Genomic DNA, 288,358 nt, shown 5'->3' with positions numbered 1-288,358 from the left:
GTGACAGATAGTGTTTCAGACAGGAAATAAAATTTGCCTTTAAATTAGTTTCCCACATGATTCTTCCCTGATTTGAATGGTTAGAAAATTACTGATTGGACTGAGCTTGTTCCTGAAGGGAGGTGGCAGTAGAAATTGGTGTTATTGTTTTCGAATGGAATTAAAATGTTTCCAGTGATAGCTAGTAAATGATAATAAATCGGAGCCTTTCCTGAGGGCAATGACCTTGAAGCTGCGTGCAGTTTTCTTCTCATTTGCAAGCTTACTGTTAAGATGAATTAACCATTGACCTCCATTAAAAATAGTAAATATCACGCAAAAGTGAAAGCTATATCATTTTCTGCCATTTTCTGCCAACAAAGAAGATGATGTCATCTACAAATCTGTTAACCTACTTTCCAGTCACGTTTCACTATTTTTTTACAACAGTCCTGGAAAGCTTGTTTACCTGTCTATGTGTATAATATCATTGGGTAATTACCACTATCCAGTTAATATATCTTCAGATTGCTCAGTGCATATGTTTAACAATGAGGAAGGGGAAGATGTAAAAGCTGCCTTATATTCGTTGTGTGGAAAAAAAACCCATTGTTGTATGTTCTGTAAATTAAACTGAGACATTTTATTTGTCACTGCCTAACACCTCACCCCCAACTCTCTGAATAGTCTCGAAAATGAAACTGTTTTAAATCACAGTCACCATTATAAAATCGTTGAATACTCTGCCGCAATAGATGTATCATAACTTCTCAGTATAGTTGTACTAAGACTGAGAAGGGCGTTTACTACTACTGCTGCCTGTACTACCACCACGACTGCTATTGCAGACCAAGGAGTGAAAAGAAGCAAATGAGTTAAATGATGCTGAGGAAGACACTAATAATGATTGATAAATGAAGCGGAATATGAAAAAAGTCATGATGATGATGATGACTGTGACACCTACAGTAATGATGCTATTAATTAGGATGATGTGAGTGATAGCGATGAAAATAAAAATGATAATGGTGTTGACGGAAAGGACGACTACAATGGTGAAGAACAAGATTATCAGTGCAAATTGTGTACTGACAGTGCTTTGATTTTGATTAGAGCATTAAGACCACATTGCAGTGAATCTTAGGGGTATTCGAGTCAGCAAAAAGGAATTAAGGAAGGGACAAGAATGTGAAACAAAATAACAATCTGTTGAACAATTTTCTTCGCTATTTTTCTTGTCTGCACATCAACAACACCAAGTGTTGGAGTTGTTTTGGGGATTTGTATTTCTTTCACATTACCCGAAAAGTGCATACCGAAATCTGCATTATTCAGCAAGCCTTTTATATCGTTGGCGTTTCATACAAACAAATGCGTTGAGCACTGTCTGTTGAGAGATTGATGAATTAATACCAGAGAAGAAATGAACGTTTTTAAGCATGAGTTTGGAATTTTAGACGTCGAAAAATTTAAAGCCTTGTGCGCGTAAATTTTGTTAAACGTTTATTCTAAATGCATACATCAGCGACAATTTATTACTGTGGTGGTGAAATTTTTATATCAAGAGCTATTGTATGTACCCAGTGATGAAAGTCGAGTGATTTCAAGATAAGGTTTATGATGGAGGATAGAAATCCATGGTTGTTACTAATAAATTAAAACTGGAAGATTATCACACGAACAGAGTTCGTGTTCGCTGACCTCATTTAAAGATATGCATGGCCCTAACTCGCTTTTGATTTTAAAATAAGGAAGTAAATATGACCCCGCGAATCTATTTATACTGTGTACAGTCACGATTCCTATTCAGTTAAACCTGTTTTCAGAGTTTATTTTCTCCACTCTGTGACGTGCTGTTTGCATGTAGTCAGTCACGTTACTCAGATTTCATCATAATGTTACGCGTCTTAGAGTTTAACCACCAGTGAAGGATAATTGGTGAAATAAGGCTTACAGTTTTAGTCTGATTTGTTCTTGTTTTATACCGCATTGAAAAACAAGTAGGTTAATTTGTGCTATGGCATTTGCCTTGGGAAAGTTAAAATGACAGATCAAAGTTTTCATGTTATAAGGATTTGTTTGCCATGGAATCCCATAAATGCCGACAAGACAAACATATCGAAATAATTCAGAGAATATTTATGTTTTGAGAGTTAACGTTCTGTTTGGCATACACTATATTCCGGCACGATCGTATATACCTTCCCTGTTCATTTACATTACCTCCTCACTGAACCTATCCGTCATTAAAGTACTCAATACGGGTACTAATTGTTTATTGTGCATGAAGAGAAAATGAAGTCGGGAAAAAAGGGAACACTGCAAACACTTCCGTATCATGAAAATTAATTTGTAACTATAATGTGAGAAAGGTTTGTATATGTTTAAGAATAAAGATGTTTTCATTACCTAGTTTGCTCCTTTGTAATTGCGTTGAAATGAAAATTTATTTTCTTATACAGCAAAACACGTTTTGAAATATCGCAAACTGTTCTGAAGATAGTTTATAGCTGTAAAGACTTCAGTTCATTTAATCTTTCTATATTCATCCGTGTACTGAACATTATTATATTTATCGATCGATTACTTTACGTAATTATTTGCTTAATTAATTGTTTTTTTATTGATTCACTTGTGAGTAAGTGTGGGTCTTTAGTTATATATTTATTTATACACATACTTAAGTAATATTTTCACAATACAGCAACTAAATAGTGTACGAAAGAAAACGCGAACATCAGTGAATGTACACAACGCATGTTGGTTTTTCTTTGGCAATAAAAATGGTATAAACAATTATGCGAAATCAGCTCAATAATTCAAAAGTTAAACGTCAAGTGAGGAAACACAAATGAAGACATTAATTACTGACAAGTTATTTCACCGGGCCCGCCGGAAACCCCACAAACTGATCAGATACAATTATACAGAAAAGGCCGAAAATATAAGAGCAAAGAAATTAGGCACCCAATTCACTAAATATGTTTTCATGTTAATGCGTTGTTAACTATAAATATCTGTGCAGAAGAACTGTAGTTTATAATAAATGAGTACGGGTATATATTTTTCTTTTTCAGTGGGTATCATAATTTAAGGCCAAACTAGGTGATACGAATATAGTCGTTCCATTTATCTGTTTTATAAAAGGTGTCTAGGACTCATGGTATTCATGTTCTATAATAAACCTATAGAAACCTGTCTGTTACTTCGTTAGAAATGGAATTCTTATGAGAAAATGGAGACTTCCCGCGGTACCTACTGATGACGAGTGGTCAGTCACTATCAAACAGACAGGAAATATTTAGTCTGGCCCATGAAACTCCTTTGGCTGGTTATTTAGGGCTTAATAAGACTGATCACAAGATCTTGACTTACTTCTATTGATCCGATATCAAAAGTGGTATTTTTAAATACTGTAGATCTTATCATGCATGTCAAATGGTAGAAATCCCAATCAGAATATACCTAAGGCTCATCTGCAACCTATTCCTGCATTTGACGAACCATGTAGCAGAATGATAGTACAATGTGTTGGTACCTTAGCTAAGACCTAGTCAGGTAACCAGTACTTGTTGACCATAATGTATGTCAACAAGGTTTCCACAGGCAATTCCTTTGAGGAATATTAAATCTAAAACAAAAGTAAAAGTTTTGATAAATTCTATTATTCAACTTGGCCTTCCCAAATTTGTCTTCTTATGTTACATGTTTAGGTTCGAATAAACAGTAATAAAAGAAAGAGTGAAAACAACAAGCCTTCAAAAATGTAAAGAAATTTTATATTTCCCTGGTAAATCTCTGTAAATATGAGAAAATAACAACTAACGGTTTTAAGAATCAAATCCCAAATTAATCCAAGAATAATTTACGAATTAAATTTTAGACATCTAAGTAATGAAATGTTCTAATGAATTCAAGTTCAAGTCCTGACGAAAAATCCAAAATGGAAGGCGACAACGTATACTGTAGTCAGTATAGTGCTTTTGTTTACAGTCTTTTGTGAACCACAGATAATAATATTCCGGTGTTTGACTTCCGAATAAAATTTGAGTAAATGTCTTTGTCCAAGAATGTTGTATGAGCACTCAAATATTTCCAGCAAAAAGAATTATCCCTTAGAATCCAAATAATTGGAATAAAAATTGGAAACAACTCCAAACTGCCACAACAGACACATTCCAGTGTAATGAAGAAAGCCTAACTCCCGAATTTCTCTATAAATAAATTTTATACAGTAACTTGTAAAGCAAAACGAGTTCCCGGATGAGGGTCAACGTTTGAAAGCACGTAGTTCCAGTATGACCTTGACAAAGAATAAGAATAAGAAAAAGATAAAAATAAAAAGGTGTTTACTTCTCTCACTGATTTCTAAATAATGGAAGGGAACTAGGCCAGCGGTTGGTCAGATTTAAGACAGCTTTAGGTGTTTACACTTGAAGAGTCAAGGTCAAACTATTTTACGAAAAATATATCGAGTTCCTACTAAACTAAACTACATTATTTTGACATGTAACGAAATTAAAAATAAAATTTTTTAAAAACTTACAAACAACTTACTTGAATCAAATATAATTTAAATCAAAAATACGTTACAGTTCAATCGGATTAAGGATTGCATTATGGGTCTGGAACGTTCCAGCTAATTATTCTTGAATTTGCAACCTTCAATTCGCGTGAAAATGGAAAATACTGTTCGAGAAACTGCAATGGAGAGAACGTTTTAGTCTGGTAATTGCCCATTCTTCAAAATTTTCTTCAGATTAGGTATTACGGCCATTACAATGTTAAGAAGAAAATTAACGAGTTGCATTATAATGATAGCAATAACTTATATCAGTACCAGTATACTGAGAGAGATGGCGAGATTAAATATGCAATTGATTTAGTTGTACCCGTCCCGCTCAGCGAAGATTTAAGTGAAGTAGTATCATCGGATTCAATTGATATTTGAGTGACAAATCTTCGGAATTCTGAAATTATGAATGATCTAAACCAGAAACGTTCACATTTGCATGAATAGGAAAACAAAGGACTTAAACAGTTATTATTTGAATATGAGCACTTATTTCCAGTAGTTCCTACAAGAACAGTCACAATTGTCCATGACGCTGAAATCGTAAATTCCAATCCTTTGAAACAACACCAGTACATGATGAACACTCTCAAACAGGAATACTTGAAAAATGAAATTCAGTATTATTTGGAGAATGATTTCATAGAGCCCAGTTAAAGTGATTAGGTTCGCCATGTGTACTTGTTTCGAAACCAAAAAAAACTGTCCGTATGTGCACTGCTTGTAGGACGGTGAACAGTGTGACAAAAACAGATTCATTTCCATTACCAAATAATTCATGACTGTTGATACAGTCGGAAATGCCAAGTATGTCACCAAATTTGACCTTCTGAAAGGATTTTGGCAAATTCCACTAATGAAAGAGCACAGGAAATTTCGTCATTCGTGACTCCAGATGGATTTTACCAACATAAAGTATTGCCGTTGGGGATGAAGGGTTCGCCAAGTACTTTTCAACGTCTAATGAATATGATGGACTTTGGTTTAGATAATTGTGATGCTTACATCGATGCTGTCATCATCTACAAAAACAGATGGAAAGAACATTTTGCAACAATTCGGAAATTCTTTGACAGACTCACTGATGCAAATTTGAGAATTAATTTATCCAAAAGTGAGTTCTGCCGTGATAGTGTAATTGATATAGGACATACCGTGGGACATGAAGAAGTTAAACCTATAGATGCTAAGTACAATGCTATTTCTGAATTCCCTGTGCCAGTTAATAAAAAGATACTGATGCGATTTTTAGGTATGGCTAGATACAATCGAAAATTTTATTCCAATTTTTCTATAATTGCTGAACCCCTGATAAATTTATTGAGCAAGAAAAACAAGTTTCTTTGGACTGCAAAATGTCTGGAGGCTTTTGATAAGTGAAAAGCCATATTCCAAAGCGCGCCATTTCTTACAGCTCCAAATTTCAGCCATTCATTTAATTTGTCTGTTGATGCACGTGATGTTGGGGTTAAGGCCGTACTGATTTAAGAATACATAACAAGTGTTGATCGCCCAGTGTGTTATTTTTCTAGGAAATTAAATAAGCACCAGAAAAATTGTTCAACAATTGAGAAGAAATGTTTGGTTTTGATACTGGCATTACAATATTTCGAAGTTTACATTAGTTAAGCTTGTTCTTCGAATTTGTGGTTAGTGATCACAGCCTGCTTACTTTCTTTGGCGAGATGAAAAATAAAAATCAAAGACTACTAAGGTGTAGTTTATTGTTACAGGAATGTAAAATTGACATCAGACACATCAAGGAAAAGATAATTTAACAGCAGATGCACTTTCTCGTGTATATAAATGAATACTTAAATGAGTTCTTCTTATGTTTTTATTCAACCGCATGTATAATTAATCTATGGTTAAAAGAAAGCTTTGTCATATAAATCTGTCTTGTTCTTTATGGAGGTATGTGTTATGTATATTTGATTTAACTTACATTATATTGAATTTAATATTTAATAGTCTGAAAATGCCTCACCGAGAAACTAAACATTCTGTTTTTTTTTCTCCATGTAAATTCATTTGAATCAAGCAATTAAATACATATGCGGATAAGTTGATATTTTTCAAAACATTTTTTAAGTTATGTTAGTAGAGATGTTAGCGGTAGTAGCAGCTTTCATTTTTATTTTCGTTGGGTTCAAGGGAATTTTTAATACAATATTGACTACATTATGTCGAGGAAATGAGAGCTTAGTTTCTTCATTAAAAACCACTTTGAGATAGCAGAAGTAGTAGTGACTCTTTTTGTGGTAGTTGAAGATGCAATAATAGTAGTAGTTCTAGTAGTAGTAGCTATGGTACTACTGGAAGCTGCCATACAGAATAATCGGAATAAAAAAAAGAATAGGTGAAAAACAATGGGGAAGATTTTTCAAGAAGTAGAGGCAGTAGATTTTGTTGATGGGTGAAGGACATGATGACATTAGTTGTTGTTGATGGGTGCTGAACGTGATGATATTAGTAGTGGTTGATAGGTGATGGACATGATGACAAAAATACTTGTTGATGAGTGCTGGAATTGATGACAGCAGTAGTTGTTGATGAGTGCGGAACGCGATGGCAGTAGTAGTTGTTGATGTGTGCAAGACGAGAAGACAATAGTAGTTGTGGATGGGTGTTGCACGTAATGACATTTGTAATAGTTGATATGTGCTGGAAGTGATGACGGTCATATTTGATGATGGTTGCTGGACGTGATGACAGCAGTAGTTGTTGATGAGTGCTGGAATTGATGACAGCAGTAGTTGTTGATGAGTGTGGAACGCGATGGCAGTGTTAGTTATTGATGGGTGCAAGACGTGAAGACAGTAGTAGCTGCGGATGGGTGGTGCATGTAATGCCATTTGTAATTGTTGATATGTGCTGGAAGTGACGCCATTAATATCTGATGATGGGTGCTGGACGTGATGACAGTAGTAGTTGCAAATATGTGTTGGACTTGATGACAGCAGTAGCTGATGATAGGTGCTAGACATAATGACAATAGCAGTTGATGATGGGACCGAAACGTGATGGCAGTAGTAGATGTTGATCGGTGTTAAACACGATAATTCATTAGTTGATTATTGGTGAAGGCTGTAGTAGCTGTTGACGGGAGCAGGAATGTGATCATAACATAAGTTGCTGATGACTGCTGAAAATGACGACAATATTAAGTAATGTTGGATAATGGATATGATGGGTGCCTGACCTATGGACAGTAGTAATTGTAATAGGTTCTGGAAGTGTTGACAATGGTAGTTCATGATGAGTGCTAGACGTGAAGCCATTTATAGGGTGTAACGCAATTTTGCAGCACAAGATAGGCTATAGATGGCGGGCAGTATTAATGGTGGAGGAGTAACCAGGGAAAACTCCGGAAAGAACCACCGACCCACGAGAAGCTACTTGCAAGCTTTCTCATATACCCGCAATGGCCGAACCCAAGACTCGAACCCATGCAGACAGAGGTGAGATGGCAGTGATCCGTGACGGTAAGAACTTTAGACCACTCTGCCACTCGGGGCCCCCGCGATGGCTATAGTAATCGCTGATGGGTGTTGGATGTAATAACAATAGTAATTGATGATGGGTGCTGACGTGAGGTCAGTTGTCAGTAATTGTTAATGCATTATACATGTTATGACAGTAGTAGTTGATGATGGGTGCTGGACGTGATAACAGTACAAGCTGTTGATACGTTCTGGGTGTGATAAGACTTGTAGTGGTTGATGGATGCGAGGAGTGTTGACAGTTGTAGTTGTAGGTGGGTGCGAGAACTAACGACAATAGTAGTTTATGATGGATACTGGATGCCATGACATTAGTTGATGATGGGTGCTGGACCTAATGATAATAGTATTTATTGATGGGTGTGAGACCTCGTGACTGTAATATTTGACTTAGGGTGCTGTACATCATGTTATTAATAGTTGCTGATGTTTGGGAGACGTGATGACAGTAGTAGCTGATGATGAGTGACAGACTTGATGATAGTATTGATTGTTGATAGGTGGGACACTTGATAACAGTAATAGCAGATAATGAGTCTTAGACGTGAGGACTGCAGTAATTGTTGATGGGTGCGATAGGTGATGACATTACTGGTTGCTGATAGGTATCTAACGTGATGACAGTAGCAGTTGGTGATGGGTGTTGACGCGGTGACAGTAGTAACCGCTGATATAGCAGATGATGGGTTTTGCAGGCGAGGTCAGTAGATGGATGTTGAATGCTTGGGCAATAGTAGCAGTTAGTGGGTGCTCGACTTGAGGACAATAGTGGCAGTTAATGGGTGTGGGATGCGATGACAGAAGTAGCAGTAGATATGTGTTGGACGCTATGACAGTAGTAGCATTTGATGTGTAATTGATGTGACGACAGTAGTAGCAGTTGATGATTGCTCGATGTGAGGACTGTAGCAGAAATTGCTGGGTGAGGAAAGTAGTGGCAGTTTATGGGTGCTGGACGTGTGGGCCGTAGCAGCAGTTGATGGGTGCTGGACGTGAAAACAATAGTAGGCGTTGTTGGGTACTGGACTTGACGGCAGTAGAACCAGTTGACAAGTACTGAACGTGATGCCAGTAGTAGCAGTTGATAGGTGCTGAACGTGAGGACGATATCAGCATTTAATGGGTGCTGGACCTTATGACAGTATTAGCAGTTGATGGGTGATGGGTGTGATGAGAGTAGTAGCAATTGATGGGTGCTTGATTTGAGGACAGTAGCAGAAGATAATAGGTGTCCGATGTGAGGACAACAATAGCAGTTGATGGGTGCTGGAAGGGAGGACAGTTGTGGCAGTGGATGGGTGCTGGAAGTGAAAAAGTAGTAGCAGTTGATGGGTGCTGGAAATGCGGACAGTAGTAGCAGTTGATGGGTGCTGGACGTGAAGACAAAAGTAGGCGTTGATGGGTGCTGATGATATCATCTTTGTTGGCAGAAAATAGTATTGCTACTTTGTCTGAGGAAAACAGGTGGAGTTACAGGATGCTGAGGATGACACTGATAATGATGAATGATGAAGAGTAATTTGAGAAAAGCCACGATGATGATGACAACGCAAAAAATGATAATGATGACTTTGATTCCTATACTAATGAAAGTGATAATCAGAATGATGCGATGGCGATAATGATAAAAATGATAATGATGTTGACGGAAAGGACGACGTCGATGATGATGTACAAGATTATCAGTGCAAATTGTGTACTGAAAGGGCTTAGATTTTGATTGGAGCGTTAAGTCTACACTGCAGTGAAGCTTAGGGATACTCTATTCAGCAAAAAGACAATAAAGGGAGGGACAACAATGTGAAACAAAACAACAATGTAGAGAGGGGGAAAAGAATGTACTAAATACGAGGTATGGGGTGGTTGTTCTGATTGCGATGGTCACATAACCATTTAGCCTTCTCTTCATTACATGTGTCGTGATAACCACACCCTAAGGAAAATTTGGTTTAGATAGCATATTAGTAAGGAAGAACTAAAAAATAAAGAGGCACTATTATTATTGTGCGGTAATAATAATAGTGTCTCTTTATTTTTTAGTTCTTCCTTACTAATAGTAGGCGTTGATGGGTGATGGACGTGACGGCAGTAGAACCAGCTGATGGGTGCTGGACGTGAGGACAGTAGTAGCAGATAAGGAAGAACTAAAAAGTAAAGAGGCACCATTATTATTGTACGGTATTCTTAGGTCGCGTTCTCCGAATAATATTCCGTGTGTGGGTCAAACTTAATAAAAGAACTGAAGTATATCTGCAAAAGATCTTATAGCGCAATAAGTGCTTTTTAGTTTGACCTAAATATATTTCTGACATCTAACAATTCAAAATATGCCAAATTACGCAAACCTTCATATAGATTTTTAATCATCAGTGTTTGTAAAATCTGTAAAAAAAATTAATAAACAAATTGATACCGATAGGTCAAAATTTCCAGATAAGGTTCCAAAGCAGTAAGTATAAACTTTGTCTTCATCATGCACTGAACTCTTGTTTATTAAAAGTAGTTCTCTTTGAATAAACTGAGTTTATGTGGCGGATAATAATCGTACTCTGATGACATAATAGCTGTCTTCCACAAATAAAACAATACAATTAGTGAATGTAGTACCTATTTCAAATTTATTTTAACTTCCACGTACATAGTGGCGTTATCTGTGCAACAGGGAAAATAATGTAAACAATGCAGATATTCTTTTCCCGATCTGTGACAGACGTCGATACCGTCATTTGGATTTACTGACATAGTTCTTCACTTTTATTACGTCTGCACATCAACAGCAACCAGTCATGGAGCTGATCGTTTGGCTTTGTATTTCTTTCACATTACTCAGTAAGTAGACCCTGAAATCTGCTACAAGCCTTTGATATCGTTGGCTTTTTATACAAGAAAAAATGCGTTGAGCATTGTGTATGACCTGTAGGTGATACAGGGATGTTACAAGATAGTCCGGTTCTTTTACGTTTGGCGCTGAGAAGTTTTTTTTTCCGACCATGTGATGCGTTGAGTTTTGTGCTCAAATATAGTTAGGAAAAGACATAACATTTTCCAAAGTCAGTGTTTATGTTTCATACATCTTTGCCAGTTTGTCTAAGTTACGTAAGTGTGGTCACGCGTTTTCTTATGCTGCGAATTCCATCGCACTCGAGTTTTAGACATATTAAAGGTTTTGTTTGTCTCTTGAATAACGACCGAAATATCGTACACATTTAATGCAGCAATGTGTGTGCATAGATTCATCTGCAGTTATTCCAATATTACTTACTGTGAGCATGATATACAGACAGGTAGAGATAGATAGATAGATAGATACATACATACATACATACATACAGACAGGTAGAGATAGATAGATAGATAGATAGATAGATAGATAGATAGATACATACATACATACAAACATACAAACATACATACATACATACATACATATATGCATTCGCACAACGTTCTAACTGTACTGGGTACAATTAATGTTTCAAAGTTCAATTAAATGGTTATATTTATGATAATCTTTTAAAATCATTTTAGCAAATCTGTTAAATGGAACATAATATCTTTGTACTGAACATCTAAGGAAATTTATTTACAATATTACTTGGTAATGCCTATGTTGTTTTGTGTTTTGTTTAAACTTAGAGATGACCGTATTTGTTTTTCGTCTACATCTAAAGACTTGGGTGTTTGAAGACAGTGCTGGAATAAAGGCCGCTAGTATAAAGTATATTATGTGGACGAATTAATAAGAGACGTAGTAAGTTTGTTAATTGCCAGTACGTTTGTTAATTACCGGTACGTTTGTTAATTACGGGTACGTTTATTAACACATTACCGAAAAAACTTTGAATGCCACTAACTTATGCACAACATTGGATACTACTTATTTATTGCATATATTTTTCAATATAATATGTATATCTGTGTTTGCGCGTGTATGTTTGTGTGTTGGATTATAAGCTGTTGAATTGCAAGTGTGTGCATGTTCGTCTTTAAGAGTATGTTTTTATGCAAAACCTGAGTGTTAGTTGAGGGTTGGTAATGTCATTGTAGCATACATGCTATAGCCCACATGATTTGGTTTGCAAGGCCTTGGGAAAGGATTCTAAGGATAAATGTTAACTGCATGGGGAGGGGGTGAATTTTAAAGAGGGATGCTATCCTGGAATTGTGTGTGTTAGTCATCACATTAAAATTGCCACATGTGCCCTCTCTAGTTCTATCTGTCCTTGTGGAAGTTTTATGGGTATGTGCTAATTAATCTGTCATGAAATATTCCCGTATTAAAAGTTAGAAAATTGGTCAGACATCACAGTCAATCATTGCAATTCCAGATTAAATATCTTCTCATTGGAAGAGACACTTGCTATTCACCAGGGACGAAATTGAAAAGGCTGATATCTCAGGGTCAAAGAAACCGTTCAGCTTGATGCTGGCTATGCCGTTCTAGCATACATGCCATTGAGATATTTATTTTCTCTCTTTTGCTCTGGTTCAATAACCATTTTTAAATAGTCCTAAAGATGTCTTCGGACTCTATTGTCTCTTAAGATGAATATACTCCTGCAGTTCCCCGAAGACCTCGTTGTACAATGGGATTTGCATTTACAAATATGCACATAAGCATAGAAGAATTAAAATGCAAAATAAATTTCCACAACACGATATCCCAAAGATTATAATGACGATGGCAAAGCTGATGTTAGAAGTTTCATCACACAAAAAGGTTTCAGTGGCCGGTCATAAAAATACAAAATGTCATTTGCGATTGCTATTCTTTTATTTAAAAAAGTCAGTTGGAACTTAAAACGTCCAAGGAGACGTTTTCGATTCGTTATTTTAGCGCGCGCTCCTTCAGATGATGTAAACCGATGAGCGTATCTCAAGACAGCCATGTTCTAACATCTATTGAGAAATAAGACGTTTGGCGAATGGTTCATTATATTACCTCTCATTTAAGAGGAATAAAGAAATCCAAGGCTTTAGGCAAGAACTTAAGCGAAATAAGTCAGATTCTGAACGATATTGTAATTTATACGCAAACGAGAACGTACACCAGATACTCTGGAAGAAATGAATTGATGAATAAGCTGTAGTGGGGCAAGAGACGCGATTTTTTCTCAACTCAGAAAAATTTATCTCTCCTATGCGACTGGATATCCAAGCAGAATTGAACGTTTTTAGTCGATACACACACGATACGAAAAGCGAGGCATGTGAATTAACATATTAAAGCATCAATGCCGCTCGAAATCCAATATTAATACAAGGATACTGTCGCATTGTTATACTTTATTCAACGACGCTGCGCACAAAGAGTTGCAGAAGTGAATTCTTTGTCTACATCAATATATATATATATATATATATATATATATATATATATATATATATATATATATATATATATATATATATATATATATATATATATATATATATATATATATATATATATATATATAAGTTAAATCGTAAGCTGGGTCAGCGTTACGTAGGGTTACGTCTGCCACCAAATGTGTTGTTGATGAAATGTCATTGATAAGTCCTTCTATGACGGGTTTAAGGAAATTATTAAAGATATGTGAAAAATACGCATTTGAGAAAGATATCATCTATAATTTTAAAAATTCAGCCAACTTCTTTCAAATTACCATCACCTGCCCCTGTACACCTTAACGGCAATGCTCTTACGTATGTCAACAGTGATACGTATTTTGGTCATATTTTGAAATCCAATCGGTCAGATATTGAAGATATGATGAGACATTACTGATTTTTATGTACTCAAGCAAACATGTTTCTACCAAAATTTAAGAATTGTTCATTGAATATCAAAATTAGATTATTCAAATCTTCTTGCTGCACTATGTATTCTGTTCTTCTGTGGACGAACTTTAATGAATGTATGAAAAGAAAACTAGTTATTGGTTATAATAATAGATCGTTTTCTATTAGGTCTTCCTCCTAGATGGAACAGTACCTCCAACATGTTTGTAAATTATAATGTACTCAGTTTTGATGAAGTAATGAGAAAGTGTGTATTCTCAATGATGACAGGAATAGCTAGTAGTAAGAACTGTATATCAAAATCTCTTTGGAACTATGACATTCCTTTAAATTCATTTAAATTCTCAAATATTTAGCAGATGGAATAAATTACTCTTTGAATGTGTCACTTAATTTAATTCTTAACAATGCAGGGCACAATTAATTGTGTTGATGTATCTGTATACTTGTTTGTATGATATATATGTTCTTTTATGTTTACAATATTTATACTTTATATCCATATTTTAATTTAGATGTATTAACTTGGTAGTCTGAAATAAAGAATTCTTATCTTATTTTCAAACAAATCACCTGACTGAATTGACTCATTGCCTCTTGTCAATCACGTAAATCAAATATCCAATCAGCGAGTGTATTTAGACACGCCTCCAGACAGGTTGATTGTCGCGATAATGAATTGGTTATAGGAATATTTACAAACAAAGGCTTGTAGTCTCTGGCACAATCACTTAACGTGAACACAATTGATGGCAATGGCCACTTGTTTGTTTGCACAAAGATATTTAAGAAAAGCTTGTCCCGTCGATAATTTGGAGTAAAAAAAACAATTGATAAAGTATGTATAATGAATATGTGTAGAATATGGGTGGAAAACCTCCTAATATTAGGATGCGTATAATGTGTTTTTTTTATATAGGAAATACTGGACCCAAGATTGCATCTTAAAAGTTCAACCTTTACATTTTAATGCTGGTTTAAGCTACTTTTAACATTCAGTCATTGAGCTGTGGGATGAATATATATATATATATATATATATATATATATATATATATATATATATATATATATATATATATATATATATATATATACACACTCTTTAAAGTTTGAGCTCTTGTGTACTTTTTTTATTTATTTGTTTACCTAGACCACCTCTGTTTCATTCCTGGATCCACCACTGTATCACGGAACTGAAAGATTTTACATTACTAGCACATATATTGATTAAACACATCCCACCACCGATGTTAATCGAACATATTCTAGTTTCTAAATAGATGTAAATTACAAATCTGATTTGGTGTAAGCGTTGCTGGGATAGGGTCAGGATGATCCGTCGTCGGTCTATTCCCACCTACGAAATGTTTACTGTAGATATCTGTCCACCTTATGATTTTGTCAGTAGTAAAAGTTCCCCTTCCACAGGCACGCACCTTAACGCCCCCACTTCTAGAGATTGTTTTCCCGGTTTTGGAAATGGAATTCAAAATACACAGGTCACACGATCTGAATATCTACTATCGCTGGTTTATTTGTCCTACATTCTGTTGCTGAGTCTGCGAGCTATAAACAGGCGTGCTATTTTTAGCAATTAACAGTGTCGGTCGATCTCTGCTATACAGGATTCGCTCCAGCACATCTTAACAAATTGAATAACTGTAACACTTACTCACCTAAACGGAACACATTGCCTGCTTTGGCACCAATATTTCTTGCGGAAAAAAATGAGTTGCATAAAAAGGTTTGTACAGACTTTATTAATCGTTAGTAATTGAATTTGTGTTAGTTGAGTTTACATTTGTGTAAGTTATAGACAGTAATATGAAAAGCACCTATTGGTATCTGACATGTGGGATAGAGAAAGCTTGAACCGGTTCTTTATTTATATACAAGCGTTAATTTGTGTTTGTGTAATATGGATTCAAGACATCCCGATCTAAATTCTCGAATGAAAACCTTAATTAATACTAATTTCGATGCGACAGTCACGATTCTGGCTCCCTCGTTTTGGATATATATTTTTGCTTTGCTATTCTCAAGTAATGCGCACTTGTCCCAACCAGATTGCGGTATCCAGAATATGTCGTGCTAAAGACGTATATCTAATTTTTAAATATTTTGTTTCAAATTGAGATTTTACTCTGGGCAGTACAACGATTTTGGGCCATGCTTTTCTGTATCCTATTTATTTGTGTTACGAACAGCAGATCAACAGAAGAACGTCAAGGCCTTTGTTGAGTTAATTACATCCACTCAGTAGTTACACACACACACACACATACACACACATACACACACACACACACACACACACACACACACATATATATATATATATATATATATATATATATATATATATATATATATATATATAGTGGTGGGTGGAAAGGGTGTTAATTAAAAATTGTCAGGGATTTGGTTTAAAATGGAATATCTCTATACAGGCCAATTACTTGTCCGCTGGAAGCTTTTTGTCTCTGTCAGAGCTGATAACTGTTTCATGATAATAACACCATCTATGATACGACGTTTTGTTACGAAATATATCCCAACCCATACGACAATAACGCCTCCATTTTTCATCTAATTGCCATGATGAATGTTCTTTTATTTTAAGGAAAAATAGAAACAGAAGTTCTCAATCTCACGGCCTGCTACCGCCATGACACGTGTACCTGGTACAATTTGACCTGTTTGGCGACACAGAAGATTCGAGTTATTGCAGCTGAGCACAGATATAAGAATAACACACAATGCAGAAAGCTTCCGTGTAACAAAAGAAAGAGCTGCTGTCTCTTTAATCAAGGTGACTGTGCCGAAAACTACTCTGACCTTCAGTCTCTGACTTTGTTCCAGACGTGTTCAAGCAAAGAAAGATGTGGACCAGTCAAAGCACCACAGCTAACGAACTTCGCCTGTAGTAAAAATGTGTCATCACCGAAACGCCGATATATTTATGTCAAGTATGAATGCATTATAGGTAAGAGTCATTATATTTTTGACTAAATTTTTGTTAATATGTGCTGGTCTGTATATGTCGATGTATTTGTCTGTCTGTCTGTTTTTTGACCAATGTGTTTCTAATCTTTTGTGTGACTTGTGACAATTTACATGCAGTGTGGTATTTTTTCCTCTATTTACGACTTCGAAAAGTTGTACATCTAACCACACGCTTAATTGATAATCAAACTAGTTTATCCGAATTTGGTTGGACATTTATAATTCCATCATGTGAAACAAATTTTTACGATATTAAATATGAATAAAAGAAGAAAATATAAGAAATTTTACAAAAATACAATTTTGTATCGGTGTTGTTATTAATCATCTTATTAATCGTTTTATTTTGATCGAGACAACATAATGACAAGATTTTTGTAGATTTTGAAGAATACAATTTTTGTTGTTAGCAATGATATTGATCTTGATGGTTCAATAGATTTAACAATCCAAATTCGTCTAAACAATCCAAATTCGTCTTCTAAACAATCCAAATTCGTCTTCTAAACAATCCAAATTCGTCTAAACAATCCAAATTCGTCTTCTAAACAATCCAAATTCGTCTTCTAAACAATCCAAATTCGTCTAAACAATCCAAATTCGTCTTCTAAACAATCCAAATTCGTCTTCTAAACAATCCAAATTCGTCTAAACAATCCAAATTCGTCTTCTAAACAATCCAAATTCGTCTTCTAAACAATCCAAATTCGTCTAAACAATCCAAATTCGTCTAAACAGTTAACTATTTATTTTCATAACATGATGTTAAATTTGTTTCAGTATCTAACATTGGAAACAATTCTAAGTCCTGCAATTTCTGTTATATTGCCTGACTTACTTTACTTAAATGGTTTCACGTTTATTCTCAAAAAGTCTATTGTCCAATAGTGAAGTTAGTAATGGATAGTTGCAGCAGAAGGCCAAATATTTATCGCTTGAAAGCTTGCATATATATATATATATATATATATATATATATATATATATATATATATATATATATATATATATAACATGTATGTAGTATGTACGATGCATCAATGATATACCACGAAAAATATACATTTTAATGAACAATTTATGCAACGAATGGCATACCAGTGACACAGCGTATATACTATACACATACTGTATTTATATCACATACAAACACACACATTTTCCCTCTGAACCGAGTTAAGATATGCTCCATTCAACTGTGTAATGACCGAGTGAATGAATTCCTTACATCCGTGTCGAGTGTGTCCGCTACAAAATATAGTTCTATACTTTTTATTGTTACTCATAGTCACCTTTGCAAATTGATAAGTTGATTGTTTTTTTGTTTTTTTTATTCACATTGGTTAAATCAATATACGACACACTTATGACTTAAACATGACAGAAAGTTTTTATGAAGAAAGTTGAGCACTACAAACACGATTAGCTTCTTGTACACTGAACGATCAGGCATTCACGATGGAAATTAGTGTGAATAGAATCTGAGCGAAATGACCAACCAACAAGAGGTAATTAGAATATTTTAAAGTATTTACGGCTGATCTAAGTCATTATTCTGCTTTAATTAACATTACTACCGACCATACATTCTCTCTCTCAATCTCTCTCTCTCTCTCTCTCTCTCTGTCTCTCTGTCTAGAGACAGAGACACAAAGTGAGAAGGCGACCTTTTGGATATTTTCATATTTGATTAACAATACTCGATTTTTAGAACATAATAGGTTTAAGAAACAACAACAAAAAACAACGACAAAGCATTGATTACTCTTCAGTAATGCCTCTCAACCTATAAATTTAAGGTAAAGAGTCGACAAGTTATTGTAACTTTGTATCGTTGATATGATGAACACTATACATAGATCCCAAGGAAAATGTACACTTACCATTAGGACGAATCCTATTCTTGTAGATTACTTGGTGTAAGTTCAGATTTAAGGTTTTCATCCAGCCGAAATTGTTTTTCTCTCTCACTTCAGATTTCTGCGTATTTTATCCCGTATGCATGAGAAGGGAGAGAGGAAAGGAAAAAAGAAATGATTGCGATGAAATTGATCAATAAGTTAGATTTATTTGGAAAACGGGGATTATTTATACTTTTAATCGTTATTTTCATACGTCATTATTGCTCAATGAGTAAAAATTAATCATTGATCTATAGGCCTGCAGTTGAAAGAATGTTTATATATTCGTATTATTCGCCACGCGCGGATCACAATTTGATATACCAATAGCATTAATATATCAAATTGCTTTATACCAACACTTTAAAAGCCATGTTCGTTTTAATGTATGTGGTATATATATGTATATGTTTTGACAGATTTATCACATAAATATAAACCTTCTGTCACATATTTACCTTTGAAATGCAGTTTTCATTTAAATTCCGTATATATGTATGTATGTATGTATGTATGTATGGATGGATGGATGGATGGATGGATGAATGAATGGATGGATGGATGGATGGATGAATGGATGGATGGATGGAACTATGCATGCATGCGCGCGTGTGTGTGTGTATGTATGTATGTATGTATGTACGTATGTACATATGTATGTATGCATGTTTGCATGTTTGTAATGGTGCCTCAAAATGGAACATAAAATATATATGAATGGAGATTGCTTATGTTAATTTCTTGACTACTTGCTTCCGAAATTGATAACTGTATTTTTGTAAAGGTAAAACTACATTTTCTTTAAATCTCCATGTAACTTTGATTAAGACCTATTTATATACCTGTGTAGTTTAGTTTAAATATATCTTACCTGGCTGAATAAAGGAAATTTTAAAGAAAACATAACGTGCAATCTGCATGCTGGTTTCATGAATAATTCAAGTTTTTTTTTAAAGTAATAATTGTCATTTCAGAGAGTGAATTTATTGATATCTGCGATAAACCAACAAGAGCTAACTTATCCGAAGTGAATATCATCCTATTTAATAAAACTCAGTCGACATCGTATGGAGTATCAAGATGTACGTGCCATGTTAAATCAGAAGGGACAGTAAACTACCAACTAGTTGACATCAGATTCTTCAAAGCCAACGCAAAAAATGGAACCCACAAATGCACCAATGGCACCTTAACAATCAATGGGCTGTCTATTAAATGTAGCGGTGACAATAAAAACTTTATGTACTATAGATCTGACAACTTCTCTGGAGTACTTCAAAACAATAAAATCGAACTTTTATATTCTGAAACGGATAAACCTACAATGGTCTGGATATATTTGAAAGGTAAGATTTATTCTTGGGAACTATGCATTTGGAGCGAAACTTCCTTAAAGATTTTAAATTAAAAAGAAAATATTTCAGTATGGACGTTCCATAAAAAATAAACGTTAATTATTCTTTGGGTAATTATTTATTGTTAAATATTTGTATTTTACTATTTCATATCAGACGAGAAACAAAGCTCCTAAATAACTGTGTTCTTAAAGAGTAATAACAACATTGTAGCACATCAGAAGAACCCGGATGATCATTTCACCCTAACACGATTTTGATGAAACATTTTGATAACGGAACAATTTAATAGAGTGTAGATAATTTTATGATATCATGATTATAGTACTTTATAGATCGCCATTTTCACTTTGTGATTCTGTTTTTTTCCTACATCCAATTCCGAAAATTCGCTTTGGTGAAGCTGAATGTTTTCAGGTTTCTTTCAGCGAACCAGTAAATTATTTTTTTCTTTCTTTACCTATTACAGTAAATACGGGCAATTATCTGTAGCTTGATTCTATCAATAACAGGCTGTTTCAGGCAAAACAATAGTTATTAAATAATATTATTATGATATCGAAGTCACCACACATGTTAGTAAAAAAGTATATTCGATTTGTATATCGATTTTGAAAAATACCAATTAGAAATGTTACTATTCTGTAAAGGATTATATTTTTTTTATTAGAATCATATAGTGTCAGCATTAATCAAGAGAATTATTTAGTCTATAGAGAATAGAAAAATAAATGTTGATATTGATAATTCTGTAACATTATAGGTTAATATCTGCTTATGAAACTTTTTATAGAGGGATGCTCCAATGCTCTATTCACTATGAAAAACAGAAACCTCTAACTTGTTATTTCAACCTTTTACAATTAAACCAAGGATTGATTACTTAAAAGAAGAACAAAAGTTACAAAACATTTAGTTATAAACGGCATTCTAAGGATCAGATATTTATTTCAGCTTCAACGGACAATTTCACCATTAGCTGTGTTAATGACTCCTTTATGGTTTCGTCGACCACAACAACACCTTCACGTGAAATGAAGACAACTTCCTTAAAAGTCGACATGACCAACAGTAAGCTCGATGTCAATTTATTGCTGTTGTAATATTCTCAATATGATATGATATATTTATTTTTATGTTAATTCTTCACTTAATTTAAATTAAGTAAGCGACGAGACTTTGGTGACTTAGTAAGGCTTGGGAATGATCGTATTCTGAAGAAAGTTTAATGAAATCAATGAATAACGTGTTACGTCTTTGTTTGAATTGCTGATTTATAAGTTAAAAATGAATAACAAATTAATTGAATTGCTGATATATATAAGTTACAAATTAATAACAAATTAATTAATCAGGCAAACCTAATTTCTTCCTCATTCTCGTTCTCCTACCATTTGCAGGATATTTTTTATGTGTACATTTATTAGTTTAGTATATATGTGAACACTTTCCATCGCTTCACTAGTCCTACAACAACTTTCTCTCTTTGTAAAAAGAACAAATTAGAAAAGGATAATAAACCAAAAAGTGCATATAGTTGCATATAGTTTATCTGGACAGTCATTTTACAGAATTACATTTCATTAAATCCATACAATACTTTCGACTATTAGCAGCTGTGAACTACATTGTTCATGCTGAGTTGGGAGATATGGTTTATCCGAAATCTCAGTTCATTGGGGCAAAACGCAACCTATAGGTAGTCATATACTTCAGTCTTTCTTGCATTTTCATTAGTTCCGTTTTGTTCTTAATTGATTTGCTCACTATCTTAGTGATACAACTAAAATTTGTATACAGATTTAAGACGTTTTATTTGTTATGTTTGTCTAAAATTTTGACGACATTGAATCAGATGTTTCTTTATTTTACAGAAACGATAGTCATCTCATAAAGAATGTCGTTCGCAAATTTGTCCTTTTTGTATTTTTTGCATCTCTTTATTTGCCATCTAACTGCATAATCATGTACATATGATGAACGATGAAATATTCTTTATAGATTCAAAAAGTGAGACGTTTTATCATACTACAAACATTCAGTGAGGGGAAAATATATCTAATTTAGCTTTAGAAAAGCAAATAAAGGAAATATAATAAATGTTAATAAACAGGATTGAATAATATCTTATAATGTATGCTAGTTTTGTATATTATAACTGTGGGGCATGGGTCACATTTTAAAACGAATGCAGAGAGCAAATAAACGCCATTTTGTAATGACCAATGTTGCCGAAACATGAATATAAAGCCCTCGTTAAAGCACTATACCTTTCTAGTAATGTTCGACTTCTGTTTTCGTCAAATAAATTTATCGCTGTATGTTTGGCACCATTTGCCTACTTAGATATCAGAAAATTACGACGTGGCGTTTTGAGTTACTCCTTAATGATTGTAATTCTTCAGTAAATGTTTGGAGTGAATGCGTATGAATAAATTAATGATAAATGACAAGCGATGACACATGGCTGTCAATGCAAAACCAACATGGACAGTGGTCACACTGAGGATCACTGATAAGCCATAGGTTAATGACAATTCTCGATCGTATTATTTTTCATACCTTTACAGAGTGTGTAGTAGTCACATGTCTGCACAATAGTTGTTTTGTTCGCTTATGATGCGAAATACCTTCATTTGTTTAGAAATACAAAATGCTTTTGCATGTGCAATATAAAGTTTTGCACACATTGATCATTGTTTTGTCAACATGTTACTAGGTCAAACAACGACAATGAGTCCAAATGTGACGTCGGTGAAAAAGAGCACTTTCCTGACACAGACTGCATCCGTATCAGAAGCCACGGTGACGTCCTCTGAAATGAGCAACAGATCCGACTCGAGCCCACCTTACACGCAGAGTATAAATGAGGCTACGAATGATCAAGGTATGCAGATCGTTTTAAAGCCAACGACCTTAACATGTATGAATTTCCTATTAGGGTTTAGGTGCTAACTATTATTATTTAATCAATTTATAATTTATTTAATAATTCACAGTTCCATCTAACACGTATTAGGCATTCCTTTCTGGATGCAGTTTATATTCAAAACTGTATTGAAAACCATAATGTATATATTTGTACTAGAACAAGTAAAATCAATAATTTGATGGCTTTATTGCATTAAAAATTATACATGCTTAATTAAACTGAGTTAAACTGAGTTAAACTTATTAAGGCCAGGTCAGAATATATTATTCCTATTTTGTAAGAAAAGGAAAAATATAACTTCAGACATGTAAATAGAAAGAACTAACAGCTCTGGTCATTTAATTATTGAAGAGCATGCAGACAAACAAAACACGCTCTCCATACATTTGGTCATATAACCACTATAGACTTCTTTCTGTTTTGCGAGATATTCAGTTAGTTTACTGCGTCATGTTACCATAGTGTAACAAAGGAAGCAGGCAACTGGGAAAATTCTCCTCCATCATGTCCATCCTTACGATTGAAAGACTTTAATCACATAAAGGAGGTCCATGTTAGAACTCCATGGTCTTAAACTAAGTAACACAAACAGCTAAAACAACCAGTTTTATAAGATTCAACAAATAATTTAGTTCCCTAGAATGCTGAGTGAAAATTTAAAATGAATTTAAAGTATTGTGAATTAAATCCCTAAATAGTCCTAAACGTTCAATCACAAATCCAAGTTAAGAATTCCAGTAGTATTCCGAATGAGTTCCAATCAAATAGGCACTTTTTAATTCCAATCAATAATTTTAATAAATAAGTCATCTCTAATAGCAATTGAAACACAACTTAAATTGATCCCATGAAGACCGCTGTTAAGAAAGACAATGAACTCTGAAATAAACAAATGTATATACTCCCCACCTTATTTATATCGCATTTTCTAAATCTATTCTATCATCTTAACGGAATTTTCCATCAAATTCGTAAACAAGATCATGTATGTTTACTTAAACTTTAGAAAGCTACCCGGGAAAGGGCAGGTAGACCATGTTTATTTTTTTTACTGGAGAATACCAATATCCTGAATGCAGATCCAGGTAAACATGTTTACCTCTAAAGATTAATAATAATCTTAATATATAATGTCAAATCATAGACAAGAATTATCTATGCAATATGTTGTTTCAAAACAAAACATAAACATAAACATTAGTCAGATAGTCCTGACTCCTACCCTCAATTATGGACAAAGGTTCTTCACGCTATACAAATTATATATATATATATATATATATATATATATATATATATATATATATATATATATATATATATATATATATATATATATATATATATATAATCATGGATAAAAACCATCACACAATACAGATTGAAGATATATAATATTTATGTTTCAGAGCCCAGGCTATGTACATACAAGAGTTCTTGTTTCCATAGTGCACCATTATTTTAATGTAAATGATAGATTCTTAAATTAATTCCGAGACAACGGAAATCAAAATTCCAATGCATTGTATATCACGCAGTAGAAAAATACAATTATCTTAAACCAACAAACATCACCGAATTTGTATCAGCCATTAGAAGAAAGAAATGTAAATCATGACATATGTTGAATGGCCAATACACCAGCAGCCTCCGTTATAACATGTCATCCATGGTATATAGTCTTTGACCATAATACGCTGATGCTGACGCGTCTTCATATCGTTTAGTAACTTTCTTGCGAGATTAAAGAATTTAATTTTGGAAGATTATGATATATCACCATTTACATAAATCGATCAATCTTTGTTACATGCACATCGATCCATTCATCCATCCGTCCATCCATCCATCCGTCCGTCCGTCCGTCCGTCTGTCCGTCCGTCCCTCCGTCCGTTCGTTCGTTCGTTCGTTCGTTCGTTCATTCATTCACCAATACGATGACTTCAATATTATCAGACACATCAATAAAGAGTATTTTATTAGACTCTAATTTAAATGAATTCCAATTTAAATGAAGCCTGGTGGTTAAAGCGTCCGACTCGGATGCGGGAAGTCGTGGGTTCGATCCTTGGCTGAGTGATACCAAAGACTTACAAAAATGGTACTAACAGCAGCCTCGCTTGGCGCTCAGCATTAAGAAGTTAATGTTAGGACTGGTCGGCCTGGTGTCAGTATAATGTGACTGAGTGGGAAATCATGCTACATGTCTGCGACATGATGTCCCAGTGCTAGACAACACTATAAACTGCAACACTGCAGACACCGTAGCGATATGACTGAAAAAATGTTAAAGTTACGTTAAAAATCTAAGTCACACGAAAACACACACATCATATTAAAGTTCTGCAATGTTCGCAAATCAACGGGTTAGTAAATATTTAGCTATTAGTATATACGTATATTTCATCCAGAGTGACACCAAAATTAAAAGAAAGACATTTTATACTAAAAAATATAATTTTGTGCAACTTTGCATTATTAGCGAAAAGACTGGAATTTATTATTCATGTCATTTACCGTAATTGGGACAAAGAGTTATTCCATCACAGTATTATAAAAACTAAGAAGATGACTAACATATATAAGGTAGATAAATATCAAATATACGTGCATTTATTTCAGCGATGCCAATTAAGAGAGACAGGGGGAGCAGTACCTAATTATTAATAATTCTACGGATACTATATAAATAACTAAATATAATAACTATACTTGACATCAGAACAGATAGATATATGTTAATCTATTAACATATTGAAACATATCCTCGATGAATTCTACGGATAATACATAAATAACTAAAAATAATAACTCTACTTGACATAACATTAGAACAGATTATTATATGTTAATACACTAACATATTGAAACATAGCCTAGATTAATCCACTTCAAAATTGTTCTATGCAATACTCATAATCTAAATTTTTAAATTTTTCATTCGATCCAGTTTTAATAAATAAACATGCATCAAACAACTTACTTTTCATAGATTTACTTTTGCCACCAACCTAACTCTTATCTTGGAACCATACAAGTTATATTTAAAACAATCAGTAGATCACGTGTGATTTTAACATTCTAAAGTAAAACTAAAAAAGTTTAATGCAAATAATGCTTAAAAAAGACTTTAATCCGTACAAATTCTGTTTAACAAAATCTACACTGAAGTGTGTCAGTGGGAAGTATTTTGGCCATTGACCATTTAGGCCATTAACTGTTTTGGCCATTGGAAATTACATAGTCTTCTAATCTATGATTCTTTAAAGCATCTACAAACGGGTATATCATAATCAGACGTAGTCCACTGCAGCAATGATTTTACACGATTTTATTTATTTTTATTTCTCGCATTTCCTTTTTATTTCTATAATTAAACTCTAAAAAAACTTTGAAAAAGAGGGAAAGATCCCCAGATGATATTTATTTAGAGGATTGTGTAAAGATAATTTATTTGCGACCATTTCAGTACATTCCAGTACTTATAAACGTCGTTTTCCAAAATATGTTCAAATTCTTTTATATGCACTAAAGAAAAATGTAAAACTCAACGAATATAGGTCAAGCTAAGGGAAGAAACATTTTTCAAAACCTGTTTACTATAGCAACGCCGGAATGTGATTATTTTCTAATTCAATACATCGTACAAAAAAGTTTCCAAACAAAAACCTGTCTGATCATTATTGTATCAGTCTATATAACTACAGACTTCAGCCTATGAGCAATACTCGCAGATGCAGTTTTGTATGATAGTTTCAATACAGCAGGAGAGGTCTTATCAAGCATCGAAAGGTGCGACGGGGGGGGGGGGGCGGCTAAACGTTTTGAGTTTCTTTAAGACAGATTATATTTAAATCAATTTATTCAAAAATAAACAGACTTGTTGGGAAAGAGACCTGATTTTGTCTATTAAAATTTCAATGAATATCTTCAGTGATATCGAAATTAGATTTTGGGGCCCGCTGTCCTCATTTAGCCCCGGGCCCGCATAGCCCTAAACTTGAGCTGAGCACGGATTGGAACAATACTGAATTTACACGGCGATTGTGTTTTAGAAAGTTTCAGATACAGAAATTTTGAAAGACATGTACCCGCATAATCTTCTTTTATAATATTGTTATCAACGGTATTTGTTTCATAAATGTATTCAGCACTATTCCTTTAAGTGGAGTGTTGTTATATTTACTATATAATTTTCTAAGCAAAACGTTTTTTTCGTTTAGATCCACAAAGCCATACTAGATCGCTCTATGTAGTGTTAGGTGCTGTTGGAGCAGTAATTGTAATTATAGCTGTAGCCATTCCAATTGTCATACTGTGTAAGAGGTATGTAAAATGTTGTGCTGATATGCCTACACAAACAGTCTTAAAGCCGTGATATATGCACAAATACTTCTAATGTATGTATGTATGTATGTATGTATGTATGTATGTATGTATGTATGTATGTATGTATGCATGCATGCATGCATGCATGCATGCATGCATGCATGTATGTATGTATGTATGTATGTATGTATGTATGTATGTATGTATGTATGTATGTATGTATGTATTATGTATGCATGTATGTATGTATGTATGTATGTATGCATGCATGCATGCATGCATGCATGTATGCATGTATGTATGTATGTATGTATGTATGTATGTATGCATGCATGCATGCATGCATGTATGTATGTATGTATGTATGTATGTATGTATGTATGTATGTATGTATGTATGTATGCATGTATGTATGTATGTATGTATGTATGTATATATGGATGTATGCATCTATGTATGTATGCATGTATGTACGTATTATGTATGTATGTATGTATGTATGCATGTATGCATGTATGCATGTATGTATGTATGTATGCATGTATGTATGTATGTATGTATGTATGTATGTATGTATGTATGTATGTGTGCATGCATGGATGTATGCATGTATGTATGTATGTATGTATGTATGTATGTATGTATGTATGTATGTATGTATGCATCTATGTATGTATGCATGCATGTATGTATGTATGTATATGTAAATATGTACGTATGTATGTAGGTATGTATGAATGCATATAATTATGAGGTTGAGTGGTAAAATCCACATTATGCAGAGAAAATGTTAGTTTTTTTGAAAACAGAAATACATCTTTTTATATAATATCTGGAATCAAGCATGTGTCGTATTCTTTCTTTCAATAGACGTTGAAATGCAGATGAAACTAATATGTCCATTTAATATGTAAATGTTGAACTATATTTAAAATCTTTATGAAAACGAAAAGTTGAAAAATCAGCCCTGTCCTGTAACATTAATAAAATAATGCAACTGATATGGTTATATAAGTAATAAACATTTGGTGAAATTCATAAAGTATTGGGTTTAGCTAGGACGACACATGTAATTCCTTTGAAGTATAAAGATGCCTCAAACATTTCATTTATTCAAACAGAAGATGCAGGAAACCTGTAGAGAACGACATTTCGAAACAGGATCTACCAAACGCGCAGAAAAGTTCTAGCTTTCAAAGTTTCAGACAAACAGACACAAGCATTGCAACGATTGAAAAGTTCCCTAATGATAGAATAAATAATGAGTCTCCATTAACGTATTCCAACCCTCTTAAGAAAATGAAGGATGATAATATTTCTACAGATGAAAATAAAGATGCCGGAAACGTGTCTTCTGACGAATATGACAGAATCGAGTTCGAGATGAAGCGTGTGAAGAAGAGTCCAAACTACGATACGTTACCGACACTGGAAACAAAGGTTGACGATCATACATATTCACATATATCATATCAGGCCAAATGTGTTCCTTCCGTGAGTGCAAACAAATATTCTCATTGTAAATTAGGCAAAAACGTGGTACCGACCGACAGTCGTTCGAATACGGCAGGGGTCATATATAAATCTTTTGGTGAGAGCGAACACTCATGCGCAAAGTATAAGAATGAGAAGTCCACAAGCAGAAATGAAGAAGATTCATACAAACAACCACATTGACTCAAATAAATCTTCTAATCCAACAGGAAATGAAACGTCAGAGAAGTATAATCATACATAAAACTGAGCACGATTTCCATCAAACCAGATGCGGAAATCAAAAAACCAAAAAAAAAAAAAATTACTCCAAGGTTGATGTAGGTACTAAATTATCTTCTAGATATCCACAAGAGCAATGAATAAAGGCTGTATTTGGAAGTGATAATTATATCGACTTTAAGCAAGGCAACATCTATAAGACGCTGAGATCGAAAGCCTAAAAGTACACTGTAGCTCTGCATAACAATAAGTAGGAATACTCGAATAAAAATAACAACAAAGCAAAGGAAAATTTGAAGTAGACTAAAGCATAATTACCACACAAGATAATGCGAATTCTTCTCACCCTGATTTGGAAAACAAACCAACAGACTTTCAAGCAATCTATGTGCATGGATGCTGCAGGAAATAAATACATTTTGAGCAAATTTTATATAACAAGACAAATATAAATAAATCGTTTTGCTCCCCATAATTCTTCACATATGATAATTATCGTAATAATGTTTAGTTATTTTATCTTTGACATACATTTTTTGATTCATTTGTTTCACTTTTTATTATTATAATGTAAATTGATAACCCCGATGAGTCTTAAAACATATCCATTGCATGCATTTATCCAGTTGTTTGCCAATAAACAAAGACATATTGTATTTAACATTCGACTTCTTTGATTGAATCAGCTGGCAAGGCTACTGCCCTTGATTAGAATAAATGTTGACACATAAAATGCTTGTCCAAATCTTACAGATTAACTATGCTCTTGGCCAATCATAATTTTTAAATGAGAAAAACCGCTTTGATGTTTTGTCCCTTTTTTCTATAATTTTGCCAGTAATTTAGAAATACACTTTCTGCTATTTTGACAATATAGTTACATTATGCAGGCATCAATACTATTTCTTTTTCAAATTTAATTTCGTTTCATTCATTTACAAAACTGCATGCCATTTGAATTTTACAATACTGCATAACAATATTTACCAATAAGTCTGATCACTATCAGGTCTCGTCGATCTAGTTTACAAACTGTTACCGCCAGTATCTTGTCATTTCAGAATAACGTTCTTATGAAGATTTTGTTTTCCATGATGTGAGAGGGTCCTAGTGTTATATAAGGAAAGTTAAGAAATATATAAATGCAAAGTATTTTAAGACTCAAATATTTTATGGTCGGGTGATGTTATATTTTGTCAGATTCATACATTTCCTTCCGATAAAAGTTATGTTTTTAATTTAAATAATTAAATCATATATATAATTGAAAGAAGCTTTGTTGTAAAATTGATTTATCATACAAAAACTGAATGGGATAATCTTGGAAGATTTATTTCAAAATTAATTAATTAATTAATTATATTATATTATATTATATTATATTATATTATATTATATTATATTATATTATATTATAGATTCAGTCTGTAGCTTTACTGTGAAAATTTGGCAGAAACTTTCAAAATAAAACTAGACAATACACGAGCTAGAGATAAATACTACCTTGTGTACGAATGTTTAAAATAGAACTTGTGATCTCTTTGAAATACCGTCCCAATGCATCTCGACAGAATACCATTTTATTTTTATAACAGTTGTGTAGTTAACGAAATGTTCTGTAATTATAATTGACATTAGTAAAATTATAACATTATTAACTAACATCATTAACGAACAACCCAGAACAACAGCAATAACAAAGATGACTATGATGATGATGATAATAATAATAAAATAATGACGATGATTAGTAGGAGGAGAATCTTAATAAATTATTGAGTATACAATGATCTATTACTATAATAAAAGGTCTAAATATTAGATATATAAAGTTCATATTTACAAGAAGTGTCAAATAATCTGATAAAATTATTAAACTACTTTTATGTATGACTGATTGATTTTATATTTCACGTTAGTACTGTAAGTATGAAAGGTTTTGTCCCATAAAGACACCATTAAGACGATGTTTTGAAGTCTTGTAGTCTTGATATTGAAAAAAGGAATAGATACGATCATTACATGACATTGCGAAAACTTGTCCATATTGTTTACTTAACCAATTTTGTCCCCAGACAAGTTTAGTCTGGTTAAATAATTTTCTTGGCAAGAAAAACATAATTGAAAAATACATAGAGGTACCGCTGGAGAAGTCATTGAATTCGATCCATTTTCCTGAAAATAGGGGTGACCATTCTGGGTTCTATTAAAGGTGTGCAAAGATTTAACTGTAGATATATGACGTTAGATCTTTATTAATCAATTAGAGAATATCAATAAAACTGATAGAAAATTACAATGTTTGCATAAACTAAATTCGATGACAGCAGTAATGGGCTTCATATCAGATGGAATACAATGAATATGTGCTATCTATAAAACAAAGCAATTAAAGGCATATTTCCTAAAGTAAAACTCAGACAATTAAACAAGAAATCCAGAATATAACCAAAATTTATTAAGAATATTGGCAACACGTCATTTAAACACTATATAAACTGATTTAGTCCATAACCATTCGATTCATTTCCACTGAACAAAGAACTTTTGACATTGTTGGACAGAGCAAATGATTTTGCAAAAATCGTGAGTGTGAGCGCCCGTCTGATTATTTATTGATACTGAAGGTCAACCGGGATTTTCTCATTACCTTGATAACAATTAAGTTAACAATAAGTGCAGTTAAATTCATTAAAACATATTGTCTCCTCCCTCCATGCCTCCCTCACCCATGGAGTCTAATAATAGGGCATACACAATGTTTTATGAGCTACTGAACCATATATCAAGTATAGTATTTGAAAGAATGACGGTCGCTGATTTACTGAAATTAATTACCCTAATTTTTTTTGTAATGTTTCGGAAGAGGTCTGTGTATAAATAAATGGTACGCATTAGTATCCTTGAACATAAAGCCATTTCAATTTTATCGCTAGGCTGCTGTTGTTAGATCTTGTATATACGTGAGTGTTAAATGTATAGAAATTTGCTTTCATTTCAACCGTCAATGAACAATGCCTTCTTGTCAATGCAATTTTACTTTTCCTTGATTTACAATTGCTGATCTTATGTATAAAATATAATCGTATTGGCAAAGTTTAAAAGAGGTTTTAACAATAAAGATTGTCTTTTTAATTACAATTTTAGTGTTAGACTTGTCATCATACTGACACATGACACTGCCTATCACCTAATGACTACTTATACGACTTGACATAATTAGAATCAAATAAATTCTATAATTGTCTTGAAAATTTAAAACGAAATATCAAGAAATAGCAAAGTGACTGTTTCAACATTGTCCAGTATCTTGGAAATACAAGGAAACCTCAAGAAACTAAAAGAGTTGCCAATGGTTGATAGTTTTGCATCGTGCAATAACGCCGTTAGGTCAGACCATCGTTGCCATAGACTGCTGATACATTTGAAAACAAACCTATCTTTTTATGCTGAAACAGCAAGTGTTGTTATTCATATTTCCGGAAAACTAGTGTGCGTTCTCACCATATGCCTCTAATTACGGAGAAGACCCTTGGCAATCAGAGACGAAAAAATGTACATTATATATTGCGTATAGACACTGAAGCTGCTTAACATACGGACGTTGCAACTAAGCCTTGACGTCCTATCGTATTCAAACTTGTATTTTATGATCTGCAATTACATGAACACTCTTTACATGTCATCATGTTGCAAAGTTGAAGCAAGAACAGCAACAAAAATATATTTTGACACATTTATATTCTTGAGAAAAATAATTAAACGATAAATGCATGTGATACAGATCATTTTTATTGAACAATAACACCAGTGTACATATTACTGGTAGAAATGAAAGTGAAATGTAGAGATAAAGCAATTAAAATTTATCGAATTTCTTCTGGACCAAAATTTTACCATGCATAAATTTACCCCATTGATAAATCTTTCATCACAAGGAATTACAACATAATTAACCAGAATCAGTCCATATGGAAGAGGTTTTATGCCACATGCAAGCAACATCTTTCATAATGTGCTGACATACAGATTTCATCCGATAAATCAGACTCTCAAATCTATGCTGATTCTGATGGAGGATTCGTTGGTTTGGTGTCACCTGTTCATTGAACTGTGCTATTTCGCTGGAGACAAGTATTTGCGGAACACACCTGTTTACAGTTTCATAAATGAGATGTTTATTAATGACCTAACTGAACGATGAATGAATCCGACACCATACTCGTGCGCATAAGCCCATCGGTGGATTTAACAGAACGATGAGCACCGAGTTAAACAAATGAAATAAGGAAATGGTATCATTTCTATCTGGAACAAATCACAACATGTAACTTCAACTAGTAAAAAACAAGAATAAATTTCTGGAACGAATAAAAAATTTGTATCTATCAATAGCGGTGATCAATGTTTAGAATTTAAACAAATATGAGCGATGTACGATTGATCACCATGTGTATCATTGTACAGGATTTGTACATATCTATGAACAAGGTATGATTCTGTCGCCAATCGTAATAAACGTATATCATTTGTAAAACAAATATAAATGTTTATCCACAAGTAGTGGTCTAAGGCGCTTGCCCTAACAAATCACGCGTACATTTTATGTGTCCGCGCGAGTTGGAGTCTCGCCTCGCTTGACCTGAACATGTGAGAAAGCTTGCTAGTAGCTTCCTGTGGGTTAGAGGTTCCTCGTGGGGTCTTTCTGTGTACTTGGTCGACTAAATATATTTTTTGCCATATATAACCTTTCAGAAGCTGAACATTTGTCATTAAACCCCACAAAACTAAACTGAAAGGCATAATGTTACAGGATTAATCAGGTACCGCATATCGTGAAAACAATGTCGTTTTGATTATCAGAGTGCTTTCCATTGCATATCTTTTGCATCTTTAGGTGAGTAAAATAAAGACTACAATGACATAAAATTATTGTACCATATTCTCCTGCAGGGCAGATTATGTTGGCGATTATTTGTATACGCTGTGCAGTCACGATTAGCAATTCAGTAAAATTAACACCAAAAAGGACCTATTCGCCAAGCTATGCTGCATAATCACTCTTGAATTGAATTGACACATCTAAAATAAATACTGGCCTATCGATTAGCACGAACAGCATAATAAACCCTATTTGTATCTACAGACGTTGCTAGTGCAATTATTAGCATCTCATTTGGCTTTAATAATATTGTTTTCTTCTCTTGTATTTGAGGAAGTCTTTTCCCCACAGCTCCTTCTTGATCCAACCAAAGTATAACTATGTCGCTTTAAGAGGAAGCAAAGCAGCGAAAGGTTTTAACTGACCACAACATGCTATGCAATTGGGTCACACTGTTACAATAAAATTCCACGGGAATCCCATCAATCAATCTCAAAATAGATTAATAGCATATGCTTAAACTCATTCATACAACGTTCAAAATCGAAACATATCCTAGTCTAGCACCGCTAGTTGCAAATAGAAGTTAAGGGATTATATTACATTGTAAGTCTTATATAATGATTGCTATTCTGAAAATCGAACAATTTGTATATTAGACTAGCAAGACAAAAATACAAAGGTCATACCATTTGGTATTTTTATCAGTCACGTGAAGAACATTTTAAATTAGAACTATTTAAAATTAAAGTTAAAATATATGACATATTTAGTAATCCATGTGTATAATACCAATATTTTCCTTTAGTTTTCTTTACTTCGCCATACCTTGTTGTGTGCATCAAGCTATAAATAGCCCTCGTTAGGGTTCATTGTGACTGGAGTCCATAACGGCCTTCAACTTGTAAACATATACAAGTAGTAACAGGAGGTCGAAGAGCACGTAACTGATTCATTTAAATTCGTCCTCAATGCCACCGCTACGTGCAAACAGACGTAGAAGCCAAATCATCTGAATAACACTGAAGCCGTACTTTTTATCTAATGCAAGATTTGTCCTCTCAGTTCAGTTTTTTTATATAAAAAGGGGCTTGTCTATTTTCATTCCCTCTCGAATAAATTTGTGCGTCATGTGTGAATGTTGATGTGCTTAGATTAGTCACCATCGGAATTTGTTGAATGTATTACATCACTACTTTTGGAGCTTTCCTGAAAAAGAATAGTATTACGGAGACTTTGTTGACTGAATTAAGGGGTGACAACTCTTAGTTCTAAAGTGAATATTTGAACATCGTTTAAACCTAACATCTTAAACACAGTTATGTCAAAGAGGTTTCTTTTAGCAAATCATTTCCATTCTTCCAAACTTTTGTTAGATTGGATAGGCAGTGAAATTCACGATACACGGTAGCATTGGGGCTTTAAGAGGGTGTTTTCACTTTCTGAATACGGATGTCTCTTGCGGAGAGATTTCCAAAATGGATACAACTGACTTGGTCAGGCTATATAAAACCCGTCGTCATGCCTCCTGTCATTTGGATTTCTTCTGATTGTTGTTTTCTTACCATAAGTATTATTACACCGCTGAGGGATGTGTATGCCTTAATGCTGTAAAAACATTCAACGAAATGTGTTATACATTTTGCTGCATTTAAAATTAGTATTGAATTTTTAATACTAATTATTAAAGTATAAGGATAATATACGTTGACGTAATTATGTATTCTTTTCGCTATACGCCAAATCCCATTCCCAACGCTAGTCATTTCCGAAACCATAGATAACACATCGAAGAAATTCAACTGTATTTAGCCCTTATAAGTTGTGCTCGATGCTCGATTCCAGACCATGGGGAAAGCACATGGTAATTCTAAAACAACAACCTTTTATTTTCCTGTTTGAATAAGTATTATTTCCACTTTGTCCTTGAAAATGCTTGTTTACCAAAAATCATAGTTAAGCCGAGTCATACTAAATATCAATACAAATACATATTTAACTGACCCGGCTTATACAATGGGCAAGAGGCGGGTAGGGTTCTGTAGTTCCTACCAAGTAACAGGCAGACACTTAAACGTCAGAAGCATAACATATTTAGGTGACTCATGCTTTCCTACTACCGGTCACAAAACAGTTAATAAATTCATCATCGACATTCCTATCCCGCTCTCTTGATGTCAATAACTGTACTGTGCCCGGAAAATTGCCAGAGCCTGTTTTGTCACCATGTACTACACTAATTGGGGTATTTGAGAAAGCTTGCAATTAATTTTGCGTGGGTTGGTGGTTATTCCTGGATTCTTCCTCCACCAAATGTACTGGCTGGCATGTATTGCCTCTCACGTGCCGAAAAATGGTGTTAATCAGAACAAAACAAAAACATCATGTATTGTACGAAAGGCTGTTATTCAATAAGATGGGAAATCATTTACACTGTTCCGTTCGTACTTATATTGTAAATACTCCAAGTTTGTTTCGGATCAGATTTGCCTTTGTTACTATTACTGGTAACATACTTCAATTACTGCATTCCATTCTTCGTTGATTTTGTGTAATTTAAGAGACAATAACTTAAACAAAATTGATATAAATTCATTTGAATCCATATGTGATCTTTTAAAGTTTCCATTATTATAACTTATGCAGATATAATACTTTTAGAGAGTTGGAAATCAAATATTATCTTGTCAAACATGTATAATTTTGCTGCAGTATGTCACACCGTCAATTGTACACGTGAATCTAATTTAAATGAAATAGCGAAATGAACTAAGTGGAGGTTAGATATAGAGTCCATTGACCCATTCCTGATACAGTGGGTTATTAATCTCTGAAAAAAATGTCATCGTCAAATTTGCTAGAAACACCTTGAGCAATTAAAGGTTTCCAAAAATAACTTCATTGCATAACTGACAAAAGTGAATGAGCGTAAAAAGTACTTGACAGTGACATTCTTGTTTTGATCACATGTACAGGTTCTCGCTGTATAATACACTGCTGTCACAAGCAACTCGTATAGCTGGCAAACGTGTCTGACAATTGGCTCTTACTTGTGACTAATAGTATATCTGTGCTAAGGCTATTTTTGACAACGATAATAAAAGCAAATGTATTAAAAATAAACACCATATCAAAACCAGAAAAAGAAGCATTAGCATTTTGTTAGTTTCCCATAAAATAGACATAAAATTTCTATAATTACGTCCTTATGATATGCTTTCCCCTTTAAGACAGGTCAACATTGAGAATTATAAACATAGGACATTTCAAGTAAATCAACGTTTAATTTCAGTTTTCATGATGCAAAAACGGTCCTCAGACTTCTAAACGAATTATCCATTAAAACAAAAAGGTATGAGAGGTAATTACCTGGATAAAAACAACAGTTTTGATTATGTATTACTAATTAGACGATTGCTCTCTATCTCTCTTTATTAAATCGTAGCTATTCAGCATTAAGCTTTGGATGTATTTTTTAATTTTGTATTATCGTTTTATGTCTGAAGACAGCCAGTATAATTTAATAAAATGCAATAAGGAATAACACGCTGAATATTTTTAAATGATAATTATAAATGATTATTGTTCCAAATGAGGAAATTAGTTCAAAGGAATTATGAACTCCCTCTCAATACAAGTGATATTGGGCATCTTTGTGCCTTCCATAATCAGCCAGAATCTTCGGTAATGGTCTTAGTACTAGTCCGCAAATACTTGAGTTATAGGAGCTGGTTAAAGTTTTGTTGATGTGTAACTGTATATATCTTACTGTACGCTATAGCTGACTAAACATTTATAACTACTTTTGAGTGACATGATATGCGAGTCAGCTAACGAATTGTTATCTTCAAATTCGTAAGTGGACAAAGTTTAAAAATCTGTAATGGGGTATTAACATTTATCAAGAAATTTTAGGTTTTCGAAAGTTTATTATATATATGTATATAAATTCTTTTCGATTAAAATAAAACAATAAAAACAACTCGAAAACCCAAATAGTTTAAGTAAAAATTTGAAGCTGTAGCTCAGTATTAAATTATTGATATCTTGTGAATTCTGTAACATTAAAACTTTCAAATTCGAAAAAAAAAGTGAAATTGCTTTGATTTCCTAAATTTGCCCTACGAATGTTTTGATAATGAAGCAGATACCCAAATTAGCACCGTACCTTATTTGAAGAAATTTTTGACTTTGAACTTGAACCTGTTTCGTCCTTGAACTACTTTTGAGACTTCGGAACGATGCCTTAAAATGAAAGTCGGGCTATAAGATTCCACATCTACTCTCAAAACGTTTCAATATAGTACAAATTACAACAAATACATATCATGAGCAGCGTATGGATAATTAACGTCCAATGTTCATAATTCTAAATGCAGTACAGAATCTATTCATATTTAGAAAATTGCTGCGATATGAAAAGAAATGTTGGATAATTACCTGAATTTAATGTTTTTAGAACCTAATGATGAAAGATAATCATAATCTGGATATGATTTGCTGGTTGGCCTAGAGTTCTGCCTGGCACACTGAATAACAGTGTTGAATGACACATGACCACACTTCAGTGAAACTGTACTGTAGACATGGAAGGCTGATTTGTCAATTAGTCCGCGCAGAGTGAGATCATAAATGGGTGTTTTCACAATTTTTTTAATACAGGCAGGTAGATAACCAAGTATTATAGATCATGTGTAACACAATGTACAGCAGCCCTTACGTCGATCTCAAAATCCGGTTTTAATGTACGGTGTTGAGTGCTGTACCAATCCAAAGTTGCTGCACAAGATAAACGTGAGCAACACAATGATTTCATAATTATGTTTTTTTTTTTTTGCATTTTGTGTCTTTTAACTCCATTTTCCAGCACCTAATAGGCTATACATGGCCGCCAGTATATTTAGTGGAGGAAGAAGCCAGAAACATCTGGGGAGGAACCACCAACCCATGGTAATCTACTGGCAAGTTTTCTCACATGCCCACGCCGATGGAGCAGAGACTCGAACTCACGCAGACAGTTGTGAGATCTGTGTGAACTGTGGTGGTACAAAAATGTAGTTATAATGCACGATCTTAACTATCAGGGATGCTTTCATTCCAATTGTTTAGGACAAGGAAAATGTAACTATACAAACTGTGTTTAACGTTTGAAGTAGTTGTATTTGAATACTATTTCATTGAGAAGAAAACATAATTTGCATGACACTAATTCTATCAATGTAGAGTCCATATTAAAGAGATTAAAATTTTAACTTTAAACAATTTAAGAACTTTATGAAACCGAAATTGTCAATAATATTCAAAACATATTTGTGACATAGATAAGAACTGTACTGCATTCAAATTTTCTTTCCAACAAATAAAATTTAATGGTCCTTATTTATGTATATTAAAAGCTATCTTCTAACGCTACAATTTTCGCATCAGACGTTGAAACAAACCTGAGGAGGAGGGAGCATTTAAAAATGATAATCTTTACGAGCCTTTTAGAGATTTAAACATGAGCAATGCAGACATTTAAACATCAAATTATGACGAGAGCAATGATAAATACCTAGCAACTCATTCCAGCCTTGTTAAGAAAAAGAAATATGATACCACTGTTGCTACAGACAAAAAGCCAAAAGCGGCACTACTGTTGAATATGACAGAAAAGAATTTTAGAAGAAATATGATGCAAAGATGCCAAACTATGACAGTGCATCGGTTATAGAAATAAATAAACTTGATGGTACGTATTCCTGTGTTTCCAGTCCATCAAAAGCAGCCCCTATCAACTGCAAATGAGTATTCCCTTTGTCAATTTATAAGACACGAGTCCTCGAGGAATGATTACGCGAACAAGACAATAATCGTGGATGAACGTCTTAACACTTATAGCTACTCCCATGTTGACTTGGACGCAGAGAAGACGAAGAGAAGACTGTCACACATCAACGAAGAAGATGCATACAATCCTTTTGTCTTTGACAAAACTACAAACCTATTGAGAAATGGAAAGTCGTTAATGGGAAATGTCATATCTGATTCTGATAAGGGTTCTTCGAGGTTACAAAACGATCTCTAATCACTTTATGTAGCGAGAGATGGATGCCTTATAAATGACGTACTGGCCCGGCCCTATGATGTGTGTGGCCCAAGGTAGCGTAAGGGGCCCAAGGCAGCAAGCAATGAGCGCGGGGCCCCGCGCAAAAATAAATTGCATTGCGGAGTAGCGTGGGGCCCAAGGCGGTTGCCTAGTTCGCCTGGCCATAGGGCCGACCCTGATGACGGAGATTCTGGGTTATTTTCACAAGATCGAATACGATAGGGCATAACGGCATTTTTGCCAGATAAATACAAATGGAGATATCAGATAAGTTTTTAAACTTCATTGCAGAATCAACAAGCTTGGCCAATAAATAACCCTCGAGCCAAACAGGTTTTGTTGCCAATGTATTAATGTTTTAACTTAGTTGTAGAATGTGGATGCAGGACACTGAACATTTTTATCCATTAATTGCTTCTACAACACAAAACTTTGTTTGTCTCTTATTTCTGTGATGTATGCCTACTCGTCGATATTTTGTCATGTTGTATTCGTTCCAGTCATTATGAAAGTACTAATTTGTCTTGCAAGAGGACATGGACACTTTGACATATTTTAGGTCACTGTATGATTGTTAATCTGTGAATTTGGGGACCCAGGTGGTCGCGTGATCTACAGAAACCGCCTTATCGGTCACTGCCATCTCACCTCTGTCAGCTTTGATTTTGGTCTCTGGCTTGGCTGATGTGAGCATATGAGGAAGCTTGCCAGTAGCTTCCCGTGTCTTGGTAACCTTACCGGGGTTATCTCGGGCTCTTCCTCCACCACTTATAATGGCTGCTATGTATAGCCTAGCATAGCTGGTTCTGAGGTCGAATTCTCATCGTAACCATTCTGATTTCAACCTCTCATCATTTTTTCTGCGGTGGTTCTTTAGCTCAGGTTGATCGATATAACTCGGAAAACGTTAAAGCGAGGTCCTCATCATAACCAGCACATAAAATTTCAGTCCCTCAGTCGAAATCATGTACTAAGGAAGGAAAGCATTTTTGATATATTTGTCTTTAAGATCAGCACATAATACGTACTGCTGGACACATAACTGTTTACCACAGAAAGATTAAACAAAAATCAAAATAATTCGTTTCCTATAGCTGAGTGATCTTATTCTTAATTTCTTTTTTATCTTGATGATCTTGATCGGTACTAATCCTTCAGTTAATAAAATATACGGGAAGCCTGTCTTGAAGATACCAACAATATTTATCAGGAAATAGCAAACATTGTTTCAATGGATACAGTATTGAAGATATTTCGTACTGATTTAGGTAACCATGATACCTCCACAGAAATAACAGTAGTATATGGGGCCACCCTAGCGACAATGGGAATTAGCATTACAAAACCCCTTGGGCCACTCTAGCGACAAGGGAAATTTAACATGGAGAAAAACCCTGGGTCACTCTAGCGACAAGGGGAAATGAACATGGAAATTGAACATGGGAATGTCACCTGGGGATCCGTGGGAATTAAACATTGGTAACGTCATAGGTTTATAGGGTCAAAACCTTTTATAGGGTGAAATGTATTTGTAGGGACAAAGGGTTGATAGGGACAAACATAGACATACAGAAACAAACAAATACACATTGAAACACACAGAAAAGAGGACAGAAATATTCTAAAGAAAGACTCACAGATAGAATAGAGACTCGATAAAGAAAAGTCTGTTGTATGGGTTCAAAACATTTATTCAAGTACATATATACATGGGCTCTCTGGCCTGTGCTTTGGTCTAAGCACTATCCATTAAATACGTAAACATTTGAACATAAAAGAAACATATTGACGAGTTGTTTAGTTATTGACTCTAGTAAACTAATGTTTAAAATTAACGTTCACTCCTTTCTAAAATCACTTCATATGCAACGAATTTACATTAAATGTTCGTTTATAAGAAAAAGTTAAAACAAAACAAGTAACAAACAATCAAATAAGAGAAAGTTCGTGTTTGTCTCTCTATCCGTTACACACGTTGTTTAAAATCTGGTCAGCTACCACTTGTGTCCCAGCATAGATGTTTCCGATCTCGTATTCCCTGTCAGTCGTAAATCTGCTGTTACGTCCATCGTGCTAGGTACACTTATCGGTAAGCAGATCAAGAGCAGTGATCGTCTTCTTCCCATGGAGGTACAACATATGCCATATGAATAGTCACTTTTCCATCGGTGATGTCAAATTTTTCTCTCACCGACCGCACGTCTTCAATAGCCCTCAAAAGTTTGGAAGAAGTTATTTCTGCAGGTGTGCTAAATCCGAGACATACAGGCGAGTTCAAACTGTCGTGATACATAGATAGGCTCAAACGACCTTCATCTTTGACTTGGCAATGACATTTGAGTTCCTCTAACAGTGAGTCAAGTAGATCCGTAATGAAACCTGATACTTCCTCGGCTGGAACGTCAGACGCGAAGTCTTTAAATTTCACCGTGTAGGTGTAAGTTGTCGTTCTAAATTTTCTCGAGGTCGCTGTCTGGGTCATTTGGATGCTAAAATACTCCTTTAGGTCTATTGAATCCTTTCCCTTCTTGAACGCACTTTGCTGTGACGGTATGGTGGTGAAAGAGGTCAATGATGTTTGTTCCTTCTCGTTTTTCTTCTGCGTAGAGTTATTCATCTTTCTCGTCGCTTGTCCTCGCAATGAAGTGTCGTTCTTGGAAGTCGTCCCTTTTTATACTGGGTGATATCAGCATGTCCATAAGGTAAAGTTTTGTGGTCTGGAAGTTTCACTGGTTGCACGTAGTTTGTGATGGCATTAGTACATAACAACTAAGATGTGGTATTGCATTGGTGATGTGATCGTGAGGCATAGAATCACACCAGAGTTTCTCGTTGGACTTGAGTCTTACGCTCTATACTTGCTGTTTGAAAGGATTCATTTTTGTCGATTGGTCTTGGTAGTGACAATGAACTATTGGTCTTGGACGTTGTCCCTTTTTATATGCCGACAAATATCGATGTGACCGTACGGCAACGTAAAGTGATTGGGAAGTCTCACTCGCTTCTGGTACACGATTTGATAGATTTTTTCCAGGGGTCGACTGACGATGTGGTGAGTGGGTAAACGTACAATCTTGTTCGGTTGGTGAGTGGTCACTTTAAAGTTTCCATCCTCTCCCGATTGCAAGGCTTCTTTCAATACCCCAAAGTTGACCACTCGACTGGTACGATAATTCAGAGTCAGTCCTTTCACTTTGCACTCCGTGTGCACTTCTCCTTGTTTGTCCCGGTATTCGTAGCCGTAATTTTTAGGACCGCCACTCGCGAAACTTAGAATCTTGTCGTCGGGGTGTTCGTCTGTCCAGGCTCCTACACGGTTTTCTTCGATGTTAGGGTGTTGCTGACCCGGTCGATCGATGTAGATGCAACTGTCCGTGTCAAAGTACAGGACGCGTTCCCCTAACAGTTCTAAAGCTTCGTACAATTTTAAGCGAGCATGAGCTGTCACGTAAGCCGCAATGATGACATTTCCAAAAGGGTCGTCTTGTACAAAGTCCAGATCTTCTTCGTAATTGACCAAGATCAAATTCTCTCGAACGACGTCCACGTGTTTCATGTATTTGGTTTTGTCGTGAATCATCTGGAAGTAGCGGGAAGGTTCTGTCAAATATTCCGTCTTGGGTAAACACGGTCGTTGTGCCATTTTACCCCACAAGCAATTTAACATCACTTTGGCAAACGATCGCCTGCCTTCGTTTTTCTCGATGTGGTCTAAAGAGATGCCTTCTTGTTCATAGTATTTCTCTTTGAATTGTATTTGGTCTTCGGGAGTGTGACACCAGGAAGGATAGCCGCTGGCTTCTTGTTTCAGTTTCAGAAAGGCATCCACGTAGTCAGCGAAAATGCCTTTCTGACTGGGATCACCCTTGTGGTATTGTTGTGTCTTGGGAAAGTGGCAAATTTCGTACACTTCTAACAGTTGGTATCCCATGTCCAGAGCTTTGAACAATTCTACGCTGACCCAGGTTCCCGTCAAGGCACGTTCTTCCTGGGTGTGCTGACAAGGTTGGTCTTGGTTGCACGTTTCGGCACAAGTACGGCACAATGGAAACATCAGTTTGCCTTGACAATGGTGAGGTAAGACGGGATGGTATAGGTTCGTGGGAGGCAAAACTTTACACTTGATCAAGCCTTCGTATTGTCGAATGTTTTTCATGTCGATGTGTTCCGTTAACAATTGCGGGTGCCCTACAGGAAAGCGACAATATTTGCACACGTAGGGATACAGCGAACACACGTCCAAGTATTTGATTTCTTCTCCTTTCTCTTCGTCGGCTTGGTACAGCAAACAGGTGGCATTGGTCCTTCCTCCGTACAAACTATCCCTCGGGTTCAGCGGGTCCATGAACTGGTAACTTTCCACGAGGCGTTTAAACTCGGGATCGGTTTTCATACGGTGATCGTACTCGTGTTCCCACATTTCCACCACTTGGTATCCTTCCTGTTCCAACTTTAGGTGCCGCTGACAAGTGTCCTGGTACAAGTCTTCCATGGTTCGTTGTAAAAACTGATTTTTAGTGCTACGATCAGGGTAACAGACGGGACATCCGTGAAATAAGCAACCGTTGAACTCGTACACGATCTTGGGGTTTTCTAAGTCCCAGCCATCGACCGAATACGTTCCGATGGTCTTTTCACCCCCTCCGTTGCGGGCATGCTGAATCCATTTGTTTTCCTTGTCGCACAAGTAATGTAACCAACGTAGGGCTTTGACCGAGTATTGACGTTTGACAAAGTTGGTCGTTTGAGGGCTGATGACAGCCACGGTGTTTTCAGGCATGAATCGTTGTCGATACACTAAGGAACACGCTTTGGCAATGGTGCAAGCTTCTTTCAAAGGATCGACCCCTCCGTGTTGCATGAACAGTTCTCGAAATTTTCCACAGCAACGCCGTAAAATGTCCACGTCGGAACGACAATACTTTAGCATTTCTTCCTGAAAGTCGAAAGGGTCCGAGGCGTGAGCCTGGTACCAAGCGTAGAAAGCTTCTCGTTGTTCGGTACGCATGTTGTCGGGGTCGTAATAGTGAGCCTCAGGTAAATGGGGTAGAACGGCGTGTTGATTGGCTTCCGTATTGAAAAAGTGTGGAAAGTACCCTTTAGCCATTTCTGTCATTCCAAACGTTTTAGGCATTCGACTCAAAGGCATGGCCAAATAGCTCATCGAATCTTTAAACTGTACTTGTCCCACTTGCATGAAAATGATTTTGGCTCCGTTCAAAGTCACTTTAGGACGTTCGGTGCCATGTTCCGTATAGTATCTGAGAAGAAACTGTCCATCGTATCCGGAGAAATTGTGAGCCATCACCGTGGCATGACGATGACAATCTCCGTAACGTTCGATGTCCTCTTGGCTCCACGTCTTGTCGATGGGGTTTAAGACCCATCGAGCGAAATCGGCTAGCGTGTTCGGTCCCCGAAAGATTTTTTCACGTCCTCCAGGAATCTTGCTGCAGTGAGGGCAATGACTGAAGATAGGTTCTTGAATGCACTTCTCGCACGCTCGATGAGCCACGCAGAAATTAGGAATGTGAATGCCGGTCTCTTGCATGCATTCGAAATCGAAAAAGATGAAATTGCTTTTCTTCTTGTGACCATCCTCTTTCTCTGGTTGGGGTTGGTATTTTTGCACGTAGCATTGGTGTTTCAAGTCCACGATGTGATGACAAATGTGACATTTTTTTTTTCCTGAACATACGTGTGCCTTGGTACTATTGGTACGTATGCCTTGTCCACACGTAGGGCACAATCTCAGGAGCTGACAAGCACATTTCTGCTGTGAACCTTGCGTCTTCAGATGTTGATGGTAACAGGCAGGGCTGACAAACGTGCGCAGACAAGCAGGACAATGCAATGGTTTTTGCCCTTCGCTCAGACAGGGTGGAGAGGCCAAACATCCTCGGCATTTCGATCCACAATGTTTGTGTTGCTCTCGATTATTATAACCACGGTCACATTTCTCACAGTAATATCTGTATCCCAGGAATCCGGGGATGGCGGTAATGGTATCGAAATGTTCATCGTGATAATAGACATGAATGTATTTTCCGTCCTTAAAGTCTTGGCCTCGAAACAACAGAGGTCCGCGCACTTCTTGAGGGTGCACTTTCAAGGTGTATCGTGGAGCTAGGGCATCTTGCAATTTTTGCATCTCAGGAATGCCACAGGGTGTGTCTTTGGACAGTCCGGCTTGTTGTAACAGGAGTTCTGCTTCATTTCGTTGTTTGGCTCGATCGGATCGTTGAATAGTTTTCCAGGTTCTTTTCCATTCTACCGTGTCGTTCTTGTTGGCATAGGTTCGTCCCACCACGATGGCACGGGCTAAACACATCTGGTCTTGAGGGTTGTTAATTCGGACGAGACTTGTTTTGGTGTTGCGAAGGTCGTCCACCAATAAGACCTTTTTGCGTCCAGTCCCTTGAGGAGGAGAGACGTGGGCCATTTTCAGTGTGGCTTTACCATCGGTGATGTCAAACTGATCATTAGATTGTTGTACGTGTTGAATCTTGTCCATGACTTTGGAAGGGGTTAGTTCTGCGGGTCTGCTAAACTCGATCCAAACAGGGGATTTCAAGCTGTCGTGATCTATGGATAGTGTCAAGAAATCGTCTTCTTTGGGTTGACATTGTCGCTTTAGTGTGGTGAGCAAAGAATCCCACATCTCGGTGATAAACCCTTCTGCTTTCTCCAATGGTACGTCGGACTTGAAATCTTTAAACTTCACCGTGTAGGTGTAAGTTGTGGTTCTAAATTTTCTAGAGGGTCGCTTTTCCGTCTCTCGAATGTGATAGTACTTTTCAGGGTTAACTGGTGGACTTTGGTTTGGAGTGGGCTCTCTATGTCTGGTCGCAGACGTGGAAGGTGTTGGTTCAGGTTTGCTCATGTCTTCGTTTTGAGCGAACACTTCTTTTCGTGTGTGAGGCGATACGTCACTTCGCTGCCTCTTACGTTCTTCTTCTCTCTCACTGAAATCGTGCGATCGTTTCATCTCGATTGCTGATTCAGAAATGATTTAACCAAGTTCATTCTCTCCATATATACCCTCTTTACCTCTTGTTGTCACAATGACTTGGTATATTTCACAAGGGCAAGTGAAAGCCAAGCATATTGGAGCCCAACGACAGCGGTGCGTCTTAAACACCTCATGCATCTTGATGACCCTTCGATTCAAACCCTACCACGAAAGAAAAAAGTTGCAAGAAAAAAACCCAGACAGTTGGTGTCTTCAAGAGAGCTAGAGACGCCGGCACTGTGTCGCTGGGACACGTACGTACTCCAGAAAACTACGCCACTCGACAACGTTGTCTCCTTCTCTCAGTCACTTCTACTTTGTCGCTGAATACATTCTACCAACCCTGTTTTAACACACGTTTCTTCATCTGATATTTTTAAAAAATATACTAAACGCATTTTTAAAAGAACTACCCTTTTTCGACAGCAGTGACGGCGTCTCCTCCTGCTGTTACCACTGTTGCTGCACAAAGATGATCTTTCCTTAAGATCAAAATATGAGACAGAGCAAGTAAGTTGTGAAGTTGAGCGGAGGTGTCTAAACAACAACTGTCAAGCCCCTATGTTCCATTTCTGTTTGTGATAATAACTTGTGATACTTCACATTTTCTAAAGTGGAAATCTTTACAAACCGTACAAAAGTTATATGACTTTGGCTTTTGACAGTTGTACAGACTCTTCACTTTATAAGTGTCACGAGAAAATAGTGTATCCAAGTTTTACCATTTTCCAAAACACCCACACACTTGCAACGTGACCAGAATCTGTACTTCTTTATTTGTGGATATCCAACAGACCCGTCCCAGCATATATAGCTGGTTAAGAACTGTAGGAATATCACCTCATTTTTTTTCAGAAATATCAAAGCTTTTATGTGTATCTTCCCTGTTCCACCCTTTATTAGTGCTTAGGTATATTCCCTAAAAAACACAAACAATTTGGAACAAAATTAAATTTTGAATTAAGGTTTCTCTCTGTTTATACATTTTTTTTTCAAGTTGTTGGTACATGGCATATGACATCCAAATAGTTTCTCAAACTGAGAGGCATTTCTACACGTCATTGCCTTTGTTAAATTCGGTTTTGTTGGTTAGTCATCGTTAATCTTTAATTCTATTTTTATGATGTATTTCTTTTTTGCTAGAAGATTTAATTTATTTATGTTGTTTAGTCTGTTGCTGCAAAAAAGAAAATTCATGTATCTATAGCAAAGTGTTTAAGTTTGTTCAGCTTTTTATTTCAAGCTCTACAAAAGGTACCAAGTTTGTCTTGCAAAGGGATTGAAACTTTAAGTTACGCGGACGTGAAGGAAAACATACCTTTGTTACTACAATTTGCTGTCTTTGTGTTCGTTCTAATCATGCTTGCCTTATATCTTTTTGTTTTAGGATCATATTTCTTCTGATGTAAATACATACATCAATGGATAGACAGCTTGGGTTATCATCCTTGAGGTTCACTGTACTTTTAGTTTCTTTACTTCATACAAACCCCAAAATCACTAGCTTGAAGGGAAAAAAATAACAAAAAAACTGACACCTGGTACTGTAACACATCTGTCTCTGTTGATGTGAGTGTGCTTGACAAAATGTTTGAGTAAGATTAAAAATGTTTGTCAGTTTCAAAACTCGAACCAGTACTGTGGCCGTTTAATATTTTCATGTGGCAAGAAGAAATGGTACAATACGCAACAAAGGGATTGTACATTTACGCTCCAATCTGTCTGCACTGCAATGGTAACAACGCTCTTGCGTTGACATTATTTTGCCACACTACCTAAGAAAAAACAATTCATCACTCATCATAAACGATTTCATTGGCTGTACATATTTTCTTACCGCTTTCGCTTCGAATTGACTTCAGTACCTTTTCGCACAGTGACAAGATCGGACGTGTTTTTTGCTTTTTTTTATTCTGCGGCTGGTCGCTACACTACTTGCTCTGAATTTACAACCAAACATTGTGTTACGCATTGTAAGTGACTTCATTGGGCCAACCGATATTTTACACTTCTATCTCTATTCATGTGTGTGTGCTTGTCAAAGTGTTTGAGTAAGATTAAAAATGTTTGTCAGTTTCAAAACGCGAACCAGTACTGTGGCCGTTTAGTATTTGATCTGGCAAGAAGAAATGGTACAATACGCAACAAAGGGTTTGTACGTTTACACTCTCCAATCTGTCTGCACTGCAATGGTAACAACGCTCTTGCGTTGACATTATTTTGCCACACTACCTAAGAAAAAAACAATGCACCACTCATCATAAACGATTTCATTGGCTATACTTATTTTCTTACCGCTTTCGCTTCGAATTGACTTCAGTACCGTTTCGCACAGTGACAAGATCGGACGTGTTTTTTTTTTTTTTTTTTTTTTTTTATTCTGCGTCTGGTCGCTACTCTACTTGCCCTGAATTTACAACCAAACAATGTGTTGCACATTTTAAGTGACTTCATTGGTCAGTCGATATTTTCCACCGTCTTAGCTTCAAATTGGTTTCACTTGTTATTCGCACCGCGAGATGATCAGACGCGTTTTTCTGTACCTGACCATTAGTCACTTCACAAACAATAAAACCAACACACAAATGATCACGCCATGGGCGACTCATGGAAATTATGTTAGTCATGTTACGAAATATATCACGACTTGTTTGGATGTACTTTTATGTGGTCACTCTTTAATCACATGCGTCTTCAGTTCACTCTTGTAATATTTTTTAAAGGGTGTATTTTTTCTATGGATGTGATTGTTATGTGCTATATGTTCTTTTATGTTTTCAGTGATTTTACTTTATATCTGTATTTTAATTTAGATGTATAGACTATGTAGTCTGAAATAAAGAATTCTTATCTTATCTTATGTAAGTGGAATGAGTGTTTCTTTGAAACTTTCGTAAGGAAAATATACCGTAAAAAAACAAACGTACGTGTCGTGATATTTTTAAAGTAGGAATACATGCTTTCTCTCTCTCTCTCTCTCTCTCTGTGGTTTTGATTTATACCCTAATGAAATATGTTCCCGTTTGAAGATACCTCTCCAAAATTGTGATCAGTGGTCATCATAATTACGCGAACTGTTCCGTTTGTCATCTTATTTTTTTCAAAAGTTTACACTCTAAAAAAATTGTAGAACGATTTTTTTTCTTCCATCAGTAAATCTTTGGATAAAATAAAAGCTTGAGTTTGCACAATTCTGGTATCTTAACTTTATCCTATTTTGGAACTGAAACATGTCACGGAATTTTTTTTCTTCTAACATTAGATTTACAGTTTTCAGAAAAAAAGACAATCACACGGCTTTTTCAAGAATGAAGCAAGCGACATTGCACTGTATAACCCTGCCTATGGTTAACTCTGAATTCTAAAGTCAAAACATGGGTTCAGGAAAAAATGTAACAATGTTCGTCCTATCCTTCTAAGACGAACATTGTTACATTTTTTCCTGAATCCATGTTTTGACTTTAGAATTCAGAGTTAACCATAGGCAGGGTTATACAGTGCAATGTCGCTTGCTTCATTCTTGAAAAAGCCGTGTGATTGTCTTTTTTTCTGAAAACTGTAAATCTAATGTTAGAAGAAAAAAAATTCCGTGACATGTTTCAGTTCCAAAATAGGATAAAGTTAAGATACCAGAATTGTGCAAACTCAAGCTTTTATTTTATCCAAAGATTTACTGATGGAAGAAAAAAAATCGTTCTACAATTTTTTTAGAGTGTAAACTTTTGAAAAAAATAAGATGACAAACGGAACAGTTCGCGTAATTATGGTGACCACTGATCACAATTTTGGAGAGGTATCTTCAAACGGGAACATATTTCATTAGGGTATAAATCAAAACCACAGAGAGAGAGAGAGAGAGAGAAAGCATGTATTCCTACTTTAAAAATATCACGACACGTACGTTTGTTTTTTTACGGTATATTTTCCTTACGAAAGTTTCAAAGAAACACTCATTCCACTTACATAAGATAAGATAAGAATTCTTTATTTCAGACTACATAGTCTATACATCTAAATTAAAATACAGATATAAAGTAAAATCACTGAAAACATAAAAGAACATATAGCACATAACAATCACATCCATAGAAAAAATACACCCTTTAAAAAATATCACAAGAGTGAACTGAAGACGCATGTGATTAAAGAGTGACCACATAAAAGTACATCCAAACAAGTCGTGATATATTTCGTAACATGACTAACATAATTTCCATGAGTCGCCCATGGCGTGATCATTTGTGTGTTGGTTTTATAGTTTGTGAAGTGACTAATGGTCAGGTACAGAAAAACGCGTCTGATCATCTCGCGGTGCGAATAACAAGTGAAACCAATTTGAAGCTAAGGCGGTGGAAAATATCGACTGACCAATGAAGTCACTTAAAATGTGCAACACATTGTTTGGTTGTAAATTCAGGGCAAGTAGAGTAGCGACCAGACGCAGAATAAAAAAAAAAAAAAAAAAAAAAAACACGTCCGATCTTGTCACTGTGCGAAACGGTACTGAAGTCAATTCGAAGCGAAAGCGGTAAGAAAATAAGTATAGCCAATGAAATCGTTTATGATGAGTGGTGCATTGTTTTTTTCTTAGGTAGTGTGGCAAAATAATGTTAACGCAAGAGCGTTGTTACCATTGCAGTGCAGACAGATTGGAGAGTGTAAACGTACAAACCCTTTGTTGCGTATTGTACCATTTCTTCTTGCCAGATCAAATACTAAACGGCCACAGTACTGGTTCGCGTTTTGAAACTGACAAACATTTTTAATCTTACTCAAACACTTTGACAAGCACACACACATGAATAGAGATAGAAGTGTAAAATATCGGTTGGCCCAATGAAGTCACTTACAATGCGTAACACAATGTTTGGTTGTAAATTCAGAGCAAGTAGTGTAGCGACCAGCCGCAGAATAAAAAAAAAGCAAAAAACACGTCCGATCTTGTCACTGTGCGAAAAGGTACTGAAGTCAATTCGAAGCGAAAGCGGTAAGAAAATATGTACAGCCAATGAAATCGTTTATGATGAGTGATGAATTGTTTTTTCTTAGGTAGTGTGGCAAAATAATGTCAACGCAAGAGCGTTGTTACCATTGCAGTGCAGACAGATTGGAGCGTAAATGTACAATCCCTTTGTTGCGTATTGTACCATTTCTTCTTGCCACATGAAAATATTAAACGGCCACAGTACTGGTTCGAGTTTTGAAACTGACAAACATTTTTAATCTTACTCAAACATTTTGTCAAGCACACTCACATCAACAGAGACAGATGTGTTACAGTACCAGGTGTCAGTTTTTTTGTTATTTTTTTCCCTTCAAGCTAGTGATTTTGGGGTTTGTATGAAGTAAAGAAACTAAAAGTACAGTGAACCTCAAGGATGATAACCCAAGCTGTCTATCCATTGATGTATGTATTTACATCAGAAGAAATATGATCCTAAAACAAAAAGATATAAGGCAAGCATGATTAGAACGAACACAAAGACAGCAAATTGTAGTAACAAAGGTATGTTTTCCTTCACGTCCGCGTAACTTAAAGTTTCAATCCCTTTGCAAGACAAACTTGGTACCTTTTGTAGAGCTTGAAATAAAAAGCTGAACAAACTTAAACACTTTGCTATAGATACATGAATTTTCTTTTTTGCAGCAACAGACTAAACAACATAAATAAATTAAATCTTCTAGCAAAAAAGAAATACATCATAAAAATAGAATTAAAGATTAACGATGACTAACCAACAAAACCGAATTTAACAAAGGCAATGACGTGTAGAAATGCCTCTCAGTTTGAGAAACTATTTGGATGTCATATGCCATGTACCAACAACTTGAAAAAAAAATGTATAAACAGAGAGAAACCTTAATTCAAAATTTAATTTTGTTCCAAATTGTTTGTGTTTTTTAGGGAATATACCTAAGCACTAATAAAGGGTGGAACAGGGAAGATACACATAAAAGCTTTGATATTTCTGAAAAAAAATGAGGTGATATTCCTACAGTTCTTAACCAGCTATATATGCTGGGACGGGTCTGTTGGATATCCACAAATAAAGAAGTACAGATTCTGGTCACGTTGCAAGTGTGTGGGTGTTTTGGAAAATGGTAAAACTTGGATACACTATTTTCTCGTGACACTTATAAAGTGAAGAGTCTGTACAACTGTCAAAAGCCAAAGTCATATAACTTTTGTACGGTTTGTAAAGATTTCCACTTTAGAAAATGTGAAGTATCACAAGTTATTATCACAAACAGAAATGGAACATAGGGGCTTGACAGTTGTTGTTTAGACACCTCCGCTCAACTTCACAACTTACTTGCTCTGTCTCATATTTTGATCTTAAGGAAAGATCATCTTTGTGCAGCAACAGTGGTAACAGCAGGAGGAGACGCCGTCACTGCTGTCGAAAAAGGGTAGTTCTTTTAAAAATGCGTTTAGTATATTTTTTAAAAATATCAGATGAAGAAACGTGTGTTAAAACAGGGTTGGTAGAATGTATTCAGCGACAAAGTAGAAGTGACTGAGAGAAGGAGACAACGTTGTCGAGTGGCGTAGTTTTCTGGAGTACGTACGTGTCCCAGCGACACAGTGCCGGCGTCTCTAGCTCTCTTGAAGACACCAACTGTCTGGGTTTTTTTCTTGCAACTTTTTTCTTTCGTGGTAGGGTTTGAATCGAAGGGTCATCAAGATGCATGAGGTGTTTAAGACGCACCGCTGTCGTTGGGCTCCTATATGCTTGGCTTTCACTTGCCCTTGTGAAATATACCAAGTCATTGTGACAACAAGAGGTAAAGAGGGTATATATGGAGAGAATGAACTTGGTTAAATCATTTCTGAATCAGCAATCGAGATGAAACGATCGCACGATTTCAGTGAGAGAGAAGAAGAACGTAAGAGGCAGCGAAGTGACGTATCGCCTCACACACGAAAAGAAGTGTTCGCTCAAAACGAAGACATGAGCAAACCTGAACCAACACCTTCCACGTCTGCGACCAGACATAGAGAGTCCACTCCAAACCAAAGTCCACCAGTTAACCCTGAAAAGTACTATCACATTCGAGAGACGGAAAAGCGACCCTCTAGAAAATTTAGAACCACAACTTACACCTACACGGTGAAGTTTAAAGATTTCAAGTCCGACGTACCATTGGAGAAAGCAGAAGGGTTTATCACCGAGATGTGGGATTCTTTGCTCACCACACTAAAGCGACAATGTCAACCCAAAGAAGACGATTTCTTGACACTATCCATAGATCACGACAGCTTGAAATCCCCTGTTTGGATCGAGTTTAGCAGACCCGCAGAACTAACCCCTTCCAAAGTCATGGACAAGATTCAACACGTACAACAATCTAATGATCAGTTTGACATCACCGATGGTAAAGCCACACTGAAAATGGCTCACGTCTCTCCTCCTCAAGGGACTGGACGCAAAAAGGTCTTATTGGTGGACGACCTTCGCAACACCAAAACAAGTCTCGTCCGAATTAACAACCCTCAAGACCAGATGTGTTTAGCCCGTGCCATCGTGGTGGGACGAACCTATGCCAACAAGAACGACACGGTAGAATGGAAAAGAACCTGGAAAACTATTCAACGATCCGATCGAGCCAAACAACGAAATGAAGCAGAACTCCTGTTACAACAAGCCGGACTGTCCAAAGACACACCCTGTGGCATTCCTGAGATGCAAAAATTGCAAGATGCCCTAGCTCCACGATACACCTTGAAAGTGCACCCTCAAGAAGTGCGCGGACCTCTGTTGTTTCGAGGCCAAGACTTTAAGGACGGAAAATACATTCATGTCTATTATCACGATGAACATTTCGATACCATTACCGCCATCCCCGGATTCCTGGGATACAGATATTACTGTGAGAAATGTGACCGTGGTTATAATAATCGAGAGCAACACAAACATTGTGGATCGAAATGCCGAGGATGTTTGGCCTCTCCACCCTGTCTGAGCGAAGGGCAAAAACCATTGCATTGTCCTGCTTGTCTGCGCACGTTTGTCAGCCCTGCCTGTTACCATCAACATCTGAAGACGCAAGGTTCACAGCAGAAATGTGCTTGTCAACTCCTGAGATTGTGCCCTACGTGTGGACAAGGCATACGTACCAATAGTACCAAGGCACACGTATGTTCAGGAAAAAAAAAATGTCACATTTGTCATCACATCGTGGACTTGAAACACCAATGCTACGTGCAAAAATACCAACCCCAACCAGAGAAAGAGGATGGTCACAAGAAGAAAAGCAATTTCATCTTTTTCGATTTCGAATGCATGCAAGAGACCGGCATTCACATTCCTAATTTCTGCGTGGCTCATCGAGCGTGCGAGAAGTGCATTCAAGAACCTATCTTCAGTCATTGCCCTCACTGCAGCAAGATTCCTGGAGGACGTGAAAAAATCTTTCGGGGACCGAACACGCTAGCCGATTTCGCTCGATGGGTCTTAAACCCCATCGACAAGACGTGGAGCCAAGAGGACATCAAACGTTACGGAGATTGTCATCGTCATGCCACGGTGATGGCTCACAATTTCTCCGGATACGATGGACAGTTTCTTCTCAGATACTATACGGAACATGGCACCGAACGTCCTAAAGTGACTTTGAACGGAGCCAAAATCATTTTCATGCAAGTGGGACAAGTACAGTTTAAAGATTCGATGAGCTATTTGGCCATGCCTTTGAGTCGAATGCCTAAAACGTTTGGAATGACAGAAATGGCTAAAGGGTACTTTCCACACTTTTTCAATACGGAAGCCAATCAACACGCCGTTCTACCCCATTTACCTGAGGCTCACTATTACGACCCCGACAACATGCGTACCGAACAACGAGAAGCTTTCTACGCTTGGTACCAGGCTCACGCCTCGGACCCTTTCGACTTTCAGGAAGAAATGCTAAAGTATTGTCGTTCCGACGTGGACATTTTACGGCGTTGCTGTGGAAAATTTCGAGAACTGTTCATGCAACACGGAGGGGTCGATCCTTTGAAAGAAGCTTGCACCATTGCCAAAGCGTGTTCCTTAGTGTATCGACAACGATTCATGCCTGAAAACACCGTGGCTGTCATCAGCCCTCAAACGACCAACTTTGTCAAACGTCAATACTCGGTCAAAGCCCTACGTTGGTTACATTACTTGTGCGACAAGGAAAACAAATGGAGTCAGCATGCCCGCAATGGAGGGGGTGAAAAGACCATCGGAACGTATTCGGTCGATGGCTGGGACTTAGAAAACCCCAAGATCGTGTACGAGTTCAACGGTTGCTTATTTCACGGATGTCCCGTCTGTTACCCTGATCGTAGCACTAAAAATCAGTTTTTACAACGAACCATGGAAGACTTGTACCAGGACACTTGTCAGCGGCACCTAAAGTTGGAACAGGAAGGATACCAAGTGGTGGAAATGTGGGAACACGAGTACGATCACCGTATGAAAACCGATCCCGAGTTTAAACGCCTCGTGGAAAGTTACCAGTTCATGGACCCGCTGAACCCGAGGGATAGTTTGTACGGAGGAAGGACCAATGCCACCTGTTTGCTGTACCAAGCCGACGAAGAGAAAGGAGAAGAAATCAAATACTTGGACGTGTGTTCGCTGTATCCCTACGTGTGCAAATATTGTCGCTTTCCTGTAGGGCACCCGCAATTGTTAACGGAACACATCGACATGAAAAACATTCGACAATACGAAGGCTTGATCAAGTGTAAAGTTTTGCCTCCCACGAACCTATACCATCCTGTCTTACCTCACCATTGTCAAGGCAAACTGATGTTTCCATTGTGCCGTACTTGTGCCGAAACGTGCAACCAAGACCAACCTTGTCAGCACACCCAGGAAGAACGTGCCTTGACGGGAACCTGGGTCAGCGTAGAATTGTTCAAAGCTCTGGACATGGGATACCAACTGTTAGAAGTGTACGAAATTTGCCACTTTCCCAAGACACAACAATACCACAAGGGTGATCCCAGTCAGAAAGGCATTTTCGCTGACTACGTGGATGCCTTTCTGAAACTGAAACAAGAAGCCAGCGGCTATCCTTCCTGGTGTCACACTCCCGAAGACCAAATACAATTCAAAGAGAAATACTATGAACAAGAAGGCATCTCTTTAGACCACATCGAGAAAAACGAAGGCAGGCGATCGTTTGCCAAAGTGATGTTAAATTGCTTGTGGGGTAAAATGGCACAACGACCGTGTTTACCCAAGACGGAATATTTGACAGAACCTTCCCGCTACTTCCAGATGATTCACGACAAAACCAAATACATGAAACACGTGGACGTCGTTCGAGAGAATTTGATCTTGGTCAATTACGAAGAAGATCTGGACTTTGTACAAGACGACCCTTTTGGAAATGTCATCATTGCGGCTTACGTGACAGCTCATGCTCGCTTAAAATTGTACGAAGCTTTAGAACTGTTAGGGGAACGCGTCCTGTACTTTGACACGGACAGTTGCATCTACATCGATCGACCGGGTCAGCAACACCCTAACATCGAAGAAAACCGTGTAGGAGCCTGGACAGACGAACACCCCGACGACAAGATTCTAAGTTTCGCGAGTGGCGGTCCTAAAAATTACGGCTACGAATACCGGGACAAACAAGGAGAAGTGCACACGGAGTGCAAAGTGAAAGGACTGACTCTGAATTATCGTACCAGTCGAGTGGTCAACTTTGGGGTATTGAAAGAAGCCTTGCAATCGGGAGAGGATGGAAACTTTAAAGTGACCACTCACCAACCGAACAAGATTGTACGTTTACCCACTCACCACATCGTCAGTCGACCCCTGGAAAAAATCTATCAAATCGTGTACCAGAAGCGAGTGAGACTTCCCAATCACTTTACGTTGCCGTACGGTCACATCGATATTTGTCGGCATATAAAAAGGGACAACGTCCAAGACCAATAGTTCATTGTCACTACCAAGACCAATCGACAAAAATGAATTCTTTCAAACAGCAAGTATAGAGCGTAAGACTCAAGTCCAACGAGAAACTCTGGTGTGATTCTATGCCTCACGATCACATCACCAATGCAATACCACATCTTAGTTGTTATGTACTAATGCCATCACAAACTACGTGCAACCAGTGAAACTTCCAGACCACAAAACTTTACCTTATGGACATGCTGATATCACCCAGTATAAAAAGGGACGACTTCCAAGAACGACACTTCATTGCGAGGACAAGCGACGAGAAAGATGAATAACTCTACGCAGAAGAAAAACGAGAAGGAACAAACATCATTGACCTCTTTCACCACCATACCGTCACAGCAAAGTGCGTTCAAGAAGGGAAAGGATTCAATAGACCTAAAGGAGTATTTTAGCATCCAAATGACCCAGACAGCGACCTCGAGAAAATTTAGAACGACAACTTACACCTACACGGTGAAATTTAAAGACTTCGCGTCTGACGTTCCAGCCGAGGAAGTATCAGGTTTCATTACGGATCTACTTGACTCACTGTTAGAGGAACTCAAATGTCATTGCCAAGTCAAAGATGAAGGTCGTTTGAGCCTATCTATGTATCACGACAGTTTGAACTCGCCTGTATGTCTCGGATTTAGCACACCTGCAGAAATAACTTCTTCCAAACTTTTGAGGGCTATTGAAGACGTGCGGTCGGTGAGAGAAAAATTTGACATCACCGATGGAAAAGTGACTATTCATATGGCATATGTTGTACCTCCATGGGAAGAAGACGATCACTGCTCTTGATCTGCTTACCGATAAGTGTACCTAGCACGATGGACGTAACAGCAGATTTACGACTGACAGGGAATACGAGATCGGAAACATCTATGCTGGGACACAAGTGGTAGCTGACCAGATTTTAAACAACGTGTGTAACGGATAGAGAGACAAACACGAACTTTCTCTTATTTGATTGTTTGTTACTTGTTTTGTTTTAACTTTTTCTTATAAACGAACATTTAATGTAAATTCGTTGCATATGAAGTGATTTTAGAAAGGAGTGAACGTTAATTTTAAACATTAGTTTACTAGAGTCAATAACTAAACAACTCGTCAATATGTTTCTTTTATGTTCAAATGTTTACGTATTTAATGGATAGTGCTTAGACCAAAGCACAGGCCAGAGAGCCCATGTATATATGTACTTGAATAAATGTTTTGAACCCATACAACAGACTTTTCTTTATCGAGTCTCTATTCTATCTGTGAGTCTTTCTTTAGAATATTTCTGTCCTCTTTTCTGTGTGTTTCAATGTGTATTTGTTTGTTTCTGTATGTCTATGTTTGTCCCTATCAACCCTTTGTCCCTACAAATACATTTCACCCTATAAAAGGTTTTGACCCTATAAACCTATGACGTTACCAATGTTTAATTCCCACGGATCCCCAGGTGACATTCCCATGTTCAATTTCCATGTTCATTTCCCCTTGTCGCTAGAGTGACCCAGGGTTTTTCTCCATGTTAAATTTCCCTTGTCGCTAGAGTGGCCCAAGGGGTTTTGTAATGCTAATTCCCATTGTCGCTAGGGTGGCCCCATATACTACTAATAACTGTATATTCTCAATTATCTTTCTATTTTTATTAAAATTCATAATCGCTATCCCATGGTTCTTAATGGGACGCATTTTGAACTTAAAAGAACATATTTAAAGAAACAAATATACAGAACAGACATATATTAAAACTTTGCGTTGTGAAACCATGGGAACTAAAACAATTCTCCAATAAAAATCAAGTCTATTCATTTCCTTTACCTTTGTTAGCAAAGATACTTACAAATCAATCTACTTTAAAATAGGACTATATTTCACATTTGTAAAGTTTTTATTTCTCCCAGATCTTCATTTTGGAGATCTTGCTATGTATTTCACCTTAACTACCCGAATAAAGTTAGATGTTACTCAATTTAATGTTATGCCTAAATACAATTCATAGATATATCACGTTCCCTATCCATATTATCAAACTTTGGTCGATTAGTTTCGTAGAAGATTAATCAAGGCAACAGTTATCATTAGCGAAAGCTATTTTGTCAGTGAAATCCAATGACCATGTGTGTCCATAAAATAGACCAGATTTCTTACTTAATATAAATAATGACTTCCTGACTATACATTTGTCCATGTTTACCTTTATTGCATGCCACTTCAACACTCCATTACATTTTCCTTGAAGAATATGCGAAATATGTAGCACGTAGACAAATGTATGATGTTATGTAAAATCAGTAAAAGCAAAACCATGAACTGAACACATAAATAGGCCTAATGCATGACTCGATTTTCTATTGGGATGCATAAATATTATAATAAGCCTTGGTTGTGTACTATTTGTATTTTCGTCTTTGTCTTTAGATTTGTAAGATTTTATGAATTTGTTTTTGATTGTGGGCAGTTATGTTAGGAAGATATTTCTCAAACAAAGCAATAAGCCAGTTTGTAGGAGTATACATCATAATGTACAGGATATCCACGAGACGTGATGGTAGCAAGGATTGGTTTGATAGCATAAGACATTCACGGGATATCCTAATATATACGTGTTAAGTAATGTGAGATATAATTCTTCGTATTAGGTATTTGATGGCTTCACGTGCATTGCGTAAGTTACCCATCTTCGGCTTGTAATGCTTACTGATGGGTCATACAACGGGAATTACGAAAACCCATGCAAATGCAAAATTAGAATTTTTATATGTGGCCACTAGGTGATTGAAGAGGAGTATGTTGAAGTATTTACGCGTTTAAAAGTCCCATCAGTTGACGACGACGGTTATTTAGATATAATTGTAAATAGTGAAAGCATGGACCTCCAGTCAGATTCAAGAAGGAATTGATTGATTGTCTCGCTAATGAGACCTCTTAGCGTGTGAGAATAACATGGATACAACAGAGCGTGGTGTCTGTGAACAGCTTTATAATGAGTTAGTTTTCGCAGGCAGGACAGGTACTCTTGGTATGCCTGGATAACAACCGTAGACATAAAGATGCAGTAATATTGAATCAAAATTCTTGTGGAATACCGTAAATCATGCTGAAGGCATATCATTTTAAACAGCCCCCCTCCCAAAAAACCCCCAAACATTAACACACCTTCTTATATGGATATATTCTCCGGAAAAATGTGACCTGTGTCCAGCCATTTACTAGTCAGAAAGAAAAAGGAATATGTAAAAGCCAATTCGTCGATTAGGATTTACAATGAGCTTGCTGTAAACGTATTCTTGTAGCAATGCTTCCACAGAGACCATTCGGTATCATCTAAGGACAGCGTTCAAAAAAATAAAAGTGGCATACAGATAGTGCGAGAAACCCACTGATCATAGTCAGTAAACCAATATCCAGTACTGATTGAAACTTTAACATAGCAAACATTCTTCATTTAACCTTTAATGAAACACCATCTTCTCTATGCTTTAAAGTATGCATTAGGTATTATTGATACTTTCATTAAGCACAGCTTTAACCCTTTAATTGGTCCCATCATTAAACCATATAGCTCCATACAGATCAAATCGCATCTGTAGCGAGGACATATAAATCCTTCTTGACCTTCATAAAGCTCCATTAAATTGGTTTGTCAAAATGACAAGAAAGTTCTAAAAACCTCTTTTCGCTTGAAACGAACGGTCACGGTTATCCTATCATTCGATCATCCAGTTTCTCCAGACATTCCTCTTTAATAGTCATATTACATTTAATTTACCAAGATTCAGTGAATAACTCATAATTATAGGTTACTGCATTTGTATAGGAAAATATGAGCGAGTTTTTTTCTTCTTCTGAAAAGTACTGCAGGGCTTTGCGGAGCGTAGTATTTCTTTGTCAGAAAAAAAACCAGTTTATATTTTCCAATGCCAATGCAGTAACCTTACTATCATATGCTCATTTTGTTTAGCCACATAAATTTAATAATAAAAGACATCACAATAAACAATATAACTGAATATATGCTTTATTCCAAAATAAATTCACAACCGTAGATTCATCAATACACAAAAACAGTATTCATGCTCGCATAGATCCGCCCAGCAAACTTTTAATTTAGTCGCGCACTCAACATCAGTTTCGAGCAGAATTGTCGTTTTGGTTTAATTAATATAAGTAGTTAAGTGGGATACCCTAGCCTCAATGGGAATTAGCATTACAGAGACCCCTGGGACACTCTAGCCTCAATGGAAATTTAACATGGAGAAAAATCGTGGGACACTCTAGCCTCAAGGGGAATTTAACATGGGAAAAACGTCTTGGGTCACTCTAGCCTCGAGGGGAATTGAACATGGGATTTTTTTTTTTTTTAAAACTTTTTTTAAAAAAGGGGTAGGCAATTGAAAGGCTATCTCTTTTCGAGAAATATGGCTGGCCCTGAAAAGGGCCTTTGGGTTTATGTTAATATTAATATTAACATAGATGGCATCTGTCACATCTTCTTCTTCTTCTTCTTAAACTCCTTCTAACTGCCGGTCCATACACAAGTACCCTCTTGAGACATCCTTGTCTTTCTATGTAAACTCTCCTCATCCATTGACTAGTATCTGTCCTATCAACAACAGTCCACTTGGACCTGACATACATGAGCATGTCCGTCCTAAACATCATGGAAGACACAAGGGTGGATGACTCAGCTGTGGTCCACATCTTGAAGCGACGAGAATAGGTGAATCAATGCAGTGAACTGCGCTTATTTATAGGTACAGGAAGGATTGAAACGGATTGAATTCATTCACCAATCCGAACACGCGTTACAAAATTCAGTCAGCTCGCATCCAATCCGAAGAGAGCAGTCTGTGACGTCACGTGGTCTATATAGATTCGTTAGCGCTTGTGTGCAGTCAATCTATGCGACAGTGATTCAACATGACGGAAACTCAGAAAACGATCCATTGGGGTGCACCAGCAGGGGAGACTGCCCAAGGGAACCCGGACTTACTTTCAGAAGAGGTACATTGGGATTTTGTGGATTTTCTTACCTCGCAAGAATTTGTTCCGGAACCTTCGTTACCTTCTTCATTACCGCAAGTGGAGAATTTTAGACAGAGACAGAAAGAAGAATTGGAGAAATTTATGCAACGACAAAAGGAAGCGGAACAAGCTTTTCTCCTACAGCAACAGCAACAGCAACAAGAAGAGGTAAGAAAAAAAAAACAACAACAAGAAGAAGTAGCAGCAAAGAAACAAGAGGGTGAAAATCAAACGGCTACGGTACTGTTGGACATTTTAGCGGAGTTAAGAAGTCTGAAACAAATGTATCAGACTTCTTTATCACGACCGAAGAGAATACGACCTTCCCGAGCTAAACACGCCAACCCTGTGACTAAGCCTATCGTACCACCCTTAGTGATTTCAACCCAATCATCAGAAGTAGGCCTTGGCCGTGGCAAAGGCTTAAGGCAGTTAAAGTTGATTGGTTAAACTCACCCCTACACCAAAATAAAAAGGCCCTTTTCAGGGCCACCCACATTTCTCGAAAAGAGATAGCCTTTCAATTTGCCAATAACTCAAAAATCAACAACAAAAAAAAAACAAACCATTTTACCCTTATAGTACGTGTCTTTTTTGTATGAGTGCGTGAGTGTAGCTTCTTATTTTAAAATCAAAACTCAAAGACACTTACCTTATATCATCCATGTATTCTTTTATCCATTTTTTACAATCCAATTCACAATTCACCACAGAACACTTTAATTAAAAGTTCATTGACTTCTTCTTTCTCCTTGTTTAGTCTCTCTGTTTTTTGAATTTCTTCACCGTTTTTTCCTCATTTTCTTCCCTTCTTCTTTTCTTCTCCTGTTTCTTTGCTTCTTTTAAATAGAATTGTCTTCTTTCTTCATCTTCTTCCTCTGAAGAATCCCTCTCTTCTTCCGAAGAATCCGTCTCTTCTTCTGAAGAATCCTTCTTTTCTTCTGACTCCTCTTGTTTCTTTTTTGGGCAATCTGGAGACCAATGTCCTTTTTCTTTACAATAATAACAGGTATCTTGACTTTTGTCTTTTTTAGCCCCTGTTTTTTTTTTCTTTTTTGACGGTCTGGACACTCTGAAGACCAATGCCCTTTCTTCTGACAAATATAGCAAGTATCTTGACTATTATCTCGAAAGGAAGGAGAGTAGTCCGTCGGCTGGTCTGAAGAGAATTTTCTAATGACCCCTCGCAAAGCTCTGACGAAACGTTCCATCTGGGTAGTCTCTTCCATTGTTGTGCTCGGCTTGAGAGTGAAATGAATAGTGAAAGGACAAGACACACACCCTTTTATATACGCTGGTCTGCCATGACTATAAATTAGTCTATGGTGTTTACGCTTGAGTCATTTGACGTTTTGCACTCAAGATGAAACGATCCCATTCATTCGAGAAGAAAGAAGAAGAAAGTAAGATGCAGAAACGTGATCTATCGCCTCGTACCAGAGCTGAAATCTTGGCACAAATTCATGCCAGTGATTTTGAAGAGGACATGAGTGAACCAGAATTTGAAACCTCTAAACCAAGTTCGTCACCCTTAGTCAACCCTGAAAAATACTATTCCATTCGAGAGACGGAAAAGCGCTACTCTAGAAAATTTAGAACCACGGCTTACACCTACACGGTGAAGTTTAAAGATTTCAAGGCCGACGTACTATTGGAGAAAGCAGAAGGGTTCATCACTGGGGTGTGGGATTCTTTGCTTACCGCACTCAAGCGACAATGTCAACCCAAAGAAGACGATCGCTTGACACTATCCATAGATCACGACGGTTTGAAATCCCCTGTTTGGATCGAGTTTAGCAGACCCGCAGAACTAACCCCTTCCAAAGTCATGGACAAGATTCAACACGTACAACAATCTAATGACCAGTTTGACATCACCGATGGTAAAGCCACACTGAAAATGGCTCACGTCTCTCTTCCTCAAGGGACTGGACGCAAAAAGATGTTATTGGTGGACGACCTTCGCAACACCAAAACAAGTCTCGTCCGAATTAACAACCCTCATGACCAGATGTGTTTAGCCCGAGCCATCGTGGTGGGACGAACCTATGCCAACAAGAACGACACGACAGAATGGAAAAGAGCCTGGAAAACTATTCGACAATCGGACCGAGCCAAACAACGAAACGAAGCAGAACTCCTGTTGCAACAAGCTGGTCTGTCCAAAGACACACCCTGTGGCATTCCTGAAATGCAGAAATTGCAAGATGCCCTAGCTCCACGCTATACCTTGAAAGTGCACCCTCAAGAAATGCGTGGGTCTCTGTTGTTTCGAGGCCAAGATTTTAAGGACGGAAAATACATTCACCTTTATCATCACGATGACCATTTCGATACGATTACCAGTATCACTGCATTCCTGCGATACGGTTATTATTGTGAGAAATGTGATTATGGTTATAACAATCGAGAGCAACACAAGCATTGTGGATGGAAATGCCCAGGATGTTTGGCCTCTCAACCCTGTCTGAGCGAAGAACCAGTGCCTTGTTCAACTTGTTTGCGTACGTTTGTCAGCCCTACCTTTTACCAACAACATTTGAAGACGCAAGGTTCACAGAAGAAATGTGCTTGTCAACTCCTGAGATTGTACCCTACCTGTGGACAAGGCATACTTACCAATAATGCCAAGGCACACGTATGTCGAGGAAAGAAAAAATGTCACATTTGTCACCGCATCGTGGACTTGGAACACCAATGCTACGTGCAAAAATACCAACCCCCACCAGAGAAAGAGGACGGTCACAAGAAGAAAGGCAATTTCATCTTTTTCGATTTCGAATGCATGCAAGAGACCGGCATTCACATTCCTAATTTTTGCGTGGCTCATCGAGCGTGCGAGAAGTGCATTCAAGAACCTATCTTCAGTCATTGCCCTCACTGCAGCAAGATTCCCGGAGGGCGTGAAAAAATCTTTCGGGGACCAAACACGTTAGCCGATTTTGCCCAATGGGTCTTAGACCCCATCGACAAGACGTGGATCCAAGAGGACATCGAACGTTACGGAGATTGTCATCGTCATGCCACGGTGATGGCTCACAATTTCTCCGGATACGATGGACAGTTTCTTTTGAGGTACTATACGGAACATGGCACCGAACGTCCTAAAGTGATTTTGAACGGAGCCAAAATCATTTTCATGCAAGTGAGACAAGTGCAGTTTAAAGATTCGATGAGTTACTTGGCCATGCCTTTGAGTCGAATGCCTAAAACGTTTGGAATGACAGAAATGGCTAAAGGGTACTTTCCTCACTTTTTCAATACAGAAGCCAATCAACACGCCGTTCTACCCCATTTGCCTGAGGCTCACTATTACGACCCCGACAACATGCGTACCGAACAACGAGAAGCTTTCTACGCTTGGTACCAGGCTCATGCCTCTGACTCCTTCGACTTTCAGGAAGAAATGTTAAAGTATTGTCGTTCCGACGTGGACATTTTACGACGTTGCTGTGGAAAATTTCGAGAACTGTTCATGGAACACGGAGGGGTGGCTCCTTTGAAAGAAGCTTGCACCATTGCCAAAGCGTGTTCCTTAGTGTACCGCCAACGATTTATGCCTGAAAACACCGTGGCTGTCATCAGTCCTCAAACGACCAACTATGTCAAGCGTCAATACTCGTTCAAAGCCCTACGTTGGTTACATTACTTGTGCGACAAGGAAGACAAGTGGATTCAGCATGCCCGCAACGGAGGAGGCGAAAAGACCATCGGAACGTATTCGGTCGATGGCTGGGACTTAAAAAACCCCAAGATCGTGTACGAGTTTAACGGTTGCTTATTTCACGGATGTCCCGTCTGCTACCCTGACCGTGACACTAAAAATCAGTTTTTACAACGGACCATGGAAGACTTGTACCAGGACACTTGTCAGCGGCGCCTAAAGTTAGAACAGCAAGGATACCAAGTGGTGGAAATGTGGGAACACGAATACGATCACCGTATGAAAACCGATCCCGAGTTTAAACGCCTCGTGGAAAGTTACCAGTTCATGGACCCGCTGAACCCGAGGGATAGTTTGTACGGAGGAAGGACCAATGCCACCTGTTTGCTGTACCAAGCCGACGAAGAGAAAGGAGAAGAAATCAAATACGTGTGTTCGCTGTATCCCTACGTGTGCAAATATTGTCGCTTTCCTGTAGGGCACCCGCAATTGCTGACGGAACACATCGACCTGAAAAACATTCGACAATACGAAGGCTTGATCAAGTGCAAAGTTTTGCCTCCCACGAACCTATACCATCCCGTCTTACCTCACCATTGTCAAGGCAAACTGATGTTTCCTTTGTGCCGTACTTGTGCCGAAACGTGCAACCAAGATCAGCCTTGTCAGCACAGCCAGGAAGAACGGGCCTTGACGGGAACCTGGGTCAGCGTAGAATTGTTCAAAGCTCTGGACATGGGATACCAACTGTTAGAAGTGTACGAAATTTGCCACTTTCCCAAGACACAACAGTACCACAAGGGTGACCCTACTCAGAAAGGCATTTTCGCTGACTACGTGGATGCCTTTTTGAAACTGAAGCAAGAAGCCAGCGGCTATCCTTCCTGGTGTCACATTCCCGAAGACCAAATACAATTCAAAGAGAAATACTATGCACAAGAAGGCATCTCTTTAGACCACATCGAGAAAAACGAAGGCAGGCGATCGTTTGCCAAAGTGATGTTAAATTGCTTGTGGGGTAAAATGGCACAACGACCGTGTTTACCCAAGACGGAATATTTGACAGAACCTTCCCGCTACTTCCAGATGATTCACGACAAAACCAAATACATGAAACACGTGGACGTCGTTCGAGAGGATTTGATCTTGGTCAATTACGAAGAAGATCTGGACTTTGTACAAGACGACCCTTTTGGAAATGTCATCATTGCGGCTTACGTGACAGCTCATGCTCGCTTAAAATTGTACGAAGCTTTAGAACTGTTAGGGGAACGCGTCCTGTACTTTGACACGGACAGCTGCATTTACATCCATCACCCGATTCAACATCACCCTGACATCGAAGGAGACCGTTTAGGAGCCTGGACAGACGAGCATCCCGACGACAAGATTCTAAGTTTCGTCAGTGGCGGCCCCAAAAATTACGGCTACGAATACCGGGACAAACAAGGAGAAGTGCACACGACGTGCAAAGTGAAAGGACTGACTCTGAATCATCGTACCAGTCGAGTGGTCAACTTTGGGGTATTGAAAGAAGCCTTGCAATCGGGAGAGGATGGAAACTTTGAAGTAACCACCTATCAACCGAACAAGATTGTACGTTTACCCACTCACCACATCGTCAGTCGACCCTTGGAAAAAGTCTATCAAATTGTATACCAGAAGCGAGTGCGACTTCCCAATCACTTTACGTTGCCGTACGGTCACGTCGGTATTGGTCTGTATATAAAAAGGAACCCTAGGCAAGATCGATAGTTCATTGTTCATTGAAGTAACTTACCATGTCGTTGACGAAGAAGAAACCAGATTGGTTTGGCTTGGACCCAAGAGGTGGCCCAGTATGCACGAGAGTTATTCAAGGAAAAAAGTTACTTTTCAACCCGTGTTAGTGACGGTGCCAGAAGAACCCGTCACCCAGGACGGGACTGTCGTGGACAGGCCTGAAAGACCCTTTCGGGAGGACACTTGTGTGACCTTACCCTCTACCATAGAACTGGTTAGAACTTTACCCAAAACATGTTGTACAGACACTTGTTTTTATTCCACGTTCATGGTTATCATGTGCCTTTTATTCTTGTACTTAAGCCTTTGGCTTTTATGTATTTTTGTCTTTCGTATTCATGTTTGAAAAAAAACATTCAATAAACGTGTTCTGAAAAAGTATATAAACTCTTGTCTTGTTTGTTTTTCGTGTCACAAGTGACATTTCTCACACCATGGCTACTTCTGCTGTCTCTGCTCCCTCTTCCTCTACTGTCAAAGTCATCGACGAACACTTAGATCGTGCCAGTTGGGAGGCTTTGTATCTTCGCCATCCCTTTAACATGCTCATTGCTGGACCTAGCGGTTCAGGCAAAACCGAATTCGTCAAACGTTTGATCGAACATAAACATCATTTGATCGATCGGCCACCTCAACGGATCGTGTGGTGTTACAAAGAGTAGCAATCGGCGTACAGCCTCTTGCGAGAAAGTCAAGGCGATTCCATCGTGTTTGTGGAAGGCATTCCTAAAGAAGACGACGGCATCGTCTCTGACTCCCGTCAAACCCATTTGGTCATTTTCGACGACATGTTAGGAGGAGACGAAGAAGAAATTAAACTGTGGTTCACGCGCAAAGGGCATCACCGTAATGCCAGTGTCGTTTACATCACCCAAAATTTGTTTCAACAAAGTAAAGCCCATCGCACCATCAGTCTCAATGCGCATTACGTCGTCTTGTTTAAAAGCCCTCGAGATAAATCGCAAGTGCAAGTCTTAGCCAAACAGTTAGGAACGCCTTGGCTGACTCAGGCGTACGATGATGCCACTCAAAGGCCACACGCCTATTTACTCGTCGATTTGAAACCTACAACCCCCGAGGATTTGCGATTTCGTACCCACTTGTTTCACCACTGGTGCCAAGACGGAGGGCCTGTCCTGTACACGTCTCCGTCCTCGACTTCATTTCACTCCCCATAAAAAAATCTATAAAAACCTCAGACCCTTTTTCGTCTGTCTCACACAGTGTGAACATGACGTCCCTTCAGTCGCATCTTCCCGTCAAACTGATTCGTGCCTTGTATGGCATCAGTCGAGAAAAAAATCCACAAACACGAGCTCGTGTCTTAGAAGCTAGTCTCAAAGAAGTCTTACGATGGTTCACGGTGACGGCACGTCAATTACTCCAAGGAATCATTCAGATTCCTCATCAAACCAAACGCTTTTTCAAACGAAACAAAGTCGCTTTGGTCCAACTGGCCGATCCCCGCATCGACACTCAAACCAAAAAACAAATCATTTTGAAATCTGGAGGGAGCGGTACTCTGGGAGGGGTCATCATTCGCTCTCTCTTAAGATGGGATCCTAATGCCCGAAAAGTTATACCCAAGACAAAAGTACAACGAAGTCCCAAGAAGAAAAAGAAAAAGACCAGGTCCCCAAGGAGAACTTCTCCAGTGGCAGGACCCTCCTCTGACCAGACACCACTACCCCGGAAAAAGAAAAAAAGCCCCCAGAAAAAGAAACAGAGAAAAAGTCCTCAGAAAAAGAAAAGTCCACAGAAGAAAACTAGTCGCAAGAGAGGCACTTCGGCCAGGACGCAACTTTACACTCGCAAACCACGACCTGCCACAGCGGTGACTGCGTCCCTGGCAGCCTCACGTTTATTCACTTCTCCGTTAATGACACCCAGAACTGAAGAGTACTTGGAGACGTTGATCACACCAAGAACTTCTCCGTTGATGACCCCCAAAAGAACTTCCCCAGTGGCAGGACCCTCCAATTTAGTGACAGTGGCTGCTGCTCACAAAGTACCTTCTCCCAAAATCAAAGTCCATGAAAGATCGGGCATGTTACAAAGTTTACTGGATTTGTCCAAGCAAGAACTGGCTCGATTTAGTCCGTTGCGTACCCCTGCACGACGTGTCATGCCTGTCCTCAAACTGATACGACGTAAAGACAATCAGTGGCGACGCGTTCCAGTATAAAAAAGGCCTGTGACCAAGTAGGGTATCAGTGTTTTTTTGGTGCTCCTGAAGACTCAAAGATGTCACCCTCCAGAAAACCCAAAGGAAAGAAAAGGAAAGGACTGCCACCACGTTTAGCCAAACATGGGGACATGTTATCTGTCCTGTCCAAAGCTTCTCCACCCCTACGAAAAAAACTCATTCAAACGGCCTCCAAAGAGGTCATCGATACCGTGTGCGAATGTTGTTTGAACGTTTTGAAAGGCACGATCCCTTTGTCCAAACACCAGAAACAATGCTTAGGCAAACATCGTCACGTTCTTCGCCAAATGGTTCAAAAGAAAATTCCCATTCGTCAAAAAAAGAAGATGTTGGTCCAACGTGGAGGCATTTTGCCTCTCTTGTTAGGCCCCATACTGAAAGGAGTCTTGGGAACCATGTTGGGAGGACTGGTGGGAGCAAGATAAAAAGACCCTCGGAAGTCCCAAGATCTCAGAATCGACCGCTGACAACCCCATGGAAGGACGAAAACTAGCTTTAGTGCCTTACAAACGATGGATGGAATACCATCGTTGGCAAGAACAACGCACCCCACATTTACCTCCCAATCCCAATTTGAGCGAGATGTCCCAGTTACAACACGAATTGCAGTCCTTGATGGATCGCCAAGATTTGTCCGAAACAGAAAAATCGCAAAAGTACGGTCAACTTTTGCAACGACTGCAACTCTTTCACCGGAAAGCTTTAGACGAAACAGCTCTACCCACTCTGAAAGATTTTAAGAGCTTGATGAAAAGTTCAGCACCATCACCAGTATCAGTACCAGTACCACCACTACCAGTGACCAAGACAGAAAAAGAAGAAGAAGAAGGGTTTCAAACTCCACCCGAAAAAGTACGCAAGTTAACAACACCACCTACCTCCAGAACTGGATGGATTAAAAAGATGATGGCCACCCCTTCTTCATCACAAGAGAAAAAGAAAGTGAAGACAGAAGTGAAGACAGAAGTGAAACAAGAACCGATATTCCCCACTCAGACATCCTCCTCCTCTTCAACACCTATTGCCGGTCGCACACAAAGAGAATTGCAATCCAAGAAAGTATCCCAAGAGAAAAAGAGCAGCATCCTCCAAGAGTGGGTGCCTTATTAACACACAAACAGAAAAAAAATGGAAAAAGTCTTAGCCAGCATTTACTACGATCCCTCGCATCCTGCAGGTTATGCAGGAGTTCAAAAATTGTATCGTGCTGCCAAAACTCGACTGAAAAGTCTCCGTTTACCTCAAGTGCAACGATGGTTACAAGAACAAGCTACCTACACTTTAAACAAACCCATTCGACGCAAGTTTGCCAGAAGTCGCACCCGAGTGGAAGGCATCGATCATCAATGGCAAGCCGATTTAGCCGATGTCTCTCATTTGGCCAGCTACAATCGTGGCTACAAATATTTGTTTTGTGTCATCGACGTCTTTTCCAAATTTGCCTGGGTCGTGCCCTTGACTTCCAAATCCAGCAGCGAGTTAGTGCGAGCCCTGCAACGGGTGTTGAAACAAAGCGGTCGTCACCCTCTTCGATGGCAAACGGACAAAGGCACCGAATTTCTGAACCAAGCTTTCCAAAAAGAATTAAAGAAACGTGACATTCATTTTTTTACCACCGAGAATCCCGAAACCAAAGCCAGCATCGTGGAACGTTTTCAACGCACTTTGAAAGAACGCATGTGGAAATATTTTACGCATCACCACACTCTGAAGTACATCGACATCTTACCGCACCTGGTGCAAGCGTACAACCAATCTTACCATCGAAGCATCGGACGTGCCCCGCAAGACGTGACTCCCGAGAACGAGGTGTTGGTGTTTGAGCGCCTGTTTGGTACGTCCCCGACGAGGGCTGTCCCCAAGAAAAGTGGAGAGTTGACCGTAGGAGATTGGGTGCGCATTGGCAAAACCAAACGCACTTTCGACAAAGGTTACTTACCTAACTGGACGACCGAATTGTTTCGCGTCACTGGACGAGTGCATGGCCGTCATCCTGCCCTCTATAAATTGGAAGACATGAACGGAGAAGTGCTCAAAGGAACGTTTTATTTGCCCGAGTTATAACGTGTGACCAAAAAAGAAGACGACGTGTACGACATCGAAAGCATTCTCGAACGCAGAACCCGTAAAGTGGGCAAACGACGTGTCAAAGAAGTCAAAGTACGTTGGAAAGGATATCCACCCAGTTTTGATTCTTGGATCGACGCTTCGCAAGTCATCGACTATAAAAAGAAGTGAGCATCATGCCTTTTCACACAGACGCAGCTACGTCGACCACTCCTCCTTCACCTAGTTCTTCTGTGCAAGATTTACAAAAACAACCCTTGTGGGTGTGGTGTGGAGAACGTGTGCCTAAAACGCAAATCGTCTTTTTCTGCCAAATCTTCGTGGTGTATTGTGTCATCGGGGCAGCCATCGCCAATCTGAGTTTGCAACAAGGAGACAAACAATTGTGGACCATTTTATGGAGCTGTTGCATCGGTTACCTGCTTCCCAATCCCTCCCTGAAATTCTCTTCCAACGGGAACCTTGTGTCCAGTGCCAGTGCCAGTCACCACTCCAACCACAACCACAACCCCATTTTGGGCGGAGACACGCCTCTGACGTCCAGTAACCCCTCGGACAGCCACAGAACTCTGGAATTATGAGTCACCAAAACCAATTTTACTTAACCTTACCCAGTGACAGTTCCATGGAGGTGTTTCCCCACAACACGTTGTGCTGTTACACGGCCAAATTACCTCAGGCCATCCCCTTAGATCACGAAGCCCATTGGGAAGTGGCTTTAGTAGAAATCATTCACCCGACCCAAGTCCTCAATGTCCTTCCCAATCAAAATTTTTTGGATGTGGAAGTTTATGACGAGCAAATGCAACAGTGGATGGATAGCAATGTCAAATATGACAAGAAAACCCGTACACAAAAGTACACCACCTATCACTTGTTCATTCCCCCAGGCTATTATTTTAGTGGTCAACATTTGGTCAGCACCATAACCTCCAGGTTTAATGTCGTGTTTCTGAAAGCTTTGGGGCATGTCAACAAAAGTGTCACCATGGAGTACCACAAAGCAGCTCGTCGCTTCTTGATGAAATTTGAACGAAGTAAAATCATGTCCATTTTATTTTGTCCTGAATTGTTTGACATGTTGGGCGGAGACATGGACATGAGAAAGGCCATGATCAAGAAAAACAAATTACCCATCGTTTACGACAACGAGTCTTTTAGCAAGTTATTTCGTGCCCCGGTAGAACTGAACCAAGGACTGAATTTGATGTTTGTGTACTCCGATGTGGTGGAGTACAACGTGGTGGGACACACCTCCGTACCGTTACTGCGTGTCATTCCTTTCAAAGTAGATTCTGCCACGAACATTGACGAGGAAGGTGGAAACACTTACCACGTCCACCGCGAATTTGTCCATCCTCACTATTTGCCGGTCAGCAAGTCGTATTTGGACACGGTCAACATTGCTATAAAAGGAGATTTGGGACAAAATATTCCATTCACCAAAGGAAAAGTCACGGTGAAACTCCATTTTCGAAAACGGTTCTCTCACGACTCGTAAGTAAGTCATGTATCCAGTGTACCGAGGGTTGCTCGACAGCGAGGACACGGTTTAGGAGACATGTTAAAATCGGCCTTTCGTTCGGTGGCCCCAGTGTTGAAACCGATGGTGGCACGCGGATTGCACGCCTTGAAAGATGCGGCACTGACGCAAGGCAAAGAATTTCTCCAAAATGTCATCATCGACAAACAAAACCCTAAAGAAGCCTTCATGAGGGCAGGCAAAAATGTCTTGCTGCAAACGGGCAAAGACATTTTAGGCCGACGAGACACACCTATAAATGCCCTGCACGCTACCGAGTCAGGCATTCAGCAAGGACAAGGCAGAAAGAGACGACGAAGAAAACACCCTTTCACCAGACTTCAAGCTAGAAAGGCCAAGAAAAGAAGAACCGTTCGAGACTTAGACGTTTTCTGTTATTAAGAAAGAACAAAAAAATGATGCACCGAGAGTCTTGCGCTTGTTCCAAGTCGGAACTGGATCTGTTTCCCATGCCCCCTACCATGATGACCATGCAAGAATCCCAGTGGGTGGAATTTCACCCTGTCTCCTCACTGACCGATTCCGCTCCCATCGAGTTTGAAATCAAAGGACAGCCCGAAGATTACATCGATCTGAATAGCAGTTACTTGTACCTGAAAGTCAAAATTCTAGATAAGACTGGAGGTCCTATAGACGATGAAGCAGTAGCTCCCGTCAACAATTTCATGCATTCCTTGTTTAGTGGAGTGGACTTGTACTTGAATAACAAACTGGTCAGTAGCAGCATGGATACTTACCCTTATCGTGCCTACCTGGAAAATCTCTTGAGGTACGGAATAGATGCCAAGAACACTCATCTCAATGCCTGTGTGGTATGGGAAGCTGACGAACCTACCAAGTTTGAAATATTGGAAACTGATGAAAAGAAAGACAACAATGATGGATTTGTAGAACGAAGAAAGAGAATCACGGGAGTCGACACAAGTTTAGAACTGATGGATCGTTTGCATTTGGACATGTGGTTGCAAGAAAAGCATTTACTGAACGGGGTGGATGTTCGCCTGAGACTGAATCGTAGCAGTACCGCTTTCCATTTATTGGCTGATAGTGACGGTTACAAAACCAAATTCCAAGAAACCAGACTCTACGTACGCCGTGTGGAAGTGTTACCTAAAGTGGGAAACGACATCAGTCAGACGTTGAGCAGAACGACCGCCAAGTATCCCATACGACGCGTGGAAGTGAAAACCTTCACCATTCCCAAGGGACAGCGATCCATGATCGAAGATCATCTGTTCCAAGGACAGTTACCCAAACGTTTGATCGTTGGTATCGTCGAGAATACAGCCTTCAACGGAGCTGCCGAAAAAAATCCTTTCTACTTTCAACACTTTGGCGTGTCCAAAATCGAAGTCAGTCGCGATGGCAAGACCTTGTGTACCCGACCTTTCGAACCTGACTTTACCAAGAAGAATTACTTGAGATCGTACTTGTCCCTGTACGAAGCCACCGGACAGTTAGGAACCAATACCAGTCACGGTATTACGTACGAGGATTATGCAGGAGGCTACGCTTTGTGGGCTTTTGATTTCACTCCAGACCAAGGCAGCGACGAGGGACATTTCCACCCTATAAAATCCGGCCAGATTCGTGTGGAAATTCAGTTTAAAGACCGAGACCCTGATGAAACGGTGAACGTCATCCTGTATGCAGAATTCGATAATACGATAGAAATCAACAGTTTGAGAGAAGTCATTCTAGATTACTAGAAACCATGGAAGACTGTTGTCCCTCTTTACCTAGTGGAGAAACTTTGGACATGAAATGTGAGGAGACTGTGGAAGAAGAAGTGATCATGATGAAGTCGAGATGGTCAGAACAGGAAGCCCATTTAGTCTCCTGTTTTGCCAAACACTTGGTCGAAAAAATGACGGAATTGAGCAAAAAAAATTGCTATGGATGTCAAAACGATCATCCCAGTCAAATTCAACACGATAAATGCCTGATGTTGAGTCAAGAAGAAAAATTGGACGAGTATCTGGACGAAGCTTGGAGTCTCATCTCGGACGAAGACGTATTGCACCAGTGGTATAAAGACTTGCGTGAACATTCTTGTCCACCATTAACCACTCAAGAGATCCATCGTATCGAAACTCTCCTGAATCAGAGTGAGGAAACAGAACGAATAACCGTTTATTCGTCAGACATTTTCAAGCAAAAAGTCAGGATCGAATTGACGACTTATTATTACCTGTGAAGAAGAAAAAAAAAACATGGATACCTGGGAACTTTATTACCTTTTGAACCACAGTTCGTATACGGCTTCTTGGAATCCTGTCGTCTGTGCTAAAGATGAACTTCCTCATCGCAAACCTAAAGACCATCAAGCTTACGTGATCAACACGGACGACAGTCATCTCCCAGGAACCCACTGGGTAGCCGTCTACTTTCCTCAAGAAGGATGTGTGGAATATTTCGATTCGTACGGATTGCCCCCTTTGGAAGACGATATCATCGACTTTATGAGAAGAAATGCTCAGACTACCCGATTCAATAACGTGAGATTACAAGGCACAGATTCCTTGGTGTGTGGACAGTACTGTGTGTATTTTCTGCATCATCGCAGCCTGGGCTATTCCTTAGAACATTTAGTGACTCATTTTGATCCTCGTTCTTCTGCTAGAAACGATGTGAAAGTAGATCGATGGTTTTGTGACCATTATGCTTATCTTTTGTCTCAAGCTAGGAAACGTAGTGTCCATCAATGGCCTAATGATTTCCAACAGTGGAAATCACAATTTCATTCACAACGTTGTCAGCCCTGTTTAAAGTAGATTGTCAATTGAGAAAAAAATGTTTGTGATTTGAAAAAATTGTTTGATGTTATATTGTTGGATTATTGTTAAAAATGTTAGAGTTGTTGTTTAGTGTTAAGTGATTTTTGAATAAAAAATGTTGTGTTTTGAAAAAAAATGCCTTTATCTTTTGTTTAGCTATAAGAATGTTGGATTGATGCTCTTTGATTTCTTACTATCCCTCTCATGACACTCATTGAACGTTGCGACTCGAAAACCGTGTGGGGGATGTTTTCCTTCACGTCCGCGCTTTGACTTTAAGAACCGGGGTTGTTTCCAGTCTAACCATCCATTGTCGACTCATCCTCCTAAGAAGATGTGCTCCAAACTAGCTAAGCTCAACGAAGCCTACGTGAATTTGCATAGGGTCAGACACAGTCTGATACCGAAGCCAGAAGAAATAGAGAATGTGAGAATGTTAACAGTCACTGAAGACCTGATAGAAGAGTTCTTCAGAGAAGAAATGAACAGGGAAAAAGAAGAATGGACAGAGAAGTACAGACTTCAGAGACAGCAGCAACAGCAGCAACAACAACAACAGCAGCAGCAGCAGCAACCTGAAGCTGACAGAGGCTTTGTCGATTGTCGTATCGACACCAAAGAGTTCTTCTTCTCTTTCCGAAGAAGCAGACCTATCGCCAGAAAGTCTATCCTCAGAGGACATCGCATTCTTAGAAACTAAAAAGGAATGCCATAGCAAACAAAAAAACAGCCCTTTTCAGGGCTACCCAATACTCTAGAAAAGAAATAACCATCCATTTGCCAGTGTGTAGGTAGAGTAGTGTGAAAATAAACACTAACTCTTTCTTAAAAAATGTGAGGGTATGTGTTTGTGAGTTTGTGTGTTTGTGTTTGTAAGTGCTCACGTACGTTGGTGTGGATAGTAGATTAAAATCATGTTTTTTTGGTGTTTGAGGTGTATATTTGGGGTTAGATTGCTTTGCGTATGTAAATTGTTGTTGAAGTGATTTATAAAAATTTTTAAAATAGTGATGGGTAGCATAAAAAGTGAATGAGTGTTTCTTTTAGGTCCGCGCGTTGTTGTTTTTTTGGTCATGATCTAGGTAAGATCAATTTTATGTTTTTAGGGGATGTTTTCCATCACGTCCGCGCTTTCACTATAAATTGAAACTCGTTCGGCAGTCTAGCTACCCTTGTTGATTGATCAACACCAAAAATGAACACGAGACTGGATAAACTGTTGGAACTTCATGTGCATCTGGAATATGCCAGGCGCATATTAAATGAACTGGCCGCGGAAGCCATTGTGGAAGAGGGAAGGATAAAAGAGGAGGAAAGAAGAAACAAAGAAGAGGAGGAGAGAAGATATAAAGAAGAAGAGGAAAGAAGATACAAAGAGGAGGAGAGAAGATACAAAGAAGAGGAGGAGGAAAAGGAGAGAAGAAGAAAAAATTTCAGAATCCCAGAGAGCGAAAATTGGGATTCTGAAGCCACATATCCTGCCTCTGCTCTCTCCCCCCAAAAGGTAAAAAGTAACTGGGGGACAAGATGTGTATGCGGCGCCAGGCCTGGAAGGTGCCACTATTAACCAGGTGTCCATGAAGTTCCAAAAAAAACCCAGCCCTTTTCAGGGCTACCCAATACTCTAGAAAAGAAATAACTATTAATTTGCCAATGTGTGTAAGTAGAGTAGTGCGAATATAAACACTAACTCTTTATTAATAGTGTGAGTGTATGTGTTTGTGTGTTTGTGTTTGTAAGGGCTTGCGTAAGTTTGTGTGAATAGTAGATTATGGGTTTTTTATTGTTTCTTTGCGTATGTGGAGAGTATAGTTTGGGGTTTTATTATATGAAATGAGAAAAGTGGGGATGTTTTCCTTCATGTCCGCGCGTTGTTCGGTCATGATCTAGGTAAGATCAATTTTATGTTTTAGGGGGATGTTTTCCATCACGTCCGCGCTTTCACTATAAGAACCCACAGTGTTCGTCGTTCGCACGATTCTACGGAAGGAAAATGGCAGCTGTATCTGACCTGTTCAACAACTTGAGACACTGTTAATATTGGATAGTAGATGGAGTATATGTTGTAGAAAGAGTAGAAAAGGAATGGAAATATCCAGTTACAAGGGATTTTGTGACCAGACAAGTGAGGAGTCTGAAACTAGCTATGGATCTCCTTGACGGTATGTTAGAAGAAGAAGTGAAGAAAATAAGAGGATTCATTAACCCTCCCTATGTAAGAGTAGGTAGCTTGAAGGAAGCTCTGGATAATACAACATTAGTTAGATGCTTCCTACAAGATGTCTTAGTTTGGAGTGAGTGGTCTTTTGTGAAATGGGGTGTTGACCAACTTATAAAAGCCGAGGTACTTATGAAACGAGTGCTGACCCAAGAAGTAGAGAACATAAAGGAAAGGTGGACTAAAGAAAGAAAGGAAGAACAGAATAAGAAGAAGAAATTAGAATTCGACCAACTGAATAACAACTGGATGAAAATACAGGCCAAGTTCCGAGCCATGGGTCACCCGGACTGGATACCAGAAACAGAAAAGAAAAAGAAGAAACGAATGATGGACAAAATAAGGGGATGGTGGAAAAAGTTAAGAAGTTAAAAGAAGAAGAAAAAACCCAAAGGCCCTTTTCAGGGCCCCCATATTTCTCGAAAAGAGATAGCCTTTCAATTGCCTACCCCTTTTTTTAAATTTAAATTTAAATTTAAATTTAAAAAACTTTTTAAAAAAAAAAAATCCCATGTTCAATTCCCCTTGAGGCTAGAGTGACCCAAGACTTTTTCCCATGTTAAATTCCCCTTGAAGCTAGAGTGTCCCACGATTTTTCTCCATGTTAAATTTCCATTGAGGCTAGAGTGTCCCCGGGGTCTCTGTAATGCTAATTCCCATTGAGGCTAGGGTATCCCACTTAACTACTAATATATAAATTTATAATCATTTTGAGAATGAATACGCATGGATTTTGTTTCTAATTGATCCAACCCGATTATGCTTTTCTGATTATGAGGGGACTAGACTATTGGATCAATTCAGTTCAGAAATAGGAATGGATTTCAGCTGGAAATGTAGTCGACTCAAAATTTCAGTACAGTTTCGATGTGTATCAAGTTTTGCAGGACATGTCTGTCGGATATGAAGAACTAATTAAGAAAGTAGAGGAAATTGAAGATGAATATAGTTAAATATAATTTTCACCATTTTTATTACAAAGCTACAGAAAAACTGATTATGCCCTGTCACTTGCATATCGCCATTGGAGGGACACTCCATTTACATAACGGAAATAGTACCTTTTGGTTGTCTTGAATTATTAGCTACGAGGCTCTTAGTTTCCTACCAAAACCTTCAGTTGTATGGTTTCGCAAATCTAGTATTTTGACAAACTTGCAGAATGGTGCTTCTCTGATAGATAGATGCGATAGCCACTGGTCTCAAAATGCTGTATTAGTTTAAACCCTATATAGCACTCGTCATAGTCTTAACCATTCTATTTGCTAAACTAATTGAATACTCTCCTAAATAACGGTTTCAATGATAATAACGGTGTTTTCAATAACTGCGTCTCTCACGTTTGTTGTTGCCATTGCGAATACACATCCATTCGTTTGCTTCTTTGATAGGTTCATTTATGTTATGACTCAGTGAACTCGTCCACATCTTAACTTTATCATCTATACCTTCAAATAGACAAAACCGCTGCTTTAATTCATTCTCAAAAATTTAATCAACCAAAACCTAAAGCGTGTACTACAAGAGTGCACATGGTTTGCGTACAAAGAAGTTTCTAATAAACTGTACTATCTTTAGGCACACGTGTCGTCATCGTGAGTACAATAGGAAGGTGTTCAGTATCGCAGAATACTGCACAATTCTTATAACGTAAACTTAATGGAGACAAAAATGAGCATATAATAATTGGGTGTATACAGGGCTGGAGGAAAACGGGTGTCTATGAAATTCTTTTATGGGTGGGGGATATTGGGATCCATAAGAATTTAAATGTTGAAGAATAACGATGTGCTATCATAATGTATTAAAGAGATTTTTAAAAGACGATCGATTACGCAAAGAGATAAAATAAAATACTATGTTTTCCCAGAGAGAGAGAGAGAGAGAGAGAGAGAGAGAGAGAGAAATAAACAGAGAGGGAGACAGAAACTTAGTCCATATAATTCAACATTTATTTAGTCAGAATTTTATCACATATTAAATGACTGTGTTCTCCGAAAAAAGACATTTAAAGCATTATTAGTATCACAGTGAGAACACGAAACCATCGGGCAAATTTAAATTAGTTTCATCTTTCTGACACAAGTGAAATAAAATGACTCACTTATCGTTTCGAATTACTGCTCTATGATGATCATCATTTTCCTACTGTGTACACATCCCTTCTAATACGTGCATGACGGCAAGAGCCCATCTTTCTTATTGCAGAGACAGTCTAGTCCCGCCACTTATAAGTGCATGACGTCACCTGCTACCCTACATTAATACTGCATTAATAGAACCACTCAATCTGCTGTATTCAGAATGGGAGGGGGGATATACCCCACTTCATATATAATCCTACTGAAACACTCAAATACTACACAGTTGTATCACTCCTCCCTTAGACTAATGGACAAAACGTCAAAATTGTGGTCCTTAAATTCACTAACGAGAGGGAATGGAGAAGATGCCATAGAGAATGTTCATTTAGGAAAAATCTTGACTGGGGGAGAACAAGGACGTATATTTATATTCTTGCATAATTTTATAATTTAGCTTTATCATATGTCTTTGCTCAGGTTGAATATATAATCTCTCCTAAAATAACCGCATAATTTATCAATGAGCCTAGAGAAAGGTGCGTTAAACATGAACGTATAATAATACAATGTGCCTTTTGAGGAATCGAAATTTCTATTTATAAGTCAGGAAGAACTATTGCAAATGACACTGTTCGAGCTGCACGATAAATATAACAGCTACTTTCAAAAATTTAAATTTTCGATATTTGGATCAATGTTGCAAATCATCAAAACTTTTAACGAAGCGACGCATTTCACGAGTGCATTAACTTTGAGAACTGTTTTTTTTCTTCTTCTGAATCACAAGCCAGTTATCATGTTGAATGAACATAGGCTTTGCTTCAGTGAATATAAGATGGCTACAAAGTACGACTATACCTGTTCTAATCAACATGGAAGATGTAATCTGTTAGTGTGTTTGAGTACTTTCAGTTAGAGTATATCGTGTACTTCAGAAGGAAACTTATCTACTGTACGGTGAGACACAGGCATACACTTATTTGAGCATTTATATTTGGAACGTACAACACGATCATAATTTCAAGCAAGTAGCCGTGGTACACTACACTTATGTAGATGTGTAGGTAGGGTGGCGCTTTTTATGGTAATCCTCATTCCTTCAAGGTCTCCATGAAGTTCCCTCTCCATGTTGCCGCCTAATAAATGGACCATCTTAATGAGCATTGACTGCGAGCTATGCCTTGCAGTTTTTAATTCAGTATATTTGTGTATAATACAACAATACTGATATAATACTATAATATTTCCAAACTAACCCCAAAGGCTGGCAATCATTATTAGTAAAAACATTAAAAATTAAACCATATATTATTATGCTGATGTTGCTACTACTTACCATCATTATCATCATCATCATCATCATCATCATCATCATCATTATTTCAGCGTAAAGATAACAAGAGATAATGAATATTTTCTGTCACATATTCGGGATCATCATGAAACTTTCTCTGCTAGATGTTGGAGGTCCAAGGTTCCAACTCCGGAAGAGTCATATCAAAGACTTTTAAAAATGGTACTAACAGCTACCTTTCTAGGCGCTCAACATTAATCGGTTGGTGTTATAACTGGTTGGCCTGGTGTCAGGATAATGTGACCGGGTGTCTGCGGCATGATGCCCCAGTGCTAGACAACAATATAAACTGCCACGCTTCAAAAATCATAGCGATATGACTGACAAATTGTTAAGCTACGTTTAAAATCCAAACACACACACGTACATACACTACCAGTTGCTATTTCCTTGCTGAAGAAACGATGAAATCAACTGTCCGAGAGAAAGAGAAAGAGAAAGAGAGAGAGCTTCTTCTTTAAAACAATGTATGGAGGTGTAATCAAATATACTATGATTAGTGACCATTTCGAAATTGCCAATAACTTCAATAGTAATCAACAATTCCCGTGTTTTGTCTGAGTATTCCGATGATGCAGAAGCAGTTAACCCTGGTGTCAACGTTGACTATCACAAGTCCATCAATGCCTAGGCTATCATTCACGGTGTCGTTTCCAGTTTTGCTGAGCGCGTATTCCTTTAGGCTTTCGTAACATGGTCTGATAATCCTAGGTGGATTCGTTTCCCTAGTAGACTTCCAATATATTTTTGTTTTGCACGGATAAGTAAGCTTAGCTTTTCAACCTTTACTACTTTTCCCGCCTCGAGAATATTTACGCGGGATCCTTCTTGGGAGCTTACCGTGATAGGATCGTAATGAGGATCATTTGCAGGTGTCATTTTTTGGTTTCAAGATATTCCACGGTGAACGGTTCCCAATCATAACATGAAAACAATGGCCAAATCAAGATGAGAAGTAGACCCTATCAGCCGTGCGACGGCGCTGTTCTTGTATCAGATCTCACGATGATTTCTCCGGTGGTTACTGTGCCAGTCAGAGTTAACCGTTCACTGTTGCACTCGAGGCTAAGTGCGCTATTCAGCTGACCGTGCCTTACCACCTGGAATTCGACCAAGCCGGTTGCCATTCTTAAAGGGTATTCTCTCTCTCATATAGATAGACAGATAGATAAATATCATCGTACAACCACTCTATGACAATTTAGTGTTAGCAGAGGATTTTGCGGTTGACTATCATGGCGAGGAATTATCGTGTGGGGTACCCTTTTCCAGGTTGGTAATGTCGTTTCCGATCATATTTATATCGCAAGTCATCATTCCGCCCGATAGTAGCGATACGTTTTACTCATATGACAGCGTCGCCGCACATGTTTGATAACATACTATCCTGCATGGACACGTTAGCGAAATCTTGTGTTTAGTTCACCCAACATTGTAGCTCCCGGTTTTATCAACCTAGTTGCTTACATCGTCGCTGGATTCGGTGAAGTTTTCACCTCCGACAAAAGTGCCAAACGCTGAGTAACTCATTTATGCTGTCAAAATAAATAAAATCTTTTCCGCGGTTTTGATTGATCAGCTACTAATATAACACGAACATAATCAATTTTGAGTCGGAAAACGTGGTTGCACCGCGATAAGGGTTTTATTGTCATTTTATGATCACAGGTCCCACAGGAAGCAGTAAGACTACTTTTCTCATGAAAATGCTATTGAATAATGGTCCCAAACAAGACACGGTTGCGGTGTAAACGCTTAACGACGGCCAGAATGAATATCTCACGTTGGTGGATTTTAAGGAGACACTCAGTTCCCAGGATGACAAATCCCAGGATGTGGTTACGATAAGTGAACCTGACGAGATCATTCTGGAGGAGCAACTCAAGGACGATCATGTTTGATTGGTGGTAGTTACCGATATAAAAACTGATTGTCAGAATATGACTAAAATCAGGGAGTACTTCTCGCTTCCGAGAAATAAGCTCTGCAACCCATTATACTTGGCCGAATCCTATTAGGACGTTCCTATGTACATCAAGGTCGACACCGGCGAGAGATCACTGCAGGTTCTTTAATGATACGGAATTTCAAAGGACTTATCACCAAGCGACGCCTACAAGGCATGATTTTCTGGTGTTTCACAGGGATGCATTAGAAATACCTGTGATGTACCGACGTGGACTTCATAGTTTTAATATATCCGACACGTGAGTGTCTCTGACGTTTAGGTGTTAAATGCTCTCCGAGCACAAAGTGCTTTACTCCACGCAGATAATATATAATAAAATTGCCACTGCTGCTGATGACTTCACCTCAACAACAAGAGGATCTGATGGGACACATCGAGTAGTATAAAAAGCTGAACAAACACAACATTGATTAGCAAGTCAGGAATCAATCGTTTCAGCTTGATGTCGTGGAGACATTTTTTAAGCCTGTGGCAGCAGTAATTACAAATTCAGCGATATTGCCACGGCGCACTATTTAAAGCTGGACGACGCATGGCGACAATAGCGGCCGAAGAATAACCCCAAAGTGGATAATCGACACTACATTACCTCGATTTGGCCATCTCTTTTGATGCTGTTGGTGATATTTGAGAGGATCAAGTAGCATTGATAAAGGAGATAATAAAGCGTTATAATCACACCGAGCGGGATATCATCGATGCTGTGGATGTTGGTATTATGGTTTAGGTATAGCGAGAGGATGCGGAGACGGTGACAACGGGAGAGGATAAAATGTTTACTAATGAACTGAAGAGATATTTCATGACAACTCGAAAAGAAAGTTGAAGATCTTATTACTAAATATAAAAACTAGCTAAGACCTTGTTTTTTTCAAAATTAAAAGATAGATTAAAGACCAACATTAACGCGGTTAAAAAGGAATAAAGAAAATCCAAAGGTGCTAAAATACGTTCCGTATTTAGAAGAAAGTAAACAAGAATCACTAACACGTTGCGTAGCAGCAATCAAAAGAGAAAACCACCAGAACAGCCTTCATGAATGAGAGCAGCATCCACGCCAGCAGTGTTGTTAGATCTTTCGAAAACAGGTAAAGGTATAAAATATTAGAACTCCACATCCGATTTAGTAGATCGATTACATTACTTGAAGCTAGCAGCTAGCAGGAAACATCTGTGTTCAACTCGACAAAGAAATTGTTGAGATTTTAGATTCTGAGGTATTAACAAAAGCATTATCGCGAAAATATTATCAAGTATTGAACCAAGATTCGGTCAGGTAACTTGTTTGTTATCCACGTTGTTAAAATAAGCAGTTCTCGTCAAACAGCGCCACAGTTAGATTCTTTTGCTGTCATGAATACGAGCGGGAAGTTTTCTGTAAAATACGGAAACCCGATTCAACTGGACTCTGTTTTCCAAACTCATCTCAACGTTGCCAGGACTAGCCAGAAACGTGGCGTCTATAGCATTTCAAGCTTCTAAGTGAGAGCTGATTCATCCGCTGAAAAAGCTATCGGGGATAAAATTGCTAAAAAATGTTAATCCCCTAAAACCTGTGCAAACTGGCTGCCGTGAAATAAATTGCCCCATCACCTTCGGCCAGTAGGCCATGGGAAAGAACGCTAAGTGGCTCGTAATACCATACAATGTCATGTTGGTAATAATACATAATACGTGAAGTTTGTAATACCATAATCTGAGAAGAGCATACATACCAATAACAGTTGGTCTGTCAGTCGAGCGTTATTGAGATTCGCATGCTACCCCCGTGAGCTCGATTTTTGGATTTTGTCGTGATGTCACCGCGGTATTTCGTGGCGTAAAAGACACGCTGTTATTAAAATGCACCGATCATGCCTTGTATATGCATCACGTGGCACGTACTGCTGTTTGCCACTTAGTCATCAGAATGTTTTTATTGTGAACGCCAAAGATCACATCGTCCAACACTTGCTTGGTGAAACTTAACAATCTGCTCGGTCGTTTGTAAAGAAACACGTATTTTGAGCAAACTCTGCAACATCAGCAATACTGATCGACGTTATCAGGAACACGGATAATTACAATCTAATCGAGTGAGGAACTTCAGAGATACATTTTTATCTCGTTTCAGAATTATGAGCGTCGTAGCAACCACGAATGGAATAGTCAGATATTTGAAAACAAGGATGTCGAAGTCATCGTTGTTCCTGTCAACAGCAAGCAGTCCTGGAACGAAAATTTTAGTGCAATTAAAACAAAGTAAACCAAAATTGCAGGCGCTACCGATGAGTAACTGTAGGCAGCGATGCGCGCAGACCTCGTGGTGTTAACATTAAGAACCATCATCAGTTTTACCTGGGGTGCTAGCATTTCCGGATGTGATAACGCTGATACCAGCAATTAGGAAAGGATTGAGCCAGCGGTTAAAAATAGGTTAACCAATCGTGCGAACGCAATTTAGACTTCATGTGAGATTTTGTCTAATCAACATAATATAGCACGATGTCATATCAACAGATTAGGCTTACACTGAGCAAAAATCAAGGCGCCAACGTGGCTGCGGCGGCTATGCGACAATGCCCAGTCACCACAGAGTTAACTGAATCGCAATTAGATTTGAAGAATAATGTTATAGTCACCTTAAAATTAACAGCGACTCAGAAGAAAAAATAAGTTTTTCTTTGCTACTGCTGTTAGGTGGCACGATGATACCAGGACTCATATGAAAGTTAATTGGCCTTGCCGTTGAAAAATAAAGACCTGACGGTGTCCGCAGGCCTGACCGAGAATAATTTTTTCCTGGGACGGTGCGCCGCAGAGTAATTTTGATATCGATAAGGCATTGTCGAATATATCTGTGTTTCGATGGGATTGATGGTGTGCCTTTCGCACAACCAGATGAAAAAGGCTAAAAATTGTGTCATCAGCATTGAATTTTGTTTTGGATGGATCAGGAAACTACATGGTCTGAGTTTATCACGATAAAAATCTCCTGATACGGATTATTTTGATTCGCTTAAGATTACCTCCAGATGTTGCCGTGAGAGATTATACACGCGGTCAGCTACTTGCAGTCTGCTTGCGCGCTACGGAAACGTGCATAACTGCTCCCAAATATAATACATCCACAGTAACGCATGTTGGTGTCAGTGGTGTTTCCCCGCTTCACATGCTGTTGGTGTTTAAACAGCATCCAACGTTGGAATTTGACATTTTAGTACAATGCACGTTAGTGCCTCAATAAACCACGTGTTTTATGTGAACCGTAATATAGCAAAATTGAGCGAAATATACTGCGTGAGTTGTAAAACATGGACCAAAAACGCTGACGGGCAACTGACCAAATCAGAAAATGGTCGTGTTGTCATCACGGTGAATTGTATGGAGTGTGGTAAAAAGAAGTCAAAAGTTATGCCTAATGTCAAAGGCCGATGGGTGCCCACTAATCCAGGGGGCAACGAGAGAATCATAGTAGTCGAGAAATTTTTCAGGATAATCTCGAATTGGTGTTGCGCAAAGGGGTTTATCCATATAAATAAGTAGGAGAAATCGCGTGGATGAATCTAGATCATTTTAACCTAAAGTTGCTGAAGCTGAATTCTGATAATAATACAAGCTACATATTCTAGGTTGTCTTGGACAAATTTTAATGCGAATAATAACGATTTTCTGTAAGCGTCGGAGAATGGTACAATACGTGATGAAAATACCGAGACCGGCTAGCGGATACAGGCTCAATCGGGCGTCGGGACGAGAGTACCAAAGTTGGTGCCTAATTTCACGGATAAGGACAGTTACACGATCCATTAAAATATCTAAAATACTATACTGATTTGGGTATGCAAGTGGCTGCCATTCATTGCGTGCTTAGGTTCAAACTACAAATCTTACATCGTTTTTAACACAGATAGATGAACAGAAGTTAAGTCGGATTTTGAAAAGAATTTCTTTAAGCTGGTGAATAAAACCGTGTTTGGTGAGACCATGGAAAATATTTGGATGCGTGTCAACATCGACTTGGTCAATCATATTACCTGACGTGATGAATTAGTAACCTCGCCATGTTTTGTGAGCATGAAAATATTTGATGATAATTTAGTGGCGATCCATAGTATGCAGACGATGATCAAACTCGATAAGCCTATCAACAACAGTTTACCGTGCTGAAAATATCTAAGCTGATGACGTACAAATTTCACTATGAATACATAAAGGCATACGGTGATCGAGCAAAATTATTATTCACTGACACGGATAATCTCTGTTATGAGGAAAGACGAAAAACGTGTACTCAGATATATATGTCTTTGATTATGCGCAGAAAAGTATTATAATCCGGTTAATAAGAAGGTTATTTGAAAGTTTAAGGATGAGGCATCGTCGGTACCTATTGCGGAATGTATTTAATCAAAACATGCAGGTGAGAGCATAAAATGCGAGCCAAGGGTATACAAGAAGGTCAGGAACACAGTAATGCATGATGATTACTTAACTACGTTACAGGACGGTTTATGCAGAATAGTGATAAACACTAATCCATCGATGAATCACACACTGTACTCGTGGAAGTTCAACAAAATAGGGTTCAGTTGTTACGAGGAGGAACGTTAAGTGCTAAACGGCGACATTATCACACAAGTGCATGGGAATGTAGATTTTGTCGGAGAGAAGCCAACCACAACTGATATACTCATCGAGTTGGGATTATATTAGCGATGCTGCTATTGAAATATTTTCATACTGTTTAACTATACTTGGTCGTGGTACTGTTAGGGTTGAATAAACGAATGTCCAACTGGTTTTTTTTATTCGATTTTTCTGGCATTGCCGATTTTAATGATTTTCTATTCACTCACCTCGATGAGATGACTCACGAACGTTTTAGAATTATATGCTTCTCGTTAGCTGGTGGTTATGTAATTCGATATGACAAGACGATATGACTTTACGTAATCCATCATTTTTATAATGGGGCCCTGAGTGGCCGAGTGGTCTAAATCGCTCTCCGTAACGGATCACTGCCGTCTCACCTCTGTCTCCGTGGGTTCGAATCTCGGATTCGGCTAGTGTGGATATGTGACAAAGCTTGCCAGTAGCTTCTCGTGGGTCGGTGGTTCTTTCCGGTATTTTCCCGGGTTCTTCCTCCACCATTAATACTGGCCGCCAAGTATAGCCTATCGTGTGATGAAAAATGTCGTTAAACTTTACAAGAACAACAACATTTGTATAATATAACAATACACAAATGTACGCATAACATACTATAGGTGTTTACCAGTCTGATGGTATGTTGCCATAATTCCCCGGGAGTGCTACCATACAATTATTTGGTAATGGGTATACAAAATAATCTCACCTGGTCTTTGCGTAAGAATTGCTACGTCACATGCAGTTTGATGATGTCACCAGGAAACCACAACGTTTTGCCATGTTCTCCTTTACCTATACTACTTCTCTCCACATTTATGTTGTTTTAGTATAAACTTTTATGAATGTATCAGGACACCATTAAGGTGTATCTGTGTTGAAAAAAAGATAGCGGCCCCTCCCCCAAACTACTGATAGTATTTCATTAATGCCAGTATATTTCTTTGGACATATACTCATATTTACTTAACCACTGGAATATAATTTATGGATGAAATGAGACTCATAATGTCCATGATAGTCCAAAGTCATTGCATGAAATTCATAAGGTAAAATTCTTATTAATTCCCTTCATTGCGCCTCAATAAGATTATATCGCCATGGTCAGGACGCATTTACATAGGACACATATTTAACACATAGGTAGTAAAACGATACACGGATCCCATTGAACTTCCTCGTATAAAACCTTTTCTCCACACTTCAATGGAGATTGTATAACGTAGTGTGTATTGTGAGCAACTGCAAATTTTTATATCCATTGTAATACAGTATTGCTCTTGACTGTGGAGCTTGGATACCTTTTACATTATGATATCTTCTACACATTAATGTAGTCCATGAAACGACCATAAACATGTTCATTTGGATTTGGATTTTCTTTGCATTACTAGGTAAGTAAATGTATACAACTATTAGCATTTTCAAAATGTACATGAGACAAAACCATGTAAATAGGCTCGAGGAGCTGTACAGGGGTTTAGTGGCATCATGGTCAAGTAGTTATTTTTATCCATGAAATTGGACTATGTATCGTAATTGGACTAAGTATACATGAATAATAAAGGCTAAAATGTTTGCTCTTATATTACTTGCTACAATCTGCTTGCAAGTAAAAAGATACATCAGTATTTAATTCAATGTACTCATATTGTTTGCAATAATTATCTACTTATTACTGTCTTATAATTGCTTCATGTGTTCAAATTGATTGCCTCTCTCTTGTTCTGTTTGTCTGTCTGTCTCTGTTATGCTAGTAAATTTGCTTATATGTCCCATAATTCGCACTCCACATTTTGAGTGGAACATTTGTCCGTTGTTTCAACTACTCCCGTCCTTCCGCATAACATTTGTCGTAAAGGACACCAGTTGCCGCAGATGTAACAACAATATTTTCTGCATTCCTTATAAACCTCCTCACACGACATAAGTAGCCGACTAACGTAGGAATTTTAAAAAGTGGATTCAAAAATAAATATGCTGATAATGTCTGAACCATTTAAAATTTAAGACCAGGATAATAAAGTTTATTGCCCAGGATTATTCTTTCATTCCATTCTTATAAATTTGATTAAGCATAATCCGAACTGGATGTGCAGTTTACCTTGAGCCTAGAAACAGTATTTGATAAGCTTTAACTTTATATATGTTTTTAACGATAAAAATAGTTTTCCTACACGTACATATTTGAAGCTTGCATTTGATATTATTAAAAAAAGAGTATAATGAAACCATTAGGACAAAATAATATTTTATGAAAATAATCATGGGCTTAGCAGAGAAAGTAGCCATATATTCAGATCTTTGATTCCAGTGCACCGTGTTCTTTTATTTAAAAATGTTAAATATATCAAACTATACGTCGGTGTTTGATTGATAATATCATAGAATTTTTCTTAATGAATCTAATATTTATTTTCATCATTCATGGAGAAAATATATTATACCCCCAAATCCTCAATATTATATGTTTAATAGACAGTATGTCATTTATTTAAGTTGGTGCGAGAAAAAAGACAAACTCTTTAAACGTTTGAAAATAAAAATATGCTAATTGAGGAGACTGTTTTTATCTATATAACTGCATCAAATAAAACGTCCTCACACTATTAATTGTTACTTTAAAATACTTGTCATAAAAATAGCAATTAATGCTATAACGGCTTTTTATATATGTATTAAGAAAATATTATTAAGTTGACAAAAGGAGTTAAAGTTTTACAGATCTCGTTTTTTCGAACTTTTAAACAAAATCTAAAGAATCTCGGTACTTCGTCATGGCAATTCATGGTTAAACGCAGGTTAAAACTGTCCCACAGTGGCACTTACTACTACCCCTCATGTACTCCAAGTCAGTGACAGAGGATGTTATCCAAATGTCTTACACATGATGCAGTTCATTGCTATGACTGCATATAAGTACACATTCTAAGCGTTACTTCTTATCACTCGTATCAAACTTGTTAACGATAATCATTTATAAGGAGCTGGAAGGAGACCACAATGGACGTAGGGAGCGTAAAAATATGCATATATATCAAATGAAGCAATATAATATATCGTGACCAATAATAATAATTATCAGTAACATCAACATGTTGAAAAATCAATAATATTTGGTAGGTAAAAAGCAAGATAAAAAATTACGCATTCATCATTCAGAACCAATTCTGGTACTTTATTGACATCGAAATCGTTGCCGTAGACATGTAGCTTTACGTCTTACGTCCTGAATAAACGTTATCGTGAAATTGATATTTAAACGGAAATTGCACAAAACATGAGTAAACTGAATAGTGTATATTTCCAATTTTATCATTCGTTGACGCTGGGGTCTGTTTTTCTGATTTATTTCATGCATGTATAATTTACTTTTTTCGGATGACAGAATGTCTTGTAAATGAACCCAGTTTGATTCGGTAATCCGTTTAATAACTGTGCAGAGAAGAAACAGTGATCGTTTAAGAAAAGCGTTCAGAACGCTCTTCATTTCTTCTAACATGAATACATATTTTCAGAAGTGTTCCAAAGTGTTGCGGAAATGAAATACACACGCAATAATGAAAATACGAAAAGGTGAATTTAGTAGATCAAAACGTATAGCTGAAACTTGATATTACTAAAGTATGTTATACAATCAAAAGTCTATACCCGTCTGAAATTGCTAGCCTTAGCATATACTTTGCAGTCGAAGTGATAATATTAGACATTTAAACGGTCGTGATGCTAAAGCAAACATAAAAAACCACGACGGCCATAACCCGAGCCATTGTCACCATCTTTTAAATGACGATGTAAATAAGAGTACCAATAACTTACACATGAGATCGGATTAAGCATGGATATTACTTATATTTTTTGTTAAAAATAAAACACCGTATTCAAATACACCCGGAACAATATTACCCCCCCCAATAATTGTTCTGATAGTAATCCAAAAGCTAAGTCTTAAATACATTGATGTTACATGATAGTTTCTTTGACTCGTGTTATAACAATTTGGAACACGATGTTAGTAATTTATTTCGAGATGCTTGTTAAAGACATCAACATATCCTACAAAAGCGACAATTGTTTCAAATTGAATAATAAAACATGATCATGACTACTTTTGCCTAAGAATACAAATGAGTGAACAAAAGATAATGAGGGGACAATCTGAAAAAAGTCGACGTGAAGCGTGTGATGCACAAAACATTGGTTCGGACACTATTCATTGTGCTGAATGTGGAATGAAGTTTATAATACCAATAGCCTTCACGATGCTAACAAATAGTTGAAATCCGTGCGCTATTTCACATGATTTCAGATTCAGCAGAACACTTTGAAATTCTTCTAACAACAGAGATCACAAACTGGAAAATATTTTCCTTACCATACGGCATGATTACTTCAGAATCAATTACACAATCGGGTAATATCAAATAGAGAAATGGAATTTCCTGTTTTTGTTATTACATCACAAAATGTAGAGAGTTATCGATACAGCAACAACGTAAATAAATCTGAGACTAATTTTACAGGCAGTCGGTCTGATGGGTTAGAAGTGGAAAAAACAATAATATTATTTAAAGTGATAAAGAAAATAAACAGAAAGTAAAATATTATACGATAGTTATGCACTCTGGATAAATACATATGATGTTATATGTGTATATGTAATAATATCACATGTTTTGAGCGAAATGTATAATTTGTATGTATAATACAGTATTTGAGACATTCATTTAATATTCCTATACAGCTATGAAGGTGTAAGGAAGACAATACAAGTAGAGACAGAGGTATATTACGAGTCTGTGCTATTAAAATAAGTAACAGAAAGGCAACAAACTTAGTAAAACTCAACAAATAAGTTATTTCACTAAACATAAATTCAAAAGGTAAAATAGGTAACTTTAGATACCTCTAATTAAATCCCAAATAATCATAGAAATACAAACAAATGTCATAATAATAAAAGTTCGGAAGAAACTTTAGCGGTGTGCATATAATAACTCGTAAAGTGTTGAGATGCCAACACAAATTTATTGAATCACAATAATACAATTCAAGAATTAAATTCGTATTTAGAATTTCACTGTAAATTTAAGTCTCTATTTCCAAGAATGTTATGAGAGTACTTTAGTGTTTCCAGAGAATAAATAATTTGAATAATTCCAAATCAAATACTTTGCACAACGGTAACAAATTATATAATCTTCCCCTTGACTTCAGGTCACAAATAACATTTTCTATATAAAAATCTCTTCTTGATGGAAAATAACCTTCTATAAACTTCTCAGTGTTTACTAAAAAAACTGTTATTTATAATTAGAAAGTCTGTTACTAAAATTATAAAGAATAACCTGGACTATGACAGGTAAGCCAGGTAAATTTATGGGGCATTCCAAAAACCTAGACTCAGACCCAAATACGTATGCTTGCTCCTATTAATAATGATCTTAATACTAAACCCATATACAAAGAGAATAGTTTAGCTATGTCTTAGTTGGTTACAGAAGAAATAAAATAAAAAAAATAGGCCAGTCAAGTCGTAAATAAACTTAATTTTACATAAGGTTATATCAAACATACAAGGTTATATGTTACAAAAGAATTTAATGAAATAAAACATTAAAAAATAACTAACAAACAATCAAATTAAATATAAATAAAACCTTCACCCATAAAAAAAGAAAGATTTACGCAATACAATTTTCTTTTTACTATTGGACAAATATGTATGTAATAAAAGATTATACAAAAGCGAAATATTATGAGCAACACAATGTATACATGAAACAATACAATATTGATATACACGTGATACACGTGAAAGTGCATCATTTATTATATTATCTTTTCCTTTAACGTGCCTAATATTAATGTCAGTATTGCATTCATGCAACATCAAACTATACATTAATAATCTCTCAGTTCTTTTTTCATCTTGCCAGTGAAAGTAAGGGGGTTGTGATCACTAAACACAATAAGCGGAGAAGGAGCTGAATTAATATACACTTCAAAGTGTTGCAATGCCTATATCAAAGCCAAACCTTCCTGTTACGTTGCAGAATAATTCGTTGGTATTTTATTTAATATTTCAGGCAAATAGCACACTGGATGATCTATTTGTCTTCTTGATGCAATAGTGCAATAGTGCAACATCCCAGAGATAACTTGCATCAACAGAGCTTTTCAGACCAATGAAACTTGGTTTTCTAACTCAATACATTTGTCAAGGGATCAGCTATTATAGAAAAATTGGAACAAAATGTCTGATAGAATCCAGCCATGCCCCACGATTATGTCCTAGAAATATTACACTAATACGACAAAACTCACTTTTGGACAAAATGATTGTCAAATTTGCATTTCTGAGCCTGTCAAAGAATTTCCACATTATCTCTAAAAAATGTGCAAGGTTTCGTTGTAAATGTTGACATCATCAATTCAAGGATCGCATTTATCAAGACCAGATGTAATGATGTTCATGAACCGATGAAAATTACAAGGCGAACCTTCCACCCCAAACGACAGCACTTTATATAAACTAAGTCCATGTGGAGTAACGAATACCGAAATTTACTTGGCCACTTCCCCCATTGGAATTTGCTAAAATCGTTTCAGACGGTCCAATTTGGTGACATGCTTTGCATTTCAATTTTTTCAATGCAGTCATCTATTCTTGGTAACACAGATAAATCTGTTTTAGTCTCGCTGTTCACATTTCTATAGTTTGTGCATTGCGGAAAGCATTGTCTGGTTTTGATAATCCATATTCACGGTAACTACGTCACGTCTACAGGAAATCATTCTCCAGCAGTACTGAATTTTTTCCAAACATTTCGGTTTGTCTGTTTGAGAGGGTTCATCTTGTACAGATGTTGTTTCGCAGATGTAGAATCTAGACTGTCAACGTCATTTTTATTTGATTTGTTCGTGTAGGAACGTCTCGAAATAAGTGCTCATATTCAAGTAAAAGCTATTTAAGTTCATTCTGTCCTTGTTGCTACAGATGAGAAAGTTTCTTGTCAAGATTGCTCTTGATTTCTGAGTTCCGAGGATTGGTTATTCTAAAAGCACTAGTTAGATTGCATGCCATCTTTTAAACCCTCACTGTGTGGGGCAGGTGCAATTAATTGTATTGCATAATTAACCTAGCTATCTCTATCAACATGCTGCTTTAACATATTTATATGACAAAGTCAGTTTTTGGTTTTGTCTCCCATGATTATTGATGATATAATTTAAATCACTTTCTTTACTAATGTGTATTTACTATTATAGTACTTTGCCTGAAGAAGATTTTGTGTTATGGCAAGAGGGCCAAAATCTATTATCAGGCTGAAAACGCCTTTCTTTTGTATTTCTGTCACACCTCAATTTCATTTGTGACTGAGTAGAATGTAGATTAGCTTTTGACAACTTGTGCTTAAAATTAGAACATAATTAAAAAGATTAATTTCTATATCTTTATTTGAAAGAAATTTCTCTTTTAACAACTTCAATAGTCCATGAACGTTATGTGCAAAAACTAGTTCAAAGTAACTAAATCCTAATATTCGTTTTCATGAGCACCAAATAAACGGAGCTCAAGCATCTTAATCTTATATAATCCTTACTTGGCTTTAACAAATTTCGAGGTAATGGAACTTGAAAATATAAAAGAAATATTTGTCAGATATCACAGGGAAACTGTCGTGAAATGGACTCACTGATGCTTAACTCTACAATCTTATATATATTTTAAAGATCGATTTTTAATCAGTGGAGTGCAGAGCACTCTAATTTTGTGTTAAATAGTTGAATAATATAGAACACTTTGTTACTGGAGCTAATTTGGTGAACATATATCAACTTGAAAATCCATAATAAACGTGTTTCGATGGCCCGCTTCGAAGTAGAACGAGAAAAGAATAATTTGATCTTGGTTAGTAACATTGAACAAGATCACATGTTAAAATAAGGTAAGATTAGATCTAATACGACAGAGAAGCTCTAAACGGGTAAATAAACTGATGTTGGACAAACACTGATATTGTTGCTATACTAAACAAAAATGAATATCGAAAGAAGATTCTATCAAAAGATGTTCTTGTGTATGCGGATTTACGAATACCATCAGAGACATATCTAACTGATCGGTATTTTGAAGCTGGTGAGATTGAATGAAATAATGTTTCTTTTCCTCTTGTATGGTTAGTTGCTTTAACAATTATTTTTAGGATTTTCAAAATTTACACAACCTCATTTTCCGGGTCTCATATTTTCCTGCTGTGACACAAGGTCAAGATTATGTTTAAAACGATTATCTATTGTATGATGTTGATATGATCGTAACTTGGGATGAGTCCATGAAATACGTCATAAACTAAACGATGATAATAATATAAAATTGGATTAGTTTGTGTATCTTTAACGATGACCATCAAATAACCTATATTACCAACATCACCAATATTTTTCCTTGTTTTTACGTTTCGGACAACACCTCCTTTGCTAGCCACATACAAATCATATACAGGATGTGATTTACAGTTTTAGTGTTAGTGACCTGATCATTGACACGATACACTTGAAATCCAGCTGGAATGTCAACTTTGAGCAATATGCAGATAAGTTCATGTAAAATCATTTCAGTGTACTTTGCCTCATCTTTTGAACATTACTTTAATCTTATGACATTCTGATGTCATAATCTCGAGCAAATCTTTAGTTTTAAGAATAATAATAACTCCAAGTTCATTACCGGCAAAACAAGTTATATTTTTGATGACACCAACATATTTCCTGGCATATAGCAAGATCGTTTACGATAATAGGTCGTTTATATAAATTTGCCATCTTATACTATACATTTTTCGAACCTTTAGTTAGCCGTTTCCTACCATACTATTAGAGAAATATAAAACATTATATTATATGATGATGAAGCTTGCAGATACAGCAAAATCAGCAAAAAGAAATTGTAACAGCATTTGCTGGATTTGACAACAGCTTTATATTTGTTAATCAATTTTTACTAACAAATTTCTCATCAACAAATCTGTTTCATCTACTTCAACCAACAGTAAAATCTGAACTTGCCAAGCGTAACAGGTTGAAGATTGTTGTGAAATTATATGTTTTTTTTGTTAAATATGAGTATATCATCAGATCGGCAATCTGATCAAACGCAATCATCTCAGCAACATTGCAAAGAACTTGCTGATTCTTGCATTACATCGCTATCCCGTCGAGTTTTGATTGGAACAAATTTAATGTCATTGTCAGATGATATATTTCAAGAGATACAGAAAACAAAATAAAAAATGCACAACATCCGGATCGGGTTGGGGATTCGAAAGATAACAGTAATTTTATCAGCACTGTTCCCGGTAGATAAGGAAACCGACTTATCAAATTGCATTTGCCATTCTAAAAATCTAAACTTTTCATAAATTGTATTTCCCGTTTCTGACAATCAAATTCCAAAATTTGAGAAACAAAACATTTTACATTTACCATTTGATAGTATTGTATTTGGAGTAGATAATGACACACAACATATTTATACAAGATACATCAGCGATCGAGCCACATCGATCTCGCCAGTTCCAAACACTCAACAGTAAATGGATTATTCTATAAAAACCACTATGTGTGGATTCGGTTTGTTGGGTGGCAGTAGAACAAACACAAATAAAATGCATTTTTCTGCTTCAGATGCTTGCATGGCTGTAAGTCTCAGCTGGTATTAAATCGTCATCTCAAATATTGTTCTAACGTACAACGAATATATATGCCAGGTTAAGATGAAAATATATTGCAGTTTACGAACTACACTAACAAAATGAAAATGCCGTTTATAATCTACTATGATTTTGAGTCGAGTATACTTCCTGTGCAAGGAGTAGGAAAAAAAACCTGATAAATCATCGACAAAAAAAAAGAACATGAACATGTTCCTTGTGGAGTAGCGTATAAAGTTGTATGCGCTGTTGTTAAACTTTACCACTCGATGTCAACATCGGAATGAAGCCCTGCTTTTTGATTGCTTAAGAATATCATTAACGAAGTTGATGCCATCATTATATTCTCAACAGGACAACGAAAATGAAATTTCTAACCGTAAAACAAGAAATAGAATTAGCTTCAGCAAAACATGTCACATCTGCCAGCAAGAGGTTGCTTCTCAGCTTGACCAGGATAAATTAGAACATCATTGTCATATTACAGGTTGTTGTTGTTGTAGGATTTACCGCCATTTTTCAGCACAAGATAGGCTACACATGACGGCCAGTATAACTGGTGGAGGAAGAACCCTGGAAAACACCGGGAAGAACCACCGACCCACGAGAAACTACTGGCAATCTTTCTGACGTACCCACGTTAGCCAAGCCTGAGATTCGAACCCACTCAGACAGAGGTGAGATGACAATGATCCAGAACGGTGAGCAATTTTGGCCACTCGGCCACTTGGGGCCCCCATATTAAAGGTAAATATCGTGGTCCAGCCCAGGACAAATGGAATCTTAAATATACAGCACCAGATTTTGTTCTTGTTGCTGCTCATGATTTCCGTGGATACGATTCACCTATAGTCGTGGAAGCATTCGGTAAAAAGATATAATAAACCGTGTGAAAATCAATAACAGCCATAAAATAAATGCATCCTCAAAAACATTTAAAAATACAAGTCTGTGACACTCGGCAATTTGAGATTCATCGACAGCTAACAGTTTATGGAGGCATCATTAGATGAGTTTGTGAAAGAATGTCGGAAGTTTGATAGTTTGACAAAACATTTCGTCGGAACTGCAAGTTTACTTACAAGAAAAGGAATTTTTCCTTACGAGTATCTTCACAACGTGGATATATTTTATGAAACAAGTTTAACTGACCAGGCAAGTTTTTATTTTCGATTAAATCTTAAGAGTATCAGCGATTGTGATTGTGCTTGCGCTAATCAAATTTGGAATGAATGTAATTGTAAATTCTTCGGTGATTATCATGACCTGTATCTGATCACTGATTTGTTGTTTCTCGTGGATATTTGAAAATTATAGAGATGTTACCGCTGATAACTACGACTTGACCCGGCTTTATATTACTCAGCACCGGGACTATCATGGGACGCATTACTCAAGCACAGTAAAATAAAATTGGAACTGTTAACAGACAATGACATGTTTTGTTTCATAGAAAGTAGATTTAGAGGAGGAGTAAGCGTCATCAAAAAAAAATATGCGATCGCCAACAACAAGTGGATGAGCAATCATGATAAGACATTGCAGTAGTTTTTCATAGTTTATTTGGATCCTAATAATCTTTAGGGATATGCAGTGTCTGAGCCAATGCCGTATGGTGGATTTACATGGATAAGTCCGGATCAGTTTTTCAAAGAAACAGATAAAACTGTGCCTGATAATATTGGATATTTTGTTGAAGTTGATAAGCTACATGACACACATAACGATTATCCGTTTTGTCCTGAATCAATGCTGATCGGAGATATGTTATGCATTATAAAAATCTTAAACAAGCACTTGATTATAGTCTTATATTAAGAAAAGTTCATCGCATGTTATATTTTTTCAATCGCATTGGATGAAAGATTGTATCGACTCTAATGCTAGTCAAACATTAATTGCAACAACATAATTTAAGACGAATTTCTTTAAGCTCATGCACAATAGGGCCTTCAGAAAGACCAATGAACGTGATGACATCGAGATAGTTATTAACGCCGAGCGTTGTGATAAGCTTGTAGTATCAGACAATTTCGTTAGCATAACAATTTTTAATTAAATTCTTGTCGCGATACATAAGAGAAAGATAAGCTTGAAGTTGAATAAAAGGTTTATGTTGGTATGGCAGTTTTTGAAATATCAAAATGGTTGATGTACGACTTGTATTATAATTTTGTTAAGGTTGAGTGGTCTCATGTAGGGTTGCTGTTCACTGACACTGATTCGCTCATGTACATATTATAATCTGATGATATTTATAAAGAATTTTATGAACACCGGTATCTGGTTGATCTTTCTGATTATCCAACAAATAGCGGATATCACTGCGATGACAATAAAAAGGTAAAAGGAAAGTTTAAAGATGAAGTTGCAATGACATTTATAACGGAATTTATTGAAAAACGTAGCACAATGTATTTCTTAAAATTATCTGATAATAAGGCCATGAAACGAGCCAAGGGAATAAAAAAGAAATGAGGTCGGTAAGATAATATAATTTGATAATTATAGGTCAGCGTTAGACGGTTTTAGTGGTCATGTTGAGATGAAGGCAATAAAATCAAATTGTCATAAAATTGAGACGGATGTTATGATAAACGATATTGTTCTGATGGCATTAATACATACGCGTTGGGATATAAAAAAATGTGATGTTGATTTTAGCAAAGTAGATTATGTAGATTAGCTGCTACAGTAAATTTCTAGCAATTTTGTTTTTTAAATTATCAGATATAAAAGTGTCTAGCAATTATATCGTAAAATGTTGTGTGAAATGTATAAGTAGTCTTGTAAAAGGGGTGTTTCTGGATCAAGCCCCTATTTTGTCTGACTACGGTGATGATTGAATAACATGTCCTCAACGGGTAAACGATTAGAAAATAAAGGTTGTTGCCTCAACAAAGTTGTTTCCTTAGTTATTTAGACTAACTTGACGGGGCTATGGATAAGAAAAGAATAATGTTGTCGTCCAATACAAAACCCACTTATGTGAGACTAATAATACAATCTTATGTGCACTTAAAACAGTAAGGGAGGAAGTGAAATGATATATTGAAATAAACTCTGAAGCGCATTTTGTCACATTAATTAAATCAAATCCCATAGGAGCCCCATCAAATTAACTAAGCATAGTATTATAACATACTGTAGGCTTAAAGTTAATCACCAACGTATTATACCCATACTGTAGGCTTAAATCAATCACCAACATATTATACCCATACTGTAGGCTTAAAGTTAATCACCAACATATTATACCCATACTGTAGGCTTAAAGTTAATCCCCAATGTATCATACCCAAACTGTAGGCTTAAATTTAATCACCAATATGTTATACCCATACTGTATGCTTAAAGTTAATCACCAACATATTATACCCATACTGTAGGCTTAAATTTAATCAGCAATATATTATACCCATACTGTAGGCTTAAAGGTAATCACCAACATATTAAACCCATACTGTAGGCTTAAATTTAATCACCAATATATTATACCCATAATGTAGGCTTAAAGTTAATCACCGACATATTATACCCATACTGTAGGCTTAAATTTAATCGCCAACATATTATACCCATACTGTAGGCCTAAAGTTAATCACCAACATGTTATACCCATAATGTAGGCTTAAAGTTAATCACCAACATATTATACCCATACTGTGGACTTAAAGTTAAACACCCATGGGTCATCGTAATCTACGTTGCTCATATAGAATTCCTAACTGTAAGTATGAGTATCAAGATTAATTAAGACTAATAATTTAAAATGATATCTATATCTGATACTTTGTATTAAACAAACTAAAGATGAATAAAGAAAACAAGAAGATTAAAAATAGGGAAAATATGAATGAAAATTATGATATTCGACATTAGTCAGGCAAACTATGATTTGAAATATCCCAGTGGCCAATGAATATCTTTTATAGATTCAACTAATAGAGGCATGCATAGCTCACATGTGACAAATATTAGTGTGTGTACTTGACTAAATAAATAAATGTACATAATTTATAATGACATTTTTGGGTGCCAACCTGACTACAGGAAATTAGACCAGGTTCAAATATTTTAAATGATTTTGTTTATCTGACAATAAATTGTGGTATTTGTCAATATTACATTCTTGTGTATCTCTTCTCTATTCTGCGTTAGACAAGTTCGTTAATATCGTGTATTGAAATTACTTGTAAAGAATTACTCTTATGTCTTCTCTAACAGGACAGAAATTCGAAATTGACAAAGTATTGAAGATAAAATTAACTGCAAGCAATTATTTCTTGTAAAGCTGGCAATGTTTATGTTACACTTTAACCATCTACAGTGAACTTTCAAATCCATGGACTCCAAGGATTCTAATAAATTGCTTAGAGCGATGAATGGTTGGAATGAAATATGTTGCCTTATCTACGACGCCAGCACAGAGTTTTGATGATGAAGACTCTTGACAATGACAAATTTAGAATCCTTTTATTGAGATCAAATGATTATATATATTGAGATCAAATGATTATATATATATATATATATATATATATATATATATATATATATATATATATATATATATATATATATATATATATATATATATATATATATATATATTGTTACGACTATATGGTCTTAAGCTAAGTAATACAAAGGAGCGAAAGCCTACATGTTTTGTAGAATTCAACACAAAGGTTTTATTTGCCTAGCATAAAGAAAGAAAGTTGAAAAAGAACTTACACTATTGTGAATTAAATCCGAAATAATTCTAAAGGTTCTATTACAAGTCCAAATTATGAGAGTTCCAATTAAACTCTACTAGTGTTCCAAATAAATTCCAATATTGAGTATTAATGTGCTTATTGTCGCTAACGTGCTAATGTGCCAAAGGCCTGGAGTGTGGCGATGTGCTAACATTCTTTTGTTGTACCATAATAATATAATCAAAATGACCTTCTCTGAATTAACTATAATTCCATATTAATGTTTAGTCCAAGAATAATAGCGAGAACATTGCAGCAGTGAATATTTATTTTCAATAAATAAATAAATAAACCTAAATTAATAGCTGAAAATAAAAATAGACTAATTCTGCTTCAGATTTTAAGGCAAAAATAAATAACCCCATTATAATCGAGATTATATACCCCTCGACTTGAACTAGGTCGCAATTACCTTTTTCTGAAATACTATGTCGACTAATCGGAAATTTCAATTGTGAAATATTATAAGGTCAGAATCAAGACTGTATCTTTAAGTCAAATTAAAGTAAACAGGTTTACTATTAATAATGATCTGGATATTTAATCCACAATGATAAGGAAATATTAACTATGTATTATTGTGTTTACAAAATAAATGTTACTGGTAAGGTACACAGATAACTTGAATTTGGACATAATCAAGTAAACCATACAGATGTACATATAAAGTTATTAAGATAAGCCAAGAACAATATAAGTTAACTATAAATACCAATAAATGTGTATTTGTGTTCGTTTGTGTCTCTTTATATTACGATACAATATCATGTACTCTGCTTGTTTGTGTACTTTCTGAGACTTACCTTTTACTCCATTATAGTTAGAACTGTTTGTATTTCATTTTTTGTTTTACATCCTCCATTTATCCAAAGTGTCATAACTTAAATTATATGGCATCTATTACTTTGCTCAGTCTGGAGTTTTGTCCTCAAAAGTTGATCCAAATGTATATTTGGAAGTTGTAGTTATATTACTTAACTATGGAGATATGTCATGGCAAATTCAGCGATCTGACTAAAACGTACTTGTAGCATCACTTTTCAGCAATTATACACATTTTACAGCGATGTTAAACAGAAAATCTCATACTTAACTTTTGGCCTTTTACTCGTGATTTCCACTTACATGTATTTAGTAGATATTGTATTTACGTCTTTTTATTGCTCGTTGCACTTCAGCTTGATAGATAGATAGACAGATAGACAGATACATACATACATACATACGTACATATATAAGTACATACATAAATACATACAAATTCATACATACACACATTCATGCATACACACATTCATACATACAAACATACGCACATTCATACATACATACATACATACATACATACATACATACATACATGCATGCATACATACATACATACATACATGCATACATACATACATACATACATACATACATACATACATGCATACATAATTTGATAGTAGTTTTGAGATAGATATATCGATGAATGAAATGTTATTATATTTTGCAGGTAATGCAAGCACTGAGAATAAAACAGAATATGTTTGCTCTTGTCGTAATCTGCAGCTTGACTGTACACCTTCCTTCATTATAGTGATTAACAGCTCGTACGGCATTACGAAGGGGAAATGCGGACAAGGTGCCAGTCCATGTATCGACTGTTGTACGCAGGAACCAGATGGCTGTTTGGCGCCCTATCGAAACGTATCAGTTTTAAATGAAAGATGCCACTTACAGACGCGTTGTAATATATCTTATGAGGAAGTCAATATTGAATTAGAAGTATGTGGGCAGAAAAGTTAGATTACTTAAGAGTGGATTATGAATGTGTTGCAGGTAAGTTTGTCTCTGTCTGCTTTTTTGTATTAATATACATTTTGCTGCATTGAACAAACAATGGCAAAAGAATGTGATTGCGTCAGTAATATGTTTCATGCGTATTATAATGATTCAAATCAATATTAAAGCGTACAATATATTTTGCAACTGTTGATATATCACACTATTATTTGAATATGCAGATCTAGTAACTAGTAAATTGCATATAGTCAAATTTATGTATTTCCATTCTCTTCAATGGACTATTCTTAAATCGACAGTCAATCACGTTGATTCTGGTCTTTGTGGACATTGGTGGAGAACTGAAACGGACTGAAAGATATTGCGACTTATAAAAAAATGATTTTCCACTCATTCGTCATTAGTGATGTATGAAAATAACGATAAAATAATTTTGCCTAGTGGTTAGAGTGTCCGCCCCGGATGCAGGAGGTCGTGGGTTCGAACCCCGACCGAGTCATACCAAAGACTTCGAAAAATGGTGCTAACAGCTGCCTCGCTAGACGCTCAGCATTAAGAGGTTAGTGTTAGGACTGGTCGGCCTGGTGTCAGGATAATGTGACTGGGTGGGACATCGTGCTACATGTCTGCGGCATGGCCCCAGTGCTAGACATCACTTTATACTGCCACACTGTAGACATCGTAGCAATATGACTAGAAAATTGTTAAAGCTACGTTAAAAATCTAAATCACACACACACACACACACACACACAGACACACACACACACATTAATAATGCCCGTTTTCTAAATGAATATAATATGGTATACAATTTCATCGCAATCCTTTCTGCTTCCCGTTTCCCCTCCTCTTTCATGCATTGGGGACAAAATATGCAGAAATATTGAGGTAGTCCATGAGAAGACGAGCTCAAAGGATTTTCGCTTGTTTCTCATGACCAATGAATGATGGTAAAAGTTATGTCAAACCTACTAAAGGAAGAGAGAGAGAGAGAGAGAGAGAAAGAGAGAGATGGATGGGGGAGGAGAGAATAGTAATGATAACTAAAGCAGATTAATGACTTAGATCAACCATATATATATATATATATATATATATATATATATATATATATATATATATATATATGTGTGTGTGTGTGTGTGTGTGTGTGTGTGTTTTTGATTTGATTTAATTGTTTGCTTGCTAGTTTAAAATTTTTCATATTTTTTTTAATTCCATTGCTAGTTTTTGCAATGTACTAATATTTACTGGATTTGATATTTTCCAGAAATTCAGTACAGCTTTTCGAAAACCTAATATTAGTACTTTGTATCAAATGCTGACCTAGTTCCTGACCTTGATTAAAAATCAGCAAGAGTTGAAGTAAACATATTTTTTAAATTTTTTAATTCATTCTTAGTGTTGGATTTATAGAGTGAAACCGATGCTGTACTGGGTGTACGTGACTTTAAATATATAGTGATTATTTCGTAACTCTCGTCTTACTGAAGGGTTGACCCTTATCCTTGCGTCTGATTTGCGCAGCAGGCAGAATTAATAGTGATGTTTTGAAAAATAATTTCAGCTCGTCTTTTAAACACTTAGACGTCAAGGTTTTTTTTTGTTGTGACCAGCTGGAATTAAATTTTAATTTTTCTTCAAATTATTTGGATTCTAAGAGGCTAATTCTTTTCCCTGGGAATATTTAAGTTCTCAGACAGAATTCTTGGACACGGACATTTATTGAAATTTTATTCGGAATTCAAAACTGGAATATTATTTTATGTGGGTCAACAAAGAACTGTTGACACTTCAGTACTATACTGACTACAGTATACGTCATCGCCTTCCATTTTCGAAGTTCTTTTCCTTATTTTCACCTTGTTTTTCTAGTGAAATTTTTTTGGTTAAATTTTACAATGCTTGCTGTCTTCACTTGTTTCTTGTTACTGTTTATGAGAGCCTAAACACGTAACAATATTCTCTCTCTCTCTCTCTCTCTCTCTCTCTCTCTCTCTCTCTCTCTCTCTCTCTCTCTCTCTCTATATATATATATATATATATATATATATATATGGCTACTTACTGCCGCTTGTTCATATTACGGTATATTGTTGACGACCAATATCAGAAAAGATGGCGTGATGTTCCGCACTATACGTCAAGGCAGCGCTTGATGGACAGTGGTGCGTCATATGGAAAATAGTGTCAACCTGGATTTATTGTATAAAAAGAAGACGAAGCAAATGTTTCCTAATAACAAATAAGGAAAGAAAACGACAGTATGTTAAAGATAACGTTAGTAGCGATAGAGTAAAGGAGTGAGGTGGTGCGCTAGGTGAAATGTAAACCCAGGAGGCGGGATAGGTGATGGGTCATTGGATTTAGATGACATCCTTGAGGAGAATGGAATTCGTTAATATTTACCTACATTTCATCAATCTGAAAATAGTTATTTCATGTATTGTATTCATGATGTCAGTCGGTTCTTTGACCTATTTATCCATCGTATTCAGTTTACGAAAAAGTCTTGCCCTTAATGTACGCCTTCGTATTTGTACGCGATTTAAGATCATGCTTATAGTTTCCAACTGTTCGTATAACGAATCGCGCAGTGTTTGCAATTCTGCCTGCCTCAACATCCACTTCGCGTTTAATACTCCTGTGGCTCCATGATAAGTCCATCTTTTGATTGTTTGTTTGTTTGCTTCACTAAAAGATTTAAGTAAAGTAATATTTGCAGATAATTACAATTATACCCTGTCTTCATTAACCGAATAGTAGCGAGAATCCACTGTGGTTATTAAATATTGTGCGCTACGCCGAGAATGATATTTATTCCCCTTCACAGACACCTCGATTCATTAAAAAATAAAAATTGAAACAAAGCAACATTAAATAAAACGCATATAAATTTATGCAATGAAACGTTAGTTTCTAAAAGATGAAACATTTTTGTAAAGTTGTGAAACCGCAAACAATAAATTGAAATGGAACTTTTGTTGACGGAAATGGCGAGAAAAGAATGATCATCAGTAATATAAAATTTCCATGAAATCATTATCTAAACCCATATACATTTTAGGTACAAGTACAACAGATAAGAAAACTGAAACAACATCAAAGACATCCAGCAGAATTCTGACATCAACTGCGTCTCTGTCCACACTTGGAGTTACTTCCTCAGGCAACCAGTCAAGTACAGCATTAATATCAACTTCATTGAATTTTAAGGATTACGATAAGAACGCTCCAAATAAGTATTTTATTTTTATTTCGTAGGCTTAATAGATCCATTTTGTATTATGTGCTGCCTACCAGTCTTAAGAGGTAAGTTCATGTCAGATTTCTGGTATATATATATATATATATATATATATATATATATATATATATATATATATATAATATGTATGCAGCGAATAACAGTCCTTTCAAATGCACTGAATCCAGCAAGGGATCTCCTGATCTCGCGTGTCAGGGATATATCAAGATAAATGCAATACGGTGACAACGAACAGTGCAAAACCAGCCTAAGTGCTTTCGATTATAGATTAGTCTTTTTCAAACAAAAACAAAACAGAAACAAGGCAAACATGCAAAAAAAAAAAAAAAATATAAAAAAATAAAACATAAAAGCTTTGAGGTTACATAATTTTACACGACTTTATCTATAGGAATAAAAGCTTTAAATTTCGTATGTTTCAACTAGTCGGCTTCAACGTCAATTTCACTGAAAGTTTGGCCACGGGAAGAGAAGTGTTCTGCAACTGGAATTCTGTACACTTTGGAACATTTGATTAACTGAGGCTATGACAAAGACCTGATAGCGGAGGCTACCCAAAGGGCTAAGCTTACGAACTGCAAGGACCTACCAAAATGCTGTGAAAAGGAAAAGGTCTACCGGATAGCATTTATTGTGACCTACCATCCAGACAACCCCAAAGTAGGTTAATCATCCGGAAACACTGGCCCATTGTGAAATCTGGCGACACACTCAAGTTAATCCTCCCGAACAAAACAAGTAGAGTAGTACCCTACCAGAGACAAAATATCCTCAAAGACGGCCTAGTCAGAGCGAGGTAAACGCCAAACACTAACCAAGACCACCTTAGTAAATCTGGCCCCACTGGGGATAAAAGGTGCAAAAACTGTCAACATGTGATAGATACCAACTCATTTTCTAACACAGTGACTAGCGAAAAGCTGAAGATACATGGTCGAAACATAACGTGCAAAACAGAGAATGTAATTTATATTACCACATACAAGATCTGTATCCCTCACTATGTCAGAGAAACTGAAAAGTTACATCAAAAGAAACATTTTCACAGATCTGATTGGATTACAAAGAAGCTGTACATAAGTCCAGTTGCAGAACACGTCTCTTCCTGTGGCCACACTTTCAGTGATGTAACACTTATTGGAATTGTTCACAACCCCAACTGGAATTATGAAACCAGGAAAGAAAATGAATCTTACTGAATATGCCACCTGAGAACCATAGAACGTCTTATATAATGGAACTGCTTCCTTTACTATATAAATTGGTTTGTGGGTTACACACACACACACACACACACACACATACACACACACACACACACACACACACGCACACACACACACACACACACATATATATATATATATATATATATATATATATATAGAGACAGAGAGAGAGAGAGAGAGAGAGAGAGAGAGAGAGAGAGCATTGGATAGATGGATTGTACAATGTTTTGTAAAACGGAGAAACAAGAAGGTTAAAACACAACCTTCAGCTGCATTGGACAATGGTCGAGTTTATATCATCAGTGCCATTTTTACATATATTCCGTTCTATCCGTTATTTACCAGTAGATGTTGCGCTAAATGTCATTCACTAGCAAAACGATATTTAGTGCAGTTTGCACTAAATGTGCATATAGTTTTTTTTATTGGTCTTTGAATTCGTATGTCACAAAAATTCCCCTGCGTCATAACACGTACATTTCTGTCTGTTTTACAACAAATACTGCTTGTTACGGTTCAAACAACACATCATATGGCTCACATTTTTGTACCACATGGAATATGTTGTTTGATTTTAAACTTTCAGTCTGTTTTCAAGATTTTTATCATGTTTGAATTCATCCAGTTTACACTTAAAGCAAATTGAAAATTTAGTTTATATGTTGAAACCAAAGTGCATATTCCAAACGATTGTGGACCTTTTCGTGGCCAATTAATAAATACTCTCGCGTGCTTGGATATAGAGGCTGCTCGTGTATTCAAATGAACAATGCTCGGAAATATTACTTGTTATTTGCTTTGAATATTAGTTTGCTTAATGTGTACGCTTTCGTTATGCTATGGTCCCTGACTTTGTAATATTTTGCGTGTATTCCTGTGAAAAACTATAAACATGTCATATGAAGATATTGTTCATTGTTGCAGTTCCAGCCGAACTTCAGTACTTGAGATTTAACTATATACCTAAACGTACGCCATGGATGGAAACCAGTCTTACGTAGTAATTGACGAGTGATTGTTTCCTTAATATTGACATAATTATTCAGATTATCAACCTTATATAGTTATTTCCCTTGAATATTGTCATTGAGAAGTCTACACTTTCCTTACTATTTTTTTTTGTTTTAATTTTAACTAAAGAATGGTGATTATTCATCCAGTTATGACACTCTTTAGTTCTTTTTCCGAATAGGTCCAAATGAAGAATGCGTGAGTAAACTTGACATAGAAAATGATATCATTTAGAACTTAGGAAATATTTCTGTTTGTATTTCAGCTATATATAAGTTCTGATAAGACGTAGGAAACATATATGTCCATTAATTTACCCATTCTTTGGAGATATTAATTTTAGTTAAAAAAACAATTGCGCTTTCTATCGCAAATCTTTAGTAAATTACAATTCATCTCATACAATCAATTTGCTACTAAATTATTAAATGAGCACGACATTTCTACAAGAAGTTAAAACCTTATCATGCTTCATGTTTGTCTAATGGCCGCTGTAAGCAAATTAAGATTTTAAAGGTGTTTAATTTTTTTGTTAAATTTTGCGGGGTGGAGGCAGGAATTCAGTTCTATCTCTATCATACGAAAGCTATTTCGTAGTCAAAGGGTTTAAATACAAATCTGTTCATTCCGCAATACGCTCAGTCTCTCTTGAATAATCTGAAACAGTTGACCTGCTAGACGGAATGTTCCTTGCCATAGTTAATGCTCAACAGGTTTGTGAATTTTCATAACAAGGTAAAAGATGCCTTGATCTAAAATTATTCGGAATCAAGTAATCAAATTTCACTTTGTCCAAAACACCGATATTACATAACGTCTGACTTCGAATTCAGTATAATTCTAAACTGATATTGAAAGAGACATATACTAATTCCAAATTATTATTATTATTATTATTATTATTATTAAAACAGTCACTGTCGTCAGATGAAGGAACGCTTGTTAACGAAAATGTACTGTGTTAAATATTTAAATATGTTTTGCAGTGCAACAATGCTAAGAAAAGAATGCACATCGGTAATATGTAATTTCACTGAATGAAGATTTAAGGCAATATACATTTTAGGTACAAGTACAACAACAAATACAATTGGAACACCAGAAAATGCGTCCAGCACAATTGGTGTTACTTTGTCAAACAAATAATCAAGTACTGCTCAGCATCAACTTCATTGAATGGTACGGATAATAATTTTATTTTTGAACTGAATAGGCTTGAGAGATCCATTTTTTCTGTTTGCATACAAGTTTCAAGAAATTAGTTGATCTCAGATTTGAGTTGAAGATAGATATATAACCTTGTTACTACTACCACTACAAATTTGTTGCAAAGTTACACTGAGTTTCGAGATACAATTTCAAATTCTTAGATTAGTATAATCTTGAAGGAGGAGATCACTCGCATGACAAATGAATGGACCCATCTGCAAGTTTCAAATTATGTGTCCTGAAGTGTCACTAGATGGCGCACTGATAGTTAATTTCGACGGGTATCGCAGCAGAAAGATAATAGTTATTATTACTGCAGCAATTTTGAATGGACACATAGATTCAAATAAATAAAGTTACCTCAATTTTAAATGCTGTCCTTTCTTTTATATCGATGGAGCTAATGAATATGTTTCTTGTGTAGCTTCGATGATTTAAGCGATGAATTGCATTGTATTTGTGAACGTATTTTGTCTTCAGTCGTTCTAACTATTTACAACTCAAAATGTATATTAAAAACCCTAATGATATAAGATTTAATGACCTCTTGAACTCTGTAGACAGTGACACCTATATTAAACTGTTAATGCTGATCAAAGAAATTATACTGCATTTCAACAAAACATTCGGATAGCTTAATTTAATAGTTCTTTATCTTGAATATTCCAACAGAGAATTTCGTAAGATTGCTAAGCTATAAATACTTTGTAAAATTCCGGAGCATTTAGGACCATACAAGGAAATATAAAATATCTACTTCTATGTAGACATTCATCCCCATATGAATACTTACCCAGTTGTTATGTTGCTCACCATTCAACCTAAATTCGACTGCTAAAGTGTTGTTTATATACTTTGTTTCACATTCCTCTCAAGGATGCTTGATTATAAACCAAGACCAAAAGTTGTACGTCTACGATTGTTTTGTACAGTAGGTGTTAAAAGTATTTGTTGATCTTCAACTGAATGAATAGCCTCTCGAACACTGTAACTCATCAAACATTGGCAACTGTGCTCTTGATATGACAATCCATTAACGCATTTATTGAGAAAAATACAAAAAGTAATGAAAATCAATAAAGTAGCCCTGTAAAAACAATGACGAATCACACCTCATGTGTAACATAGTCTCCACCCTTTCGAGCTCCATTGCTGTCTCAAAACTCGAGCTTTGATACACAGTTTTGAAAATTGTACAAACATAAACTTGCTGTACAAGATAAATATAAGTGATATAAATAAATCTATATTTATGATTAATCTTGTGTATGTCGGACGAAAATGTGCACGTGACCCTTTATCTTAGAATCCATTTCTTGTATATAGTTTTACTAGCAAACAAACGCCTTACTACAAGACATGATTGACCATTATGCCAATTTAATATTGGGAATAGCCATATTTATACGGATGATATTATTAACTGTTTCTTTCAGGCGAGGACGAACAGTCTAAACACATCATGATCGTTTTAGTTGTGATTGCGACAGTACTTGTGATATCTGCAGTTGTGGTAGCAGTATTTATTTTGCATAGGAGGTATGAAAATAACAATTTTGTACATTCCCGTGAAATGTTTGCTAAAAAATAATAAGTATATACACACACGCATATAGAAAAGACACATATAAAGGCAAACTGAGAATATATTGATATACCGGATCGGGTCAAAATATGCAAAATAATCTTAAACATTTATATCGATGCTCATAAACATTGTTATTTTTTTATCTCGTGTAGAACAAAAAATAAAGTATTGAACTTCAGCCTTGATTAAGAAAAGTTAACAATTTAACAGGCAGCTAACAATTTAACAGACACCGACAATTAGAAGTGTTCATCGTGCTGTTAGTTTTACATTGTTTTCGATCAGTATAATCTAAAACACATGCCACGCTCTTATTCTACAATTTAATCTCGCATACTATATAAAATGTGAACGAGATTAGGTCACAGCAAAAATACACAACATGAACACACACACACACACACGCACACGCACGCACACACACACACACACACACACACACTGTGCAATGTACAGATATCTTAGAGATACATACTCGTTAAACATTGTCAGCTTTTGCTTGATGAAGCACATTTAATTCAGGTGCTATAAGCGCTAACGTTAATAATCTTGAATCAGCATCAGTACTGTATATTTGGGGCAAATATTATCTGCCTCGCCCACCCCCAATAAAATCCAATGAACAACATCAAACAAGAAAACAAGCAAGCAAACGTACAAAAACAGCTTCAAATGGTGGACATTGAATGGTTCATTGACTTTAATGTAGTCAGTTAAACAAACAAATAAATATTATTTAAGGTTGTATTCGATCAATACTAGTTTCATTGACCTAAAATATATATATATATATATATATATATATATATATATATATATATATATATATATATATATATATATATATATAAAACCAATGTTTTTAACACTACATTTATCCAAACAGACGATGTAAGAAATCTACTAGGGACGATGCATCCAAGTATGAAGTACCTAACGAGCTGATAAATCATGACATTACGAGTAATAGACAGTCAACCCATAACTATGAAATAATTGTTGAAACCCCAAATTACGATGAGATGAATGACAAATCTATAGCAACTCATTCCATACCTGCAAGGAAAGAAAAAAAATGATAGTGATATTGCTAAAGACGAGATGAAAAATGGAGGAAACGGTAAAATTGAAGAATATGACAGAATTCAGTTTGAGAAAAAATGTGCTGTAAAGATGCCAAACTATGACTCTGTATCGGCAATAGAAGTAAAGAAACTTGATGATACGTATTACCATGCATCCAGTCAATCAAACCCTGCCTCCCTTCCAACTACAAATGAATATTCTCATGGTCAATTTTTAATACAAGAGTCACAGAGCAATGATTACACGAAAGAGACAACAATTACTAACGAACCACGTATTGCTGATAACTACTCCCATGTTGACCTCGACTCAGACAGAACCAAGGGAAGACAAACAAACATCATGGAAGAAGATTCATACATTCACATCGATCTTGATAAAACAACAATCGCGTCTAGAAATGGAGAGACGGTAAATGTACGAACCATACATAAATCTAAGGAGGGTTCTCAGACATTCAAAGAAGATCTCCAGTCTCTTGATGCTGAGAGTGAAGTATGGCCTATAGATAACAGTAATTCTGGAGTGTCTTCTAAAGATCCACCACTACCAGACATCAAAGCCGCATCTTTGCCGGATAAATACATCGAGTTTAAAATTGGTGACATATATGACACACCCGTGTGCAAGGATCAGCAGCCCACTGTTGTTCTGAAGGGAAACAATGAACATTTATTCAATAGTATTGATACTGGAAACAAACGAAAATCTGCAACTGAAGAGAACAATGGTGCAACTAAAAACTTTGCAATTGGGTCCGATTATGAGCTGGCAAAACTAACAGACTTTTAGATATGCGTATGCACATAACATAAAAGCTATCCAGAGCTTTTCCACAGCACGATTCTGTTTATATTGAAATGATTTGTTTACGTTATTCGCCATTGATATATTTACTGTTAGTTCCATGATTTTTCACTGATTTATAACATGTGAATAATTATTTTATCTAGTATTCCAACTTGAAGGCTGTTTATCGATACCGTACGCAAGACGATAATACAATTAAAGATAAAGAAATAACCGTGGTATAAACCATATTTGAATTATTAAATAAACCAGAATCATTGTAAGACATACCTCCTGTATACAGTTTTACTAATGTAAATACCATTCTAGTTTAATGAACTTCATTGCTTGAAATAACCAGAAAGGACCACATCAATCAGTCTAATCATGCTGTGTATAGAAAACGTTTTATTATTTAATCTTGTCTCTGTGTACAGATGCAAGATGTTAATCCTTTCATCCAACAATTTTTATCTTCAACAAAAGATACACATTGTAAAATAGATTTGCATTATATCCGAAGTATGTGTAACGTGTTCTCGGTTTTACATTGATATACAATGGCTTTTACAGTTTGATGACATCCTGCTAACTTTATGCGATATTCCATTCTTCGATATTTGATATGATTTATTCCATATTAGTCATCATGAAAATTCTAATTAGTCTCTACACAAGATACATGGACACCTTGACTAATTTAAAATCATTATTGGCTTAACCATATGTGTAATCGTCACTGCCATTTTTGTAAAAAGTCTTCAAACGTTAAGGACACGTACATTCAACCCAAGACAAACAGATGATTTAAATGTGAAACAAATTTAATTATCTTTGGATCTTTAGAAGCTTCGCGTGCGTTACTTTGGGAATTTATCACCTACTTAAACCTTGATGATAAATTCTCCATATAAAGTGACGATTTGAATAGCAACGGAATCAACCAGGCAGAATTCAATGTCGGAAAGTTCTAAGTTGTTCTGACAAATACGTTAGCCACACAGGAATAGTAAATTTGATAGTCGTTGATACATTCATGAGGTAGTTTATATATCTTGAATTATAAAATACTTACAAATGTTATTACATACATACATACATACATACATACATACATACATACATACATACATACATACATACATACATACATGCATGCATGCATGCATGCATACATACATACATACATTGCATGTGCAGATGTGACTTACGAAAGCTTGTGAACGTTTTACTTTGTATATGTCTTGTTATGCATATTTTATATAATTATATCCGATTTAATATATATTTATTTCAATTTAATTGCTTCTCAGTTTATTTTTTTTATATTTTTCATTACCTGTTATTGTAATGTAAATTTATTCACTAGAGATAATACATTTTTTATAAAATGGTTTGACCATGGCTGTTCGTTTTGTAAACACCAGGTGTTGGTCTGAATCCTGACCTTGTTTTAAAATTTGTAGCAACCACGTAAACAAGTTCTATTTTTATTTTAAAATGATTGGTTGTTGTCGAGGTCATGATGGGACTTCGTGTTTAAGAGGTAAACAAATTTTTTATTTCTTAGAGTATAAAGATTAGTTTTCGTCAGGGTCACACCGGGTGCTCGTGAACTTTAACAAGTTATTAATTTATATAAGCATCGAGAAGATGATCCACTGACCCCTTGTTTACGTTTAAAGACTCGATTTAACCTCTGTTTTGAGGAGTTATTCTCAGTATAAACTGGACTATTTCAGTGGAAATTGTATGTTTTGCTATTTTGAGTTATTTCATATTACTTGGATTGGATTTCTTTCAAATTACTTAGATCTAAAAGGATTAATTCTGTTATTGTTCTGGAAAATACGTGTGCTCATGTAAAATTGTTGAACAAGGACAGTTTATTTTAGATAAAAATTTATTCAGCTATCAAAAACCGGAGTGACAATTCTTGTTTCTACAATGAACTGTAGACTTCAACACAAACAAATTTCAGCATACGTCATCGTCTTCCATCTTGGATTTTTGTCGGGATTCGAACTTAAAAACAATTTGTTATTATGACTTAAAACTGTTATTCTTGAATTATTCATGGATTATTTTTGAATTTGATAGTATAAAACCGCAAGTTAATATTTTTTAATTTTTACACAATTTTTCCAGGGAAATAAATTAGTGTATTTTTTCAGAGCTTGTTGTTTTCACTCTTTCTTGTGTTTCTGTTTAATGAGCCTAAACATGTGACATAAAAGTCTAAGAGACATTTTCATCGTAATTCGAATCTTAATATTTCCAAAAAGATTTTTAAAAAGCTTAATAACCAGAAATTGTTTTTTGTAATCATAGAATCCATCATTAAGCTTTTGTTTATGCTTCCAAGTGATATATCAAATTAAATATATTCAAATATGTTACCTTAATTTTGCCATACTGCTTTAATATGATTATACAGTATACCCACTGAAGCATCTCACAAAACATGTTAATCAGTCTCGTGCAATCGTAACATAAATTATTTTTTCGAAGTTATTTTTAGACCTTAACAGAAACCCACTTAAATATAGCAAGGAAAGTGTATAAACGTTCGTACTACAAATTTTCATCTGCATTTACGTTTGTACACAATTCTTAAGCCATTTGTGTGTTATAGTATGCTTATTATAGTGTAAAGTAACTTAATAATGTTTAATTGGTTCGATGCTCTCCGGGTTGAATACAACAGCGAAATGCAAATAAAAAACACACTAGATAAACATAAAATATAAACAAATAATTAATCTACTATACTCCTTACATTACCAACCATTCGTATAAAATCGCGAGACCCATTGTGAAATATAAATTAATGCAATCTTGTTTTGCAATAACTGTCGTACGAAAATTATATCAAGAACATCCCGAGAGCTGTAAATATTAAAGACTGGTACAATAATTGGCACAACTTGTGCTACTTAAGCCGCCGTGAAAAAGAAACAGAAGTCTGGCAAACCACAAAATGAAATTTATTGCGGAATATAAAACAGAGCACAATTAGACTAATATTTACGGGGACAGTTCGTCTGCACAAGGCGCGTTATTAGGTATGCATCATGGGAGACGGGTTGCTGCAAGTGACATGTCACTTACATTATAGAAATACTCAGATCCCCCCCCACCACCACCACCATGGTCTATATATATAGCCCAGACTACAATAACACAGTTGTGTGAGAGGCTTTCAAAGCTATAACATACTTTCTGACTATATATCGGTTAAGTTCATCTTAATGTTTGCATCAGGCTGTTGTACTGTTTGTAAGATCGAATTCTGCTGATATATAAAGATAAATTGAATTCAATCGCATTTGCTGATCATTGTATAAAACGCATCACAACGTTCATATTCATCGTGCTTATTAAAGAATGGAGAAATTCAGATAGTTGTATACATAATAACATGAACGGTCAATAAAATAGACTGCTACATATTGGTTTGGAAGATGAACATAAATACTTGCTGATTGATAGATTTTAGATTTCGCTTGTAAACTAAACATTTCATGGCATGTACTAGAACATGATCAATACCGGTAAAATACGTCATAAAGTTAAATTTTATTTTCTTCTTTAATGCATGAAGATTTAAACGTATAATCGAGCAGAAAAATGGCATCATTGTATTGCGGAACAAACCAATCGACTTTTAGACTGTAATTAATGAAGAAACCAGTCCCTGAATACATGTTTATATCTAAGGGCATTTGCTGTTTATCATATCAGTAGAAGAAGCGGTTGAAATAAAAACAAATACGCTTCGTTTCGACAAATATCGTATTTTTTTCCTTCCATTTCCTCCGTACAAATAAAACTGATATATTTTTACATTCTGAAAACGAACACATATTACCATTAGTAAAGTATACAATAAAATATTGCTATTTTAATAAATCAACGACGAAGACTTCTATATTAGATGATCTGATTGTAAGGAAGTTAAACAAATACATAACTAGCTCCATTAATATGTCTCCATACCAGAAAATAATTAAAACGCACGAATGAGTAAAAATTAAACATAATCATGACTAATTAATTTGAGATTTATTCTTGCCATTTGCATCCACAATTCAATGCTTAACTGTTATTAATAAGCAATAAAAGTGGGCTTACAACATGGAAACGTCGTGCCTGTTCTCTAGTGGAAAACATTTGGATATAGATCATATTTGAAGACCTACAGCAAACTCAATCAGTTGACAAATTGAAGAGATCTTAATGAAAACATATACATCGAGAATGTATTGCATGGTTTCTCAGAGCAAGAGGGAAAAGAAAATAATATCTATTTAAACATAATAATATCTCAAAGTTTTAATTAGCATCGATTATATCATGTACAAGATTTATACATGATTTAAACGTACACGAAGTTTCATCAAATCAGACCACGCCTGATAATGTTAGTAATAGAAGAGGATAAGACTAAATTAGAGTAAGAAGCAGAGAAGATGCTCCCAAGTTTACCACTGAGCTGAATAGTCCCGTAAATTACGGTTTAAATGACTTATATTGCTACAATGACATGAAAACAGATATTTATGCTAGCATTAAGTAATTGAAAGCTTGACGCTTGCTAAATTGCCAACACATAAATCATAACAAATCTACGCACTTCGTGAGTGCATTCTCCCCTCAAGTTTATTTTTCGTTTAAATCGCTTGAGAGCTAGGGAAATCAACTTTAGAACCCTCTTCAAAGCATAACAGATGACAGCCAAGTCACAACAATAAATATCATTACGAGAAGGAAGATCATAAACCTTCATGTTCGCTTACCTATTTTCCAGTCACGAATTATAACCCAGCAAGTTACTTTTTTAAATAGACAATATCAGCTATTCACATCAATTTTGCATTTACTATTTTAAACAAAGTCAGTACAGCATGTCCAGTTGAGTACATCGAACAGCATCACACTTCATTTGTATAGATGATGGTAGCGAGTATAAGATAGACTAATGAAGGAGGGAGAGAGACGAGGATGTGGCGTTTTGCTTGCTATGACTCTTCATTATATTCTGTATGTTTTATATTATTCAGCACTCGTATTGCCTATACAGTAAAATTTTGTCACAATCGTTATTATCATCCTCATCATTATCAACACCATACAGGAATGCGACTGACAGACGCTTGCTCATTCAGTGATTGCAGCAAGATCAACATATAGGAAACCAAACTTTCCCCATCGACACACGAACTGTTTTTTTTTTAAATGTCGGATGAATAATGCAATGAATCTTTACTAGTTAGTGTGAGGCAGAAAAGTAATTGAAAACAGCAAGGTTAAATCATATAGGGCTGCTGAAGGTTACAACACAGGTAACATACGTTATAACATGAAGAATACAAACAGGATCTGAAAAGTAATGTAGTGTTATTGATGTGTCATATTGCAACCAATGAAAAAGAAAATGTAATAAATCGTAACATAAACATACTTCCAACGATTTGCAAAGTCAATCCAACCTTACGAGAAAAGTATTAAATTAAAGCTTATAATCCTTGAGAGAAAAGACGTCGTTAGTAGAAAGGATAAGACGTTTATACTGTTAGTGCAATTGAGACGTAGATAATACCATTCGTAACGTAATCGAATGTATCAAATATCTGGCTAGGTTTTAATTAGCATATCGTATACTTGATCTCACCACAGATGTCAATCTAGGTAAGCAGCATCAGCCTGAGCTTGAAGGGTTGGGGCTGATGGAACAAAGGTAGAATCCTGGTCTGAGATTAAATGTAACACGTTATTACTGTATACACTTTCAACATCGACTGACATACGAGAACTCGAGACTGTTGTGATTTTATAACGCTGATCCAATGGCTCATTGGTGTTGTTCAAATATTTATCAAATATTATGAAATGTAAACAGTATTTGAGAAGGAATATATGCAACTTCACTTGCCAAAGCGACAACATATATGACGCTTTCGTCATTGCAAATTATTGTAATTATGGCGCTGTGAAAAAATAATTGGAACTATAAGGGAGACATTCCTTGTAGTGATATAAATATCAAATTTGTCATATGATAAAAGAAAGTCGCTCGGTGACTCGGAGCACACACACACACACACACACACACACACACATATATATATATATATATATATATATATATATATATATATATATATATATATATATCTTTTCAGCTGCTGACTAATGAATATGTAACTCGCTGATATAAATACTCAACTATCAGGTTTAGTAGGCCATAATATACATACCTATATTCTTCTAACTGCTAGGAAAATCGTTTCATGAACGACCTCTATTAACCTAGTTTTACTTTCACCATTCACACAAAAGTAAATTCTAACATAAATGACATAACAATAAATATTGCATTAACTATTTTAGGTATTTGCCGATATGTTTTTAAATTGATAAACAGTAACAGCTACCATCTTGGCACGTGTCAGTAAGCAGTAAGTACGTCTGTCAATTACACGCATCAGTTAATCAATGTGTAAGGATCGCAATGTGGAAATGGGTGTGGGCGCAATAGGGTATCATTTATATTTGCCACTATATCATCTGAATCGCATCTCTCTAGATATTTTCCTAAACAGATATAGATATAGAGTTAAAGTCTCTATATATATGTATGATGAACGCGTATTGAATTTTTACCGGATGCCGGTTCCGAGTACCATGTAGGGAGCTGCCCAGCCGGGTTGGTTTTTTACCGGTTCCGATTTCTCCACTCCCATTGCATCTGGATATCCCACCCCCTCTCTCACCAACATTTTGTCCACCGTAAAACAACGTTATTACTGACCTGGCTAGATCAATTTGATGTGTTTGTGTGTGTGTGTGTGTGTGTGTGTGTGTGTGTGTGTGTGTGTGTTTGAGAGAGAGAGAGAGAGAGATAGAGAGAAATAGTGATGGTAAGAACATATAAAATGAGTTGTATTGCATTCATCCTTTTATGATCCCGATAACGTATATTTCTAAAGACTACAGTTATTCAAGTTCAAGGGGCATAACAGTATATATATATATGATGGACGCATATTGAAATGTTACTGGATACCGGTTCCGAGTACCCAGCAGGAAGCTACCCAACCGGGTCGGTGAACACCGGGTCCGATTTCTCCACTCCCATGTATCTGGCTTTCCCACCCATTCTCTCACCACTATTTTGTCAACCCTAAAACAACGTTTTAGTTTTTTTAATTTTATTTTAGTTACTGACGTTGAGGGGAATCTGACCCGGCTACATCAATTTGAGGTGTGTGTGTGTGTGTGTGTGAGAGAGAGAGAGAGAGAGAGAGAGAGAGCAACAGTGATTGTAAAAATATATAATATGGCGTGTATTGATCCTTTTATGATCCTAACAACGTATATTTCTAAAGACTATAGTTAATCAAGTTCAAGGGGCGTAACAGTAAATGTATGTAACATCTTTATCTTTAATATGTACTTTCATATGAGAGGTAGATATGTTGACGATGTCTATTTTTACAAAATCCAAGTAAGTGTTTGTACAAAAAGAAATATTCACGGATATAAACATTAAAGCAATATCATAATAAAAACGGTTTGGCTCAAATTTTTCTCTCTTATTCTTAATCAGATACTAGTCAATGTCCTGATATTGAAGCATAATAATCTAAACGTTATGAATATGAATATAAACTCAACGGAAAATAGTGTCGCTTCATGTGACAATTTCACTTTATTTACCCTTCACTAGTACTCTTTCTGTGTCATATTTTTCTTTTGTCCCTTAGATGTTTACACGAATACCTTTGATGTTGTTCTTGGGTTTAACGCCATATTTCAGCACACGATAGGCTATGCATGGCGGCCAGTATTAATGGTGGAGGAAGAACCCGGGAAAACTCCGGGAAGAACCACCGACCCACGAGAAGCTACTGGCAAGCTTTCTCACATACCCACGTTAACCGAATCCTAGACTCGAACCCACGCAGACAGAGGTGAGATGGCAGTGATCCGTAACGGAGAGCGCTTTAGACCACTCGGCCACTCGGGGCCCCAATACCTTTGAAGTTTACTATCTGTAAGAATATACATGTTCCAGTCATACATTTTAATTTCATGTAAAATTCGACTTAGAGCACACATGGTGTGTCATATTTCAAAGTTACCACGGACACTCATACATTGGGGCAACTTGCCAATCCCTACCCTATTTCACTTCTAATCAAATTTTGACATACATCTGAAAACGTAGTAGCTGACCATACTGTAGTTCCACCGTCACATCACGCCACCCCTCCAAAATTTTTCTGGGCGCCCCTGACATTTACGTACAATCAAATGTGCGAAATTGAGAACATTTCCTTGGGTTCCTAGTAAATGAGATTTCACGCTCACTGCCTTCATTTCACTGGTCGATGCATAATCATAGAACACTCCTTTCTTGTACCTCAAGTCTACTAATCTGCAATGGGAGAGCGCGTTTACAGGTGTTGTCAACTGAGTTGAGATCTAACAGGATACAATTTCACTTCCTTGTAAGAACAAGAATAGAAGCGTTGGTTGCTTAACGGTAGGGCAGAAACCATTTTGTCAACAAAGAAAATAACTCGTGTCGACGCTCAGAACGTGAAGCTTCAAATATGGTTTATCACACCTTTTACTGATATCCACCCATATCCAGTCATGCAGCCGCCAGTTTGGATCAGTATTTTATTCACATTCATTGGTGAGTACAGCCTAGAAATATGTATCTGTTTAGAACTTGAGAGTAACTTGTAACCTGTAGCTAACACTTTATTTGTATATGTTTTCAGCCGTATGTAACTCGTAAATCCGGTTAGGTCGAAATGAATAGATAACTCAGATAGACCCATATTTACGAAGCGTCATCTTTTCAACCCAGATGGTCGTTTTCGATTTATGAGTATTTTTATTACAGTTATACAGACATAATTTGTTTGAAAGCAACTTTGATAATCTATTAAATTGTCAAAATTGTCAATTGTAGCAAGCGAAATATGAAACTTCAAAATTAGTGTTTATTTTTAAGCCACTTCCATCAGTTTTCATCATTTGAAATCACGTATAAAAGACACGCATAAATAATAATAATAATAATAATAATAATAATAATAATAATATTCAATTAACGAGGATAAGACATTTGGTCGTGATAGGACCCGTTTGCGTTGATGTTGTCCTCAACATATTAATATATTATATTTTAATAAAATCTCGTACACGCACACAAACACACACAGATTTATATATAGATGATTCCAGCTGGATGTTTCCAGAGCTAGAGACAATAGCTTCTATGAAACAACGGCATTTTTTAAATAAAAAATAGAGCCTCCTTTGATACTGCATGACTTGATATGATTCCATAGAGTTTTTACATTTGTTATATTACGTTTGGCTCACTTTATACCAATTTAGTCGCTTGATTCATTTGACTTTAATGGAACTGTGCTTATTGAGGATGGTTAGGAAACTGGTTCCAGACAGACATGTTTGGGTCTGTTTTTAAAAGGTCAATGAGATAATATTTTGAAATAGTTTAGAAGGACGTTCAATTTCAATAAATTGCTTAACAAAATTAGTATTTCATATAGGAGTGTGAATCAGTACCTATGTGTGTTATGTTGCTTAAGAGTTACACAAATGGCACGGTCATCTCTTATAGAGAAAGAAAGTATGTTGATCTCTTACAAGTTGTCAAGGTCCGTCGTGGGCAATCGTTGAAAGTATAAAGGACTGTTCGAACCTTGATTACCTGAGCAGCAGGGAAGTTCTACAGACCAGACTGTACAGACAAAATAAAGCTTCCTCCGAGAACTTTCTCCGTAGAAGCCTCAGATTTCAAAAATAAGCCTTCCTACGAAAATTAATTTGCGTAAATTCGTCCTCGAGTGCAATTTTTGTGTAGCAAATTCGATGATTCCGGACAAGGAAAAAAAGGGGGGGGGGGTAGGAAATTTTTTCCGTCGACGAAGTTTGCGAAGATTTGGCTGCAAATTTATGAATAAATTTGATCGAGACCGATTCGATATCTACTACGCGGATCATGAAGATTAATCGTGATAAAGCCATGCGGTGTTGCCTGGGCGCGGCTGAAGAAATTTTTGAATTTGTTTATGTCCATGTCGCCGTTGCACCAAGTCTGATGAATATTTCTCAACGTGTGAGTATCAACGCCATTGAATACCGACAAGATATTGCAATTGTCCCTAATCACCTTAGGAATTTGCGTATATCGCTGCGTCACGTAAATCACATCGGTGTTCTTGTGTCGGCCACGCGAGAATATCCTAGCCGGATTAGTTTGCTTATCCAGCATAACATCATCGAAAACAACAAGATTATTAACATCGCCATCTAAATTTTCCACAGATGGAGCTTCATTAATGTCTGTGATGAATTCGATTGTGCCTTCGTCGGTATTGTCGCTAAATTCCTTTAGTACTTGATAACAACGCTGATCATCAACGGACGGTGCAACCAAATATAATTTATCCCATTTTAGCCATCGCATTATCAAATTTAGCAACAACTGTGTCTTTCCAGAACCAGACGGGCCAATAATTATCATTCTTATCGAATTTGGTAACACCGCGTTGTGTTTCACCTGCTCGCGTCGCTTCGTGGCTGAAAAATCAATTACATTCATGTTACTAGAATACATGGATCTATATTGTGTTAAGTGTCGCACGCGCACAGCTACGATAAATCCAATAGAAATCGTCACACGCAATAACAGGAACGCAATTGCAGGAGAATGCGAAGTTTGTAAAACACGCAAGTTCAAATTTGTAAAAAAAAAACTAGAAGAACCGGAGGAGATATTACCGCCTCCATGAAAAATCTACCTGGGTTGCCCTGGGCAAAATATCTCGGAGAAAAGCATCTGCCAGGATACAATTACTGTGGACCCGGAACAAGGCTCGATATAAGACTCAACGATAATAATCAACCAAATCCCGGCGAAGATCCAGTAAACGCCATCGATAACGCGTGTTACTATCACGATCTTGCGTATCGTAGCGGGGATTTACAACAAAGACATCTCGCTGATATTAGGTTAATTCATGCAATAGACGCGATTCCTGACAAAAGTTTCAAAGAAAAATTGGCAACCTGGTTGATAAAAGGCGCAATGAAAGGTAAATTAGTACTCGGTGCTGGTAAATAATAATGGAGCAAATATATTATTCTCCGCGAGGTTTTTGGCGAGGAAAATCAGCAATAGCCAAACTCGCCAAGGCCGCTAAAGTAAAACAATCCGTTGCTGAATCGTGGCTATCGAAACAGGCAGTCTGGCAAATATATCTTCCCCCGCCTAAGAAAATACCGTATGCGAGTTTCTCTGTCAGCGTCCCTAATGAAGTTCATCAGGCTGATTTAATGTTTCTTCCTCATGATACCGTCGACGGAGTCACATACAAATACCTGTTAACGGTTGTTGATATTGCTAGCAGATACAAGGAAGCAGAACCGTTATCGAATAAAACAGCAACGGAAATTTCAAAGGCATTTTACAAAATTTACTCGCGATCTCCGCTGACCTGGCCGAAGCTTCTCCAGATTGATCCAGGACGAGAATTCCTTGGCGTGGTTACTGCATTGATGAAAAAGAATAATGTTAAAATCCGACGTGGTATAGTAGGTGTTCATCGCAATCAAGCTATCGTTGAAAGATTCAATAAAACTCTTGCAGAACGATTATTCGGATATCAGTACGCGCGCGAATTTATTCAAGATAATCGATCTCACGATTGGGTATCGAGGTTGCCTCATGTGATTAACGCGCTAAATAATGAAGTAACTCGAACAATAGCAATGAAACCCGCAATTGCGATTACAAAATTGAAAATACCCCTAAAGCGAGATTCCACAATTCCGCCTGTGCTAGGTAACGTCACGGTCCGGTATTTATATAAAGAAGGCGAGGCTGAAGGAGGAAGAAAAAGAGCAACCGATCCAAATTGGAGCGTTACAACACACAAAATATCAGCCGTAACAAGATCATCGGGAAGACCAGCAATTTATTTCCTAGATTCGCTAGCGCCACAGCGCGGATTTACTAAGGAAGAATTACAAATAATACCGAAAGATACTCAACTACCGCCAGCGTCATTAATGTGAAACCGAATTCTACCTAACTGAGATAATTTTCTTACTCTTGACACGGCTAAATACACTAAATTTGACCAGGAAATTTTATCATCGACGATCCAAACTTGGCCATCCACGGTTAATCCCTGCGATGAGTGTATCGTTGTTGCATATCCTAGTTTCCATGGTGATCTTTCTGCGTTTATCGCGTCATTAACAAGATTAATATCAACAAGAATAATATCGTTTAGTACCAAGATCTTTTCCTCTCCGCAGGGTAAAGTAACACTGATATTTTGTTTTCTGGTATCAGCGGGCCTATAGCATAACGGCACCTGTAATGTTGGAAATTTCTCGCAATGAAGCTTGAATAACATTTCCTGAATAACATCGCGAACAATTTTCCTACTAGCAACAATCAAATGATCGGGACGCCACAAACTTAGAAAAATATCCATCGAAGTCTCGTCGATTATTCTTCTCATCACATCGCATTGAAACTTATTCGGTTGTAATCGAATTATTTTCTTAAATTCGGTTAGTAAAATATCATTGGATCTATAATCGGCGTCGATTTCCTCATAATAGTCAATGAAATTCCTGAGCCATTCGTGAGGAGATTCACCATCAATAGGATCAGGCTGGCCATGATCTCCGCACATTATCACAGCGGTATTTTTCTCCTCCAGCCAGGTTAGGAACGATTTTAATACAACTAAATTTATTGTGCAAATTTCATCAAATATTATAATTCTGTTGATATATTTATTTCCCATACGAGCCGAATCCCATAATCCACCGCTGTATTTGAAATAACTGTGATATGTGCAAGAATCAACGCCGCGTTGCCTTATTTCTCGCGCTAATCTGTGAGTTGGAGTCAACACTATCATATCAGATTTCGCAAATAAATTTATCGCTCGCGTTGTTTTACCGCTACCACCAGGACCATTCATGTAAACGAATTTGTTACGTGAAATCGGGTCAAATGCAGATGCAGCCGTCGATATTTCCTCAAATTTATCTCGATGAAATTTATCGCAATCTTCGACATCGGCGTCCTCACAATAATCTAGAATATCCTCGTTTTTTATCCTCCAAGTGCCCCAAGAACCATCGGCGATTAAATTATCCAGCCTATACTGATATTTCTTATCGATATAAAACGAGTCCGTTGCGACCCTTACCGCGATATCAGAAAATTTATTTATCATCGACAGTAAATTTATACTCACATAAGCGAGCATCGATGATCTCAAATGTGTATACTGCGCTGATTCTCCATCGAGATAGCTAATTACGGTACCCAACTTTACTCCGTCAATGATAATATTTTCTCTGTTACAGAATATCCCTCGCGATACCGTATCGGCAATAATAAAGTCCATTTCGGCATCATTGATAAACAACCTAGCGTGTCGGTGTTTATGATCAACGGATCCTCCTTGAGTAAATTTGCCAATTATTTTTCTTCCGATATCTTTCGCGTTTTCACAATCCGTCGGCAACCACACTTCAGTTTGCTTCCTGTATGATATAATCGTCTCACTAACCGTCAATGATATTAACATTGACGAATCTAGCATATATCTCAACAACACCGTAGGGACCCATCTGCGTTGAGATAAATGCCGACCGAACCAAATATAACAAATTTTATGTAAATTTTCAGCAAACTCGAATGAGGTAACATAAGCGAATCCGGTCATGACAAAATCAGGTAACGGTCCGTTAATTGCCACTCTTGTCATTTCGTTGGTGGGATGGCCAAATTTAGCAAAATAATCCGCACAATCGCCATATCCGAGGAAACTTCCAGGATAGCACGCGCTCATATAAACGGAGATCATATCTTCGAAATAATACTTGGTATTCCACAATCCGCCATGGCCGTATTCGATACAACTAAGTTGAATATCAGTGAGAAATTCATTTCTTGTAGGTTTCCACGAATTTCTTTCTCTGGCGGCGTGAGCAGCAACAGACGGAACAGTAAAGCAGTTCGTTAATAGCTGATCAGGATTTGACGAATATTTCACCGCGATATTTTTCATAGATTCATGTAATTTTTCATCACGGTAAATATCTCCTCGCGGCAATATAAACTGATCGTATTTTTCTTCACTCGAGAATAACCAAACTGATATCGGATCAGATGCGGCTAATATTTTGATATATCTGAACATGGCATCGGAATTGTCTTTTGCGCCTTCCACGGGATAAAATTTAACAACCCGATCTCGCGGGAATATCATTACCGACTGCGACCACGCATGTGAATTATGATCAATAATTTCGATTGGAACTCCTCGAGATTTATACGGCGACGAATATAATATTTCTCCCGATAGCGTTTTCACGGTAATAGGAAATTTAAGTTTCTTGCTCAACACAGCTACATCGTCAATCGATGCGCCATCAACAACAGTCTTCGCCCACGCGTTAATTTTATCCAACCTCAACTGAGTCAATCCAGATCCACGACGAGCGTTTTTCATGTGCTCGATAACGCGCTCAGCCACGCAGTTTATCATCGGCGATTCTTTCATCGCAGGTAGATTTTTCATGTCGGGATTATTATTCAGCCGATAAATTCCATAAACAACAGCGCTAGATGGATACGCCCTGGCATAATAAGGACCGTCAATTCCCAATAATAATCCTGGCTTCGAATTTTTATCAAGAACGACGTTTTTCTTACCGCCACGCACGGGATCTCGTTTATCGCGAATAATCCAAGTGTCGTCAGGCATTTGTGCAATAAATTTTATTCCAAAGATAAATCGTTCTTCTTTGTGTTTGAATTTTATGTGCTCGATTATCTTCTTGGCCCGTTCCAGATTCATCGTAGCATCAACAAAGTTAGTTTTCCATGTCGACCAAGTGTGAATCGCTCCATCATCGAAAAATTCTTTTTTGGCGCGATCGACCTCAGAAATGATATATTCTGCCTCATCAAGATCAAATGTATCCATTATTATATTTTAGACAAATATTTAAATTATATAATGCAATGCAAATGGATACCAATCGGATCAACAAAATCATGCGACAAATCCTGCAGAGGCGATTATTGTGGCGCTCATATATATGCGATTCGACGAGGCAGTAAAGGACCACAGCGGTGTTTAGTTTGCCAAGTTGGCACGCGAGGGAAAACTCGATTATGTCTGGCTTGTGGAGGGAAAAATTATCGAGAATTGCTCAGATATTACAAAAAGAAATCTTCCTCGATAATAACATGCGAAGAGGATTATATTAATCGATTCAAGGCAAATTACGATTTAAACAAACAGAATATTGTATATGAATCTGAAATCAACGATTCCTGCAATGACAATCACGCACGAGTATAAATCTCATCCAACGATCAAGGGATACGAGGCGTCATCAGATGGTATTGTCAGAAATATCAGAACGAAGAAAAATGCTGGTAAGGTTGGTAATTCGGGTTATCTCAGATTTACTGTCAGTGAGAATAAAAAAACGAATTATTTCTGTCACAGATTCGTGTTCGAATGTCACAAAGGACCTATCAGGGATGGTCTTGTTATCGACCACATTGACGGAAATAAACTTAACAACAAAATATCTAACCTTCGCGCAGTAACTCCGAGTGAAAATTGTAAATTTAATGGCGGATACAGAATACCAAAGGCAGTTAAATCAGTAAATAGAGAAACAAATGAAGAAATTATATTCACGTCGATGAGCGCCGCTGCAAAATATTATAATATTAATCCAGCATCGGTGCATCGTGCGGCAGAAAAAATAACTAGCGCAGCATTTTCCTACAAATTTGGCGAGTGGATCGAATTTTACTATATTCCGATAATATCCGAAGAAAATTAATTAAATATTACAAAATTAATATAACATGAACGAAGAAAATATAAATAACATCATCGAAGCCATCGATGACCTGAAGAAAAAAATAAATCTTCCATCGGAGTTGGACACGAATAAAATCCGATCCGAATTCGAGACGATTGTTCAAGGGAAACTTGAATATAAATACACGCTACCATCAGAATACAAATTAATAAAGAAAATCCAAATCGCGATGTATCAATCACTTGCGACAGTCAGCGATGATCGCGTCGAGGATTTTGTTAAATTATCTACGCTAGTGGAAAAAGCTAGATTGATTTTATCAGAAGCATACGAGTCAAGAAAAATTACAAGTTCACGCGTCAGGCAGTTGAAAAAGCTGGTCGATGAGGGCAAGGCCAAGGAAATTTCTGATTCTTGAATCTTCCTGAAGAAATTCCACAAAAAAATTTATTTTATTGAAATTGTATTTCTGACTACCATTTATCCCACCAAAAAACATAAAATTATATAAATTGCACAATTTGACGGGTATTTACCCCAGCAGATTCACGAAATTATATAAATTACTCGATTTGACGGGTATTTAACCCATAAAAAACATAAAATTACGCAAATTTCTTAATTTTTCTGATTTTTATTATTTTTTTTTTATTATTTACCAAAATAATTTATTTACTGAAATTATGCAATTTTCTTAATTTTGATGGGTATTTACCCCAGCAGATTCACGAAATTATATAAATTTCACAATTTGACGGGTATTTACCCCAACGGATTTACGAAATTATATAAATTGCACAATTTGACGGGTATTTACCCCATCAAAATTAAAAATTTTTACTAATTTTGAAATTTCCCTGGATTTTATTTTATTTTTCCCCCGTGGACAGACTCTCACGATTTTACCAGCAGATTGATACTTAGCGTTTCCCCGCGTATATCAAGCAAATTTCCGTTCTGATCCGTTAGTTTGAAATTTATCCTTGACAACAACCGATTGTGGCATCGCAGATAAAACGGATTTACTGGCTCTTTTATTATCAAATAACCCGGAGAAGCGCTGGTGAAAACGAATACCAGATAAATCCCTGATGCGCCTGATTTGACTCTGACGAATCAACATTGTAGCTGCCCTCGACAACATCCGCGTGAAGATAAATCGCGATAACTCCCGTTATATTAACGATACCTGGCGAGATATGCCGCCCGCCTTTGGTCGGATCATTATCGTGTCTGAGAAACAGCGCTAATTGTTTTTTCTCTGCCCACGCAGTGTGTAATTTCGGAAATAACTCATCGATGGTATCAGTTACTGATTTTCTTAGTTTATCAACGTCATAACCGGGAAATTTGAAATCTGGTAATGTTTTCTCGGTTAATTTATGTAATTCCATGAATTTTTTCTTATTTCCTGAATTTTTGATCAATGTGTGGCCGTAGGAATTAAACCCAGCTGATATATCGTCGATGATAGCCTTAATGAACATACCGTGATAATATTCAAGGTCGTTCGCGAGTCCATTCAAATATTTCACGTATTTGGAAATTAATTCACATGAAATTGATTTATCTGAGATGCATTCATTGAATAATGTTCGCACGTGAGATAGATACATTTTATGTTCCGCGTTAAATTCGTCGATAGTTTTTTTTATATAATCGCCGTATATTATGGTCGGGTGCGTATTTGCATCAATATAGACGATTTCTGTATCCGAGGGTGTGGAGGGGACGGACATAAATGTTATCGATTCCTCATCAACGGAAGCAAAGACGATTATTATTTCGCCGGATTTATGTTGATTAATGAAATCAATAGCTGCACTGACTCGATCCAAGTGATATGAGAAAACTTCATACGATACCTCGTCCGTGGTAAAATCTTCCTTTTTTGGTTCGGGTTGCCCTGATGAATCCTTCGAGGTAAACCCAGGGGTTGTATCGGGGGATGTTTCCAGGAGTGGAATTTCTGGCCAACCTAATATGGTCCTAATCGATGATTGGTAAATATCAACGATATATGGTGATTTCACTTCTATCATCGATGACAGCGTTGGATCGTGCGCAGATATTTTTATTCCCGGAGTAGCATCGCCGGTTATATTTGATATTCTGGTGGTAAATTCCTTATCCAGCTGATCAATTTCGTAACTACCTGTTGGTATACCAACATATATCCAATCAGGGGTTCCATCGGGTTTGTTTTTGTTGGCAAAAACAAGCGAATTGTTTGATAATAATCTGCCGAATGATTTCGATCTAACATTAGGCCAGCTATTGTAGACACGAAGTTGTGTTAACGCAATTTCTTTGACGCTAATTGGCGTTGGAAAATTAATGCTAAATTCTGGGTTAGTTGAGCTTAACGATATTAACGTCGTTGTCGGCGGTGTCGTGTTTGTCACGATCTGGGCTAGCTCGGACTTTATTGATATTCATTTGTTCAATCTCCGAGTAAATACTTATCATTACCGAAAATTCTAGATCGGAGATAACGCCATCATTGAGACTCTCGGAAAGCAGCGATGATAATTTCGAATACGCGTCATTGACCTTGGTTAGTTTGTTTTTGTACAACGATAACTTCTCACTCGTGCATGAGGATATCTTTTTCGCTACGATATTGAGAACACCTGCGATTGTCGTTGTTGACGAGATTATTATCGTTGCTACGATCGGCGCGATTGTTGTTACCGCGGATAAAATTATTCCAGCACCAGCGACTACAGCGGATACCGTGTACACGGCGACGTCAATGATAACTAATCTACGCTGGTATTTTTTTATTTTTGTTTGATATTCGTCGAGGAGTTTTTTTAGCGAATCCTGCCATGAACGCGCCTGATTGTATCGGTAATCCGATGCGGTCATTTATTAGTTAGTTTATCCAATCAATTGCGGGTATTTGGTAAACATATTCGCAAATTGTAAAATAATTGATCGGCCCTGTTACTGATCTATCTGGTGGTTCTAACGTAAATATTTCATTGATATTTTTAGTTAGTAAAATATTTAAACATCCGGAAGATTCATCGAAGGTATGGTACCATTTATGTATTTTTATTGTTATCTTAAATTTTATCCTTGAGAGAATATATATTCGATATAACCCAGTAATTGGCGCAGAGAAGCCGAATAAATTTTCCTCGGGTTTCCATATGTTCTTCCCCAGACCGAACACCACAAACGGTATTGAACAAGTAAGATTACTTGTTCTTACCTCTGGTGGAAAACTAATATTTTTTAATAATCCAATATGTTCCCTAACTATTGTTTCTTTTAAATCATCAACTTTTGTGGCTGCGTCGAGAAGTTTATTATTCAAACTTCGCATCGTTGAAACATCCGCGTGTATTTCTCTCACAATTTCTCTGAGATCGTCGTGTGATGTTATATCGACCTTTTTGTCAATTTTTGTAGTTGCGTCGAGAAGTTTCGCGTTATAATCTTTAATTTCTCCGTCGTACACTGATGCATCTAACTTTTGACGCGCTAAATTTTTTATCGTATTAAGTTCACTGTCAACTCTGTCAATATTATTCTCGATTATGCTTATTTTATTGTTGATTTCGTTGATGGTTTTTTTATCGATTTTCTGGTCCATCGCGGTATTTATTTTGGTAATTTCCTCGTTGAGATCGCTGTGTGTAGTTGAGGAGGTTTCGATGAATTTTTTTATATCTTCCTCGAGTTTTTTATTGAGATTTTTTGATACCTCGTCGAGTTTTTTAAGATCGCTATTTAGCTTGTTAAATCTTTTTGTTATTTTATCCTGGAAATCGTCGGTTGATGCCTTATCGGCCCTTAGAAGCATCGCCGCTGATAACTCGCTATTTTTTTGTTTTATATCCACGAGATCGGCCTTTGGTGGGAACTCCGCGATAATATCGGTAATATCAGCTATAGATTTCAACACTAATTCTGATTGACGAGTAAACTGACTAATATGATCATTATATTCTTCTCGCTTGATTATATCAGCTATTTTGACATTGCTGGTGTGTAATCTTCCCTCGGTATTTTGAAAAACAGCAACTTCGCCAGGATCTACTTCTGACAGCGATAGGAGATTGTTAATATCACTCTTGGTTGCAAATTTTGATGTATCGATGTCGCCTGTTTCTGTTTTTTCCTTCCTGAAGAGGGATCTACCATAAATGTCAACCATGATATTTATCTACGACATATTCAAATACAATTTTGTGATAAGGACCGGATGATTTTGAAATTGGGTCAAGAACATTAATTGACTCTTGGCCGCATATTGGTGGATCCGCTAATGTTTGTGTTGGAAGCGTCGAATACCAAATTGGAAGTTTCAACGAAGACACGTATTTGATAAATTCATTTGGCGGTGCTAATCCATAAGAGTCAAAGTAAATAACTTCGCGAGGATTAATCGCGTAGGCAACCCAGTGAGTTCCAGGGCCGGTATTTTTATCGAGATTTATTATTCCTGTCTCGGTACGATTTGGTTTTTCTGGTAGTTGATCCCGCATAAATACGCCTCTGAAAAATTTTATTTTTTTATTTTTTGCTTCGTTGATTAGATCTAAATTTGAATAGGCCGTGCTAATCTTAGGCCGGAGCCGTATGGGGGGCGTCTTAGATAAAGGCCGTTTCCCTTTTTTTTACCGTATCTTCCTCCTGTAAATTTACTTGTTATTGCGGAACCTATTTGGGAACCCACACCTGTGAGCGCGCCTAATCCTAATGCCTTTCCAATCATCGGAAGGGCCATTTTCACTAGCCCCAATAGAGGAAGAAATCCGCCTGTTTTGACCATATCTCTGATGGCGCCTATGGAGAGACTCACATGAACGCCGGAATTTACTGATTTGGCCTTGGAAAATCGTTCACGTTGACCTCTAGTTAGCGATAGTTTGTTAGGTCCACCATGAATTTGATCGTTTTTCAGGGTTAATTTCAAACCGCATCGCTTTGATATCGCTGATTGGAGCTTTCTTATCTGACCCGGGGTCAGAGTTACACTGACGTGTTCGTATGGCATATTAATAATCGCTTAATCTAAATTTAGAATTTATCACATATTCTCGACAGGAGCATCGATGACTCTCATTCTGCCGCTGATGCCTTCCAAGATCATTGTTCTATCACTGAGAATTACCGCGATGGCTCTTGCTGCTCCGGCTGTGTTAATTCTGGCTTTGAAATGGATATCGACAACGGATTGTTTTACCAAATCGAGATGCTCCAAGGAGAAGTAATAGATAGGATAAAGTTTATTAAAATCCAACTGTGATATTTGCAATCCGGTATCGATATTTTGATCGCGACCCATGAAACTTAGCAATCGATGATACGCGCGGGCCGTCGAATAGTTGGCAAAATCAATTGATATTTCCTCCGATGGTTCTTGCTGGCCGTTTATTCTCAGTGAAACGTTTGTTGCCGCGAATTGATCGAATAGCATATGACTGTGAGTTTGATCGTATCTGTTTGCATTTTGAAGAACAACGAAGATATGCCTAGGTGCCGAAACACCCTGTTGTGACGCAATTCGCCAGGTAAATATTCCGTTGATATTAACATCGCAGGAGTCGGTCATCGTTGTCAACCAGGACATGACGGATTTTCCGCCTTGATTCATGAATGATAATAATTTTTCTTCCTCGATAATTGATGGTGTTATTGCTGGCATCCACAGAGTAATTTTAGTTAGGATAACTTTACCGGCGTCACCTGCCACACCGGCCTCTCTCCAGATGGCTTTGTCACTGCCAGCAGCGTCTCGAACGAAAGTTATCGTGTGTTTTGCTCCGTAAATAACTTTTCTGAAATGCCTGCAGAATCCAAAAATGTGAGATAGTGGAATTGCACAGGAGAAACTTCGTTCATCCCCGTTTAACATATTCCTTCGCGTGTGAAATCCAAGATTGTAATTGCCATTGATACCAAGCATTATAGCAACGTTGGTGGCGGCACCGCCAACGGGAGTTTGCGGTACACCGGTATTAAACGGAACATGATCAGCGTGATTAGAGTTATCCTTGGCGAACATCATACTAGGACCGGCCGACCTGGTAAAATCATCCGAGTATCTCGCTAGTCCTATTATCGTCGTTGCTATATCAACGTTGTCCGTAATTGATTCGATTTCTCTTCCGTCGATCATGTAAGTGGCGCTCTTGAATAATGCCATGATGCCGTTATTGACGAATCCGACTTTGAAATCATTACCATAGTCGGTATTATCGGTTTTCTTAATTTTCCCAACAACTTCGATATATGCCTCAGATGGAAGAAAATATCTCGTTGTATCGTGAACTTGAATTTCCTTGCGATTAAGTGTATTTGGGTCAACTACGTCGTATGAAAAATACTGGAAATCTCGTACTGATGTGTCCCTACCTACAGACTCGTCCATGTCAAATACTTCATTTGACACTTGTGCGAACATTTATTATTAAGAATATCATCTAAAACGAAGACCACTACCTGAAATGAAGCTTGTATTTGCAACTTCATTTGCGAGATTTGTCTTAGGGACTTCCTGCGCTAGATTTGTCTTAGCAACTTCCTGCGCTAGATCGTTTATTTTTTTATTTGCCGCGTCGTTTATGACTTTGCTGATTTCGGGTGGCATTTCGCTGGTGCTAGGTAATTTGACGGGTTGTTTTTTGCGCATTAAATTTAATATTTTACTTTTGACAGCATTGAAGCCTTTACTGGCCAAATTACTGATACCAGAGATAGCAGTCTCGCCGATTTTTCCTATTGCTTTTAACCCGAGCTGTTTGACCACGGGTCCGATTTTAGGTATTATTCGCGTAACGAGACTTCCAATAATATCGCCGAATCCATTACCGTGAATATATTTGTACACGGGCAATCTAGAGTTTACTACGCGAACCTGTTTGGGTCTGCGCTGATGTTTGTGAACAATCATGTTATTTCAATTGTGTTGTTTTAATCGATGAGTTCATCGACAAGTTCTTTGTAAATGTGAGAATTAATGACACCACCGCGAAATAATCGCTGACAAATATCTGAGGCCTCGTTGATTACTTCGCGGGAGTTATTTCCTGCTCGTTTTCCTCCGATTAATACTTCAAGGCGAGATACATCGTTGACAACGCTGTCAGGGCAAACGGTATATCCGCTTCCTGTCTTTGGTTCTGGACTACTGTCCCACCCCTGAAATATATCTTCCTCTTCTTCTTCTTCTTCTTTTTGTTTTATTTTTTCTAGAAAATTTTGGTATCCCGGGTCATCAAGATCGATGGATTGTTTCTTTGAAGCAAAATATACCGCGGGGACCCAATTTTCTTTAGCAAATTTATTAACGCGTCCAGATTTTATGTATTTGCCTCTTTCATCAAAGCCAATTCTGGCAACGTTGATTAAGGTATCCTCGTCGGCGTTAAATTTATTGATGGCATCTTTTTCAAAATGTTGGTGAGGAAATTTTACCGGGATACCTGTTTCTCTCTCTGCTGGGGAAAATACCGGAGGTGTATCGGGAGATGTGATTTGGGGTATTTTCTTTATTTTCAAAGATCGTGGCGTCACCGGAGATTCAGGTTTTTCTTCCACCCTCCGAGGTCGACTAATATTATACGTGAATCTATCCTGTGCGGATTTTTGAAATTGATGAAAAATCGCGTCGCCCTTAGGTATCCTGGATAAATTAGCCCTAGCTCGGTATATATTCCTGATCCAAGCATCTCGCGATTTAATTTTTTTTAATCCGTCACTCGTTAAAAATTTCGATCTAGCATTAAATGAATCTTCAGCAAATGCGCCAAGTTCACTAAGATTATTACCAAATAATTTAAATTGTTTTTCCATTGTTTTCCAACCATCATCGGTAAATTTATCTTTTATTACTTCCCAAGGTTCTCTACTGCCTTCCTCTTCTTCTTCTTCTTCTTGCTCTGGTTGTGCTTGTGCTTGTGCTTGTGCTTGTGCTTGCATTGCTCGTGCTTGTTCTTGACGAATTTGGTCCAATCTATCCGGAACTACTCGAGTGTGTTGCTCGATGTTTCTCGTCATAGGAATAAGCCCGAGCTTCCTTAGTTCCTTATCTTTCTTTTCGTCGCCGTATGCAACCTGTTCGATCGCTCCAGTGACTGGACTCAACAACTTTGACGATATCTCGGTAATTCCATATTGCGCGTCTTCGTAATCACGAACTTTTTTCTTAAATAATTGTTTTGTCGGGATGAGTTTCTTTACTGCCGCTAATTCTTCTCGCGCTAATCTGGCAGAATGAGGTTCTCCAACTCTACTAGCTTTCCGACTCATATTATTTTCAACTATATTGTTTTAATGCGAGGTAAAATTAGGATCCGCAGCCAAATCCTTCGCAAACTTCGTCGACGGAATAAATTCCCCCCCCCCTTTTTTCCTTGTCCGGAATCATCGAATTTGCTACACAAAAATTGCACTCGAGGACGAATTTACGCAAATTAATTTTCGTAGGAAGGCTTATTTTTGAAATCTGAGGCTTCTACGGAGAAAGTTCTCGGAGGAAGCTTTATTTTGTCTGTACAGTCTGGTCTGTAGAACTTCCCTGCTGCTTTACCTGTGTAAGACTGGGGTATTGTATACTATGAAGTCATTTGGCCCTATTATGTGAAATGTATGAATATAAATTAGCAGATAGTGTCATTAATGTCAAGAAATGTTTGACATATTCCAGTTGCTGCAATGTAGGATTTAATACGCACATTAGGACTTGATTGCTTTATATATATTTTTCAACAGGAGTCTTACACAGATATTGAAAAGCTGAAGATCTTTATTTTTAAGGCAAAGGGTGTACACCGTACGCGTTTTTCACTCAGAGTAGAATAATAAGAGACTTATTTTCTACTTTTGAGCTAGAGGAAGAGACACTTAAAGTTCTCAGATATAGTAGGAATTTTTATTTTGAAGCAGAAGACATTTACTGAAAATATCACAGAAAAGATTACACCTATATTTGACTCAGGTGCAGGTTAACCAAAACCGACGTACCTAATGTTTATAATTACAGTTACGTGTATCACGTCTGTTATATACATGCTGATGTCTTGTCCATGTATTACTTTTTTGAAACCTTGTTGTAATTGGGTCTACTTGGTAGCCATACCACATCGGATCTTTATATTTAGGTTCTTTTCGCACCTCATTGTTTGTTTGTACTGTGCGCTTGTGGGTTAATCTATTGTCTAGGTTGGTATTGTTCAGATGAATATTTATTGCTCTAAAGACTGGCTGATTTTAGTTTTAACAGTCGAGTAACCTTGTATTCATTTGTCAAGAGTTTGCTTTATCTGGATGTCGCGCGTGGATCTGTCATCGTGAAGGAATATGCATGATAGGCGACCACACGCTAGCAAGAAAGTTTCATGGTTTGATTTTCATGGTATGTCTAACGACCTGCATATATTTACCAATATCTCATCATATTATATCATGCCTGTGTTTCGTTGCAGAGTAAGGCCAGATATAATAACCTTATCTATCGGGCAGAAACTGGTTGACTAAAAACTCGTCTTTTATTTCAATCTGATTTCGGTAATTTCCTATATGAATACCGATTTCTCCTACGTGGACAATAACTGTATGGTATTTACTCAGAAAACCTATGTTCATATCTGCTTTGACAATATCAGTGGTAGCAACAAGATACATTTCCACATGTACATGCCGTGATTTTCATTTGGTGTGGATTCGTCTCAAGACACATGTCCCTATAATCAGAGTCTTTGCTGAAGGAGGAGGTTAATGCCCAAACGGGTTTATATCTGTGTTAGGCTATTTTCTTTTGTCAGTCTCTGCTTTATCACTATCTGACTAGGTAGTCGATGTTTTGTGCTCCGACTTTTTGTAACTTTTTGTAGTAGTTTTAAGCAATTTGTAGCTGTGTAGTACTAAAACAAGAAGTGTGAGATCGCAATAAAGAAGTGAGGGAGCGCATGTTATTCAGATGCCGGGGGACAGCATCAATCGCAAAAAGGTACGGAAACGTGCAAAAAGGTAATTTGATAACGTTTTGTGTTTTATTCAGTAGCATAATAGGTTACAAGAAGAATGGTATGCATTACGACCTTATGCTGGGTGGAGTGTCTAAGTAACACATTCAATAAGTAGCCTAACCTTAAGTTAATGAGAAACAACGATCTTAGTGAGGTTTGTTTTAATCAGAAATACAAAACACACTTAAGGTCAGAGTTTCAATAACAGTAGTATAAAATGTTACACCGATACTTACCTTGTTTCGACCCAATATTTCCATCGTGCTATGGGTGACGATATGACCATTGCTTTCTTGGCGCCTTATAGAGGATACGTTAAACTCTTTACTAGGAGCCATGACCCCCAAATAGAACAAAGCCATCCTCGACCCGAGCGAAAGGTATTGTTGAGACCATTAACAGTTTTCATGCTAGGTTCCTTCTAGAGCAAGTAAGATGAGCTCTAATTCCTTCAGTTGTTAATAAAAACGAGCCACTAAATTTAAAAGGACAGCAAAGTTAGTAGGGCGCACAGCCACGTGACATAAGCCTTTGTAGCCACGTCCTAGGGAGTAGTTATCCCTCCAACGACACTTATTTTATTTCCAGTCATGTTCAGGAAGGTGGTTATAACAACCAAATATTCTGCAGCATTCACTTGGTTAATATTTGATTTGTTTGTGAGTCTTTTGGTCCGACAGACTCCCATTTTACATGCAATTCTGTTATAGTTCTTTTTAAGGGACCTCAATATAATAAAACCATGTTTGGCTACCCATTAAAAGAGCACGTTCGCGGTTTTGGTATCAATCTAGAATTTGATTGCACTGTCTTTAAAGGTCACCTGCCACCTATATTGTACAAATGTGTGATATTATTATTGTTATAAACAAAACGCATTGGTTATGTATGCACACCATAAAAATGTTTAATTAGACTTACAACTCCGCTTTATAAAATGAAAAAATTATTCGGCAATCTCCGTAAACAATTGGTAGTTTCCGCGTACCAAAACCGGATATGACGTACATTTATCCCTTCTATTCAACCTAGCCATTCAAGTGCTTAATTTACCCACGTAAATGTCTATGTGATATAGCGTACGATCGTGCTTTTGTACAGAAAATATGGTGCACTGTGTTGCATTCGGATGTAACCAAAAGAGTGATGATGGATAAAAGCGTTCTTTCTTTTTCCAAAAAACCATGCTTACCAGAAAAAAAGTGTATTTAATCTGTGGGAACGAATAGGGGAGAGATGGGAAAGTTGTATCATTTTTGCCGGATTATAGTGAATTTGGCCCAAAGACAATTCGGCCCAACTCGAAATACAATTCGGCCAAACTTAACAACAGTTTGTACGTTCTTTTTCTCCAACAAAAAGGTAGATGCTATGTAAGATAGGTTTTAGGGGGAACAAAATAAATTTAAACAAGCTATTTTGATTTTCTTTGAAAGAAACTAAACATACTTCGTAACATACATATTTATGAGATAAAACACAAACGGACATATTGCTTGTTCTAATTAAAATATTTACATACATATCTATGCTAAAAAATATATGCATCTGCACAACGACACTCTCAGTTTAAGTCTTCCGGTCAAATTATCAATAATCATTTATTAAACAAAAATACGTAACAGGTAATATTTTACAAATTGCGTATAAATTTTGCTAAGGGTGGTATACACGAGATATTATAACAAATATGCTTAATTTTAGGCTTCACGTTGTAACACAGCTGCATACAATACATACTAGATTACACATGAGAGAGAGAGAGAGAGAGAGAGAGAGAGAGAGAGAGAATAATGATGAGCATTTTGTCAGTATTTAGTCGCTGCAAAATGAAGCTCTTACCAGTTAATTTTATTGTTTGTTTTTATTTTTCAAGTTGTCTTAGTGTTTGCGCGCGTAAATTGAAAGTTGTCATTACTGGTCAATATCGTCAATCATTTTTGCTCCATTATTCCGTACAAATTAGAAAGGAAATAAGTTTGTGTTTAATGTGTGCCGCTCCCCCCCCCCCCCAACACACACACTCACGGTACAAAATAAATTGATAAACATACACTTGTTTGAAAATAAAATGAAAGAAATTAAACTTGCACTGTTATAATATATTCCTTCTTTTTTCATCATGCGAAAATTATTTTAAAAAATATATATATCTAGGAACTTCGTATATGTAGCGGATGCCGGCTTGCGTATACATCCTTAGTGTATCGCTTATGTCAAATAAGAAAATCGCAAATGACACGAAAGTATTGCTTGAAGGCACCTGCCATTTACGCATTATAAGTTACTTATTGCAAACTGACCCAGACTGTATTGTATCCAGGTTAACTAAAAGTCGGTATCTCGCAAATAAATAAAAAATCATTATTTTAAAATACATTCAGTGTGAGTGCAAATGATAATCTTTTTGCTAGCATGTGTTACAAAATTATTATTAAAGGAAGTTATTATTGTGTATACTATTTGCCATGCAAACATCAATTATGATTACATGTGGCAAGCAAATAGAAGCCCGGATGATAACCATAACTAGCAGGGAGCAATAAACTCATTTGTTTAAACTTACCGACTGGATATCAAATACAGAGGTTATTTTATTACAATGCAAATCAACCCCGGAATCTTGACTTGAGTATCTTTTTAGTGTGACAATTTTTTCTTCTGAAGTTGGCCGATAAAAGGAAGTCGAGTTTAGTTCCTTTGGATTCTTTAATTGTGCCGATTTCTTTCATCTTTTCTTTATATAAAGTCTGCCGACGCAGGGAAGCCAGCATTGATTCGTTTTACCTGTATTAACGGGAATTTTGAAAATAAATTGGAACAATGGAACAGTTTTGAAAGCGACAAAATCTAGTGCTTCGTGCACGCATACCGATATAAGGCTGAAAAGTAAATTAGTTTTCATTAGTTTCATCTGAATATTCCGTATCCATAGTTTATAGTGTTTTATTTTTCGACAACAAGAAGCATGTACTTCGTCTTGTAGGGATAAATGTACGTCATTTCCGGTTGCGTCCTCTATAGGTGGGAAATCGAAACTAAGGGGAAGTAACAGCGTTGTATACTTCTATTTCGAGTAATTAAATTATTATTTCTTCTTTACACTTGATACTTTTTTTGTTCTTTTTGTGCGAGTATAATTATTTTTAATCATGTAACGCAAATCTGATATAAATAGGAAAATGTTGGAGTATGGCCGGTGACCTTTAACGTCAGTAGGAGTTGCCAATTCTACAATTGTATTTGCATGCATGTTTGGTAGGCTTGATCGGATACACCCAATCAACAGGGATTGTTGGTGGAATGGTCAACGGATGATATTGCCGCCACATCTTGAGGGGATAAAAGTTATACTATGGATGAAGCTTTTTCTAACCCGTATCTAATGGATTAGTCATGTTATCGTCGTTTTAGCGGGCTACATATTTTGTAAGGTGTTTGCTGCTTAATCTACTTACTGTTTACTCAGTATTTCGTCGTCATTGGTATGGGTGGCCAAGCCTATGATTCATTTTGCCACCAAATTTGGGTCACAGGTCATGGTGTCACCAGAGGAGCGACGTGCTCGTCAAAATGCCTTTTTGCAGCCATTTCGTCTAATCGGGGCGTCGAAGGCTGACTTCGAGCCACGTCCATGTCGTCGACGTAGTCTGAGCGTCCACTTTTTGTGGAAATTTTCAGGGTCAGTGTGGTCGCACTCATTGTACAGGGCCCGTCTGGCAACATTCTTGGCTTGAGGCCTGTTCAACGGCCTTCCACCGTCGCGCAGCATCCAGCCAGCCTGGAAGACTATGATGTTGCCATATTTGCATGGCGGGTCAACAGCTAGGAGAGGTCCAGGTTAGGGTCCTTAAGGTTTCAGACATTGTCGGTACATGCAAACACGTCATTCGTGTTGGAGTCGCCGAAGCAGTAGCTGTAGGTCGATGCCATATCGGGCTTTGGTTACGTAGCTAGCGACTTCCACGGGAAGCCCAGGTACCGACTCATCTTTCTGCGAGCACATGATGGTTTCCACTTTGATGGTGCATATGACCACATCTAGCTTGTTTTTAGGACATGTCTTGTACCCTGTCGCAGCCTGGCATCATGGTGGGCCCTCCGGGACGTGGCAACCTTTTAAAGATATTTTTCGGTGAGGGAGAAAATGTATTGTTCGTGTGGCATCGCGTGTATTTGTATGTGCCTTGAGATTTAATTTGCTTGACCTGGCGGGACCTCAACAACCCACATTCGTTTGCCAGACACGTCAAACAGCAACGTTTTGTCTGAAAGAATGACGATGAAGGCTGAATTATAAAATCGGGTAGAGTCTACGGAGGTCCTTCTGGCTGATCTGCAGCCCTCAACACATGAAGATCAGAATCTGTCTGTAGGCTCGGGTCATTGTTTGTCGCGAAGGCTGGACGGATTTAGGTTGGTTCTTGGTGGCCTTTGAGACGCAGTCTCACCTCCGTGACGATAAAAGTGTTGAGCACCTGAGCACTATCCCACGCTAAGGATGGATCGTTAGCATTTGAAAATGTGCTTGAAAAACAAGTATCATATTTTATTTAATGGTGAATGATAAAGAGTACTAATCGGGCATCAAATAAACCGGACTTTACGTGCCGTTGGGAGTTCTTACCGTAAGTGGGAAACGACATCCATCAACCTCTGAGCAGAACGACAGCCACGTATCCTCTACGACAAAATGGAAGTGGAAACCTTCTCCATTGCCTCTTTACTCTGGTTCAAGATCGAAGATCATATTTTCTAAGTACAACTACCAAAGCTTTTGGTCGCTAGTGTCGCTAGCAATGCGGTCTTAAATCCTTTCAAGTTCCAACACATCAGTGTGTCGAATATAAATATCACGTGCGATGGCCATACGTTGTGTACCGGACCCTTTACTTACTTTAACTACTTAAAAAGTTACTTGATTTTTTGAAGCCTCATGACAGTTAGGTAGCAACAGCTAACGTGGTGTTTCGTACGATGATTATGCAGAAAGGTATGCTTTGTGCTGCTATGATTTTAGTCCAGACCAATGCAGCAGCTAGCAATATTTCCATTCTATAAGGATGTAACAGCGTGTTTGTAGGTATAATATGTATGTATATATACTACCTAACTTTCGTATAATGTTAAACCTATAATGTTAAACCTATAAGAAAAAGACAATAATTGTTTTAAGTCCACGCGTGTTCTCTTAACTTGTATTCAGTACATCACCTGGGGATGATTGGCTTCACCTGTGCATACCAAATCTGATGTTGTTTTTCTCTACGATTGCGTTTAAGGCATATAGAGCGATGCAGTCGTCAGTTCTGACATTTGTTGTCGATCAGACAAGCATTGAAGAATGGCAAAACACTGCAAAATGGGAAAAATGAGCACAACCATAGGACTGTTAGAGGATGGTAGAGATTTATCCTCGCTCGCTTCACATGATTATATAAATGTAATTCTTAAGATCAGCAAACATGCTTGTCTGAGAAGTGATTGACGAAGAAGTGGAGGAGATAAAGGTATGTGGGAGGAGGAAAGATGTCAATGTAGAGGGAGAAGAGAGAGAGAGAGAGGGAATTCCCACATTTAATTTCAATCTGGACGAATATTCAAGAATAAATGAGAACAAAATGGATAAGGACTGGATCTCTGAAAAGGAGGAGAAAGAATATTGCGATAAAGAGCCAAATGAGCCTCATTTAAGGTGCATTGTCTCTATCAGAAGATTCAAAAACAATCTTCAGCAAGTTATGTTCTTGTTGTCAAGCCCGACCCGGGGATGTAGCTGTCGTGGATATCGGTAAACACCTATAATCCAGGACAAAACCAAACGACCAATTTTAGGCCCACCTAGATATCTGGAAAAGAGAGCTACTACTCAAAAGCATGGCAATATATGATTTTTAATTTGTGTATAACTATGTCTAAGTGAATACCTTCCACCTCTTATGTGTGACTGTACATTTTTGTGGGTATAGTGTGTCCACTACCATTGCTTCTTATGTTATAATATGTTTGGATGTAAGTATATCGTGTGTATAAACACTCCTACCTTTGTTTGTATGTGGTATTGTTGTTGTAAGTACAGCTTTTGAATAAACACTCCTACTCGTTCCTTTAGAATCTGTGTTAGTTCTAATGAAAGTCAATATATGTCGCTAGGACAAAGCACCGATATAGCCGTTCAATCCGCCAAGGTGTAGACAAGGTTATCGGAACATTGGCTAGCGAAGATGATTTAAGGTAGGATTCCCATTTTGTTTGCAAGTTCCATTTTTGGGTCGTGCCATATAAGTAATCAAATGGTATAGCCTCAGTGGTAAATACCTATTAGACGACAAAGTGCTCAATCGTCTTACAATGTTACATTTCCCGCAACTGAGCACACACCAAACATTTTACCTGACAATTTAACAAAATATTCACGGTCTTCAAGAACCTGATGAATCAAGAATTTTCCTGACTTGATAATTGCTAAAATTAAAACGTGCTGCCAATCAAATACGAACCAATTTTAAACAATTTTAATGGGGATACCGTCAAGCTCCGTTATACTCAACAAAAAACCGCCAATGGACACACTATTTTATACTGTTACCTTTTCTGACATGAAAGATTTATCATAAACCTATTACATCTTGTTTCTAGACATTTCAAGATGGCGGCTTAATGGTAGTTACCTGCTAGAGGATATATCCAGTGTTAACATAGAATATCCATTTGACTCCAAAGTGGTCCCCATTACTATCGATGTATATTAACAGATATAATAACTGATAGGTAATTGTGAATCCAAGAATATAATCAGCGCAAATAGACACGATGTCTTGTTGTGCAATCTCATTTTCGTATTCTCCTTTTCGTTAGGGACTGTAGTTAAAACAAGTGTTCCAATTTGTACATTTTAACCTCATAGTCCATATTCCATCTGGATATGAGTTTAAATTAACGCCACTTGAATTAGATATTAGCTAAGTTATGTTCGAAAGCACTGACTTCAAAGTAATTGAATCCACCGTTGCAAAAATGTTATTGTGTCTCACCAGTCTGTGAATAAACATGTTCATAAAACGCCATATTATATGGTAATGCACCTCAATAATGTGTTAATTATAACGTCATTATTGAATATTATTCAAGACTGCTTGCAGAAGCGTTTTGAATCTGAAGTGAAAACGTGCGATATACAGATGAGAGGAAGCAAAATATTACCAATAAAAGAAGGCGAGCTTGACATTTTTGTCCAAATTTGTTTTGGGTTGAGCACTTGTATTAACTGGGGTTTGTGATAAAAGATTTTGAAATCACCGGGCTCTGACGAATATTAAATTTTATCGAACACGGTTCAGTAAGGACAACATCGCAAACAGTTGTATTCACATCAATTTTTAGAATAAAAATAACCCGCGAACCTCCCCAAAACGACTACTCAATGCAACTTGTTTGTCTTTCGTTCCTCTGTGCTTACATAGGTTAGTCATAGTGTTTAGTATGCCTAACGTTTAGCCTGAAAACAAAATCAATGTTTAGTAGAAAAACGAAGTCCCCATCAGACCTTTCAAATTTAACATCGATATTTTTATACACGTGAACGAAGACGGCTCATAAACTGCCATATGCGTTTAGACGTGATCGCTAACATACAATAGGTAAACCTCTGCTCGAATGTTTTATAAGTAATTTATTGAGAAAAAGATATTCTTATTTTTTTTTGGTCATATTTATCGCGTGCACCGTTTTAAAAGTTATTACAATGGCGGGAAACCACTACTTCAGTTCCGGTTGTTGACATTCATTTGTCATCCGACTACATTAATAATGATATGTTGCACTTATGATAATTATAGTTAGGGTTGTAGTACACGGACGAATTTTCGCATTAACATGCATGCTCCGCTATGCTCTTTACTTTCCTACTGTATTCGAATACAGCAGTGCTGGTGGAACAGTGCATACCTGCACACATATATAATTAGTTGAACAACGACATACACGTACACTTCGGTAACATTAGCACGTTATATGTTTGTATACTGTACGTCGCAGTTATTTACCAAACAATTTACAAAACAGGTAGTCCGGACAGGCCTTAGGGCAAGGCCGTTGCCTTAGGTCTCGCGCTCCAACTAACAAAAAAAATTAGGCCTACTGCAGCAAATTCACCGGTCGAGCCACGCTGGAAGCGTGGTGCATTGGACTACGCAAGCTTTAAGGCCCGGCCTGCAGGTAATCAAATATACCCATATACAGTTTAACTTCCTCGTGAAAAATACGTTATACCTACTGTACAAACAAGATCATACGAGAACACTGAATATATTGTGAGAAAAGAAGACGATATATGTGTGATGTCGCTATCACCTCCAAACTAGAACAGACAGTTGAAACAAAGGACACAGAACATGATAGCTGGGACTGTTTTGATTGGCTGGCATGTGATGCATTAATACATCTCATGCATGTTAATGCGGACTATTTGCAAGAATGGTAGTGAGTGGGTCACCTATTGCTGTGTATAAACTATGCTTAAGTAAGCACTTAAGCGACAATTTATACACAACAAAACACAGATCCAATTCAAGTTTTTATTTATAATTATACTGTTTGCCAAGGAGGACTATTTGCTGCTACTTATGAACTGTTTTGTTCATTCTGTCAGTGAGTAATTCAGTGGCTACTGAATGGCACAACGTGGTTGTACAGAGGTCACAGCTGGTCTGTGAAACTCCCTGACAGAATGTTATGGATAACCCTTGAGTAAAGTTTCTTCAGCGGAAATTGAAGGAGCCCAGCGAAGACACAGTCTGTCCAACGAAGGTTGGGATGACAGCGGCAGCTGTGTGGACTTCACTCATTGGTTATATATATATATATATATATATATATATATATATATATATATATATATATATATATATATATATATATATGTGTGTGTGTGTGTGTGTGTGTGTAAAATACCAACCACCAGCCACCAGACATATGGAATAGGATCTCTACTTATCATTAACATTCACACAGCTTAACATTCACAGCTGTAGTCAAAATGGTGGCCATGAAAATATTCACTTGGATATATATTTTTTGCACATTGACATGCAAGTTTAATAGTAAAACAAACGTTAATATATATATATATATATATATATATATATATATATAGAGATAGATAGATAGATAGATAGATAGATAGAGAGAGAGAGAGAGAGAGAGAGAGAGAGATTTTAGAATAGTCAATAATGAAACGGACTGACATCTCCAGCTGAATAAGATGTACATTATATCATAATATATTTGGCCAATAGAGACGAATTTTCCGTTTATGACCACTAATAATGCCTTCCTCAACGGTGACACAAAGTGATCTTCTGAACAAATTTATATGAAACCCATTCATGAATTAACAGAAGGCGCATTTTGTTGTGGACTTGCGGAATGTAAATTTTTCCCATATAACAATCGGAAGGAATTCATTGAAGCTTATTCCTTCGTATTTGATATACAAGGTACCTGCCAAAATGTTTAGTTAATACCTCTAAAACCGGATAATGCCAGTAAATCTTGATACTGTGATGCTATCTAAATAGAAACAATGTTTTTGTATCAGTCTGAAAAGTGTTTAATGTGTTTATTACAATGCATGGCGGCTGCCTTTTCAGAAACAAAAATATAGAGAATACATAACTAGGCTATGTATTATTGTGTAATAAAAAAATCATCAATTTTTTGCTAAGTTTCCAAAATTATAAGAATCGATATGCTTCGTCTTTTGAATTCTTCTCTGGGTTTGACTAAACAATAAGACATATTCTTATAATGAATTGCGACTTTTACTAGTCAACAACAAGTATTTAGAGCTATTTACTTAAGAAATGTTGGTTGTAGTATATTATACCAATGATAATAGAAACTCAGCGAGAAGGCATATTTATCTGTGTTCGAATTGCAGACGCACGGTCCAAACTATTGAAATCACAATTCAAAACAAGGTTTGCTTTTGTTGTTCAAAAGGATAAAGTTCAGATAGCCTTTCCTGTATTTATATAGTGAGTAGAGTAGTGTGTCATTGGTGGCAATGATATTAATGTGTTAGTTTGGTTTGTGTGAAATTTTTATCCTTCCATCCTTCTTTTGTTCCTGTTTAACTGCGTCATACTTACCTTCCATGACCCACACACACCAGTTATTCGCAAACGGAACACCGTCTGGCAGGGAAGAGAGGAGTTTCTCTGTTCGGAGGATATTTGGTTTACCGTTCGAGGTCACGGCGCCACATAGTATGGATATAACCTTGTTAATTTATACATGCATGAGGGCTTTTGAATCTGTTCTTTCCATTCTACATGTAGGGTTGCGGTATTCTGCTGGATCTAAGCGCAATTTCTTGTTAGCTCTTTCTTTGACCAAAAAGTACTATTTCTGGTCATCATGGATATCGGACATCGAAGACGCAAAGGGGGCTGTTTGATTTACGTGTGTATAAGACCTGTTGCTAAAACTCAGCTTTTCGTGGAAGCGTGATGATAAGAGCATGGTGCTCAGTCAGCTGTCGGAACGTCTTTGTCGTTATTGTAGAGGAAGCGAAGTTTAATATCTTTTTACCTGTAGCAGGACGAGGGGCACACAAGCGGGAGTTGACGCATGTGTGAAGATCGTTCTCTTCGGTGTGTACATGGAATCCATGCGAATTAAGCTTGCGGTCAAATATAATTTCTCTTAAATAATAAATATTATCGCTGAAAATCTATTCATATCGGCTTGGTAGATGTAAATGCTCATGTTCGCTGTTCATTCTACACAGGGCGTGTACGTCTGGGTGATATCGGCCTCGCAGGTGATCTCACTCTACATGCGTATGAACTTGTGTGACAAGAGTTCAGCTGTTTAAAAATCAACAATATGTTTTAATTGAAGCGCCACCTCATTTAAGACCTATCAGGCCCAGAATATTCAGGCTCAAGGTTATAGTGTGTCTTGTCGCTATTCATATACTTATGATTTTGGGTGAATGCATATTTTTCCAATCGCACCTCATACTCCACAAGAACCACCCTATACAACTCACATGTACTCCTCCTGCAGATTGTCTGACTACAACCACTAATTAATAATTTAGGATGGTACAATAACATTGGATTCAGATCTAAATTATTCGTAATCGGATTGATTAATATCAGCGTAGAATGTTTCTTGTTTAATTAGATACAGTGTTAGCTGTGCCTTCCAATACCGCACTGATTCTTTCTGTGCACTTGCTCGACTTTGATTTTTGTTTTACTAGAACGCCAAATTTATCATTTTCATTACCGATACGAGGCTGTTGATAAAGAGGACTTCTTCCGTTACCCAGCTTTAGATACATTTATTTAACGCAAATAGCCCATTTATATTGCTCAGTCAGTTTGTACTCCAGTTAAAGAACCGTTAACAGAAATTTCGTGTAACGGCCCTGACCCCTAACCAACCTGCATGTATTTTCGAGTCGGCACGGACCTCTTTTCCTGTTATTTCACGCTACAGCGCGCCTACTGCTGTAGCTACAGTTGATACATCCCAACGACTGCGGAAAATTGCAGCATGACAAAACCACGACCATAACGACCCAACGTAAGGCATAAAAACAGGGACATTATATTTTATGATGCTGGTTTTTTTAATGACGAATCAAATTCAGCTTTATATAGCGATATGTTGATATCCACTGAGTATGAATATCTCCGTTTTCCCTTAACACACCACATCACAGTATATAAAACTACTACGCTTGCTGTCGTGATGTAGTCCATCTGTTTTGACGTTCATGTTTAGGTTAGATGTATAAGTACTAAATTGCCTTAGGCAGAAAAAATTGATGACAACCCCATTCGTCGTGAAGAAGTAGAAACTGCAGTTAGTTCACTAAAAAACGAAATGTCAGCCGGGGTTGACAACATACCAGCAGAGCTATTTCAAGCAGGAAGAGAAGATATAGTCATCGTCACAGTCCTAACAACAATCTGCTACTTAATATTGCAGGAGCAGAATGGCCCACCACATGGATTCAATCCTTGGCCATCGTGCTTCCTAAGAAAGGAAACCTACAGCTATGCATAAACTACAGAACCATCAGTCTGATCAGCCACATAGGCAAAGTCATGCTGAAGATAGTTCTCAATAGACTAAAACATCAAGCAGAGAAAAGTGTTGCTGAAGAGTAGACAGGCTTCCGAGCAGGAAGGAGCACCACTTAACAAATCTTCAATCTCAGACTCCTTTGCGAGAAATACCTTCAGAATCAGCAGAATCTATATCACATCTTTATAGGTTACAAATAGCCTTTTCATAGGGTATGGCATGCAGCCTTATGAGCAACTATGAAAGCGCACATTAATACAAGATATTAACATTTTAATATTATGTACATATCAGGCCATTTTTAGTAAAATCCTGTAAGTGAGTTTTCGCCACGAATAGAAGTCCAAACACAAAGAGCAGGATATATTTGTGGTAGTTATTGAAATAATGTACAAGATGGATGAGGTGATATAGAATAATATTTCAATTAAAGTACTATATTTAATTTTTCTCAGCAAAGCGGATGCTATATATTATTGTTAACAAGCCAGAGGTGTACGTAAAGGTGGATATGATACAATAAATATCCCATCACTGCATTAAAACGTGGCTTTTAAAGAGGTAAGGTAAAGTTTTGAGTTGTCATTCAGACGAAAATAATTGTTTTGCCGGAAAATAGTTTAGAATATTTTGTCAAATAGCCTCAACCAAATAATGATCTGTTTGCCAAGATTATTTCTTCCACTGTCTTTGTGGTGTGTGCATTTTTGCACAGTAGCTGGTGAATGGCAAAGCTGCTTTTTATTCGGACACTTCAAATGTACCTCTACAGGCTGAAAAGTCAATCACGTGCTTAAGATTACAAACCACTTCTGAATCTTGTGAACCAATTGCATTCTGCCTTCCGAAATCTTCGAATAAAATCACTGTAACACATAGTACGTACTTGTTGGCTTTAAGCATTATTTAACAACGTCATAAAGGGCAAAGTAAATATTTTCAATAACAAACGCTATGGCCAGTGAAATATTCAGCGATCTTTGGTATATTAATTTATTTCAACGAACGTACATATGTTGTTTTTATTCACAGTTTCTTCTTTTACTTGTTCTTCTGAAGGTCCAGAGTAGACGGTATGTTTGGAGGTGATAACCTTACATGTACTACTTAAATGGATATTTAATATTCATGTATTTTGAATATAATACAATCGTATTCATGACTGATATGAGTATATTGTCATTGATGGGGTCAGTTATAATTTCTTTCCTGCCTTTAAAATCTTCAGTGATAACACGAAGTATCGTATCAAATCCGTTAGATTACCAGTCATTTCACACTGTACGATTGTGAAGTCTTTAAAAAAATCATGATAAAAAGTCAAATAGTAAGAGACGACATATATATTTAATTTCTAGAATGTACATAAAAAATGAAGAAAACGAAAACGTATATATATATATATATATATATATATATATATATATATATATATATATATATATATATAAAGTGGGTCTAAACAACACATTCGTAAGTTTGTTTCCGCTGATATTAAAGCCTCTCAGGACACACACATACACGCACACACACACACACACATACACACACACATATATATATTATATATATATATATATATATATATATATATATATATATATATATATATATATATATATATATATATACATATATATATATATATATGTGTGTGTGTGTGTGTGTGTGCGTTTGTATTTGATGTAAACCGAGGACATTAATGAGATTACACACCAACGTACCAAGGACACACCTCCTATCGAGGGCGTCCTCGGTTGGTAAAATGGTCAAATCTTGCTTCTCCCAACTATTTTAGCCTAGAATAATATAAAATCATGATTTGTAGGAAGGTCCCCGTTTACACGCTTGGTACTTGTTTCGCGATTTTGGAGTGTATCTATCCTCCTAAGTTGGTGATACACACACCCGAAACCATGTTCTCGATTGCCCGGTGGAAAACTTTGTAGAGATATCTCCACTATCAAATTACACGTTGCAAAAACGTATTATCTCCCTTTAGATCCAAGCATCCGATGCAAACTACTAAGCTAAACTATAAGAGGATAAGCTGGTGCATATAGCTGTCCCTGGTATTTGTATTAATATTTCATACATGTGATACAATAGTGTTGGGAAACTCAGGATACATTTATACCACACACGTTCAATCTTTGACATGTACAAAAGAAGTACATCAAAATGCTATAGAAATACGCATGAATTCATTGTAGAGTTGGAATGAAACTGCTAATTATCCGACCCATCTGTAAAGTTAAAACGTCCTGTGTGTGGCGAGATTTTACACAAGTTAAGATATTGAAAAGACATCCTTGATATGCAAAATTTATTTTGTGATTATTTAATGAGCTATATCCTCCCCTATTTCATAATTTGCCTATTTAGTATTCAAACAAGATATAACATATGTGATTCAAGTAAAAAAAATCCCGTCACGATGAGATCGAATTATCACAAACCGAATTTGGAAGTTACATGCACAAAACTTTACTAAATATATAGAAAGATAAATGTATTATACAGAGGTCAAACATTTATCATCAAGATGATCAGTCCCAAAATGAAACATTTAATTACAGGAATATGATTTTCATTATCACGCTCTTAAGACCTGCGACTAAACGTGCACGCAACCATACACTGTTGAATGCATTAAATGTTCTTTTAAATGTATTTACTTGCTTCCAATGGTGATTGGATGACTTTGCTGAACATATCATGAATTATTGAATCGCTACTTCTGTTGTAAACGAAGTCTTACTTCTTAGTTGCAAATATTGTGTGCCATTCAAAGTGTGTGTGTGTGTGTGTGTGTGTTTGTGTGTGTATTTGCGTGTGTGTGATTTAGACTTTTAACGTAGCTTTAGCAATTTTCAGCCAGCATCGCTACGATGTCTGCAGTGTGGCAGTTTATAGTGATATCTAGCACTGGGACATCATGCCGCAGACAATAAGATTAATACCCCACCCAGTCACATTATCCTGACACCACGCCGACCAGTCCTAACACTTAGCTCGTAATGCTGAGCGCCAAGCGAAGTAGCTGCAAATACCATTTTTTCTAAAATCTTTAGTATCACTCGGCTGGGGCTCGAACCAGCGACCTCCCGCATCCGAGGCGGACGCTTTAACCACTTAGGCCACCGGAGCTGTCATTCAAAGTGGTCAGGGTCGTAATCAGCACAAAATTTAATATGATAGCAAGTTAAAGATATATATACTACTGTGTTTTACTATGGTATCGACTTGAGTGAATGGATACATTAAGTGGCGTAACTATCTCAATACGGGTCCCACATCAAACTTTTGTACCTGCCCTTACTGGCACTTATATTTTTCCTGGTTGGGTCGGACTCCAAACACAGCTGTGTCCCACAGAACGGTTGTACCTGCTACCACGGTAGCTGCGCCGCTGGATACATTCAATATATGTAATTCGTACATATACTTACAACTGCATGTAAATGACAATATTCAATCAACAAGCTGTGTAATATTGTTACATACAATACATACAGTTTAAGCATATTTAAGGTAAACGCAGTGTATGTTTCTTATTAACACTTAATTGTTTATTTCACGTAAGCTTATGAACTTAAGAAAAAGATATTTTCATGCATGCAGATTTAGCTTTGATGGCAAGTGTTTGAACTAACAGTAAAAACAAATTAGGTATGAATTGCAACTAATAAAGTCTCTCAAATGTCAGATTATTGATAGGACAGAATTCTGAAACGTATTGACGAATTCCTAAGAATGAAATACTAAATTACTTGCAGTCTTGGACTTACTTAAGCAATGTGAAAAATAAAAACCCAGAAAATATATTCAGACAATTACCGATAAGCTAAAAAAGCAAATATTACCATAAGGTACACGTCATTATATGGAAATGGGACTTAACCGGTAGTAATGAAGCATTAACTAGAAACCTTCTGATCACCGAGGAATTCTGAACATGGCTTTTTACGTTAGAAAAAGTACCTGCTCAACTCTGAGTGGTCTTTTTATACAAGCTCTGCGAAATTGTGTCCATAATTGCTAAATTGCTGGAGTAATGTCTCTAGAGTAGATAGTAAATACTCGAGCTTACATTATTGATAGTGATAACTATACACGAATTATTGTATTAAATGAATTAATCAGATCTTAATACATATGTGACACTAGCAGTTAAGAGTTTGGAAATATAAATACTCTTTAAATACCTCCTATCTAACTATTCAGCAGCCACAGCGTGATCCTATACTGAATTGTTTCAGCAGCAGAGAGGGCGATCAGACCACTATAGGGAATGGTCACCCTTTGTTTTTAGACAAAAAAATATAGTGACCCTTCATAGAGGTCAATACCACGTCTACGATTATTGTTTGTCCCAAACAGAATTGTAGACGAGCCCTCTCTGCTGCTATGTTATTCAGAATAATCCTGGGAATCTTCATCTGAATCCTGGGAATTTGTATCTAAATCCTGAAAATTTGTTCTATGTTTCAAGTAATAATCAAGTTCTGATGGTGGTTTTTCTATTTTTGGATTTATGTTCTTTCTTTTTCTGTAATATATCATTAAACTTCTGTATCGATCTCCACCGCAGTTTTTACAAATCTGATATAATCCTCTAACGCCGTTGTTACAACCAACACAACTTCGTGGACCAGCATGAGGGTTTTTCTTTATAAGATAATTATGTTTTTTACAATATTCTCCACGACATTTTTTATCACATTTGTTACTGGTTCCTTGACGCAGCCACGCACAGTTGTTCATTATATTTTTAATTTTATCATCACCCCTTCTGCTGCTTTTAATTAAAAAATTGTTATATCAAAATAATGGTACATCCAGAAGATCATACTGCAAGAATAGCACGAGAGAGACTAGAAGCAATTAAAAAATTTCTCCCGTGCGAGATTCATTTAGAAAAAATCTACAAGCGCAACAAGAAGAGCAAGTTGAGTACGAAGAAGACACTAAAAATCTGTTTAAGCCCGTCACTGCAGCTACTGAGAAAGTTACAACAGTCATCAAAGAAGATCTTCTTCTGGTATCAAAACAAACAGCAGAACAAACCGAAAAGAAAACAAGAAGAACTAAACAGACAAAGAAGATTTTACGAGATCTTCCAATTGATATAGCTGCGGCTCAACCTCCACTTGTTGATGAGGAAATACTTGAAAGTATTGGAAAACTTCGTACTGAAGTCACCGGCGTAAAAAAAGAACGTACACCTGAACCCTGGCCAATAAAAGAAAATATAAAATTAATTACAAATTTCAAAGAAGGGGTTGTTGAAGAAATTAGAAATACTGAAAGAGAAAAATTACCGGAAAAAATATTAGATTATATATCTGGCAAATCTGGTGTTTTAAACCCCCCTTATGAAAAAACAAATAATGAAAAATTTATTAAATGGATATATCGCATATATGCAAACAAAAAACAGGCTAGAAATAATGATTTGAAATACAGCGCCCTTCGAGAAGAAGTAGAAATACTTCATAGAGAGAGAATAAGACAACAAAAACAAGAAGAACTCTCCCAGTATCAACTTCCTCCACCTCTGCAACAAATAGAACAACAACTATCTTCTTCGCCGCAGCAAAGGTTGAAGCCGAAACTTAAAAAGTCTGAAAAACTACTTAAAAAATCAGCAGAAGAAAGATCACCCTTAAGACTATTTAAGAAAACAGCAGAAGAAGGAGCAACGGGGAGTGGTCTGGGAAATAATTTTGTTTGTCCTGATAATATCATTAATGATGTGTCACGGTTAGAAGTTCTCATAGGAGGAAAACGAGCTGGAAATAATTCATCAGAAATAATTAATGAAGCATCTGATATTTGTCGGCGATTATTTCAAGGTGGTATCATGGATATCGGCGTTTACCGAGAACTTATCGATGAACTTGTTGATGACTAGTTGTTAGATAAATAGCAAATTAAATAAGATGATAGTACACAATAATCATCGTAAATCCGTATCGGTCAGAGTGGTAAACTCGCGATTACCAGCCTATAGAGCAATTTACGGAGATGGACTTGGTGATGTTATTCAGGGGTTGTTTAGGGGGTTAGCCCCAAAAGTAGCGCCTGTTGCAAAACAATTATCGATGAAGGCTATTGATGTTGTTCGTGAAAAAGCTCCAGGTGCAATTGTTAATGTTGCTGGTAGGGCTTTCTCGGCAATCAAAGAAAGACTAGCACGATTATTGCGACGAAAATCACAACCACCAGTAAAATTACCAAGTACTGAAATTATGCCCGCAGACGTAAGTAGAATAATAAATCAGGCTGCAAATCAAAAACTAGCGGCGTTAGCAGGTGAATCAGGGAATAATATTTCAAGCATGACATCAGGAAGTGGAGTTTCCAAACCCGGTAATCTTCATGTTAGACGAAAATAATTTTAATAAATGTTCAAGCGTATATCAGACACAGCATTTGACATGGAAGCACCTGTGCTTAAAGATGAGTCTGTGCGTGATCATCAGTTTTATTCTTATGAAGCACGAACACCAGATCAACGTGGAGGAAGAATTGAACTACAAGTTCATGACACAAGTAGATACCTTTTACCCGCTGAGGCTTTTCTTGAAGTAGAAGGTACAATTGTAAAAACGGATAATACTAATTACGGAGATGCAGTGAAAACTGGTTTTGTCAACAACGGGATCATGGCATTATTTAATAGCGCCACATATATGATCGATGGAAAAAATATTGAATCAGTTCAGAACGATGTCGACGTTGCCACAACAATAATTGGTCTAGCAAGATATTCTGATGATTATACAAAATCAGCAGGTCCCACAATGATTTTTGTGAAAGATAATTCTGATTACCCTGAAAGCGATCCGTATAATATAAGACGACCAAGAAACGATACTAATACCGCTGATGCTGCTGTGTGGCCGGTGGTTCATGGTTCTAATGATAATTTCAACTTGGGATTTGCAGCGCGTAGAAAAATGTTGCTAGGAGATAATATAAGATTTTCATGTACAATTCCACTTTCACATATTTTTGGATTTTGTAGAAATGTTAGAAAGGTTATTTTTGGAGTTAGACACACACAAGAAAGAGTGATGATAACGATGCTCTGTGGAGACCTCTTGGTGATGCTGGTAAAGTAGTATTATCGAAACTTTCACTGTGGATGCCGGTAATGACTCCAACGATCGCAGAAGAACAAAAGTTGATTTCTTTCATGGACACTGGTGGTAAATCCTTGTTGTCATGGTTAACAACAAGCACGGATAGTATACAAGCTGACGTTAACGGTCAGTTTACATGGCATATAGCATCACAACAGGGTGTTTCTGCACCACGGCATATTTTTATTGCTTTTCAGCGCCATGATCGATTAGGCTCACAAGTTCACTCTCATATGATATTTGACCAACTAGGTATTACAGATATTTCTTTACGGATAAACGGACAACAAGAACCAACAGAGAATATCCAACTAAATTATAATCAAAATAGTATAGGACGTGTATATCATCGTTTAATGTCATTCATGGGACGTGATCAAAATGTTGATACTGGGTTGCAAATATCACAACATGATTTTAGAACTTTATATCCGATTTATTATTTTTCATTGGAGCATCTTGATTTATCAAAACAATCTGTCGTTGATATAAATCTTAAAGCAGCGTTAAATACAGGTGGTGTTGATTATAGAGCAATCGCGGTCATACTCAGTGATAAAGCCATGTTACTTGAAGGTGGTAATGGTCGAATGAGAATCGCTGATGCACCAGTGGAAAATATTTAATCATTTTATTTAGAAAAATATATTTATATAAAAATGTCGTATGGTCATGTTAATGTTACTCTGACTCCTGGTCAGGGAAAAAAAAATTTAATCAAAAACCGCCAACAGATGCGGAACTAAAATATCACTAAAACGAGATCAGATTGGTGGTGATCCAAACAAATTATCGTTGACAAATAATCAGATTAAACATTTCAATTAAAGCCCTAGAATAAAAAACCGGTGTTCAATTTCATCTTTCTCCAAGCACCATCAAGGACATGGTTAAAACGGGTGGTATATTTCCACTTCTTCGGCTATTCCAGAGTTAATAGCTGCTGCTGCTCCAGCTGCAGCAAAAGCAGCCGCGTTAGGTGCTGTTGGAACAGCTGCTGGAATGGCTCTAAAGAAAGCAACAGGAAGTGGATACAAAAAAAGGGACGCGATCTAAGATTACCGGGATCTCGTTGGGGAAGAGGTCTGAGGCTTCCACGTTAGATATTCCAGCATCAAATTTTGATTTACTTGATGTTGCTAAAAAATTAAAACTAAAAGCCTTTAGAGGTGTTTTTATGCGAGATAAATTACCAAAACAACCAAACAAACTCGAAACAGGTATTATTAATCTAGACTCGAATTCAGGACCCGGTACTCATTGGGTATCATACGCGGTTGATCCACGTGGAATTGTTTATTTTGATTCATACGGGTTAGCTCTACCCGATGAATTTATCAAGTACGTCGCACCACATCACGCAAGAACCTCTGGTTCAAAAGTTTGGTATTCAACGCTACCCACACAAACAATGACAGATCCGCCAATATGTGGCCGTGAAGTAATTAATGTATTAACGCTATATCAAAATCATCCAAACCGCCACATAAAGTCGTGCATGATTATACAAGTAACCGATTCGTTTTAAACAACAGGTCTTATTATAATGGTTGATATTTACGGAAGATCTTCTTCTACCAGTAAGAAAATAAAATCCGGCGACGTTGATAAGTCGAAGTACGCAACTAAAGATGAACTCGCTGATGTCATGAACCTGGCTGGAGTTGACCCAGATGAGGTTGTTATTTTTCAGAATCGATATGGTAAACTAAAAACGAGCAACATCAGATGGAATGATATAGTTCGACGAGTGTTCTGTGCAGTTACGGATAACATTCCTGTGTTTACTGACAGCGGCAAAATCAGGGATTCAAGTTTATCATTTAAAACCATCAGAGATGAAATTACAAAAAGTGTTGCTAATCGCGTGAAAAACACCGGCGACACAATGACCGGTGAACTCAGCATGAACGGAAATAAAATAGTAGTTTTAAGAGATCCAACATCCGACGAAGAGGCAGCAACAAAAAAGTACGTTGACATCGTAGATGGTAAATTATCCACGTTGCGGGCCGAGTATGATGTTCACGTAAGCGCTTTTGCAAGACTTCGAAGAAACTTTCAAAAAATCGATGAATCTGTAGATGAATTCTTTGGAAATCCTCCCTTCATCGACATGAAACTTTCTGATATCAAGACGAACATCGACACGATCAAACGAACACAGCAGGATATCGTAGCGGGGATTCCTGAGTTCGTTAATAAAACCAGGCTGATTAAAATTTCAGCCGGAATAACTCCCGGGCATATTACAAATATCGTATACACAGTATCATCGGGATTCGCAACATGGTCGCAGCAAAATAAAACTATCAAATATACCGCAACAGTCACTGGCGTGTACAGGTTGTCTGTGTTCAGTGCTGCAAAATTTGAAATATTTACAACGTTTCCATGGCGTCATTCAACTGAGAGGTTTTCCGGGGTTGTATCTGTTATATTAAATAGAGGAACCGAAGAAATATTTATTTTGGAAGCAGCTGATAAGAAATTAACCGCAACATCTTATTGTTGGTGTTTGGAATTTGTAGCTGAAACACCTCAATTATTTACTGCATAAAAATATATGGATTGTGCACAATACAGGTACAATCAAGCGCATGAATGGCAGGCAGCATTAAAAGATCGAGTCGAACAATATACAGTAAAAGTAAAGAAATATCGACGACGATTAGTTATCGTTGATGTGATTGTTTATTCAGTATCCGCTGTTGTTGCTGCAACCGGTGTGATATTATCAGCGGTGACAATGATGGCACCAGTAGCTGTAACTATTTGTATTTCAGCAGCAACAACGATTGCAGGTGTGCTCAATATCATCACAAAAAAAATATGTACCTGTACGAATGAAAAATTATCCGATTACATAATAAAATTACACACAACGACGGTAGCATACTCGAAATTATCCTCGTTGTTATCAGCGAGTCTCAGTGATGGAATTCTATCTGATTTCGAGTTTTCAATGATGACTAAAATATATCATGAAGGTATCGGTATTAAAGATACAAGTATTAATAATGACAGAATTACTCCAGCAGATCGTGACTAATACAACTCCGCCAAAGATAACGATGATCTCGGTAAGTTCAACTAATCCTGAATTTAGTATTAACGTTTCTACTGCAATTCCAGTAAAGGAAATAGTACTAGCGCAATTACGAGTATATTACAGCTTACCAAATATCAGATCAAAATCATTTAATCGTACACCAGCAAATAATTCGCTTATATTTGCTAACAAGAACAAACCAGATGGTACTCCTGACTGGATAGTTGTTGGAATACCCACTGGTAGTTATGATATTGAAGATATCAATGAGGAATTTCAACGTAGAATAAAATCAATAACCGGAAAAGAAGCAAAAATATCGATTAATGTTCATGACCCGACGCTATCCTCGACGGTTGAGATACATTCTCCTGATTATGCAGTTGATATCTATCAGTCCACGATAAGATCCGTACTAGGTTGGCCGGATGTTCCCCCGGTGCATGAAAGATCACCAGAACTAAAATTAATTGAATTTCTCGCGGACGATGTCAAGTTTATAACAACTCCAAAATACCGAAATTTGTATCCATGGGTTGGTAGGGATAAATATAATATTTCGGAAGATGGTAAAAGATATCCTATAACACCGTTTTCTATCATTGATTTTAATGTGAAAACATCAACTAATATTGTTTATGAAAGAGATTTCAGATCAAAGGCTAACGAAATTAAAGCTGAGCACACAACTGCATTAACGACATTAGTACGTTTATTTAAAAACTATATCCTGGAATATCCCAATATCGATCTAGAACATCAGATCATTGCAACGATGCAACATTTGAATCAAATTGTATTAGATCTTAAATATTTTAATCAGACTATTATTGAGGTAATAAATGCTAATGATTATATAGATACAGGAAAAAAAGTATCAAACAAGCGTATATTGATCATTATAAAATAGCTGAAGGAGATTTATTAAAATTTACATTACCAGGATTTGAAACTGGCGAATTAATAAGATCACTGAATGATGTCATTGATGAGTTTTATCCTAAGCTACTCGATGCGTGGACAAAACTAGCACCACCTCCAACTGTTTTAAGATATAATAATGATCCACATGGCGGCGCAGGCACGTATCTCCGGGAATCGTTAATATAACCAGCACGATTGTGGTCAATCTAGTTTGTGACGTAGTCGATGGTAGCTATCAAATAGATCTCGGAAAATCAAATCAGGCTCAGCAAGGATATATTTTATATACATTTACACCACAAGTTTCCCCTGGAAGTTTAATCGTGCAAGAACCAACTAATCCTGTGTATTTGCGGTGTCACAATAATATGTTAACACGAATAAATTTTAAGCTCACAGACCACCTTAATCGCTTAATTGACATACGTGGAGAAGAGCTTGTAATAAATCTGTACGTGAACTCTTAATTAATCAAGTAAATATTATACAATGTACCAGCACGTGAGGGTTTTTATACATGACAAAGAAGTACTTGAAAACGCCATCAGAACAGTGTTTTCACAAAACACAAAACAATTTAACGTTAATTTAGTTATTGATGAATATGGAAGTGAGGATTTCTTATTAACACAAGAACAGTTAGATGAGCTCCGTCAAAAGCATATTATATTTGTAGCAGAGATCAGATTCTAAATTATGTACAGTCCTGTATTAAACTGGATCAACTTAAAAAAACAATATTCCAGAATAAATAAAACAAGGGGTGGATCAGAAATATTTTATTTTATTTTATCAGAAATATTTTATTTTATTTTATCAGAAATATTTTATTTTATTTTATCAGAAATGTTTTATTTTATTTTATCAGAAATATTTTATTTTATTTTATCAGAAATATTTTATTTTATTTTATCAGAAATATTTTATTTTATTTTTGAATTTCAGTGAAAAATCAACAAATTTCATGTTTTTGAGGGGTATTTTACCCATCTTGGGTGATTTTGTCTATTAGATCGTCGGGTAAAGTTGCCTGATTCTCTAATTGATTTTAATTGTATAAAGTACCAAAATCAATAAATATCGGTAAAAATTACAAAAAATCAGTAAAAAATTACATATTTTTTGAGCTAATTTTACTGATATTTGAGCTAAGTTTACTGATTTTTTGTAATTTTTACCGATATTTATTGATTTCGATATTTTATTCAATTAAAATCAATTAGAGAATCAGGCAACTTTACCCGACGATCTAATAGGCAATTCAGAAAATAAAATAAAATATTCAGAATATATAAAATAAATAATAAATCTGAGGACCAACTAACCCATCAGAGTTATAAATTTGATCATTTTACATAAATCTGAATACCAACTAACCCATCAGAGTTATAAATTTGATTGGTTTGTATGATTCCGAGTACCAACTAACCCATCAAATTCAGAAAAAATAAATAATAATTCAGAATAAATAAATAATAATTCACAATAAATAAATAATAATTCAGAATAAGTAATAATAATTCAGAAAAAATAAATAATTCAGAATAAATCTGAGTATCAACTAACCCATCAGAGTTATAAATTTGATCATTTTACATAAATCTGAGTACCAGCTAACCCATCAATTTCAGAAATAAATAATAACTCAGAATAAATAATAATAATTCAGAAAAAATATAATAATTCTGAGTACCAACTAACCCATCAGAGTTATAAATTTGATCATTTTACATAATTCTGAGTACCAACTAACCCATCAAAATTATGAATTTGATAATTTTACATAATTCTGAGTACCAACTAACCCATCAGAGTTATAAATTTGATTGGTCTGCATGATTCTGAATACCAACTACCCCATCAAATTCAGAAAAAATAAATAAATAATAATTCAGAATAAATAAATAATAATTCACAATAAATAAATAATAATTCAGAATAAGTAATAATAATTCAGAAAAAATAAATAATTCAGAATAAATCTGAGTATCAACTAACCCATCAGAGTTATAAATTTGATCATTTTACATAAATCTGAGTACCAGCTAACCCATCAATTTCAGAAATAAATAATAACTCAGAATAAATAATAATAATTCAGAAAAAATAGAATAATTCTGAGCACCAACTAGCCCATCAAAATTATGAATTTGATTGGTCTGCATGATTCTGAGTACCAACTAGCCCATCAAAATTATGAATTTGATTGATCTGCATGATTCTGAGTACCAACTAGCCCATCAAAATTACAAAATTGATTGATTTGCATGATTCTCAGTACCAACTAGCCCATCAATTTCGGAAAAAATAAAATATTTCAGAAAAAATAAAATATTTCAGAAAAAATAAAATATTTCAGAATAAATATATAATATTTCAGAATAAATATAATCTCAGAATAAATATATAATATTTCAGAATAAATATAATCTCAGAATAAATATAATCTCAGAAAAAATAAAATATTTCAGAATAAATATAATCTCAGAATAAATATAATCTCAGAAAAAATAAAATATTTCAGAATAAATATAATCTCAGAAAAAATAAAATATTTCAGAATAAATAAAATATTTCAGAATAAATATAAACTCAGAATAAATAAAATATTTCAGAATAAATAAAATATTTCAGAATAAATATATAATAATTCAGACAGGGTTGCTTTGGTCGTTACTTGTTGACATAATTTTTCTTAAGTATCTTATACGGGTACTGATTGTTTTTTTCGTTTCGTACTCCCTGGATAATCCCGATCTGACCTTTTCTACTGCGACAGAAAGAGGAATAAATTCATTTACTTGATCGTCGTTCACCATAGCTAGTGACTGAATCATAGCTGCCTGAATCCGCTTTATGAACTTATATTTAGATGATAGAACATACTTATTTCATTTTTAAGTTCTTCTAATGTTTCAAGATCAGATATTATTTTTTCAGGATTTAGTTCATCAGATATATTAATTCCGTTTTTTTTCTAGTTTTTTGATAGCAGAAATAATGTCTTTGATATTTTCATGGTTCATTATATGATATATAAATCTTTAAAATATTTTTTTTTATTCCCTATCGAGTGTTTAGCGAGTTCGTCGGGATGTTTCAAGGACGGCACAACACGTAGTATTTACATATTTACAGCCTCATCAAACTCGCAGATTGCCACCGCATTCTACCAAAGTTCAACGGGCACACGAAATACTACCCCCTATGAGAGCCCCTAACCCGTCAAACAACGGTCTAGAGGCCCAAGAGGGTAAAGACAATCCCCATTAAACTCGCAGATTGCCACCGCATTCTACTAAGTTTAGAGGACACACGGAACATATAATCTTAATTAAGGACAGCACAATCCAGAACTCGTAGCTTGCCACCGCATTCTACCAGAGTTCAACGGGCATAAGAGGATACATATAAATCCCATAACTCCTAGTCTGCCACCGCACACTAGCAAGTTCAAGGATACATATAAAGACAGTACAACCCCATAACTCCTAGTCTGCCACCGCACACTAGCAAGTCTAGAGGCAAAATACAACATTAAACCCCATAACTCATAGTCTGCCACCGCAGCCTAGCAAGTTTAGAGGCGGCCCCATAACTCCTTGTCTGCCACCGCACACTAGCAAGTTTAGAGGCAAAAACATAACGTGTAAGGCCAGTATATATAGTGCAGGAACCCGGAAAAACCCATAATTGGGGGATTTTACTTGGGTTTTTCCCAATAATCAAAATGATAAATGTATCTCTACAACAGCTGTAATATTATACAATGTAACTGCAGTTATTTTTTTTTCTGTTTGTAAGTTAGAAACCATGAATATCCTTCTACAAGTAATTAATTACGACGTAGATGGTTAAAAATACATCGCAAATTTGAAATAGCTGTATTACAACAATTTTCCGCTTACGATCGTGAATACGGTCAAAGGGAAGTAACTCAATTACATGAGTATGCTCAACGGAGTTATCCCCTTCTTCAGGTAAGTAGTCTGCTCGTATACTATAGACCCAAATATTAAATAAATAGAATTCGATGTAGTGATGATACTTATTGATATTGGAAGGTGATTTTCTGTTTATATTGTTTTGAGAAAGCAGTTTTATATATATTTTCTGCTACTTTTTGTACTGAATATGGGTGAATATCAAAGTATTTCGCAGCAGAACATATCGAACGAAATATAATTTCTTCACCAGTTTCTGTGTTTGTGGCCTTGATCACCCTTCTAGAAACTGTGTTACATCTTCCAGTATTACCACATGCAGAGTTCACGCTTTGTGTGACAACTCGAAGGTTGGATAAACTATTATTTTGAGGATCCCCGTCAACATGATCAATAACAAGATCATCTTTGATCACTCCGAAGAAACACTCGTACGTAAATCGATGACAGAGATAATGTTTCTTTCCTCCCTCGTATGTGAATGTGAATGCTAGATAACCAGAATTAATGATATGACCAACCGGTCTCTTCAACATGCAATTTCTAATCATGCCATTACGATCTGATTCGTAATTCTTGATGACAGGATGTGGGACAAATATATTTTGCTCCATTTATACAATAATATTATTTGTTTAAATCATTGTTTGTCTGAAATCTTGATATATAATCCTCCACGGATTTTATAGCGTTTTCACCATTATTATTTTTTTTGTCATAATATCTTTTAAGTTCTCTGAACCGTTTTCCACCGCGCTTTCCACATAATTCTGTTTTCCTCGCACCGCAACACCACATCGCAGACATGGTATTGGTCCTAGACTTCCTCGCCGTATATTTTGTAAGTGCATCCAACAAAATTCCTTTCTGCAGGATTTGTTGCAGCGATTTACTGAACCGATCATAAGCCATCTGCATTGAGACATTGTATATATAATATTTTTGATTTAGATATTTGTTTTAATTATATGGATGAATTTGAGAGATTATCCCAAACTAGGCCTTCTAAATATAAATTTATTCTCGACAGATTATCTCCTAACTTACCAGTACGAGATCTGGTTGATCCGAAAAATAAAAGTTTGATCTCGAAAATTCATGACGCCAAGAAAGAATTTTACACAGATGGTCCATCTCATGTATGGTCAACATTCAAGATTATACGCAATACTGTCAAGGACGCTGCAATGAATGACAAGCGAGCGGCAACTATCATTAACTACATCACTGAATACGAGGGTAATCAAACATATTTCTTCAGAGTAAACTTTATTGTATTAACAAAAACAGGTAGTTGGATTATTCGTGACAAATATGATCCTGTCTTTGGTAATAATAAAATTGCCATATTAAGCAAAAATTCTAGACCGGGTCTATTGACGGGTATTGACAAACCGTATTATGAGCGAGCGTATCCTGTAACAGCAGTTATTTATGGAATCTATGAGATAAATAAAAAACCCAACGTTGATAAACTGACGCCTATGAAATTTTCAAAAATAAATTGTGTAGCCGAACGAGTAATAGAACACTTTACAAACGCGATGCGTGGAAACGGATTAACTGATTTGAGACGTGAAAAAATAAACTCGTGGGGAGAAATGGTTAAAGATACCGGTGCTACAATAAAAGATGTTGCTGAGTTCGGAAAAATATTAAAATTTCCAATAAAAGTATCAACAATAACGGGAGAAGTATTGGACGAATCGAAATATAAATCGAAAGGAACTCCAATAAATATCATTGATCATAAAGCGCACGCATGGACCAGCGCAGGAACAATATTTCCACGTGATCGAACTATTAGATTTTACCCCCCAGATAATTCTGGGGGAGGCATGTTTGATTTTATTAACGAAATAAGTAAAAATGATCCTGTATTGGTATGGTTATTTAAAAGTAATGAAGAAGGTGGATTTGATCAGTTTGTTAGACCAAATGGTGAAATATATCGAACATAATCTCTCCATGACGAGATGAAAAATCTCGCGGAGAAGTTTTTAGAGTGCAAACACGCGGAAAATACTGAAAATTACTAACTAATTGCTTTACCGTTCCATCTGTTGCGGCTCATTTTGCCAGAGAAAAAAATTCATGGAAACCAACACGATTTGATTTACTCGAGGACGTACGCGCAAGTTGCGTCCAATACGGACACGGCGGATTGTGGAATACCAAATATAATTACAATGATGTTATTTCGGTTGATATGGTTGCATGTTATCCGGGAAGTTTTCTTGGATACGGAGATTGTTCTGTGTACTTTAAAAGATTTGGTCATCCTACAAACGAGATGACGTGAGTGGCAATTAATGGACCATTACCTGATTTTGATTTGACTGGATTTGCTTGTGTTGAATCATTCGAGTTTAACGAAAATCTTCACAAGATTTGTTATGTTTGGTTTGGCAGACATTTTTGTGAAAAACGTTGGGTGCCTATAGTTTTATTACGATATATGCTAGATTGTGCGGTACTGACATCGTTGGTTGTCAGTGAGGCAATTATATCATATCACGCACAGACCGAAGTTTGGTTGCCCATGCCAGATTCTATCAGTTTTGATGAAGTTATTAAGGAATTTAAGGAAAAATGTCCTGGTGTTTCCGAAGATGATATTATCAAAGAAGCTCGTAAAATTCTCGAGATTAAACTCAAAACCGCAAAAGATCTCGGTAGAAAAATTATAGGTAAATTTACTCAAGCTGGTGTATATGATCATAAAAGACTTCACGCACGATTAATTCTAGATGATGCCGAATACGATTTTATAATCGCTGATACAACAGCGAGAAATACACTTGTAAATCGAGAAAGTGTTTATTTATCCGACGGAACAAAATTGGGTACGATCGTTAGTTGCATAAATGATGTCTCCGCACAGTATATTCATCTAAGATCTTCTATGTTGGCTTATGTTTCTATAAATTTATTATCGATGATTAATAGATTTCCTGAGACCGCAGTCAGAGTAGCAACAGATTCGTTTCATATTTCGAGTAAATATTTAGAGTCTGTTATGAAATTTATAATTAATGATGAACGATGGAGTTCATGGAGAATAAAAAAGGAAATATTACACAATTATACAGAATCAGCAGATGTTCCAATGAGAGATTTTTATCGTAAGGGTAATAAAATATCAGAAATGTCGAAAGCGCCGCCGGTGAGTGATCCAATAACTAGATATAAGACAATATATCTCAATGGACCTGGTGGATGCGGCAAAACGACTCGAGCAATTAATGTTTTTAGAAATTCAGATATGATCGTGCTGACACCCACACATAGACTTGCAGGGGAGATGAAACAACGGCAAGTACAATCGTGAACGTATCATAGTTTCTTTCGGTGTCGCGGGGATACATGGACTCCTGAACGAATGGGAGAAAAATATATACCTAAGATAATTATTTGGGACGAGATATGCACGGTGTCATTGGATACATTAAAAATGTTTCTTGATTGGTTGTTGACGAAAAATACCGCTATAATAATGTGTGGCGATCATGGTCAACCGCCGCGTTTTGTTGGACCATCTCCACATGATTGGTTAAAAAATTTCGTTGATTATTACGAAGAAATAGATGATGATCATAGAGCACTCGATGGAAATTTAAAGGAGTTTAAAAAATTAATCAGATTACAATCAAACAAAATTCAGTGTGAAATAATACGTGGAGTGATCTCAAAAACCTCAATGAACGATTTTTTAAATTTATGGAGACCCAACGATTTGATAGTAGCAAGCAGAAAAATAATCAGAGACGCTTTACAACAGCAGTTATTTCAGCTGCATAAAGAAAAATATTCAGAATTACCCGTACCATTGTGTTATAGACCATCAGATACACGAAAGCAGAATATTAATGTTGATATTCCAGGACAGACTGAAAAACAGAATCTCGTATTAAATGATATTGTCGCTCTTGATATCAGTGTAGTCGAAGATGCATTACGCGCTGACAAATCTCCATGGGTGTTGGGATACGCTATGACGATCCACTCGTCTCAGGGATTAACTATTTCTGATACACGAGTTTGGATTGTAGACGATCGCATCGAGTAGTCAAATTTAGTCTATTTAGCGGTATCGAGGGTTAGAAAAATATCTCAATTACGTAGAATTATAATTCCTGAAATCGTTAATAAATTTAACATCATCGATGATGATATAATAAGAAAAAAATTAATCGGATACAAACAATCTGATAAAAAAATAAACGCGACTTTGATCTTGATGTTGAATCTATTATTGAGTTAAAACAGCAGAAGAATAATCATTGCGCAAGTTGTAATTGTATAATGCTGTGGAGGTATTCAAGTAATGATTCAAGACAATTTACCGTAGACAGAAAAGATAATAGTCGCGGTCATACACGAGAAAATGTGATGTTGACCTGTCTCGAGTGTAATCGACGTAGAGGCGCCAGCACCTTGGGTGCTAGTTAAATGATCGCGGTGGTAGTTGTGTATCCTCGGGAATTATTTGTAGTTGTTCACGTGTAAATCCACGTTGAGGAGCAGCCGAATCTAATCTGTAGATTGCAGGTCTACCTGAGGATCTTGTCATGGTGGATATTTTGTGTGTGGTAAGACTCAAAATAGGATCACTCGCTCTTTTTTTACCACCTTCAAGTTCACCCGGTTCATATAAATATCTAACTGTAACATCACCCAATATTTTTTGTTTTTCAATATCTTTTCGTTGTGCTGGTATATTTTTTTTGTAATTGCATTAATGGGTTTCATGTTGGTTGTTCGTGTAATCTCATTATTTAATGCAGCTATCACGCTTGGTAATCTTGCAATCCATTCACGAGATCTTTTATCTTGAATAAATTCCCTCGCGTATTGATATCCAAATAACCGCTCAGCGAGTGTTCGATTCAATCGCTCAACAATTGCCTGATCACGGTGAATTGCAGTATGACCTCGTCGTATTTTGGTATTATGTTGTTTCATCAACGATAATACTGGACCAAGAAATTCCTTACCAGGATCAACGTGTAATAATTGTGGCCATCGTAATGGTCCTCGTTGATAAATTCGTTCAAATGCATCGGCTACTTCAGATGATGTTTTCGTTGATAGCGACTCTGCCTCTTTATACCTACTTGCAACATCAACAACAGTTAACGCGTACTTGTACGTTTTTCTACGTACAGTATCATATGGTAAAAACATAATATCAGCTTGATGAACTTCATTAGGAACACTAACATCGAAATACGCGTACTAAATTCGTTTCGGTGGTGGTAGGTAAATCTGCCATATTGCTTGTTTGGATAACCAGGTTTAAGCAGTAGAATGTTTAACCGCTGCTGCATCAGCGAGTTTACTAATTGCTGCTTTACCTTTCCAATATCCTCTTGGTGAATAATAAATTAATTCCTTTATATATTACCAGACCATAATACGAGTTTACTTTTCATCGCGGATCTTACTACCAATTAGCTAATTTTTCTTTGACAATTTTATTTTTTATAGAATTTAACACATTAATTAATTTCACATCCGCAATATGCCTGTCTTGTAGATGTTCACTTTTATAAGCTACATCATTAGCGTGACAAGCTCGATCAATAGCGTTTACTGGTTCCTCGCCTGGTTTTGGTTGATCTTGATTATCAAGTCTGATATCAAGTCTGGTATCAGAACCGCAATAATTATATCCTGGTAAATGTTTTTCTCCTGGGTATTTAGCCCATGGAGCACCTGGAAACTTTGACATCATTTTAGCAATATCACCACCGCGCTTATTAGGTAAAAACGAAAATTTCTTTCTACCAAACACAGAACATTTTCCACCATACGCTATCTTTTTTTATTTTTATTTTGTAACCGTATCTAAATTAGTAGTTGGAGTTTTAGCTCTACAGCGTAAACAATATAGATTCATGTTATAAAATATATGGATATAATTGATTTCTCAGCAACTCGGCAGCGAGAGCCAGTTAAACACCACCCTGCGTTACCAAATTCCATCAGAATGATTATCATGGGACCATCTGGATCGGGTAAGACACAATTATTACTTAATCTGATAATGAGATGGTTGAAATGGGATAAATTATATTTGGTAGCACCATCCGTTGATGATCAGAGATGTTATGATGTACTTAAAAATTTCAATGAAAACGCAAGATTACTGGACGAAGATAATGATGTTATAGAATTTATAACCGATATTGATGAAGCACCGTCCGTTGATATTTTAGACGGATTTATTAATAATTTAGTTGTGTATGATGATGTAATGCTAGATAAACAATCAAATCCAGCTAGAATATTTTCTCGTGGCAGACATAAAAATACAGATGTGATCTATGTTACTCAGCGATATACACAAATACCAAAAGTGATCAGAGACAACTGTAATATTTTAGTTGTGTTTAATGGTGTAGACACACACACACTTAGAAATATTCATCAAACTTGGTGTGGTGGTGACATGGATTATAATAAATTCAGAAATTTCTTTTCACGAGCGCAAGATACTCCGCATGGATTTATGACAGTAAATTTACACGATCCTAGAACAAGATATCGTGTAGGTCTTGATAAAATATTTGGATAAATTAATAAATTTAATTAAACAGATATCATTAATAATATTGAACAACTGTGCGTGGCTGCGTCAAGGAACCACTAACAAATGTGATAAAAAATGTCGTGGAGAATATTGTAAAAAACATAATTATCTTATAAAGAAGAACCCTCATGCTGGTCCACGAAGTTGTGTTGGTTGTAACAACGGCGTTAGAAGATTATATCAGATTTGTAAAAACTGCGGTGGAGATCGATACAGAAGTTTAATGATATATTACAGAAAAAGAAAGAACATAAATCCAAAAATAGAAAAACCACCATCAGAACTTGAATATTACTTGAAACATAGAACAAATTTTCAGGATTTAGATACAAATTCCCAGAATTCAGATGAAGATTCCCAGGATTATTCTGAATAACATAGCAGCAGAGAGGGCTCGTCTACAATTCTGTTTGGGACAAACAATAATCGTAGACGTGGCATTGACCTCTATGAAGGGTCACTAGTTTTTGTGTCTAAAAACAAAGGGTGACCATTCCCTATAGTGGTCTGATCGCCCTCTCTGCTGCTGTTTCAAATGGGTGAACATCATAACGAGACTGATAACGATATCGTTTTCTAAAAATAATTAATGAAAAAAGTATTTGTGGATATTAAATATTAACAGGAAGAGTACAATGCATAATTTGTGATAAGATGTCTCACGGTATTAATTATGGCAAGAAAAGAAGAAATGCAAACAATTTACTTACATGCTATGCCTTCACCTGGTCTATTACGTAAATAATAGCTTATTATATGCTCATTTTTTCCTTGTTAACTTTACATTGTCATAATCATGCAGTATTACCCGATATTGAACCCTCGCGCCAATACACATATAGCATTCACTTGCATAAAGGAACTACTTTCTATTGTAAACAAACAATGGACGCAGACGCCAGCACTTTTGATTTATTTTATTTGTCCGTGGTTGAAGTAAACCAGTTGTTTGAGCCATTTGAAAGTAGACATGTCAAAGTTGAAAATGTGGATGAATTTATAGAATCACAAAAGAAACTTTCAACAATGCAGGCGACTGAACGTGACATCAGAAATGTGCAGCGATGGCTGTATGATAACAAATGTGATACAAGCTGCATTGAAAATATCATTCCGGATCATTTAAACACGTATTTAGCCGAAATGTTTATGACGATTCGCAAAGTCAGTGGTTCTGAGTATGAGCCATGCTCTTTAGATTCCATAAGAAACAGCATAGAACGACAGCTTAAGGCTAAAGGTTATCCCGTGTTTCTTAGAGACCGTCAATTTCCGAAATCAATCGAAGCATTACATATTAAAAAAATGCAATTGAAGAAAGCTGGATTTGGAAGCAAAGCAAGAGCAAAATATTACAAATTGCAGGTATTATCCGAGACCAATGGGGGTTAATCAACTGGGAACTCTGATGAAACGAGCCGCAGAAAAGGCAGAAATCCAGGGGAGAATTACCGACCATTAAGTAAGGAAGACTACTGTAACAACCCTGTCGAAAGCTGGTGGCCCTCCAACAAAGATCATGCAAGTGACTGGGCATAAAATACGTCATCTATAACTGGTAATAATAATGAAAATGAATCTACTTGCCTTTTTGCATCTTTAATCTCCTCAAAATATATTTTGTGGGCTCTTTCTGGTAATAAGAATTAAGGTTTTTTTTCCAAATACTGGTCCACATCGCGGAAAGGTACTGTAATATACAAGCCTATAATCCAGACTACATTTTTGAAATCAAAATCACATTACAAAGTCGACTGTACTACATTCAAAAAGAAAAAGAATTTGTTGTCCTCTAAACAACAATGTTGAATCAATCATCTTTTTGAGAACTTAGATTTTAAAACTTCCATATTTTTTCCAGCTTGCGATTCCAAATTATCCATGGCACAATAGAAACAGTTGTGCAGCTTGTTATCAACGCGTCCTTCAAGTTACATGCACCAGTACATCGTGCGGAAAACAAACAAAAGAAGATAATCAGAATTTAGCTGGATTGACAGAACAACTCAATTCCTCCATTCCTAACCAGCTGGGAGCTTTGTTCAATGGCGCAGTCATTCATAATATGACTTTAAATTTTAATTTCAGATAGAGCAAAATGGGGTTTATTTTTCAAATGAGTGACTGACCGTACGGTTCGGTATGAAGTAAAAGGGTCGGTGGGCGGAGCTATGTGTGTATGAATACTGTTATCGTGTATTGAAGAATCTACAGTTGTGAATTTATTTTGTAATAAAGCATAAATCGAATACACTGTTTCTTGTAATGTAGGTTGTGCAGTATTCCATCCAAAACACTCGTTCATATTTTCCCATACAAACGCAGTAACCTATAATTCTTTATTGTCGTCATAATCATCAGCAACAGCAGCATGCATATGGTTTATAGAAATGTTTTTTAATTAAGGTACCTCCAATAAACTATATTCCCATTACATTAGGTCTTTCAGTAAGACCTAATAACAAGTTTATGTATCGACATGATCTTCAAGAAATAACAAAAGTGGTAAGATCTTGCAAGGTTACGTATTTTAAAACTGCACATTTTCCGTTCAGACATCAACTAAACAACTTAAAAACAATGATTTTCACACGAAAATCTATGTTGATCATCTAAATCGGTATGTACAGTTTTTGTAAATGGCAAGCACTGCGGGTTAATGACGTCTTTACGGGGAAAACAAACATTGATTGAATAAGAATATATAAAATTTGTAGGTAATTTAAACCAAATAAAACTTAACAATAATATTTGTAAACATCAAACATACTACTTTGGCATTAAACATTTAAGTTTTTTTAACGTTTAGTTTCTATGAAGATATTTTATCTAGATGTGGAAGACATATGTCACATCTTATCGTTCTTCTCTGTAATCTTGTATCTGAATGGCGAGTCACGTTTTGGGGAAAGCGAGACTGCATTTACTTTGCTTATAGCAGCTGCGCCGACAGTTTGTTATGGTTGTGGCGATACTAGTAGACGGTGAGCTAGTCTCAAGCCATGTTTCCGTGAGCTCAAGAAATTTCTACTAGATGCAGCTAAAGTATTACCAAAATATCCTGGTTTACTGCAGCTTCAGTATTGGTATCTTTATTATGTGTGTGATAAATGAAATGATACTGAGCGATTCCGCTTAAATAAGGGATGGGAAAGTCTAGCTCTTTTCTTTAGCCTGATTTATATTCGTATGCAAATGTACTGTTTATGTCTATAATAGGGCTTTATACTGAGCCAACAAAACAAAGGAACGCGAACGTTTTCATATATAAATCACAACATGAGCAGTCCTCAGGATCAAACATATCACAAGCTGAGGCCATTCATTCCTGGTTCATTTTCTTTCTCACAACCAGAATGGGCTGACTCAAGCATTGATAACAACAGATGTGTATCTGTGTGTGTGATTTGGATTTTTTAACGTATCTTTAACCTTGTATCAGTCATATCTCTACGATGTCTGCAGTATGGCAATTTATAATGATGGCTAGTACTGGGGCATCATGCCGCAGACAGGAAGCATGACGTCCCACGCAGTCACATTATCCTGACACCAGACCGTCCAGTCCTAACACTAACATCTTAATGATGAGCGCCAAGCGAGGCACCTGTTAGTACCATTTTTGTTAGTCTTTGGTATGACTCAGCAGGGGATCGAACCCACGACCTCCCGCATCCGAAGCGGACGCTCTAACCACTAGGCCACTGGAGCGGTCGATAACAACATAATCAAATCGTACCCAAGCCAGACCTTTGACGAGGATAATTACAGTCAATGCAATACTGATGATAACTATTGTCAATCTGAATCATATTGTTCACATATCTTTGAACAGAGCACTATTGAGCAATGGACTCGATCGACTTCCTAATGAAGCTTACATCAAAAAGTTGTTAAAACCATCAAATGCAAAAAGGGATATGGTCTCATGGTATAGACATGCATAACAGTTGCAAAATACAGTTATAATGATACGTTGTGACACCAGTCGATTGCTTTTATTTATGACTTCATATATCTCCACGAGGAGACATGATGCTTCACTTAAAAAATCATACAAGGACAGGGTTAAAGTAAGCGTTCGAAAATCACGTATAAGCTACAACCTAGCTTAGATTTGTTTGCTCTACGCTACATAAATTATCATATACATATTACAAAACACACAAAATGTAAATGTTTGGATACTTATTGTCTGTGTTAACTCTGTTGTTGGTCGATATTTTAACATTATTACAAGTGACATTTCCTTTCATTCAGTTAAAAATAACAAAAATTGAAATTGTATAATTTTGGCCTCAGACCCATAACACGTAACTGTATTTTTTATATACACAGTTGGAATGCCACATTCCTTTAATACAACTGAGTTGAGGAAACTTGAAATATTTATACAATTGCTTCCGAATAGTACATTTTTCACAAGTTTCTAGTCAATGGATAAATTCAGATCTTGAGTTCAAAGTATAGTAAATATATTGTTTACTTCTTAGAATCATAATAAAAATCAAGTAGGTACAACCCTCAATCACAGACAAAAAATTAAGCACAACCCATAGATTTATTAGACACCTCCCATAATTAAGAAAAATACAGATTTAAACGAAAATGATTTCTTTTACATAGCATCAAATATTCATACAATACTACAATACTTATATTTACATAAAAAAGATTTTTTAGAATGACACAAAATATGCACAAAAGGGATATGACACTTCTATTCATGTGAGAGTGCATCTGCAATCACATAATCGTTCCCAATAATGTACCTAATGTCAATGTTTTATTCCTGCAAGAGCAAGCTCTTCCTCAACAATCAAATTTTTGATTTTGGTTTTTCGTTGTGATAATGAGAGTAAGAGGTTGTGAACACTGGATACAATAGTTAGATAAATACATGATCTAATATAAATTTCCAAATATTGCAAAGCCAAAATAAAAGCCTAACATTCCTTCTATTTTGGTATAATTTCTCTGGTGCTTGTTTAGATTAATTAGAAGAAGAAAAAAAAAACATACTGGATGATCCACCCCATCTTTATCTGCTTAAATCAATACTATTCAAATTACTACATCACTTGCATCATCAGACGTGTTAAGTAATTGGCTGATCTGGTGCACTTTTAAGCATATCGATTAATTCGTTGAAAGATTCTTAACATTTTATCAGACCAATGAAACCTAGATATTTTAATCAACAAACGTGTCCGAGTCTCGGCATTTAAGGAGATATTTGGATAAAATTTCCAATAATATCCAGCCATACCCCTACATCGCATCAATTGCTATATTAATAGGCATTGGGGATTCAAGGACAGCCTTGACGTTATTTTACACAGGCTTAACTTGACCGTGTCCTTCAATAATTCGTAAAATGTGACATAAGTACAAAAAAACTCACTTTTACCTAATAATTTGATCAAAGCATTTCCTAATGGTTTACAATTGATCTTTCCACGTATAGTTGCAGATGATAACATCATCGATGTGCACGTCACAGTTATCTACATCAGACGTTAGCATGGTCATTAAACGCGGAACTGTTGATGGATAATCGTTGTTCACGTTGGAACTTCACATAACAGCTGCATAAGTTCAGTCTTTTGCTGGGGTTGTGGCTGTGAAAGTTTCAGATACAGATTGTTTAATATTTCTGAGTTTTGAAGATTGATTAAACCAGAGCCATTTCTGTCAGATTGCATGTCATCGTTTATATACTCACTGTGTGGTGCACGTACAACTAAATTAACTCAAGAATCAGCTGTGCTATCAGTACCATATACACCGTTAACATATCTATATGGCAAAGTTTTTTTCTTCTGTTTCCGCCTCTAACTAATGTTAATAATATAATTCAAATAATTTAGTTTCCTTGCAATTGTATAATGACCATATAGGTTATCAACGAAGACGATTTGGGGTAAGAGAAAAAGAACCCTAACTACGGGCCGAAAACTTCTTTAGTTTGTATTTCTTTCAAATTTTAAATTCATATTTGATTGGTTAGAATAACGATAAGTTCATGTTTCAAGCCTTTGACAACTTATATATTAAATCAGATTCATATTCAAGAATATTAATCGTGCAATCTTTATTTGAAAGAAGTTTCTCTTTTAATAATTTCAATGGTCTATGGACAGTATTTCCAATCATTAGTTCAAAAGGATTAAAATCCAGTAAGTCTTATGCTGATTTCCTAACATCAACCAACAGCAAATGAACACCCGAATCACAATTGTTTTCTTTAACAAAGCACTATTCTCCTAATTGCTTTGTAAAATATAGGATTAGGTCGCTGATGAGTGTCTATTATCTTAGCATTATGTTTTTATTCCATTTGACAAGTAATTTCTACAGTACGTAAGAACATCACTTTAATTTGCGGCTAGTAAAATAAAGAGCAAAAGTGACCTCATCAAAAGACTAATCAATAAATGTGTTCGCTGTAGGAATAATTTCCTGAACAACATCAGTCTCATGAGATCTTTTTTTGCCATCGAACTGGTAACTGCAGAGGCAGGATTTATATATCGAACTGTAGTCTCAATATAATCAACTTACAAGAGGATTGACCAGGATGTCACAGAATTAGGCACTGAAATAACTTGGTTTTATCTTAAAACAATTCGACTATTTATCGTTGTACATGCGTACAACGTTATCTAGGGTGAATGTGTTTTTCCAGATAAGCGATTGTATTAACATGTACCTAGCCACAGATATTACTTGTGACAGGTATCATGACTAACATGATATGCACGGGTATTCTACCCTGGCTTGTATTCACTCTCCTATGGATTTAAGTAAGACCAATTTATAAAACCACACTGGTCGTTTTCGGATTACGTCAAGGAGTATACACTCTCCTTTGTTCTCCAGCCATAGGGGTAGGTGTTAAATTTACATTTTTTTTAATTTGATATGCGAAGCTTATTCGGTTTGTAATGTCTTATTGCGTAATAATGTGTTTATTACAACTCAGATTTAAAGTATTATCATATATCTAGAGATTATACAGAAACTATTATGTCCAACTTGGTTTTATTGTAGCTGATTCTGACTGTGTTTGTAGCTGACTGTTATGGTAGCTGACCGTGTTTGTAGCTGTGATTGTGTCTATGAAATGTGATTGTGAATATGACTAGCTGTCCCAAGCCGTCTAAAGTTGCTTCGAGCTATCTGGAATTTCCAGAACAATTAATGCTACGTGCTGTCGATACGTATGTATATGTGTACGTATGTCTGTGCCACGGACGTAGACGTAGCAAAATTGAAAAAGCGCTGTATGCTGTCTGTACGTGTAACGTATGACTGTACTCGTAGTGGATACATAAAGGGTGCGAGCGGTCGATACGAGTGTTGACCAACCCAAGGAATCGTGCGACTGTACAAGGGGTCTAGCAGCATACGATTGGATCAATCGTTGTTCCATTGCATTTTTGTTGTTGTTTATATTCATAAGATTATCGTGAATCTTAGTTGTGGTAAGATTATCGTGAATCTTAGTTGTGGTAAGATTATTGTGAATCTTAGTTGTGGTAAGTTTATTATGAATCTTAGTTGTGTCAAGATTATTATGAATCTTGTGTCAAGATTATTGTGAATCTTAGCGGTGTCAAGATTATTTTGAATCTTAATATAATTATTGTTCGAGATTATGTGGATCTCTTATTGTGTAAAATACTGTTTGAGGTGTATGTGCAGTCCATGAGGGTTCTTGGCTCTGTACTTCATTTTGATTTAATGTTTGTTTTGTTTATTTTCGATGTGTGAATGTTGTGTAGAGTGATTTGAGTAAATCGTATGTTGAGAGCGTGAGAAAATCATTGTATTTTTACATCATATATTTATCAATATTAATTCATTAATAAATTTATATCTTTCCACATTGTGTTTGTGTTGTTCATTTAGTCCAAATACCCACTCGGTTGCAATTATGCACTCTCCAACATAGTTATTTTCTATGCAATCAATATGCAAAGAATGCACTGCTCCAACAGGCAGGGGTCCTAAGACTAGGTCTGATGCCAAATTGAAATATCGGAGACTACACTTAACTAAGCCGTACTCTATTCCATGAATAAGAACGCTTTCATTAGAAGAGGACTTCTCAGGCGAAATTTATGTGTAGCTCAATAGGCTTTGTAGAATCACCAAAAAGTGACATAGAACCTTTTGAAATCGATAAAATATAATTATCCAAAATATAATCAGACAGGGGTTTATTTGACTCAGAAAAAGAATAGGTTCTTACATAAATATGGATGCAGAGCTTGAACTCTTCTATTAAAATGAACTATCTGATGTTATCGGAATATTTATCAACCTTCTTGGCTGAAAGGGACCTCTAAATAGTTGCTATTCTTTCTCGCAAATTCGACACAGGTTTTTTTCAGTTTAATTTCTACAATTCCTAAAGTTTTGCCAATAAAGACTTAAGTATCAAATCATGACCATTCAAGATATACTCTTTAACTACATGATAATCAGCATGTCGTACCGACAGGGAAGTGTAGAATTCAAGATCTTAACTAAAATGTACAGCTTGTAATAGCAAAGTCCATTGCTCTCTTTTGCCATTTCTGCAAATTTCTCGAAGTGAGGAGATTATTTATCTAATTCCTTTTCCTGAAAATGGGGTACTAAAAACTTATATTTCTGGTAAAATCAAAACACGAACTTGTGTGCAAGGGGGGGGGGGGGGCGGGATATTCCACCGGCCGGTACTATTTATTTTAATCCATATTGCAGTTTCCTTTCTTCGTTTTCATTCTCATTTCCGTCATTTCTCTCTCTGGATTTGTATTTGCTGCTCTACTTACTTTCTCTCTTTGCAGCTATGTTTGTCTCTCTTCTTTTTCTATCTGTCTCCAACTTTCCTTTCTTCTCAATTGTATTTCTTTTTCTTCTTTTTCTCTCTGAATCTTTCTTTGGCTATATCTGTCTTTCTTTCTCTATGTCTCTATCTCTTTCTGCATTTACATTTGCCTCTTCTTTGACTATTTCTGAATTTTATTCCAATAATCTCTTTATGAAGCTACAGCTTTTGTTAATTCCAATTCAATCTGGTATTTTAACTGTAATTCCGTTAATTTCCTATCACAACCAAAAGTTACAAAGGAAACTTACAGACTTACTAATCAATCTCAAAACACTAGTAGCCAAAATTTAATTTCACACCAAATACTGAATTAAAATATATATTAAGCTCTGGTTCTGTTAAAGATGCCTTGGCTTTTGAAAGATCATAATATCTGCAACGCTCAAGCAAAGACAAAAACCATTTCCTGGGTAAAATTTTAATTAAAGTCCTCCACTTTAGAGGATATGGTAAATGATTGCTGGTTTCATTAAAGATTTCTCGAATGTTGAAAATTAAACTCCTTTTCAGTGACAAAGAAACTTCAGAAACAAAGTTAATTTATGTTTTAAAGAAAGTGTTCAATATCGCTGAGACGGTTAGAAGGATCTCAGATCCAGGGCGAGCTCCCACTTTCTCTTACGAATCTGTTTTTGAACTATGTAACAGAAAGAAAGTGAAACCAACACCTCAAATAAAATCAAGTAATACATTACAAATTGAATATTTAAGAGAAAGCTGGAGTATTGTGAACTAAACCCCACATTATCTTAAATTCCATTACACAAGTTCAAAAGTGCAGAGTGTTCCAAACAAATTCGAACAGTCTTGCATATCTTGAATGTATCACAATGATAAAGACTCTTTGAATGAGACCTATCCCGAAGTAGTTTTTTAAAATCTAAAACGTTAATGAGCCCTTTGGGATTGCAACGTTTTACATAAATGATTCCTCTCAACTTATATCTGAACACAACTGCGTGCCTGATCATAGATTCCCCAAGACCAGTATGAAACAGGAATTAATACGTCTTTACCAAATCTCTCTCTATATTTACATTATCTAAATCTATAAAATTAACACACACATACACACATATCTATCTGCCAATAATCTTCCGATGTATATCCAGTATTTTATTTAGCTTATTATATACGAAAGAAGGACATGAACCTTACCGCATTAGCCTCAAGCCTTCCAGTTATTATCATTGATAAATGGATCTGTCACCACGGATGATCGATGTATATAATAGATTCACGAATATTAACACTTTATGTTTCTATCACCAACATTATGAATAATGTCTCATTCTATGTATGACGCATGTATTATTGACTTTCACTCTTATAGCGATGTTAAATTACTGACTTCCCATATAGAGATACTGAATATTGACTAGAAAAACAACAACAAATGGAACATTTGTATGACATATCGTCCATTAGACTATTGCGACTTAATTCCGGTTCCACACCACCTGTCGAATGGTCAAGGAGTCACAATCCATGCCCCGCTCCTCCAACTCTACAGAAGGATACAGGTTATACGAGACTCCACAGAGTTCTATAATTCTGGGCCCACTGTAAAATTTTTTTGTCTCAGAAAGCTTTTTGTTTTCTTCATGAAGCCGTCTGCAAAGTGGACAGTCCCTTACAAAAACTCGTATTGTAATTATACAGCGAGTATTTACTCTATAAGTACCCTGCTTATTGTGAGAGCATAGAGCCATATAACTCAGGGTAATCTGGTTCGTTATTGGAGGCACTTTACACTTGCAGCAATGGATCGACCGAACTCAATAGCTTGTAATAACCACGGTTAAAATAATTCACAATAACCCGAATAATTTTTGTTCCTTTCTGATACATAAATATTTTGCTACATACAATTCATTGAGACTCTTTCGAAAGTAAAATATACATGTCATAGAACATGTCGCCAGATCAGCTAACATTTATATAGCCATATATTAATTCAACTTAGCTATAAAGAATAATCCCATATATTTACAGCAAGGCACCACTTGTATTTGGTCTTATTTAAGGTACATTGTCTCCCTTGTATTTGGTCTTATTTAAGGTACATCATCATCATCATCATCATTGGCGACTCGGTCTCGAAAGACCATGCGAATAGCGCCCTTGGGGTGTTGCCTGTCTCTGTTGGCAACGTCTGCTGTGGCTGTGCAGGCCTATACGTGAGTGACAGTCCCTACTGCAGTTGGTGCAGACATACTGGGAAGTCTGCATTACTGTGGTTGCTGTTGCGTTCTTCTTTCTCTTACGTTTCTCTGCCACCAACTGGCCTCTCCTCGCATCAGCGACTGATATGCCATTGTTTACCATCAGTCTCCAGGTGCTTCGGTCCTCAGCCAGCTCTTCCCAGCCATCGGGTGAAATGTTGCATGCCTTCATGTCCCTCTTGCACACATCTTTGAAACGGAGTGAGGGGCGTCCGACTCTTCTCATGCCAGTGGCCAGCTGTCTATATAAGATGTCCTTTGGCAGCCTTCCATCCTCCATGCGTCGGACGTGACCCAGCCATCGAAGGCGGCGTTTAATTAGCAGGGAGTACATGCTGGGGGTACTTGCACGCTGCAGGATCTCGCTGTGTGGAACACGGTCTTGCCAGCTGATTTTCAGGATGCGTTTTAGGCACCGTATATGGAAGGAGTTGAGCCGGCGTTCTTGCCTCATGTAGGTACTCCACGTCTCACTTCCATATAGAAGGGTGCTGAGAACGCAGGCCTGGTAGACTCGGACCTTGGTGTGCTCTGTCAGCGCGTTGTTTTCCCAAACCCTCTTTGTTAATCGAGCCATGATGGTGTTTGCCTTTCCAAGCCTTCTGTCCAGCTCCATATCAATCGAGAGAGTGTTGCTGATGGTTGACCCTAGGTAGGTAAAGTTGTTGACTGCTTCCAGGGTGACACCGTTGATTTTGATTGAAGGGGCAATGGTGGTATCTTGCACGCTGACATTTGTTTTTTCCAAGCTGATTGTGAGACCAAAGTGCGTGCAGGCAACAGCAAAACGGTCTCCCAGTCTCTGGAGGGCTTCCTCGGTGTGGGCCACAAGAGCTGCATCATCTGCAAAAAGCATCTCCCTAATGAGCACAGCTCTCACTTTGGCCTTTGAGCGCAGTCGTGCCAGGTTGAACAGGCTCCCATCAGACCTGGTGTGTAGATATATGCCATCCGTGGACGTGTCGAAGGCGTAGGACAGGAGCAGGGAGAAGAAGATCCCAAAAAGTGTTGGTGCCAGCACGCAGCCCTGCTTCACACCACTGTTAATTGGGAAGGAAGTTGAGGATGATCCATCATACAGGACTGTTCCCTTCATATCTGCATGGAAAGAGATTATCATGCTGAGGAGTTTTGGGGGGCAACCGATCTTACTCAGAAGTTCAAAAAGGCCCTTCCTGCTGACCAAGTCAAAGGCCTTGGTGAGGTCGATGAACATTATGTAGAGTGGTTGACCTTGCTCTCTGCTCTTCTCTTGGAGTTGTCGTAGGGAGAAGATCATGTCTGTCGTCGACCTGCCTGCTCTGAAGCCGCACTGTGATTCCGGGTACACACGGTCTGCCAGCAACTGCAGCCTGTTGAGTATGATGCGGGCGTACACTTTACCAACAATACTCAAGAGCGAGATCCCTCTGTAATTATTACAGTCACTGCGGTCGCCCTTGTTTTTGTAAAGGGTCACAATTGTGGCATCACGCATGTCTTGGGGGACTACTCCTTCCTCTCAGCAGCGGCAAAGTAGCTCGTGCAGTGGTTTAATCAATGCTGGTTTTCCACGTTTGATAGCTTCGGGCGGGATGCTGTCACTACCTGGTGCTTTGTCGTTTGGAAGGCAGTCGATTGCTTTGCTGAGCTCCTCTAAGGTTGGCACTTTGTCGAGCTCTTCCATGGTGGGCAGATTCTTTATGCTGCTGAGGGCTGCATCAGTGACTGACGTTTCTCTGGAGTATAGTTCTGAGTAGTGCTCCACCCATCTGGCCATCTGTTGCCCACGGTCTGTGATCTTCTCTCCCGTCAGGGATTTCAGGGGAGCGACCCCTTTCACTGTAGGGCCTAGAGCCTTCTTGATGCCACTGTACATGCCTTGGATGTGTCCGGACTCGGCACTGCGCTGGATCCCTTCACACAGTTGTTGCCAGTACTCGTTCGCACACTGTCTAGCAATGCGTTGGGTGTTACTTCGGGCACTTCTGAGAGCAGCAAGCGTCCGTTCATTAGGGCATTTTTTGTAAGCTATGAAGGCTTTTCGTTTCTCCTCGATTTGTGGTTCCATCCTTGATAGGTGTGCATTGAACCAGTCCTGGCTGGGTCGTTCCTTCTTGCCAAACGTTGACATAGCTGTACTGTAGATGGCACCCTTCATGGCGTTCCACTTGGCTGTAGCGTCATACTCAGGCAGGTCCTGGAGAGCCTTGTTCAGGGCAGACACATACTCCTCCACCTTGGCAGGGACTGACATCTGTGCAGTGTTTATGCGAGGACATCCTTTTGGTTTTGTGCGGTGTAGCACGTGTGGCTGTAGTCGCACTCTGCTGCTCACAAGGGCATGGTCGGAGTCACAGTCTGCACTGTGGTAGGTTCTGGTGGAGAGGACGCTGTTAAGGGCAGATCGCCTGGTGATGACCAAGTCGAGTTGGTGCCAGTGATGAGATCTGGGGTGTTTCCATGACACTTTGTGTTGTGGCTTACACTTGAAGAAGGTGTTTGTGATGCACAGGCCATGGTAGTTGCATAGCTCCAGCAGTCTCTGGCCGTTTTCGTTGGTCTTTCCAGTGCCATGATATCCGAGGCAGGTAGGCCAGGACTCGTGGTCCGCACCTACTCTGGCATTAAAGTCGCCGAGGAGGAATAGTGGTTCATTTTTGGGGCATCCTTTGATCTGTTCGTCCAGCTGCCCATAGAACTGATCCTTCACGTCTTCTGATGACGTGAGGGTTGGGGCGTAGACACTGATGATGTTGACAGGACCTGAAGTAGTGGTGAGGCGGATGGACAAGAGACGCTCAGTGCCCCCTGTTGGAGGTTCAACCGAGGCCAGGAGATTGTTTTTGATGGCAAAGCCCACTCCGTGCTGACGGGGCTCCTCAGGTTCTCGACCCTTCCAGAAGAAGGTGTAGTTTTCCTCTCTGAGGGAGCCACTAGAGGCAAGCCTGGTTTCCTGGAGGGCAGCTATGCTGATATTTAGTCTGGTGAGTTCTCTATCGATGATGGCCGTCTTTCTGGTGTCGTCCACTTCTCTGAGGTCGTCGGAGATGCCTGTACACATGGTGCGCACATTCCAGCTTGCAAATCGAAGAGCTGGAGTCTTCTTTATTGGTTTCTTGTTTCTTTTGTCTGGTGTGGAATTACCGTCTGCTTGTCATGCTGAACAACACACTGAGCTCCAGACACCCACTGGAGCAGGCAGACGATGGCGGGTCAACACCTTATTGACCGGGGGCTGCCCGGCTTGAGGCGGGCGATAGTTGGCCAGTGGGACACGATGATCCCTCCCACCGTCAAAGCTGACCCGTGGCGCCCCTTCCCTACGCCAATCGGGTGGGACTTATAACCCGTAAACTGTCAGCTTTCGTGTTGTTTCCTCACTCAGTAGCGAGACTGGATTGTCCTCTCCAGGGCGCAAGCCTGGGGGTGGAATATGGAGATCCTGGGCTGCCCAGACGTCAGGATCCCCCTCTCGTCCTTGCTGGTGGGGTCCAAAGGAATGCTGAGCATGACATTTGGGACCAGTTTGGATGCAGGAGCTGCCGGAAGGAGGTCGTAGTCGACCCCCAGCCGCCTTAGGGGCTCCACTCCTGATTTTCTGTCTGGGTTTACTCCCGTAGCCTTTCCTTCTCCCGAAGATATCCACAAGGCAGTGGAGCCATAATCCAATGGATGGGACTTGGTTGGTTTTGAATCAGAGTTTCCTTCTCCTAGATGAACTGCCTGACAAGGTTAACGAGCTTCATCTGCCCGGGTTTGGGGTCAGAGTTTCCCTTCTCTTAGACTGGTTGCCTGCCAAGGCTAATGAGCCCAGTCTGCCCACCCAGTTATACCGCCGGGTACTCGGTCGCGCCACACAGCAGGCTCTGTTAAAACAGGGGGCACCGCGTGAAAGTGCTGCTGTGGACACAATAGTGTAGGAGAGGCCATATGCAAGTAACCTCCTGCCCCGCAGAGCGAGACAGTGGTCCTGCGGCGATCACTACACCTGGGAAGGAGAGGCTATGAGAGACGCTTCACTTTCCTTTGGCAAGCGGGACGTCAGGCCCAGGCCACGCACCCCCAATATTTACCAAACACCTGAATATCCATCTCTTTCTTCCTGCTCCACAATGTAAGAGCTAAAATTTAAAATCCTTATAAGATGTTGCCTTGAGTTGTTTAAGCATCATCTGTCTATGAAGTGTCTGTTAAGCTTAATCTGTTCCTTATCTGTGTATGAATATTGTTCTCAGTCTGTTATCTTAAGGGGCCACCTTAGCATGCTTGAGCAAGTTGGAAGATTGTTCTTTATGGTTGTCAAGGACAATTTTCCATAGCTCACGGGTATGGTCTACTGGATGTCTCTGCTATAAAATAAGATACTGCACTAACATGCAAAGTTTCACATTCTTTAATCACTGCTTTACTGGCTACTATGCCAAATTTCTCATCTTTTCCATAATGTTTAAGCTTTACTAGGTTGTTTTTTTTTAGTCCATTAATGCCAGTCTGCAGGTTCAGTGAGAGGTATTTTGCCCCAACAAACATCTTACTTTTTAATTTCTTTTTAGATTCTTATTTAATTTATCCCAACTCTTCAAGGCAATATAGGGTTGCTGCAGAAGTCCCCTCTTGGCCAAATTGTTTGTGAGAAGAAGTCAAAATTGCACTCTCCTTTTGAATGACTGTACTTTAATTAGGGCTTGGTATTCTGCCTTTTTCTACATTTAATGTTGAAATAACACTGAATAGGGGATGGAGCAGCATGTCTTCTGTTTGTCTATTCAGCATGTACATAGGACTTGTATTCTACATCATTTTCAGGTTTAAAATCACTCAGTGAGACTTCCAGAATAATACTGTCTCCCTTCTTTTCACACACACACACACACACACACACACACGATTCTTAAGGTTTAATGCGTTGGTCTTATTTATGTATATTTCCATATTAGTTCTATCGTAAAAGTGTCCTATAATAAGTATTGTAGCAAATTCTACTTGAATCAAAAGAGTTTGTCATATCATCTGCATACAGTAACGCCAAGAGTTATTCAATATCTCAAGTGATAAATATCCTTCTGCTGAGATTATTTCTTATCATTGATACCCGTTATATTGATCATAAAACACAATAAATAAGGGCTTGGCACCCAAAATTGTGCTATCCGAAGAGAAATGTTAAAATAATCTGGGTGTTTTAACATTACTCTTCAAATATTTATGCATTTGTCATAAAGGTTTTATCAGTGTATACAGACGAAAAACACACGGAAAAATGAAAACCCAAACGTTCCTTTGATGAACCTAGTCGAACTCCTGATGATGCAGGATTTAATCGGTCATGGTCATTCAATATCATCATGGATCCTAATAATTTACAACCTTTGGTCATGTATACATTTAAGTCGGTTAAGCATTTTAAATGGACAAACAAACAACAAGTCAAAGAATTAAAAAAGAAGTTCGTTTGGCGAATTAATCCCATAAGATGAAGGTTGTCACCACTATGGACGAAAGTACTAGAGGAGAAAAAAGTGCGAAATCTTTAGTACCAGAGTTATGTTCACGTTGAAGAACAAAGAAAATAAAGAAAAATATATCATCTACTATTGCTATTTAAAGTTGTGTGTTCCGTTCGATGTGAAACTAAAGAAGATAATAGGTGCAATTTGATCTAAACGCAACGTTAAAAACGTATCTTGTATTGAATACCACTATAGAACAACAAGCAGAGAATGACGCTGGAAAACACTTTACAAACTCATAACAAATTATCTGTTCAGTATATGTGTGTAAAATCAACACGGGAAAGAAGGTGCATATATGTCCCAGGAAAAAGATAATCTACAGATACCATAAAAATCTGTCATATGCAAGGAGAACTATGATATATAAAAACTAAGTATTTGTAGGCAACAAGAAACAAAAAAAAATCTTGTATAGTGGTTATAGGTTTGCTAGAATTAAACCAGTGGTAAACATTTTACGGAAGCAAAATTAGTGATAAAATGAAGTTATTAATAAACTTTGTTATTTTTAAACCCATGTCTTTGTGCTGTCATTCATGATTTTATCGAAAGAAACTGATGCTATGTGTTCATTATTCATGCATTCAGAAAACTTATTCATGATATGTACAGCCTGGTTTTATGGTATTACCTGCCATGCTAATTTTCTTGAACTATGACAGCAAGGTATATAAATATATTTTTGTTGACAATTTATACTTAGTTGAAGGCTTTTGGTGTCTTACTAAAGACAGTTACAAAGCTGAAGAAACGTTATAATTTTTTTTCAGTACACTCAAAAATAAATATAATGGAACCGATCAGATAGACCTAAACTTTATATTTATGAACCCAATAACTTTAAATCAATGTTTCGACGAAGAAACAATACTTTTGCATATAGCATGTCTCTGAAACAAAACGTTGAAAATGATTGCTTTTGAGGAAAATCCGAGACGTCCGTTTACGTTGACTGAAAACAGATATTGATTTCTTCATTGAAAGGCAAGTTTTAGTATGTAATAGATACTATTTTAAAATGTGATAAAGACTTTTCTTAAAGCATGTTCTCATGACCGAAACAGATCCCTTTTCACCCACCCACTAGCCTCCTTTAAACAGAAGTTTGAGTATTTGTTTTATATTTATTTTCGTCTAACACTTTTTCTTGTTCCAAGGCGTTTATTTTCCATTTGTAACGGAACGAATATGCACTGCTGGAAAATACATGTACTATGAATAGTCTCAGCTGGACGATACACGTTATAATAGACGTGAACACATCTTGTCAATTATTAGCTAATACCGAACTATTTATATTCAGTGTCCTTATCTCAGAATTATAATACATTACTATAGCGTATTAGAACAACTGATAGACACATTTACATGATGTGATACTGTTTGTCTCATGAAAACAAAATAATATGCCCATCTTTTTCCATACCAAATGTCTTTGTTTTCAGTTTCTGTCAAAACAAAACTTTGTCATTTTTGTCAAGAAATCATCTTATAGTATGTAAAAATTCGGTTATATTTACTCAAAAATATTCTTTCGCTACTGTTGTTTCGTCTTTTCAATGTATATGCTGTAGCGTTTACAAATTGAGGATTTGGTGAGGAGCCGCAGTGTCTTTTGCGATCAAAGGGGCGAGGTTTCGACTATTATCATCGGAATAGCACAGGAAGGCTACCATAGTGTATCCCTAGGCATTGTACTTTGCTCCAACTTTCTCGGCGCTAAATAAACTACTTGTGCTTCTGTGACGTAAAACACCAAACTAAAACAAAGTAAATTTGTTTGTTATTGTAATGTTTGAAATCCGTTTATAATTTGTTATTATAGGTTTGCTAAATAATGGCGAGACCCCTTCAGTCGGATATAAAATTTACCATAAATCGTTTTATTTATTCGATATATGGTGGGCTGAATTATGTGTGGACTCGAAAAATCGCACTCGTTCTCAAATACAATCCACAGCATCATGAAGAGACATAACACATATTATAACGTTTTCGACAAGCCTGAACATACTGTTGGTGTAATACTACTATTACTACTACTACTACTAAATATAATAATAATAAAAGAAAAATAAGAAGTCAGAACACGCTTTTCATCGACAGATTATACTTCAAGGTACCTATTTTATTATTTTAGTTTCTTATTTATACATTTATTATTTTTTTGTTTATTAATATACTATGCACATATATAGGAATAAACCATTTTAAATAAGTCCAAAAAAGAAAAGTAACATGGAAAGTGTAGGAATTAATTTTCCGAAAGATGTTATGAAGGTTCGGTTTTTCTATCACTGTGTATAATGTCTGAGATAATAAAAGCTAATTTAATGTTACTTCAAGCATATAATCAGTGTAGAAACACGTGATTTTCCCACTTCATGTTCAAATGTATATTTTCCCCTTTTTCTGTTCAGGATAGTAGTTACAACACAACTTTCAACTTGTACACTTTGACCTCATGGTCCATATTCTATGTACATTGCATTGTATGTTCAAAAGCAAAATTCTAAACAATACAACCCCAGATTTGTAAAATGTCATTTTGTCTCACCATCTCACCAGAGTGCGATTAAATACATTAGAAGGTCCAAGTTGTATGGCATTGTGGTAATTACAATCTTTTTGCGAAATATCATTCAAGACAATGCTTATAGAAACATTTAAAATTGGAAGTGAATTCACGTAATTTCTCATTTTACATGCAAATGAGAAGAAACAAAGTAACATAAATAGAAGAAGACCAATAAAGAGTGACATACATCGTCAATAATTATTTGGGGATTGATCACTAGTATGAACCGGGGATTAAGTTAAAAATTGAAAACATTAAGCAATGACAAGTACTAACTTGTAACCAACCGAATTCATTAAGGGCAACCTTTCAAAACAGTTAATTTGCGTCCAGTAGGAAAATACAATCAATTTCGAAAATATTTTTCATCCTTCAATTCTCTGAGATTTCAAGTTTTTCATAATGTTTAGTGTAGCCTCCATTACTGTCAGATCAATGAAATTAAGAAAATGGAGTTTAATAAAACACGTGCCTTTGAAACAACAGCAAAGATAAAATAGATACTCCCTACCTGGTATTTTTCTTCAGCAATGCACTGAAAGAAATGTATACCTAGATTGATCTCTCTTTAGTTGTGTTTATCTCGTATACCACTTTAAAATTTAATACTCATACAGGCGATTACTTCTTCATTTCTGGCTGTTAACATTCATTTGTCATCAAGCTACATTTACAAGGATGTGTTACACTTATGACAAGGATATTCTTGGTTGTACTAAACATGCGGATCTTATTCAAGTGTACGATCCGGAATGATCACCACTCTGCTTCGGTATACTAACAAAGGCTATCTGTTACATTTGTGTATATTTACTCACATATATAATTACTCGTATTTGTGTGTTACATACGTAAATTCCACGGTAACGACAGCAGGTTATATATTTGTCTGCAAGAGCGAGCAGTTATTTACGGCGTAATTCCAAAACAGTCAGTCGAATTATACTAAATCAAAGAAAAAGACGTTCACTCAACACGACTAATGAGACCGTAATTATACCTAGCATTTACACAAAGGTCTTCCATATGGTGGCATAAATACTGAAATGAGGCCAATGTCTGGGCATCCACGACACCATACATAAGAAGAACACTTCTATGCCATTAAATGGATTCACGCACATACCATAGGGAGTAAGAGAGATCTTATGGATTGGTGAGTTGCTGGGATGTGCTCATCACTGACCACTGACTTGTCAGAACCATGCGTAACCTAATCATCATCAAAGAACCACCGTAATCGACCCAACAAGGCGATAATGTCGTCGACACAAACAGGTTACAACATCTGCAGCGGAGGCTAATTTTCCAAATCAAGCAAGACATCAAACGGTCTGCCAAAGGACCACGCACTGGAGGCCCAACTGTAAAATGGACATAGTTCGAAGAGATGGTGCCGAAAACGGCATGATTCATAGGACAAGATTCCACCAGAACTGGTTTGAAGAGTATGATGAGCACATCAAGATCCTGATTGAAGAAAAGAACAAGGCATTGTCTGAGTCGCAGAAATACCAAACTCCATCTCCAAGAGACAGAAGTTCAAGAACATGCAGGCAAGGGCTGCGCAAAATGCAGGACCAATGGTAGGAAAAGAAGGCTGAGGAAGTCCAGCACTATGCTGATATGAAGAACTCGGAAATGTTCTTTAATGACATTAAAGCTGTGTATGGCCCTCCCAGATCAAGATCCACCTTTCTGCTTTCAAGACATAGAAGGAATAAGAACAAGATGGAATGAACACTTTTGCATGCTCCTCAGTCGCCCATCAATGTCGACAGAGCAACACTACAACAAATCCACCAAAGACAAGTCTGCGAAGATCTGGAATAGCCTGCATTTGAGTAGGAAGTATGGAAGGCCATTGAACAGATGAACTGTGGCCGGACACCTCATAAAGATGGAATCCCTGCAGATGTATTCAATGCACTTGGCACAGAAGCATTTGCAGTTTTCCATGGCATCCTGACAAGCATCTGGGACAAAAAGGAGATGCCTGCAGATCTACGAGACACCACAATCTTCTCACTAAGAAAAATTCAAGCGCTAGCACTTGATTGCAACGGCTGTACGGTAATTTCTCTGCTCTCCATAGCAGGGATTTTTTTTCCCGCACCATCCTCAACCATCTCATAGGAACTGCTACCTAAATTACAGTGTGGATTCCATCCAGGCCGCAACACAGTCGACATGATATTCACTGATAAGCGAATACCGGAAAATGCATGGGAAAGCATATAGATCTCTATGCAGTGTCCATCGACCTCACCAAGGCTCTATACTCTGTAAATAGAGAAGCCATGTGGTTTGTCCGAGAAACCTTGGCTGTCCCAGAAAGTACACCACCCTAATCTTGTTGTTTCATGACGACATGACAGGAGCGGCCTTGGCCAATGGGGAGTACTCAGGGCACTTTGGCATCTCGACAGGAGTGAAGTGGGGCTGTGTGCTCGCACCTATGCTGTTTAACCTCTTCATCACCCAAGTGATACTGCATGCAGTGAAGGACCTAAACATTGGAGTCTACATCTAGTATCGCATTGGTGAATCCCTATTTGACTTGCGTCGTTCTCTGCAAGAGCAAAAGCACTGGACAGACTACTTCTTGAAGCTCCGTTTGCAGATGAATGTGCACTTGTAGCACACATGGAAAACCACCTACATAACATTGTGAATACTCTTTCTGAGGCATCCAGGCTCTTTGGTCTGACAAGAAACCAAGATAAAACAGAGGTACTCCTTCCGCCAGCTCCCTTCACAAATCCACCACAACCTACCATCAAGATCTAGAGAAGACAGCTGAAAAACGTTGAGAGCTTTACACACCTGGGAAGCACACTTGTCTTCAGATGGCTCAATGGAAAGTGAAATTGCAGTCAGAATCCTGAGAGCAAGCCAAACACTTGGAAGACTTCCCATGAGAGTCCTGCAGCAAAAAGACATCTGACTGCCCACCAAGAACAAAGTCTATATAGCTGTCATCCTCACCTCTCTGCTCTATGGATGTGAAATCTGGACTATATACTGCAGGCATATGAAGCAGCTCGAGAAATTCCACATGCGTTCATTAGGTCAATTATGAACATCCGATTCCCAGACAGGGTCCCCAACTTAGAATTCCTCAAAAGGGCTAGCGTTCCTACAACTAGTGCTTTAAAACGCATTGAATATATTTACGAGCTAAAGGATGCATCTAAAATATTTAGTACTCTATTTGTAGATTAATTATCTGGCTGTTGAATACGTCGATGTCCGATACCAATACCGACCATCTATTTTGAAATTTTTGTGTATTGACTACCTAAGATATTAGGAAAGCACTACACTAGCTTGGGCGGTATTCTAAGCACACAGTTATAATAATCAATACTTATGAAATGCTGACAGACGATAACAATGAATGGAACATAGGTTTTGGACCAGTAGTTAATCATTTGTATGAATAAATACACTCTACGTCCAAGAAAATTACTGGCAGATTTCACAGAATAACAGTAATTAATCACATCCAATTTGATACTAAATGCTAATTAATTAACTGTCAAACTCCCTTTTTATGTTTTCATTTTGTGAAAGATATCTTTGCATTACACTTAAAGGTGATACCGTAAGCAAATATTTTGAAGAAGCCGTGGACTTTGAATACTGATTTGGAAATGTTTTAACAAGAAACGTTTACACAATATTGTTCTTTCCACTTCTCGGAATTTTCTACTTGAACAGTCGCAAGAATTTGAAATGTACACAAGCATACTTGTGCCTCAGTGATGAAACAGTCTCAACAAGATTGAAACAAAATGTAATTATTGTACATTAGCGTCATATTTAAAACATTTGATCTGATACACCTACCTATTTTTGCAAACGCCTGTCAACGTTATTCTCAAATTTGCTAAACAAATTAAATTCTCAGTTATATAAATTCCTCCGCTTAAATGTGTTCCTTAAAATATATTTAAAATATCGAAAATCCGCATGTCATATTTTGGAAACTCTGAAGGTGAAACGTTTGTTTGATGATTTTGGTAGTTTAGATAATTTAGATTGTGGAATGTCTCTTCTCTGTGTCATTATTGCTGCAACAAGATCAACATGTGCACTTTTCCGAGTTTTTTTCGTTTGATTCCTGAGACATGTCTGTTGCTTGTTGCACTTGGAATCCAATACCTTGTGACTGTTGTACTTATCAAACTCATTTGAAGATGAAATTCTGTTGCTATAGTTACTGACCCTTAATTACCTATCAGTAACTATTAAAATTATCTGGGTCATGCTATTAATCATCCGTTGTCATTGACGAAAGGAAAGAAGTACCATATTATGTGTCTAATATAATATTGGTAAAGTTATCTTCGAAAATAGGGGCACTTTGGACACCATCTGCATATGAGAACTCATTGTAAAACATTCTGCCCGAAATATTGTTGTCAGCCTGAACTAAGCAATAATTTCTCTGTGGTATATACCAGTAAATGTTGGTCTCTACTTACGCTACCCGTTCCCCTCCCCCTCCCCATTATCCCTAGTGAAAAAAGCGGCTGGCTATTAGCGCCCAATATGACTTCATGTCTTAAAGCTAAAAAACATGTTTGATTAGCTTATTATGTATAGCAATACATAATTCCCGATATTTTATAAGTGAACTATTATATGGTAGTTCGAGGCAGGGAGTGGGATACCGAAATAGTTTTGGTGTGCGATAACGAATTGAACATCTGTATCGAATGCTTGATAAGCCATGAAAGATTAGATGGGCATGTAATAAAATAGAACGTACTGGTAACACTCGCATAATTTAAAACAGTGGCTAATTAATGGTCTGCGTCTATATCATGAGCGTGTAGCCTGAATTTCGCATTTTTTCAACACTTAGCAAATTGGTGGTTGTGACGTGACGGGTTGTTATGCCGCCACTGTGGTGGGTGTGTTATTATAGTTTGGGTGGGGTGCTCCCAATATATTATTTAAATTATTATGGAAGCCTCACCCAGGCTCGATTTTAGACGGAAGTTAAATTAGTGAAAGATATTTGTAAAGCGTTGAGTCCCCAGTCAGCAATACCGAAGGTTAAATGATTGAATAGACAAAAACGTGAAATTCAACAAATGACAATTTAATGACAATTCAATAGTTAAATGATTACACTTTCCCAAGTACTCTCCTTCCGCTAGACCATGTGATAGCCTATTGCATCACTTGATTAATAGCGTGAGATAGCTCTCCTCCTGTCCTTGTATTCTACTCATCTGTGTATTCTTCGCTCCTATTCCTCCAATTCCTTCTCCTCTTCTTCCCGACTGTTTCCAAATTCCTTATTCACCTCGACTTTTCTTACTCGTCCACCTTCTCCACTTTCTCCTCCACGACTCCTTTTCCTCCTCGTCCTCGACTTTCTCCCCCGTCTAGACTTGTCGACTCCGACTGCTCTGCCAGTTTAACTTTCAGAGACTGGGACTTAACTGAACCGGAAGTTCTGTCCCCCCAAAAAGGTTCCTGTGAAAACAAAAGGATGGTACAATATCTTCCTTAGCCCTTTCGTCTCACACTACACCCAGCCTATCATCAGATACCGGCTATTCAATATCTTTGGTCACGCATTCATTCACATCGAAATACTCATACATTCTTGTATGGTAAAACAACGCCGTAATAAAAGCAAGGTATCAATTACGTCTCATACATACATCAATAAATTGCGTCACATAAGTACATATTCCTAATCTCATTATACTAAACAATATCACATCAATCAGACACATTTCTTTACATTACAACTCATACAAAGTACACAAATATTCAAATATCCATGCTCTGATATATCCATACATCCATACTTACTAATATTACAAACTTCAATCATTTTCCAAACTCACAATTCAAGCATGTGTAAAATCTGATATATCACATGAATAAATACACTAGTTTACTACGAAGTAACCTAATAGCGAGTTACAAAATTAACACTGACCACAAGCTAACAATCTATATAATTCTCTACATAATATTCAAACCCATTTCTCAAATACGCATGTAAATTAAACACTAAAAAGGTAATTCTACGTTCTAAACGATCCCAGTAATTAAGTATACATACTACACATAATTACAATTACAATGCCGTTATATTCTGAAAAAATGGAGCAAATAACTTGCTGACTTTACGAATCTTTATCTCTCCTTAGAATCTCATCTCAAAGTTTTAGCGCCAAATTATTAGTGGCTCCTCTCGGAGTAATTCCGATTGGATGTCGCTTTAATTCGATACAATCAAACTTATCGGACAACATCCTTCTCGCTGCCTGTCCACGTGGGGATGGATTTAGCACATGCCCCGTTCCCCTCTCGCGGGTTCCTGTGATCTTCGGACAAAGCTGTAACACATAGATGGGAAGTCGCTCGATCTAACCCCTGTGCCGATTTAAGATGCCGGGTCTTCTCTCTGGTCACGATAACCTTGCGTGAGAGATTAATTCTAGCCTGCGGCAATGTTCAGACATCAACCATTGCTTGTACTAATACCTTATTTTATACACGACTTACGAACTGGGGCTTAACAAACGTGATAGTGGGTATAGTTACTACTTTTCAGTGTCAATATAATTTGTCCAAATATAGTTTTATCTACTTAGACTTACATTTTGAATGTATAATCATTCAGCCAAGATGGAATGTTAAGAATTACAAAAACCACAACCATTTTTATGTTTGGTAATAAATATCAATATATCTATTCTCAATTCCACTTTTTATTTGAAAAGGTTGCAACACGTCTTACTAAAGAATGAAATTTACTTTTTTCAGGAACATTGGTCTATATTCAGATTTTCGAAGCACATGCATTTCAAGTTTCATCGTGTTATGGAAGTGAGTTTTGTAATCATTTTAGTCTCAATTGTTCCGCTGGAGAAATAATACAAGTTAACAGTCTTCATTATGGACTATATGGCGAACGACAGTCTAATTGCCACAATGCTACCTGTAAAAGTGAGCCAAGCTGTTGTAGCTACGTTCTAGGTGATTGCTTAGTAGAGATTCCCAAAGAACACAAGAATTCGATTTTAGATAAGTGTTCTGGACGCTCTTCCTGTGGATCTATAAAATTTGACTGGATCACATTGTCAACGCCGAGCTGTTCAGGACCCACAACTAAATATGGTGTGATAGATTACACTTGTGTATATGGTAAGTACATAGTCCGAAAAAAATCCAATTGTTAAGTCTCTTATGAATGATGTTGAAGAATTAAAATTTTACAGAGTTGACTCACTTAATTAGAAAAAAGAACTAATTGATAACATTTTTGAATCATTGCATGTAGAAGCTGAATTACATACAGAACTTATGAATTCATTTGTTTCTCTAACGCGTATTTTCTACGAAAGGACTCCTATCACCTAATATAATCTCTTTAACTTTTTCCTACCAAGGAAATAGCATCAGTTATGCTCCAAAAAAACTATTAAAGAAATAGCGAAGCTTATAAAGATTATGCAAACCATTTAATACAGTTAACACATCTTTTTAAACTCTTGGAAGGCATATCTTTAAATAAATAGCTATTTCAAATAAATATTAAATAGGAAGTTTCACGTTACTGTATTCAATCTTCTAGCGTAAACACTTCATCGTTTTATGTTTTGCTAATTACTGTCTAGTTAATATACTTATCTTGGAATAACACATGTTTGAGGTTTGACATGATAGGACGATGTTATGAATTGCATCTACTTGTAATGACTGTTTGAAGGCTGGAGCAAAAATAAAACTTATGAATATCATCACAACATCAAAATAAAATGCAATGTTCAAAGTCTACATTGCTTGTATATCCCAGAGAGAATAAAATCTGGTGATAAAATACCAGTCTAATTGGTTGTCAGTATATATATATATATATATATATATATATATATATATATATATATATATATATATATATATATATATATATATATATATATATATATATATATATATATATATATATAGATATATATATATATATATATATATATATATATATATATATATATATATATATATATATATATATATATATATATATATACATATATATATATATACATATATATATATACATATACATATATATATATATATATATATATATATATATATATATATATATACATATACATATACATATATATATATATATATATATATATATATATATATATATATATACATACATATACATATATGTATTCATGGACACTCAATTCTGTTGAAAATAGATACTATTCAATAATAATAATAATAATAATAATAATGATAATAATAAAATAAAGACTATTCTCAGAGGATCACTCATTTTTATTACAAATAGGAAACTAATCTATCTTGAGGCCCTATATTACATAAGATACAAGCTATTAATAGTATTTTGACACCCATACAAGCAGATACACAGTAGATAAAAATAACTATTCACAAAAATGCGACGTTGCTGCAGAAATGAACGTGAAGCACAGGAGGCGGTTGGTGTAGCATGTACTTTAATAAATAAGCGTTTATATGATTTCATACATCTAATACACCTGTTGTGGAAAGAAGAGATGCTTGGAGCTGGTTTAATACCATGTGGAATGTTATTCCTAACAAACACACCTGGAAATTGAAAGCTATGTTTGAATAGCTCCTTTCTGGGCTTGGGTACTTTGAAAGAACCAAGTCCAGTCAGCACACCTTTGTCTTTATCCACAAAATAACTTTTCTACGAACCCTGCTAAAACCAAAAATATGCGACAGTGGAATTACACAACTAAATTGATCTTGTGCGTTCATTAGTTGTATTAGCGCCGTGCACAATAGCCCAGATATCTGCATAAGACATCGTTATCATTATTTTGGGGTGTTCGAATATTATACAATCGATCATCAGCATTATCTGTGATGTTCTTGCTAATATCATTGAGGGTCCGACACTACAAGAATACTCATACTCATTGGAGTATGATTTGAGTCCAAGTACTGTCGTTGCTACGTCAACGTTGTCCGTACATGCTTCGATTTCGTTTTCTTCGGACGCGTTAAATAACGACATCACTTCATTGCTGACGAAACAACAATGTTCCACATTGGATTATGGACTGCCATCGGTTTTCACGAGAGTTCCTCTGACCTCAGTAAATGCTATAGCGGGCAAGAAATACTTGCTGTTTATATCCTGAACCTGTAATTATATTCGGCCCCGTTCGTTGTCACACGAGGGTCATAACAATAATGTTGATAATCGTGCATGCATGTACTCATGTTTAAGTATTGGTGTCTCCATGTCAACTGCGAGATCTGATAAACGCTTGAACATGCTATATTGTATTGCATCAACTTAATTTCTCGGGCGATTTGCCGTCTCAGTCAGCTCTGGGGTAGCCCTCAGCCCGAATTAAATATCGCCGTTATGGTACTGAAACCTTTAATGTCTAGCAATATATTTTCTCGGGAATATATGCCCCTTGCCAATATATATATTGGTGATGCTGCGGAGGCACTGATGATTTAGTAACCTTGGTAGGCATTTTATTTTGATCGCCGCACGGACCTCGGGAACCTAATTTAGATATTCTATTTTTTATCACTGAAAACCACAACGGCAACAATACCAGCCACGTTAAATAACTTTATACTTGATAATTCCAATGGTTTTCACACCGAATGTTTAGACTGATGAAATTCCATTTTTGTGAGCCACTCGGGCAATTCTGCTCAATAACAACTAACAACATCACCAATCCCATTTACGTAAAAATCTAGATACATGTGCAAGGGTGAATTTACCACCCTGACGGGGCTAGCTACATAAACGTGTACGATCGTCATTGTTTATTTCATCGTCAGCGAATAATTGTTGTCAGCACTCATGCTATCGTGTCCCCGATGTACAAACTGACGATTAACGTCTTTATATGTAAATCAAGAAAATATCCACCTTGATCCGTCAGTGTAAATCTCACGATATAAAGAATATGTTGTGACATGTCAGAAACACTGTTAGCGTAGGTACCACCATGCAACGAGGCATATTCGGGAGAAAAGAAAACAAAACATAGCTTTGTTAGTCAATATTGCTACCAGCGACACCGCCGCCCCTCCCTAAAAACTTCCATTGATGGTGTCGCAGGTGGGATTTACCGCGAACGTTGATGTGATGGATACGATGCTAAGGACTACATGAAGTCCATCAAGATCTAGATAATTATTCACGGTTAGTCTCACCCGAGGAAGGACTTAATCGAAGACGCTCCTATGACGAAGCGGTACCCATCGTTGAATATCTCGATGAGGAAACTTAAGATGGGCTCGTTACTGGTAATTGTGATTTTGGAATTTCGAGCTGTTATCGCACTTATAAGCCTTTGAAATTCAGTACTGATTGCCTCAATTGTGTACGAGCTGTTGGGCATTGCTACCGTGTGCCATTCCGGTGACGTTTTCCATGATAAATTTTTTATATTGGCTAGCAGCCGACAAAATGGTGCTGATTGAAGTTTGTACCAAATGTAATACACATGCAGCTGTGCCAACACTATCTCAAGTTTGTGAGAGGGCGGCGCCATAATTGCGCTTGGAAATGCAACATAATGGTGGTACCTGAAGCAGTATTTGCAATTATTCTAGCCAGTCGTGAAATTACTCTTATGATTCACCGTGAATTCCATTATTTATTAACAGAGCTGTATACTTGTAGCGACAATTATCAATATACATATCTTCGATCACCTCGTTGATCAGTGCGAGGTATACATGTGAGTACATGACCCCCGCTCGTGAACAACCGTTGACAAATTGATGTTTGCTTCGCTGATGACATTGTGATAATTGTTGCCAGCACGTAAACTCCCACAAAATGGTTTATAATCGATTAAATTCAGCCATCGGGTTGGTAGCATGCAGCTCTGATGCCGTTCCAATACCGTTATCGGGAAATACGTGTGGTGGCAGCGATGCAAGTCGGCCACGGATCCCAGTGCCGATTGTTTTCGTTTTTTTGCCTAGTAAATCTATGTTCCTGTGTCGATTTTATCGCGCGCGAACTGCTTGTAGCCCGAAGACAACAGTGGCACTTCGGTTGACGTGGAGCTCACTGGTTTGTTATTACCAGTTGTATAAATCTAAGCCTGTCAACATCTGTTTTTATCTTCTTCCCATCCTTGTAGAATACCAGACAGTTTTCGGTTAACTCTTGGTGTAGCCATTTGCACCCCTCATCTATGCTCTTAGGGTATTTTCCTGGTAATACATGTTTATCTCTGTGGACAAACTCTTTTATAGGAAACTCAGCTGAGTTCTCAAGAATATTTTGACGAGCGTACTGATTACAAAATTTGTGGCTTTGCTTTAAATGGAGCTATATACTCGGTGAACTCAACCCGATTCTCCTTTTGTCTGACGCGGCGTATAGGATAGCTTCAACGTCTCGTGGAAGAGGTTCTAGTATCTGTGCAGTTCATCCGGTTGCCTAGGCTGTTTAGTTCCTTGGCTTGATCAACGGGGCACATATTTATTCAAATCCCGTGCTGAGAATATCCCTAGTTGACTGACGCTATTGTAATTGTTGTTTCTCGGCCTCACGGTCGGTAAATCGTTGTGGCGTGTCCAGAGGCTCCTGCTGTAGTCGTTGTGTTCTGTTCATTGTATTAACCATGTACATCTTTAAAATATATTTTTTAAGACGCAATAGTACGTACATTTTATCAATGCCAATCCGCTATCACTCTGGCGTTGACATCGATATGGTAACAAACATGTGTAGGGTTGCTTGTGTAAAAAGAAATGTTTGAAATGTTTTTAGAAACATATGTCTCCGGAATACTATGTGACATGCATATTTCTCAACGTGTGTGAGTCTACCATGATGATCACAAATAACATATTGGCGTAATCCCGGATGACTTTCGAAATATGTGCGTATCGTTGTGTCAGATATAACACGTCTGTATTTTTGTGTCAACTCTTGGAAATGATAGCTGTTGGATTAAATCTTTTTCAAGTATGACGTAATCGTACACTACCAAGTTGTTAATACTGTCATCTATGTCGTCGACGGCAGGTGCGTCATTGAAGTTATCGATGAATTCAACTATATCGTTAACGTTATGGTCACCTCGGATGTTCTTGACGACATCGTTGTAGTCTCGTTAACTTTATGGTCACCTCGGATGTTCTTGGTGATATCGTTGTAGTTTCGAAGGACGTTATAACATATATTGTAATCTGCGGTTGGCGCAGCCAGGTATAACGTGTTCCATCGTAGTATTCTCATAACGAGGTTCAGCACAGTTGAGTTTTGCCACAGTCAGATGGCTGTATAATTGTCACACGCACATTGTAGGGCCCAATTTTGTTTTATCGGCTCGGGTATTTTTTGCTGACAAATCAAATTCTTCGCTGATAGTAAACGTTTCACAGAAAATGTATTATCCCTGATCAATGTTGTCTCATCTGTCATAGTGTTATTAAATGATCAGATGTTTATATTGTCTGTGATGCAAGGATTACCCGGGCACACCAGAGGTAGGTGTAGTCACCACAAAACAATAAAATAAACGGAGCGGAACCAAAGGGTTTAATGCGATGTAGAGCTAACAATGTAAATTTATGTCGGGCTAAAGCAAGTCGGTACGTGATAACACACACGTCGTCAATTTGCATCGTTATTGAGAGTTAGGCTGTTCCCTCGCTTCGCTGCCGTGGTCACAATACCTAGGAGAGAAACATTTAGCAGTGCGTAAATATTGAGACCCTGAGAATCGACTTGATATACGACTAGATAGTAACTTGAACATAACTCACTCGAATATAATAGACCTATTTGCTACTGCTGTAACTTGAACATAAGTCACTCGAACATATGCCATTTTGCTACCGATTTAATTCAAACATAATGCACTCGAATACAAGTATTCAGTAGTAAAACTGTCTCAATTAACGCGTAACGTTTTCATTATAGTGAATTACCATATAAAAACTAATATGTCAATTTCGGGACTAATATGAACTTTGAGAATACTTTACGTGGTCCCAAAAAGCACATTTTGGTTCTGAAACTAACCATTTAAATCCAATAAAACCCTATCTCCATCGTCTTGAGCTGATGATCTAAATCTCATTCAAGATTTTCATTTTTAAGCTGTGTACTCGTATCAATCTCAATATGGCTTGACTGTTTAAAAATAGTTCCTAACCGTTCAATGGAAAATTTCTTGCATGGTATCCCAAAACCTGCAAAAATATAGTCTTGAATAAAAGAAAATTGGACTCATGTGCATTTTAATGTTCCAAGTGACAATTATGGATCTGTACTATTAAAATTGTATATTTTATACTTGATGAGACATTTCATTTTGTTACTCTGATAGTGCCATTATCGTACCAAGGACTTTCTATATATACAAATTCCCAAAGTAGTTATAACTCATTATTGACACTATTAAGCATATAGGAGTGAAATTGCTGTATTATTATCTGGTCAATATTTTAAGTATCAGTGCAAAATCCATTTTACCAAATGATTTAATTCTGAGTCTAAGTACTTAACATAAGAGTTGCCGATTGTTATTATTATTATTATTATTATTATTATTATTATCATTATTTATTTATTTAAGTAATTTTATTAAGGAAATTGATCAGTCATCAGATAATGTATTTACTGACGGACCATGTGCAATGTTTAAATGTTGTCAGCAATACATCAATGCCCAGGAAAGGAATGTTCACAAGTAATATAACTTTTCTTGAAATCATAATCAAAGGCTACTTACATTTTAGGATCCAGTGCAACAGTAATGGAAACTGCAAGATCAGTAAATACAACTCCATCTGTTCGTAATTATTTGTTATCCATTTCATAGGCATAATAGACCAATATTGTACTATTTGCATAAAAGTCCTTAGAGATAATTTGATTTCAGATTTTTAGTGAAGATAGATATATAATTATGGTACTAACACTAGTTGTAGTTAGTTTGCAAATCCTAGATCCAGTTATAAAATCAAGGATATGCGCCATTTGTATTTACGCCTCCGTTTATAGCTTTGTTAGATTTTAGTGATTAGCTGTTTGATTATGGGAAATCATTGTTAGGTTAATATTTCTCAACCCGAGCAATTGGCCAATATATGGGAACACACGTCGTAATGTACTGTATTCACGAAACCTTATGATCGCATAAATTAGTTTCGTTAAATGGTATATGTGCCTTGTAGTTTGAGAAGGGGCAGAGCAGGATAAAATGTTTCCAATTGGCATCTAGCCAAATAGTTCCTCTCTTAATTTAGAGGTGCTATTTGGTTGTGCCTTTCAGTGTGAAATATCCATGACATGGTGTTATGATTATATAGTCACCAAGTAACAGAAATAAAGCAAATTTTTTTTTTGCAAAACTCAACGAACAATTTAATTATCAGAGTTATAAACGAAAATGCCAGAGGAACTTACAATATTATGAAGTGAATCCAGACTAGTTCTTATAAAGGTTTACGACAGTCCTAAATTAATGAGAAGTTCCTTATACATTTAAAAGCCGGAAATGTACGGGCCCACCACGAATCGTGACATTGTCAAGATTGTCCTGAATTACTTCGAATAATTTATAACAGTTCCAGGATAATATCATTGATCACTTTTTATTTCCACATAACAGTCCGAAGAAATGTTTTTCCTATCAAATAATATCTTAGCAAAAAATAAAACTCGTCTACATACTTAAACCAGGAACACTATAATTGTGAATGACTCCAAAATCGAAATGAAACCGATTGCTTAATTCTCTCTTTATATACACCATCTATTGCGAATGTATTTTGCAATAGACCCCACTTGACAAAATACACTACTCATTTTGCGTCGATTTGACCAATTCACGTGAGCTAGCCAAAGCAATGACAAATTACAAAAATTATAATAGAAACGTCGAAACCTAATCGGAGAGAGAGAGAGAGAGAGAGAGAGAGAGAGAGAGAGCGCGTAAGCCCAATTTGGCTCATATTATTAAGATTATTACTAATAATTATCACCACATACGTAAAGATCTATTTATCTATCATATACAACTACCAGCTCTTAAGATACTTATGTCACTTAGGCAGAACTATCTAAGGATATTTTATATACATTAGAGCCATGAATGAAAATTATAAAAATAGATAAAATCATGTACCTGGAGTTGCAAAAACATAGGTATACATAACTCATGGGCTGATTTTACCATGGAATAATTAGAAAGGAGTCATTCTTTTATTTTGAGATGCCTTTTATTGTGGTCGTGAAAGCAGTGTGGTGGAAGGGCACATGCAATGTGAGTGCCAAATGATGTTCCAAGCTGTGTTTTGAAGTTCGGAAGTACTAATGTTCGGTTACGAAAGGCTTACTGGTGAATCATGCAAGTGTGAAACAAGAAGTCATGCATTGTGAAACAAGGAGAAACCATGCAAATGTTAAGATTGAGTTTCGTATTTTGTGGTCATTATTAGATTATAGACAGTTGTTTGTAGTCTCTGAGCGTTCTGGAATCTTCCAGTTGACAAACACTGTTGTTTTGAGGTCTTTGGAAATATGGGAAAACAATGTACATCAAGCCAGTCTCACGCATGTGTTAGATTCGCTCGGTAAAGAGAGAGACACCCTTTGCGTATAACAGTATCTAAATGTAATAAATGTTTGAAAGCTAAATCGAAATAAACTTTAAAACAAATACTCCGTATCAAAGAAAATGAATGGTTTGTCCTGTAAGCTACTTATGCGTCCCAATGAGAAATTAAGTTTTTTTCTTCAATTGGATATTTAGTTACCAATACATTCAGGAAATACAGGGAACATATAAAACTGACAAGGAAGAGTGAAAAACTAATTTTGCTAGCATAAGCGCTTTCGATTCAGACTGTTTGTCAAAGACATTTACGAAACACATACCAACAATAAAGACATACGCCCGCAAACATACAATCACAGAAGTTGCATATTTGTATGCCCAGTGGAAATGGTATTTGGATAGTTTAAATGCCTCGTCTTAATCGTTTCAAATCTGATTATAAAATAGAAACATAGTTGGTATTACATAGATATTAAATTTACTTCAGACTTTTGAGCATGCACCTCTGGGGATATTTAAACAGCAATAATGTCAATTTTAATACCACCTGTCCCTGTTATGAATTACGTTTCATCGGATGCGAATATGTACCTCTCTATCCCCTCGTACGAGTCTATTAGTATAAAATTACGAATCAGCCATGAAGATCTGGCGATGGTCTCTGTTTTAACTAATCAGCTAGTAAAATAAATGCATAATGTTGTTGCTAATTTTGTTTTTTTCTCACTGATTTGTTACTTTGGCCTGGCCTGGGGATGGCTGGCTGGCTTCGTCACCAATGCTACCCCATTCCTTTGGATCCGTCTCTGATGTATCTGCTCTGTTTATAATGACGATTGCTATTTTTTAATTAAAGATATGTACTTGGCATTTGAAGAAAAAATAATTTCATTAAAAGTATCAGAGAGAGAGAGAGAGAGAGAGAGAGAGAGAGAGAAATAAAAAATAGTAATGCACAGAACATAATTATCTATCTTAGGTTGTTTTGCCAAGTAAGATTTTTCTATTTAGATATTAATCTCTCTCTCTCTCTCTGTATATATATATATATATATATATATATATATATATATATATATATATATATATATATATATATATATATATATATATATATAATGTCTAGGCGCTAACACATAAGTATTAGAACAAAGTAAGGGTACCCAACAAGCATTCAAGTTTCCAAAATATAAATTTATTCAAATATAATATATAATCAAATAATCTAAATAAAATACAAATAGCTTACATTGTATGAGTTCCTAGGATGTAATTCTAATAATGTTGTAATAATTTCGCACTAATCCGCAATCCGCAAACTGTTTTAAGGTAATCCTAACGAAGCTTGCAAAGTGCTTATGTGTTACCGTGATAACACTAAAGTTAACACAAGTATTAATCCAAACGTTTTGATTTCAATGTAATCTCGTGAACGAAGAATATCGCTGATGACATGGTACGTTTCACATGATCAGATGAAATTAGTTAAAAATTCAAATCCTTGAATATATTCACATAATCCACAACAGAAAGTACTGTTTAAGTCAAAGTTATTGGTTCTGCTAAATCCAACATAATGTAAGTGACAAATTCCTCTTTGACTCTTACTAATGCTGAATATAAAAGAAAGTATGCATCTTCATTATACATTGTCCTTTTGCATTTCACATAAACAAAATTTAATCACTAGAATACAATCATGTATACAACAGAATGCAATAGTGTACTTTTATGCACGTGAAAATTCGTCTGCTGTCAATGTTATTTCTCTGAATGTGCCTTAATTCAATGTTATATGATTATAACATAAGACGCAATTGTAAAAAAGTCTTTGATTTTGTATTCTTCTTTTTATTAATGAAAGCGATGGAATTGTGATCGATGAGGACGAAGTATAGAGAATGGAGCTGCACTAACATACGCTTCAAAGTGTTGCAAAGATATCATCATAACTCAAATATAGGCCACTACGTTACTGCTGTAACGTAAACATAACTCGCTCCAACATAGGCCGTACTGAAACTGCTGTAATTTGAAATTAATTCACCCGATTATAGGCCGCTTTATTGCTGTCGCTCGAATATGACTCACTCGAATATATGCCCCTATGCTATTGCTGTAACTCAGACATTACCTATTTGAATGATAGTCTTCTGTAGAAAAAATCTTTCGAGTAAAGCGTAAGGTTTTCATTGCTGGCTTGTAAATTACGCTAGAAAAATCTCATATCAGCCCTATTAAGACGGTTACAATCATTATGCAACTTTCTGAAGATCTTGGAGAAGCACTAGTAACGATATCATCGATTACTCAAAGAAGTAACTCTTTAAACTGTTCGAACTCATTGTAGATAAGAAACGATGAATCTTTCATGAAGAACGAGGGAGGAGTAAGATGATACAATAACTAATTCAACTAATCAAAAAGGGAGAAGAAGGCGGTAACAAAGGAGAAACAGAGAAAACAGAAAAAAGGACGAGATCGATGATGATGAATGCTTGGTAAAGATAATCAATTGCTTCGACCTTGTGAGGGACCAACAATAATAGTCTATGGAAAAAGGTTCTCGTATAATTTCGTAAAGCAGTGTATATCGGATATGCATATGTCAAAACTGTGGAGAAGAGGCATTAAACTAGCTATGACAAATGAATGACAGTGCACACAATATATTGATCTGGTCACATTACCTGAAGTTCTTTAAACAGCAATTTAAAATGTAACATAATAAACCAAAAATACCCTCTTAGTAGTGCGATGTATGCCATATATTGTTCGGTTTCAGACAGTCACCCTTCTCATTATTGCTCTTTTCTCTGGACACCAACAACATGTGTTATCCTCATCAGGAGCTGAGGTACCAAAAGTGTTCTTTTACCTTTGGTGTGTAAGTTAGTCTGGTTATGAGTATAAAAGGAATCGTTATATATACAGACATTTGAATTAATCTTTCTCACCTAGTTTTTTTTACATGTCTTTACAGGCAGGAATGCGGACAGTAACTCTTTACCAACGATCATTGGGGTGGTTACAGCAGCGATAATTGTGATAGTTGTAGTTACCGTGGCGCTAATTATATTAAAAAGGTACTATACCTTGATATAGATGTCAGTTATCTTTTTAGGCTAGTTGCGATCATAACGGGTTTACAAACAACATTTATCTCACACATATAGATAGGTTTAGTAAATTAGTCGTTTATCCTTGCATTAAATTACATTACAATTGTAATGTACAAAATTCGAGATCTGTTTTAAAATTTTTAATAGACGTATATATTCTACTTCTGTGAAGGTTATGATCGTGTTAAGACTTTCTTTTACAATTTGTCACCGAATCCAATCAAACATGTAACAAAACATTCCTTGAGGTTAATTTACTTTGTCTCTTTGCCATAATCACTTTTGATTCAGTGATCTTTTGTTTTCATTTTTTTCTTTTGCCTTATTATGACGATTGTTATTTATTGTTTTTATTTGTTTGTTTTGTCTGGTGTTTAGGTGATATTATAGTTCTCTTTATATTATTTTTAGCATTTACGATAGATTTCTTTTTCAGTCGCCTTTTGTGCATACATTAAAACATGCATTTAGCTCACAGTGCGTCATTAGCAGGTGTATGCAGACTAAAACCTTAAATAATATATATTATAACATAAATATAAGACTGAACCGTTGTTCCTTGAAATCAAACAAATGTCAGTGCTGATATGAATTTACGTTTAGTCACACAACGTCTCCATCAAAGTGCAAAACTTCATAATTGGTGGTTGTCTGTTTTAAATAATGATATTATGGCAAGAAAATTGTATGCAAAAAAACCCCCAAACATAACGCAATTCTTTCAAAGAAAAGTCGGAGTGTCTTAAGTGTTCTTACAATAATCATGCACTTTTTCTATAATTACTTCAGTGACATAGATTTATGTGAAGGAAGCTTTAACTATCAGGAAAGAGAAAGGAATGGTTACACAACCAATATTTTTATTTTCAGGCGACAGAAGAAGCGTAGAAAAGACGATACTCACATTTCTGATGTACCAAAATGGTTAATAAATCACACGTACGAGAGCTCCCTGGAGACCGTTGAGAGTAAAGCAACAGTTGAAGCCTCAAATTACGACATCATAAATGATGAGTCGGTACCAACATTGTTTCTGCCAAACAAAAAGAAAAAAGATACCACAAGTATTCGCGAAAGTGCAAAGAAATATGGTAATGTTTCTGATGAGGAATATGATAGAATTGAATTAGAGAAGAAAGTCGCAAATCAAGCGTCTAATTATGACCGTTTACCGTCATTGAAAGGAAAGATAGGAGACGATCCATATTCACATCTATCCAACGGATCAAAATCTGTCACCACAGCAACGGCTACTGCCAATGATTACTCTCATTGTAAGCTCAATAGTGACGATACACTAAGAAATGGTCATGATTACTCACACGTAAACGTTACAGAGGACTGTTGGAAAAATCCAGAACCAGATATCAATGAAGACGATTCATATAACCATATTCACTTTGATGACACTAAACATCCAATGCGAAATGGAACGGCAGTAAATGGTGACAACAAATCCAAATCAGAGAAAGATTCCCCAACATGCATAGATGACAAGGCGCGTGATGTAGAGGGCGAAACCTACCCTTTAAATAAGGAAGATACCGAAGTATCTTTGAGAAACGCACAACATCAACGAAAGTCTGTATCATTGATGGACAATAACACTGAAATGGCACCAAGGTCCAAAGATCAACAGTATACCGCCGTTGTCAAGGTCAAGAATGCGAAAGGGTCTAATGGAATCGACAGCGTAGCAGAGGAAAATGAGGACTCGAAGATACCAAATGAACTGTTCAATACACCCATTAATCCTGACTACGAGTTGGTGAAGACAACAAACTTATAACTATTAGTGTACGCTTGTCACAGAAAATATGGATCCATAGTTACCAGTTATATAAAGTCAAAGATAAATAAGTAGAGTAGCTACAACTGACTCATGCCAACAAATGTTGTCAGATTTCATTTGCTTCCACAAAACATGCGATTAGCATTTAATTGTGTTTCACATAGGAAAATAAGAATTGAAAAGGACATGAAAGCGAACTAGAACAAAGACAACGGGTTTACAAACAACAATTATCTCGCACATATACATAGGTTTAGTAAATTAGTCGTTTATCCTTGGCATTAAATTACATTACCTTTCTAATATACAAAATTCGAGATCAATTTGAAAATGTTTAGTAGACATATATATTCTACTTCTGTGAAGGTTATGATCGTGTTAATAATTTCTTTTGCAATTTGTAATTGAATCTTATCAAACACGTAACAAAACATTCCTTGTGGCTAATTTACTTGGTATGCATTGCCATGATCACGTTTGATTTAGTGATCTTTTATTTTCATTTGTTTTTTCAGCCTTAATATTGCAAACGTTGGGGGTAATTTATTCTAAAATTATTATTTATTGTTTTTATTTGTTTGATTTGCTTGGTGTTTGGGTGCTGTTATAGTTCTCTTTATATTATATTTTAGCATTTACGATAGATTTCGTTTTTGGTCGCCTTTTGTGCACACATTAAAACATGCGTTTAGCTCACAGTGCGTCATTAAAAGGTGTATGCAGAGTAAAACCTTAAATGATATATATATATATATATATATATATATATATATATATATATATATATATATATATATATATATATATATATATATATATATATATATATATATATATATATATATATATAATAACATAAATATAAGACTGAACCTTTGTTCCTTGAAATCAAATAAATGCAAGTGTTGATTTGAATTTATGTTTGGTAACACAACGCCCACATCGAATTGCGAAACTTCATGATTAGTGGTTTTCTGTTTTAAGTAATGATATTATGGCACGAAAATTGTATGCAAAAATGACAACGCAATTCTTTCAAAGAAAAGTTAGAGTGTCTTAAGTGTTCTTACAATAATCATGCACTTTTTCTATAATTACTTCGGTGACTTACATTTGTGTAAAGGAAGCTTTCACTGTAATGAAAGAGAAAGGAATGGTTACACAACCAATATATTTTTTCAGGCGACAGAAGAAGCGTAGAAAAGACGATACTCACATTTCTGATGTACCAAAAGGGTTAAAAAATCATACATACGAGAGATCTTTGGAGACGGGTGAGAGTAAAGCAACAGTTGAAGCCTCAAATTACGACATCATAAATGATGAGTCTGTACCAACATTATCTTTGCCAAACAAATACAAAAATGATACCACAAGTATTCGCGAAAGTGCAAAGAAATATGGCAATGTTTCTTCCGAGGAATATGATAGAATTGAATTAGAGAGGAAAGTCGCAAAGAAAGCGTCAAATTATGACCGTTTGCAGTCCTTGAAAGGAAAGATAGGAGACGATCCATATTCACATGTATCCAACGGATCAAAATCTGTTTCCGCAGCAACAGATATTGCCAATGATTACTCTCATTGCAAGCTCAATAGTAACGATACGCTAAGAAATGGTAATGATTACTCAAACGTAGACGTCATAGGGGACTGTAGGAAAAATCCAGAACCAGACATCAATGAAGAAGATCCATATAACCATATTGACTTTGATGACCCTAAACATCCAATGCAAAATGGAACGGCAGTAAATGGTGACAACGAATCCGATTCAGAGAACAATTCCCCAACATGCATAGATGACAAGTCGCCTGATGTAGAGGGCGAAAACTGCCTCTTAAATAATAAAGATACTGAAGTATCTTTGATAAACGCACAGCATCAAAGAATAAAGTCTGTATCGTTGATGGACAATAACACTGAAATGGCACCAAGGTCCAAAGATCAACAGTATACCGCTGTTGTCAAGGTCAAGAACGCGAAATGGTCTAATGAAATCGACAGCGTAGCAGAGGAAAATGTGGACTCGAAGATACCAAATGAACTGTTCAATATACCCATTAATCCTGACTACGAGTTGGTGAAGACAACAAACTTATAACTCGTGTACGCTTGTCAGAGAAAATATTGATCCATAGTTACTAGTTATATAACGTCAAAGATAAATAACTAGAATAGCTACAACTGACTCAAGCCAACAAATGTTGTCCGATTTCGTTTGCTTCCGCAAAACATGCGATTAGTATTTAGTTGTGTGTTCCCATGGAAAAAGAAGAATTGAAAACGATATGAGAGCGAAATGGAACAAATGTACCTATTGAATTATAAGAGTTCACATTTTATATACATACTATATAAAGAATTAATGAACGCATATATTGTCCAGCTAGATTCAAGAAAGTAGATTTTACAAAACATATAGGTAATCATATACTAATTACAATTGGGGGCTCCGAGTGGCCCAGTGGTCTTAAGCCCTCACCGTTTCGGATCACTGCCATCTCACCTATGTCTGCGTGGGTTCACGTCTCAGGCTCGGCTAACGTGGGTACGGGAGAAACCCTGCCAGTAGCTTCTCGTGAGTCGATGGTTCTTCCCAGGGTTTTTCAGGATTCTACCTCCACCAGTTATACAGACTACCATTTATAGCCTATACTGTGCTGAAAAATGGCGTTAAATCCAGCAATATCTAGTTGCAATTGCTAAGCAAATTGTATTTAAACGGTATTTTTACTGGTCAAAATATATTTGTGTTTATATTTGGAATGTTTATGTTGGTATTACAAAGATTGTGTGCTATAATTTACCCCCTTTATTCTTATTAATTGTTTATGCTTAAATATGTTAGATGCAGTGATAATATTATTAGTTTAACTGATGTTTAAATGATTTGAAATATCATCGACACCGTTTCAATATCTCTCAAAAGTTTGAACTCTATTTCTGTTCGACAACTTTTCAAATTTTAATAAATTGATCAAAAACACAAATTTTTAGCATATCTCATAGCATTAAATAGCATTTCCATAATCATGCCTGTTGCGGTAAGCGTGGTATGCCATCATGACAATCATTTGTAATTTTGTGGGTTAGATAAATGGTTATTATTGGTCGCAAAATTAAATAAGACATTTGTGAAGAGGTTTATCGCTATTATTAACGAACATTCATCTGAATTTAATTTCGTCAATAACTACGAGCTACCTTTGATATTCCAGTACTTTAAATTGATGATAATTTGTCAGTTTAGACCAAAACCCAATGAAGTCACAACATATCCTAAATGCAACTGTAAGGTGAGTATTAAAGATTTTGAAGTTCCTACCGAAATCTCGTTCAGATATAATGATGATTGCATTTTCGAACTGTACGTTACATTTTTGTACTCATTGAAGTTTTCTGATAAAATTAATATGTTGTTCTTATCTATTTGATTTGAGAGAAACTTAGATAAATCTGTATATCTCGCATAGTGAAATGTTTCTATACCATTAAAAATGAATACAATATTAACGTATTGATTCATTTCCTTTTATGTTACTCTAACTTGTTTGTGTAGCTGTTTACTTTTTCTACAGTAATATTTTGTTGCGGTTTTTAATATTTTAACTCTGCAATACGTTTTCATGCTCTCACTTCCAGTATTTCATGCATACTGACTAATATATAATATTCATTTTCAAATATTCTTGTCTTCATTTATCATCGAACATCTATGAACTTATGATCTCCACTGAGATTAATCACATTTGATTAAATGACGTAAAATAAGTTCTTCCTCCTATCCATTTGGCAAAAGTGTATATGTCCTGACACTAAACTTCAGGTTTATATGCACCATAAAGGCTGAATTTTTCTCTTTACAAACATAATGATACCAGACAGAGTTTGATACAATAACACTTTGCCGTTATCTCCATTATTCTAGCTAATTTACATTTTCAATGAAGCAAGCTACTTTACTAAGTTTCTACTCTGTTGGAGACCACTGCTCTACCCAAGAGTAGAGTATGCTAACATTTGTCTGCTATTCTGTTCATCGTTTAAGTTCCTTATCACCATTGTCTCTGTATTATATTTGTCTTTCATCACCCCTGTCCCTTTCTTTCTTATTGTAATTTTTCCTTCTCAATAACAGTAAGACATAATAGGAAATTAAACATATTTGGACTATGAATTTGCAAAAGTTGTTTAATAAAGATTGTTCATTCTTGATTCTTGTATTCGAATATTTGACACAACCTTGACATTCAGACAATGAAACCAAAGCGCTTGTTTCCAGAATTTACCTTCTGTTCCCTAGAAAATATGTTAATATTTTATTTTTGTTTTTTGCTCATGCATTATTTGAACGTTAAAAAAGTCACTATTTGTTCTCTAATTTCAGCTTTGATTATTGTCGTCTTAATGTTGATATAATCCTTGATATTGAGAAAATATTAACTTTTGTTCAATACCATTTGGTGATCATTTGCTTCCCGTTTTCTCTCACATTGATATTTTTTATCTCTGAATATTTTGCACCTTTTCACTAAAACTGTGTCTTGTAATGTTAACCTTCTTGTTAAACCTTGATATTTAGATGCAGAAAATATCGACGTTTGTTTGTTAAAAGTTGATATTTATTTGCTAAACTTTATTGATACTTTGCTCTCGTCTCTCGCATATTTTACAATTTCAAGTTGTTGAATTGTCAATATTTGATATTTATTTACTGGCAATTTGAATTCTTGATTCTTCTTTTCTAACATTTTGGAAAGAATATCATTGATATTTAGATTTCAAAACGTTCAAAATTTGTTAGCTACAGTTTGTTCTTTGCTCTATTTTTGTCTCATAGTTGATTTGTGTTTAAGTCTGATGAATTTCGATATTTTTGTCTGTTAAATCGTTTTGAATCTTTTACTTTATATGCTGATGTAAACGTATTTGAATAGTACTTCCACTTTCGCATGCCAAAATTCTTCTAACTTTCGATAATCTAAATTTCCCAAAATCCTCTTTTCAATCTGGGTTATGTTTTATTACGCAAGAGTCTTCAAATATATGTTTATGTATATGTTTTGGTTATTGTTCTCGTGAGTAAAGGCAGCATAAATGTACGCAACTATGTCAAACATTCAAGTACAGGTTTGGTAGGATTAGAATGATTTGTGAGAATATGGGTGTAGCAGAATTGCTACATTGATATGTATGTAGCTGTAAAAAAGTGGCACGTTTGTAAGATTTCGACAAATTATCACATTAGTAACAGCTTTGACAAAACAAATAAGTTTCTACCTACTTAAATGCCCAAACTATTTCCATATTGGCCTCATGTATCAAGTCTTTATCCATGATGGTCCCTCTTAACCGTAGACATGAGACATGCTTGCTCTTCAAGGACTTAAAAACTAAAGGTGTCTTGTCAGCACATTGCCTATACAAATTTCCTTAGATAAGGGCTAAATATACTTACATCAGGCGAATTTCATGCGTCTTGTCTTTTCTTATTAAAAGTTGCACAAAGAAACTTGTATACCTATTATTAATAGTACTAGTATGGCACGTCTTCTACATATATTGAACTGTAAATGGTTTAATATTTCTGGTGGTTTTTGTAATGAAAACATGCATATTTTGGGTCTAGTAATTGCAAAGTAAAATCTATAAACATTGTTTTTCTAAGTTTGCATTCTCACAGGTGGTGCATTCTTCAGTAGTGGACTAATACAGTCTGTCCAGTTGGCAACTGTGAAGTGCTTCAGCTGCTATTAAAATATTTGCACCACAACTTCAGCCTCTCTTCAGTCAAGCCTGAGATTTTATGTCCTTTTTATTTACGAGTACAAAGTACCTTGTTCTCAAACAGTATACTAAATGATTCGGGCATACCCTGTACAATACAATAATGACCACTGAAATTAAGACACCAAATATACCTAGCACTGACATGACTAGTTACAACTATAGGACCTGTGACACAATTTGTGTTTCTTGAACGTGGTCAGTCGATGCCTTCTTCCAAATGAATGATCATCGCACATTACTACAGAATTGCTTGCGTAATACCAAACATTAGAATGGATTCGTAATCATAAAGAAAAACCTTTAGTGAAAACTTAAACAAAATTTTAAAGAAACTTTGGCTTCGGTCTGGTATTAGGGGTGGGTAGTGTGATTGAATGAATACAGATACAAGAACAAAGTATATTTTACAATTGAACTACTACAAACCCTCGATATGTTTTGAACTTGTCACAATACAGAATGACTTTAACAGAAACCGGACAAGCTTTTAATTTGCCTTTGGCAGAAGAGGTAGGTAATATGCTGGATATAATGACCTTTGTTTGCTCTATAATAGGGCGTATGAGGGATGGTAATTGTGAATCATTGCTTAAACGTAGATGTCAAACTTCATTACTTTTACTCCCACAATTTTGATGCTATTCTTGAAAAACAAATTGTTGGTGCTCGCCCTGCTCACTACCATTGTGTATTGGATATTATGCGCAGATTCTTGTTAGTAGTGTTGGTTGCTGCTATATAAGACTATGGATTGGTTAGTAGGCGTGGCGTTGTTTAGTTGACGTGGATGCTGGCTAAATTATATATTGCTTCGTAAAGTCGAGTGCTGGTCATTAACAATGTGATAACCAGTAATTGCATTGTTCGGTATGAATAGTGCTGGTCAGTCAAAGCACGTATTGGTTAGTATGTGTGCTAGTCGGTTATTAGATGAAGCTGCTGTTAAGTAGGTGAGGGCGTTGTTCAGTAGAAGTGATTGCTGGTGAATCAGATGTAGTGTTGGTGAGAAGATGTATGTGTTGGTCAGTATGTATTGGTGCTAATCAGTTAGACAGGATATATGATTATGGTGATGTTAGTATTGGTAAGTAGGTAGGAGTACTGGTTGGTAGATATGACTATATGTGGGAAGCTGATAGGTAGGTATGGGTGTTGGTTAGTCAGAGGATTTGTTTATTACTAGCCGAGGATGTTGGTGAGTATATATTTGCACTCGTAAGTAGATGTATGCTGCTGATCAGTAATTGATAGTGTTAGTCAGTAGCTATTTGTGTGTTAATCAACCAACAATTGCTGTAATATGAAAAAGTTAATAATACATAACAAGGTTTCTAATTGGATCTTAAGGTTGAGGTGGTTTAAAATCATGCTATGGTTCGTTGTGAAAGCGTTAATACGAATTTGACATATTGCAAGAAAAGTTACAAATAATTTCAACAATGTAACTAGAGATACAACCATTTTCAAATAATTATATTTTATTAACAATTCTCTAATCGCAGCCTGATTCGACAACTTTACATGGAAGAAGAACTAAAATCAATGTCTCTAATACTTTTTTGGTGTTTTAAGCGAAACTCCGCTATACAGACAGTAGAAATCAGCCTTCTGATTTTGATAATAACAAGGACACGCAATACAAAAATCCATTTACTAACTTAATAACGTGTTGACTACATTTTAAGAAACAAATTGAAGGCAAGAAGAAAAAATGCTAAGGAAAAACTTAACTATTGAGAGATTGAACATTCGGATATATATATATATATATATATATATATATATATATATATATATATATATATATATATATATATATATATATATATATATATATTAATTGTCTCTTGCAGGAAAAGCACATCCTAAAACCCATTGCGTTTGTTTCGGTCACGATGCGCAGTTCAACTGCTCTTCATCGATTGTATTGGCCATTAACATTTCATGATGCTTTATACAGAGAAGTTGCAACAGTGGTTATCCATGTATGAATGCAAGGTGCTGTACGTACACAAGGGATAACTGATTCCCACCCGAAACGAAAACATTGTAAATAAACGTGGACTCCTCAGCACGAATTGCACTATTTCTTATGTAAGTTTAAGGGATGGGAATTATTGTTCTGGCTATGGAGAGCCAGATTACTTAAGGGTGGAGTATGATCGTGCTACAAGGAAGTATTTCTTTGCATATGTTATAATAATAATAATAATAATAATAATAATAATAATAATAATAATTATTGCATTAAACTAACAAGGAAGTGATACTGTCAACAATACATGTCATGATCATATTGACGATTTAGATGAAGAACAGACCAACCATACATTTTGGAAAAAATGATACTTCATACTATATTGAAACATGTAAAAAGTATAAGACTGCAAATCTGAATAATTAATTTGTTTCATATCAAATACAATTGGTTTCTTTTCTCTTCTTTCGAGTATTTTTAAATCGATAGATAGTCATCACTTTTTGTTAACATTTGTGTAGAAGAGAATCTTATTACGCAATTTATTGAAATGTGTAAGGCAAGATCGTCCAGCAAGTCCGTATTAAACTTATATAAGCTATTTGCACAATTTATTCCAGACCGATCTAACCGATTTAATACGGAAATAATGAAAAGTCGAGCCAAGATGATTTTACTCGTATTGAATTGCCATGAAAACGGATGTCTAATAATAGTTTCACAGATTTCTGAAATGTACTGAATCGCTGAGATGTATGATATCCTCGTTTAAATGGCAATCTACCGCTATTTTGTCATTATACGGTGACACGATTTTTTGTGTGTAATGGCGATAATCAAATAAGTTGGCGTGACGTTACACACTACACCTTTGGGCACATATATTTCTGGATTTATATAACTAAGATGACCAAGCAAGCATATACTATATTAACAAAATAAACTGAAAGAAAATGGTAGAACGTTTACAATTGAATTCATTAATTTTTAGATCTTCTTTGACCAATAGATCGAGAGATTGCTGGACACATTTGTTAAACCAACCTCTTAGCTTGACTATTCAGATAGTTTGAAAAGTGTTTGATGGCACTCCAATGTTAGAGTTTGAGTTTTAATTGGTTAAATTTTGAATTAGGATGTCAAGCTGTGTTCCATTTCTCCCTACTTAGTTTTGATGTATTATCTTCATAAATATTCATACCATTACATTTCTGATAATATAATTTGTGAACATTTCCACCCAAAATCTAAGTACAAAGGTTTCGTTAGTTAGATGTTACATTATGTTACATTATGAGGCCCAATAACTCATTGTGATCGAAGGGTCACGCTTCACAGTAGGGTTATAATGTAATGTAATCACATCATTAAATGTGCATGACTGTGATGTACAATTTACTATTTTACATTTACGCTAAATATAGTTTGGTCACGATTAGTGTAACCAAGTGATGAACTCACATTTATACGTACTGCAATATTAAGATCTAGGCAATGTCTTAATGATATAATACATATTTGATATACATTATCTTATAATGTTTGATTAGTTAATAATATGGTTCCTGACAATTTGCTATTTCTTCAGATTGTCTCTACTTAAACGTTTACGCATCAGCCGTATGAACTGTTCTTATGACCCTTTAAGATAGTTTAAGATAGAGATAGATAGAAAGATCGATCGATATATATATATATATATATATATATATATATATATATATATATATATATAGAGAGAGAGAGAGAGAGAGAGAGAGAGAGAGAGAGAGAGAGAGAGATATAGATAGATAAATAGATAGGTATATAGATGGATAGATAGATAGATAGAGTATTACGCATTCTTGTCGGAAAAGGTTCACAGACGAAGATGAGACATAGATACAGCGGTAATTGTGTAAACAAATTGCATAACAATAGACACATTCATATCTATTCATGCAAATACACAGCAGCTGTAAGTTCCTACACTCATTTATACAAATGCATTCACAAGGTAGCTATAACTACCTGCACTTGTTTGCACAAATGCATTCACACAATAGATGAAACCACCTACACTCATTTATTCTAATGTATTCACGCAGTGGCTGTAACTACCTACACTCATTTATACAAATGCATTCACACAGTAGCTGTAACCACCTACACTCATTTATTATAATGCATTCACGCTTTGGCTGTAACTACCAACACTCATTTATACAAATCCATTCATACAGTATCTGTAACCACCTGCACTCATTTATTCTAATGCATTCACGCAGTGGCTGTAACTACCTACACTCATTTATACAAATGCATTCACACAGTAGCTGTAACCACCTACACTCATTTATTATAATGCATTCACGCTTTGGCTGTAACTACCTACACTCATTTATACAAATCCATTCACACATTATCTGTAACCACCTGCACTCATTTATTCTAATGCATTCACGCAGTGGCTGTAACTACCTACACTCATTTATACAAATGCATTCACATAGTAGCTACAAATACATACACTCATTTATACAACTTCATTGACACAGTAGCTGTAACTACCTACATTTATACAAATGCAATCACACAGTAGCTATAACTACCTACATTTTTACAAATGCATTCACACAGTAGCTGTCAGTAGCTGTAACTACCTACACTCATTTACACAAATGCATTCACACAGTAGCTGTAACTACCTACATTCATTTATACAAATGCATTCACACGGTAGATATAACTACCTGCACTTATTTGCACAAATGCATTCACACAGTAGTTGTAACTAACTACACTCATTTATACTAATGAATGCACACACTATGTGTCACTACCTACACTCATTTATACAAATGCATTCACACAGCATCTGTCACTACCTACACTCATTTATACAAATGCATTCACACGGTAGCTGAAATTAACTACTCTAATTTATACAAATGCATTCACACAGTAACTATAACTACCTACACTCATTTACACAAATGCATTCAGACTGTAGCTGTAATTACCTACACTCACTTATACAAATGCATTCACGCATTGGCTGTAACTACCTACACTCATTTATACTAATGCATTCACACAGTACCTCTAACTACCTACACTCATTTATACAAATGCATTCACACGGTAGCTGTAACTACCTACACTCATTTATACAAATGCATTCACACAGTGGCTGTAACTATCTACACGTATTTATACCAATGCATTCACACATTAGCTGTAACTACCTACACTCATTTACACAAATGCATTCACACAGTGGCTGTAACTACCTACACTCATTTATACAAATGCATTCACACAGTGGCTGTAACTATCTACACTCACTTTTACAAATGCATTCACACGGTAGCTGTAACTACCTACACTCATTTATACAAATGCATTCACACAATGGCTGTAACTATCTACACTCATTTATACAAATGCATTCACACAGTGGCTGTAACTATCTACACTTATTTATACCAATGCATTCACACCGTAGCTGTAACTATCTACACTCATTTATACTATTGCATTCACACAGTAGCTGTAACTACCTACACTCATTTATACAAATGCATTCACACGGTATATGTAATTACCTACACTCATTTATACAAATGGATTCACACAGTGGCTGTAACTATCTACACTCATTTATACAAATGCATTCACACAGTGGTTGTAACTATCTACACGTATTTATACCAATGCATTCACACAGTAGCTGTAACTACCTACACTCATTTATACAAATGCATTCACACAGTGGCTGTAACTATCTATACTCATTATACAAATGCATTCACACAGTGGCTGTAACTATCTACACGTATTTATACCAATGCATTCACACAGTAGCTGTAACTACCTACACTCATTTATACAAATGCATTCACACAGTGGCTGTACCTATCTACACTCATTTATACAAATGCATTCACACGGTAGCTGTAACTACCTACACTCATTTATACCAATGAATTCACACAGTGGCTGTAACTATCTACACTCATTTATACAAATTCATTCACACAGTGGCTGTAACTATCTACACTTATTTATACCAATGCATTCACACAGTAGCTGTAACTACCTACACTCATTTATACAAATTGATTCACACAGTAGCTGTAACTACCTACACTCATTTACACAAATGCATTCACACAGTAGCTGTAACTACCTACACTCTTTTATACAAATGCGTTCACACGGTATATGTAATTACCTACACTCATTTATACAAATGTAATGACCGGTAATGATGGATACTATTCTTAGCAAAATGGAAAAATACTGGCATTCATGACGCAACCATTCTACTCTCAAGGGAAAAATACTGCTATTGATTACTCAAGCATTCTAAGATCAATGTAAAAATACTGGCACTGGCTGTTCATCATTATAAGCTCAAACTTCTAAGCTTAATGGAAAAATACTGGCACTGATTACTATTGACAGACCAATTTTAAATATCACGTAAAAGCTGAATGGAAATATGCTGCCATCGATATCTCTGCTAATTTTGGTGCGGAATAAACACAACAAGGGATATTTATTTCATTCATTTTAGTCCATGATTTTATTTTATTTTCTTGTTGTTCTCGAGCTGCTAAGACCATCCTGGATTTACTAACTTCAGCCATTTTACCATATATATTACACTCCCAAATTAATAACACTAGCGTATGTTAAAAGTTTTATCCAAAAAACGTTAAACAACATATTGTCGATTTTGATTGGTATCTAACATAGTCAGAGAGGCCAAATATTTGATAAATAATTATCTTCAGTAATATTAATGAAAATATCTTTGTTAAATTACGGTGTTACCAGGTCATTATAAATCACACAGCACATCTTGATTTACTAGCTTTAGCATCACTCTAGGTCGACTGTTAAAACGTTTTTTATGCGTAACTATATACATTCCGTTTTTAAATCAATAACACTTGCGTCTCTTACAAATCGGCCTATCCGACAATGTCAGAGACTGATTAGAACCAAACTGAATTTGTAGTATAGAGTTCTGATAAAATGTTCAGTCATAAACAAAATTAATGAACAATCAGTTTACAATCATAGTGTGGTCTGGTCATTAAACTTAAATGTATCACGGGAAAATTCCTTGTATGTTTTAGTGCAGTCTAAAACATGGCGAGGTCTCCGGGCGTTGTTTGTTATGGGGTAAAACAATACGGTATATTACTTATTTGTAAATTAACAATATCATATTACTTAATATATGATCACGATTAGTTTTTAATAATTGATTTCTTTCATTCTAGACTGGTCGTCGGCATGTTCTCTTTTATCATATCATTGTTGTAGTGCTCTATAGTTTCTCCTCCCCGTACAGAATACAAGGTTCTGATTTGACTCTCACTTTCATTCCGCACTGTATGCATGGTTTTGGTCCTAACTGGGGCTATCCTTCTAAAGAAAGCATTGAACACCATCACCAATCACATCTCCATAGACAACTGTATATACTGGTAATGGTGAAGTTATCACCCGGACCAACACAGGTCCACGTTGAACGTTTTGTAAAATCATGCTATTCTGTTATCCCCGATCTAATTGATCAATCACTGTAGTAATTGTCGATAATTTGATCATATTTGTCGCCGACAAACGCTACTCTCCATGACTCCACTAGTAAATAAATGCTGACAAAGAGCGGCTGAATTACTGATAATTTTAAAGGGAATTATTGCCGGCTCGTGTTCCACCAATCAGAATTCCTAATCGATCAACATCAGCAATGACGTTATTGGGATAAAATTCATCTTGAATATCTGGACAGGTTTGTTTTTTTTACGACGACCATCGCGAGTGACAAGGCCACTTACAGTTGCTATTCAAGTGAAAATTAGTCATGTGGTTCTAGAGCGCTGAGGAGTACCTCTAACTCAGCTTCTGCATTTATTCCCTTGTTCCAGATCTAGTTGTTACGCCTGGTTTTCTCCTTTTTGCCGTTTCTTCAAGTTGACACTTCATTCCTCTTTGTTTTTCTTACTCATTCTTGTTGCCTTCATTCCCTTGTTCCAGATCTAGTTCTTACGCCTGATTTTCTCCTTTCTGCCCTTCTTCAAGTTGACACTTCATTCCTGTCTGTTTTTCTTACTCATTCTTGTTGTTTTTTTTTCAGTATATTTCTCTACCGCTTGGTTAAAGATTTTAAAATATTTAATATCTTCCTTAGATCTAATATGATGAGTACTACCAGCAACGAGATACACAAGTTTGACAAAATCGGCAGCGTTTAGACCGCAAATTTGTCCGGGTTTTAATATTGTTTTCTTCTGCTATACCCGAACGCGGAAATATAAATTATTTGGTCTCTAACCCTTATTGCGACAATACCTTCCTCAGTAAATGTATACATTATGTTAGATATGCCACTTAGTGATGGTGACTGTTGCAATTCGGGCTGTGGTTCTTGGGCCGTTGAAGAGATTAAAGATGGCCAGCATTATGCTCGGATTTTTTTTCAGGTTGTCTCAGTTTCTGTAACAAAATGTTTCGTTGGTCGACAATTAGTTTAGATAACTGTTCAATACCTTCTGTAAATTCCATTTGAGCTTACTGACGTTCTTGTAGCTGCTGCCAATTTCCTGTAGTCGTTGTCGGGCGAGTTTAGTTGTATGGGATTCCATAGTTAGCGCAGAATCACTAATTTGTATAGTACAACAACGATTTAATTACACATCCTGGGTCAGCGGATGTACTAAGATGCACAGCAAACTCAGTAAACACAGCGACATTGTTATTTGCTCCATGAGACCTCATCTGGATTTTGTCATGCTTCAGTGATGGATTTCATCTTGCCAACCATGCTTACATACAAGGCTCGGACTGGCCTTTGGTAACAAAGAAATCAACACCGTATGTACTGGGTGGGTTGGGGCCTCATCACCATACAAGGCTCGGGTTGGCTTTTGGAAATCAATAAATAACCAGTTTCCATGACCCGGACATTAAGGGGAGCTTTGACCGGGGGTGGTTATCACCACCACACCCCCCAAAAAACAAATAAAGGTCGGTTGACCTCGCTGCTCAGGAGCTACGTAATCGAGTGCATGTGCCATGTATATAAGTGTCCTTAATAGATGCGCAGATAAATATAATTTAGGACTGGTATTTGGTTTAGCCTGATATATTGAAAGCGAGTAATATATTATCATTTCATTACCGAGGTATCCCCAACTCCACTAGAAAGTTGATTAATTTTCTTGACTAAAGATTTGTTTTTCATAAAGTGACAATACAATTTTGACTGTGATTGTTATAGACTGTATCAGCGAGCCTTTTCCTGCTTTGTCACTGTGCAATGAACGGCAAGACCAGGATCTGAAAGTCCATCACCTTATCAGAACAAAACAAAAAAGAACCAAACATAAAAGAACAAACAAACAACAAAACATCAAACTAACAAGAATGAACTGAAACGAACTGAAAATTGTCTCAAATTATGATGCTGTGTGCGGCTGTGAGAGTTCTGACTTTGCTAAATAAAGCTAATAGTTAAAATCTCAATTCACACATTAAGAGCAAAGAAAAGCAATATTTGTATCAGATATGAAGTTCTTTGCAAGAACAACTTAGTTGTATAACCGAATAGCTCCCTATTGACGGCATGAACATAGCTAGGTAATAATATCGCTGATGTCAACACTTTCTTAAGAGCTAAGACGTAAATATACCTACAAGCCGACGTAGTTTTCATTTAAATAAATTCTCATGTGATTTCTCAGCATAAAATCTGTAATGCCACCAGGGGCATGTCATGTATGAAAGTACATGACGACAGCGGACTGTCTGAAGAATGAAAAATAATAACTCGCGTACAACGTACGAAAGTCTTGCTGGCAAATTTGCAGACCAGTATCAACGTTTTGGTGTCGTCCTATGTACGACCACAGCGTGCGATATGCACTTTAAAAATTAGAAGTGGCTTGTGCGTAGTCAAGATGAATTTCTTCAAAGACTTCTGGATGACCGTCTAACCACAGAGAAACTGCTGTGGTGTCAAATAATTTACTATAATCTTGACCATTGTCTCGATTTACATTATTAAATGCAGTAAACACATAGTTTGGAGCAGTAAGACTATGTCGGGTACTATTTGCCGAGTATACTGTCCTGCAATAGAATATGGTGTGCGCCCGTAGTATGTGTGCAAAATGAGAGCGTTTGAGTTTTTCTTACGAAACACGGTGACTCTGTGTTTGGCTCCAAAAGAGGCATTGCGAAAATCTCTCCAAAACCAAACACGTGATTGAGATGAATTGCGCACGAACACCAGTCGAAGATGTGCAAATCCAAAGTTGAAATTAGGATTAGGAAATGGTACATTTGTACAGCTTTGTCAGCAACGCCAGCAAATCTGGTATATTATCAGTTGCATCGTCATTGTTGGGCCTTGGGTATTCTTGTAACCATCCGTATATATTGCAAGCCAAATAATCGTCCTGGCAACATCGAGATTGAACCAAAAATAATCGAGTTCCTTTTTATCGATGAAATAACCTGCACCTTGAGCAACTCCATGATACCGTTGTTTAAAAAATCCCACTTGGGCACTGGCGGGTAATCAGCATCGTTGGCCTTGTTGATGGTGTTCGCGTTACTAACCGTCGTATCCGATCCCGAAGAGACTGAGTTGCCCATGAGCCCATTTGTTTCAATCGATCCACAGCAGCTTTTTTAATACTATCCAAGCTTGCATTGAAATTTGCTTAGCGATGGGTGCAGCGCGCGAAGATACGTCGTGAGTGCTTTTGGTGCACTCATATATAATCCAGGAACACCTTTTCCAAGCTCAGTTCCGTATCATGTCATGTACACAGGTTTTCTCACGCAACCATGCGAATGGGTTTACACGCACGACTTTCATTGTTGTTATTAAAAGCCAGGTCGATATGTAATGTAAAGTGTTATCGTCAATGTTCCACTGCGCAGATCGACCATATATCTGTCTAGATATAATAAGGGAAAAATGAAAATGGATCAGCCGATTATTATGAGATGAAAGATCCAAATATGCTGCAGGCGTAATCAGTATCATGCTACCTGGTGCCACGGTTGGCGAAAAACCAAACATAATGTAACTACTCCTATCGTTTCAGACATGTTTTCGTAACTACCACCGATGGCGTCACAGGTTACATTTACCTGGTTAGTTGAGGTAATTCTCACAATGTCAGGCACGATATGCTATCCTACACGGCGAAAACGTTTATCATCTGGAATGTTGCAGGGCCAACCTAAAACTGATCTTACTGACGACTGATTCTTTGACAATAATAGAAATGACTTGCACTCATAAGCACGTATGGAAATTTTAGTCTGTTTTATTCAACACGGAATTTTTGCTCGAATTTCTTCATTGATAGATTCTATGTCGTACGCGCCAGGTGATGTTTAATATTATGCCAGTTCGCACCAGGGTGTGCTGAGAAGAAAAAAAGAGTTATTCGCGGGCAGACTACCAAACGATTGGGATCTTATATTAGGCCAACTGTAATATACTAAGAGCGATGCTAGTGAGATCTCAAGTGTGCGTGATTCCTCAGCAGACGCAAATGCAGAATCAGTAACACTGAATTCCGATTTTGTGGATGAGTTTGTAATTATTGAGGTTACATTCCGGGCGGTATTTAGAACCACCTGTTGCACTGATGCATGTATTTCACGTAAGACATGCACTGTCTAAATCGTTACAGAAGATGTCATTGACGTTGTATATTTCCTGAATTTATTCCCCAAGTTCATGAATCGTTGAACGATATGTATCTCTGACCATATACTCATGAGTTAGTAAGCTTTGACAAATCGATGTAGCTTCATTTATAACATCGGATGCAATTTTGCCCGCACTAACTGTTTCCAACTGATCAGCAAGCTCGTTCGGATCACACGGTCCACCAAGGCCCACTCCTCGTTTTCTGGGTGTAAGTATTAGTATCAGTTGCTGTGAAAATCTTTGGACCTATTTGTCTATCCATTATGATGACTCTTCTAAGGCGTGAGATTTTTGCGTGTCAAAATCTGTTTTATGTTCCTAACACTTAATACAAAGTGAGACAAGATTTATGATGGGGGATGAGAATCAGCATCGTGGACAAGGATTTGAAACTGGAAGACAATCATACGAACACATACAAAATTGGATACACTATACTAGTCTGAACGTTGTTGTTTCTTTTTTTATACGTACTTCGAGTGGTATATATTATTACTTGTTAGTATTGGACTAGTTACGGTATGGAATCATGACGGTAGTATATATACGTCAAGGTTGTTTGCCCTTAACTGTAGTTTGTGTCACAGCAAATGCGTGGCTCATATTCAATGATTTCAATTCATACAAGTCCGTCAAACAACTTATTTCCGAATAATGTAGATTGCATGATCCGTGAGTCTATTTATACCGTCTCCAGTCATGATTTGCTTTTCTTAGTGCATGTTATGTCTATCAAGTGACGTTACTAAGGTTTGGGAAGAAAAGTACCCCAAGGTAATTACTTTATTGAATTTCCAGCAAGGACAACTATTTGACCAACATTTATATTTATACCATCTGGAGTCAGGATTCCTATTCAGTAAAACATACCGTTTAAAATGCTGTTATTTCCACCTTTGTCGTCTTTTGTATGTATGTATGTATGTATGTATGTATGTATGTATGTATGTATGTATGTATGTATGTATGTATGTATGCATGCAAGTATGCATGTATGTATGTGTGTGTATGCATGTATGTATGCATGTAAGTATGCATGTATGTATGTGTGTGTATGCATGTATGCATGTATGTATGTGTGTATGTATGTATGTAGGTAGGTAGGTAGGTAGGTAGGTAGGTAGGTAGGTAGGTAGGTAGGCATGCATGCATGAATGCATGCATGCATGTCTGTCTGTCTGTCTGTATGTATGTATGTATGTATGTTACTCATATGAGTCATGTGGCAGAGTGGTATAAAGCTCTCGTCTTTGCCGATTAATGCCATGTCATCTCTGTGCGCGTGGATCCGAGTCTTGAGCTCAACCAATGTGTGTATGTGAGAAAGCTTTCCAGCAACTTCCATTGGGTTGGTAGTTATTACAGGTTTTTTTCGGGTTATTCCTCCACCTTTTATACAGTCCGCCATGTATAGCATATCGTGTGCTTTACAATGGCGTTAACCCCAAATGTACGAACCCTTATGGTTGTTTCGCATTGTCAAGGATCTCAAATGAAGATCATATGATGATAATAATGGTTTATTTTACTATCGACAACAAAGCCGAAAATAGATGTATTATGTTTCTTAAGGATTCGAAAAGTATTTTACTTACCTTCAGATTTGGAGGGCAAAGGGATGGGCTGCGTCAGTCACGTTTGGAAAAAGATGGTAATGCCAAGCTGGGAGGGGTGGGTAGAAGAAAGCACTCCCAATAGTCTACCCCTAGTCAGTCGTTAAAATAACATAAAGGTAGTCAGATCTACCGAAAGTGGAAAATTGGTGCCTTGACATTGCATGATGCATCTTCATGCCTATATGTTCATGTGCGTCATTTTATTATGCTTATTACTATACGGTACAGCAACACAGTTAGGTTACTAAGCGTCGTGGCAATTGCCTTAGAGAAATTAACATGGACTGAATAAAGGTTTCGTCTTAGAGTAACTTTTTTTTAAGGGACTCCCAGAAATGTCGGTATCAGAACGAGAAAAGAAATGAAAAGCTTACAGAAAATAAATTTAAAAAAAAATCTAACGCGGTATGAAACATATGCAGTATTCAGTATGCTAATATAGACACTGCCTGGGAGAAACGATAATCTGATAGATTTTCCCCAGAGTACATCAACACTGGCGGACCTATTGTGAAGGAAAACAAAATTCATTCCAAATCGTGCCTCTATCCCTGTTTTTGGCTCATAATTAGACGTCCGCTAGCTGGCAGGAAGCTCTGTGGGTACCAAGGCATAAGAAAGTAGGAAAAACATTCAATTATGCAGGAATTTGCATGTTAAGAGAATTTCCCAAACTCTAAATATTACAATAAAAAGTTAAGATTTTTTTGGTGTATTTTTAAGAAAATAACTGCATGAAGAACTTCCTCAGTCCGAGCTCATTGAAATAACTGTTTCAACTAAGAAGAAATGCAGCTGGTATTTACGTGGACACATGTACGTTTGCAGCGGGGGGAAAAGTCGGGGTTTATACAAGAAACCAACCCTGATCAAGAGTGGTGCAAGGAAGCAGTACAAATTATTACCGGTATGGTCCTATTTATAAGATGGTGTTGGGGCCTGGGGGTGGGGGAAGGTCAGTACCACACCGATAAGAGTTAAAATCTATTTCCACCACTGTTGTGCATAACCAAAATCTAAAACCTTATCTGTACCCAAAATCTTAATCCTTATAATTTGACTTGGCATATCTAACTCAGCAAGGAAACCAAAGTAAAAGTAATGTAATAAGGGCAGATATTCGCGCACTGTAGCAAATATTTGCAAATGAAATATCCAATTGCACGTGCAATAATAAAATTATCTACTTTTGAACTCTGCATGAATAATTAAGGATAACAAATAGTGATAAAGTTTTTAATCTCTACTATTATCTATAAATCCTATAAAACGTTGAAGAGTTACCATATCGGTATTCAGAGATGTTATCGAATCCTTAATTTCACATCCACTGAATGCAAATACGGAATATATCCATAGTTTTAAAAAAGTATAGAATACTTTTACATATATTACAGTATAACGATTTCAAATTGTTGAGACTGCATACAAATGTTTGAATTTCCAACTGATAGGTAAGAAATGCTGACGACTGAAAGATGCCTGTTGATACATGTTTCATTTATTAGAAGAAGAAGCGTATTATTATTGTTATTATTATTATTATTATTATTATTATCATTATTAGCAGTAGTAGTAGTAGTAGTAGTAGTAGTAGTAGTGGCAGTAGTAGTGTCAACAGCAGTGGTTGTACCAACAGCAGAAGTACTAATACCTGTTATAGCTGTTAACGTGATCTCCTGAGCGTTAGGGATATTTTGATATAACATTGACGTATTCCATCATACCATGTGATACCATTGTCATATCTGCCTGTCCGTTTGTCAATACGTACGTTCTATCCTTTCCTACATACCTAGGATGAATTTTATCAAACTTGATATTTTATTTACCATTATATGTTAAATAGGTGCCCTCTCCACAGATGTTTTGAGAGGGGGTGAGAATTCAAAAATTTTAATTAGATGGATGTTGCTGAATAATAGATCAGTCTTTATAATACTGTCATAGAAAATCCAAATGCTATATATGACAGATTCACTCGCGGTCCAGCGGGTAGGGAGGGTTGAGTGAGATGGGTGGATCATTGGCTGGGCAATGAATACCGTACGTGTGGAGATTTGCGTTGTATAGGCATATCTCCGTTCCTTTTGTTCTTGTTTCCTTTCTCTTACTTCTATTGATAAGTGGATACACTAAAAATAAGTGCAGTCTACAATCTTAAAATAGTGGTTTGTGGTTTATCCTATGGAAGAATGATATAACATATTTTGAATTACTTTGCATTTATATTAAAACAAATGATATAGCGTAGTCAATACAATCGTTAATCGTGGAGATAACTGGGATAGGAGTCGCAGCAGTACGAGTTATACCGATGGGAATAATAGTAGTATTAGCTGAAGTAGCAGTAGTAGCAGCAGCACCAGTAATAGTAGCATCATCGTAGAAAAAGCAACAGCAGTAGTAACAGTAGTAGTAGATATATATGTAGTAGCAGCGGTAGTAGTAACTATAACAGCAGTGTGACATTAGTAGTGGGATGAAGAGAAGTTACAAGGAGAATTAACAAAATAATTAGATCATTCTAGTATAAAATCCTCTTTGCATACTGCCTCTCCTATTTCTGTACTTTTCGAATAATAAAGGAAAACAAATGAGATGATCAATTCTGGAGAGATCGAGATCGAAATCTATTAATTACTGAATAAATGAAGTAATGGGTATATATGACTAGTATAAATGATGTGAATCACACACACTCACACACACACACACACACACCTCTCTCTCTCTCTCTCTCTCTCTCTCTCTCTCTCTCTCTCTCTCTATATATATATATATATATATATATATATGGCACACGTGATCCCTTGCTGGATCCAGTGCACTTGAAAGGATTTTTATTCGCCATATGATTTGTATTCTTTATATATATATATATATATATATATATATTTGATAGTTGTGCCTTAGAAATTTGTTAACCCTGAGTTGAAATCATCAGTCGGTGAAAGTTGATTACTCAATAGCAATATCTTTATGTTTTTCATGTTTTATGTAACTGATTCACACTGTCCCGTAATGCATGATTAAGTTGGTGATGGACGGGAAACATTAGTGCTGTCCCCATGAATGAATCTGAAACTGGAAGATAAACGTATCAACACGGTTCATATTGACTTACCTCATTTCAGTTCTACAAGGAAATTGTTCTATTCAGTATTACAATAAGGAAGAAAATATGGCCCGCAATTATATTTATACCACATGCAGTCTCGATTCCTATTCATTAAACCATGCTTGTCAAAAGGCTGTTATTTACACCCTTTTACGTCTCTTCTATATATAGCAGTCAGACTTAAACAACTCTATGCACCTTAGTCAGAAGCTCAAGACTCCAACTATCAGTGAAGAAGTATTAAGGAATTCCCCTTGGTACGTGCCACATCTACCTCGTACCCTCCTTAAATAGAGATACCTTTCAGATTCTTCAAGCAAATGGGTAAGGCCCGTTATGGTTGAATCGTATTCTGCATTGAGCTCAAAATGATGATAATGACAACGACGACTACGATGAAGATGATGATGAATTCCCATATTTGCATTCGCTGGACAACAGAGTTAATAATTAAAATGCTGTATTTGTTTAGAATGCGAAATGTATTTTGCCCAGCTTCAAAGCTGGGAGTTGAACTGATTATCTGCTTACATTAGGTTGGTAATAATAATAATAATAATAATAATGTTAATAACAATAATATAAGAAATGAAGGTAAGACCAAATTAGTATGGGATGGGTGGGTGCATATCACACCTATTAACACGTCACCACCCAGTCATTCAATAAAGAGAGAGTAATCATGTCTACCAAAAATCGAAAATCACTCGCTTGACATGGTATGTTTAATTGTTCAATACTAAGTGGTGTGCGTGCGTATTGTCAACATTTTAATAGAAGTATGCCGTAAATGGCTGTATGCAGAGGTATGCCGTAAATGGCTGTATGCAGAGGTATGCCGTAAATGGCTGTATGCAGAGGTATGCCGTAAATGGCTGTATGCAGAGGTATGCCGTAAGTGGCTGTATGCAGAGGTATCCCGTAAATGGCTGTATGCAGAGGTAAAATCTTGTGTTTTGAATGAAAGAAGGACACAGTGGTTAAAATGTTGATATTGGTTTATTCTTCGGAACGTTTAGGTCTGGTTGGATTCAGTGTTATACAGCACAGCAACACAGGTATATTACACTGTGTCTTAGCACTGCCATGGTGCTGGAATACCTTTTTCAAACAGGAAGCCACAAATTTCGAATATAGTGACAATAGAGGAAACAAATATAAAAACAATAGAGAATATTTACGTTGTGAAATCTAGCACGGTGTGTCCCGAATATTTTTCATTATTATGTATTCCTCATACTTCCTCCTCAGTAAACGCGTCAGTAATTACGGTAATAAGTATGGGCCCTGATTATGTTATGTGCCTAAATAGAGAAAGTCCAAATACAAAAAGGCAACACTGCAAATAACACATGTTTGTTGTTTTATTATTACGAACAATAGGTTCATCTTCCGCAGAGAGCCTCTAATGTGTTTTGTCAAACACTAGCGTAAACAGTTAAATTGGAATTTGAAAAAAACCACGGAAAAATAACATGAACGGACACAATTCAATACATTTTACTGACTATATTAGTGAAAAGACATCGTGCAGGTAAATGAAGCAATAAACAATCCACCACTATAATTTAAACGAAACATGGAAAAATACTTAAAAAGAGTTGCTTTTGTGATGAAGATCTTACCCTCCTTGTGACTGATGAAGATCTAACCGAAACGTAAAAATACTTAAAAAGAAGCTTCCTTTGTGGTGAAGAGCTTGCCCTCCTTGTGACTGATGACTATTTAAAAGAAACATGAAAAAATACTTAAAAAGAGCTGCTTTTGTGATGAAGAGCTCGCCCTTCTTGTGACTGATGAATATTTAAACAAAACATGGAAACATACTTTAAAAAAGCTTCCTTTGTGGTAAAGAGCTTGGCGTCCTTGTGACTGATTAATATTTAAACGAAACATGGAAAAATACTTAAAAAGAGCTTCCTTTCTGGTGAGGAGCTTGCCCTCCTTGTGACTGATGAAGATATCAAACACGGTCAATGTGTTCTTTTATCTATATCGCCCAAACGTGTATAAACAGGAATGAATTATGTGTTTATCGAATTCCGGTTTATGCACGTTTTATTTGACCATATATCACGAAGCATCCAAACGAAAAACCCCATTTGATTAGTAAATAGGACTGGCATTGAATGAAATGCCTTGTACACATTCTGTTTTCAGAGTGATCATAATCTAAAGTACAACCTACGATCATGAACATAAAATTAAGCATGGAACATAAATTAAAATACATATATATATGGGCAAATATTTGATAATGTCTTTTGATTAAAGATGTGCTTTTGATCTTTGACCCCAGTGACCCCATGCGCTACCGCTTAAATCACGTATATATGGTAAAGATAACTAAAACCTATCTTTAATTTCTACCAGTTTTATTTTGGATGAGTTGTGATAACATGCAGACCCTTACTTTGACAGAATGACGTACAGACGTCCGAATAGTATGACAATGTCCACACGCCTGATGCAAAATAATTGGTATAAACTATATTCTGCAAGCGTGAGCCGTACCTGTGATTCCAATTGTACCACATTACATTTCCTCGGCTGATTGCCGTTGCGGAAATCACTGTCAGAGACTTCGTTGAAGACATGATCTAGTATATATTTTAGATCAAGTTCATGTCAATCGAAGTCAGTCGCCTCGTTGAATAAAAGAACCAGCGTTACTCAGCATTGAGTAATTATAAGCATACGCTGCAAAATGCAATATGCAAATTTCTAGGACTATGGTCATTCAGAGTCATTGTAATGATATTTTTCTTTCTTGGGGGGTGGGTAGAGGAGGTTTGTTCATTCTAATAATAAAGGTACTGTACACACAAAGACATAACCTTTCCTAATTTATCTGGTAATACCGAATAACTTTGCTGTTTGCAGTATGAGAATGCTTTCCCTGGCATTGATGATGAGAATTGATCGAAAAAAGAGTACAAAGTACGAAACACTATCTTTGTGCGCATGAGGCTCAGGAAATTATCTCCATAACACTATAACATGGGTTGGTATTCCCTCATTGTTGTCGAAATTTGCAATTTTTCTTCGGTCATGCCTGCTTTTCCACTGTTTCAATATTACCTTGAACTACTGTTGTGGCTTTTGAGAATATTTGATATCGTCAGCACAATACACACTCCTTCCACTACATGTATCTTAAGAATCACGCACATAATTAAGCTCATGTACTGTTTATACAAGAAATAATGTCAAATAATTGATCTTGACATTACAACAAGGAAGATAATATCGGAGAAACCTCACAGTCACGACTCAAACATTAGTAAAGCATTAGCGACCTATGAATCATATTCACCAAGGTATGTTGCCAAGTCTTATGGAAGCAAGAAAGGATACAAGGGCCCTACTATGAGTTGTATCTAGCGGTTACGAACAGATATTATTAAATATATAAACGTTTTAAGTAAACGTTAAAAATGTATGACATCTTACTATTTCGTGTATGAGATATCAAAGTTATTTCTTTATTTACTTAGCTCTATCTTACTTTTTGTAGCAGGTTGTAATTACCCTCTCTGGGCCCCGATGTGACCACAATCCATGACGGGCTTTACAGATGTAAGGAAATAAATGAAATATAATGAAATGACATAATGTTAACATAGTGTCTACCAAGATGAAATTTGCTTAACAGTTTTCTTTAAGAGGGTTTTTTAATACTTTCACTATTCGAAAGTTCATTTTTCTTCAGTAGAGATTTCACGAAGGTTACAACTAACTTTATCAGGCTGCAGACAACAAGTAATTATGCCGTATGTCACGTGGATTTTTCTGATTATTGTTTTTGTCGGTGAGTATTATTATACTCTTCTGGTATTCATACGCGTAGAAATATTGTACAAATGATTCAGTCTAATGTATTATACATGTTTTCCGCATTAAAAATCGCCAGGTTAGTTCGACGATCCTAATTATTAAAATTATATTGGTAATATACACTGACGAGAAGTTGTAGGCTGCTGATCGCACTTGAGTTTCTGTCCTTCATACCAATCCTCACAAAAACCCACAGAAGGACTTAATTATTGTGCACAATGTTTCATCTGAGGAATTAAACTGTATTATGCCATTATAATTGCCGCTATTGTTTAAATATTAATCGACAGTAAAGCTGACTGTACCAAGCAGAACCTTTTTTCCTGTTTAAATAAGTATCATTTTAAACTACTTCCTTTCAGTTGCTTTTATAATAAGACTGTTAAAATGATGTACACGGAAACATCCAGATACAAACCCGCGTTCAACTGGCGCAGGTCAGGCGAGGGGCCAAGTAGGGCTTTATCATTGGGGGAGTTCCTATTTTGCACAAGTCAAGCCCGCAAACTGCAGAAACTTATCATAATTTTGCGGAATTATGCTTTCCTACTTATGGTGATATGTCAGGTAATCAACTTTTCCCCGACATCCACCACCCCCACAAATGGCTTGCTGCAGATAGCACATTAACTGCGCAGAGCATAAAGTGAATCTTCTGAGACCTTTCTTCATCATAAGATATATATTTCAAATATTGCAGTAAAAAACCTTTCCATTCCATAACTGATGATAGCTCGTTTGATTCTCAAATTTAATAGTGTCTTATGTATAACAGAACCATACATGACACTGTTGGTATTATTTGTAACTTTAATTTTACAATATATCATTAACTTTCTCTTAAGTTCTTCCCTTTGAAGATTTGTCATATATATGTTTATCAAATGATAATCTGCCGAGGGGATACTGCTAAAAATATAATAAACGTTTTACAAAACAAGATGAAAAATAAAAACGGCACATGGAAGATTAAGATGCGCTTTTGCAGAGAATGCTTGCAATTCTCCTTTCTTCCCTCGGTCTCAGTTTTGGATGATTTCATACACAGGCCATTTTTGACAAACTAAATTAGATGTCTGTAATAACTGAGTAATGCGACAGTCTAAATCTGCCATACAAACATTCAAAACAGTACAAGATTTGGTAAATGACAAAGGAAATTAAGTATATGCGGGTAAAATGCGTTTTATTTTTTCACAGTAATTTTTTGACTCAGTTTTAATGAATCCTTTGGCACAAAAACAAATGAATGGACGCTAATACGAATATTGTCATATAATATGTTGTTATGCTGACTGGTATGTAGACATACATTTTGAGCATCACTTTGACTCGATTATAGACGGAACTCTTGATATCCCATATTTATTTAACGTCTACATTTTTTTCATAATGGGCACAGCTTGAATTCTTCATATGTATACTTGCTTCGTACGATCTGTACTTGTAGTTTTTATAAATGGGTCATTTTGCAATTTCCTTTTATTATGTTTACTGGTTAGTGATCTAGCATACGGAGATGATTACACATTTATAGAAACGGTAATGTACAGCGTTACATATAATCGTTTTGGAGTTGCAATTTTTAAACAGCTGTCATTGATGTCTATTGATCTTTCAGGCTTTCATTTATGTTTGGTTTAGGGTAGTTTTACTTTCGAAGGTATTATTGTTTAACTTGATTATTCCACGATAGCCTGATTAATAGATAAAAGTGGTATTTTTTTTTTGCTGGAAAGGCAAACAAATTTTCAAATACAGGATTTGTTTGCTCTAGTTATGATGTTCAGCTGAAGTGTCAGTATATGTCCTCATAATTATTCAAAGATCATATGAAAGTGTAAAACACGAAATTTGCAGCAATAATAATGAAAAGTGTATGACTGTCAGATGCTGTAGTTACAGGGTGGATGCTGTTTGATATCCAATCCAGTACAGTTTTTAAGTACTACTTGCCTTTTAAAGATATTTTGCAATATTTTTTATAATGAAACGGAAGTAAATTGTTTGCAAAAATTCAAACGATAAATCAGATTACCCTAGAGTGGATTACGAATGCGTTAACGATTCTAGTAAGTATGTATTTAGTTTTCTTATTTTCGTATCATTATACAGTTTTGCAATTAAATAATAATGGATTACTAATGTAAAGACATAAATGATAGGTTTATTGACATATTGACTTTACATATGAACATAGAAGCCTAAAATACAAACAAATTAAATATTTCAAAAAATCTTTAGTTATGTGGAAGTTATTTACAATCAGTGTTCTTTTTCAATAAAGTGAAATATAATTCTTTCAGTTGTCATTATAAGATTCTTTTAAAATCGACCATTGATCATCGTAACATATGTCTCTGTTATTATTTGAGTAAGACATGATTTGCACCATAATTGTCGGTCCGTAATCTGCGTTTGTCATACCAATAATTCCTGCAATATATATTTCAAAAATTCTAATCACTATAAAACATAATTTTGTTCCGATATGAAAATGTTCTCAATACCGATTGATGATAATTAATAGATTGTTACAATGCATATAGGAACAGAATCACTTGGGGGCAGATATCGCGCGCGCGCGCGCGCGCGCACACACACACACACACACACACATATATATATATATATATAAATATAAATATATAAATATATATATATATATATATATATATATATATATATATATATATATATATATATATATATATATATATATATATATATATATATATATATAATTTGTTTGCACATAGGGAAATACAAACTTCAAAGAATCACTTGAAATTATGAATTACTGTTTCTTTATGCTACATAAGTGCATGAGGACCTTCTGAATTATATCATAAAGAAATGCAAACAAAGTGCAATGCTAGAGCATGCAATTTGGCGCGCTACTAACATAACCATTTTCTACGAAGACATACGTTTATTTGCGCGAGCCAACTCGCGTCTTTTGTTAACTCATTTTTGTTATAAACGTGAGTTTTAATATCGCGTTTGAACTTCGAATATATTTTTTTATACAAAATAAGTACTTAATAGAAAGACTGAATTAATAATTTATGAAGAAGTGTTTTCTCAACTGCGCAGCTGAGAAAAAGTTTACATGCTGAAAATACTTTCTGCAGAACATCTGTGGACTAAGTTATTAATTTTCCGCTAATATCCACCTGAAGGTAGTAGTTGAGTAATTCATAAGCCACCACTTTTCCACTTGCCTTTTTCATGATATTATGTGGCATGTACATATGTACATATAGAAATGCCGATTATTTTAAATAAGGATTCACCGGAGATATACTTGTAATTAGCGACAACTAATTTTACATGTTAGGACATGTTTTAAATGAATAAAATAGAGTCAGAGGTGGAATACATATGATACTTAATACATATGCTGAGGCTAAACTTAAATCAGATCTTGAGTATTAAAACGAATTTAAAGACAATAAAGCACGTGTTTGGAGAGACTGAATATTTATGAATGGTTATGAATAGTGTTAATGAATGGTTATGAATAGTGTTAATGAATGGTTATGAATATTGGACATTGATAAATGATAATGATACAGATAAAGGTCAATGTCATATATTATGTACCTAGTCTCTAAAAATGTATATGGCTGGGTCATTTGTCAATCAATGCCCACTTCAAACTTCAATGGGCAAACGAAGAAGAAATACTGAAACTGAAGACAATTTATGTCATGGAGTGATCAACATTTATTTTGGAGGAATTCTAGAATGTGGATTTGAATGCATGAACAAATGTACTTGACTATTTTAATTATCATGCTCTGGCATCATTAAAACATACTCCTAGTTAGAGATAGTGTGCTCCACTAACTAAATTCATTGCAGAAGTAATTCAAAGAAGACGGAAATGGTGCCAAAACCTCAGTGTCTAAAATTATAATTTACCTTAAAACACAAGTATTGGTTACTTGCTATCGAAATTTGAAGCTGTATGTTCAGTTATGATTCCAAAAATGATTAGATCCAGTACTTTCGATCAAGAGCAGTGGCAAAAATCATGCATATAACTTATATATACCGGAGACAACAACAATAATAATTTTGAAAATAAATATTTTGGTTAGTTTCAAGTAAATGAATAATGCTGTTATTCAAGAATGAATGGAAAATGTAAGTAAAAAAACGTATGTAAAAATATGTGCTGAAGAAAGAAAAAAGAAGTATTGTAAAAAAGAAGTATTGTAAACTTCCGAAATATCTTTCAGTTTTATGAAGGAATCTAATAAATAATATATGACATTATTTTATTGAACAAGAAGAACAAACGTACCAATCCAAGTATTTGTAGCTTTAGTACCAATATCCATAACGATATTGCATAAAGCCTACTACTGTTTAAGTTGGTTGCATTTTTTTCTCCGTCTAATAAATTCCCATAATCGTCCATGTATTAGCTTCCAGGTATACACTAGTAAGTAATTCTAGTCAATTATCAAAGATATCGTCATTACATATTCGAAATAATTTATTGTCCCAGTAATGCCATTTTCGTTTTAAGCCTTAATATAAAAGAGTTAAACAGATAATTGCAATATAATCTAAAAGGTTTTATATAATTTTAAATTGAATCTAAGCAAACATTTGCCGTGTTTGGATTTACAACAACACTGATTGTAACAAATGGAACGCTTTGATAATAGGTACTAACTGGGCAGATCTACTGCTAACACCAAGCGATATTCATGTGCTAATTGATATAGTCACAGTCAAACTATAATAGTTCTCTACTTTGTGCATTCCTTGTACAACTTTAACAATTCGCCCAACCGATAAACGGTGGTCTGACTGCCAGATTAAGAAATATGACAAGGAAAATGGATAGAGTTCGCAAATGTGTCATTAGTTGTGATAGGCCAATGAAATGGGACAAGTTCAAGCAAATCAGGAAATAAGTAAACAGCATGAAAAGGTGTGCCAAAAAGCAATATATGGGTGATATTGATGAAAAATCTTTCAGACTCTGAAAGAAATGTTCCAAAACCATTTTATAAAATTACAAAATCTTTTTTAAATCAGAAAATCAATCTCAAATTCTATTCAACCACTTACAGCAGCTACGATAAATAACGCTTTGGTTTGCATCTATGATGAAATATAAAAGGCTAACTTATTAAATGATTACATTACACACTGCTAACTTTAAACTAAAGAAAAAGAAAAAATGTTCTTTCACAATTCTAAAAGTATACAATGCTCCTAATACATTTTTATATTGAATCTGCTGACATAGCAAAAGCTTTGAATGGCCCATAGTGCTAACAGTCTTCATATCTTACAATGATATAGTCCATAATGTCTTTAAATGAATTAACAATAATCCCAAATAGTTGTTTACTCGAAAATGTAAATAAACACTTTGTAATTCTAGTGAATAATCTGAATAAATAATTCTCTCAAATTATATCTTAACTACCACGTTTCCAAAGAGACTGATATTAAAATTGGAATGAAGATCTTTGTTTGCTTCAGAGCCTGATATAAAAACCTTAGGCTCAATAAGAGGGTTAGGCCTGTTTACATAAATTTATACTGGCATATTCGCAGGTTATAAATATGTTACAGTATACAATAGGCCGGTACTGATATAATGTAAAAATTATTTCTAGAAGCACAGTTCATTTTCCTTTCATGTCTATATCCAACTAAATGCATTAAGGGAATATCGATTTGTTTCTGACTGTATTCCCGTCCTGGTGTAATTATTTAAATGCTTATTCAAAACCATTCAGCACGGACAAATACGGAGTGGTAGGTAAAGTGTCAACTACACGAAGATAAAGTGATTACTTTTTCAGCCATTCTGAACATTATGATTGCTTATTATTATTTCATTTTAAAAATACACTTTTCATGTTGCTGTTTTCATTGCTAAACCGTATTTGCATTTGTTTGCAGAAAGCACGTGACAGATGTAAATTGCATGCATGCTTATATCGATTACCGATCTACTATTTGAGTAATGTTTAAGTTGTCTCAGTCTTTTGCAGTCTTTGCACCTTTTGCATAACAAATATTAACAAATTTGGAAAATAGGTTGTCAAATCAACGGGCAAGGCACGCGTTAATAAAAAATGTTATTGATAAAGACATTATATTGAATGCTCGTATAAACTGTCACTTGTACTACCTATTTATGACGAAGAACTGGCCTTTCAATAAATGTTGATGATACGGATAATATTATTATCAATCGGCAAAAGCAAAAGTGCTTCTATATTGGAACAACCATTTTCTTAGTGGTTGAGTCAAAAATATGGTTTCCAAGAAGTAGCATCTATTTGCCATTCTTTTGAATTATTCTTTACAAAATTCAGATAGTATACTAATAGTTTGAATTGTGTATTGATTGCAGTTATCCCAGACACAAGAGTGATTCCAAAATTTACGTTTAATAATTTAAACAGAAAACATTTGAAAGTGACATATTTATCTTGAATTATTGGATCGATATTAAATGATATCTTCATTTTATTTATATCTGATACGTGGATATTTTATTAAAATACATTGTACATTTACACCGATGACCTTACCATGAAATAAGCGCTTGTTTAAAAACATCACGAAAGAAGGTCGTAAAGCAAACTTCTTATTCTTAGTTTTTCTACTGAGTCAATTCTTGATCAGCTTGAATTGAAATAGCGAAATCTCGAAGCATGAAATGTCAATAGATACGTCAGGGTGGGGGATAAAAATGTAGAATATCACCATTAGGACGATCTCTTAGCTACTTTTTTAACATCTCATGTAGAAACAATTGAAAACTAATACTTGTATTCCTTATTTCAAGTGATATTCAAATGTTCCTGCTGCACCAGTCTAGTGGCAGGACCAAATTAACAGTGTACATGCTGAGGAACAGGCAAACATGCGATTTTATACAACAATTTGGCTTTCAATAATCTATATACATAATGATCCGTTACAGATTTTTGCCACAATATTGTAACACTTCGACTGTAAAGTTTACTACTGCTTCATCCTCTACTACTACTAGTGTTAATACAGTCTACGATTATTATGTTGTGTTATTCTCTTACACTCATGCTATTACTACTACGGATGATGTTGCTTCAGCTGGAACTGCTTCGTTTTCAAAAGATATTTTATTGTTATTTACCAAAGAAAGCAGCTCACCGTTTGGTGTGGCATTCTGTTTTGCTGTTTATATGGCTGCTTTCGTCGTTATTTATTTTGTCGGAAGGACATTTTGACAGGATATCTCTACGCTAAAAGATGCTGTAATTGAAATGAAGCATGTGCTTTAGTGTTGAAAACTATCACATTGTGTTAAGTTACATCAACTCATAACTTGTCACAGTGGGAACCAAAATGAGCATTCTGATCAGCATAAAGTTGTAAGAAATGAAAACATGCATAGTTTTTCTGGTTTTTAGGTTGTAGCGTAGGTAAAGATAGAAGCTCCATCATTAAACAGTTCTGATACATAATATTTTTCCATGTTTTGCGTATGTAATATTGAAATTAAGACTCATTCATTTGAATTTATTTTGTCTTTTTAAAGACTAAGTATATGTTTTTGGTGAAAGTATTGCAAAATATTTGCAGAGTGTTACTTAAACATTTTTTGAGAATATGATGTTTTTATATACATCTACGTGTGTTATGTGCATATGTATGTAGATTGAAGAAAACGACATATTATTTACTTATTTATGACTGAAATATTATAACAGAGCATTTACCATTAAAGGGTTTAAAACCATTCTGCTGCCTTACAATACGTTCTAACAAATAGTAATGTATACCCATATAACTACCTTCTTAGCATTATTGGTTTCGTACAGAGAAGTATTCTCAATTTCGATAAAAAGGTAACACGATTGCAAACCGTTTATAATGGAATAGAATGACTGATGAGAATTAGAAGAGACGAAATTAGATAAGAAACAGATGAAATTAAAAAATAATATATTAGTGATAGAGATAATGGAAATCATAAAACCATAATATAATGTCAAATTAATGAACATATATTTCCGAGATATGAAACCCTTTTTAACTGAACTAAACATATAGGAGTAAAGAGTGTTTCAAGTGTATATATTAGTACAACATTGGATGATTATAATATAATGTTAGATACATTTAATGATGAACTACCTGGAAGTACGTTGCCAACAGGTGTTGTTCTGGTTATTACAAAAAGAGCCACATGCTTATTATGGAAATGAAAAATGTACAATACAAGATGTAAACGAATTTGGATATAGTCTTTGGCTCCACAACGCCAATAACGATAGCTACTATTAATGATTATGTCCCAAAACGTTTTATGGAATACAATTTGCACGTAATCCATATTAACAGTTGTGTTATTAGTATTTAAATGATTTGGATGATGCGTTTGCTAAATGTGCTTCTACTTATGGAGACGATATTAATGTTTACATAAAAGCTATGCAATCTATACTTCGTGGTTTTTACCAATCTTCTAATAATGAGATAACGTGTGAGCATGTTTTTATTTTGGTTGTGACGGGTACTAGATTTCATGTTTGTAATACAATTCTTTACAAAATAGTTTTAAAAAAATAAAGTGCAAGATAAGTCGGTTGACAAGATGTGGAAGATGTATATCTCTTCGCAAACAAAAATAAACATCACAGAATGTTAAGAATCTCTAATAAAAAAACAACGATTAACACATTTCAAATGTTTCTACGAGGAACAACAAACAATCAATCATACCAATTTCATCAAAGTAAAGCATTTATAAAGGTATCACCAATGTTTATGACTGGTCGGAAGAAGCACACAATTTTTTGATTGCTAAAAACTGAGCATACTATAATACATGTTCCAAAATGAATATATCTGCCAAAACAAACCCGGATGTACACAAAAATGGTTATTTACTTTGTGTCCGATCCTTATAAATATTCTGAACAAAAGAGGCCTGATATCAGCATACTTTTTCTACTATCTTCGAATTCCGTTTGAACAGTTAATACATTATCTTGCGGGCCTACAATATAAGATATGTGGTGTTACAGCTTTAGAGAAACAAATGTGGTTAGTTTTGTTTGAAACATATTTGATTGTCACAGTAGGATACAATGGGATTGGCAGAAATCCTAACAACTTAAAAAAGCCCTCTGGGGCATGACACAGGTATTGCAATACATTCAACCTGACAACATAATAATGACAAATAATTGGCTGGAAAGAGAAAGAGAGTGAGTCATGTCTCTATTTCCAAGATTATACAGTCCTCTACTTGACCTCAAGTCACAATTAGCATTTCTAAAAAAAGAAACATTACCTTAAGGAAAATGACCTACTAGAAACCTCTTAATGTTTACAAGATAAAAGTTTAGTTATAATTAAAAAGTCTGCTACTGAAACTATAAGCTGTAAGACAGGGGAATCCCAATAACATAGACGCAGACCCAAATAAATACGTCTACTTCTATCAATAATGATAGTAATATTAAACGCATATAAATATCGAACATATTAGCTATGCATTAGATATTTACAGAATACCGAATCAATGCTTCAGGTTAAGTAGATAATAAACTTGATTGCGGGTTAGTGCAACATACAATGTTACATTACAGTAGCAAATAATGCAATAAACAATTAAAAAACTAACTAACAAACAATGCAGATTAAATTTACATAACACCTTCCTCTTAAAGAAAAAGAACGATTTTTGCAATGACGCTTTCTTTTTACTATTAATGAAATATATATGTGAAAAGAATGTATCAGTTGAAATCTTAAACAATACATTATTTATATACAAAGTGAAAGAGCATCTGCTATTAGCTTGTCTTTTTCCTTGATGGACCAGATGTCAAAACTGTATTGCTGCAACATCAAACTCGAAGTTAATAATCTGAGATTTTTTCCCTCTTGATAATGAAAGTAAGGGGTTGTGTTAACTTACACAGTAACAGGAGTAGGAACTGGATTACTATCTATTTCAAAGTGTTGCAACGCCAATGTCAAACCCTAACATTCCTTATCAATTGTGGAATAATTTATCTGGTGTTTATTTGTTTAGAAAAATAGCATACTTGATAATCTGCACCAGGTTAGTCTTCTTGAATCAATTGTGTACCAACCCCAAAATCGATTGCACCAACAACCACTTTAAATGATTGAAATTTGGAGCGGGCAGAACAGGTGCACGCTTATGTATGGCCTTTAACTAACACAAATGCACAACAAATGTGTCAGGGGTTCAGCAATTATGGAAACAAAATTTTCGATAGTATCCAGTCATACCCCAAAATCGAATCAGCTGCACAGGGTATTCAGAGATAGCCTTGATTTTAGTATCTACATGTTTAACTTGTCCATGTCCCTCAATGTGTCTTAGAAATGTAATGCAAACGAATCAGATCTAATTTGCAAATATAATAATTTTAAAACTTGAATCAGCCAGGCTGTCAAAAAATCCCCGAATCGTCTGTAAGTGCTGTTTCCATGTGTCGTTGTAGGTGGTAACATCATCGATGTAAGCATCGCGATTATCTAGACCAGATATGATCATATTCATAAAGCGTTGAAATCTACAAGGAGAATCTTACATGCCAAACGGCATCACTTTCTATTAATAAAGTCAATGTGGAGTCACAAATTTCATTTGCTCTTTCCGTCCGTGGAATTTGCCTGAATCCTTTCAAAATGTCAGATTGGGTGACATATGTTGCATTTCGAATTTTGTCAACGCATTCAACGGTTCTTGACAATTAATATGAATATGTTTGGGTCGCGTTTCGCCTTACTAAAGTCTGTGCACATGCGGAAATTATTATCTGGTCTCCATACCAGTATCCACAGTGAACTCCAATTATGTTCTATGAAATCATTCTCCAGAAAATAATGAATTTCATTTTTAAAACATTCCTGTTTGAGAAGGTTCATCTTGTTCGGATTGTGTTTCGCGAGTTTGGAATCTATAATTTCGACGTCATGGTAATTGTATTCGTTCGTGTTGGAACATCTGGAAACAAGTGCAAATATTCAAATAAAAGCTTTTTCAGTTCATTTTTATCTTGTTGCTGCAGATGTGAAAGTGTCTGTTCCAGCTTATTCATACTTTATGAATTCCAAAGTTTGGTTACTCCAAAGTCAGTAAAATCGGATTGCTCAAATCCTTATTGTGTGGGACATGTACAATTAAACTGACTGCAAGAATATAATTTCTATCTGTATCAATATACTGCTACTCCTTTAATATATTTACGTCTCAGGACCACTGTAGTTTAACTAGCTCATTTATTTTATAACTAAGTAAGGTCCATAATACATATTCTGAAGAAAATTGTGAAGAATAATCAAGATAGCCTGAGATCTGTCACCAGATTAAAAGTTTATATCCATTGTAGATCTGTTGTACCTAAATTTCACTTTTGACTTAAATTGTTGGATGCCTAATTCATGCATAACCTGATTGCAAATTCCAAATATAAAATTTTACTCTTGAGTGTACAGCTCTGGGAAAGTAAAGATTTCTTTAAGTTTAATATTCCTCAAACAAATTGCCTCTGGAAATCTTCTGTACGCACAGCTACAGGAGTTTCATTGGCCAAACTAAGAAGTTCCTGTGTATATGACTTTAGAACAATTTGGTAGTTGGCCGAGGACTGGTCACCAACAGACACCCCAAGTGGCCTCCATTTTATCATAAGGACCACCTTTTTAACAAAATAACAAATATGTACTTCTATGGTTTCAGCTTCGTTAATGATACTCTGAAACAAACTTGAAATCTCAGGATCCTTTTTCCTCTTCCACGACAATTGATTGTCGTTTGTCACCACGATTAGAATAAAAAGAATGAGTAGTTAAAATAAGATATATATGACAAATACCCTTTCATTGATCCAAACAAAAAGCAAATGCGACTTCACCAAAAGCCTGACAAAAACATGTCACCTAAAGGAATACTTTTCTGATCAATATCTCTCTCAAAGCTTTCTTTGCTATAGCTCTAGAAACTACACAAGCTGGGTGTATATCAGGGATTTCTTTTTCAAACAATGTATGCCAGTTATAAGTGGAATAATCACAATCTTATCTCAAGCTAGGCCATTTTCAAGTAATACATGACTGCCCTCGATGGGTAAAGACGACACGTTCGCCACTGGTACGGGTCTTGAGACTCAGTCTGATGACACATTTACGCAACGGAGATGAACATTAGACAAGGCCGCACTCTACTCACTGAATAAGAACATTTTTACTAGAAGACTTATAAGAAAAAAGCAAAGCACCTGATAACAAAAGACTGTTAAGCTTATTTATCCCTTAAAATTTAAATAGGGATAATATTTGCCGAATAGTCAATGATAAATAACCGTTCAACATGAATGGTTCAAAATGCTCCACAATAATACCAGACTGGAATCTGTTTGGCGTAACAAATGTACTGCTTTCAATACGATATTGTGGCATTGACTTTTTAGAAGTAAGAGCATTTGTAATAGGTCTGTCTTGATCCTGTAGGTTAATTTTCAATTTGTGGCAATCTGGAATAACGTGTGCTTTCTTTTGAAATATGTTCACTTAGGAAGAGATAAGGATTTCTGATCAATTTTATCAAAAACATGATTGCTAAGACTAATGCCGTTTCGAAATTTGGAAGTGCTTGTATTAGCCTGAAAGAGCTATCTAGCAGGAGACTGCTGGGTAAAACGCAGTGAAAAGAAAGCTGTATGAGCTAAGAACAAATAGCATTTTCTAAAGTTGCCACCTGATGTTCATCAGGACAAGCACTGAAGTCACTATTGACACAATGATTAAACTCTTCAATAAATCTGAACTGTATCTGCCTTATTGTTTCGTCTGACACTTGTATTTCTCTGTACATATAATCGGATGTCTTCGAACAGTTTCTCTAATAATCGAGTTTAAAAGGACTACAATCTAAAGATCCCGTCCTTCCTGGGGAATGTTTGAAATAAAGTCTCCATTTTAGATGACATTGTAAAAACTTGTTGGTTTAACTACAGATTTCTAAAATGTAAAATGGTACATGGGAATTAAAAAATTCCAAAAATAGTTGAATTTAAATTGCAAGGATAAAGTTTTCTGAAATATTTTAGACCAATTCATTTCCCAAGAACGAGCCTCCAGTATTCTTTGACGAGTCAATGCCCTTAAAATAAATAATAGAAAAGAGTGAAAAGCAACAAGCCTTCTAGAATTCAACAAATTCCCTTCAATAAAATGTTTTAGTGTAGAACAGTAAACGTACGGTATTGCTAATTAAATTGCAAAGAATCCTAGACTTAAAGACACAAGTCCTAATAATTAAAGTTCTAAAACAACTTTAGTGAAAATCCAGTTATGTAAAGAAATGAAGGTAAAGAGCTGATGTGGCAGCAGTCTTTTGTTGGATCACAACAGTACAATGAAAGAATTGAATTCTTCTTTTCAAATTTCACTGTAAATTTAAGTCACTTTTTCCATGATTGTTTTTTGAACACTTTTCGCTTTCCAGAGAAAAATAATTTGGATAATTCCAAATCAAATCAACTCAAATCGAATACAGCACAAAACAAAACTTTATTCTGCTCGGATGTTAAAAAACAAATGAATAATTTATCCAGGTACAAGATTATATGCTCTTCTACTTGATTTTAAGTCAAAATTAGCATTTTCTAAAAAACAAAACACTTCCTAACGGAAAATGTCCTTCTAGAAACTTCTTAATGTTTACAAAATAAAATGTTAGTCATTATTAGGAAGTATGTTACTATGCGTATAATACATAACCTAAACTATGTAAGTTATGACAGGAAACTCCCAATAACCTAGACCCAGACACAAATAACAATGCTTACCTCTATTAATAATGATACTATTATTAAACCCATATACAGAGAGAATATTTTATCTATGCATTATGTATTAGCTGTTTGCAGAATAACAAAAATCATTAATTCCGGAAAAGTAGAAAATAAAGTTTGATTGTGGACAAGGTCAAACAAACAGTGTTTTATTACAATAACATATAGTTCAATACAAAATTAAACAAAAAGAACTACCAGAAAAAAAGAAAATTAAATATACATTACAAATGAGAGATGGACCGCTGCGGTGGCTTAGTGGTTAGAGCGTTTGCCTCGGTAGCTCTATGTCACAGGTTCAAACAATGACCGAGTGATACCAAAGACTTATAAAATTGGTAAATACTGCTGCCTCGTTAGGCACTCAGCATTAAGTGGTTAGTGTTTGAACTGGTCGGCTTAGTGACAGGATAAAGGTAGTGGGTAGGACATCATTCACACATCTGCGGCATGATGCCCCAGTACAAAACATCACTATATACGGTCACACTGCATATATTTTGGCGATACGGCTGAACAATTGTTCAAGCTATTTTAAAAACCAAATTTCACACACATAGACACACGCACAGAGACACACACACACAGACACACAAACAGACACACACACTTACACTTGAAAGATGAATCTTTCAGGAAAAGCTTTCTATGATGTCTTGTTTGTCAAAACGAAAAGTGACGTCAGTCATAGCTCGAACATAATGTGTATGACAGCCATCATTAAAATCTTGTCTCGGTTTGTCTTCAAGGGACAGACATAATGAATTTTTTTAACACGAAAACACTTCTAACTATATGCATTTGGTCCAAAAAGGAATATGGTGCCGGTTAAACATCCAATATAGCTACCGTGGTAGTCATTTTGAAAATTTTACTGCAGCTACCTTCTCTGAACAGACTGTGATTCAGCAAAGAGGTCTTATAATATCTCGTTGGAATTCACTTAAACTGGTTCCGATCACACTTCCAGCAGCATAGCCGTATAGGCCATCTTAAAGGTCTTGTTGTTACTACTCCTCTTAGACACATTTCATTATATATAGCTCGTCCTGAATGAAACGTCTGCCAAAATGACCACCCATAATTTAATAGGTTTTGTGCCAATTGCTTCTCCTTTACAGACTGACCTGTCCACATTATCTGCAAATACTTCTTTCTTGCAAAATATGTTTTTTTTTATTTTTTTTTAATTAAAATCACAAGGATACAACATTCTATATCACTCAATAAATAACTATTTCTGAGTAAAAAGGGTGCTAATCTCACCTCCAACATGGCCAAAAGGCCCTGCCAATCGTCCTAGTACCGATATTTTTGCACACATGGTGTCATTGGTATGGGGTGCTCACCAAAACACTTCTTTCAATATTGAATTGGGTCTGTTTGAAAATGGTGCAGACATGACCACCAACATATATGCACTTTTTTGAAGAGGTTTTTCATAAAACAGACATAATCTATTTTAGGGTCATACAATAGTTAATTACTTGCATTTTTGTACTTCATTAAGGTTATGAAGATAAGTGTCTTGTACATTTAGAACTAAATTGTGTCCATATTTTGTATTTAGTTGGATTTATATTGAGTGTCAGCACTGTGACACTGACGTTAAGGTCAGATATCTTAACTTAGATCTTTATCTTTACCGATAAATACAACCCCCCCCCACAACTAATTACAAATTAAGTTTGCTCATTTAACCCCTTTGGTTGGTGTATCTTAAGCATAACGTGGAAGATATCACTTCAATATATTTGCAGTTTGCTCAAAGAATATTAGTTAAAATTTTAACAAACAGAGGATGCTACTATACATTGTGCTTATCGTTCATATAATCTCATTTCGTTTGTCTTACTATTACATAAGGTTTAGTAGCAGTAGAGATAAATGTTTGAAATACAACATTATTGGTCGTTGTATTGATACTGATAATAAATGAATTATTGGATGTTCTCAGAATCACGTTCCTCGGTAACAAGAACATCCGTGATGGACCCACGTGTAATTTGCAGTCTAATTTGTATTTAGCTAATAATATGCATTGCTTACATCTTGTCAACAAATATTATTTCCTACCGTGGCCTTCATCAGTTTTGTTTCTGCGATTGCGTACTGTGTCTTATAGCGTCGAAACAGACCGTATGTTGCTAGTTCTGTTTGGCAGTGGGCACATATAATCAAAATGGCATACCATGGAATGATATTATTAAGTACGACTATTCTTATGTTAATAGGTGAATGGTTTGTTGGAAAATGATTCCAGCAACATTCCTTAAATTTTATGTCTCTAATATGACTTTAAAACTATGAATTTTCAGCGAGACATTGATGTACCACATAACTTTAATTTAGTCAATTGTCAAGAAATGCTTATATTTTCCTGGAGTGTATTTCAAGTTAGCGTGAAGAGCAAAACCGTGTTAGTGATGTTGTTCCTAGAATAGAAAATCATATCAAAAGGTATAAGTATTTGATTTTTACTCAACTTTGAAAATGAATGAGCGTGTTTTAAATTGATTTCTGCTACTACGCAAATATTTTATCAGACATGCTCCAGTTACACGAGAAGTACAATTCAACTGAGTTAGCTAAACATGGTATCACACTTTAACGTGCATATCCCACATATTTGTTGCTATCAAACTGTAAAGTATAGGTAGCAAATACTTATACCAGTCCCTGTAAGAAAAAAGATTCATCTATGCAACATATTTTTGTTACATCTGAATAGACTGTTGTGCTTACTTTTCTTGATACACACATCGAGAGAGAGTCTGTTTAATGAATGTCTAAGTTTAAACCTAGCAATTATAATACCGTTTCTAAATTCAATTCGAAGGTGATTTCATCTTTAACTTTGAACACCATGCCTTTTGACCTTTATTATAAAATTCACCTAAAGCCTATCTACATTTTCCGGCTTGTAAATTTCCTGGAGCAGCAAAATCTTATGTTTTGGTTCCAGCTGATACCCCCTCACATGCGCGATTTAGCTCTTTCTCCTTTAGAAGGTTTGAAGATTTCAAAACAGATAATTATTAAAGAGACAAACAAAGCAACAATCCTCTGGTTTAATGTAAGTAATTGCCCGAACAGAAACTCAGTTAACATGAATACAAGATTGATCTTCAACCTGATCTATTACATCAATATTTATATATAAATCAAGGTGTCCACGCGCTCAGAACTAGCTTAAAAAAGAAACCCTTGCTGTCTTCTGCAGTATCGGACGTAGTTGTACTAAAATCAAACAACAACAGCAACAAATATATAACAATATAGTAACTTAAGGTAAATTCATCTTTGAGAACACACCATCAAAAACATTTCAAGACAGACAAATACACAAACGCATACGATGTCGAGCTTTTCGGTATTATGCTAGTTAAATCCACACAGCATGATCAATTTTATCATATATGCAGGCCTAGCTCAGTAAAATTTCTGTGCAGCGTGATTAAATGTAGCTAAAGCTACCTAACTAGTTTTAAATACTTCGTGTGTAACAAATTATATTCTGTTAACTATATTTAATGACGCTGACCTGAAAAGTGACTATAGACCTATACACTTCATAGCCTCGCAACTCTCTTAACGCATACGGAAAACGTAGTAACTGCCAGAAATGTGTTATATGAACATGCTTTATTCTAATTTTGTTAAGCGTCTCCATTGTGCACCGCTTGAATAAAAATATACATACAATATTTAATGACAAATAATCACTTACCAACCAGAAGGAATAATTTATCCAACAGATTAGTCCATAAGCAAATTTCACTGTAGCACTTGCCATATTTCCAGGACAGAAAAATAAATGTTCCACGAATCCGTGAGCTTGTAAATTTAGCTCATGATTATCCGCTGAAGTTTTTGGAGGTCCTATTATACACGGGGTAATTTTACAATATAATATTAAGGACAACACAAGTATGCCACAAACAGTTTCACCTTCTCCAAAGAAAAGAATAGTTATATACGATAGTGACGCAGACTCTACTCTGTTGAATACATACGATTGTGACACAGATCTCTGATTACCCATCAATAGTCTAAAGCAAGATGTTACTCTTCGTTTCAGGTTGTACTAAGTATAAATACGTAGAGCTGAGTAGCAAATATTGTTTTATTATTTAGAATATAACTTTTAAAAATTGGAACTGATGAACATAAAACAGTTTCTTGTTATAAATATTAATTATTTATTGTCAATTTCATATAATATCCTTATATTAAATGTGATAACATCTTATTACTATGCGACGTTTTATGTTGTTATTTTTCTTTGCTCACGCGTATAAACTGTGTACTTCAGACACAACCGTCACACCACAGCCCTCATTAACATATTTATAGTCATGCGCCGCATAAAAACATTGGACGTGAATACTAGTGAAGAATTATTTTCACTTTAAAGAAAAACATTGGATGAGAAAACTAATCTACGTTGGGGTTTGCACAGAGACAAGGGAATCTCAGTCGTGGGGTTACATTATATGTCTCCCCGCTCGGGCGAGCCTCGTGGGGAGGCACATAATATAACCCCTTGACTGGGATTTCCTTGTCAATGTCTTAAATATGGGAATAAATGTCCAACTACTGTTGAAGAAAATTTAGTCTATCGTCCAAAGAGAGGTACACAATTATCCCGATACAGCTCTTAAACAGATTCGTATAATAAGGACGCGAATATTGCAAGATCTTCCTCCCCCATTTGTCAAGGAAATGATGTGATTAGCAAAATAGCAAACATGAACTATAAGTGGCAAATACATATCAGGTCTAAAAATCACGAGAGAGAGAGAGAGAGAGAGAGAGAGAGAGAGAGAGAGAGAGAGAGAAGATAACAAAAATCACTAAAGCATATTAGGATGTGAAACAATAATATAAAACAAACGAAAAAAGGATGAATAAAGAAAATAGTATGCTCGTCAGAAGATCAGAAGATCAAAGTATATTTCAGATCCAGAGGAGAAACCAAAGAAGAAATCAAGGCTTATTAAAACCATAATTACCAGATCTAATTAAACGGATAATCAATTGGATATTTTGAACCAGTTATAAGAAACCAAATAAAACATATTTTCATGTCCAATAACACATAAATAAAAATGTAAATACATTAAAGACCGGCATTGCAATCCAATGCGACGTCGAAGATGTCACTGTACCATTCGTTGCACCTATTAAAAAACAACCTCAAAGAGATTAATCAATGCATTTACATTTTTACTAATTATAGTACGAATAGTTTTTGATGACATGATGAAAGATCCATAATTTTGTAATTAATCGATTTCAAACATAATGCATCATGTGCCAACGAGTCACATTATCATAACATCAGGTCTACCATTCCTGATACAAACCTCTTAATGCTTAGCATCAAGAGCAGACAGATGTTAATATCATTTTTCAAAAGTTTTTAGGGTTTAAACCTGCGGCCTCCTGCATCCAAGTGGAATTATAATTATTGTTATCATCTCGACATGAGCTGTACATGGTATAATGTATAACACGCAGACAATAAATGATTTGTTACACATATCAGTTTCTTAGCACTCAACGTTTTCTTTATGCAGAGAATCCAACTGTTTTAGAGAAGTCCCATCTCATGTTGATGCATTCGTGAAATAAACGTTCAAGAGAAAATCAAGTGAACCATATATCTATAAATAATAAACTGTAAACTAAGAGTTTAATAACAGTTGATAGATGCATTTCATATCCTGAATTCATTGCAAATTAAACCATCTTGGGAGAATAATGGATTTGATAAGTTATGTAAACAAATGAAAAGCGCGTAGATAATGGGTTACAGTGGGAACTGTTAGAGGCCTATAAAGAAACCCTAACAGCAAATACAAGAACGAAAACATAATTCAGTAGAAAACATGGGTTTGAGAAAAGTTGTATAAACACTTCCAATTTGATGAACAGAACATAGTACGTAACTGGGAATATACGAATTATATACAGTCATACCTGGAAGTAGGAACCATATATAAGATTATGATTATAGTGTATTCCATGGAGAAGAGTCAAATACGTCTCATGCATATGTCAGTTTGTGGAGGCAGTAATTTGTATGCAGTAAGAGAAAAATAATACATTGTGAGAATATCAAAACGACGTATCTAGACAGTAAATCAGAAACTGAAAACAAAATGTGATACAATCAAAGAGAATGATGTATTACAACATATGATATCTCTATAAATTAACCAAATTCACCAGACATTGATTCCAAGTCCAACTAGCATTTAAAGTGTGGCGTAACGTAACTAATGAGACAGGAAACTGCTCATTTTAATGATATGATCCAGTTTCTGCATTTCCTTATTGTATACAGATATGTGATGATATTATTAATATACAGACTAAATGGTAAAGACTAAAATAGTCCGGTTATTTAATGTGGTTCACCAATGTCATCTTGTCCACATAATTAATTTTAAAAATGATCGATGACCAGAATTAAAACGTATTTAGACAACATAACTTTCCACATCCAGATTTCGCAAGGAGGCCAAGGCATATACATTGCATTCACCTTTCGAGAATCATTGATTTACCTTATATACCATATTTGTTAAGCATATTTGTTGTTGATTTTGATGTGCGGGTGTATCGTGTACTGCATTCATATGGAACTCATTTCCTTTCGAATAGAAAGAGTATGTCATTGCCGTTTAATGTCGGACTTCCACTTATTTTCGTACATAAATAATCTATTGAATGAATTGAATTAATGAGTACTTTTAGTTTAACAGATAAATATACGTAAAGCGTTTTAGTAGAAGATACCATTATTCTGAATTCTTAACTTAATGGATAACAGATAATTATGAATACATGTTTCCAGTATCCATAGCAGTGGTAACTGAAATTTAATCTTAGCAGGAATATCGTTTTCTTAGTCAATGAAAATTAGCGATCGTATAAGTAAAGCTAAATGTGTAATAAACTTACCATATTCATATAGGTTGATGAAAATGAACCAAACAAGTTCTATAAATGTCGTGGAAAAATGTATATGGCCACTGGCTTTGTATGGAAATTTACACCTTTGAGAAAATACAACATTATTTTGCCAGGGAGTACAATATTTACCCAAGCATCTACTACAGCTTACAATGGAAAAATAAATAAATATATATATAAAAGCTTATGCTCTCGGAACGTATGTGTCGAATATCGATAAACGAAACTGCTTAAAAGATTTCATCTGGATTGTTAGTAATTTCATATTTGACCGAAAACTGCTAAAACGATCCCATCTGGATTGTAAGCAATTTCATTTTTGGCCGAAAACAGTTATCATCCTTTATATATGACATCTATATTGTATTCACCATGTATGTTTCCGAAGATTTTCACAGCGAATTTATTAGCAATGGAAGATTTCCTGATACATTACCACGGAAAAACAATACAGGTATTGGAGGAGAGAAAACATAAAATGAGTTTTACCCAATTATCAAAAATTATTTCCAGAATTAAAATTATTTACTGATGTACACTGACTTAAACTGAACCAAGCTTAGAACTGGAGTATGCGAAATTAATGAGCATAGGAGGAACGTATTGTTATTTTGCACATATCAATGAATCGTATCTCAGTCATGGATGACATAAACCATATGACAGATAATCTATTTTCATAGATACCTGCATGGATTTACTGTGCTGTCTGTGATCAATTAAATGATAATCTACTGACCCTTTGACCTAGTGGTTTAAAATATATTTCATATCGATTAGAACTCTAATAATGTGAGACTATGAACCAAGTATTTAAATAGTATAAAGGATATAATATATTATATTTATTAGAGATTTTCACAGAATATAACGCAAAAAGGAACCGTATCTAACTTCAAAGCATGTAGTTGAATAAATATTTTTTATTTTGTATCTCAAAATCTTTAATCATCATAAGCTATATAATTATGTTAATTAGCGAGCTTGAAACTAAATATAGAAACAAATATATATTATGGATATGAAATGTTTCAAGATAAAACATTATCTAATGGATGGACTAATGAATAGGTGTGTTTTATTATTAATGCTGTCGACAATTCGTATCTGCTTTTTCTTTTTCTCATAGTTGTCAAAATGTTCCTCTTTAAGATTTAAGCTTACACGTAATAGATTAATCACAAGTTCTTTATGTCACAAGCAACAGATAAACATGCCTTCTTAATTTGTTTAAGGCACAAGGGCTGCTGTGTCAGTGTCGTCAACTACAATGCGTCAAACAAGTTCGCCGTCTAGAAATAGTTCAACTTTATACACGAGCTACATGTCCTCTGGAAATGCTTTACCAACCTCAGGTAGATTAAATGTTATTTAATGTAACTGTCTAACATACTTTTGCAACTCTCTTCATAGGATGACGCATTCATTACAATGTTTGTTTTTCACGTAATATGTCAAATTGAATAAGCAGCTTTACTGACATTGAATTTACTGTGGGTTGAAGACTTCAAGGTGTCTGTATGAATCAAATGAAAGTATAATATTAACAGAAATAAATATACATTTAGATGCACTTTAAGGTATTCTTGAGAGAACAAGAAAAGCTTGAAGATGCTAACACTCAGAGAGAACAACGTAAAGTAAAAGAAGAAAACCCTTAATTACAGATAACAAATAAATGTTTATTCAAATGTTCTCTATTCCAACACGGGACAAGAGCTTAGAAGAATCACTACACATATGAAACTTATGGATACCATTTAGAGCCGAATAACGTGTGTTGCGTGAGATGTTGACACAGTCGGTACAAGACCAATGTAACATTGATGATTTGACGGTAATATTGTTCCACTTATTCAAGAGCGACCTCAATGAGATTAATCACATGTAAATACATTTTTGCTAAATATTCTAGGTAAATATTTCCATGTGATGATGAACAAAGTCATCATTTTGGAGTTCTTCATTAAAATGAAGTAAATGGAGCTCAAACAATGTTTAGGACTATTCGTCTAAGAAAACGTATAATAACTATCCTCGCATTTTCAATCATTGCAATTGTGCATACGTGTGTGTGATTTGGATTTTCAACGTAGATTTAGCACTGCTAAACTGCTAAAACGATTGTATCTGAATTGTTAGCAATTTCATATTTGACCGAACACTGCTAAAACTATTTCATCTGGGTTGTTAGCAATTTCATTTTTGTACCGAAAACTTATGTTTTCGAAGATATTCACAACGAATTTATTTGTAATGGAAGATTTCCTGACACATTACCACATAATAAAAGTACAGGTATTGGAGGAGAGAAAACGTGAAATGAGTATCAGCAAATTATTAGAAATTTAATCCAGAATTAAAATTATTCACTGATGTACAATGGCTTACACTGACTCAAGCGTAGAACTGGAGTATGAGACATTAATTAGTATAGGAGGAACGTATTCTTATTTTGCACATATCAATGAATCGTCTCTCAGTTATGGACGACATAAACCATATGACAGAATCTATTTTCATAGAAACCTGCATAGATTTACTGTGCTGTCTGTGATCCATTAACTGATAATCTATTGACCTTTTGACGTAGTGGTTTAAAATATATTTCATATCGATTAGAACTCTAATAATGTGAGACTATGAACCAAGTATTTAAATAGTATAAAGGATATAATATATTCTATTTATTAGAGATTTTCACAGAATATAACGTAAAAGGGAACCGTGTCTAACTTCAAAGCAGGTAGTAGAATAAATATTTTTTATTTTGTATCTCAAAATATTTAATAATCATAAGCTATATAATTCTGCTAATTAGCGAGCTTGAAACTAAATATAGAAACAAATATATATTATGGATATGACATGTTTCAAGATAAAACATTATCTAATGGATGGACTGATGGATAGGTGTGTTTTATTATTAATGCTGTCGACAATTCGTATCTGCTTTTTCTTTTTCTCATAGTTGTCAAAATGTTCCTCTTTAAGATTTAAGCTTACACGTAATAGATTAATCACAAGTTCTTTATGTCACAAGCAACAGATAAACATGCCTTCTCAATTTGTTTAAGGCACAAGGGCTACTGTGTCAGTGTCGTCAACTACAATGCGTCAAACAAGTTCGCCGTCTAGAAATAGTTCTACTTTATACACGAGCTACATGTCCTCTGGAAATGCTCTACCAAACTCAGGTAGATTAAATGTTATTTAATGTAACTGTCTAACATACTTTTGCAACTCTCTTCATAGGATGACGCATTCATTACAATTTTTGTTTTTCATATAATCTGTCAACTTTGAATAAGCAGCATTAGTGACATTGAATTTACTGTGGGTTGAAAACTTCAAGGTGTCTGTATTACTGAACTGAAAGTATAATGTTAACAACAAAGAAATATATATTTAGATGCATTTTAAGGTATTCTTGAGAGAACAAGAGAAGCTTGAAGACTCTCACATTCAGACAGAACAACGTAAACTAAAAGAAGAAAACCCTTAATTACAGATAACAAATAAATGTTTATTCAAATGTTCTCTATTCCAACACGGGACAAGAGCTTAGAAGAATCACTACAGATATGAGACATATGGATACCATTCTGAACCGTATAACGTGTGTTGCGTGATTTGTTGACACAATCGGTGCAATACCAATGTAACAAGGAGGATGTGACGGTAATATTGTTCCACTTATTAAAGAGTGACCTCAATGTGATTTATCAAATGTAAATACATTTTTGCTTAATATACTAGGCACATATTTCCATGTGATGATGAACAAAGTCATCATTTTGGAGTTCTTGATTAAAATGTAGTACATGGAGCTCAAACAATGAGAGGACTATTCGTTTATGGAAACGTATAATAACTATCCCACGCATTTTTAATGATTGCAATTATGCATGCGTGTGTGTGATTTGGATTTTTAAGGTAGATTTAGCACCTTTTTCTTCATATCGCTATGATATTTTGAATGTGACCGTTTATAATGCTGCCTAGCACTGGGAAATCATAATGTTAGTACAAGACACCTGCAAATACCATTTTTAAAAGTCGCTGGTATGACTTGGTCGGGGTTTGAACCCGCGACCTCCGGCATCCAAGTGTAACTGTGGCATGATTGTAGTTATGGTCATCATCTCGACTTGATACGTACATGGTATAATTTATAACACGCAGACAATACATGATTTGTTACACATATCAGTTTCTTATCACTCAACGTTTTCTTTATGAAGAGAATCTAACTATTTTAGATAAGTCCCATGTCATGTTGATGCATTCCTGAAATACACGTTTAAGAGAAAATCAAGTGAACCATATATCAATGAATAATGAACTGTAAACTAAGAGTTTAATAACTGTTGATAGGTAAATTTCATATCCTGAATTCATTACACTTGAAACCATCTTGGAATAAAAGGATTTGATAAGTTATGTAAACAAAGAAAAAGCGCGTAGATAATGGGTTACAGTGAGAACTGTTAGAGGCCTATAAAGAAACCTAGCATACAATCAAATCCAGGATAAAATTATTCCAATGATGTACACTGGCTTACACCGACTCAAGCATAGAAGTGGAATATGCGATATTAATTAGTAAAGGAGGAACGTATTTTTATTTTGCTCATATCAATGAATCTTCTCTCAGTCATGGATGAGATAAACCATATGACAGATAATCTATTTTCATATATACCTGCATAGATTTACTGTGATTTCTGTGATCAATTGAATGGCAATCTACTGGCTATTTGACCTGGTGGTTTAAAAGACATTTCATATCGATCAGAACTTTACTATTAAAATACTATCACCTAATTATTCAAATAAGATAAAGGATATCATATATTCCATTTATCAGAGCTTTGCACAGAATATAACGTAAAAAATAATTATATCGAACTTCAAAGCAGGTAGTAGAATATATATTTGTTATTTTGTATCTCAGAGTCTTTAATTATCATACGGTATATACTTCTGCTAATTAGCGAGCTTGAAGCTAAATATAGAAACAAATATCAATAATGGATATGACATGCTTCAAGATAAAACATTATCTAATGAATGGACTGATGGATAGACGTTTTTATTATTAATGTTGTCGAGAATTCGTCACTGCTTTTTCTTTTTCTCATAGTTTTCTGAAATTTCCTAGTTAAGATTTAAGCTTAACCCTAATAGATGAATCACAAATTTTGTTTGTCACATGCAACAGGTAAACATACCTTCTCAATTTGTTTAAGGCACAAAAGGTACTGTGTCAGTGTCGTCAACTACAATGCGTCAAACAAGTTTGCCGTCTAGCTCTAGTGCAACTTTATACACGAGCTACATGTCCTCGGGAAAGGCATTATCCACTTCAGGTAGATAAATGTTATTTGAAGTAACTATCTTACATACTTTTGCAACTCTCTTCATAGGGTGATGCATTCATTGCAATATTTGTTTTTCACGTAATCTGTCAACTTTGAATAGGCAAATTTAGTGACATTGAATTTACTGAGGGTTGAAAACTTCAAAGTGTCCGTATGACTGAACTGAAAGTATAATGTTAACAAAAATAAATATACATTTAGATGCATTTTAAGGTATTCTTGAGAGAACAAGAGAAGCTTGAAGACGCTAACGCTCAGATAGAACAACGTAAACTAAAAGAGGAAAACCATTAATTACTAATAACAAATAAATGTTTCTTCAAATGTTCTCTATTATAACACCGGAAAAGATGTTAGAAGAATCACTAGACATATAAAACATCTGGATACCATTCTCAACCATATAACGTGTGTTGCTTGAAATGTTGACACAATCGGTACAAGACCAATGCAACGTGGATGATGTGTCGGTAGCATCGTCCCACTTATTAATTAAAGAGCGCCTTCAATGAGATTAATCAAATGTAAGTACATTGTTTCTAAATATACTAGACATATATTTTCATGTGATGATAAACAAAGTCGTCATTTTTGAGTTCTTGATTAATATGTAGCAAATGGTGCTCAAACAATAGTTGAGAGAAGATTATTCAAGTATGGAAACGTAAAATAACTACCCCACACATTTTCAATGATAGCAATTGTGCATACGTGTGTATTTTGGATTTTCAACATAGATTTATCACCTTTATATTTATGTCTATATGGTGTTTGCTGAGTGACCGTTTATAGTGCTGCCGAGTACTATGAAATCATACTATTAGTATAAGACACCTGCAAGTACCACTTTTATAAGTCGTTAGTATGTCTCGGTCGGGGTATGAATCCGCGACATTCCGCATCAGAGTGTGAAGGTCATATATTTATAATCACCGTGTATATCATTGCAAACTTAGTTTGTAAAAATTCACTCAGAAAATATCTGACTCTCAGTAAATGTGTAGAAGACGGAAAATATTCTACTTCATTGATTAAACCTTATAAAGATTGCATCACATCTAGATCAAATTACAGGTCATGATCACTTCACTGGATTTTAACTAATACCTGATAAAATCAGAAGTGGTGTAGAATTATTAATAGAAAATGGCAAAATTGAGTTGTCAAAATAGGATAATCTTCTAGTTACAACATCGGTTTTGAAATATATATGCAAAGAAAATAATAGGACTCGTGATTTACCAAGACATAAATGGAGCATTGATAATTCATTCGAAGTGATTATGTATTAAATTTTTATTGATTAATTCTTCAATTTTAACTATGAGTGTAAATCAAGTGAACGATAAAGTGAAGTATAAAGTACAAAGTCATACCGGGAAGATGGAACTATATATGTAATTACGGTTTTATTGTATTCTGTGGACAAAAGGAAAATAATTCTGATATATCAGTTTGTGGAAGCTGCATTTGTATTACTTAAGCGATAAAGTAGAAGCATAATACATTTATTGTAAAGAAAACGTACGATAACAACAAATTAGATACTGAAAACAAAATGTGATTCTATCGAAGAGGAAGAGGTATTACTGCATATGTCTCTAGAAATGAACCAAACTCACCAGGATTGATTCCATGTCCAACTTCCACTTAACATATGGAGGCAAGTTGCTAATCAGACATGTAACTGCCCTTTTGAATGATATAATCCATTGTGAGTACTTGTTTAATGTGTATAGATGTTGTTAATTTTGGATTTATTAGGAGGCCAGCGGTATTAATGTTTCATTCTTCCTTCCCAAATTAAACGATGCTATGTTTAACCATTAATTCAGTATGTTTAGTCTGGATATCGATTGCCTATTTAATTCTGGTTAATCTTCACTGCCACTTTTTCTCATTGGTGATTCATTGCAAAGGTCAATATCTGTGGGAACAGCTTTAGGTCTGTTATGTAATTGGTTACTGTAACCTTGCATCTACTTATTTACCTTTTTCAAACAACTTGTGTCATGTGCTGGATTAATTATTGAAATAGGAGCCTCGTAATCAGTTAACACAAGAGCTGTATTTTCTACGTTTCGATATGCACATGTATGTATGTATGCATGTATGTATGTATGTATGTATATATGTATGAATGTAGGTAGGTAGATAGGTATGTATGTATGTATGTATGAATGTAGGTAGGTAGGTAGGTAGGTAGATATGTATTGTTTTATTTTATTGTTGTTATATTCGATTCGTCGCCGCTTCGTCCGTTTCTCATATTTGTATTGTAATCTACCTCTTTAAGATTTAAGTTGATAAGCTAATCGACGATAATATGTACATATTGAACGTTTTCGTTTACCACAAGCAAACGGAAAATATATTTTCTCAATTTGTTTAAGGCACAAGGACAGCTGTGCAAGTTTCGTCAACCACAAAGGGATCAACCGGTTTGCAGTCCGGCACAACATCAACGTTATACACGAGCTACACGTCATCTGGAAACACATTACAAATGTCCGGTAGTAAAATGTTATTTAAAATAAGAGCCTTACAAACATTTGCAGGTCTAGTTAAAGGATGAAGCATTCACTACAGTATGTTTGTTATTTAGGTAATCTGTGGAGATATAATCAGTATCTTTCATGATATTGAATATACTGTGGGAAAACCTTAAGATACATATCAAACTATTGGTATCTCTACCTCATCTTTATGTATCACTTGTATAGTATTCGAAGTTAGAAAGGGAGTTAATATATTCTAATTGGTTTCGCCGTATATTTAATACGAACACAGTTGTAAAGAAAAGAGGAAAAGGCATCCGTTTTTAGACTTGATAGGACTTTGTTCATGTCACTGTCTAATGAAGGAGTAAGAAAAAGAGTATAGTATCGTTTTAGCTATGGTAACGATGTTTTGAAAGCATTCGTGCTAATTTTATAGCTTAAGTCATACGTAATACAATAAATCTCAGCTTAAATGTCCATAATCACAACAACTTAATGTGTGATCAAGTAATATCTTGAGAAGATCGGACGGAATCGAACATTTTCTTTGCAATTATATGATTCATTTCATTTGCATTCTAATTCAGTAGAGTAAGTTTATTAAACTGCTAGCATTATCGCATAAATATTAATTTAGGTCGTTAATTTTCATTGACTAGGAACAATTACTAGCCATTTTATTTTATTTTGTACTCCTTTGATCCTAAAATGCTTCCGTTTGATGAATACGCTTGTTTGTTTTCACTGACTATTACCCGTGTACTCTTGCGACGATTACATTTCAAGTACCGCTTATATGAATACTGATAAGCTGTATTCATAAATATCTGCTATCCATTAAATGTATAGTTTAGAAGAGTAGTATCGTCTGTTAAATGCTAGCCACGTATGTTCATCTGTTAACTGCAGTTACGCATTGTTATCTTATTTCATTCAATAGATCATTTATGTACACGAGGAAAATGAGGGCCGACATTATACGCCATTGGCCTACTCCTCTTCAGAAGGAAAATGAGTTTCAATAGCCTGCAGTACACGATACAACCAAACACCGAACATCAATAAAAACAAAATATACATTAAAATTATGAATGATTAAGTTCATACATTCTTGAAGGGTGAATGAAACAAAGACAGCCCTGTCCTCCCCAAAAAAACAAAAACAAATTGATAAAGACATGGAAAGTTTGCAGTGTCTAAAAACGTTTGAATTATGGCCATCTATATTTTCCTAGCAAACATTTTCTAAGAGAAGTTTTCAATGATAATCTTGAAAATTCGATCAATTCCTTCTATCTTTCTAATTTTGTTTGTATATCGTTAGAATAATCCAACATCTAAATAATTCAGGCAAATACTCAGACTGGATCATATAATTAAAAAGAGCAGTGAGAATTTTGATTAAATACCTTCGCCATGTTTTAAATGCAAGTTGGACTAGTAATCAATGTCTGTAGCGTGTCTTGTAGTCTTCCTTTGTATAACTTAATTCATAAAAATTCCAGCTTCAACAAACTAACTAATTCATCACAAGTATTTGACTCTACTCCACGGAGTGCAATATAACCAAAAACTGATATATTGTTCCTTCATCATGTTATAAATTTCTAGAAGTCATCTATTCCCGCTTCTCGATCATGTTAGGTTCTTGAAATTTGCGCTGTTTATATACTTTTTTCTATAGCTCATGTTTTTTCCTGAGATCTGTTTGCGCACCTGTATTTCATGCTACTATTGTCATATAGGCCTGCAAGATTACCCGCTTTGAACCATTCTCAACCCGCTTTACATTTCTTGACACAAATTATCAATTCCGTTATTATTCCGATATGGTTTCAATTGCGACGTTTTGTTCTCAGTTATACTTCGCTATGTCACAAGCAATAGGTAAACATAAGTTATCACATTGTTTCAGGTACAAGGGCACCTGTGCAAGTGTCCTCTACCAATAAAGGATCACTAGTTTTGCCCTCTGCTACAACACCGACGTTATCCACGAGCAGCTACACGTCATCTTGGAACGAATTACACACGTCAGGTAATGAAAGTTTTTTTTAAATACGTGTCGTACATACTCTTGCATCACACAATATGATTGTTCTGACGTTAAATTTCGTTTATGATTAATTGTTTTCTTTGGGTTTTAAACTGCATGGAATATGTATCTAATGATTGCGTGTTGTTTGTATATTATTAAAAAACGTCAGGATGAATATTCTCATCGTTTTGGTCGGATAGTTAATGCGAATTGTTTTTGAAAATAAAATAAAAGAAGCAGCATAAAAACATCCGTTTCTAGCGCTTTGGGGTCCTTTGTTCATCTTACGGTCTAAAAGAGTCATAATGATCACTTGATATCGGTTTTAGTTCGGACATGTTGGCAAAAATAGGTTTATACGAAATTATTTAAAATTCCAGTTCAAATTAGAATTATAGTTTTGATCTTTATGATAAGAATAATTGATTTTAAACTTTGTCCGTTGTCAAGTAATTTCAAAATAAAACTCATGGGAGGTTGGTGTTGCTTTTTAATGACGACACTGATTCACTGTACGTCCCCAGTTTTGTAATAACAGATTAGAATTAGTTCTCAGTTTCCCTGAACTAACAACGAGCATAAATGTTGACCGGATTCACCGTTGTCAATGTAGCGGCAATATTTTCAACTTCCAAGACAGTCGTACAAGTAGGTTACACTACATAAGCTATTGACAAGTAATTACATTTTGTATCATATTCAATTTCACAAAACCTTTGCAAAAACAAACAAAACGAACTATTACTATACTTAAGTATACATTTCGTGAATGTACAATAAGTCCAGCATACATGTTGCCATTATTATTTACACTGATGATGGAGTTGCACAGAGATGTAAACTTTTCATTGGAATACAAAGTATAAGTGATGTAATGAGAATTGACCTTTGTGGTTATTAACACATGATTGACCATCGTTTACTATTAATTATCATCACATTGATGAAGACTAAAGAAGAAAATAATCTGCTCTGCTTTATCAACTATTTATGACTTTGGTTGGCATATTGTCATTTCCAACACTCTACATTTCCATCCCACGTACTACGTAATCAATATTTTTGTTGGCATTTTAGACACCTGGCTATTCAGCAACCACTGCGTTAACACTAAAAGAACTCAGATTAAAAAAACAAATATGATAATGCCGTCAATAAGATTTAAGATTATAATGACACTAAGTACAAAGTTTAAGAAAAAAGTTCCTATTCTGAAAAAAATCAGAAGATGATTTCAGTGTTTTTTCTCTCCATTGTTTCGCATTTTGGGTTCGGGTGGGCATCACTGAGTTCGTGTCTTCATAACTTCATTTTAGTGGACATATGTCCGTGACTTTCCTATGTAGCTCTATTATTTCTTGTATGCATTACTGTATCAGTCCAGAGCATGCTTTATTTAAACTAGCAAAACTATATGATCTAATGTTAGGTCAAAAATACCCTTTTCTACCGTTACAAGTCTATTCTCTTAAAACGTAATAGAAAAGATTGAAGACAGCAAGCAATGTAAAATGTAACAAATAATTTTTTTCCCTAAGATACTAAGTGAAAAATAAGAAAACGGAACTTAGGGTATTGCGATTTAAGTCCAAAAATAATTAAAGAATTGAAAGAAAACAACAAGTCCTATCAATGAAAAGTTTTAAGTGAATTACAGTTCAAATCCCGATAAATTCCAAAATAGAAAACTATGACGTCTGTAATAGTCAGCGTTGTAACGATGTGTCACCAGTTACTTGTGGAATCACGGGAAACATTATTCCAGTTTTTCAATTCTGTATAATTTCCAGAGAATGTTTTTGTCCAAGAATTATCAGAGCACTTATGTATTTCCAAGGAAAAGAATCACTTGAATTTCAATAATTTGAAGTAAATAAAAACTCAGCCCAAACCGGACACAATATAAAACAATTTGACGTCTCAAGTGTTAAGGCACGACTGATATAATTCTTATCATAACATCAGTTATAAGACTAACTAAAGAGATTCCCAGACGCTGGGCAAAAGTTCATCCTTCCAGAAGGAATAGAATTTTATTTATCAATTTACACATGACCTTGATTCAACTTAATGATTCTTACTCTGAGAAGGATAATAAAAAAGTGTTGTTTACCAAAACTGTCACTAACTGTGAAGCAAGGTCAGCAACTAAATACAATGTTTCTATTATTAGTTGTGTACATCGAAAATATGCCACAATAAAAGCCAGATAGGACAAACAGAACTGAGCTCTTCTGGACAATATCAGATCCAGTAAATAATATTACATTACAATAGCATGCAATAAAATAAAACAAATTTAAAACTTACAGGCAAATAATTAAATTAAATATACATAACACCACGAACTATATTCATACACTGCATTAAATCCGCAGATTGGAATTATTATAATTATAGTTTTGATCTAATATATCCACGATTATACGGGAAAATATTAAAATTGTAAGTCAGTACAATATATTTCAAAACCGTTATTAAGGTTATTTCATACAACAGAAGAAGTAACAAGGTAAGCTCGATAAATTCCCTTACAAATGAAAATAAAATCTTTACTGGTCATATTACAATATTGAAGACTAATAAGTATATAGCTGTGGAAATTTATTGATTTGACAGTCTTCAAGAAAAAAAGTATTCCTGTTCGATCATTTTCAAAAACCACATATTCTGAAATATTTTGTTTTAGAAGCGAACGTTGCACGCTGTTCTGGTCAGAACTACTTCCAACTTTCAACATCGGAAAATAAGGACACACAACTATCTGGTAGATGATCCGACAGTTGTACATTTATTTATTTATCTACCAACAATTTCACATTCTTTAAATTCACTTTATCGTCCCACATATACTATATGTAATGTGATTGCAAGGCTTCCTCTTATTTTATAATTATTATGCTTGATTTTATTATTATTATTATTATTATTATTATTATTATTATTATTATTAGTATTATTATTTTAATGTCTGGTTCTTATGTTCATTTGTCCATTCATTGTTTCTCTTGATAGTAGATAGCTGTGGTAGCTATGAATCTCAACAACCTTGTGCAGTTTTCATGATGTTCCTAGGAGTTTTGCTTTCTGTAGTAGGTCTAAATTTAGTGCTATTCACAGTATCTTTAATCTGCCCCCTTGCTTGTACGATGTTATTCTTGTGCTCAAGAGAGAACACGTATTATCTCTGAGTTTCGAGACCTTTCAAATATAAATGGTTAGGTCACGTCACTTTGTTATTTCTTCTAGTTTGCTACATTGATGTCTATAATATTAAGCAAATACCTCACCGTATCAACCAGTACTATGTTTTGTCTCTTGTGTTGTATCCTGTGCTTGATCTGGATGCAAATATTCCACACGATTGACACTATCTAGGTCTGTTTCAGTCTTACAAATTATCATCACAATTGTGCAAGTGCACGTCTAATCCTTGTCTGCCGTGAATAATTGTGTACGCACACGGGCTTCGCTTAAATAACTGACTATATCATATATAATCCTGTACATTAGCGCTTGCAGATTGTTGATCAAAGTACGTGATCATGTGATGTTATCAATAATTATTCTATTAGTTTCTTCTTAAAATTGGAAACATTTAGATATTTCTTTGCTATTGCGTGTTTCTCATATCATATTATGGCCTTAGTAACGTTTTAACATGTATTCTGAGTTTGTTTTGTTCTTTTTCTATGATGATAATCATACTTTTCGAGATTACATTCTTTCTGTAGTAATCCTAGGGACTCTTTACCACTTTCCTTGATGTTCTGTCCATTTCTTTTCCTGTTTGCCCCAACACGGTCATCAAGTTTTGATTGAGCCTTTAGCCCGGATCTAACAAATATGGTACAGTCTGTTTCCAAAATGAAAACGGAAAACAAGTAGAAGAGAGATTGATAGTATTATGAACAATATCCGAAACCCTCGCATATATACAATCACTAGCTGTCATACAGATTACATTTAGATTGTAATATTTTACAAAATATAGATCAGTATAAATAATTTCTGCAAATTATGCATAAGATATTATTACCCAGGTAATAGAACAATATTTTCAACAGAGTTCTGATACAATTTCCACATGCAATATCATTTTTAAAGATAGTGTCTTGAAGGGAAATATTGCAACATTTAATCTTGCCAAACCATGCTTAATAATATGTTATTGTGGTTGTGGGCGTGCATGTATGTGACGGTGAGGTGGTTAATTTCCCCAGTTCCCAGGGGTATGTGGAAAGGTGTAAATTTTAAAAACTATTTACACATGCCTAACGTCGTAGCAAAATAGTCGACTACACTGGACAACAAATTTTTACAAAAGTCATGTTACTGAAATAAAATTAGTCAATTCTTATCAATTTGTATGTGCTGAACACGAATATGACAGTCAAATTGCAAAATTGGCTCTAGTTTTTTTGTAATCTGCAAGAAATTAATGTTTACATAACGAAATGCATTCCAATAGTAAAAGGTCAACTGTAATAGCCTACCTATAAAAAATCAAGTCATTGACTACATCTTAGATTTCTTCGCCTGTCTCTTGTAGAGCTGTTCGGGAGCATCTCTGAGGAGTGTCCAGCAGTAGTCAGCCAGCATTGTAGTGGACCATTTTCCCTGGTATCTTTGTTCCATTGTTGCGATATCTTGATGAAAACGTTCGCCGTGTTCATCACTAACAATACCACAGTTGCTAGGAAAGAAATCCAAATGGGAATGAAGGAAGTGAATCTTTAGAGACATATTGCAGCCAAGTTTCTTATACTTCATCAACATGTCTTCTACTAGTTCCTTATAGTTTTCTGCCCTAACATTTCCGAGGAAGTTTGTAGAAACTAGGCGAAAAGCATTCCATGCTTGTTTCGCGTCACCTTCCAGCAAGTTGTTGAACCGGTCATCTTTGAAAAGCTCTCGAATCTGAGGACCCACAAAAACTCCCTCTTTAATCTTTGCTTCGCTGAGTCGAGGGAATTTTTCATGCAGGTATCGGAATGCTGGCAAAGTCCGGTCAATGGCTTTCACGAAGTTCTTCATCAAACCTAGTTTGATGTGAAGGGGTGGTAGCAAGATTTTCTGAGCCTCAACCAGAGCTGGGTGTTGGATATTCTTCTCTCCAATGGCTACATTCTGCCTGTGAGTCCATTCCTTCCTCATGTAGTGCATTTCCCTTGCTCGGCTATCCCACTCGCATAAGAAACACATGTATTTTGTATATCCTTGCTGCAGTCCCATTAAAAGGGCAACTACCTTCAAATCACCACAGAGGTGCCAGCTGTACTTGTTATACTCAATGGAATTCAGTAGCTGCCTTAAGTTATCGTATGTCTCTTTCATGTGGACAGCATACGCTACTGGAATAGATGGAAGAATGTTTCCATTGTGCAAAAGCACAGCCTTGAGACTCAGTTTCGAAGAGTCCACAAATAGTCTCCATTCTTGTGGGTCATGAGTGATTTTTAAAGCATTCATGAGGCCCTCAATATCGGAACAGAATATCAGATTACTTTCCTTTCTGAAGAAAGGCTCCAATTGCTGGTGGCGCTTTCGATATGCAGTAATTGTGACATCTTCTTCTAGAAGATTCCATTGTTGGAGTCTTGATCCTAGCAATTCTGCCTTGTTCTTTGATAAGTCCAAATCACGAATCAGGTCATTTAGTTCTTCCTGTGTTATTCTGTGTGGGGTTGATGATGCACCACAGTGAAAATCTGGATCACTGCATGCTGATGGACCAGGAGAAGAACAGGTCGACTCACCTTTGTCTTCGTCAGATGAATCAAGAGAATATTCTGCTGGAGGTTCTGGAATAGGAAGTCCCTCACCATGTGGAACTGGTCTCAATGCAGACGGAATGTTTGGGTAGACTATTCTCGACTTCTTTCGCTTCGTTATTCCGCCGGAAAGAGGAGGAACCAAGCAGAAGTAACAGTCATTTAGGTGGTTGCTTGGCTCTCTCCACACCATTGGGACTGCAAACGGCATTGATGACCTTTTGCAATTCAACCACTGTGAAAGCTGTGTTGTACATGTAGCACAGCATATATGCGGAGCCCAAGGCTTGTCTTGGTCACCAACCTTGCATCCGAAGTAAAGATGATATGCCTTCTTCACTTGAGAATTGATACTTTTCTTCTGGTTGGCAAATGTCACTTCCCCACAAATATAGCAAAAATTGTCCGCGGTATTAACACACTTTCGAGGCATTACTGTTCTTTATTGTACGTAAATGGATAAAATAATAAGTTTTATGTAACAGTAGCTTGAACTGTCTCGCACAACATCTAAAATATTTTAAATGCTGAACCTATCTGATTGGGCTTTATATAGTACACTGCTTACGTCAGCTTCAGCAGCCGCCTGGCATTAGTATAATAGGCCTATACATGTATAGTACACTGCTGACGTCAACTTACTTCAGCAGCCGCATGGCATTAGTATTGCATTGCATCAGAAAATGATGCAATCAACTGTGGATGATGTGAGCATGATGGTATTATGCAATGTTACATCATTATTCCGGATGTTGCTGCAGTCCTACTGGAGAAATTTACACAGTGAAACATAGAAAATGAGGTACATGAATATCTTCAAAACGAGAGCCAATACAAATTTTTCACGGTTATATTCGTGTTCGGCACACCAAAATACTACAGATTAGGGCCTTTTCAAGTCAGTAATGATTTCACTGTTGACCAGTGCTATTATTCATGTGTGCATGACTTATGTTGTAAAGTACTTGTAAGAACTTTGATAATTTCATCTGCTTTACAGATCGAGGAAGCACGGAACGACCGCTACCAATAATTGTAGGTGTAATTGGAGGAGTAGTCATCATTTCAATCGTTGCAGTGGTGATAATTTTGTATAAAAGGTACGATGATCAAACATTGTGAAATGTTTGTTGTGACTTACTTTTCAAGCGTTCCGGAAAAGATCTTTTATAAGTTCCTGTATATGTACAAAGTTATTGTCTTATTCTTGGTTTAGTTGTACTGGTATATTGTTTTTATCAAAATCAATACGAACATGACAAGAGGGCATTGTTTCTTAAATAAATGTTAATAAGACGTCATTGATTTACTGTAATTATTTACGCAGATTGATTTAAGCAGTATCAGGTCAACACCAACATGGAAAGGAAAGTAGATGGTATAATCTGCTTTTTTATGTTGTGATTGTTCTTATTCTATGAATATTTACTAATTTTGGACTAGTGAGGTATTGTATTAAAATTTCTCTCTAGCACCTAAAATGAAGAGTTTATTATCAGCTCAGTTTCTCGTAATAATTGTTTTATTTTGCTATGAAAATGTAATAGTTCAGATAAGATGAAAGTATTAGGCTTATAAGCGATCGGAACAGATAAATTACCTTACGTAGTACATCACAGATATGATATCTGGATCATATTCTGTAAAACATATGTTCAACATTTGCTATATTTCAACAGAAGACAAAATAATACTACGGAGGAAGCAGCTCCAACCAATGATCAAGATAGTTGGGTGCTGAATGAAGACTATGAGAGCCGCAATGAATCAGACATAAGTTTTGGAACGGTTGAAAATGGCATTATAAATGATGAATCCATAGTAAAGTATTCTCAACCAGTTAAGAAAACGAAATATGCCAGTAAAATCTTTAAAGAGCAGACTCAATATGGAGGAAATATATCCACAGATGAATATGACAGAATAGAGTTTGGGAGGAAATGCGCAAAGAACCCACCTAATTATGACAGTTTACATGCGATGGAAGGAGAAATACTCGATGACACATATGTTCATACAGCGAGCCAAATAAATTCTCACGACACTTATAGTGTCAAAGATTATTCTCGTTGTGAATTTGATGGAAAGGATTTAACAGGAGACGATATCTGTATCAAACCACCTGTCAAGAATGAAAATATAAAAGGTGGTGGCTACTCGTGCGCTAACCTCGATTTTGACTTGAATAAACCATGGCAACCAAACAGCGATGAAGAAGATTCCTACAACCACATCAATATTGATAAAACTGAAAATCTAGCAGATAATAGAAAGGCCAACACTTAAATATTGGAATCAAATAATAGTCCTATAATATTCACGGATAACAAATCGAATGTTAAGAGCAAACGATGCCCAATGAATGATGAAGACAGTGTAATATCTTCAACAGCTCCCCCTCAAAAAGGTATTACTACAGTATCTCTTGGCGATAGTAACACTGATTATCATGGAGGTTATGTCTATGATAGGCCAAAGCCTAAAGACCAGCCGTACGATGTTCTTCCAATTATTAAGTAAGAGCAGCGGTTCATTGGGATTGAGAAAGGAAGTAAACAAAAATTTGAAATAGAAGAATGCCATGGTGACGCGCAACAAAAAACCAGCAATACTGGCTACGAGTTTGCAAAACCAATTGACTTTTAAAGATTTTCGGCGCATCTTATTAACGGTAATAAGAATGCGCACGTTAAAGAGTAAGACGTAACCAGAACTATAATTAGTTATATTGCTCGGAACTGGTGAAACTAGCTAGTTTAAAGTTTTCATGTTTAAAGGTTTTCAGCTTTTTGTTAAAAAAATTTCTTTTTTTATCTCTCCAAACATTTGTAGTAGCTTGATAAAGTGATAGTTATAAGGAAATAAATACAATTATAGAAAACAAGGCTGGGAAAATATAAAGAGATATAATCAGAAAGAATTACTGAATACACGTATCCGCGACTTTGCAAAACGTTTTAGCAAACGAAAGATATTTTTAAATTCAAAACAAAAGTTTTAAAATATGCACTAATTTTTTGCATATTGAGATTGCAGATATTACAGCATTATCTCAGATTGGTATCATATGGATCATTTATTAATTATAATATGTGTGGGAAAGCTGGATCTCACAAATGTGGTTTGTCTTGTGTGACATCCACATTTTCGAGAATGATTATACGATCTGTATAGGAAACGTTAAACATAGTAATAAATTTCAAATATTTAGGAATCCTATCTCTAGAATAGCGTATAAAGCTAAATTTTATTGTTTAACAACCTTCAATGTGAAGTTGCATTTTTTGTTTGGTATTGTTGTTGTGTTTGCTTTTGGATAGGGTTGGGCTAAGTTTCGAAGGATCCCTTTGCGATTTTTATGAGATAGACGTAAAGCATTTTTCTGATAGAAGATTAAGTATTCCAAGCAACATGCAAACATTTGCAGTGATAATTAATCAGAGTAAATAATAAAATCTATAAGTAGTGCGCCGTTAAGATATCTTGATATAAGATAAATATAGAGACTTATTCAGGCATTTAGGAGAAGAAAACTTAAAGACCACCATATGTAATAATAATTATTGCTTAATGGGGCTTCTATTTAGTAGTTAAGAAGGTTTCAGTTCTGGGACACGAAGATATTAGGTTTTCAAAGTGTTCGCAAATTTTGCCTCTACTCTGATGTGTAGAGTTTCTCTAACTTGACAAGTAGTCCTGACTTTAATAATCAAGAAAATCACATTTTTTAAATGTATTGTATAGCGACCGGGTTTGGTCCATGTTCTCTCTATATTCCTTTATGCTGTCTTTTGTAAAACGTCGATTATCCTGGTCCATCTGTGTACATAGATGTCGTTTAGATAATAGGTCTTCCGCATGATAGAAGTTTTAACAAAAATAGAACTATGAATGGAAGTATATGGATTAAGTAGGTCCTATAATCGTACGGAGATCAACTCAGATTATCAATAAAGGAATAATAAGATACGTGTGATATGCGGTTATTTTTGCATTGCCCCGTTAACACAAACATCTACGGGATTTCATCAAGGTAAACGACACTGACACGGATTCATATCAGTAAAAGTAAATGATTATTTTGCAAACTCTTATGTAATTATCACTTTTTATTGCCAGTTAATTACATAGGCGTAGACAACATAATGTCTTTGATAATAACGTTCTGATTCTTTAATCACGCTTGATTAGACTTGGATTGCCGTATGAAAATTATATATTGTCATGGTAACACTCAGAGACAATCGGGTTTACGAATAAACTTTCTCTCTTTGTATCGCATTCTTTCCCCCATTTTCTCCTTATTACGTGCTTGAATTGTTTACTTTTGAAAAATATAATTTAGCTATTATGATACCATTGCAATTATAATTGTGTCACATTATATGCGACTATATTTATATTTAATTGCTTATGCTCTGTTCTTACTTGGCATCTTGATACGCAAATTACTTTCATTTTATGGATATATACATTCTAGAATGTAAAATTTCAGGGGACACTGTAGCAGTAAGTATAACTGGATAATTCAGATAATGTGACTCTGGATGATCAATGTTCAATCGATATATAAAGTTGTAAAAATCTTATAAGGAAGAGTGTACAACTAGATTACAGAACTAGCTAATGCGCTTTTCACTAGCTTATATAAAGTCCTTTTTTTATTAAATACATATACTCGTTTTTTGTGTGTACAATTATACCCGAGGGTGATTTATGTATATTGTACAATATTTCGAAACAATTGAGTTCGATTCATCCATGACACACGTGCGAACCGCTTTCGATGGGAAAAAAACGATATTCATCAAGCGCACAGACGATGTTGGGCTACATTGCCTGTGTAATACGGAACATGTTGTCAGTGAGCAGTCTACTTAAGGAACTGTATATTCAGCTGAAGAGGTATGTGTGTTATTTGTTATTTTCTTATGTAATTTATAAGTTATAACTATTGTACTGCCACGTTTATTTTTTGTATATTTTCTATGTAGCTTCAGCTTGCTTTGTATAATGCAAATACGTTATATTCTTGCATGTGACTTACGAGGAGATCTATATTAGGAAAAAAATAGCATTTTATTAAGAAACCTTCAGTACCATATTATTCTTATCGTACACAAGTAGGTTAACTTCTGAACCTGTTTATTGCTTTGTAATGTTGTTCCAATAATGTAATTTGTAAAGCTTACCGTATATAACGTTATTACGTGTTATCGTATATGATTGTGTCATTCTTAGTAGACAGTGTTAGATTGATTTTCAGCTGATCAGAGCTGATCATGGTGACCAAATCTCACCGTGGCAGCTGTGGAGCTGATCCATGGTGGTCAGGGTTGACGGGGTGGCCGTTTTAGTGCTGACCATGGCGGGCTGTGGAGTTCACGATGGAGCTGGCGAAGGAGCTGGTTGAATGACAGTCGTGCAGCTGATTGAACAATGTATAGCTAGTTGGGTAGCAGGTGGTTAGACGTTGGTGACTGATTGGTGGGCGCTTATTCCTTGATTGACCCAGGGATCGAATGGTAGTCGGTGACTACCTCTAATGCTGACTACTTGATTGACCAGTGTGGCTGGTAGCCAAGTATACTGGTGATGGAGTGTTTTGCGTAACTCCATACAGGTAATCTATTAGCCGTGGGCTCATTTTGGGGCTTGTTATACCCAGTGTTTTCAGGACTGTAAAGGTATGTTGTATGATATCTGTATTACTATTTGAGTAAAGTACCTTATTTGTCCCTATCTGAGTGAATACGTTTTACTATATGAGTAAAGCACAGCACTTTTGCTATTGAGTAAAAAAATCATTATTTTCGTCTTGTGAAATTAAAGTACATCATTGTTGTCACAGAATAAGGCAAGACATAAGCCTTAGAACGATTTAATCATTTTTGTCGTACATGCGTACAATGTTACCTAGGGTGGATAATTGTTTTTTGTTAAGTGACTGAAATAGCATGTATCTCGTCGTCCACTGCATTTGGATCTCATTGGGTCGCACATGTTGTAACACTTCGATATCGTTTATATTTGCATTGTCACGTGAAGTGTACATATGACGGAGCCATCAATTACTGTTTTCTTCAAGGCAGCTGTTGAAATTCTTAGCAGCCGGCTCGATGTATGGATATCTCACCACTGAAGTACTGCGCGCACTCTAGCTTTCACGACACAACGCGAGCTTGTCAATGTTTCCATGTGGCTAAGAAGTTATGATTGAAGACGCATGAGTGCAGCGACCCGGCACGTCAGCGATGTGGTTTTAACAAGGTTTGCAAGCAAAGCAAATTTAGTCGAATTGAGTTACCTGTGTTGTTTCCTTCGACCCAACGGTTGCTGAAAAAGTCCAACGGAAAAATAAATGATGTTGTTTGGAAGCCAATAGAAACAATCGTGAAAAGACTGTCCGAAATCAATGACACGGGGGAATCAGATACCTTGGCGTGTCGGTTGCCTTTATCAGAGACCAGCCTGATGTGCCAATATCAACTTGACAGCAGCAATGAATCATCGCACATGCACGCGAAAACACCCTGTCGCTAGATGATGAGCAATAAAATGTAAAAAGAAAAGTCCACAATAATGAAATGGACCTCACCAGCGCAACATAATTCTCCGTCAGTCATGTACAACCAACAAGATCTCGAGTAGTTAAAGGAAAACCCAGGCTGATATTTAACAATCCTTTATCAAAAAGGAGAATGATTATTGGCGATACCAAGCAGGTCTGTAATTAATGTAGTTCTATGTTAAACTAAAGTCTTGCAAACCAAATAGTCCCTGAAATATGTTTTATATGATTGCGTGACAGTTGTAACAGTAAGTGAAAGAACTTGGATAAGTGTGTGTGCATGTTTCCGCTGCAGTACGTCTATTTACGGTCTGCCTGTTGTTGCTTGTGCACCTATTAGCATCTCATTTGGCTTTAATAATAATATTGTTTTCCTCTCTTCTCTAGGATGAAGTCCTTTCCCCACAGCTCCTTCTTGATCCAAGCAAAGTATGACTACAACATGCTATGCAATTGGGTCGGACTATTACATTAAAATTCCGTGGGAACCCCATCAATGAATCACAAAATAGATTAATAATATACGCTTAAACTCAATCATATAACGTTCAAAATCGAATCATATTCTAGTCTAGCACCGCTAGTTGCAAAAAGGCGTTAAGGAGTATAACAAATTGTAAGTCTTATATAATGCTTGCAATTTAAAAATCGAACACAGTGTTGATTAGATTAGCAAGAAAAGAATGCAAAGGACATACCATTTGGTGTTTTTATCAGTCACGTGCAGAACTTTTAAACTAAAACTATTTAAAATTAAAATTTAATATATATGACACATTTATTAATCCATGTGTATAATACAAATATTTTCCTTTTGTTTTCTTTACTTCGCTTGACCTTGTTATTTCCATCAAGCTGTAAATAGCCCTCGTTGGGGCTTAGCTTGACTGAAATCCATAACTGGCGCTCAACTTGTTACATATGCAGGTAATAACAGGAGGTCGAAGAGCAAGTAACTGATTCATTTAAATACTTCATCAATGCCTGCCGCTACGTGCAAACAGACGTAGATGCCAAATCAACTGAACAACACCGAAGCCGTACTTTTTATCTTATGCAAGATTTTTCATCTCAGATCGACAGTTGCTTTTTTTATAAAAAGAGCTTGCCTCTCTTCATTCCCTTTCAAATCAATATGTGAATCATGTGAATCATGTGTGAATGTTGTTTTTAGATTAGTCACCATCGGAATTTGTCGAATGTATTACATCACTACTTTCGGAGCATTCCCAAAAATTAATATTATTATGGCGACATTGTTGACGGAAATAAGTTGTGACAACGCTTAGTTCTAAAGTGATTATTTGAACATAATTAAACCTAACATCTTAACCACGGTTTATGTCAAAAAGGATTCTTTCAGCAAATCATTTATATCCTTCCAAACTTTAAGTTTGGAGAGAATGTGAAATGTATGATACACGGGGGCATTGCGTCTTTAAGAGGATGTTTTCAATTTTGGAATACGGATGTCTCTTGCGGACTGATTTTATAAAGGTTACTTGGTCAGGCTAGAGAAAAACCTGTCATCATGCCTCTTGTCAGTTGGATTTTTAATGATGACTTTTTTCTTATCATAAGTGTTATTACACTGCTGAGGGATGAGTATGCCTTAATACTGTAAACACTTTCAACAACTTGTGTTCATACATTATGCCGCATTTAAAATTAGTATGTAATTTTTAATAATAATTATTAAATTTAAGGATAGTATAAGTTGACACAGTTATGTATACTTCTCACTATACGCTAAATCCCATTCCTAAGACTAGTATTACCGAAACCATAAATAACACATCGAAGAAATTCAACTGTATTTAGCCCATATAAGTTGTTCTCCCTGCTCGATGCCAGACCATGGGTAAAACATATGGTAATTCTAACAACAACCTATTTTCCTATTAGAATAAGCAGTATTTCTACTTCGTCCATGCAATCGCTTTTTTACTAAGAATCATAGTTAAACTGAGTTATACTGAATATCAGTACAAATACATATTTAACTGACCCGGCTTATACGATGGGCAAGAGGCGGATACGTTTTGAATAGTTCCTACTAAGCAACAGGCAGACAAGTAAACCTCAAAAGATCTACATACTTAGGTGGCTCATACTTTCATATTCACGACCATAAAATAGCTAATAAATTCATCGTCGACATTCATATCCCCATTTCTTGATGTCAACTACTGTACTGTGCCCGGAAAATTGCACGAGTCTGCTTTGTCACCATATACTACACTAATGTCGGAGTATGAGAAATTTTTTGCCATTAATTGGTGGGTTCTCCTGAGTTCTTCCTCCACCAAATGTACTAGTTGGCATGTATTGCCTCTCACGTGCTGGAAAATGGTGTTAATCACAACAAAACCAAACCATCATGTATTGTACGAGAGGTTGTTTTTCAATAAAATGGGAAATCATTTACACTGTGCCGTTCGTACGTAATTTGTAAATATTCCACTTTTGTTTCGGATCTGATTTGCTTTTATTACTATTACTGGTGATATACTTAAGTTACTGCAAGATCTGGAACCATTCCATTCTTCGTCGATATTGTGTAATTTAAGAGACTAGAAATTAAACACAATTTATATAATTCATTTGAATCCATATGTGATCTTTTAAAGTTTCCATTGATTATTATTATTACTTATGCAGATATAATACTTTCAGAGAGAAGGAAATCAAATAAAAACTTGTCAAAAATATATAATTTTACTGCAGTGTGCCATACCATGAATTGTACAAGTGAATCGAATTTAAGTGAAATAGTGAAATGAAATAAGTGAAGATTAGATATAGAGAGCATTGACCCCTTTCTAATACAGTGGTGTATTGATCTCGGAAAAAATTCCGTCGTCAAATTTGCTATAAACACATTGAACAGTAAAATGTTTCCAAAAAATAACTTCATTGCATAAACTGACAAAAGTGAATGAGCGTAAAATGTACTTGACGGTTTTTACTGTGTAATACACTGCTGTCTCAAGCAAACTCGTATAGCTGGCAAATTTGTCTGAAAACTGGCTCTTACTTGTGACTAATACTATATATGTGCTAAACATATTTCTGACAACGATAATTAAAGCAAATGTATTTAAAATTTGCGCTCAGCATTAATCGGTTGGTGCTATAATTGGTTGGCCTGGTGTCAGGACAATGTGACCTGGTGTCTGCGGCATGATGCCCCAGTCCTAGACAACAACATAAACTGTCACACTGGAAAAATCATAGCGATATGACTGACAAATTGTTAAGCTACGTTAAAAATCCAAACACACACACGCACACACTCTACCAGCTGCTCTTTCTATGCTGAAAAAACGATGAAATCAACTGTCCTAGAGAAAGCGAGAGAGAGAGAGAGAGAGAGAGAGAGAGAGAGAGAGCTTCTTCTTTAAGAAAATGTATGGAGGTGTAATCAAATATACTATGATTGGTGACCATTTCGAAATTGAGAATACCATCAATAGTAATCAACAATCCCCGTTCTTCAAGTTTGAATTTTATCGCATAATTAAATTAAACTCGGTCTGGGTGGATACGTCTGTCACAGTGGGCTGTGAGTGATAGTCAAGTTTAAACTTATTACAATTGATCAAATTGTGATGCCTATAACTGTGTATGTGTGTGTGTGTTTGTGTGTGTGTGTTTGTGTGTGTGTGTGTGTGTGTGTGTGTGTGAAATTCAAATTATTATCATAGAAATAGTAGTGAATATTTTAATCGTTTTTTCAGACAATGTTTAATTTTTTGTAGTTGGTTTTAATAGACCTGTTTGTACATTATTGAAATCTCACACAAAGGACACACAGTACCGGGGTGTTTACGTTGTGCGTGTGTGTGTGTGTGTGTGTGTGTGTGTGTGTGTGTGTGCATGAAAAATGTCATGTATTTGTTGACATCAGATGTTTGTTATGAAAAGAATACTCCATGATGTGGTCGAATGATACATAAAAGGCACAATCTCAGTCAACTGATTGATTTTCACTA

General features: G+C 36.1%; 4 protein-coding genes across 6 annotated transcripts; all 4 read left to right on the top strand.

Moving 5' to 3' along the window:
- Positions 1–10,762: 10,762 nt before the first annotated feature.
- Positions 10,763–32,222, top strand: LOC149797339 (uncharacterized). Its single transcript, XM_089960396.1, has 7 exons — positions 10,763–10,884; positions 16,466–16,828; positions 19,724–20,095; positions 21,059–21,175; positions 22,824–22,991; positions 27,260–27,362; positions 28,487–32,222. Exons 1-7 carry the CDS (start codon positions 10,842–10,844, stop codon positions 29,040–29,042), a joined length of 1,722 nt encoding a protein of 573 aa, XP_089816522.1. The 5' UTR covers positions 10,763–10,841; the 3' UTR covers positions 29,043–32,222.
- A 73,068-nt stretch (positions 32,223–105,290) lies between these two features.
- On the top strand, positions 105,291–116,281 carry LOC149797338 (uncharacterized). Its single transcript, XM_089962065.1, has 4 exons — positions 105,291–105,612; positions 108,647–108,760; positions 113,733–113,835; positions 114,771–116,281. Exons 1-4 carry the CDS (start codon positions 105,561–105,563, stop codon positions 114,961–114,963), a joined length of 462 nt encoding a protein of 153 aa, XP_089818191.1. The 5' UTR covers positions 105,291–105,560; the 3' UTR covers positions 114,964–116,281.
- A 7,985-nt stretch (positions 116,282–124,266) lies between these two features.
- LOC149797337 (uncharacterized) lies at positions 124,267–218,671 on the top strand. Of its 3 annotated transcripts, XM_089962062.1 has the most exons (4): positions 124,267–124,466; positions 201,430–201,810; positions 213,229–213,331; positions 214,238–218,671. In XM_089962062.1, exons 1-4 carry the CDS (start codon positions 124,424–124,426, stop codon positions 215,154–215,156), a joined length of 1,446 nt encoding a protein of 481 aa, XP_089818188.1. In that variant the 5' UTR covers positions 124,267–124,423; the 3' UTR covers positions 215,157–218,671. The 3 variants fall into 3 exon arrangements, with proteins under 3 accessions (XP_089818188.1, XP_089818189.1, XP_089818190.1); XM_089962063.1 differs by lacking the exon at positions 201,430–201,810 and having other exon boundaries at positions 124,274–124,466; XM_089962064.1 differs by lacking the exons at positions 124,267–124,466; positions 201,430–201,810 and adding an exon at positions 212,725–212,746.
- Positions 218,672–241,100: 22,429 nt separating this feature from the next.
- On the top strand, positions 241,101–282,431 carry LOC149797336 (uncharacterized). The gene is made up of 8 exons (XM_089962061.1): positions 241,101–241,214; positions 263,331–263,450; positions 265,173–265,292; positions 267,348–267,467; positions 269,873–269,992; positions 271,896–272,018; positions 278,793–278,892; positions 279,472–282,431. Exons 1-8 carry the CDS (start codon positions 241,172–241,174, stop codon positions 280,076–280,078), a joined length of 1,353 nt encoding a protein of 450 aa, XP_089818187.1. The 5' UTR covers positions 241,101–241,171; the 3' UTR covers positions 280,079–282,431.
- The last annotated feature ends 5,927 nt before the right edge of the window (positions 282,432–288,358 follow it).

Source organism: Sinohyriopsis cumingii, chromosome 6 (assembly GCF_028554795.1).
Source record: "Sinohyriopsis cumingii isolate HCF-2022 chromosome 6, ASM2855479v2, whole genome shotgun sequence".
NCBI lineage: Eukaryota > Metazoa > Mollusca > Bivalvia > Unionida > Unionidae > Sinohyriopsis > Sinohyriopsis cumingii.
This window is presented reverse-complemented; position numbering and strand designations above follow the sequence as displayed.

Excerpts from the sequence above, each read along its gene's own strand:
- LOC149797339 (XM_089960396.1), top strand. The coding sequence starts at position 10,842 with ATGGAGCTGATCGTTTGGCTTTGTATTTCTTTCACATTACTCA. Across the intron at positions 10,885-16,465 it reads TATTTCTTTCACATTACTCA|GAAAAATAGAAACAGAAGTT; the intron begins GTAAGTAGACCC and ends TTTTATTTTAAG. Across the intron at positions 27,363-28,486 it reads ATTGTCATACTGTGTAAGAG|AAGATGCAGGAAACCTGTAG; the intron begins GTATGTAAAATG and ends TTATTCAAACAG.
- LOC149797337 (XM_089962062.1), top strand. The coding sequence starts at position 124,424 with ATGCAGCCGCCAGTTTGGATCAGTATTTTATTCACATTCATTG. Across the intron at positions 124,467-201,429 it reads TATTTTATTCACATTCATTG|GAACATTGGTCTATATTCAG; the intron begins GTGAGTACAGCC and ends TACTTTTTTCAG. Across the intron at positions 213,332-214,237 it reads GCGCTAATTATATTAAAAAG|GCGACAGAAGAAGCGTAGAA; the intron begins GTACTATACCTT and ends TTTTATTTTCAG.
- LOC149797336 (XM_089962061.1), top strand. The coding sequence starts at position 241,172 with ATGCCGTATGTCACGTGGATTTTTCTGATTATTGTTTTTGTCG. Across the intron at positions 241,215-263,330 it reads TCTGATTATTGTTTTTGTCG|GCACAAGGGCTGCTGTGTCA; the intron begins GTGAGTATTATT and ends AATTTGTTTAAG. Across the intron at positions 278,893-279,471 it reads GTGATAATTTTGTATAAAAG|AAGACAAAATAATACTACGG; the intron begins GTACGATGATCA and ends ATATTTCAACAG.
- LOC149797338 (XM_089962065.1), top strand. The coding sequence starts at position 105,561 with ATGTGGGCAGAAAAGTTAGATTACTTAAGAGTGGATTATGAATGTGTT. Across the intron at positions 105,613-108,646 it reads GGATTATGAATGTGTTGCAG|GTACAAGTACAACAGATAAG; the intron begins GTAAGTTTGTCT and ends TATACATTTTAG. Across the intron at positions 108,761-113,732 it reads TTCCTCAGGCAACCAGTCAA|GCGAGGACGAACAGTCTAAA; the intron begins GTACAGCATTAA and ends TGTTTCTTTCAG.